At 40.5% G+C, this 238,742-nt stretch overlaps 4 protein-coding genes, 1 non-coding gene and 1 pseudogene across 23 annotated transcripts; 3 read left to right on the forward strand and 3 right to left on the reverse strand.

The window, feature by feature from the left end:
* Positions 1–71,145: 71,145 nt before the first annotated feature.
* On the reverse strand, positions 71,146–138,520 carry GPAT3 (glycerol-3-phosphate acyltransferase 3). 2 transcript variants are annotated; one of them, XM_059666399.1, is made up of 13 exons: positions 138,293–138,520; positions 137,738–138,027; positions 124,956–125,022; positions 88,851–89,121; positions 85,007–85,081; positions 84,410–84,499; positions 82,595–82,688; positions 79,003–79,118; positions 77,747–77,802; positions 77,203–77,288; positions 76,498–76,626; positions 75,650–75,729; positions 71,146–72,401 (listed from the first exon to the last, which is right to left on the reverse strand). In XM_059666399.1, the coding sequence occupies exons 2-13, from the start codon at positions 137,876–137,878 to the stop codon at positions 72,290–72,292; spliced, it is 1,317 nt and encodes a 438-aa protein (XP_059522382.1). In that variant the 5' UTR covers positions 137,879–138,027; positions 138,293–138,520; the 3' UTR covers positions 71,146–72,289. The 2 variants fall into 2 exon arrangements, with proteins under 2 accessions (XP_059522382.1, XP_059522391.1); XM_059666408.1 differs by lacking the exons at positions 124,956–125,022; positions 138,293–138,520 and having other exon boundaries at positions 137,738–137,857.
* On the forward strand, positions 98,283–99,524 carry LOC132242397 (protein-tyrosine sulfotransferase 2-like; annotated as a pseudogene).
* A 16,936-nt stretch (positions 138,521–155,456) lies between the features above and the next one.
* ABRAXAS1 (abraxas 1, BRCA1 A complex subunit) lies at positions 155,457–173,639 on the forward strand. 11 transcript variants are annotated; one of them, XM_059666474.1, is made up of 9 exons: positions 155,459–155,627; positions 157,890–157,980; positions 161,994–162,030; positions 164,374–164,440; positions 168,205–168,398; positions 170,212–170,331; positions 171,070–171,154; positions 172,627–172,741; positions 173,124–173,639. In XM_059666474.1, the coding sequence occupies exons 1-9, from the start codon at positions 155,541–155,543 to the stop codon at positions 173,555–173,557; spliced, it is 1,230 nt and encodes a 409-aa protein (XP_059522457.1). In that variant the 5' UTR covers positions 155,459–155,540; the 3' UTR covers positions 173,558–173,639. The 11 variants fall into 11 exon arrangements, with proteins under 11 accessions (XP_059522475.1, XP_059522457.1, XP_059522494.1 ...); XM_059666511.1 differs by having other exon boundaries at positions 155,499–155,627; positions 157,894–157,980; XM_059666482.1 differs by lacking the exon at positions 155,459–155,627 and adding an exon at positions 155,896–156,004.
* A 1,808-nt stretch (positions 173,640–175,447) lies between these two features.
* On the reverse strand, positions 175,448–180,676 carry MRPS18C (mitochondrial ribosomal protein S18C). Of its 2 annotated transcripts, XM_059666579.1 has the most exons (6): positions 180,439–180,655; positions 179,592–179,644; positions 177,502–177,585; positions 176,207–176,264; positions 175,647–175,706; positions 175,448–175,565 (listed from the first exon to the last, which is right to left on the reverse strand). In XM_059666579.1, the coding sequence occupies exons 1-6, from the start codon at positions 180,536–180,538 to the stop codon at positions 175,489–175,491; spliced, it is 432 nt and encodes a 143-aa protein (XP_059522562.1). In that variant the 5' UTR covers positions 180,539–180,655; the 3' UTR covers positions 175,448–175,488. The 2 variants fall into 2 exon arrangements, with proteins under 2 accessions (XP_059522562.1, XP_059522572.1); XM_059666589.1 differs by lacking the exon at positions 177,502–177,585 and having other exon boundaries at positions 180,439–180,676.
* A 101-nt stretch (positions 180,677–180,777) lies between these two features.
* Positions 180,778–226,477, forward strand: HELQ (helicase, POLQ like). Of its 7 annotated transcripts, none has more exons than XR_009448806.1 (18): positions 180,779–181,137; positions 182,456–183,173; positions 187,499–187,677; positions 188,285–188,485; positions 188,918–188,990; positions 192,314–192,411; positions 194,129–194,227; positions 197,210–197,355; positions 199,300–199,539; positions 204,281–204,422; positions 204,794–204,898; positions 208,931–209,189; positions 210,604–210,761; positions 213,183–213,281; positions 218,116–218,289; positions 220,846–220,959; positions 221,085–221,269; positions 222,502–222,628. XR_009448806.1 is itself a non-coding variant. In XM_059666421.1 (18 exons), exons 1-18 carry the CDS (start codon positions 180,943–180,945, stop codon positions 225,428–225,430), a joined length of 3,228 nt encoding a protein of 1,075 aa, XP_059522404.1. In that variant the 5' UTR covers positions 180,781–180,942; the 3' UTR covers positions 225,431–226,477. The 7 variants fall into 7 exon arrangements, 6 of the variants coding, with proteins under 6 accessions (XP_059522413.1, XP_059522404.1, XP_059522427.1 ...); XM_059666421.1 differs by lacking the exon at positions 221,085–221,269 and adding an exon at positions 225,338–226,477 and having other exon boundaries at positions 180,781–181,137; positions 222,502–222,636; XM_059666430.1 differs by lacking the exons at positions 220,846–220,959; positions 221,085–221,269 and adding an exon at positions 225,338–226,477 and having other exon boundaries at positions 180,778–181,137; positions 222,502–222,636.
* On the reverse strand, positions 188,023–188,129 carry LOC132224019 (U6 spliceosomal RNA). The gene has a single exon (XR_009450578.1). It is a non-coding gene; the product is annotated as a U6 spliceosomal RNA (small nuclear RNA).
* Positions 226,478–238,742: the final 12,265 nt, after the last annotated feature.

Genomic DNA, 238,742 nt, shown 5'->3' on the forward strand with positions numbered 1-238,742 from the left:
TTTTTCTGCCCCAGAGGAAAAAGAGGGGAAAGGTTAAGCAATAATAATTTCATCAATGGTTATAGAAAATTCTAGCTCATTTGATTCTCACAAAAGCCTGTGTAATGGGTAGGGTAGGGGATTACTAAATACAAATAAAGCTATTAAGGTTTAGAGAGCTTATCTTTTCCCCAAGGTCACATAATTACTAAGGCTCATTCACTCAACATATATTTAAGTTTGGGCACTTAGAATTAAAATAATGTCACAGCCCTAGCTGGTTTGGCTCAGTGGATAGAGCATCAGCCTGTGGACTGAAAGGTCCTAGGTTTGATTCCAGTCAAGGGCATAGGCCCGGGTTGCTGGCTCGATTCCCAGTAGAGGGAGTGCAGGAGGCAGCCAATCAATGAATCTCTCTCATCACTGATGTTTCTATCTCTCTCTCCTCTCCCTTCCTTTCTGAAATCAATAAAAATATATTTTTTAAGTACTGATAATGTGAGGTAATGGATTTTATTTTGACGATCATTTCAAAATGTATATCAAAACATCAAGTAATACACTTTAATATATATAATTTTGTCAATTATACTTCAATAAATCTGAAAAGAAAAAGGAAATAACAAGGCCATAAAAATGAGAGATGACCTCTCAATGGAAACTAGAAGGCAAGGGACTATTGTCAAACTTCTGAAACGAAATAACTCAAAATCTAGAATTCTACACACAGCAAAAATGGCCTTCAAAAATAAAAGTAAAGATATGTTCATGCAAATTAATTCATATATTAACAAAAAGATCAGTGGTTAGGGGCAGTATAGGGAGAGAGAGGGATTAACAAGGTGTAGGAGGAATTTGGGGGGGGGGGATCAATATATGTGTCCACTATATTTACTGTGATAGTTTCACAGCTGTATACATATGGCAAAACTTACTAAATTGTATACTTTAAATATTTACTGTTTATTATATGTTAGCTATACCTCAGTAAAACTGTTTTTAAAATAAATAAATAAATAAATAAATAAATAAATAAATTTTCAAACAAAACCAGATTTGTCACCAGCAGACTTGCCCTAAATAAAATTCTAACAGTTTGTTACCACCTGTTTTTTAAGATTTTTTTTATTTTATTTATCTTTTATTATTTTTTAAGATTTTATTAAATCTGCTGAAGAGAGCAATTTTTGTTTAAATTAAAATATAATATGTAAAATTGATCATATCACTCTTTTTAGTAACTTAATAATTGTATAAATATTCTGACATACTAGAACTTTAATCTCCTACAAATCAACTTTTTAGTGATTATGGTGCACATTGTCCTATACCTTCTAAATTATTGCTTACTTAGTGCAAAATAATTCTTAATACTAATAATTCTTAATAATATTACTTAGTGAAAAATGCATCAATTCCAACATGTTCTTGTTCCTACAAATAAGGAACCAGAAAATCATTTAGGGTGGCAAGGGGTTGAGTTCACCTTTATTTGGAAGTTGAAAGGCAAGCTTAGGAGGCTTGTACTGTCATCCTCTGATTCCCAATCCTGGGAGCTTTTATTCAGCGTTACAATAACACACATACATTCAAATAACCATCCTTTTTTACTAAGCTTTTGGGCAAAATTGTAATTTTACTAGTCAATCATCTACATGGTAACCTATACCAAAAAGCATACAGAGCATTGTTGTTTTCCCAATAAGTACTAAAAATATTTATATGCTCTGCTTGTTCTTTTTCCTTGTTTTCAGCATGCTCTATTAGCTTATCCTTAGCGTTCTATATTCTAGAGGTTGCAACCCTAGAAATACCAGAAAAGTACATGGAAGTACAAGAAGAAGTAAAAGATAAGAAAGAGAGGGGGATATTACAATTTATTAATTTTTTTCATAAAGCAAGGAAAAATGACTTGTTATTTTAACAGTTGTCACCTGAGTGCTTCTTAGGGAGAAAGTTTGTATTTATATAGGAAATACTATGAAACAATCCCCTCCGCTGGAGGAAATAGGCAGGTGTAGGATGGCTATAGAAAAGAGAGGAGAAGTGAGGAAAGGAGAAAGGGAGAGACCTAGGGAAGGCTGGGAAAACTGGCAGGAGGCTGGAGCCTACGTAGGAAGCTGAAGGACTTCAAAGAACAGGATATTTAATTTTATGCTGTTGATGCCTCTGAGCTATAAACCCCCGCCCTCATTCTGAAACCTTTAGTAAATTCTGCTATAAACACAAATTCCCTGTGAGAGTTATTTGAAAAGAAATTCAAGAAAAGGGGATAAGTTTCATATTTATAATTGATAGAAAAAACTGTAGAAAATAGAATATTGATGAAATTGAAAGTTTAAAGTTAAAAGTGACTATAGAAATGTAAACTTATAGAACTTTGCTGAAATTGTGACTGAGTGCGCAGCTTCACATAAAAGATTGGGGAGAAAAAAAAGGAAAAAAAAGAAAAGATTGGGAAGTCTATATTTTATTTAAATCTCATAAATAAGGTGACTACAATTGACATCTAGATCACATCTCATTTCTTTTCTTTTTTCTTTATATCCCTCCTACCACCAAAAGCACTGGAAAGAACATTCAGAAACACAACCTTAATTAAAGATAACAAAAACTATTCTAATGTTAGAAATGATCAAAACAGAGTACACTCATGAAGCCCATCAATATCCAGAAACCTTTTGTGATAGGCAGTTAGACAGACACGAGGAGAGCAAAGACAATGGGCCGGGCACCAAAGGTCACCAAGGTGGAAAACCCCAGGTGCCTAGCAAGGAAAAAACTAGGAAAACAAAGACCTCACCACCAAGGTAACCTTTCCTCCCCTACCATATCCCTGGTCATGCAATTCAGACCCTCCTCTGACCTTTCCTCCACTGACATATTGCTAGTCATGAGGGTTAGACCTCCTTAGAGGGGGAATGAACAAGGGGCCCAGAGAATAACCCTTTAGCATTAAGCCCCCAGGACAATGAGGTTCTGACCTATATCAAATACATCTAGGCCTCAGTTGTGTTTCAGCTCCAGACCTAGAAAAGCAGCAAAACCAGACAAGTGATGCCATGGCTGACATCAGGACCAGCTGTGTTGACTAATGATCCTCTGCCCAGGTGCCAACCAATCAGTTGAGACGATGACTCTGAAAGGACACACCTGGAAAACTCATGAATATTCTATTGGGATCCTCCCCCGAGACCTCCAGGTAAGTACCCTCTAGAACAGTGGTTCTCAACCTTCCTAATGCCGCAACCCTTTAATACAGTTCCTCATGTTGTGGTGACCCCCAACCATAAAATTATTTTCATTGCTACTTCATAACTGTAATTTTGCTACTGTTATGAATCTAATGTAAATATCTGACATGCAGGATGTATTTTCATTGTTACAAATTGAACATAATTAAAGCATAGTGATTAATCACAAAAACAATATGTGATTATATATGTGTTTTCCGATGGTCTTAGGCGACCCCTATGAAAGGGTCGTTCGACCCCCAAAGGGGTCGCGACCGACAGGTTGAGAACCACTGCTCTAGAAGGAGAACCCAGTGCAGCTCTCTCTGTGGAGCACACCCACACCTTCCCCATCCCCTTCCCCAGCCATGTTTTCCTTGCCTCTCTCTTTCCTAAGCTCCCAGGGCCCTTCTTTTGCCTCTGTGACTTGTTTCCTGACCCTATTTCTGCTACAACTCACTTCTACCTCTGTGACTTTTAAATAAACTTTCTCTTATAGTTTGAGTCTTGTCTCTGAATTCTTTCTTAGCCAGAACTCAAGTACTGAGGTTGGTGAACCAAGGTCTTGTCTGACTCCCTTAGTCTAACACCCTGTGCCATTTCACTGCCAACACTTTTTTTTCTTTTTTCTTTTTTAATTGTTTTATTGCTTAAAGTATTACAAAGGGTTTTACATATGTGTCCTTTTTTTTCCCCCCGCCCTTGACAATCCCCTGGCCTCCCCTACCCCCCAGTGTCTTATGTCCATTGGTTATGCTTATATGCATGCATACAAGTCCTTTGGTTGATCTCTTGCCCCCCTCCCTGACCTTCCCACTGCAGTTTGACAATCAGTTTGAGGCAGCTCTGCCTCTGTATCTGTTATTGTTCATAAGTTTATAATGGTCTTTATTATCCATGAATGAGTGAGATCATGTGGTATTTTTCCTTCATTGACTGGCTTATTTCACTTAGCATAATGCTTTCCAGTTCCATCCATGCTGTTGCAAATGGTAAGAGTTCCTTCTTTTCTATAGCAGCATAGTATTCCATCATATAGATGTACCACAGTTTTCTAATCCATTCATCTACAGATGGGCACTTAGGCTGTTTCCAGATCTTAGCTATGGTGAATTGTGCTGCTATGAACATAGGGGTGCATATATCCTTTCTGATTGGTGTTTCTGGTTTTGGGGATATATTCCTAGAAGTGGGATCACAGGGTCAAATGGGAGTTCCATTTTTAGTTTTTTGAGGAAGCTCCATACTGTCTTCCATAGTGGCTGCACCAGTCTGCATTCCCACCAGCAGTGCACGAGTGTTCCTTTTTCTCCACATCCTCTCCAGCACTTGTCGTTTGTTGATTTGTTGATGATAGCCATTCTGACAGGTGTAAGATGGTACCTCATTGTTGTTTTGATTTGCATCTCTCGGATGATTAGTGACTTTGAGCATGTTTTCATATGTCTCTTGGCTTTCTGAATGTCCTCTTTTAAAAGGTGTCTATTTAGGTCCTTTGCCCATTTTTTTATTGGATTGTTTATCTTCCTTTTGTTGAGTTGTATGAGTTCCCTATAAATGTTGGAGGTTAAACCCTTATCAGTGATAGCATTGGCAAATATGTTCTCCCATGTAGTGGGCTTTCTTGTTGTTTTGTTGATGGTTTCTTTTGCTGTGCAGAAAATTTTTATTTTGATGTAGTCCCATTTGTTTATTTTCTCTTTAGTTTCCAATGCCCTAGGATCTGTATCGGTTAAGAAATTGCTGCGGCATATGTCTGAGATTTTGTTGCCTTTGGATTCTTCTAGTATTTTTATGGTTTCCTGTCGTATATTTAAGTCCTTTATCCATTTTGAGTTTATTTTTGTGTATGGTGTAAGTTGGTGGTCTAGTTTCATTTTCTTGCATGTATCTGTCCAATTTTCCCAACACCATTTATTGAAGAGACTATCTTGACTCCATTGTATGTTCTTGCCTCCTTTGTCAAATATTAATTGAGCGTATTGGTTGGGGCTGATTTCTGGGCTCTCTATTCTATTCCATTGATCTATATGTCTATTCTTGTGCCAGTACCAGGCAGTTTTGAGAACAGTGGCTTTGTAATACAGCTTGATATCTGGTATTGAGATCCCACCTACTTTGTTCTTTCTCAGGATCGCTGCAGCTATTCGGGGTCATTTTTTATTCCAGATGAATTTTTGGAGAGTTCATTCTAGGTCTGTGAAATATGCCATTGGTATTTTAATGGGAAGTGCGTTGAATTTATAGATTGCTTTGGGCAGTATGGACATTTTAATGATGTTGATTCTACCAATCCAAGAACATGGTATGTTCTTCCATCTCTTTATGTCTTCCTCTATCTCTTTTTTCAACGTCCTGTAGTTTTCTGAGTAGAGGTCTTTTACCTCTTTAGTTAAGTTTATTCCTAGGTAGCTTAATTTTTTTGGTGCAATGGTAAATGGGATTGCTTTTTTAGTCTCTCTTTCTGCAAATTCACTATTGGTGTATAGAAATGCCATAGATTTCTTGGCGTTAATTTTGCATCCTGCTACATTGACGAATTCTTTTATTAAGTCTAATGGTTTTTTGATGGAGTCTTTAGGGTTTTTTAAGTATAATATCATGTCGTCTGCAAATAAGGACAGTTTTACTTCTTCTTTTCCAATTTGGATGCCTTTTATTTCTTCTTCTTGTCTAATTGCAATGGCTAATACTTCCAGTACTATGTCGAACAGGAGTGGTGAGAGTGGGCATCCCTGTCTTGTTCCTGTTCTTAGGGCAAATGGTGTTAGTTTTTGTCCATTGAGTATGACGTTGGCTGTGGGTTTGTCATATATGGCTTTTATTATGTTGAGGTATGATCCTTCAATTCCCACCTTGCTGAGAGTTTTTATCAAAAATGGGTGTTGAATTTTGTCAAACGCTGTTTCCGCATCAATTGATATGACTATGTGATTTTTTTCTTTCAATTTGTTTATGTGATGTATCACGTTTATTGATTTGCGGATATTGTACCATCCTTGCATCCCTGGGATAAATCCTACTTGGTCATGGTGTATGATCTTTCTGATGTACTGCTGGATCCAATTTCCTAAGATTTTGTTGAGGATTTTGGCATCTATGTTCATGAGGGATATTGGCCTGTAATTCTCTTTCATTGTGTTGTCTTTACCTGGTTTTGGTATTAGGGTGATGCTGACTTCATAGAATGAGCTTGGAAGTGTTCCTTCCTCTTGGATTTTTTGTAGTAGTCTGAGGAGGATAGGTTTTAGTTCTTCCTTGAATGTTTGGTAAAACTCCCCTGTGAAGCCATCTGGTCCTGGGCTTTTGTTTGCCGGAAGGTTTTTGATGACTGCTTCAATTTCTTCCATAGTTATTGTCACTGCCAACACTTTAATAAATATCTTCTAGCGATCAGTATTACATCCTTGATTCAGCTTTGACTCCAATACATAATACTATATAGTAGGTGCCCAAGAAACTATTGCTGAACTAAATAAGTTTATAGACCAAGAGCTTGTCCTTTTTACGGTATTTTCCTTAACACAGAATATCACTACATTTTAGTTTTTATTAGACAGTGGGCATTCCTACAAGCAGGAACAACTAAGGATTCTAACACTTCTTAGGGCATAAAAATACCATTTTAGAAATTGCTTGTTCCTGGAATAACCTTTTTTTAAGAATTGTCATTGAAAGCTTTAGAAAAAGGTCTGGTTTTGTATCTTAAGAAATGCACTCACTAAAGTAGACTTTGAATGCTTCTAAACACCCAAGCATGTCCGCAGTATGGAATTCCAGAGATAGTGAATACTCTTTTTTCTCACTAAATTAACACATTGAATGTAAATGAGATAAATGAAAATGAAAAGAGGTTGAGTAGGTCATTGTATCACTAATATATTAACAACAAAAATACTGAAGAAAATTTTAAAAAAGAAAATAATAACTTTGAAAGAAAACTGCTTCAACCACTGCTAGAATAATTACATTTGCAGATAAAGCTGTGTTCTGCTCCCAAAAACCACCTCTATTATGAAAGGGACAAATGAAAAATATACAAACTAATCAAGAGTTTATTTTAAAAAGAAATTGTCTCATGTAGCAGGAGAAAAAATATATAATCTCACAGCTCTATAAAAATGAAAGATCATGATAGTTTAAAAGCCTTCACTGAACTAGGCTACTCTGTAGAAAATAGAATTTACATGAGTGGAGAGAAAAGGTCAGTATTCCAGCAAGGAGAAAATGAGAACGAGAGAAGGAAGGAAGAAGAGGGGAGGGAGAAATGAGGAGATGGTAAAAGGCTATGTGCTCTGCAGCGATTTTCCATCTTGTAACATCTCCTCAAATATTTAATCAATGCTGACAAAACTTATTAGATCTCTGTTGAATGTCACAGGGAAGAGGGAAAAACCACTGAAATAGAGTGAACTTTGGGTTTGGGGTGTGAAAGTATTATTTCCAAAAGTTTTTTTTTTTAATTCTCATAAAGCAGATGCCAATGGCTCATTCAACTTATCAATGAGGGGTCCAGGAGGATGGACAGCTAGCTCCAGGGGGATGGGAATTGGGTATCTATAGCCATGTGAAAGAGAATCTAATAAGACTGTTAGATTAGATACAAAACTAGTATCTTACAGGGTGATTCAAGCATAACCTTAGGATATAAATCACTTGCGTCTCTACTAGAAAAAAAAATCAGAAGTTAACATTAATTTCACAGTCCGGGCTCTGAATCACAGCAAATAGTAAGTCAAAAAAAAGGTATAGTCCTCTTTGAGGAAATGAAAAAAACATGGCCTGCAGGCTAGCCACCTGGTTTTATAAATAAAGATTTTGCGGAATACAGTCATGCCCATTTAGTTAAATACTTCCTATGGCTGCTTTCAAGCTACAGTAATATAGTTAGGTAGCTATGACAGAGAGTATATGGCCTGTAAGTCTAAAATAGTTACATGTGATCCTTTAATGAAAAGTTTGCCAACCCCTGCCCTAAATGATTAAACAAAGTACCGAGATGGCCTATAAAAAATACTCTGATAGGACAATGAAAGGCATATCACCCACTCTTTGCCTTGTTTCCAAATTTTTAACAATTTTTTCCTATCAAGAAAATGTAGATGGAATAAAGCATAACTTTATGAACCAAGATCCCGACTTTGAATGTGTAAACCCAGAAATCAGCTGAAATCAGGGAAGAACTTTAACTTTCACAGACAATGGAATTGACTGGGACCATAATCCAATTATAACTTCACGGGGCAAGATTGCTGCAGATAGCATCCAAGTAATATAGTAACCATATGCTAGAGTCAGAATAGACTCTGTCAAATCTTCTATGCTTTCTCCTTTTCTTTATAAAACACAATGATAATTATTCAAGTAGTAATCCTGGGATACAACACAATCTTGAAGTCTGGCACTGTTTCATGAAAAGTAATCTAATCTTGCCCTGGCCTGTTGGTTGGGGCGTCATCCCATACACTGAAAGGTGGCAGGTTCGATTCCTGGTCAGGGCACATACCTGGGTTGGGGGTTCAAAACCTGGTTGGAGTGTGTATAGGAGGCAACTGATCAATGTTTCTTTCTCTTGCTATCTCTCTCTTCCTCTTCCTTCCTCTCTCCAAAAATCAATAAAAAGCATAAAACAGCCCTAACTGGTTTGGCTCAGTGGATAGAGCGTCGGACTTCGAACTGAAGGGTCCCAGGTTCAATTCCAGTCAAGGGCAAATGCCTGAGGTTGTGGGTTCGATCACTAGTAGGGGGTGTGAAGGAGGGAGCCAATCAATGATTCTCTCTCACCATTGATGTTTCTATCTCTCTTTCCTTCTCCCTTTCTCTCTGAAATCAATAAAATATATATTTTTTAAAGCATAAAACATGAAATAAAAATATTTTAAAGTAATCTAATCTTGCTCAGCATAGTTTCAGTGATAATGAGTGTTTCCTTGGTCTGAATCTCACACTACAAACAATACATCCTATGGCAGTGGTTGCCAAACTGCACACTGTAAGGGCAGGTAGAAACAGGATAGAGGAGTCAGCAATTAAGGAGTCTCTCTTATTTAAACTCCAGCAGCTGCCTTTTACCAACTTAAAAAACCAAGTATCCCCTTTGAATTAAGGCCTACATGAGGAGAAAAAAATAAAAAAAATTTTAAGTGCCCAAAGATGCTGCTCAGTTGTCAAGGATATTTAATGAGGAAAGGAAACATAGACATGAAATGGGACATCACAGCAGATCCTGCAGCCATTAAAAGTACTTTAAAAGCCATTGGAAGTACTATGAACAACTTAATTCTCAAAAATTTGACAATTTGAAAGATAAACCAATTCCTTAAAAAACAAAAACCAGCCAATAAGAAATAGGCAACCAAAATAGTCCTGTAATCACTAAAGAACTTGAACTGAACATTTTAAGACTCCTGAAAAAGAAATCTTCAGATCACGATGATTTTTCTTAGAATTTTACCAAACATTTAAAGAATTAACACCAACTTAACACAATCTCTTCCAGAAAATTAAAAATGACAGAATACTTTCCAACTAATTTTCAGGCCCAGTATTACCCTGATGCCTAAATCAGATAAAGATAATTTTAAAAAAGCACTAACAACCCATATCTCTCATGAACTAGAACACCAAATCTTAACAAAATATTAGTAAATAAAAGCCAACAATAACACAAAAAGAAAAATATACTATGACCAAGTGGAACTTATTTCAGGTATGCAAGCTCATTCAATATTCAAAAATCAGTTCATATAATCCACCATATCAACAAGCTAAAGAAGAAAAATCCACTGACAGAGAAAAAGCATTTAACAAAATTCAATACTTATTTATGACTTTTAAAAAAATAGGCACACTAGGAATAGAGAGAAACATTTTCTATTCCACGCAGATTGAATCATGTGGCTTGAGTCCAGCATTAAGCCAGAACTGATACTAGGCTCAGGGAACCAACTCTTTCCCTGTGGCCATTGATCATAAAGAACACTCCAAAAGGCTCAGAGCCAACATCATGCTTAACGGAGAAAGACAAGGCTTTCCCTCTAAAATTGGGAACAGGGCAAGGATCTCCATTCTCACCAAAATATTCAAGTCAAAATATTCATGTTTGAAATATACTGGGTGTTTTAATCATTGCAAGAAGGCAAGAAAAAGAAAGAAAATACAAGGAAAAAATATTGAGAAAGGATAAATAAAACTATCTCTCTTTGCAGATGACTTAGGTGTCTATTAGAATATCCCAAACAATCTAGAAAAATAACTCCTAAAACTAATAAGTGAGTTCAGAAGGGTCACAGGACACAAGATCAACACTTAGAGATCAACTGCATTTCTATATACTTCAACAAATAACTGGAAAATTAAATCCAAAACTCAATACAATCTACAATACAATTGTCCCAAATAAAATAAAATACGTAGGTATAAAATCTAACAACATTTATACAAGCTCTATATGATGAAAAATCATAAAATGCTGTGAAAGAAATCAAAGAAGACCTAAAAACTTAGAAAGATAAGCTGTGTTCATGGACTGGAATACTCCACATACTAAAGATGTCAATTCTACTTGAATAGATATATAGATGCAATGCAATTTGTACAAAATTCTCAGCATGGTTTTTGTCGACACCAACAAGCTTATGCTAAAATTTATAGGGAAAGGGAAAAGTCTGAGAATAGCCAAAACAATTAGAAAAAGAAGGATAAGGCATTAAGCAAAAGCAATATGATCAGAAATTTCACACGTTAGCATACTCTCTCATGTGCACGGTTATCTTATGTGAGATGCAGTCTTGCACAGTAGTTCTGCATACAGTTTTGGAGCTAGACAGGCCCGGATCCAAGTTCTGGCCCTATTGCTTGCTAGCTTTGTGACCATGGGCAAGTGATTCCATTTCCCCATCAGTAAAAGAGAGATGTGAAGGTATTTGCTTCATATGGGGTGTTATAAGAATTAAACGAGATTGATATGTGTAAATGCTTAGAAGGGAACCTGGCACATGAAGAGTGCTCATTAAGTGGTAACTAATGTTACTTCTGATTCTTACTACATACCTGTGGTGCAAATAGGGTTTTAAATTACCATTTTATATACAGTCATGTGACTTGCCCAAGGTCACAAAGGAAACCTTGTATCCTATTCCACCAAAACCCTCTGACCATACCCCTGTAATCTTCCTCTAGTGTTTAAATATAACAATGATGACAATAACGATAATAATAGCTAATGCCATGCAATATGAAGAAACTGAGCACAGAGAGGTAAGTGGTTTGACCAAAGTCACCCAGCTAATAAGCAGCCTAGTCATGAACCAAACACAGTTAATTTGGGACCAGAGCCCAGGTTCTTAATTACCACACTATAAAAGAGGTGCTATTTCATTCATTCATTCCATATACACAATTCTTAGAACTACTATTCTTGAGACGGTGCTAGGTTTCAAAACAACAGGATGTATAAAATAGTCCTGGACACCCAGGAGCCTACAATCTAGTCAAGATAAATTATCATGCAATCTGATGAATGTTGTTTTAATGGCATGAATAAGATGCTTCAGAATCACAGAGAGCAGCTGACAGTGTCTGGCCCAATCAAGGAAGGCCTCATGCGGGAGGTGCCCTTTGAGGGAAGTCTTGCCTCAAGATGAAGGAGCAAGTGGCATATTTCAGGCAAAGGAAATACCATCAGTAAAGGCTTGGGATTCAAATATGCAGACGTACTGGAGCCAGTGAGAAGTCCAGTCACATCATCAGGTACATGAAGGACAGTAACAGGGGAAAAGGGTTGGAAAGATGGGAAGGAATGGCATTGGAAAGTCTCCAGCATAGTAAACCAAGAAGTCCGAATTTTATCTTTGAAACAGGAGACAGGGCAAACAGGTTTTTAAACAGCTGTGTAATTAAATTACTGTGATTCAATCATTTTTAGACCACTAACCCTGGAAGATGATAGACTTGGCTGGGACACATATTGGCAGGACGTCCAATTAACAAATGGTTAAAATGATCTTAGAGAGACATTTCCAAATGTGGTTGATCATTAGCATGACCTAGAGCAGTGGTTCTCAACTTCCCTAATGCTGCGACCCTTTAATACAGTTCCTCATACTGTGGTGACCCCTAACTATAAAATTATTTTCGTTGCTACTTCATAACTGTAATGTTGCTACTGTTATGAATCGTAATGTAAATATCTGATATGCAGGATGTATTTTCATTGTTACAAATTGAACATAATTAAAGCATAGTGATTAATCACAAAAACAATATGTAATTATATATGTGTTTTCCGATGGTCTTAGGCGACCCCTGTGAAAGGGTCGTTCGACCCCCAAAGGGTCGCGACCCACAGGTTGAGAACCGCTGACCTAGAGAATGTTTTTTACATATGGATTCTTAAGCCTCACTCAAGATCAAATGAGTCAAAATCACAAGAGTGGAGTTGGGGTATCTGTAAATGTGTCTGTGTATGTGTGTGTGATATGGTGGTATGTGTGTGTGTGTTACTCTCCAGCTGATTCTGAAGATAAGCCTGGTTTGGGATCTTAAAAGAAATCCAGTGGAGCCCTGGCCAGGTGGCTCAGTTGGTTGGAGTGTCCTCCTGTACATCGAAAGGTCTCAGGTTCAATTCCCAGTCAGGGCACATATCTAGTTTTCAGGTTTGAATCCTGGTCGGGAGCTTATGGAAGGTGGCTAATCAATGTTTCTCGCTCGCTCTCTATCTCTATCTCTATCTCCATCTCTCTCTCATCAATAAACATGTCCTCAGGTGAGGAGAGAGAGAGAGAGAGAGAGAGAGAGAGAGAGAGAGAGAGAGAGACCCAGAGGAGTCCAATTAAAATAATATCAGTGAAAATAAAAAGAGTCTGGGTTAAAGACACAATACTAAATTAGAATCCTTGGGATTTTGTGGAGTGCGGTTGGTGCAGAAGCCTCTGATTCAAGTCCCAGGAATTACAGAGGAACTGCCTCGTGGGACTCAACATAAGACAAGAGGGGCCAGGCAATCAGCATGCTATCCCTAAATTATCACCTCAACGCCAATGGCATGCACTAAAGAGTTACATTTTTATATTAAAAGAAACCTTGTCTTGCCCTAGCTAACACTACTTCATTCACGTTTCCATCCTTTCTCCTGCTTCTCCGCTCCAATTCCAAATCAGTGTCCCTACTAAGGCCCAAATCTTGTCACTGAAATATCTCCTTGGCCATTAAAACTTGTTTCTTCCAAAGTCTGCTGTTTAAACAATCTGAATTGGAATGATTGTATCATCCCCAGTAAATTAGCTACTTACTATTCCCTGACCTATTCTTCCTATCACAGTCTCATTTGATTATTCCAAGCAGACAAGTCTATTTTCCTCCGTTGGCAAGCAGAAGAGGAAGGTGGGGTGGAAGTTATATTAAGAAAAAAGTAAGTGCACTGTAGTGCATACTTGAAAGCATTTCTACAATAAAAGGACGGAACTTAGCCCGGGAAAGTCACAGTGTCAAGCTTAAATGCTTTCTCTACCGGTGTGCTGGGGAGGTGGGGCACGTAACCTGGAAAGCTGGCTGAGCAATTATATTACTGACAGAGTTTTATGAGACAATATCAAAGGGGAAGTGCAATGAGGCTGTGTCAAACCACAGGCTGCACAAAAATATGGGATCGTAGAAACCGGGACAAATAAAGTTGGCAATGAAGAGGGCATTAGTTTAATTGCTTAACCTTTCCTTTCGACTGCATCTGTAAGTGGAGCAAAATGTCCCCTCAGGTCTCCTGAAGGCACCTGGTGCTTAACGGGAGAATAAGGACCCTGGAGGCAATGTCAGGCAGGAGAGGGAGCTGATCGCCCAGGGAGAAGTCAGGACTAGTCAGGGTGAGATGAAGTGTATAACCCCTCAAATGATGTATTTCAGCTTTCCGCCGAGTCCGAAATGGCAGGTGGCAAAGCTCTGACCCCAAAAGAAAACAATTTGCACTGTTTGAGCTGGTGGAAGCATTCATGGAAGAATGGCTGCTTCTGCTTCATGCTTTGTAGGTACCATTAGAGATCACTGGGAATAGACGCAAGGGAGAAGGAAGTTGTGTTTGGTGGGCAGCTCAGCACGGCGGAGCCTTAGGGACCTGCAGGCTGTGAATTCTAATTCTGGCTCAGCTGCTAATTTCCCCTGGGGCCTTGAAAGGATGCACTTAATATTGTAAAGCTTCAATTTCCTTGTCGAGAGAGGTAGGCCTGAACCTTATCAATAAATGATTCCTAAGCATGCATTACATTCACGTCCCCAGAGCAGCCTATTACACGGGGTTATTCGCAGGAGGAGCAAATTAAAATGTTTCTAAGTACAATCAAGCTAATATATATATCCTATATAATAAAAGGCTAATATGCAAATTGTTCCCTCAGGTGTTCGACCGACCGGGAGTTTGACCGACTGGGAGTTCAACAGCTCACGGTGACATGCACTGACTACCAGGGGGTGGCGCAGAATGAAAGAAGGCCCCAGCTGGCAGCCGGGGGGAGGAAGGCCATGGCCAGCAGTCAGAAGACCCCAATCAGCCCTAATCGCCAGCCAGGCCTAGGGACCCTACCCGTGCACAAACTTCATGCACTGGGCCTCTAGTATCTATAATAATAAAAGCGTAAATGCTAATTAGACCAGACATCCTTCCAGACATCCTTCCGGATGAAGCCAGAGCTGCAAGGGAACCCCGGGTCCCGGGTGCCTGCCGGCGGCCAGAGGTAAGCCTGGGTCCCAGATGCCAGAGGGAAGCTGGTGCCAGCAGCCGAGGGAAGGAAGGCCTGCTCTTGCACGAATTTTGTGCATCAGGCCTCCAGTATCTATATATATATGACGGTAGATGTTTTACTTAAATCTAAACTTTAGAGTGGCATTTTTTCCCCTAAAGAATCAAGCCTCAAATGAGAAGAAATGTCAAAGCTCTTTGAAGAAACATTAAGCTCTATTCAAATATGAGGCTTTGTCACTATTATTAAGCAAAAATAAATTAATGTGTTAAATCCTGAAGGTGCATACTATTTCCACCCTCCAACTAAGACTTTTCATTTATTCCGTGTTTATTTATCAAGTACCTTTCCTGTGCTGGCATTATCTAGGCACTAAGAATGCAAAAGGGAACTGTAGCCAGATACAAAAGGACAAACATTGTATGATTACACTTATAGAAATATCTAGAATAGGCAAATTCACAGTGACAGTAAGTAGAATGGAGGTTGCCAGGGGAAGGGAGGTGGACGGGAATGGGGAGTACTGCTTAATGGGTACAGAGTTTCCGTTTCCAGTGACAAAAAGTTTTGGAAATGAATGGTGGTAATGGATACACATGTTGTGAATATACAAAATTCCACTAAATTGCACATTTAAAATGGTTAAAAAGGTAAACTCTTATGTTATGTATGTTTTACCACAATAATAACACAATAAATTGAACCAAAAGAAGAGAACTGAACATGTTCTTTCTTCCTAACAAATCCAAGACCCTTACCTCCCAGTTTTCTCAAGTTCTTTACCATTTTGCATTCTGACACTAAGAACCTACTTGACTCGGGGTTATTTCCAGAATATTGAGTATTATCAAACTTTCATTATCTTGGATGTTCACTGAAGCTCTCTTCTCACAGCTGAGTAAATATTCTTCCAACAGGAAGCCTGGCAGATGAATTGTCTTGGCCCCGAGATGTATTTTCCCATCAGAACTCAGACAAGTGTGGCAGTTTCTTCCTAAGCTCCTCTTTTGAATAGTTTAGCATGAGTCAAGCCTTCACCACCTTCCCTCACCTTCAGGGTATTCTTTCCAAGACAATTTGCTGTTAATAAAGGCCATCTTCTCACAGGAAAGGAGAGAGGGATTAACTTGGAGAATCAAGCAACACACTCGGGAAAACTGAATTCTGGTTCCAGTTCTATTCCTAATTTAACCATAAGACCAAAGCCTACCCCTCCGAGTCCTCTCTATGGAAAATGAGAGATTATAACACCTCCTAAAAACCTCTCTGTAATTTAACAAATCAACTCCCATAGGAACATGTTATTAAAAAGATTTAAATGGAGCAAAATTATTTTGGTACTTCAGGAATTAAATCACTTTGGTTGGGATCCAAGACTAATCCAATGTATACTATATTCTACTTAAAGTTATGAGTGTTAAGTCAAGTTATTGAATTTAGGGTTTATTTGGCATAGTACTGCCTGATGTGTTTGTTGTGTCGCTTTAAGAATATAATTTAGACGTATTTTTGTCAGCCACGTAACTCACCCTAAATTTCATCTTCACTTGCTCATCAAATTCACTAATTTGCTGTTCTTTAAATTCATGCCTCACCCTAAGCCACAGTCATTCAACCTCATCTCTAGTGACGTTTTGAACAAGGTATCTGGAATAATTCTTTGTTGTGAGGAGCTATTCTGTGTATAGTAGGATATTTAGCAGCATCCCTGGTCTTGACCCACTAGATGCTAGTAGCACCCTTCCCCAAAAGTTGTGACAACTAAAACATCTGCAGACATTACTAAATGTCCCCTGCGTGGCAAAATTGCCAACACCACCCTGCCACCAACTCCCATCTCTCACCCCCAGCCCACCAAGAACCACAGCCCTCGACTTGTTTCTAGTCATGTAATGAACTGCTTCTGACACCACCACCATTCATTCCTTCATAACACCTTAATGGGCACAGTTTGTCTCACCTTGTGTCTTTCAGAACACCTCCCCTCCTATGAGGAATAGAGCAATTCTTGTTCTTGTCCAAAAGGCACATCTATGTGGACAGCACAGGCATGTGATATTCTAAACAGTATCTAAAAAGGATTCACTCCCTTAAAGGCCTCATTGTTCCTGAAAATACTTAGCTAGCAATGCCTAAGAAGATTTTAAGGTAGGACTTAGAGATGAGGTATAGATCAAATCAAAATTGACTAGAAACCTTGCCAAAATCCTTTTAGGGGGAAAAAAAGTTGTGTAACCTTTTCAGAAACCATCACTCACTTCAAATTGTTTTAATCCAATTTCGGTGAGAATTAAAGAGCACACAAACACAGCTTGTGTGTCAAGATCCTCTTGAACTTTTCTAGCAAAAATGGATTCTTTCTATAAACCATTCTTGACTGTGTGGCAAACTTGTCTAATTTCGGTCTGACTGGAAATGTTTTCCACATACTTTCTCCCTGACCCCAACACCAGCTTCGTAAATCTCAGATGGTCCTTGAGAGACTACAATGTGATTTAAAATATTGGAAAACTTGAGATTTCAGGAAACTGATGTAACCTGTTTAATATTTACCCCTCTCTTTCAAATCTCCCAGACTGTCTAATGAGCTTTTCAGGGTGTTTCTTCCAATCGATTGCCAAGATAAATACGGCTACATTTGAGGGACGGGGAAAAGGAGAAAGATATTTCTATAATTCTGGGTGGTTTCTACCTCTGCCACCTGATTAGGCCTGCAAATGGGAGAAACCATCCATTTGGGGGGGAAATAAGATAAATCTCCTAGTTTTAAATACCATAATGATATGATCTGAGGAAGTACAGTTTCTATTAGACAAAAAAACAAATTCTATAAATTCTTTTGATTAAGTATCCATTGTACTTTCCAAGGAAAGATGTAAGCAGACAAGAGTCCAGAAGCTAAAATTTCAATTCTTTGGTCTCAACTACCTATCACAAGGCATTAGTGAACAGGAGCTGAAACTGTGTGCTTAAGCCCAGACATGTATTGTTAAATGTGACATGCTCAATTTATCATTAGTTATGAAGTGAAAACGGATGAATACACATTCAATTTAGTTCAGCTGCTTTCTTCATTTATCACACTCTTTCATCATCCATCATCTTCCCCCACCCTTTTGATTTGAACAAATAACACACTTTCATAAGTTTAATCTAATTAATCATAATTGTAAGGTAATGTTCCCTTAATGAACCATACATCTGATTTTATAAAGTTTGTTGCAATTTTAATAAAATGTGTTCCAGATAGAATCTAAAAATTTTCTCTTTGAAGCCCAACCACCTAATCATTCCTCGGCCTCATTCATGTTTCTCAACTCCGCGTGGATGCGTGAGCACGCACACAACACTCACACACAAGCACACTCTTCTTTCCGGGGTCGATGAAGATATAACAACACTGAGAGTCATTGGAGCATATTGGTCTTCTATGGAACAACTGTTTCAGTAAATTGGAAAGTGTTCATTGCTTTATGAGATGAGATAGGAAGTTAAGAAAATTAATTACAGAGTAGAGAAAAAAGTAATGAAGAATATAAAGGATTCCTCTCCCATTGTTATTATTATAAATATGAAGTCAGACCCTGATGGTAACCACAAAGACCAGGACAGGAAACATATAAAGCAGAAATTGCCATTTGTGCATAGTAAATTATGCTATCAATCCCAGAATCACCTCTTTCCAATATAACTCCTTAGCGAGTCTCATAGGAGAGATGATAGTCTAAAAACTGTTGTAATCACATATCATTCCCCATATTTGAGCAGGGGGAATAAGATGAGTCCCCTAGTCTCAATCTGCAGAAGCTTTGGTTTAGGTGGCAAAATGTCACAGAACACTTAAAGCCAGAAGAAACATCAAAACTATTTTGTTCAAATCCCTTGCTTCAACAAATGAGGCAACGGAGGCCTTAAGAGGTTAAGGGACTTGCCACAGGGTCACAGAAGTAGGTGGCAGTAGAATGAAGACTACAATGCAAGCCCATTGACTGGCATTCCAGCACACACTCCCACCTGGACTTGCATTCCCTTCCATGGCAAGGAAATTCACAGGCCTCTTCCCTGTTTAATACCAGTTGCTTTCTCTTTTGTATAAAAAAAAAATGAGCACATTTTAGGAAGAAATTAGGAGCTTTTTAGAGTCTATACCATACATAGTATTAATATAAAGTAGCAGTCTCAGGACACTTTAGAAGCCAAGTGTCACACTGATGATGCTGTTAGAGGGAACAAAACCCTTCCACTGCGTCTCTCATTGTCCTCTTACAAAAGCTGAGGCACCCCTGCAGGTGTGGCTCAGTGGTTGAGCATCAACCTATGAACCAGAAGGTCATAGGTTCGGTTCCCAGTCAGGACACATGGTTGTGAGCTCGATCACCAGTGTGGGACTTGCAGGAGGCAGCTGATCAATGATTCTCTCTCATCTATCCCTCTATCCCTCTCCCTTCCTTTCTGAAATCAATAAAAATATATTCTCCAGGGAAAAAAAAAAAAAAAAGCTGAGGCACCTTGTTTCATGTGGGAGTGTTGCCTCCAGCCACAGCGTTTGATTTCCTGCTGGGAAAAGCTTCTTGACTGACTAGCTGCTCTTTACAGTCCTTCTCATGGGCATGGGGTCTGCTTCTCCGCTGCAATCTCATTAGCAACACTGGCACCATTTGCCCCAGCTTCCCTCCTTATGTCCTGACATTCTGGCCACAGTGGGTCGGGTGGTTTTTTCCTGAGCAAGATGCAAGGGTCATTTCTTTCCTGGGTTCTTGTCCAGATGGAGTCAAAGAATGAAGCCAGGACAGAAGGTGGTAGATGAAAAGGGTAGAAATTTATTGGAAACAAGTACAGACTCCCACATAGGGAGAGTGTCCCAAAGGGGTAACCCACTAAGCCCTTTTTATAAGGTTTATAAAGGCTGCAGTGCTTTGTCTCCTGATATTCCCTTCCGATTGGTCACTATATCAGCTTCAAAGCTCAAACCCCACGTGGTACACCTTGTTTTTTTCTCCCCCTCCTGTGGTAGAATTCTCTATCCCCTGTGAAAATCTGTTCTCCTCTTTCTCCCATTTGCCAGCATTTCTCTGTCCCCTGTGAAAGTTTGTTTCCTCTTTCTCCCCATACCCTGTGGCTTTTCCTTATCTTTTGTGAATGGATGGCCTCCTCTCCCCTTATCCTGTGGCATCTTTTTTTCTCTCTCTGTGAATGTATGCCTTTTGGCAACCCCTAGCCTTCACATTTGTAATCCTCCCCCATGGACCCTCTAATGCATCGACCTATGAACCAGGAAATCATGGTTCGATTCCTGGTGGGAGCACATGCCCAGGTTGCAGGTGATGTTTCTATCTCTCTCTTCCTCTCTGAAATCAATAACAAAAATGAACTGTGGAAATTATAGTTCACTGATTAACTGTGTGAGTTGTAATCATCTAATTTCCCCTTCTGTGAAAGCAAGACTTGGCCTATCTTATTTACTGTTATATTTCCAGTGCTTTTCATGCACCTAAAGAGGCATAACAGTTCAATAGCTATCTTTTAAGAGAATGCACATGGATTTTTTTATTTCCTTGTTTATGCTCATTGATATTTTCTCAATTTTCTGTAGTGAGAATATATGCCTTTACAATGAGAAAACAAACAATACGTGTATTTTTATTGTTGTTGCTGCTCCCAATGCCTGTTGCTATTCCCTTCAAAAGCAACTGTGGAGTGGTTTCCTAGGAAGCAGTCACAATGAAGGTCCCAAGGAAACTAGTGAAAACTAGTCAATAGAAATTTGATATAAAACTGACATATTTGCAAATCAGATATCAGCACTGGTAAGCATGCTTTACGGTGTCTTTCTTTCAATCAATAGTTAATTGAACAGCTACTGTGTACCAATCATTCTAATGGTCCTTGGGATGGAGAGAGGAGATGAACACAGTGAAGAACTGAGTAAAAAACTACCTCCCCACCTCCAAATAAATTACGTATTTTATTGAAAAAACCGAGCCTATAAGCATGTAATTAATTCCATGTAAGGCAGAATGAAATGTGATACAACAGAGCTATAAATTAAATGCCATGAAAGAAGAGAAAGGGGGGATTAAATGCAATTGTGTGGTGCAGAGGTCAGAGAAGGCTTCAAAGAGGGGCTGACACCCTTAAAAGATCCATAGTTAAATTTTGATAAATGGAGAAGAAGGAGGTCTTTTCTACATTTAACCTTGAATTAGAATAAAACTAATTCCCAATAGCCTGGCATTTAATCACTGCAGAATCAAAAGGCCAAGCAGACTCACTAAACATTCAGGGACAGATTTTTTTCTAACCCAGAGGGCATGCAGCAGCAACAACAAATTACAAACTTTGCCCCAGAGTTGGATGCTTGTCCAGCCCATACCTGCCCAACCTGCAGTAGATCAGCGACAGGTTCTGGGCATTCAATTTATTTTTTCCAAAGCATTTATCACCACCTGATTAGCATATCTTTATGTGCTTGCTGTCTGTCTCTCCCCACTAGAAAGAAAGCTCCAAAAAGGCAGGGATTTTTGTCTGCTTTGCCCACTACTGTATCCCCAGCACCTAGAAGAGTGCCTAGGAGATGGCAGGCATTCGTTAAATATTTGTTAAATGAGTGAATACACTGTGGTGTGGAATGTAACATGCAATGTATGCTCCATTCAGCATCGTCACTAACACACCCAGTTGAAGGGCCAACTGAGATCCTGAATCCAAGACCCCTGTAAGCATATGGATTTGGACTGGTAGATTCAGGACACTTCAGGGATGGCGTAGTTTCAGAAGCTTCCAAGTTCATTACCCTAGAAAAGACCCTGGAGAGGCTGGCTCATATCCCTCAGAAAACCCATCACATTAATTCATTTCCTCCTTCATTCCTCCATGCTTTCATTTAAGAAGCATTTACTGATTGTTGTTCTGTATGAAGCATTGTTATAATACAGAATTGGTCTTTGTCCTTGGTACCAGGGAGAGAGTTCTTAAACTCAGAATTTCCCATGTGTCTTTGTTAGGTAGTACCACACTCGGCTTTATACTAAAGACATGACTCAGGATGAGGGCTGGTCAGACCAGAAAGACTAATCATGTGACTACAGGGTTAGGGCTTTGAGCTAGGTGCTATAACCCCAACCTCCACAGAGAAAAGAAGGGTTAGAGATTGAGTTCTACCACATGGGGGATAAGTCAATCAATGCAACTCCAATAAAAACTCTGGACCCTAAAGCTTGTGTGAGCTTCCTGGTTGATGAGCATATCAATATGCGAGGAGAATGGTGTGTCCTGATTCCATGTGCCACAGATATGAAAGCTCTGTGTTTAAAAACCCTCCAAGACCTCACTCTATGTGAATCCTTTATAATAAACTGTAACCATGAGTATATCACTTTTCTGAATTCTGTAAGTTCATCTAGAAAATTATCAAAACTGAAGGGGTCATGGGAACACCCAAATTTTTAATCAGTTTGCCAGAATGCAGGTGGCCTGGGAACCCCCAAACTTGTAGCTGTCATCTTAAGTAAGTGTAGTTTTGCTGGGTACTGGGTACTGGGTGGGCAAACTTTTTGACTCGAGGGCCACAATGGGTTCTTAAACTGGACCGGAGGGCCGGAACAAAAGCATGGATGGAGTGTTTGTGTGAACTAATAATATAAGTTCAAAGTAAACATCATTACATAAAAGGGTATGGTCTTTTTTTTTTTTTTTTTTTAGTTTTATTCATTTCAAACGGGCCAGATCCGGCCCGCGGGCCATAGTTTGCCCACAGCTACCTTAACCTCTAACCTCTGACCTAACTCAGATTTAAAGAGCTTAAGGTACTCACTCTTTATCACCAGTAAAAACCCAGGATAAAAGTAGAACTTGGTAATCAATTAGCTATATTACAAAGTATGAAGGCACCCCTGTAGAAGCATGCTTTCCCCTCCTGGCACCACCAAGGCAGTAAGAGGACAGGAGCACCAGGAAGCCACTCCAAGTTCACCCAAAGGCCAACAACCCATGATGTGGCTGGGAGGGCTGCAGTTCCAACATTCCCATGTATGCATGTGTGTGCCTGTGTGCATGCATGCGTGTGTGCGTGTGTGTGTATTGCTTCAAGACATATAATTATATATATATAATTTCCTACAGAAGAATTGCTTGTTGGAAGACTAGGGGAAAGTCCAGAAACAGGTTTTCTCATTTCTAACTGAAATGTTTCTTCCCAACAAAATTTTCAAGTATACGCTTCTAAGTAGAAAATACAAAAATACTCTCAGAAAAATTATATCTGACAATGAAGTCAGTGCAATATATCAGGCCCAGAAATTGGCATTCTTATTTTAAACAATGATACATATGGTGTTATAGATTATGAGATAAAAGAATAATTCCGATATTAATATCCTAGATCCGTGGTCGGCAAACTGCGGCTCGCGAGCCACATGCGGCTTTTTGGCCCCTTGAGTGTGGCTCTTCCTAAGCCTTAGGAGTACCCTAATTAAGTTAATAACAATGTGCCTACCTATATAGTTTAAGTTTAAAAAATTTGGCTCTCAAAAGAAATTTCAATTGTTGTACTGTTGATATTTGGCTCTGTTGACTAATGAGTTTGCCGACCACTGTCCTAGATGAAACCAGTTTCTTAAACCTTAGGAACCCCCATTTTTTCATCTGTACAATGAGGATGACAAACCATGCCCCAGATGCCTTACAAGATTGTTGTAAAGGAAGGGGAAGCTATTTGAAAATTATTCTCACTGTCAGATATGGGTTGTTACTATAATATAGCCCAAGAAACTACTGAACTTGAGTTTGTTTTTTTAAAGTTATTGCATTTCCTTTTTTAAATTTTTTTAATATAATTTTATTGATTTCAGAGCAGAAGGGAGAGGGAGAGAGAGATAGAAACATCAATGATGAGAGAGAATCACTGATGGGCTGCCTCCTGCATACCCTACACTGGGGATTGAGCCCGCAACCCAGACTTGTACACTGATCAGGAATCAACCATGACCTCCTGGTTCATAGGCTGATGCTCAACCACTGAATCACACTGGCCAGGCTAAAGTTATTGCATATTTTATCCACTCATAAAACCTTTTCTACTCCATGAAGAATATTTATTTTTTAATGTATTTTCATTGATTTCAGAGAGAAAGGGAGAAGAAGAGAGAGATAGAAACATCAATGATGAGAGACAATCACTGATAGGCTGCCTCTTGCATGCTCCACACTGGGGATCAAGCCCGCAACGCAACCCGGGGATATGCCCTGACTGGGAATCGAACCGCGACCTCCTGGTTCATAGGTCGATGCTCAACCACTGCGCCACACCAGCCGGGCCCATGATCAATATTTATAATATGTATCAAAGATCAACAGATAAGACTGGAATTGCATGTTTTGGAAACCTTAGCAAAAAGAAATTTGCAAGATTTAAGATAGAAACAATTGAGTGAGTCCTTGAGCATTTGTCTCCTTTGCTAGAATATTTAGGTAAAATTTTCAAGAAAAACTGGAAATGGGATTAATAACAAGGATATATTATATAATGAATAATTTAATATTAATCCTGTACACTTACATAATGCATCACTGTCGAATTTCACACCAATTAATTTCTCTTCAGCCTTCTAACAAATGCTATGAGGCTTTCTAAATATGATGCCGTAGACACAGAAATGCTAACAATTTTCCCAAGGTCACAAAGAGAGCAAATATCACCTGAAAACAGCTGACATTGAACAAGAATAGCTCATATTTATTGAGTGCTTATTATGGGTCAGATACCACTCTATGCATTTCACACACTTAATTTGTCTAATGTTCCACCAAACCCTATAAGGTAATGCTGTTGTTTAACTATGGAGCTTGAGAAAGAGGGAGGTTGGAAACTTCTTCACAGTCACAGTTAATAAATGATAGAACTAGAATTCAAAGTCAGAAATCCCTATGTCAACTATCCCCAAAAATGGGAACATCCATGAAGGAGTCCCTTGTTTCATTTCCAGGTCTTCAATAAGAGGAGAAGGGTTTCTGGACACACTTTTCCTCATATAATCATTATAATTCATGGTCAGTAGTAACTCTATGTTTTATACTTTAGTATAAAATATATTGTTTTACGCTTATATTAGGCTGAACCATATGAAGTTGCTGTTTTTATAGGGCAAAAAATGGTAAAACATTAGCAATTTCATACGGTTCAGCCTAACACCATATAGATTTTTGTGGTCTAGGCTAGTGGGCATATATTATATTCTCTACATAGATCCAAATACGAACATACAAAACAATTTCTGACAAATACTTCTATAATAACTTGTAAGGTGCTTCAGAGCAGCTACAGTGTTTTATTCATCTTTGTACCCCTTACAGCACTAACCATAACACCTTACACATTGAGCTTCTCAATTAAATATCTGTTAAATGAAAGGAGAATGTGTTTATTTATTTATATCTTTACCTTGTTCCTCAAAGGTCATAAAGTCTCAATTTAGAGATTAGGCCTCATTCTAATAAGGACTCATCATATCCAAAAATTGTACACAATAATTTAAAAAGAAAATTCTAAAAGGGAGAGACTGACATGGAACTAATCCATTTAGAAAGATTTTAATCATAATCGGTTCAAAATTCCAAGCTACCTAGCCACACAGAATGACCTGTCATTCTGTTTCTTAAGTAACCTCTATTGGCTTAAGTGTCCCAAGCTTCGGGAAAACCAAATCAGCCTGATATCCCTCTTCCTATTCCTCTAGGGTTGTGGCCAATCTGGACCTGCCCCTGAGTCTGAGAAGTGGAAGACAAAGGTGAAAGGTATCATTGACCCAGACTGAATTAACTCACAGAGAAGTTACAAAACATTGAAAGATGGGTGGTGGATTCAAGGATGCAGATAGATAAAAGGATGGATGGATGGATGGATGGATGGATGAATGGATGGATGGATGGATGAATGGATAGAGACAAATCGGTGAATTGTGTGCTCCATAAGGAGGAGGAGGAAGAACAGGAAGATATGATGCCTGTCTCTTGTTCTCTACATCTCATATTATATACTCTATTGTCTCTGATCTGCACAGAGATTTCTTTCTTAAAAAATAATAATATTAACTTATGTGTGGTATCCACTTGCTCACCTAAAGTACCTATATTAAAGCATCTCTGCCTTAGCAAATTCTAATTCTGCTGAGCACATTCTCCTGCTAAGAAACAGGCTGGACTCTGATGATTACTAAATAAGAACATAATTAATTATTTCTTCAACTGAATAGTCCTGAATTCTACCACAAATCAATCAGTTCTTCTAGCCTAAGAAGCTCTGACTCTATTTTAGCTCAATGAAAACAAAATCAATGAAGGCCAATTATAGCCCATCTCGTTAGGGTATGCAAATAGTCTGCCATACAAATGCACAGCCATTGCCCCTGGAGTCTCAGAGGAAGCTGGGGAGCCAACTATGGGCTGCTGCTGTCCCCTAGCTGTTCAGCCTGCACAGTACTGCCACAGCTGGAGTCTGCAGTATGAGATCAAGGGTAAGCTCCCTTCCTTCATTCCTTTAACAAATATGTATTCAGAAGTTCCTATACAGAAGGCATCATTGTTCAGGGAGCAAGTCTAGACAGACACCGATGTTCAAGAGTATTGATCTACATTCTAGTGTAACAATATTCTGAATCTGAAAGCTGGTTTCCTTATCATTCACAAGCTTGCAGCCTGATTGTGTAGTGTTCATAAATTTCCGAGCAAGGATAACATGTCACAAACTGCCAGGCAAACCCTGTGTTGGGGACAGACACAGGGTTGATAAGCACACAATACTGAGCAGATGTAAAACCAAGCTCCCCTGCTCCCAGGATTCCCTGACACCCACCACAACCCAGCCCTGGGGCTGAAATTTCTACTACTGTTATGACTCTTTGGGGCTAAAGGTGTGCATCTTTAAGGAATTCCTAGTAAAACACAGAGGCATCAGATGGAAAGAGTAGATAACCGGGCTACTGTTTCCCAAACTCCAGGTATTTGGACACCAAATTTCCACTTTTTCCACATCATATTGACCATATTTCATTGAATCTAAAATGTTGTGACTGTTGATCCTTCTTGATTTGACTACACGTGTCAACAGCAGGTGTACACTCCTGTGAATGTATTGCCTGACCTAGCCCATTGGCATCTTAAGATGAGACCAGTTGCATGATGCATGATTTCAGAGATGTTAAAATAGTGAGGAGGGGATTAAATCTTTACAATCTTTGAAAGAGTAATATTTTTCTCTTTACATCAACTCATTTCTTTTTACTTAATAAATTTCTTTTTAAAATAAAACTTCTTTTTCACTGCCTTAGGAAACCAGTATCACTGACATAAATAAAAGGGCACTCTGTACATAAATGCAATGAGAATGGAAAAAATAATTTAAAATTCTAGCTAACATAATTAATCAAGGTATGCATTTTTGTTTAGGCCTTTTTCTAGTGTTATATATTATATTTCAATACAAGAAAAGGTCTAAGAAATAATTCTACCTCCCAAGGTTTTGAGCCTGAAGCCTATACTTGCTTTGTTAAAAAGTGAGACTAGTGTTCTGGCCAATTCTGCTCAATGATTAGAGCATTAGGCCTCAAACTGAAGGATCTGGGGTTCGATTCCAGTCAAGGGCATGTACCTTGGTTGCACGCTCCATTCCTGGTCGGGGCTCATGTGGGAGGCAAGCAATCGATGTGTCTCTTTCATATCAATGTTTCTCTTTCTCTGGCTCTCCCCCTCCCTTCTACTCTCTCTCTCTGTGAAAATCAATAGCAAAAATAGCCTCGGGTAAGGATTAACAACAAAAAAAAGTAAGATTAGCAATTGTTGAAGGATTAAAACCACGTGAAAGCACCAAAATGAAACTTTCTCCTTATCTTAATAAGAAAGGTTTGGGAGCCGAAACCGGTTTGGCTCAGTGGATAGAGCGTCAGCCTGCGGACTGAAAGGTCCCAGGTTCGATTCCGGTCAAGGGCATGTACCTGGGTTGCGGGCACTTCCCCAGTAGGAGATGTGCAGGAGTCAGCTGATCGATGTTTCTCTCTCATCGATGTTTCCAACTCTCTATCTCTATCCCTTCCTCTCTGTAAAAAATCAATAAAATATATTTAAAAAAAAAAAAGAAAGGTTTGGGAATAAATTGAAAAGGGGATCATTTTCACTTTACACAATTTATTCTCCCTCATACCACTAGTCATTCCCACAGTGCCACTGGTTAAGAGACACTGAAAAACCACCACTAACCCCATTAGAAAGAGTTATCAGAATTAGCAGACTGTCAACTTGGGAAGCCACGGAAAGAATACTAGATGATGGGACAGAGGAAAGGGGCATTGTGACAGGTACACAGGAAGAAGCCCAAGACTATCTGTCACAGTCCAAGGGGACATATCAAAGTTAGGGAGGAGGAGGACGCTGAACTGCCAGGGAGGGGCAGCATGAATGCCCTGGGCTTCCGGGAAAGCGGTGTTCTGGGTTGTGTCCATGGAAAAAGGAGACAATTTGAATAATTGGGAATAATAAGAAAAAACCTTGACCACTTAGCAATTGCTCCTTCACTGAATAAAGGAACAGAGGACTCTATGACAATAAAAGACAGCAAGTGCAGTCAGCCCTTTGCATCCTTGGATTCATCCAACCTTGGATTAAAAGTTGGGAATCTGAGGTTGGGAAACTACAGTTGGGAATGCAAAAATACTGTTTCATTCCTCAGTTAGTTGAATCTGCAGATGTGAAACCCAAGAATGGGAACAGCCCACTGTGCAGTTGACCCTTGACCAGAACAGGTTTGAACTACACAGAAGTACTAATACCCAGAAATTTTCATCCTGTAAACAGAGGACATGAACTTACAGTATTGATAAATACAGCAGGGTATTGTAAATGGATTTTCTCTTCCTTATGCTTTTCTTAATAACATTTTCTTTTCTCTAGCTTGCTTTATCGTAAGAATATAGTATATAACATACAAAATATGTGTTAACTGACTGTTTATATTATCATAAAGGCTTCCAGTCAATGGTAGGCTATTAGTAATTAAGTTTGGGGGGAGTCAAAAGTTATATGTGGATTTTTGACTGTATGGGGGTCAGTATCCTAATACCTGAGTTGTTCAAGTGTCAACTGTATATACTTAAGGACCCTGAATTATTATACTAAGATTTTGTGGGAAAATAAGCTCTTCATTCTGGTACTAAATCACTGCTATTTGCCCTATCCGGTTTGGCTCAGTGGATAGAGCGTCGGCCTGTGGACTGAAAGGTCCCAGGTTCGATTCCGGCCAAGGGCATGTACCTGGGTTGCGGGCACATCCCCAGTGGGAGGTGTGCAGGAGGCAGCTGAACGATGTTTCTCTCTTATTGATGTTTCTAACTCTCTATCCCTCTCCCTTCCTCTCTGTAAAAAATCAATAAAATATATATTTTTTTAAATCACTGTTATTTTAGTTCTTTTTGGTATAACTCCCTTAATACCAATATATACCAACCCCCCAATCCCTTCATGTTCTCCTCTGGAAAGCATGAAGAACAGTTAGCCAGAATGGTTTTCACCATAATCCTTATACATTGGCTATTTTCTAAACAATGCAACCCACATCCTTTAACCTAAGATATGACTTACTGAGATACCAATCACTTAAAATGCAAGGCCTGTGTGTTCCAAGTCAGTGTAACCTGAAGTTGGTATTCTTAATCAAAATGGCGTAACCTTTTAACCCCACCTTTAGTCTTTTTCAGTTATTTTTTATTCCATTCATCGTTTTGTGCTTCTTGCCTTAAATCTATTTACCTTTTTTACTAGTAAATACAGTCATCAAAATTGGTAATTATATTCTAAATAATGGTTGATCAGTGTCAAGGGTATTCTTGCCCTTCTCATGTCATACTCTTGTTAATACAACTCTCAATCATGTTCCCTTTTTTAAAATAATAGCGTTATAAATTGCTGACTCATATTTAATTTATGGTCCACAATACCTCAGCCAATTCTTTTAGTACCCTTGGATGCAAATCACCAGGGCCTACACATTTAGATCCAGATCTCATTTACTTAAATTATCTTCCTCTAAGCCTTCTTTTCTCTTTTCATTCTCCTAAAGAATGCACTACCTGTTTCCAGAGCTCCATTCATTTGATCATGCAGAAAGGTTTTTAAAAAGAGATTAAATGCCCTGTGGCCTTTTGATGTCATCACCGAGTCTCTATCTTTCCTATCTAATTAAAGGACAACACTCTGCTTTAGTCTTTTCTTGCTCCTGATAGAATAAAAAAAAAAAAGAGGAAAAAAAGAATATTCTATTTCAACTGTGAACGTTGCATCTCATTTCCTGCTTTAGTAATTCTGACCTTACCTCTCTGAACCATCCTACAGGTATTTGTCCTTGAAGCATCAACTTTCTCTAGAATTTTTTCTATTTCAGAAGCCTACATGATTCTTTGATAAACCAGTTATGTTTCTTTCTGTCTTACCAACTCTTTTAGACATGAATATGAACCCTCTTGCCCTTGACAGTGTTCTAATAATGCGCTTTAAGAAATATAATCTCATGTTTCAGTAATTAGTTGAAAAAGAGATGAAAGAAAGGAGCCCAGGTGAGCAGAAAGTTTCTTAAGAAAATACATCATGTGTTGCTGGGATTTTTTTTTCAACACCAAGGAATATATGGTCACTTGTATTTGGAATATTTTCCTCCTTTAAATCTGTGATATTTCCCTTTTCTAAAATATCCCAGAGAAAGATATTCCACATTATGTCCATCTACCCAATCCAAAATTTGTCCTTGCCACTCTTTATTCTGGACTTAAACTAAATTTCTCTGCTTGCCACCTGAGCTTATTTCCTCCTATCATGGCCTCAGTAGAGTAGAAATGAAAACTAGAGTGTTACTATATAATCTAATAAAAGACAAACATGCAAATTGACCATGCCTTCACTATGCCTTAAGCCATGCCCACCAGCCAATCAGAGCAACTATATGCAAATTAACCCAACCAACATGGCGGCCGGCAGCCACAGAGCTGGAGCAAGCAGGAGGCTTGGTTGCTCCAATGATGGAGAAAGCCAAGCTTCCCGGCCGGCTCTGAGCTCCACTCAAAGAAACAAAGTTTCAATTATAGAAGATAAATAAACCCAAGATAACTGCTTTCAGCCGGCCGTGGCCACAGAGCTGGAGCAAGCAGGAGCCAGCTCTGAGCTCCACTGAAGGCAACAAAGTTTCAATTATAGAAGGTAAATAAATCCCAGAATGAAAAAAGAAAAAAAGGAGAGGCTGGGAGCTTCCATTGCCGGGGGGCTTGGCCAGCCTGAAAACAGCCCTCAGCCCCTCACCCAGACTGGCCAGGCACCCCAGTGGGGACCCCCAACCCTAAAGGGGGTGTTGCCAGCCTGAAAACTGCCATCAGCCCCTCACCCAGGCTGGCCACACCTCCATGGGGTGAGGGTCCCCACTGGTGGGGGCTTGACCAGCCTGCAAACACCCATCAGCCCCTCACCCAGGCTGGCCAGGCACCCCAGTGGGACCCCCACCCTGATCCGGGACACCCTTCAGGGCAAACCAGCTGGCCCCCACCCGTGCACCAGGCCTCTATCCTATATAATAAAAGGGTAATATGCAAACTGACCCTAACAGCAGAACGACTGGGAATGACTGGTCACTATGACACACACTGACCACCAGGGGGCAGATGCTCAATGCAGGAGCTGCTCCCTGGTGGTCAGTGCACCCCCTACAGGGGGAGCTCTGCTCAGCCACGAGCCAGGCTGACAGCTGCCAGTACAGCAGCGCCTCCTCAGCAGCACTAAGGATGTCCAACTGCAGCTTAGGCCTGTTCCCCACTGGCAAGTGGACATCCCCCAAGGGCTCCCAGGCTGCCAGAGTAATGTCTGACTGCCAGCTTAGGCCTGCTCCCCCGGGGAGCAGGTGGACATCCCCTGAGGGGTCCCAGACTGCGAGAGGGCACAGGCCGGGCTGAGGGAACCCCCCCCCCCCAAGTGCACAAATTTTTGTGCACCAGGCCTCCAGTTTTTAATATAACCCAACATTTTATTCAGTACAGTTCTGTAACCACTTCTCAGTACTCTCACTGCCAATAAATGTATTGGACTAATGAATCCAAGCCAACTAGGTAACTATAATAGCCCCCAATTGTTGGCTTGTTGTCCTTCTTACCCCACCTGCAGTCTTTTCTCCAAACAGCAGCAGGCTGATCTTTGGAAAATATAAATTACATCATGTTGAGCCTTTGCTCTTAGTGTTCTGTTGACCTCTCTTTCCATCCAAAATAAAATGCAAACTCTTTGTCATGGTCTACAAGTCCTTCTTTCATCCAACCCCTGCCCACTCACCTTCCTGCTCATTTTGATACTTGGACCTTTGTACTTGTGCCCTGCCTGGATTACTCTTTCCCTTTACATCACTATCTGCTTAAACATCAGTACTCATTACATTCAACTTGACCTGCTTTATTTGTTTTCATTCCAATGTCCACAACCTTGCATCATATTTATTATACTTACATACATTTGTATCATATGTCTTCTTACTAGAAGGTAAGTTCTGTGAAGGCAGGGATTTTGTCTGTTTTGTTCTCTGCTGTATTTCCAGCAACTGAAACAGTGTCTGGCATATAGCAAGTACGCAAAAATAATTTTGGAATGGTTATATGATGAGATAATCCCTGATCTGCTTACCTAGTAATTTATCACATTCTTTCAAGGACATAAATGAAACACCATGATAAGAAAAGACTGCTTGGAACTCATGTCTTTGCTCCTAAAAGAAGTCCCATATGTAGAGAAAGAACTTGACTTTATAATGATACTAGAGGCCCGGTGCACGGATTCGTGCACTGGTGGGGTCCCTTGCCTGGCCTGTGCCCTCTCGCAACCAGGACTGCTCAGGGGATGTCAGATAGTCAGTTTCGGACCAATCCCCGCAGGCCCAATCCAGACAGAAGGGAGCCTGATCCTGTGCATTGAGCATCTGTCCCTTGGTGGTCAGTGCCTGTCATAGCAACCGGTTGACTGGTCGTTCAGTTGTTCGCTCACTTAGGCTTTTATATATATAGATTACAGCTTGGAAATATCTGTTGTGGAACACTATTCTGAATCTTTCATTGCAAAATCACTGGGGGAAATAATTTGTAGATTATCTACAAAAGAAAATCTTGCTTTGCCCACTGTTCTTTGCAAAGGTCAAAAAGGACAGCACTGATCAAGGTTCAGGAGGGGTAAGAAATTCTGAATAAATAGTCATTCTGGGTTGAATTATGAAATCTAGGAAAGCATGAGAGCATGCTAAATACTGAAAAGAAAGCTACAGCAAGGATGCTACTGGGAGAATGTGTTTCTTCTCTGTGTCCACACCTACATCTTCCAGGGAATAAAAAACCCAAATTATAATCATACTGTGAATTTTGTTTGACATAGGGTCTGAGCTGGAATAAAAGCTTAAGGGAGAAAAAACTGTCTATGATATGCATGCACTGTTTTCATAAGGAGACATATATAATACTCTTTGTAATACTTTAAGCAATAAAACAATTTTAAAAGGGGTAAAATAAATGTGGCAAACTCTAAAAAAAAAATTATTGTTTAAAAAAAAACTCAACTGTTAAGTCAAAAGTGCATTTTTTCCAAATGTTTCACCACCATTAAAAATCAAGATGGGATCTATTTAGCAATCAATCATACATACATTCCATTATTCATTTAAAAAATGATCAACAAATAGATGTTGCACACTTACTATGTCCTGGTACTGAAGAAATAGCATTCATGGCAGTAGGTTTAGGGATAAGGAGAGGGTTAAAAGATGTAGTCCCTCTCTTCATGGAGATCACAGGCTGTCACATTGGTCTTTAGGCTTCAAGCATCCAAGGGTAGCCAAAGGGTCTAAAATAGAGAAACAAATTGGACACTTATTTGATCACGGCTGCTGGAGAAGTGATGGTTTCTCAGGTGTATTACAAAATAAACAGCTCCATTAAATTCGTGAATAAATATGCTTCTCTATGCTTGTCTGTGTCTAATTATTTGGTCTCCAAATAATTCAGGTTCTGTGTTAAGGTTCACTAAAATTAGTCAGAGGATCACGATAAGGTGAATGTGTGGTTATGTTTACAAACACACATTCTATTCTTTCCATCAACATACAAAAACAAGTTTAACAGAGAAGAGAAAACTGCAGCCTTCCCAACTTTCCACCGTGTAAACCACTGCATGGGAAATAGATGGGTTAGCTCAACATTCACTCCAACCTCTGTCCATCATGCCTTCCTGCACTGCAGAAGCTGGAGAGATAAAAATATCTCCTGACTCCTTTGAAGATGTCCTTGGGCAAGATCCAGATTCAGCCCTGAGTGAAATGGGGAGGGAGAGATTTGTTTTGCTGGTGCCGAGGTAGCAGGCAGATCATGCTCCAGAGCCTATGTTGGAGCCGGCTTTCTGATTTCTAGATTTTTGGCCCAGGTGGTGTGTTTCTGAACCAACAGTGGAGGCAGTGTTGTCCTGCTCCCAGACTCACAGGTAAGGGAATGTGACCCTGGAACCAACAGCAAGCCCAGTGGCCTCCTGATTCCCTAATTTCCTGATTGTATGGAAGTCAGTTTCTTTACCAGGTGGGTTTGGTTTGTCCTTTTGGTGGCAGTCCCTGGAGGGCCAGCTGGAGCCTGTTCCTCCAATCCTCTCAACAATTTTGTAAGCACACTGTGTTAAATCACCTGCTTAAAACAGCTTAAGTAGCTTCTCTGACATCCAGCAGAGCCCTAACTGATAGAACCCTGAACCATAACTCTACCCAAGGGGTAAATTATTATAACCAGTAGGCTCTGCTTTTTCTGTCTACAGAAAACATGCTCTACGTCTTATCTAAACACTACTTTGTGTGGTATTTTAAGGGTGATTTTTTTTACACTACTTTAATGACTCCTAAAAAAGAACATAAAATTCCTTTTATGTCTCCTTGTCCTCTCTCCTCCTCCATTTTTAGTCAGCCTCCATTTCCTGGTTCATGGTAAGTTCCTTGAAGTAGATCTGTTAATGCAAGGGTCATAAAAACAAGACGTGCCCTGAAAACATCATACGGGGGCTGCGTGGGGCAGGTTGGATTCAAGAAACTCCATTTTGCTTCAGTAAAAATTATTTTGTTAGAAAACTTTGCACCTGAGAAATATCAAAATCTGGGATTCCATGCTTAGGGTTAAGACAGAACACTAAAGACAATGTAGTCAGGCCTTCCCAAGCTGACTGAATGAGGCATTTACCATTAGTTCTTTTCAAGTTTTAAATCAACCACCACCTTCCAGCAGGTGGAGCAAAAGCTTCATCACCACCACCACCACCACCATCATCATCATCATCATCATCACAGCTCCTACCTGTTGAGAGCTTATGCTATGGCAGACTATATGCTAGATCGACAATTATTCCCAAACCTCATATCACCCCGGAGATATCATGTCCTTTCTATAGATGGAAAAAAACTGAGGCACAGAGAATTTAAACTGCCCAGGGTTTTAACTCTAACTCAATACAATCACCCTTCCGGTATGTTCATTCAATCCATCATTTAGTAAAACTTTCCAGAGCACCTCCGTGGGGCGCTGCTTCCCTGGCCCACGCTGCCCACAGGTAACACGGGCGACCACCTGCCACAGGTGGGGCAGCTCCACAGCCCGCTCTCCTCTGGACACCGGAGGCCAGTCCTGCCCACTGCCCCGCCCGGAAACCTGACGCCACTTCTTTTCAAGAACGCCTTGCTCTGCTTCTGACCTTTTCAGTTTTGCTTGTCATGCCTGAGTTTGCAACTCAGCACTGCCTCTCCTATGTAACTCGGAGCAAGCTTTTTAAACCCTCGGAGCCTCAGTTTCCTCTTCCTTAAAATGCACAAAACAACACTACCTACCTCGTGGGGGTTTCATAAGGATTAACATAGGATTGCATATGCGACACTTAGGAAAGTGCTGGCAAGCGCCGGAAGCAGCTGGTCACGCGAAGAGGCCCAAGGGTGGGCTCGAGGGTAGAGGGAATCGAAGCATCTGGCCAAGTGTCCACCCCTGGGTGAGCGCACCCAGAAGCGGAAGCGGAAGCGGAAGCGCTGGAGAGCTTAGGGGAAGGGGCGGGGCAATGCCAGACCCTAAGCTGGCCGTTCAGGTCTCGATCTCATGTGGGCATCCAGCAGAGCCACTCAGCCCGCCAGCGCGCACAGCCACCAAGATTGTCCTCTGGCTGCTCGGCTCCAGCTGGGAGCCCAGAATGCCCGGGAAAAGCTTTTGCAGAACGATGCCCGGTTCCAGATCAAAGGGGACGTGCAGGATTCCAGGGAACTCGCATGACACTCAGAAGCCCCCCCTCCCCCGCAGGTGTCTGATGCCAGGGAGAAGCTATTTGAAGGGGTTTCCCTGCTGCCTTCCTGAGTCCCCCCAATGAGGACGGGGACCCCAGATCTGCAGCTCACTAACACCAGGTGCCACAGCAAAAGGCATGGCCCCACTTCATGCCCCTCGTGCAGGAACGAAGATCAATGTCAATAACCACCAGGCTAAACAATTTATACCACCTGGATGAAGACAATGGTGGTGAGCTCACGTGGCTTGCCCTATCCACAGGATTTACACTTAACCTTATGTTGTCTTCTGGGAGGAATAAACATAAATATTTGCCTTCTGAGTACAGGATAGTCAAATTCAGCCCAGTTTGTAGCTGTAATTTTTAAAAGACTGAACAGTTCCTAGTTCCCCTTGAAGGCAAAAGAATCATCTTCGCAGCAGAATTCACCCGCGTGAGGATGAATTCAGGCCTGTGTAGTTTCCAATAAGGAGGGCATGACATAAATTTGCTTCACCCAGGGCAGGTGCGATAAACGTGTCTTTCTCCTTGAGCACAAACCGGACCTTAGTTGTGTCTGCTTCCTGCTCTCCTCTCAGCCAGAGCACCTGAGGAAGATGAATCCTTGACACCAGGATGGCTTTCCTCCATGCAGAAAGTCAGCGGAACTGCCACATGGAGAGGAGAAAAGCAAAACAAATTGGGTGCAGGGGTTTGTGTGGACAGAGTTGGTTTACTGTTTCCACTGCTCCCGTTGCCAGTCACTTTCATGCTGTGTGGACAGCTATCCACCCTGTCCCTGCCGGACTGAGCAGACCCTTTTCCCTTCCATCCTGGTTCTCAGCCCAGGAGAGCAGGCATCACATGGGGAGGATGAACCAAATGCAAGGAAACCCCAGGCTTTCTCCCAAGAAGAAACTTGCTGCTTACTACTTCTGAAGAAATCTTCCATCAGACCTTTTTTTAACATTGGTCAAATTTTAACTTAAAGGAATTTATCAAATGGATATTTTATGTTTTTAATAAGTGTATCAGCTAGAACATGGTCCTCATAGTACCTATCTATAAAAGGATGGTTTTAGTTCAGGAGGAAAAGAAGATTGCATAAACTGATAAGGAAGAACTACCATGTGCTAATGTATTATAGCAAATGAATTAAATGGCTCTCCTTTTATTAATAACTAGAGGCCAGGTGCACAAAATTCATGCACTCGGGGAGGGGGGGTCCCTCAGCCTGGCCTGCACCCTCTCACAGTCTGGGAGCCCTTGGGGGATGTCTGACTGATGGCTTAGGCCTGCTCCCCATGGGGTGTGGCCATAAGCTGGCAGTCAGACATCCTTAGCGCTGCTGCAGAGGCGGAAGAGGCTCCCACCACCACCGCTGCACTCGCCAGCTGTGAGCCCAGCTTCTGGCTGATCGGCGCTCCCCCTGTGGGAGTGCACTGACCACCAGGGGGGCAGCTCCTGCATTGAGCATCTGCCCCCTGGTGGTCAGTGTGTATCATAGTGACCAGTTACACTGTTCGGTCGAGACTCCACTAGTGCACTACGTGGCTCCCTTCCCGAGGCCTCCTGAAGTCCCTCCCTGACCAGCCTGGCTGCTCCACAGATAGGACACCTACCTGGCCAAGTGCACAGTTCCTTTCCCCTGCGTCCAAGGTCACTGCAACCTGGATGCACTTCTCAGGCATAACAATCATTTTCAGTAAAGCCCCATGCAGCTTTCAATAGAGCAGAGACTCATCTTAAATTGAAGACAAACTCTAAAGGGCTTACTTTAGATACACAGTAAAGGCTGAGTTATTTGCATGGCATTTCTGAACAACTACAGGTATTTTGCTTTTGATTGGAAAAGGACTACCTGAGCACAGATCTCCTCTGCTCAGAAGTGACCATTCCTTCCTCGTACCTCGTGGCCTGTGGGAGGGCTCCTCAGCCTGCAGCATGGGAGAGCCTCTCCAGGCAGAGAGCCCATTGAGAACATATTTGTTTTGCTCATCTTCTGTCCTGAGAGGCCCTTTTTACACAGGAAGTTCTAAAAAAAAAAAAAAAATCTTGAATTTTACCTTTCTCTCTTACAGAAACAAAGTCCAGAGAAAACCTGCCTTCTAGAGTAACCACATCATCCTAGTTTACCAGAGACATCCCTGGTTTGGGCAATGGAAGTCACATGTCCTGGGAACTTCCTCAACTTGGGATCACCCTATTGTCCTCTCTGGCATTTGTACACGTACTTAAAGGGCAGTACTCCCTGCCCATCTCAGGGAATACTCCAAGGAAAAAACAAGGTTATCATACACACACATTTGAACTATTCCAAAACATGAAATGGAATCTAACATGACAGTTGTAGAAACATAATTACCTACAAGATAAACTTAAAAAGAAAAGAATTTTTAGCCCTAAAGATATTTCTCTTCTTTCTTTTTTAAAGAACCTAATAGTTACATCATAACTATTGAAAGATACAATGGGGGTAGGGAGGTGAAATGATGGTAGAAAGAATCGAGACCCTCAATGTGTACTGTCATCTCTTAGAACACCAGTGTAATGTGAACTCAACTGCACCTGTGTAATTTTAGCAGCATACTGTGCACATGTTTTTTAAAAAATCAATTTTTCTTAAGAGCCAAAGGGTTAAGGAGAGGTCGCAGGCACAATTGGAGAGCCTAAAAGCCAGATATTATTTTTGAGAGACTATAATAGCCTGGTGATCAGTTCAGGAAAATCACAGTCATTCAAGATGATGTCTTACATGTACTAGCTTCTCTGTAAAATGAATTTACCTTTTCATTATTATTTACTGAGTGAGCCAGTATTTCATTTGTATGGATTTTATCCAGCAACTAGGGAGAAAAAAACACAGAGAATCTAATAAAAAGATGAAGCTGCTCTACAATATTTTGAGTCTGTATCCTGCCTTTTGAGGTCACGTTTCTGTCTTTTTTATGATGTTCATTTTAGAAAATGAAAAAAAAATTTGTACATATGGAGTTATGCATGTTATGTGTTCCAACTGACAGCAAATTCAACCTGACAAGTATGGAGACATACCTACCAGGAATGACAGCCACAAAATAAAAAATAAAGTCACAACCTCACAGCAGGTTGGTCACACTGGTTTATCATTTGAGTGATAATATAGAATCTTGTCTGTCTGGTCCAGGCATTTCAGTTCTGTCGTTTCAGGATGGTGGTGGGAACATGATACAGTTAGATTTGACACATACTATTTTTGATGTGGAAAGTTGAACCTTTAGAAAGTGTGTTCACTAGCAAGTCCCCTCGTCTGTAAAGTGACTTCACTAAACCCCCAATCTTTCCATTTCTCATCATTCACTGTTAAGTCCTGGTGTGTAGGGAGCTTCATAATTAAACATCTTCTTTATAATATCATTGCACTGTGCTGCCGTCCAGGTTAAAGTTCATTAAAAAGTCTTTAAAAATTAAAATCTCATATGTGATGATTTTTCCAAGTGGCTACAGAGTCACAACTAAGAGTCTGTGGCTCTATTTTGGATTTTCCTAATTAATAGATACAAAAAAATCTGGTTACTGAAAGCAACCCAAGTGTCTATCAGCAGATGAATAGATAAGCAAATTGTGGTGTATACATACAATGGAATATTATTCTGTCTTAAAAAGGAAGGAAATTCCAATACATGCTACAACATGGATAAACCTTGAAGATATTATGCTAAGTGAAAGTGAAATAAACCAATCACAAAATATAAATACTATGATTCCACTTATTGGAGGCAATTAGAGTACAGTAGTCAAATTCATAGAGACAAAAAGTAGAGTGGTGGTTGTCAAGGCTAGGAGGAGGGGGAATAAGGAGCTATTAGAGTTTCAGTTTTACAAGATGAAAAGAGTTATGGAAATAAATGATAGTGATGTTTGCATTTATCATGACTGTATTTAATACCATGGGACTGTACACTTAAAATGGTTAAGATTACATATTTTATGTTATGTGTATTTTACCATACCAATTTAAAAATTCAAAAAAATATGTGTATAGCTACTATCATATAAGGGTTCTTAAACTTTTTAACACAAAAACAGAGTCCTCATACTCAAAAGTTTAGGAACCTCCAGCCTAGTGTGGAAAGTATGGGTGGGAAACATAGAAGTTTGGTTTGTATCCTATCTCAGACACTACCTTTTGGAGCTTAACTGAATCATTGGTCTTTTCTGTGCCTCAGTCTCTACAGTAAATAAATGAGAACAGGTGAAGGGAAGCTCATTGAGAAGCTTAAAAATAGCCTTCAAAGGAAATAGTTATGACTTATCCAATTTCCTGCCCCATTGCTACTCACCATGACCAAAAGTATCCCATTAACAATACTCATTTCTCAAGTAAATACCAAATCCACTTGAAACCATAATTATGAATCCCAGATTTATTAATTAGGGGTATTTATTTTAATCCTATCCGTGGTTGTCAATACTTGACCACATTGTGGTTACCTAACTCTTCTGCTTTGTGAGTGGTAGAAAGCTTATCTGTCAAATGACATTGCTTACGGCATCCAAATACAGGAAGCAGTATTCCCTTCTAATCCACAAACCATCTGGGTGTCTGTATTAACCAGGTCCAGGGCCGTGGAGGCAGTCCCAAACCTCCTGGGTCCATCAGGAGAGAGTCGACAATCACTGGGTCCTGGCAGCCTGCCGCAGTAGAGGCAAAGGCTGGGCCATGTGTCGCTGGGGTGGGGATGTGAGAGAGGTGTTGGCTTCTTTTCCATGCCAGCCACTACAAAATACCCGAGCTCTTATAACTCATTGCTGATTTCCCTTAATTTTTAGAAGTCAGACTAAATCCTAAATCTTAGCTTGAGCTGAACATCAAAATTCAAGCTAAGAGCAACAGTAGAACTTGCAGTAATTCTGAACAATAGCCATCTTTGAAGCAACATAGCACCTGTCCACTTTAATTTAAAGATGCGCTTCAGAAATTCAATACTAAAAAACCTATTTGAAACCACAGCTCTGTGGCCCATCTTGATGGATATAAAATAACATTATTGTTCATATGAAATAACATTAAAGAGGAAAAATTGAATGTAAAATGATATTTTTAAGACAAAGTGATTGATTATAACTATGCAGAATGCTTATATGTACATTAGTAAAGATTGATTATTTTGAATAATAAAAATGGTTTAATACTTATTATTTCATTAAATATGTTTAAGTTTGGAAGGACATTAGCATGGAAGAAAAAGAGGCTCAGAAAGATCCAATGCAACTTAAATGGGACCAGTTTTAAAGAAGTGACCTGGAACACTAGCCCGTAAAAAAGCCCCCTTAGAAACCTCGGGCATTCTCAGGGTCAAAGGCTCATAGTTCAGTGGCCATTTCATTATCTGAATCCAGTGGGTGCCATCCTAGCCTCATGCTCCACCATCACCTTCATTTCTGTTATTCCTCACTCTGTCCAGATGAGAAGCTGCAATTTGTTGAAGAAGCAAAAGTGCAACCCCCCTGGAAATGGGTAAAGCCCCCAAATGTCTGGACAGGCAGTATCATCTCTCAGAGCCGGAGGGACACAAGCCCGCCAGGAGGGAAGGGTCTCTGCTGTATGCTAATGCTGACCTTCTTGGAGCAGCACGCTCTCTTTAGCTCCTACACATGTCTAATCACTAGGGAGTCGTCTAGCTACACGAATTTTTCACATTTGTCAGCTAAATCAGCGCTCCAAATGCACAATGCAGCACTTAGAAACATTATGTGAATTTATTAAATTCTCTGGAGGACTTTGGGTCCATAAAGCAGTAAATTGATTACAGGGAACTGAGACCATAATATTTTCATCAGCAACAAAAGCCGTCATGCTCCCATATTGTCCATGGCATGTGAAGAGAAACTGTTCCTCACTTCGCTTAAGCCAGCAGGCTAAGGATCACACAGCAAACGAGGAGAAAGCTCTGAGATGCGCTAACATAATCCATCATGTAATCAGTTTCTTTTAGAATGCCAGCTTTCCCATGCACCAGTTATGAGGAAACATGTGAGAAATAAAAATGGCCTCTTTCTACTCTGGATTTGCCTATGAATGCTTCCAGAATTAGCCCTTGAGATTGACTTTCCCAGGAAATTCAGGGATGATGAGTGATAATATATTTTAAACCTATCTCTTCATTTTAATAAACATCTAAAATGACCATAGCTCTTCCCTCTGTGTTAAAAGGTCATAGTACAAGGGGCATAATCAGAGGGTCAGCAATTCTTACTCCCCTGTAGCCTCCAGACTAGACAAGATCTATGTATGAGGGAAGCAGGGACCATGCTGCAGAGAGAACCACAGATTTAGGGAGTATGACTCCTCTCCTCTCACCACAGCCCTTGAACCAAGACCCTTAGTTGTGATGGAGAAGTAGCAAGGTCTTCCTAAGGCCTTAAAACAGCTGGGCTAAAAGGAAGGGCTCCGTTTTATTCATTTGTGGATTCCCAGTGCTTGGCAGGCTGCCTGGTACACAGTAGACCCCCAACAAATGTTTATTAAATTCAAATGAAATATTAAGACAGCTCAGCAGTTTGTCAAGTTGTATGAATTCAGAGTATTAAGAGTTACTTTGTGAGTTGTTTTTAAATGTAGTAATTTGCAAGCATAATTATATTTCATATGTGGTAATTCACAAAACTACATCCAGCACTTGCCAGTTCATTTTAAAGCTATACTAGTATATTCAAGCGACTCTTTTCTTTTCTTCTTTGTTTTATATTTTATTGATTTTTTTTTTTATAGAGAGGAAGGGAGAGGGCTAGAGAGCTGGAAACATAGATGAGAGAGAAACATCGATCAGCTGCCTCCTGCATACCTCCTACTGGGGATGTGCCCATAATCAAGGTACATGCCCTTGACCAGAATCGAACTTGGGACCTTTCAGTCTGCAGACCGACGCTCTATCCACTGAGCCAAACCGGTTAGGGCTTCAAGCGATTCTTGATCCTGTAGCAACAACTATCCATTATATCCTCTTTTTTTTCCACTAACATATGTGCCCATCCAGAATAGTCTTCCAAAACTGGAATTTTCTAGGCCACACCAGGGCATAGAATCAAAACTGATCATCCATGGTTTTTTGTGTATTTCCTCTTCCCCACACTATTACCCGCAGTTGTCTGAATTGCAAAGACTGTATCTCCCTCTGACTTTTTTGCTTATGGAAGGGGTGGAGGTGGCTTATTTTTCCCCCTATTGTTTCTCTGATGCTTAAAAAAAAAAGCCTATCAATCCTTCAGAAACTAATCTAATTCATTTTGAGATTTATGTTGTGAACTCCATTTACACAGCCAAACCCAAAAAGCCTCAATTGCTACATGAAACAGCACCACCTACTGGCACAATTCCCACATTACACCCTCATATTCTCAGCCTTGGAATCCGTTTAAAATTACTGCTCCCTCCCTTTGGAAAACTTTGACGAGTAACCTCATAACAGAAAAGTTTAGAAAGACTTGAAACAATAAATTTCTTACTCTACCCTATACTCAAGGAAACTACTCCCTGATCATAATATTTGTTTGTGGGTTTTTTTAAAGGGAAAATACCTGATCTCTACCTTTTTCTTGGACCATAAAATTGTAAAAGACAGACATTTCCTTCAAGTGTTTCACCAACATCAGATGGATTCAAAGCAAGTATCTCATGTGTTTGTGTTAAATGAGTTCGCCAGTACTGTTTCATATGTAGTACATTTATTTCTTACAAAACACCAAAACTAGCTTTAGTGATAATCATGTAGTTGTTTTTTTCACTGTAAACATTTATTTACTAGAGGCCTGGTGCACAAAATTCATGCACAGGTAGGGTCCCTCGGCCTGGCCAGCAATCAGGGCCTTCCTTCCCCTGGCTGCCTGCTGCCAGCCGGGGCCTTCCTTCGTTCTGCACCACGCCCTGGTGGTCACCACACATCATAGCAAGCAGTGGAACTCCAGGTAGGTCAAACGCCCAAGGGGATAATTTGCATATTAGTCTTTTATTACATAGGATTTTTGATCAGAACATTCATTCAACAAAAATTTACTGATCACCTCGGCTTGGGATACCACAGTGAACAACATGGATCTTGCCCCTGCACACATAAAGATAATAACCTAGGGCAGTGGTCAGCAAACTCATTAGTCAGCAGAGCCAAATATCAACAGCACAACAATTGAAATTTCTTTTGAGAGGCAAATTTTTTAAACTTAAACTATATAGGTAGGTACATTGTTATGAACTTATTTAGGGTACTCTTAAGGCTTAGGAAGAGCCACACTCAAGGGGCCAAAAAGCCACATGTGGCTCGCGAGCCGCAGTTTGCTGGCCACGGACCTAGGGGAAAGAGTACACAACCCACACTGTATCCTAAGTTTTATAATGGAGAAAATTATAGGACCACAGAGCAAGGGCACCTGACATAGTCAAGGAGGATTCAAGAACAATGTTGTAGCAGGAACTGTTGTTGTACCACCCATATCCCTTCAACCCACACTGAAAGTCATTTGTATCTTCAGTAGTTTTAGTCACACTGTTGGTTTTCTACATCAAGCACCCATGTCTCCACAAAATGGACCAGCTAAAAGTGCCAGGGAATTAATACCCCAAAACAACCCTCAACCAGTGAAGGGTGGGAGCTGGTTGATAAATGCCCCAGCTTCCTTGCCCCTCAATAGATAATTCTGAAGTGTATTCTACTCGGGCTCTTAAGAGTTACCCAGTGGAACGTATGTAATTATTATGTTGCTAGCACTGTTGGGATTTCAATAGGTTCAATAAATAAATCCATCTTTCCCACAAATGTTGTGAGATGATTAAGAAATAAGACCAAAGAATAAGACTGAATATCACATTGTTAATATTGAAGAATGTGGCTCATATCTTTAGGTAAGTGGATTCCATTATACTCAATCTAAGAATTAAAATATAGTTGTCCTCTCCTGCCCCTACCCAGTTTTGCTTTGTGTGGTTTCAGTTACCAGGGGCAACTTCACTTTGAAAATATTAAGTGGAAAATTTCAGAAATAAATAATCCTTAACTTTTAAGTTGCACACCCTTCTGAGTAGTGTGATGAAATCTCACAGGCCCGATCCTTCCCATCCGAGACATGAGTTACCCCTTTGTCCAGTGTATCCGCACTGCACACCCACCCATGAGTCACGTAGTAGCCTTCTCAGGTATCCGGTCAGTTATTAAAGAGAGACCACATTCACATAACTGTGATTACACTATATATTATTGTAACTATTTTATTTTATAATTAGTTATTATTGTTAATTTATTATTATAATGTATAAATTAAACTTTATCATAGGTATGGTGTATAGGAATAAACATAGTGTACATAGGGTTTGGTACTATCTGTGGTTTTGGGCATTCACAGGGGGTCTTGGAACATATCCCCCATGTATAAGGGGGAACTAGTATACTTATCTTCTGAATCACAAGCACCATTGTAGGGGGCAAGCCTCTGAGAGGCAGGGCCTGTCCCTGGCATATTTATGGCAAGGAGCTGAATAGAATGCAAGCTTCCAGCAGACGGCCTCATTCCCAAGAAAGAAAGGGAGAGGCTGAGCCATGCACTACCAGTTCCTCCTCCCACATTCGCCAGGCAGATAAGTGACTCTTGCTTCAGAAAGGAACAAAAACGGCTGAAAGTGTTACACTAGCAGAGCTCCCTTCACATAGAACAAAACATCAACAAAGGGAAGGAATGTCCCAACACCACTACCAATGCTGCATCACCTATCAGCCACACTTTAACATAGTCGTCAGTGATTCCTCCACAAACCCACTCAATATAACAAGTAAAAACAAAATCTTTTAATTTTCAAACTCTCAGTACTTTCTCCAAATAATATTGGCTCCCAATTAAGGCCCCAATGATCAATTATATGAACAGGCAATGATCAGTGAATCAATGATTTCCAATAATTAATAAATGGGTTTTAGCCCTAGCCGGTTTGGTTCAGTGGATAGAGCATCGGCCTGGGGACTGAAGGGTCCCAGGTTCGATTCTGATCAAGGGCACATGCCCGGGTTGCAGGCTCAATCCCCAGTAGGGGGCGTGCAGGAGGCAGCCAATCAATTTCTCTCTCATCATTGATGTTTCTATCTCTCTATCCTTCTCTCTTTCTCTTTGAAATCAATAAAAATAAATAAAGTAAAATAAATGGATTTTAGTGAGGTGAATACTGATATTATCCCCACTGCTCAGATCAGAAAACTGAGACTTAGAAAGTTGCTGAAGGGCACACAGCTAGTAAAAGTGGAGCTAGGATTCAAACCTTGGCCAATCTTATGCCAAGACCCATGCTCTTAAGCACTACCCTATTTTTCCCCTGTAATCATTAAGCTAGCTGTGTCTTAAAATAAGTCAGTCACGGAAAAGGACTAGTCACAGCGGTTCTCAACCTGTGGGTCACGACTCCTGAAAATACATCCTGCATATCAGATATTTACATTACGATTCATAACAGTAGCAAAATTACAATTCTGAAGTAGCAACGAAAATAATTTTATGGTTGGGGGTCACCACAACATGAAGAACTGTATTAAAGGGTCGCGGCATTAGGAAGGTTGAGAACCACTGGCTAGAACCATATGATTTCACTCATATGTGGAATATTAAAGAGAAAGCGACAAACAATCAAACAAACTCAGAAACAGACAGCAGTGTGGTGGTTACCAGAGGAAAAGGGAAGTAGGAGGAGGTCGCAGAAGGTAAAGAAGATCAAATATATGGTGGCAGAAAAAGACTTGACCTTGAGTGGTAAGCACACAATACATTATACAGATGATGTATTATAGAATTGTACACTTGAAATTTATATAATCTTATTAACCAATGTCACTCCAATAAATTTAATAAAACAAAAAAGAGAGGAAGAAAAAATAAGTCATTCAATTTGCTTAAGATTAGAAATGCCAACTGAATAGTGTAAATTGATTCCATCTTTTTAGACAAACCATTGCCAACTATCTTCCAATCTGAAATTAATCAAAAGTCAGTAATATCTCTAGTTTTTTTTGAGGTTCTATTTATCCTTATTCTCTATATCAATGAAGTTCCCTAATTTCAGCACCACTTTTGAAACATATGCGATTGTGGAGAATGCTACAAATGAAACATGTACACAATTCATACTGCAATTACAGCTCCTTAGTACTTAGTGGTGTAATTGTTTTTTTATGTCTTTAAATTCACAGAATACAGTGACATATTCCTAGCACCTAAACTGATACCTGAAAAATTATTAGAGGCCCAAATAAGTGTTGATTTGAATAAATGAATGAATGTCTCTGAAGTGTATGACTCACTAAAATAAGTTTCTCACAGAAGTTTTCTCTTTTGGAAATTTTCAAAGGTATGTGAAGTGAACCCAACGTTGATCAACACAAGTGAACTAACTGACTGTATTGTCAAGCTTTTTTTCTAATGGAAATAGACTGTTGGACCAAGAGTAGCCACAGTATCTGGACCTCTGAGGAATGCACATTATCCAGAAATCCTAAGCTTGTATCTTTGAGTCGTCTCCTCTTGAGGAGGGGTTGAGTCTGAGCTGTTGTACTCAGAAACAAGTCGGAATCGCATACATGGGGAAAAGGTATGGATGTGTGCTGGTGTCCAAGTAGTGGAATATAGTGGGTTGTGGTTGCTCTTCTAGTTTGCTTATTTGCCCAGCAAGCATCCTACATATCCTGTCACTAAGGAAACATATTCATGTCACTAAGGTCCCTTCTCCTCTGCCCCCCAAATACAGTGGATGATCACCAGACTCATGCTGGCTGTTCATGGTGCCTCATTCCCCTTATCACCTGATTGGTGCAAGGCTTGGCATGTCATCTAAGTCAGGCCAGTCCTTCCTGGAGATCCCTCTATTATACCTGAATTGGAATGCAGAAATGTGGACTTCTAGCAACAATCATCCTTGAAACAAGAAGGAATAAAACCAAACAGAACTGAGAAAGAGAGGAAGCAGGTCTTGGTGACACTGAGTCTGGATCTAGCTTCCGTGGCCTTGACTCCCACAGCAACTCCTTCAGTTCTGTGAGATAGGTTCCTATCCCCTGAGGCTGGAAGAGACCTGATGAGCATACCAAGGCTTTGCCCTAGCCAGATAATGTAACCTCCCTTTATGACGTTGATTCTATTGGGAAACGTTTTCAAATCCAAACAGCCCAAAAGCCCTCATCAAGGTTTTAAACACAATCTTTCTGGCAAGTTGAGGAAGTCGAATTCAATACATTCATAATGCTGGCCACAAGATGGCACCTAAAGCATTCTTTCAAAGATTTAACCAGACACTCAGGATGATTGCCAATTTCTAATGTCTTATTCATGCCTCACATAGGTCCTACCAGGTTGAAAATCATTCCATTTTGGTCATTCTGCTTGTGTTCTGATAGTTACAGTGCGCCTCGAAGAGCATCTTATACTTAATGGTCTCAGGGAAATCAAGTCACTAAAACGTTGGACAACTGTTAAAAGGTGAGGTTTGATCATTTCAGGATAACAGCTCTATCTGCAAAGTGTTCAAAGCATTTAGTCTTATCAACAGGTTGGATGACTGCTGAGATCACCAAACCTTATTATACAGCCATGATATTAGCATGATTATTGGCTCTTTCTTCATGGCCAAACACACTTTATATTATTTTTAAATTGTTTTCTTTGTTTTCCACTTAGAGTCACAAGTTTATATCCCTGTCTTTAAACCAGATTTAGTGTCTAGCAATTGGCCCAAGAAGCCTTTTCAAGGCTTGCCTTTGGTTTTCAGTTACAACCTATAACACATAGGTCAACACAAAGATATACTGCATCTTACAGACTCTATCTTTGAATTATGTTTTAATACGAGTTTATGAAAAATGGAAGGACAAAGTCTCTTGAATAAAATACAATTCTATAACCAAAATAAAACTTCATGAGTCTTCTTTACGGGGAAAAGTCCTTCCTCACTGACCCTCCTTTGATAGTAAAACAACACCATGATCACAGCTTGTAATTTTCCTTCTTAACACTTGGCACTATTTGTAATTATACATTTCTATTTAGCTATTTGCTTAATATTTTCCTCCCTCTATCTATAGTTACTATCTTCATGAGGAAGAAACCATATCTTTCCACCACTATGTACTTAGCACCTATAAGATTGACTAACACTCAATAAATACCTATTGAATGAATTAAAAAATGAGTGTCACAGTTCTAATTTCCTGAATACAGAGAGTTGCTATAAAACAGGTGCAGTTGTTTACCAGAATATGGTTTATGTCCTGATAAACAATGGCAGGTACACAGAACAGTCCCAGAGTCCAATCTAATCCAGGTAGGGAGAAAAGCCTTTCTCAGAGAACTTGGGATCTGTACTAATTACTGGTATCCAATCCATTTCCAGCATGCACTCTCTTCTATCTATAGAAGAGGCTAAGAAGTTTCAGGATATATTCCTATTCTAGCTAGAGTTCTCCTTAAACTCCCTTAGCCACAGATAGGACACACTTAACCTGGTCCCCAAACTTACATAGGACTCTTGACCACGTAACATCTTTCTAATCAACCTTTCTTTTCTGCCTTTTCTCTCCTTGTACCCACTGTTTTCAGGTGATGTCAGTAGGATTTCCTACACTTTTATTAACTGTTTAACCTGGCTACATCTTGTCTCCTGACTACAAGGACTTTTTCTTTACAAATTCACATATGAACAGAAGTATTTAGATAGAATATGAAGACTGCCCACAACAAAAGGAACACTGAGGGGCCAGTACTGTCGCTGTACCTATTAGAGATATTTATTTTTATTTTTTTCTGAGATATTTAGTTTTAGGCAACAAAATTAAATCTGGCTGACTTACACTAGAAAGCAATGTATTAGAAGTGCACTATAACTTGTAGAATCAAAAGAAAAAGTGTAGAATTAGTACTCAAGGAGGAAACAGAGCAGCTTTGAAGAGCTGGGTAACAGGAAATAGAAGATTGTCTTCAAAATGCCTCAAAGTGAACCAGCCTAGTCCATGTTCAGTCCTGTGGACACTTCACTCCAGATTCCAATTCCAAAGAGAATATCTGGTTGGCCTAGAGGGGGTCATGTGACTAACCTTGATCCAGAGATGAGCACCTTGGTTGACAGGCCCACTGAGAACCCATCCATGGGGGATGCTTCAGTTACTGGCAAGTTGAGGAGGAAGAAAATGAAATAGATTATGTCCAAATGTCCATTAAAGCCTCTCAACCTAATACAGATTTCGTTGGGTACTAAAATGTGCCGTGTACCTGTTAGGTCCACACCGACAGGAGCCAGGCCAAAAGACATTGTGAGAGTTTAAGAAATTTTATTACATTCTCTCACAGAGGCTGAGACTAGTATAGAGGTGTCAGGGAGCAAGAGTAGGGAGAGTGGGATATTTATATCTCCTGTGCAGGTCAGAGTAACCAGTCAGACTAGGTGCAAGCAGGAGGCCAGGTGTAGACAGTCCACCAGAAACTGGAAACTAGTCTGTGTGTTATATGAAGACTTAGAAATAGACAATAAAGGCATTTGGACTTGGTTTTCTAAAGTCGAATGAGTTAAACTGGGCCAGCAGAAATCTTGGAAACTAAATCTAGCAGCACTGAAGGTCAGTGCCAGAAAGACCTGAAGAATTCATCTTTGTCTAATCCCCTCACTACAAAGATGAAGCACTGAAGCTTTGGGAAGGAGAAATAGGGGAATTAACAGCTCACCTAAAAATCACATCAGCTGACAATCTCTCTCTTTTTTTTAATAGATTTTTATTGATTTTTTTAGAGAGAGGAAGGGAGAGGGAGAGAGAGAGAGATAGAAGCATCAATGATGAGAGAGAATTATTGATTGGCTGCCTCCTGCACGCCCCCTATTGGGGGTCAAGCCCACAATCCAGGCATGTCTCCTGACTGGGATTCGAACCATGACCTCCTGGTTCATAGGCCAACACTCAACCACTAAGCCACACCAGCCAGGGCTGACACTCTCTTTTTACTTGTAACTCTTATCTATTCAATACTTGCTCTATGCCAAGCACTCTGTCATTTCTACAATGAGACATATTTATTGTCTCATTTACTTCTCCAACACCCCTGAGAATGACTGGAATTAGGCTAATTTTACAAAGGAGTAATTCGGGCTTACAGAGGGGAATTTACTTGCCCAATGTCAAAGAGCTAGTAAATGGAGGGCCAGTTTTCAATTCCACGATATTTGATGCCAGGGCCCAAGCTGTTAACCAGGACCTACTGTATGTCAGACACCATGCTGAGAGTTTAAAATACATGACAAACAGGATACAATACCAGGCCTTGAGTTGCTGGATCTGATACTGTGAGTTACTGCTGTGGTCTGCAGTGATGTTTCTGTCAGGTTAGGAACAAGGATTTCTCCTTTGAAATCTACTCAGTAGCAGCAACTCACTATTAGGCAATTAGCTTAGTGCAAAGATTACAGGATTTAAGGTCTGAAGACTGGTTTTAACCTCAACTCTGCTATCTACTAGTACTTGTCAATTAGGAGTCCTGGGTTGGCCTCTGTTCCCCACACACAAAAGAAAAAAATGCCCCTCCTGATTAGCTCAAAGGACTATTGGGAATTTAGAAAATTATAGACTTGAAAGCCCCCAGCAAAAGGTCGAGAATTATTGCAAATACCCATCTAAAGTCACATAGACTATTATCCCACATAGGTTTTCAAACCTTTGTAGAAGTTGTTATAATCAGTTCATGAAAATTCAAGAAAGTAAGACACAGTAGTGGTTCCCAGCAGGATGAGAAGGATGAGAAAAGCAAGGAACCACACATGAATAAAATAGTACTGGTCATGTCCTGGTTCTTAAGTTGATCAGTGGTATTATGGGTGCTCAGTTTATTAGTATGCTTTTTAACTTATAAATGTGGTGTGGACATTCTCTCTTATGTCTTAAACTAGAGGCCTGGTGCATGAATTCATGCACCAGTGGGGTCCCTTGGCCTGGCCTGCAGGATTGGGCCAAAACCAGCTCTCTGTCATCCCCTGAGGGGTCCCAAATTTCAAGAGGGTGCAGGCCAAGCTGAGGGACCCCACTGGTGCACAATCGGGGCTGGGTAGAAATGTGGGAGGTTGGTCAAACAGGGAGGGACCACGGGAGGGCTCCAGGGCATGTCCAGCTGTCATGCTCAGTCCCCATCTGCCAGACCCAGCAGCAAGCTAACCTACCAGTCAGAGCATCTACCCTCTGGTGGTCAGTACATGTCATAGCAACTGGTCGACTAGTTGACTGTCTGCCCCCTGGTGGTCAGTGCACATCATAACAAGTGGTAGAGCAGCCTCACACATCTCAGCAGCCTGCTTCTTGGCCTGCAGCAGCTGCTGAATGCCCTGCGAGTGACTGGCCATGGCGGTGGCGACTCCCAAGCCCAGGAGAGAGGCCTAAATCTGCTCCATTGCCCCACAGGTCAGCTCTGGGATTCTTTTATGGAGGGAACTTAAGGCCACACAAATTTTAGTGGGGGATGGAGAGGAGAAAAAGCAACATATCTAACCTACTAATTTCCTTAAACTCAGATCCTACCAAGTTTCAGTCTTAGAACAGTTTAGTGTCCATTTCCCCTTTTGAATAGAAGACAATTCCTCTTCCAAGAAAGAACTCTCATCTGCTCTAGAGAGATAACGCATTTGTTATAACTATAAATTTATTTGGAAGAACAACTGGGCTTTACACAGGCCATCTGGAGAAGACAAATGTTTCATGTAAGCATGTGGGAAATTTCACTGACAACATATGTAGCTAAATGAACTGTCTGCAGCATGCCAAAGGGAGAAAACTCCATTACACACGAGGGAGGTATTTCAACAATCACCTGAAAATAAATATGCATCAACCTCTTAATTTAACTAAAACACATGTAAGGTGTAGCTGTGTTTCTTCTCAATGTATTGACGACCAAACATACAGCTTCTGCAGAGAAATACGTTGGGTTCAACTCCACAGGGACAGCCATGAAATTACTGCCTTCATCCATCTACTCATGTTTAAAGAAATACATTTGCCACCCTAGCCAGTTTGGTTCAGTGGATAGAGCATCAGCCTGCCAACTCAAGGGTCCTGGGTTCAATTCCAGTCAAGGCACATATCTCAGTCACAGGCTTCTCCCTGGCCCTGGTCAGGGTGCATACAGGAGGCAACCAATTGATGTGTTTCTCTCTGTATTTCCCTCTCTCTTCCACTCTCTCTAAAATCAATGGAAAAATATCCTTGGGTGAGGATACACACACACACACACACACACACACACACACACACACACACACACACCCCTTTTGATTCTATAATTACTTTAAAATAAAAAGTGTCGCCCTAGCTGGTTTGGCTCAGTGGATAGAACGTCAGCTTGCAGACTGAAGGGTCCCAGGTTCGATTCCAGTCAAAGGCACGTACCCGGGTTGTGGGCTCATTCCCCAGTGGGGGACATGCAGGAGGCAGCTGATCAATGATTCTCTCTCATCACTGATGTTTCTCTCTCTCTTTCCCCTCCCTTTCTGAAATCAATACAAATATATTTAAAATAAAATTTTAAAAAAGCAAAAAAGGATAAAGAAGAAGTACATTTACCTACAACCTCCCCTGTTTTGAACCCCTTCCATTCCTCTTGACATGATGTCATAGAAGAGTATGAGACAGGAAATCAAAAGTTCCAGTCCTACCCCTGTCACTGATTCACAGAGTGGCCTCAAACAAGCCACCACTCTTTTAGTTTTATCTCCTCTAAAATGAGGAAATAATTTCTTTCCTATTTATATCTTAGGGTTTTTGTGGGGGGAAAATATTTACACCTCATGTTAGTAATTTTACAATATAATAAGTGTTTCAAATGGATTATTTCATTCAATTACAACTTTATCCTCATATTATCTATGTATTAGAGGCCTGGTGCACAAATTCATGCATGGGTGAGGTAGGGCCGGCCTGTCCCGATGGGGGCCAATCAGGGGAGGGGCTGTCTAGGGGAGCAAATCAGGGGTGTGGCCACTGGGGGGAGGGGCTGCAGGCAGTCGGCTGGCTGGCCCTGTCACAGATTGGGGTAGGGGGAGCTGATCAGGAACCAGGTCGACCGGGGAGAGGAGCCACAGGAGGTTGGAGGGACCGATTGGGGCCCCGATTGGGCCGGTTGGCCACTGCAGTTCGTGTCATAGCCACTGGTCATTCCAGTCATTCTGTCATTCCCATCGCTTGGCTTTCATATATCCTATCTAATAAAGAGTGAATATGCAAATTGACCATCACTTTGTCACAAAGATGGCGGCACCCATAGCCACAAGATGGCAGTGCCAAGTCCCCTCAGCCCTGCCAGAGTCCCCCAGTCCTTTCAGCCCCACTCGGGGGATGGCAGGCACATGGTGCAGCTGGACCCACCCTCAGCCCCCCAGCTTCCCAGGGCCGGCCTGAGGCGCAGGCAAGCCTCGGATTTTGGCTGTCCAGTCAACGCCCGAGATACAGGCAAGCCTCGATTGGCAGCTGCCCAGCCACCCAGGGCCGCCCGAAGCTCAGGCAACCAGTGCCAGCCAAAGCTTGCGCTGCCGGCAGTGACAGCAACAGAGGTGTGATGGGGTTGTCACCTTCCCCTGATTGCCAGGTTGCCTCCTGAACCTAAGGGCTCCCATACTGTGAGAGGGGGCAGGCCGGGCTGAGGGACCCACCTCCAGTGCAGGAATTTTCATGCACCGGGCCTCTAATCCTATATAATAAAAGGTTAAGCTGAAACCGGTTTGGCTCAGTGGATGGAGCATCAGCCTGCGGACTGAAGGGTCCCAGGTTTGATTCCGGTCAAGGGCATGTACCTGGGTTGCGGGCACATCCCCAATAGGGGGTGTGCAGGAGGCAGCTAATCAATGTTTCTCTCTCATCGATATTTCTAACTCTCTATCTCTCTCCCTTCCTCTCTGTAAAAAATCAATAAAATATATATTAAAAAAAAGAAAAGGTTAATATGCAAATCGACCAAATGGTGGAATGACTGGTCACTATGACGTGCACTCACCACCAGAGGGCAGACACTGAACACAGGAGCTGCCCCCTGGTGGTCAGTGTGCTCCCACGGGGGGAAGACCACTCAGTCAGAAGCCAGGCTCATGGCTGGCGAGCGCAGCGGCAGTGATGGTAGCCTCTCCCACCTTCGCAGCAGTTAGACATACCCTGAAGGCTCCCAAACTGCGAGAGGGCACAGGCGGGGCTGAGGGTAGCCCCCCCACACAGTGCACAAATTTTGTGCACCGGGCCTCTAGTATAGATATAAAAGCCTAAGCGACCGGCTGACTGGCCAACCGGCCAGCAGCTATGATGCACACTGACCACCAAGGGGCAGATGCTCAGTGCAAGAGCTGCCAAACTGCCGAGCTTCCGAGCTGCAGCCAGTTGGCAGCAGTGGTTCTTGGGTGACACACCTGAAACCAGAGAGGAGGGAGCCCAATTCCAGGGTGCATCACCTGAGAACCACCCTCTCGCAATCCAGAACCCCTCAGGGGATGTCAGAGAGCCAGTTTCAGCCCAATTCCCACAGGCCAGGCCAGGGGACCCCACCAGTGCACGAATCCATGCACTGAGCCTCTAGTAGATAAGAATATGAATACTGTATTAAGGAAAAAGTAGAGCTACAATAAGTAAACCCCAAAACTCAGGGGCTTAAAACAATAATAATCGCCAATAATAATGCAGGTATTCCTGCATTAGGAGCTTTCCTGCCTGAGGTGATTGAAGAACCCAGGCTCCTTCTGCCCGTGGTTCCACCAGGCCCTAGGACCTTGGTGCCCTCTGCCTTCACCTGGCAGACAGGCAAAAAGAGAATGGAGAAACACACCCACTTCTTAGCAACCTCATCCTGTCAATGACCTAGGTTACTTCCATTTACATCTCATTGGTGAGAACCAGTTAATGGCTTCACCTAGATGCAAGGGGGCACTAGGAAATGCAGCCCATAGTTGGCCAGCCACTTCTCAGTGATAATGTTATTATGTGGAAGATGGAGCATAACTCTGCGGTGAACAGTTAATCATCTCTGCCACAACGGAGTGGTACTGTAGTTCACTCAATAGTACACAACTAGCAGTTAAGTGTATTAGTTATCTATTTCCCTATAACATACTACCACAAACTCTTAAAGCAACACACATTTGTTTTCTCACAGTTAATCTGGATCAGGGGCCTGAACATGGGTTAGCTGGTCCCTGCTTCAGAGTCACACAAGGCTGCAGGTGAGGTGTTAACTGAGATGAGGTCTCATCTGAAGGGTCAATGAAGGAAGGATTCACGTTCCCACTCAGATGGCTCACGGCAGCAGTTGGTTCCTTGCAGCTGTAGGGTTCATGGAAGCTTCCTTCTTCAAAGCCAGCAATGGAGGGTAAGCTAGCAAGAGAGCGTGAATATACAATGTAATATAACCTTTGCTATATTCTACTGGTTAGAAGCAAGTCACAGGTCCACATATATTCAAGAGGTCCACATACACAAAAATATAAATGTCAGGAAAAGGATCATGGGGCCACCTCTAAAGTTTGTCTATCACAATAAGAAACTCAAACCCAGATCTCCTGACTATAAATCAGTGTTTCCTCTATTTAATCATTTGCTCAGCTATGGATTCCATAGTTCTTACCTATAAAATAGGGATAATATTTCCATATAACATACTCAGTTGTTATATGAGGAACAAAGGAAATAGTGGCTATTAAAGCACTCTACAAGCTGTAAAGTACAATGTAAATTTAATGGGAAATTGCTATTATTGTTGTATCTCCTTGCTTCTGATGTTTCTTTACTCTTCTTGTCCACCTAAATCCTATTCTTCCATCAAGAATCATCTTATTGTTGCCTTTTCCATGAGGTAACAAAAGTTTCTATTTCAGTGACAGTTGGATGAGCGAATGAATGAATGTCCCTATAGTCTTTGTTCAGAAAGTTGGGCTATAGAACAGGTGATTAATCCGCAAAGTATTTTGAACTGATGCCAGAAGATCCACTTGCTTAATTTCATCCATAAGTATGATTATAGCAGAGCAAATCTCCTGAATTGGAAACTATTAAGAAGAGTAGACAATGGGGGGAAAGGAGACATATGAAATACTTTAAACAATAAAGAATTTTTTAAAAGAATTTATTAGCTTAAACAGTGGTGGGGGCGGGGGAGGAAGAGTAGAGAGAAGGAATAAATGTAAACCCTGTGTCCACATAGCAATTTTCCATTATTAAAAAAAAAACTGCAAATATTACATTATTTACTTTATTAATAGAAGATGAAGTTGAACTCTTGGTCTCAGACTTTGGCTTATGTCTGTGAATTTTCTTCTAATGATGTAAGCAATTATTTGATGAGACCACTTTAGAAGGAAATGAGATCAGTTCTAGGAAATAAATGGTTCTTGCTACAAAGCAAATCACATAAGAATTCACATATCCACTTAAAAATGCTTTTTAAAAAACTGAACACTTAGAAGAAAATTCTGATTTGGTCATCACTTCAGTGATTGCTATGCCTTTGTTAGCTGAATGGCTTATGCTGCCACGACACATGATCCTGATCCAAAACCACCTCAAGAACGTGTTAAAAATAGCAAACCAAAACTGAACTGAGCACAGGCAACCAAAGCCAGCCCAGGGCTAAAGGAGCGGCACTATTAATAGAAGAGAAGATCGAGAGAAAACAAGGTCAAAAAAAAAACCCAAAAAAACAACCAAAATGTTTTCTTTAACACAGACTAATGTTTTCTTCAATACAGTTAGGAAGTGGGTTACTGCTTACCTTGTTTTATGCAAGGCTGCCGTGGTTTACACATTCTGAAATTCTGAGAGATGTTTTTCTAGAAAGCAGCATTCTCTCCCAAACGTGAGTGTGTTTACAGAAGAAATACACTGCTACCTGCCTGCTCCTGCTCCTCCTAAAAATGGGGCTACAGCATTGTGAAACCTCTACTTCCCCTTTGAGAGTCTGTTAAATAATCTCTTATATTCAGCTGTGAGAATGAATGGTGTGTTCTATGCTGAAATTTACCACTTTATTTTGTGTGTTTAGCCTTGAATATGGGTACTTCTCTCAGACTGCCGAGGGTAGAATCAAGTGTAGATTAACAGTGAAAGATATTCAGGGCTTCAAATGCTTTTTTTCTCCATCTCACTCCAAAATGGGGAATGGAGACTTCTGAAAGGTCTCCCTCCACTTCCCATGAGCTTGCCATAACTTCCCCTGCCCCAGACTGCTTAACTGTCTGTCCTGGCACTGACCAGAGATTTTGAGCTCTACAGCTGCTGAAAGGTTCATGTATCCGCAGGCCCCATTGTCTCTGCCTCAGACAGGAGTTCTGCACCAGGCAGGAAGCTACCAGAAGCTCCTGGGCACAATTACCTGTCTCAGCTAGATTCAGGTATAATTACATTAATATTAATTAAATTTAATGGTTGATACTGTCCAGAAACCTACTCTGTGGAAAATATTTAGATTCTATCAACATTCAATAAGGTCTTCTGTAGATATATTGTGCTTAAACCATTAAAATTAGGTGTTACAATTGAGGGAGGGGAAATCTCTATTGGGATGATTGGCATCATCCGCTAAGGTTTCCAGTTCAATCCCCTGGTCAGAGCATAGTCAAGAAGCAACCAATGAATGCATAAATAAGTGCAACAAGAAATCTATGTTTCTCTCTCCCCCTCCCCCCATCTCTTTCTCTCTTTCTCAAATTAATAATTTTTTAAAAACACACTAAATCTAAACTATATTATAACATGGATCTCTATTTTTCTCTCTGCTTTCCTCTGTTCTTACTTCATTCTCAGAAAGGACTTTGATTATGGCAGCAAAGACGACCTCCGGGAGCTCTAGAGTTTTTTCTATGTGCAATCTCAGAAAAAAATTAGAAATTATCTCTCTGTGACCCTGTTGTTCAAAATAATTGCTTGACACTCTTAGGTCATGTGTCCACCCTTAGACCAGAAGTCCTCTGACTGGCCAGCATGTGGCAGAAGTCGCTTGTCCAATACTAGAACATGGCAATAAAAGGAAAGACTATGGGAGTAAGAAAAGATAACATTTACCCATTGCATCATAGCAATATCAGACCTTAGTTTGTTTCATAGTAATATCAAGCCTCAGTTTTCAAAATGAAATTTAAAACGTTGACCTAAAACATGTAAATTTTTTTTTATTAAAACTCATCCAGGAAAGTGACCTGGTTATTAAAAGACTATATTTTAGCCCTGACCGGTTTGGCTCAGTGGATAGAGTGTTGGCCTGCGGACTGAAGGGTCCCAGGTTCGATTCTGGTCAAGGGCATGTACTTTGGTTGCGAGCACATCCCCAGTAGGAGGTGTGCAGGAGGCAGCTGAATCGATGTTTCTAACTCTCTATCCCTCTCCCTTCCTCTCTGTAAAAAATCAATAAAATATATATTTTTTAAAAAAAAAGACTATATTTTAAATATGTATACAGTCATCTTTCAGTATCTGCAGGAGATTCACTCCAGGAACCCTATGGATACCAACATTCAAGCATGCTCAAGTCCTTTAGTTGACCGTTCATATCCATGGGTTCTGCATCTGTGGATTCAACTAACACCCAACCCATGGTTAGTTATTTTTGACCAACGGTTGGTTGAATCTGCAGATGGGGCACCCATGAGTACTAAGAAGGGCCAGCTGTACTTTTCTATGTGTAATGTAAGTGTAAAATTAGAAGTAAAGATGTGGTCTCCACTTGGATTCCAAAAGTTGAAATCTAATCTGTTCCATCACACTTTGCCCATCAGTTATTGGTAATTTTCAAAGAAGAATTATTTGTCTGCTATCATTATTCTATATCCTGGTGGAAAGTTTATAACAAAAAGTAATGTCTTTCTTAAGTCATGAAATGAGCTTAGTGTGATTATTTAATTAAAATCTATTTAAGGACAAAAAAAAAAAAAGAAACTAAAGGTTGATCCCTGGCCAGCATCACTCAGTGGTTAGAGCAGCAGCCCATGCACCAAAGGGCCCAGGGTTCAATTCCCAGTCAAGAGCATGTACCTGGGTTGCAGGTTCTATCCCAGGTCCCAGTTGGGCCTGTGTGGGAGGCAACCAATCGACGTGTCTCTCTCACATTGATGTTTTTCTCCTCTCTCCCTCCCCCTCCACTGTCTGTAAAAGTCAAGGGGAAAAATTTCCTTTGTTGAGGATAAACAAAAACAAAAAAGTAAAGGTTAAAAAAAAAGAAATGCTCTACAAAGAAGAAGAAGAAGAAGAAAGGAATAGCTCTTCTCCTTCTATCTTCCTGAACAATTCAGTCCTAAAGCCACAGGTGAGGGGTGGGGTGTAGTAAGGCAAGCCGCCACACTGGTAGTGGGAAGTCCGCAGTGGACCAGAACAGGTGTCAGAGCCTGTGCAGGATGAGGAGGACATCCATATTGAGAAGGAATAGCCTGGCGTGGGGGGGGGGGGTCAAGGCTCACAGGATGAAGGGGCATCCACATGAGGGAGTGGCCCCACCTGAGCAGGTTAAGGAAAACATTGGTAGAAGGGGATGGCCTGGCATGAGCTGACGGAGACTGACTGGGAAGAAAAAGCATTCCTGTGAAGCAGTGGTGACAAAGGCGGTGAGGGATTGGTTACAAATAAGTAAATATATCAAAGACAGGGATCCAGATTTCTCACTGTCTGAGAAGGGACTTACAAAGATAGAAAGGGAGAAAACTAAAATGAACCCTATGGCATTGGTTTGGAAATGGAGATGTTGGAGAGAATTCATGGTTTTTTAGACAAACAGATATAGGTGATGATGGTGGTGGTGATGATGATGCTATATAGATAGACAAAAATAAATACAGATGTGTGTTTGTGTGCATACATATATCTCTAGCTCTGTCCACTGAGAAGGTCTGCGAGCAGCAACACCCCAAGAATAATATGCACACCTAGCACTTTGATCTTGGCTTCAAAATGCCATTCTCCCCAGAAAGAAACCAGGGCTCCCTTGAGAAATGATTGATTTTAGGGTTGGGGCAGGGAATGTAAAAATTGAGTCTGAAACAACTTGAGCTTATAAGCAAGGACCTAAAATGATAGGGATGTGTCAAAAGGACATTGTAGCCAGCCAGAAAGTGTTCCCACAGACCAAATCTGGGACAAATTCATAATTTTTTTAAAAAAAATAATAATCATGGTAATAGATTTTAATTCATTAAATGAAATAGAAAACCCTGAGTCTATACTATTACAAATAAATAAATGAATAAAAGTTTGATAAGCAATGGGATCCTTACCTAGTTTCAAATTATCTCCCTCCAAATGACTCATTAATCGACAAAGGAAAAGAGTAAGTTTACAATGGAAAAGCCTGGCAGACACCATGTATTATGGACGAATTGTGTCTTCTCAAGATTAGTACATTGAAGTCCTAACACCCGGTAGCTCAGAATGTGACTGTACCTAGAGAGAGGGCCTTTAAAGAGGTGATTAAGGTAAAATGACATCATATGGATGGGCTCTAACCCAATATGGCTGGTGTCCTCATGAAAGGAGTTTGGAACACAGAAAGCAGCAGAGAGACCAGGCTATGAGGATGCAGAAGATGGCCATCTGTGAGCTGAAGAGAGAGGCCTCAGAAGAAACCAACTCTGCCAACACCTTTAGTTTGGTCTCTAGCTTCCAGTGCTGTGAGAGAATAAAGTTCTGTAGTTTAAGCAACCCAGTCTGTGGGAGATTGTCATAGCAGCCCTAACATAGCAACTAATCTATCACCTTAAGTACCCAAACTGAAGATCCTCGGTAATGAGAGAAATCAAAAGAATGTGCCACCTGATAGGATGCAATGAAAGGACCACAGTGTATCACTTCTTATTCCTGACCAAACTGCATAACCCAGATCTAATCATGAAAAAAAACATCAGGGCCATCCAAGTTAAAGGACATGCTCCTAAATAACTGGCCTGTTATTTTCAAAATTGTCACGGTCATGAACATCAAGAAAGGACTGGGGAATGATCAAAAATTCACCCACTCATTTGACAAATATTCTTCAAACTTACAGTGTAGTGGAGAGTGCATAAAACAAATAAGTATATAATGTCTATTAGGTAGGATGGCCAGGGAAAGCTTCAAAAGAGGGGATATTTGAGCCAACAAATAAAACAGAAAGGAGCCTCACAAATACCTAGATCTTTCTAAGCTTAAGTAACAAGTGTCAAGACCCCGCAGCAGGAATATTCTTGTTGGTTTCAAAAAAGAACCAAACAGCCAGCGTGTTTGGGGTGGTTGTGGGAGGGAAGAATGACAGAAATTAGCCTGAAGGGGTGACCAGTGGCCAGATCTCATCAAGGCCTTGGACATTGAGGTAAGGGCTTTGGATTTCATTCTCAGCGTGATGGGATGCCACTGGAGAGTTTTGAAGGTGGAAGTGACATGATTCAGTTATAAAATAATCACATGAGCAGAAGCGGCAGAACAGTTGGAAGATTCCTATGGTAGCCCAGGTGAGAGAGGATGGCTTGGGCTCAGGTAGTAATGGTGGAGGAAGAGTAAATGGCTCTGAAAAGAAGAACAGGCAAATTCAGAAGCAAACAGTTGTGATGATAAAGAACCCTCTCCTGTTTGGGGTTTTTGTTGTTTTCTTTGGGGATGGTGGGTGCCCGTGCAGGTACAAGGAATTCATTCACCTGCATTTTCCCTAATTCACCGGAGAGTGCTTACTTGTCCTCCACAGCTCACTCAGATGTCCTCCTTTCCACACACTCTTCCATGCACAGCTTTGGTCACTTGTCCAGACTCCCACAGCACTTTGATCCTGGGCCAAAAAAAGGCCTTGCCACTTCCTCTTGTGGTTAGTGGTGTTTATCTCCACTTCCAGATTCTAAGCTTCTACAGTGCAGATTCCTGTCTTGGGCAGCATAGGGCTTCAGAACTGAGAGAGCCTGAATCATCACACACATTTCATAAAATATGTGTTAAATGTCTAAAGAAAAGCGGTCGAATAGATTCACCATTGGTTAATCAAATGACTGCAGAACCCGCTGGAGAGGACAAGGTGTTCCTCTGCCCCATCCTGAACACAATTCCGGCTTTTCAGAACCTGCCTTACTACCAACCAGCACTGAACACTTTTTCCAGTTAGGAAGTTTGGAACTCTTTCGCTGGGGCCTGATTTAGCAACACCCAGATGTCAGGGCTGCTTCTATCAAAAGGTGTTTGCTGTAATAAACAGGCCTAACCGAGGTCAAGCGCTCCTTCAGCTCAGCAATAAGCATTGTCAGGTGTGCATTCCATGGAGCTTAGACTCCACCTTCTCCCAGTCACAGGCTTGATTCCATCGATGTAAGGGGGGTATGCTTTTTTGTAAACTCTTCCTAAAGAAGGCTTAGGTATTTCTATCCCAAGCTTTATAAAAATAAAAATAAAAATAAAAATAACGGCCATTCTGAATCCCTTGTGATGATTCTGTCCAAAGATGTTTCCTGATTTTCCCCCCATTTGCTTCAAAGGGCTTCCACAAGCCCAGCTACTTTGTCATTGCTGTGTCCTCGGACTCAGAGTAGTAATGGGCACGTAGCAGGCACCAAATGTATATATTTGCTTTATAAAGCTAGAAAAACAGTAACCTGAAAACGTATCCAACTCTAACCTGTGATTCCCAATTGGTTTTTATAATTGGCAAGGATGTGTATTAATTATATTAAAGGATACAATTTTCAAAGCTTCTAAAAAATTTTAAATTCCCTTTTAAAAAAAATATGTATTGTATTTCACCTTGAGAAAAGACTAACTCATTGGTCCCACTCTTCCAGGCACCACACTCCCTAATTATAGCTTAAAACTCAAAGGGATCTGAAATAGTTTAGTTCACCAAGATAGAGCATACATATTCTATTTTCAAAGCTATCCTGGGCATCTTATCCACAAATAGACCAAGAGGCTATCAAGTAGTCAGAATTACTATATTCTTCCTACAGCTGCAAGAGGTACCCAATCATCACAGGGATTTTTGACCCCAGGGAGCACCATCAAAAGCCTTAAAGGGACCTCAGCTGATACATGGGCAGTCGGAAGACTTGCCACTCGCCTATAATGCGAATACCATTGAACTTGTAGCTGCTTTCAGCTGCCCTCATTCTGTTAGGTTATTGCATTCTTCACCAATACTAAGAATTTCATAGCTTTCCCTGCGTCAGTTGTTATCTTCCTGTATCACTCTTTTTATAAAAAATCTTCAGCAGGGTATTTAGTTTGCATATTAAGTTACTAGTGGCCTGTTGCATGGATTCGTGCACATGGAAAGGAAATTAATTAGAATATTTTAATGTCGCTATTCACCCTTTCTCGATAATAGAAGTGTCAACCAAATTCACAATCAACAATGACAGATGGAAATACACACGTGTGATTGGTGCCAGCAAGAGCTTTATATATATCACGCATGTGCGAGTCAACTTAGCCTTTTATTGATATAGAATAAACTTGCTTAATGAGATCTGCTTTCTGATTTAGCTAAACTTTTTCCTGGCCAGTGAAGCACCCCAACATCTCTTTCAGGTAATTGTCAGCAACACAGCAGTAAATATCAACACGAAGCAGATTATTATTATAGATCATACAAGGAAAACAAAGGGTAAAATATTTCATTGCAGCAGTGTTTGACTATATTCTGCTCAGAGAAAACCTAAAGTCATTTTTAAGGTCCACCATTCCTTACTTCTTTTTAGTTGGGTCAAGTTTCTAAGCTTTCTAAATCTCCATTTTCTGGCTAATGAAAAGAAAATAGGATTCCACCAACTCTCCTATCTACCTACTCCAGGGCTTCTGTGAGGATCAAATGAGATGAGGCATGGGGAAATGCTTCACATTTGGTTAAAGTGTGAAATGTTTGCACCTGGCTATAAAGCAAATCATGTTTCTGGGCTGAAGAAACTGCAAGGAGGCTAGTTGTTGCTAGGGAGAGGAAGTCAGGCATTGCTGGTGATGTCATTACCTGGCGCCCACAGCAACTGGTTCTGGGCGGGGCTGGGCTGTGGGCTGCATTTTGCACCATAGGATCTTAGCAGCATTGGCTACAGTTTGGTGGGCTGTTGCTCAGGGGTGGTGGAAGGGCCTGTGTCCCACTTGAGGGAAGCCGAGTGTTGCTTTATGGGTGCCAGATCCATGGTGCCGTTTCTCTGTGCGTGTCACAGCAGCTCCTGCATTGAGTGTCTGCCCCCGGTGGTCAGTGCACATCATAGTGACCAGTTGGACACTTAGCATATTAGCCTTTTATATATATAGACTAGGGGCCCGGTGCACGAAATTCGTGCACTGGGTGGGGAGGGGGGGAAGTGTCCCTCAGCCCAGCCTGCCCCCTCTCACATACTGGGAGCCCTCAGGCGTTGACCCCCATCACCCTCCAATCGCAGGATCGGCCCCTTGCCCAGGCCTGACGCCTCTGACAGAGGCGTCAGGCCTGGGCAGGGGACCCTCATTTCCCCCCATCACTGGTTCTGCCCCCAGCCCAGGCCTGATGCCTCTGGTCCAGGCGTCAGGCCTGGGCAGGGGACCCCCAGACCCCTCCGATTGCTGGCTCTGCCCCTTGCCCAGGCCTGATGCCTCGGCCAGGGGCGTAGACCCCCATCACCCTCCGATCGCCTGATCGGCCCCTTGCCCAGGCCTGATGCCTCCGCCAGAGGTGTCAGGCTTGGACAGGGGACCCCCATCTCCCCCCGATCACTGGCTCTGACCCCCGCCCAGGCCTGAGGCCTCTGGCCCAGGAATCATGCCTGGGCAGGGGACCCCCATCTCCCTCTGATCGCTTGCTCCACCCCCCGCCCAAGCCTGACGCCTCTGACCCAGGCTTCAGGCCTGGGCAAGGGGACCATCATATCCCCCCAATCCCCGGCTCTGCCCCCCCAGCTCCCTCTGGCCTGGGCGTCCAGCCCGGGCAGCGGGGACCCGCAGCTGCAGCAGCCCCGCGATCGTGGGCTCCGCTTTAGGCCCAGGCAAGGGACCCCTAGCTCCTGGGACTGCCAGCTTCAACCGTGCCCAGCCCCCATCGCTGGCTCCACCCCTACTTCCTGCTGTCACTGGCCAGGGCGGCAAAGGCGCCTGATTCTCCGATCATGGCTGGGGGGCAGGGCAAAAGGTGGCCCCAGGGCCGCCTTTGCCCTGCCCCCCAGCTCTTAGCTCCCCCCTGGGTTTCCGATCACTGTCAGTGGCAGGGGGCTTCTTCCTGCTTTCCCTTTCGCCTCCCTGCATTGTGCCTACATACGCAAATTAACCGCCATCTTGTTGGCAGTTAACTGCCAATCTTAGTTGGCAGTTAACTGCCAATCTTAGTTGGCAGTTAATTTGCATATAGCCCTGATTAGCCAATGAAAACGGTAGCGCTGTACGCCAATTACCATTTTTTTCTTTTATTAGTGTAGACTAGAGGCCCGGTGCACAAAAATTTGTGCACTGGGGGGGGGAGGGGGGTGTCCCTCAGCCTGTGCCCTCTCGCAGTCTGGGACTCAGGGGATGACCACCTGCTGGCTTAGGCCCACTCCCTGGGGGATTGGGCCTAAGCTGGCAGTCAGACATCCCTCTGGCAGCCCAGGAGCCCTCAGGGGATGTCCACTTGCCAGCAGGGAATAGGCCTAAGGTGCAGTCGGACATTCTTAGCACTGCTGAGGAGGCGGGAGAGGCTCCCACCACCACCGCTGTACTGGCAGCCGTCAGCCTGGCTTGTGGTTGAGAAGAGCTCCTGATGTGGGAGCGCACTGACCACCAGGGGGCAGCTCCTGCATTGAACATCTGTCCCCTGGTGGTCAGTGTGTGTCATAGTGACCAGTCATTCCCAGTTGGTCTGCTGTTAGGGTCAATTTGCATATTACCCTTTTATTATATAGGAGTGCCTGGCCAGCCTGGGTGAGGGGCTGATGGCTGTTTGCAGGCTGGCCACAATCCCCAGCCACCCAAACTCCCAGTGGAGGCTGGCTAGAAGCAGATATCTAGGATTTATTTTTCTTCTATAATTGAAACTTTGTTGCCATGAGCAGAGGCCAGAGCTGGCTCAGGGCAGGCAGGAAGCTTGGCTTCCTTCATCGCCCGGGCAAACAAGCTCCTGCTTGCTCCACCTCTGTGGCTGCTGGCCGCCATCTTGTTTGGGTTAATTTGCATATAGTCGCTCTGACTGTTTGGTGGGCGTGGCTTAGGGCATAGGGAAGGTATGGTCAATTAGCATCTTTGTCTTTATTAGTGTAAATAGATGATTCTAAAGGAGTTTTTGCTCTTTACATTAAAATGGCTCAGAGAACAGGTGTGTGTGTTTTTTTTAAGTTAGAGTTGTTGCTTTCTAGAATTTTTATTTCTACCAACATGTACTCACCCTCTTTCTATATAATAATAATAATAATAATAATAATAATAAAAAGATTGGAATGAGCCGAAACCGGTTTGGCTCAGTGGATAGAGCGTCGGCCTGTGGACTGAAAGGTCCCAGGTTCGATTCCGGTCAAGGGCATGTACCTGGGTTGCGGGCATATCCCCAGTAGGAGATGTACAGGAGGCAGCTGATCGATGTTTCTCTCTCATCGATGTTTCTAACTATCTCTCTCCCTTCCTCTCTGTAAAAAATCAATAAAATATATTTTTAAAAAATAAAATAAAATAAAAAATAAAAATAAAAAGATTGGAATGCTTCCATTTACTAGCAAGACTGTTATGACTATTCAGACCAAAGACCAAGGAGGCTAGGTTATCCTGGATAGATAAGCAGGGCAGCAGGCCAGCTGTGGGGCCTTCACCTTGAGGGCACTGGCTGAACCACACTTGAGCAGCAGTTTCCAGAACCTCAAAGGACAATAAAGTTGAAGGCTGGACCAAGGTGGGAAGTCTAACTAGAGACTTCCATTGAAGATAGGACCTCAAAGGGCAACATCCTTTTAGAAGAAAGTAAAAATCATTCCTCTCCAACTGCCAGATACCAGCCAGGTAAATTGTCTGTGTCAAACCTTAAAACCCTAGTGCTAAGTGAAAAGGGGGGGGGAAAAAACAAACAAAAAAAAACCCATTTTCCCCTAAGGATTTAAACCCACTAGGCAATAAGAAGGAACAAACTACTTATAAACACAATGTAGATGAATTTCAAAAACATTATGCAGAGAATTCAAAACCACAAGATGGCCTTCACAGGGCTTTACACGCGAAAGTCTCGCTATTTGCATGCCTCAGTAAACCCCAAGCCAATAATGTGGTTTAAAGTTGTCCCAGGTTGATAGTGCCCGTGACCAGAGGTAAGCAAACTATTTCAGGTGAAAGGTCAGAGTAAATAATTTAGACTTTGAGGGCATCCAGTCACTGTTACATCTACTCAGCTCCACTGTGGTGGTGTAAAACCAAACAGACCATGTGCTAACAAAGGCATGTGGCTGTCTTCCAACATAGTTTTGTTTACAAAAACAGGCAGAGGGCAGGAATCAGCAATCTGTGATTGGCCCAAATGAAGATAAAATTCTTTGGATGACAGATCATTATGAAAATTCTCTAAACACACAAAGAAATAAAACTCCATCAATGAGAAGCCACAGGTGGGAAAAAAGACCCTGAAGAGGTGTAAGATTTTGGAATAGGTGGGGAAAATACCAAATCAATAAGCATAAGATGCTTCAAAACTTATTTAAGAGTAAGCACATTTGCCAGACCGGTTTGGCTCAGTGGATAGAGCGTCGGCCTGCGGACTGAGGGGTCCCAGGTTCGATTCCGGTCGGGGGCATGTGCCTTGGTTGCGGGCACATCCCCAGTGGGAGGTGTCCAGGAGGCGGCTGGTCGATGTTTCTCTCTCATGGATGTTTCTAACTCTCTGTCCCTCTCCCTTCCTCTCTGTGAAAAATCAATAAAATATATTTTTTTTAAAAAAGAGTAAGCACATTTGAAAAAGAATCAGATATAACTCATATAAATGAGCAATATAAAAATTGAAATTAAAAACTCAATAAAGAGATGTAGCAGCAGATTAGATAGAACTAAAGAGAGAATTAGTGAAATGGTAAGACTGAAATTTATCTAGAAAGAAGCCTAGAGGATCAAAGAAATGAAGACGGGAGGCTGGGCAGGGGGCAGTGAAGGGATTGAGCAACAAAGAAAAAACTCATGGACACAGACCACAGTGTGGTGATTGCCAGGGTGAGGGAGGTTTGGGGGAAATGGAGAGGGGTATAGGGGGGATAAATGGTGATGAACGGAGACTTCACTTGAGGTGGTGAACACACAATACAGTGTACAGATTATGTGTTGTAGAATTGTGCACCTGAAACCTGTAAAATTGTTAACCAGTGTCACCCCAATCAATTCAATAAAAAGGAAAGAAAAGATATCAACAGAAGGACCAAAGTACAACATGTGCACTGAAGGTATAATGGCGAATCACCAAGTTGGATATGCTTTAGCAAGTCTGCTTATACAGGAAAACTTTCCTCAGACTGTTTTTTGCACCAGACTGTGATCCAGGACTATTTCCCTGTGCTCTGAGTATATTTACTTTTTCATACATGGCTGCTCATCTGATCTCAGAATGTGCCAGGACATTTCATAAGCCCTGGGAATTCCTAAAACCAGTGTCTGTAAACAGCACCAGGACAAAGAATCGAGATTTTAAAAAGGCCACCTCATGGTTCAATAAACGAATCTGTGCAAAGGGTTAGATGAAAGGTCTTACCTAATGGGATTTTTCTACCCAATCCTGCCTACCCTTGATATCCCATTACAGTTACAGAAGACTCAGGAATACTAAACTCTGGAACAATATTTCTAAAGTGGGTATAAATAATATAAGGAAAGGCAAATGCAAAAAAAAAAAAAAAAAAAAAAAGGAGTTCCGAGCATAAGCTAAATCTAAACAGTATGTATTTACTAAAAACATGTTTTCAGTAACATAGCAATTCCTCAAACAACTTGAAAACTAGCTATGTAAGCAAAAACCTACAAAAGTTCTGATTGAGCCCAGCTGGCTGACTCAGTGGTTGAGCATCAACCTATGAACCAGGAGGTCACGGTTCGATTCCTGGTCAGGGCACATGCCCGGGTTGCGGGCTCGATTTCCAATGTGGGGTGTGCAGGAGGCAGCTGCTCAATGATTCTCTCTCATCATTGATGTTTCTGTCTCTCTCTCCCTTTCCCTTCTTCTCTGAAATTAATACAAATATATATGAAAAGAAAAAAAGTTCTGACTGAGATAGCATGAGATTTTCCAGTGAATACACAATAGCATTATTGCTTTCACAGTGCTCTTGGAACGATATGTTTTATCAGTGTCCAAACAAGACAGACTTGCCACAGCATATTCAACTTGGCGCTTTGCCATTATCCACTGAAGCTCTCTTGGAGAAAATAACAAAAAAGGCACTCTTCTTTCTGAGAAAAAATAAATAAAACAATGAGTTACCATGGATTTGCTGATGTTCAGTCAAGATCACCCCGGGTACAGTTTAGGGGGCAAAACTTAAAGCAAGAAGGAAAAGATGAGGGTTGGGGAGGATGAGAATAGCAGAGTAACTAACCAGGAAGGTAGCCTGTTTGCAAATTTTCCTTTGGGATCAAATCCATGTATATAGATAAGACTCTATACCGATAACAGTGTGCCAGGCCAACCTATAGTCAATTAAGAGATAGTTGCCTGAGTTCACCAGCGAAATAACTGAAGTCTGTGACTCTGCTCAAGACAGAGTCCACAGGGTCAGAGTCCAGATAACCAGGCCAGACAAAAAGAAGAAAACAACCTAAAACCAGCAGCTCATGCTCTGCATTTCCCAGATGTTCCAGTCTGATGAAATCTAACTATGTCATTGAAATGAAAAACAATCATTGGTTGTAAGAAAAAAAATCTAACTTACTCAAAACCAAAAGATGATAGAGGTGAGGGGAAAATAATACAAAACACACTTAGAAATATAGAATTTATTTATATTCACCATAAGGTAGTTTCACATTCTGTACATGGTGACCAGGAGAGATATAATACTCTCCGAGTTTAAGATGGCATTATATTGCTATCAAACATTGCTTATGCTGTGCGTCAAAAAACACTTATTTTCCCCTTTACAAAATTTAAGGCTCAGTTTCCAAAAGATCATTTTACCACTTATTTTTCTGTTTAAGAAACTGGAAAAATTCTGAAACAAACTATAAAGTGGTGGAGGGTGAGGGGCAGTGCCACACACATCACTCATTCATACTCCTGCTGAAGACACTAAATGTGATTTTTGTTGTTATTATAAAAGGTTCCTCCTATTTGAAATGTGTTTGGTTATAGTAGATGGGAGAGGTGCTAGGTGCATATCTTTAGCATACAAACCAGGAAAACTAAAAACGTTATCACCAGTTTCTGGCTAAATGTATTTATTGGCAATGTGCCTACATATAAACCCACTCACACAGTAACTTGGACTCACTTCTCTTTGGTAAAGCTCACCAAATGGTATTTCTCTCCAAACACACTAGTAAAAAATATTAACATTGTCATTCGGCTTTCAGGTCAGATGGCCACAGAGTTGTCCTTTCTCCTAAATACTTCCCTCCATTTTTCTTTTCAGGCTTGCAGGAGACATAGCCATGATGCTAACCTGACCCCACTGTTTAAGAGACTGAAGGAAGAGGTTAAAAAGTGGCATGAGAAAGCTAATCAGGAAAAAAAGAGTTTGGGATACTTTTTGAGAATGACCATATCAATGACTCCAAACACAAAGAGTTCCAAAAGTGTTTTTCAAGTACTTTTTCCTGTAGAAGTATTCATTCAATGACATAATCATCGTACAGAAGGCAGAATCTGTTTAAACTCAGTCAACTACCTTACAATCCAGGAGGCTAATGCTCCAACAACAACAAAAGGACACCAAAGGGTTCTGCCTCTGGCATAAAAAGGTAGAGACAATCATCCAGTAGAAAATATTTACAATAAAAAAACAAACAATAAGACAAAACAATGCCCCCCAAAATACACACACACACACACACACACACACACACACACACACACTCCGTTCTAAGAGCTAGTCTGGGAAGCCAAGCTTCATCTCCAGGGTGGCCGTCAGTCCGATTCAGAGTTGAGAGATCCATTGCCAACAATCATCTTGCTGTAGTTCTTCTGTTGCTCTTCCTTAAAAGTGTTCTTCACCTTATCTCTCTTCAACCCACCATCCCTGGGAATAGAAAGGCAAACAAATAAAAGATACTCCTACCAATGATGTAAAAGGGTTACCTATTAATACTTGCTGCATGGTTTGCCATGACGCTTATGCAGCAGCTGGTCAGCAATGGGACAAAGAACACAATTTTGGAAGCAGAATGACCCAGATTCTAGTCTCTGCTTTACCACTGACCAGAGATGTGTTCCTATGAGGAAGGAACAATCGCTCTGAGGCATGGTTAAAACAAAGAACAATATGTCCACTAACTTCTTCTTTAGGGCTGGTGAATTCAACATGTAGACTCTATATTAAAACTAGAATTGTTTACCTATCTTTTTCCCCAAGGAAATCAAAATATTGTTGTTGTTCTTATCTAATTGATCCCTGTCTTACTAGAAAACCATATAGATAATCTATAATAATAAAAGTGTAATATGCTAATTAGACCGGGCGTCCTTACAGACTACCTTTCAGACGAAGCCAGGCCTGTGAGGGAAGCCCTGGTCCCAGGTACCTGCCAGTGACCAGAGTGAAGCCCAGGTCCCGGGTATGGGAGGGAAGCCAGTGCCGGCAGTCAGGGGAAGGAAGGCCTACTCTTGCACGAATTTCGTGCATTGGGCCTCTAGTTTAAAATATACACATAAGAAATGGTGAGGGTACTGAAGATGTACAAGTAAATTCCTTAAAGATAAATCATTACTCAAATCTAAGCCTATGTCTACCAAGTTGTATTTTCATTCACAGCACTATGTTTCAAGCATGTAAAATATAATCTTCTGTATTCCAAAACAGACTCAGAATAAAACAAAATAATAATAAGTTGCATTCAACTGGTAGGTAGTGCCTACATAAGCAGCATTCCTTAGCTCAGAGCCTGTGAATCTTTGAACTCTCTCCAGAGTGGTGAAAACACAGACCTGCCTGGGTTATGAGGACTCCGTGCGTGCCTTTCCTTCTTTGGAGAACACAAAGGAACAACAAACTGTAAGAGTTGGGAGGAGACTGGAGTATCAGGGGCCACTCTCCCTCCTAATCAAATGTTTTTCATTTCAACTCTTGGGAGGGCATCAACTGAGAACTTGCTTACTTTATACTGTGCCTGTTTAACTTTAACCCAGTTAAGCACAAATGCTTACCAAGTGCTCCCTGACAATGATGAATAAATCACAGGTTAGCCTGTGAACTTAATGCCATGAAGACAGAACCTGACCTACAAGCCTGTCTGAGCCCAGGGCAATGCTCTCTAGAACAGCAGTTCTCAACCTGTGGGTCGCGACCCCTTTGGCGGTCGAACGACCCTTTCACAGGGGTCGCCTAAGACCATCCTGCATATCAGATATTTACATTACGATTCATAACAGTAGCAACATTACAGTTATGAAGTAGCAATGAAAATAATTTTATGGTTGGGTCACAACATGAGAAACTGTATTTAAAGAGCCAGAAGGTTGAGAACCACTGCAGAGTCAAACCTAAGCCAGTACACAAGTCCTCAACTTAAAAATACACAATGGGCCACAAACCCTCCAGGGATCAGTTGTAAAAATATTTCCATGGGAAAAAAGTTATAAAGCGTCTTTAGGTCCCCAAAATTGCCCACAAAAGCTTCTTTTATCCAATGAACTGCCTCTAACAACCACATTTATGTGAACGCTGAATGGTAAGAACTGAGGAAGGGAGAGGGAGACCAAAAGAAAGGCCATTCCTTCTTTCCTGAGGTCCAGGCCAGAAATGGCAAAATATGAAGTGAGCAATGTTTGCCCTTAAGCATCCTGACATTATTTTTATGTAATTCTCCTTCCCAAGCATCCAGTAAACCTCATACTGCCCTAAGCGCCCCAGCTTTTACTTGCCACCCCTATAGACTTCGAAGTTGTGCCCAGTTCCCCTTTGCAATGACAGCAGATCTTGGTTCTTAAGGCAGGCAGCAGCCATATTTAAAAGCCAGTTTAAGATGATATAACTAAGTTTTCATTTAATCTAGGAGATAACTGATCCAGATATGCTAATTGAGGCCTAATAAGTAGATGACAAATACATCTGGAAATGTAGTGAGTCTATTTTCTTTTCAAAGAAGAGGCTATGTAATTAAAATAACCTTTTAGTATAAAATTGCATATAGCCTGATAAAAGGAAATTGAAAAATTCTGAGAATCATTTCCAACAGATTTCATTTAAGCCGATGTGATGGGAGTCTGCCCTGTGGCTGACAACCCTTGGCTGTTTTTTTCTCTCACAGCTTGCTTGCTTTCTTTCCTTTCTGAGGCTATTGAGTTAAAGCTCTAAGCTTTTCATAATGGCTTCAGGACAGGAGTAGGGCTGGGATGTCAGGTAAGAGGAAAGGAGAAAAGTTCAGAAAACAATGAACAAGGAAGCCAGTTAGTTATACAATGAACATGAACCCCTAGGGCATTTGTAAATTAAGTCATTGTAAACTAGGGCATTGGGAAGCCTGTCCCTTCATGATGTTTCACTTATTCTAGCTTAGATAGCATAATACAAATGTTAGTCTTAACCCATCTTAGCCCTAGGGCCAGTCAGTTGCCTTGAATCAAGAAATCAAACTCTGGCCCAGCTGGTGAGGCTCAGTGGTTGAGCGTCCACCCATGAACCAGGAGGTCACGGTTTGATTCCCAGCTGGGACACATGCCTGGATTTCAGGCTCCAACCCCAGTGGGGGCATGCGGATGCAGCTGATTGATGTGTGTCTCTTATCATTGATGCTTCCATCTCTCTTTCCCTCTCCCTAAAATCAATAAAAACATTAAAAAACAAACAAACAAAAAACCTCATACTCTGGGGTGGTCAGCCAGGCATTTAATCAGAAACCACCATAAGGCTTCAGCTATCTTGATCTCCCATCAACCTCCCAAGCTTTGTCAATCAGCATAATGAATTTTCACCGTAAAAATTAGTGGCTTGTTAATTAGCATAATTAGTGGCATGTCCAACTTCTAGCCTGTGCTCTAAGGACATGGATGTGTCACGTCCTTCTTGCTTTACTTCCTCCCTGCTAGCCATCTGCTGAACACACTGAGCAGAGCTGGGCAGCCATAAAGTACAAGTGCATTGAGGATGGTAGAGTAACACAGCATGAGCTGGAAGGAAAGGGAGAAACTTCTATCTTATTTAAGCCACTGTTATGTTGTATGAACCCCTGTCACTGTCAGCTAACCCTCCAGCTGACTAGCATAATAAATAACATTAATAAAGTGTTTTTAATTTTTAAAAAGTGGTAGTACTTCTGAAAAATTTCTTACCAGGGAAGCTCAGTCAATCCTCCTTGTCTAGCAATAGCAGACTTAACCCTGTTAGCAAACTGGACTGCATCTTCTCCTTCCTGGGGGGAAAAAAATTACAAGTATATCCTGGGTACACAATTTTCAAATCATGCCTTAAAATGTCTCAAAATAATTTAGATTTATTTTAAAATATAAGACTCACATTTTAGCTCAAATATGTTTGAGTCTCAATCATAGCAAGCATCATTCATTTTATTGAGAAAATGCAGTGCTGTGTTGTTTCATTTTTTTTAACCAGGGGTACATATTTATTATGCTCTGTATTAGTCTTATCCAAGATACAACTTTCCACAATACCTGTAGGCCCAATAAACTAACAGCAATTATAAAAATTATTATGGAAAAAAGAGTCTCTGAATATAAAATGGCCTGATTTGAAGAGAACTACATTTTTTTTAAAGAAAGACTTTTGCAATTTATTTATATGCATATATTTCATCAATTTTTAGAGAAAGATGAAGGGAGGAGAGGGAGAGGGGTGGAGAGAAAGAGAGAGAAAAACATTGATCTGCTGCCTCCTGCACACCCACTACTGGGGATTAAGCCAGCAACATGGGCATGTGCCCTGACTGGAATCTAGCCGGCAACCTCTTGGTGCACAGATGATGCCCAACCAATTGAGCCACACCCGCCAGGGCCAAAAGAACTACATTTTTTAAAAAATGACTCATTTTCCTGAGAAAGCAGAAAGGCAGTCCAGGTCTAGCTGATGTGAGGAAGGGAGACGTCCACGTTTTCAGGTAAAGGTTTTCTCATTTTTATCTGATTAAATCCCCAAAGTCCAGCTATTGTTTTCTGTGGCCTACCTCTCTCGTCATGGGAGGCAAGTACCACACATCACAGACGATGGCCCAGCTGGTCATCATTCGAAGCAGGTAGCTCACCATGTTGTATTTACTACTGTTCCAAAAGGCATCACCAAACTGAGGGTTATACTGAGAAAAGAAAAGAAAACACGTCACAGTTATGAATTAAGTGCTGGCTTCTCCTATCCAAGTCAATGCTTTCAAGGTGGCAGGCCCAACCTCTCTATGAGATTCAAAAAAAGAGAGAAGTTTCTTTGCTTGAAAGAAATGATCAAGGAAGCAAACCAGTCCAGCAAACTCCTCTGACCACAGCCCAGAGCACTGCAACGAGAGGCTGATTGACTCTTTTTCTATTTTATTTTTAAGAGTTTATTTGAGCCAGACTGGTGACATACTAATAATGCTGGGTACATGACCCTTAAATGTCTGTCGCCCCACTTAACTGGAAGGTGGGTGAAAATAGGGACAATATCTGTTCTGCTCATCACTGACTCTGTGCTCAGTGTTCAGGCTTTGGCCTGGCTTGAAGTCCCTGGTATATATCCTATCCATATCCATAGGGAGAGAATGATCAAGCAAATGGGCAAAATGTAAACAGCTGGTAAATCTGAGTAATGTATATACAACTGCTCCTTATTCTCACAAATTTTTAATTATCAAGTAACTAAGTGCCCTTTTCTGAAGGGAGGAGGGAATCTGTTTTACCTTAATTGCAACTGGATATATGGTTCCTCCAATTTCAAAGCTTCCCTTTTTAAACATCATGACTGAAGTATTATTGATGCAAGTTCCTGCAAGAACATGGGGGGGGGGGGGTGGCGGTGGGGTGTGAAGAGGTGTTAAGAGGAATTACTATGATATAAAATAATTTAAATTACTCAAATCATATCAAAATTACAGACATTTTACTACCGTTTCACAAACTGATTCCTGCTTAAGTAGTAATTTGATAGTTCCAAGCAGGTCTAATGAGAAACTTTTACTTTATTATTGAATGCTTTAGAGATACAACTTCTTCACAACACGTAATAATTTCAACACATTTAAAATAAGGACCTTGGAAAAGTTACGGACAATACCTTTCTAAGTTCATTACCCAGAAATAACTTTTAAGATTAAAAAGGTAAGACTTCCATGCCCATAGGACAGCAGATGTAGGCTAAAAATGACAATTCCAGAACAATCCAAATCCTCATACACTTTTGGTGCTTGTTATCAACTATAACTTGGTAGACAGTCTTTCTCTTACCTTCAGGAAAGATTAATATGGGTAATTTTTTCCTATCAGCAATGTGTTCTCGTAGTCTGTGAAGAAAAATAAAGGATCAAAATTCCATCTTTAAACAGAGAGAGATGGAAATCATCTTTGGTATTCTCTACACTCTACTGTCACAAATATATGGAAAAGCAATAAGGAGAAAAGAAACAAGATATAAGTCAAGAAAATAAACTCAGGTGGGTCCCTTTATAAAGAAGTGTAAGGATAGCTGCACTAGTTCAATTTCTCTCATCTCAAAGTGAGTGATTGGCAGTGTCTTCTGCCCACTCTTTAAAAACAAATGTTAGGCAGTCAGATGACAGGAGCTCTGGAGTCCCTGTCATGAGCTTTGTGCCCTTTCTTCTGTATCTTTATTACTCCATCTGAAAAATGGGGATATTGATTGCTTGACCTGTCCGCCTATGGCCATTAAGTGTAAAACATTCCTTAAATGGGTCAGGCTGAACTTTCCTAGGAAATACGCACCATAATAAAGCCTGTATTCTTCCAGGCTTAGGTTCTGTCCTCCCTGCAGCCAGCCCTGAATTCCAACTGCTCATCAGCAGCTAGTAAGGCTGAGACAGGGAGATTACAGCCCCCAGAGTGGCCCACTGCTAAATAATCTCCCACTGCTATCCCCATCTAGAGGGTAGTTATTCTAACAGATTTCAATAAATATACTTTTCATTTTATCCTTAAGAGCATGGCTCACCTTCATGCTTATAGAAACAATGGCCAGAGTGCCTTCAGTTAAAGGCCTCAGGCAAAAAAGGGTTTCCCAAAAAAGGTTTCTGGTAGCTCATCTCTATCCCAAGTCCCAGAGGGATTTATCCTGTTTCATAGAGATTAGCTCTGTCTGTCTCCAGGTAGATTTAAGTGGTAATAGTCTTTCAGCAAACATTAACCTATTAATTGATAGATATAATCTATTAATTCACCAAACAGTTACAAATTATTTAACTTTCTAGGTAGTAATTTTAACTTTGAAAATTCAGTAACTGGACTATACCTAAATCACCACAACATAAACTGATGGGCTTTCTAATCTCATCATATGCTCCACTATTCCTGCAGAATTAAAACTTTTTAAAATCTAGCTAAGACAGGTGATGTAACCAGAAAAAGCCTACCACAAATAGAGCTCCATGTTTTAGCTTTAATCTTAGCACTGTTCTGCCCTCTTGGGCAGGAAGGCCAAGATTTATCATATTTTATGCTACGCAAATGGGTAGTGAGTCACTGCTTACCTCTTGGTAACCAGGTGTCGATCTTTCATTTCTGAGCGTTCAAACCAGACATGTGGGCAAGCCTTAACCATAGCTCTCTGAATAATTCCCATCAATCCACCATGAACCTGGCCAACCTAGAAATACCATCAGAAAGAGAAAAAATGTAAATGTAAAGGCACAGCAGTTCAAAAAAAGCGTGTGTGTGTGTGTGTGTGTGTGTGTGTGTGTGTGTGTGTGTTTAAGTAGGAGTAAGTTCTTATTCCCCAGTAGAAAAGATCAATCTACTTCTACTGACTAAAGTTATTAGCCTATACAAAGGACATGAATGGCCAAATATAAGCAAAAGGTGTTCTTTAGTAGCACCTTTGAATTTTAAGCTATGTTGATATAATAGCTATACTATAGGTTTAAAAAGTAGAGTAGTCAAGAGAAATTCAAATTAAAACTACACTGAAATACCATCCCTCACCTATCAGATTGAAAAAGAACCAAAGCTTAACAATGTACTCTAAACCAAGGCTATGGGACACGGGCACTGTCGTACATTTCTTGGAATGGGGGAGATTATAATCCCCATGGGAGGAAATTTTGCAATACCTTTTCAAAACTGCATATATATTTATCCTTCAACTCAATAATTCTACTTCTAGAAACTTATCCTGAAGATAGACCATTTCACTCCAACAAAATGAAAATACATGTGCACAAGGTTGAAGTGGCTTCCTTCAAATGACTCCCTAGAAAAGTACACCCAATGGAGTACTACTATGCATTCTGTGAAAAGAGCAAGGTTGAACTCTATGACTGATTAATGATTTCCAAGAGACATTATTAAATGCGGAAAAAGCAACCTGCAGAGAGCAAATATAGTATAATGCTTTTTGTATGAGACAGGAGGGGAAATATACATATATATTTGTTTACCTCTACAAAAATAAAGAATAACCAAAAACAATGAAATTGGAATCTTACACGGGTAGAAAAGAATGCGGTAGAATGGAAGGAAAGGGATAATATGCCTTTAAACAAAAAATGTTTTGACATTTGGAAACATATTAATGTCCTACATATTCAAAAATTAAATCAACAAGGATGGGACTGGCAAACTGAAAGCAAATGAACCCAGCTGTATTTCAAATGAGTAAAAGAACAACACTGAAGCAAGGTGGAGGGGAAGGGGGCATGGGAATCCAAGAAATTTATAAAGACAGTATTTGAGCACACCCCCTCATCTTGGATGGGTTACTGAGAACTGCAAAATACCCTGAATTATTCTTATATTTGTTTCTCGTAGTAAAACAGGTGAAGCAATCCTGAAACAATTTTGGATGTATTATAGAATTGAGAAAATGAGTTGATATTGTTGGGAAACAGGACACTCACTGCGAAAAAAAGGAAGATAAAATATGGATTGGGGGAAGCAAGAAAGAACCCTATAAATTTGTGTAGACTCATATATCTAATATTATATCAGTATTAAGAATAACATTAGGGCCCTAACTGGTTTGGCTCAGTGGATAGAGTGTCGGCCTGCGGAATGAAGGGTCCCAGGTTCGATTCCGGTCAAGGGCATGTACCTTGGTTGTGGGCACATACCCAGTAGGGAGTGTGCAGGAGGCAGCTGATCGATGTTTCTAACTCTCTATCTCTCTCCCTTCCTCTCTGTAAAAAAGTCAATAAAATATATTTTTTTAAAAAAAGAATAACATTAGGAATTTTAAATATAAATATATTAAAATATAAGTAGTTTACATGCATTTTTATAAAGAAAGCCAATATATGAGGATGCAAATAATAAAGCAAATGGGCCAAATATTACCAATAGGTAAGTGTGAATAAGGGGCACATGGATATGGTAACATTTTTATTATTTCAACTTCCATGTGAGTTGTAAAATACTGCGAAATTTAAAAAAAAAAAAAAAAGTAGAGATCTTTGCTTAGGAAGGAAAAAACTTTGAAAAGCCACTGAGATGGGATCTTGAACATTCTTCAAATATATAGTCTATGTTTAGCCAAAAGAAAACAAATATGACCTCTGGAGGGTAGCAATAGTTTCCTCCCTCCATTTCTGCCCCCTGCCTCTGATTGAAATTCAAATGGCTTTAGGTTTCTATCACTCAACACATTAGAAAGTTCATAAGTAGTATGCTTTCATAACCTTGACTAATATTGTAATTGCAACTACACATGATCAAAAAGCACAGAAAATGCCAACAAAATTCTGAGACCTTCAGTCACAAATGAGTTATGCTCAACTCTTGTTGACAAGGACACTAAATGAATATGGTCTCAGACACATAAAATGATGATTAGGTAAGTTGGTTAAAATGCCTGAACCTCTGTTTTCTTATCTATAACAAAATCTCAACTCTAACTTCACTGAATTACAGGGAAGGTCAAATATAATGGATGTGAAAGTGCCTATCCACATAAATGCAAGGAATTATTATAGACTCCCAGGACTACACTGGGGTAAGGGGTCTATCAAGGGTTGTGAACTTGAGGCTCCTTGGAAGGGCTTTCTGGAGATCCATAGACACATTGAAATTAGACACAGAATTATGTTTGTATGATGCACAAATATGTTGTTGTGCTTTGTTTATTTTCCTTATTACGTAACTATTTACTGATTCCTAACCTTAAAAAGGTTAAGAAGTACCAATTCCCAAAGTCCTTGCAGAAAGTTGGTTAATGCTCCCTTAGATTCAGAGAGAACCCAATGACTTATTAGTACAGTAAGTTAGCAATGTGTTAAAATGTGTTACATATCTGAATTCCTATTTTAGGCAGATTAAATACCTAGCAATAAGTTAGGAGTTTTCACAAAGGCCTTCAAAACCCCCTCAGTGATTGCATAACCTGTGTACAGTCAAATACCACAGCGTGCCAGAATTCCCACTCTCCTATCTACAGCAGACAATGAATAGTGGCTTCCTTCAAATGCCTCCCCAGAAAAGTACATCAACCACGACTGTCAGTCACTGGAGCTGAGAAGTGAGAAAAAAAAATCCATCTGCTCTTCCTGAAGCCCAAGCCACCACCACTAAGGGATATGAAAAGAGGATCCCCCAAGACGGTGGGTTATGGGGTTTGGGTAGGGTTTTCTTTTTTATTTTAGGGCTTTAGACAAGAATTGAAAAAGACAATGTGGTATAAATATTTGCCTTTCTTTTTTAATCTCTATTAAAGGAATTGTTTGTTTGTTTGTTTGTTTTAAATTGCTTGTGACTCCCTGAAGGAAGGCAGAACTAACTTGGCTGGTAAGGGATTTTCACAGATCTAAGGAGGAAGACATTAATCTCTGAAAGTGTTATTAAACATCACAGGGATTTTAGAAGCAAGATGGAATCAACTTGATAAAGTCCTATTAAACTCAAGTGTGTCTGCATTTTAGTAAGTCAAATTTTTATTACCTTAAATATAATGTTTTTTTCTTTCTTTTTCTTACACTATATGTTCATGTAAATATATTACATAACATATAGCTACAGTAGTATAACCCAATCACTTTGTAATATAAAACTTTACGATTTGTGCCCAAATAAATTTAAAATTGGAGCAAGCCACAAAACATGGAACTACTTGAAATATCAATAAGCTGCTCTTACCATAGCATAGCATCCATCCGTTGTTAAGATCAAAACATCTATTGGGGAGGTATGGTTAGCAACACAAATGCCTCCCTTCTGGGGTTTGTACTGCCTGCAATCACAAACAATGGTAAATACTAAACATTGAAAAATGGCAACTATTTAGCAGAACAGCATGTAGAGATTCATCCTATTATGTTTTAAAAAGTTCAGTAAAAAAATAAAGTTCATAGTAGATGGGCCCACCTTAAAAAGGTTGTCTCTGGGGGTCTATCTGATTTAAACAGTGGTGAATCAGATTGGGGTAAGAGTATAGGAAAAGGAACCCCTGACTTTCCCTTTATATATTTTTATGTCATTTTTTGTAATGACCAGATTTTCCTTTTATGATGCAAATATAATTTTAAAATATTAGACTAAGTTATAAAGATTCTATAATTTTAATAAATTTTGTGATAAGTTTCATTCATTTTACCATAAGCATTTTCCTGTTATTTTCATCTTCATAGCATCACTTTTAGAGCCTTCACGGTGATCCACAGAGTAAAATTCCTATTGGTTCCTTTCTCCCTTCTATCCCCCTAAAACAGAAGTTGGCAAACTTTTCCTGTCACAGGCCAGAGAGTAAATGCTTTAAGCTTTGCAAGCCAGCCAATCTGTCAAAACTATAGGACTCTGCTGTTTTGGCACAAGGCAACCACAGAAAATATGTAAATGAGTGAGCATGGCTGTGTTCACTAAAACTTTATTTACAGAAAACAGATGGTGGGACACATGTGGCCGACGGGCCCATAGTTTAGTTTGCTGACCTCTGTCTTAGAGTTCAACCAGTACTGGACACTAATAAAGCAAAGCAATTTTCTTTGGTTCTCTGCTGAGAAGAAAGGAAACCAAACGCACAGCTTTAGCATGTTTTCCTTAAAATGAGAGGCAATTCTATAAAAAGTTATGAATTCCTCTCTATGTAATTAAAGCACCTTTCCTGTGGAAGGTATCTCCTCTGCTCACATTTCTTCCGAAGCATTTTCTTCTACTCCTCACCCCAAAACTCACAGCCCAATTACAAAATCATATAATTTTAGAAATTGAAGGGGCCTTTTATGTTGGTGTCACACGGGAAAGCCAAATAATAAACTGTTTCCCTTCCACAAATGAAATAGAAGGACCCAGACACTGAAAAATTAGAGGCTTGTCCCAGAACTTTTAAAACAATGATGTTAAATGTAAGAAAAAATAAAGTTGAGTTAATAGAAAAGTTAGAAATCAAAACTCCTCTCATTTAGCTTATAACTTCACTTAGCTACCATTACCCTCTACAACTAAGGTAAGGGAAGCAGAATGTCGGGGTCCGTATTAAGGCTCAGTTATGGAATTTTAGGAGGAGCAGGAATGAGACCAGAGACTAGGCCTCCAGATTCCAAGTCTGGTCCTCCTTCAACCACACTGAAGGCCTGTCACCTTCACCACTGTTTAAGTCAGACGGATCTCATTCAAAATCTGACTGCCACTTACTATGCAATCCCAGACAACCAATCCCAGAGCCCCCGTTTCTTCCCCTGTCAAACAGGAAAACAGCACCTCTTAGAGGGAAGACCTCGAGAAGCACAGGCCTGCCCTGCACACCACAAATGCCCAATGACCAAGTGTCATTACATGTTTATTGGTATGTTCCTTCTGCAAACGGACTGCTTTTTTAAAGAGGTTTTGTGAGTGATTATGTCTCTGACACTCTAAGAGGTAGGGATGAACACACAGGAAGTCCTCTCATTTCACCTGTCCACACGCACTGACCTGACCTAGAGAAAGCCAGGCCCGAAGCCAGCAGACACTCACCTGTTGTGATAATGAATGGTCCCGGAGAGGGCGCGCACACAGATCCGGCAGCAGGTCAGGTGGACCAGCTCACTTAGCCAGGTTTTTAAACTGAAGGAAAGAAAAAACATTTTATTGTGCCGTTCTGGGCACTCCTAGGAAATAATACAATAAAAGCTTTAACGTGCTCCTTCACAGTAGCAGCCTGTGCTCTGAAACACGAGCACAGTTCAATTCTCATAGTCTCACTGAGGCACTTAGGACAACATGCTGAAGGAAAGTAGCTCCCTCCCGACTCGACTCTCCCGATAAGTTCCTCATCAAGAGAAGCTGAAGCTTCTTTGGTCTCAGCCCTATGAGGCTGACAATATTATAAGACTCTCGCTTTCCTTAAGTTCTTCAGTCATTTTCTTTCTTCTCTTTCTTTTCCCTTTGAAAATACAACTTCTTGGGACTTACATGAAAGTATGTTTGAGAATATGAAGTAAGCAGGATGTTAACAAATGTGTTGAGGCCATAGATTTGATACTGTACATTGGAATTCATCAAATATTCTCTTTGTGGATATAGCTAAGAAAAGGACAATCCTATTTGCGGCTGTGAAAGGAAACATGTCACCTGCTGTCTGGAAGCTGCCCAACCAGTGTCGTTCCAATAACCAACAAGCTGATCCCAATGAAAGCCAAGGTAACCCTGTAAAAGGAAAGGGGATGCAAATGTTTAGTTGAATAGTAGGGGTAAAGGAAAATAACCTGAAACTTCACAAATAACAAAATTGTGGATAAGTTGTGGGGCATCCATGCTATGGGATATGGTGCAGCCATAAGAACTGGATAAATCTATAGGTTCTGACATGGAAGAACGATCCTTGGTACATTTTGAGAGCAAAAAAAGCAGTCTCAAGACAATGTATGGAAAATGATGACATTTTCAAAATAACAGCAGGCACATGAATCGTCTATAATACACAGAGAAGGCCTGGAAATCAATTCACAAACCATCAAGTTCAATCTACATAATCATCAGAGTGTTAAGTGGGCTAGTGAAGGGAACAAATGAAAAGTCTTGACCATCTGCTTTATTATTTTAATTTTTAAATTATCCTGAATTGCTTAAATTAATACATAGTAACTTCTATACAAAATAGATTTATGTTGTATAAAGGAGTCATTTCAGGTTGAAAGTAGTCATTGTGTTTTGTTCAGGGTACTTTGGTGTGGTGTGATAAGGCTGTAAAAGAAAATATCTTGCAAAGGTCTGAAAATCACTTGGTTTTCCTGGGTTTTTTTAATGACAGGTAACCAAAAGGGTACAATTCAAAATTTTCTTGAGTATATTTAAAATTTATAGCAGATGGCAAAATAAGCTGTACTTACAGGCTCATTCATACTAAGAACTCCAAATTATATATTCCTCAATGCAAACCTAATGGTTGTTCCTTTGGACAGTTCGAGATAACTTGAAAGTTAGCAAACAAGATGACTGACAATATTTTAAATCTCCACACAGACATTTTTTCATTTTTGAAAAGTGCTTTTAATATATATTTCAATAACTTCAAAAATAATATCACTTTAGAAATTAAATAGAATTACTCAAAAAGAAAAAGTTGAGTTTTATAATCTTTCAGAATAAATGGATTTCCTCATAAACACCTCATACGGGTATTAAAGTCTTGGTTTAACACCTTTTTGTTGTTGTTGTTGTTGTTGTTGTTGTTAATCTTCACCTGATATTTTCCCATTAAAGAGAGTGGAGCCCAGCCATGTGGCTCAGTGGTTGAGCATTGACCTAGGAAACAGAACGTCACGGTTCGATTCTCAGTCAAGGCAAATGCCTGGGTTGCTGGCTTGATCCCTAGTGTGAGGAGTGCAGGAGGCAGCCAATCAATGATTCTCTCTCATCATTGATGTTTCTATCTCTCTCTCCCTTTCCCTTCTTCTCTGAAATCAATAAAAATATATTTAAAAAAATAAAAAATAAAGAGAATGGAAGGGAGGGGGAGAGACAGATAGAGAAACATCAAGATACATTGATTGGTTGCCTCACGCACAAGCCCCCGGGATGAGCCTGCAATCTATGTAACGTGCCCTTGATCAGGAATCGAACCTGGGACCCTCTGGTCCGTAGGCCGAGCTCTATCCACTCAAACTTGCTAGGGCAGTTTAACACGTTTTGACACAGCAATAGAAGGTCAAATTAAGCTTCCTTTAGTTGCCATACTTTCATGTCAGTCACTGATGATAACTAAATAGCTGTTTTAATCTTAACCATCAATTATGCAAAAGTTTTAAAATGTTTTGCCATCTTGATCTAAGGAGAATCACTTGTTCCTACACATTAAATCAGAAGGGTTGACATTTCAACATGTCTAACAATTATGTTCCAAACCATTGAAGGTTTTTGTCTGCTAGACCAACAAGCCAGAAAATTCTCTTTTCCAGTTGAAGTGAGCAAACAGGAGAATTCTCTTAGATGACACAAAGTTTTCAGCCACAATCTGTTTATGAGGTTTTTTAAGAGCTTTATGGAGCTACAATTCACATATCATAAAATTCACCCATTTAAAATGTATAATCCAATTGTTTTTGGCATATTCACAGAGTTGTACGACCACCAACACAATCATTTTTAGCACAATCTGGGGGTTTTTTTATGCTTACTTTATAGCAATTCCTTCTTTTAAACACCAGTTTTAAAGCAATTCTTTCATAATGAAGAGTTTGTAGTAAGAGTAGGAATCTTAATTTTGCCATTTCTTCTTGTTCTTGGATGCTTACATTACAGGATTATCTTAAACCTGGTTTCTTTGCAAGAATCTTTTATGTCACATCTATTGTATGTGCATTAATTTAATTTAAACTAGATAATAAAATCATAACACTATTTGCTGGACACCCACAGCAGGTGAAAGCTAACCAAGAAATGAGGGAATCTCAAGACTCTGTTGTGAAATCCTCACTGTTCTCAATGGCTGCTTGGGATATGGTGCCTGATCAATGGACCAAGTGAAGATAGAAGAGCTTATCTATATATTCAGCTTCACTGAGGTTTCATTTCTTTTTAAGAATAAAAACAATAAATGGAAGCTCTAATTATAATAAACTAGAAACTTCCAATAAATAAAAGCTTGAATATTGCCTTCCATAGCATGCAATTAGATAGTTTTGGGCATCCCCGAGTACATGAACCCCACACTGGCTTAAGGTTCAAGCAAAAGTGTATATAAAGCCCTGCTGGAGTGTGGAGTGTCTCAGCTGGTTGAGTGTCATCCTGTACACCAAAACACTGCTGGATCAATTCCTGGTCAGGGAACATACCTGAGTTTGATTCCTGATTGGGGCACATAAAAAAGATCTCTCTCTCTCTCTCTCTCTCTCTCTCTCTCTCTCTCTCTCTTCCCCCCCCCCCCCGCCCCTTTCCTTAGTATGTCTTCAGATGAGGATTTAAAACAAAAACAGAAGTGTATATGAAACCCTGAATTTCACTTTGTTATTAGAGCTGAAATGATTCCCAAAAGACGTAACATGCCCCCAATATCTAGTCACTGGCAACATGAGCACAGGAAAGCAGAAAGAGTTTCTTAGAAATGTGCCTTTGCTTATACTTAAGCAATCTTCTCCCCTGTAATAAATCTGAATGAGGCAAGTATAGGCCACCCTAGGGATGGTAAAGAGGTTTCAAGTTATGTACCAATTTTTGTTGGCTGATAGCGACTGCCTGGAACGCTCTATTGAGAGGATACCAAGGCCATGTCCAAGGGAAATGAAGCAAGACAATAAACAGGAATGTTATGACTGATACACATACATACTACCTGCCACCACCATACTAAACAAGCCTTAGTCACCTGCACTACATCCCAATGTCCAGTGTTCCCTCTTCTACTCTAGTTCCATACCATGGTTCCAGTCAGTAGAGCTTGAGGATACCTCCTCATCAGGTGGCACTCAAACTCAGAACCAGAAAGAGACCCAGACGTGGAACTTTTAATAAGAAAAGTGAGTGATCATAAATGGATGTGGATGGAACACATTCACTCTACTGAATGGCTCTCTCCCATGTGGTAACCACTCTCGGGAATGTTTCCTCTCCTAGGCAGCTATGAAACACTACAGACCAGCAGAGAGACAGTTATAGTTTGTTTATCACACAGTGAGTGTGAAACTGTAAAACCTCTTCTTTTTTCTCATTTCCCTTTTCTATCCATCAAATTATCTATGATGGAAAGTGTAACGTGGATCCAGACTAATATATAATAGATTCTGAATACACACCTTAATTTGGGGAGGAAGAGGAGGAGACGTGAAAGGAGAATAGATACTTAATACATTCCTGATGGTGTTTTCTTAAGTGGGAAGGAGTGAGGCTAGTACCATAATACTCACATGTGGCCATTACATACATGATTTAAAAGAAAGTTGAACCAATTATACCATCAAACCCCCGGGCAGGAACCTACCTCAAAGGCAATAGGACACAGTAGCGTATTATGACGCCCAGCACCCACACCATGGTGAGCCGCAGACTGATGTACTGGAAATTTATATTGGTCCTTGTGAGGAGATTCCATGACACTAGCTCCTCTGAGGAGAATCTCTGGGTCACTTCATCTTCCACAATGGCTTCCAATCCCTTCTTGGAGAAATAAAACGCATCAGACAGCTCAAAGTCCCTTCCTCGCAGACCAGAGAGCCCTTTTTCCATTGGTGACTTATCTCTTTGGATAATACCTTAAAAGAAAGCATCAGGACATGAGGAAATGCTATAGGACATATTTAAGAAATGGCCAAAGGGCCAACTGTGCACAAAACAAATAAATTTAACAGATCATATGGCAGATTTCATATTTACAAGACAAGCAACTGCAGTGAGAGAAGAGGTAAAATCACCAAGTCTGCATGAAATGGCCCCTACCCAAGGATTTCGCTTTACAAAGAGGAATCTTGGTCCTCAATGGCCTTCTTGCTTGCATTTCCTCCTTCCACACCATTAGTGAAAGAACTCACAGAAGCAAACTCTCCCCATGTGTAGATCTAGACTATAAAAATAAAGACTTCTGTTCTCCCCTGATAAAAACCATAAAGCAAAAAACAAAGCAAAATGGTAAAAGGTATTTATCACAAAAGGCAAAGGTTGATGTTTTTAATATGTGAAAATTATTTTACAAGAAAAGCACAGGTTGCTACAGAAAAGTAAGCAAAATTCATGAACTGAATTTACAGAAACAACATAAATAGTTAGTATGTAAAAACTTACAGTAATCAAAGAAAGGTGACTTAGACTGGCCTATTTATATTGTTAAATCAGCAACATTTTTAGTGATAAATTTCAAAGATAGAAATAATACAGTTACTCTCATACTCAATTTGTATTGAGTATGGAACTGGTAACAACTTTGCCAAAGTCTGTTCGGCATGAAGAGACTAAAAAAAAAATAGTTTTGCTGATAATTCAATAATTCCAATTCTAAGAATCTGCCATAAAAAAATAATCACAGGGGAGGTTGGGGGTTAATGGGGGGGATGAGGACATATTTGTAATACCTTAACTAATAATAATAATAAAAATAATAATAATAATAATAATCAGAATTGTAGGCCAGAGTATTCACTGTAGCATTTTCCATTATAATCTTTCCAGACGATGAAATAGAATGCATCCATTAATAAATATTCTAACATTAAGTGAAAAAAAAAGGCAAGATCTCTATGAAACATATATACATTGAAAAAATGTTAAGAAGGACATTAAGTAGTTATCTCTGGACAATAAGATTAGAGTTTTCCTCTTTATACTGTTACTAGAGGTCCGGTGCACAAAATTCGTGTACGGGAGGGTCCCTAGGCCTGGCCAGAGATCAGGGCTGATCGGGGCCTTCCAGATGCCAGCTTGGGTCTCTCTTCCCCAGCTGCCAGGTGCCAGCCGAAGCCTTCCTTCATTCTGCGCCACCCCCAGGTGGTCAGTACATGTCATAGCGCGTAATTGAACTCCCGGTCTCCCGGTCGAATCCCCAAGGGGACACTTTTCATATTAGCCTTTTATATGTATAGATTGTATTTTCCATAAAGAAAATAATTCAAAGGTTTTTCAAGTAGCAGAAGTTTGTAAATTAAAAAATGACTACTACTACTCAGTTCTAACTACCAAAAAAGAAAAATTGATGAGAAGGTCTTTGAAGAATAAAGAGTAGCCATAACCAGTTTGGCTCAGTGGATAGAGCATTGGCCTTTGGACTGAAGGGTCCCAGGTTCGATTCCGGTCAAGGGCATGTACCTTGGTTGTGGGCATATACCCAGTAGGGGGTGTGCAGGAGGCAGCTGATTGATGTTTCTCTCTCATCGATGTTTCTGACTCTCTATCCCTCTCCTTTCCTCTCTGTGGAAAAATCAATAAAATATATTTTACAAAAAAAGAATAAAGAGTAACTATGTACACAATGATATAACTATCCATTTGTCTCTCTGAGGTGTGTCACAAAGAAAAAAAATGTATTTCCTACATCAGAAAAGTCTCTCTTTTTTTTTTTAGGTGAAGATTAAAGTGTTGAATTCCCTGAAAAAGACCTCCTTTGATTTTCTCACTTTCCAGTTCCCTAGGAAATCAGTGAGGAAAGTGAAAAGTACTATATTACCTATCCTCTGGAGAACTTGTGTATCGAGGGAACTGTAATGTATCAGGTTTTTTGAAGGAACAGCAGCATAAGGCACTGGAGTAGAAAGTAATGAAGACCTGGATTCCAAAGTCAAGTGCTGTTTAGGACAACAACCAGCTCTATGACTGTGATTGATAGATAAATCCCCTAACTTGGTGTCCTTTATAAAATGGGGGGATGGTTCTCTAGTTTCCTTACAGGGTTAAAGTTTTGTAACTTTACTTTCGAGTTTTTGGAGTGGTTTTGGTTTGTTTGTTTTTGCCTACTTGTAAAGCTAATGCCTTCATCTTAAGAATTAGCATAATAGCCCTAGCTGGTTTGGCTCAGTGGATAGAGCGTTGGCCTGCGGACTGAAGGGTCCCAGGTTCTATTCCAGTCAAGGGCACATGCCTGGGTTGTGGGCTCGGTCTCCACTGTGGGGGTGGGGGTGGGGGGGCAGGAGGCAGCTGATCAATGGTTCTCATCATTGATGTTTCTATCTCTCTCTCCCTCTCCCTTCCTCTCTGAAATCAATAAAAATACATATATAAAAAGATATATTATTTTAAAAAAGAATTAGCATAAAAAACCAAGTTCTTGAATGATTATTAGACTATCTTTTTCAGCAGTCAACTCTTAAGTGATTTAACCTTTCTCCACCATCTCTGAAAATTAGTATCAGAGAATGACCCAAGACAGTGTCACTACTGAACTACCCTCTTACTCTTGGGCACTGCAATACAAAAAGCAGGTTACTCAATCCAACTATTAGCCTAAATTTAGCAGTGCAAGAGTTTCATTATTTAGCAATATATAGAATTTTTTTAAGTCTAGAGGAGGAAGGAAGAACAAGTTATTCAGCAAATCTCTAAATGAAACACACTAGAGACAGTGGACAGCCCTTCTAAAAATAACCTTTTCCAGAGGGGCCAGAGATAAGAAAGCAAGTTCAAGGTGGCTCATATTATTCAGCTGAGCCAGGAAAGATCTGAAGCCAGGTCCCTAGTCCCTAGCCTTGATGTACAATATTTTCTCTGCCCCCTGACCTACTTTATTCTGTGAAACTCAAATAAAATATAACTCAATTTTATATTTTCATTAAGCCTCTTTCAAAAGTATGTGGGTAACTGTAATGCATCTAATTGCAATGGATTGAATTCCAAAATATATTAAGACATACAATAAATTTAAAAGAAAAAGTCAAAGAACACAGTAAAAATTTTAGCTAAGAATACAGCAAGTAAATCACAAAAACAGTAAGCTTCAATGACTAAACATTTCAAAGATGTTCAACTTCACTATGATTAGAGAAATGCAAACTAAAACCACAATTTCATGCCCATAAGGATTGATAAAAAAAATTAAATTGAATAATATTAAGTGTTTGTGAAGACTTGGGACAATGGGAATGTAATTAGTACAACCACGCTGAAAAATGATTTGGCACCATCTGGTAAATTTAAAGATATTCATAGCCCAAGAGCCAGCAATTACACTCCCAGGAAGATTTTTGTTTAATAATTTCAAATATACAGAAAAGTTGCAACAATAGTGCACTTCATCCAGCATTATTAATTGCCAACATTTTGACACATTTGCCTTATTGTTCTGTCTCTATAAGTATAAAAAGATACTTTTTCCTGAACCATGTGAGAATGAATTGCAGGCATTATCCCCTTTACCCTCAAATAGTTCAGCACAGATTTCCTTTGCACATGGAGTTTCACTTATTTAACCACAGTATACTTATCAAAATCAGAAAAATGTCAGTAATTAACATTATTGCAATACTAGTAGTATCTGTGCTATAGCCCTTATTCAAATTTTGACAATTATCCCAGTAATATCACTCATTAGATTGTTTTAATTTCTGGTCCAGGATTCAACCCAGGACCATACATTATATTTACAGGTCAAGTCTCCTTTAATATGAAAAGGTTCATCAGCCTTTCTTTGTTTTTCAAAGGTATTGGTATTTTTAAGAGTACAAGCCACATTTTGTAGAATGTTTCTTAACTTGGGTTGATCCGATGTCTCTTCATAATTAGACACAGGCCGTGTACACTTTTGGCAGAAATACTATGTAAGTCATGTTACATCCTTCTCAGTGCATCACAGGGGAGGCATGTTATAGTTAGTCCCATAATGGAGACGTTTAACTTTGATCACTTGGTTTAAGATAGTTAGTGCTTACCAGATTTTTCCACGGTAAAGTTAACTGTTTTTCTCTTTTTGATTAATAAGTACATACTTATATCAATAACTATCTATAAAGGGAAGATACTTTGAAACTATAGAAATATTCTACTCCTCAAACTTCCTCCCAGTGGTAATTAACATCTATTGATGATTCCACCTTAAGGAAGATTTTTTCCCCCCTTATACTCTGGAGAGATTCTTGCAAAACTGTGCACAAGTAGACATCTGTAAGAACATTTTGCTACATTACTTGCAACAGCAAAATAGTGAATCAAGCCAAAGGTCCATTAGATAGATGGACATACAGCAATATATACAAATATCGATTTTTTTTTATTATGTTGTACACCTGAAACTAACATGTTATATGTCAATTATACCTCATTCAAATCTATTCTATATATTAGTGGTTCTCAACCTTCCTAATGCAGCGACCCTTTAATACAGTTCCTCATGTTGTGGTGACCCCCAATTTCATTGTTACAAATTGAACATAATTAAAGCATAGTGATTAATCACAAAAACAATATGTAATTATGTATGTGTTTTCCAATGGTCGTAGGCGACCCCTGTGAAAGGGTCATTCAACCCCCAAAGGGGTCGCGACTCACAGGTTGAGAACCGCTGCTATATATATAAAAACCTAAGCAACCCTTACGACGAGTCAACCGGTCGCTATGACCCGCACTGACCACCAGGGGCCGGCGCTCAATGCAGGAGCTGCCCACTGGTGGTCAGTGCACTCCACAGCAGGAGCACTGCTCAGCCAGAAGCTTGACTCATGGCTGGTGAGCACAGCTGCAGGGGCAGGAGCCTCTCCCACCTTCATGGCAGTGCTACCTAGCGGCAGCAGCAGGTGCAGCGGCGCCAGGATGAGCAGGAGCAGCTGCGGTGCTCAGACCCAGCTTGGTCTCCTACCTGGCTGCCTGCTGCTTCACACATTGCACATCTCTCAGGGGATGTCAGACTGCCAGTTTAAGTCCGATCCCGCAGGAATCAGGCCGAACCCAGCAGTCCGACATCCCCCGAGGGGTCCTGGATTGCGAGAGGGTGCAGGCCAGGCTGAGGGACCCCACCGGTGCATGGAGCACTGGGCCTCTAGTGAATAAATAAATGGCAGCTCATATTAAAGATGGATACATACATTGCATACTACATAGGAATTAAAAGAAATTAACTAGAACAGTTACCAATTTAGATAATTTGTAAACATCAGGATAAACAAACAACTCAGAATGATATATGCAAGGTGGCACTTTTATAGAGTTTGAATAATGCAAAACAAAAATATACTATGTCTTGTTTAAGAAACACACATAAATAAGGGAAATATGACAATATGCATAAAAATAATAAATATCCAAAGTAGAGTAGTAGTTTCAGGGGTTGGTGGAGTAATTAAATCAGGGAGGGATACACAGGAGAATTTGACTATTTCTATAAAGTTTTATTTATTAAATTAAGTGTTAGGTACATATGTGTTATTGCCAAAAAAAAAAAAAAAAGTTACATGGAACTGACAGTTGTTCCTAAATGAAGATCTCTATAATAAGAGAGCATGTACCAACAATTGTTGTTGTTGTTGTTGTTTAATATTTTATTTATTTTTACAGAGAGGAAGGGAGAGGGATAGAGAGTTAGAACCATCGATGAGAGAGAAACATTGACCAGCTGCCTCCTGCACAACCCCCACTGGGGATCAAGCCTGCAACCAAGGTACATGTCCTTGACCCTTCAGTCCTCGGGCCAACGCTCTATCCACTGAGCCCAACCAGTTAGGATAGGAGTTCTTTAATAAGGCACACAAATATCTGAAAATTATAAAAACAGATTTCAAAAGAAGCACTACTGAATATGTAATTTTACTTCCTTCCTGACATGTATTGACTACTGAGAATCAGAATGACTGATTCAATTCATGCTAAATGTAAACTCTGACAGAAAAAAATATTCAATTCAATCAACATGTAGTGGACACTCACCATGTATCAGGCATCAAAGAATGGTTAGAAAGAGAGGAATTATTTCTTTTGGCACCAAGAAATATTCAGAAGTGGACTGACAGTCTTCAAAATATAGACATAGCCCCAGCCGGTATGGCTCAGTGGTTGAGAGTTAATGTATGAACCAGGAGATCACAGCTCAATTCCCAGTTGGGGTGCATGCCCAGGTTTTGGGCTCGATACCTGGTGGGGAGCATGCAGGAGGCAGCCAATCAATGATTCTCTCTCATCATTGATGTTTCTATCTCTCTTTCCTTCTCCCTTCCTCTCTGAAATCAATAAAAATATTTTTTAAAAAATAATAATTGAGTTTCCTAAATGATAGTACAAACCAATATCAAAATTGTGTCTGCTAGTTAAATCTGATATGTATTTATGTGTATATATATACATATACATATATATACATATATATATATGTATATATATGTATATATATATATATATATTGATTTCAGAGAGGAAGGGAGAGAGAGAGAAACATCAATGATGGGAGAGAATATTGATAAGCTGCCTCCCGCATACCCCCTACTGGGGATTGAGCCCATAACCTAGGCATGTGCCCTTGACCAGAATCACACCCGGGACCCTTTAGTCCACAGGCCCATGCTCTATCCACTGAGCCAAATCAGCTAGGGCAGGGAAATCAATTATTATTAAGAAATTAATCCTGATTCTTCAGAACAATCCATAGTTCTTAAATTGGTAAAACACTGATTCTAAGAAATATTTCTTTTTGTTACACCATCAGCTTTAAAAAAGTAAAGCTATAAACATTTGAACTTTGTCCTTATACCAAATGCTTTGGCAGAGGTCCATGCTTCAATGGACATAAAATTAGAACAACTACTTCTATGTAATGCAAGAGATTAATTGCACAAGCTGCCCTATGTCCCTGTGCCTTTAGCAAGTCACTGGTACATAAATAATACCAGCTATGAAAGGCCTTTTAGAAGAAATGGAGGCTGAAGTTAAAATCATCAAATATAATTAACTCTAAATTAGCTGAGTGTACTCTTAAAATAACTGCCCATTTATAAATCATACTAGTTTTCCATCCTCCAGTTATTCAGCATGCTTTCTAGGTTAGCAGTTAGGGGGGGAAATCAGACCAGAAGGGGATATGATAGGTTTATATAAAGAAGCTGATTCGTAACTTATTAATGGGCTATATTCCAAAAGTCAGAGGCTCAGAGTTCAAAACCCTCTCTCTCATGGAAACTATTTGACTTCATCTATTTGAGCTAGAATCCTGTCCACTCATATGCCTAACTAACCCCCAAAACATATGAGATTACATAGTAGCAGTACCATGAACCAGAAATCTCCTTTATCACTGTTTCAATAAAGAATATTTAAATTAAATCTAATTTGGAACTAACAAAAATATACTTCCTCATCCTGCAGTGACTTAGAGAGGGCACTGGGGAAACTTTCTGGGGTATTGATCTATTCTATTTCTTGATCTAGATGAGAGGTACATGAGTACTTTGGGAAATTCATCCAGCTGTACATTTATAATTTTACATTCTTGCCTATCTATATTATGCTTCAATTTTTCAAGAAGATTTACCTGACATCTGCTATACAACATTGCACACAGTTAACAATACTGTACTGCACACTTAAAAATTTGTTAAGAGGGTAGATCTCATGTTAAGTGGTCTTGCCACAATTTTTTTAAAAAGAATTGAAGGAAAGGAGACATATGTAATACTCTTTGCAATACTTTAAGCAATAAAACAAAATTAAAAAAAAAAAAGAATTGACGGAGACACTATTTGTGAATCCTATCTCAATGATTTACTATTTCCCTTTTTTAAAAAAGTTTACTTTACATGCCTCCACCCAATTATTAAGCAATTGGTCAGGGAAGAGTTCACCTGTCCCAGAACCTACTATTTGGTAGTGAGGTCCTTTTCCTGGAAGGAGGAGCTCTACGGAGGGGTCTGGTCCTGGGCAAGGAAGCCAGGCCTATAGACTTCCCTCCCAGGCCCCAATTTCCTTTCTGATTCATAAATGTGATTGGCCTGATGAAAGAAGAGAAAGGTAAAGTAGTTGTAAAGATGAACTTTATGTGGTTACGGTTGGGCAGGGGGTGAACCAGTGCTGCTGGGATTAAAGAACAGAAACATTCAATGCCAAACTCCAGAGAGACAAGACCCATATTTAAGCAATCACTTAGATGTAATTAAAGATCAAAAGGTCTTTATGCAGTTTCTGGCCAGTGTGCATGGTCCCCTGGCCAATGTGCGTGGTCCAAAGGTCACAGGTTGGGTTCCCCACATGTGCACATGCCCAAGTTGCAAGCTCCATCCCAGTGGGGAACATGCGGGAAGCAGCCGATGATGTTTCTCTTTCCCAGTGATGTTCCTCTCTCTCTCTCCCTCCCTCTCTCTCTAAAAATCAATTTTAAAATCTCTTAAATAAATAAATAAAATAAAAAGGCCCAAAACACCCAAGTGTTGAAGAGGCTATAGAGCAAATGGATGGAACTCACATGCATTGCTCTGAGAGTATGAACCAATTTGGAATATCATTTAGCAGTGTCGAATAAAGTTAAGCATACACTTGCTTAGCCTATGAAGTTATGTACTCCAGGAAAACAAGTAAATAGGTTCACAAGAACCTGTTCAACAATGGTCACAGCAGCTTTTCTCCTAATATCTAATCACTGAAAATAACTCAAATGTCAATCAACATAATAATGGATAAACAAATTATGATGTATCTGTAAAAGGAATACTCCAGAGCAAGTTTGTTAAGTCTATTGATCTATTCAACAACAGAGAGATCTCAAACATACTGAGTGGGGAAAATACAAAAGAGCACATATTGTATGATTCCATTTATGTGAATTTCAAAGATTGAAAAAGCTAACTGACCATGACAGAAATCAGACAAGAAATTATAACAGGGCTCCCCCCGCCCCCTACCTCCTACCCCCCAGTCCGGGGCAGCTGGCCCAGGCCGGGTGGCTTCGCTGTGCCTCCACACAATGTGGAGCAGGCCTCTGGCTGACCTGTCGCTAAAGCAGGCCCCGCAGCCCAGGCCCAGCATGCGGCCATTGGTGCGGAGGGCACTGCTGGCAGCCGGCTCGCGCCCTGGCCCTGGTCCTGGCGTTCCAGCTGGGGCAGCAGGTGCTGGCATGCCGGGTGGTGCTGAAGGGCCTGCAGAGCCGCTGGCCGGAGCAGGAGGAACTGGCGATGGTGAGCATGGACCATGTGGAGTATCGCTACGGCAAGGCCATGCCTCTCATCTTCGTGGGAGGCACGCCCCGCAGTGGCACCACTCTGATGCGCCATGCTGGACGCCCACCCCGAGGTGCGCCCACCTGGAGGTGCGCTTCTGCGGGGAGGATAAGACCCGCATCATTCCGGTGTGCTGGCCATGCGCCAGGCCTGGTCCAAGTCTTGCTGGGAGAAGCTGTGGCTGGAGGAGGGAGGCGTGACAGAAGAGGTACTGGACACCGCCATGCAGGCCTTCAACCTGGAGGTGGTAGCCAAGCACGGCCAGCAGGCCCGCCTGCTCTGCAACAAGGACCCCTTCACACTCAAGTCCTCCCTCTACATGACGTGCCTCCTCCCCAACTCCAAGTTTCTGCTGATGGTGCGGGCAGCAGCGCCTCCTTGCATTCCATTATCACTCGCAAGATTGCCATTGCGGGCTTCGACCTCAGCAGCTACCTCGACTGCCTCACCAAGTGGCACAAGGCCATCAAGGTGATGTAGGCGCAGTGTATGGAGGTGGGCAGGGACAAGTGCCTGCCAGTGTACAAGGAGCAGCTGGCGCTGCACACACACACACACACATACACACACACACACACACACATACATACACACCCGCTCCCTCAAGCTCATACTGGACTTCCTCGGCATCGCCTGGAGTGACTCCCTGGAGGACCTCATTGGCAAACCTGGTGGCGTCTCCCTGTCCAAAATCACGATCCACAGACCAGGTCATCAAGCACTCTCTAAGTGGACGGGCACATCCCTGGGGACGTGGTGAGGGACATGGCCCAGATCGTCCCCAGGCTGGCTGGCTATGACCCTTATGCAAACCCTCCCAAGTATGGCAACCCTGACCTGGTCTTAAAGGAGACTATAAAACACCAGACAATCTGAAAAGATATTTTCAGGGGAACCAGAACAGCACTGCCTCCCACTTAGGAAGCTCCAATTTCCTGATCTCCCCAAGTGGCTCTGTTGCCAAGAAGGGGAGAAACTACCTTCGAGTGGAAATCGGACCTCTAATGCAAGCATATTGCTTGCTATTTACCGCCAAATGGGACTGCTAATGGGGAATGTATTTGCATGTGTTTGCAAAGCCCTGATCATTGAAAACTGTCCTTGAAACAGGCTACCTTCGGACCCTCTGGGATAGAGGACAGAGAGTACGGACACAGTCCAGCTTTTGAAACTTGGGTTTTTATATTTTTCCCCTTGAGAACTTTTTTTAAGAAGTGGACTTGCCGTCTCCCTCCAGTGCAGGATGCCTTGGCGGCTTTGTTGGCTGGGATAAGGCCCAAACCTGTGCCTCTCCTATGACCTATTTTTTTAAAATATATTTTTATTTATTTTTTTAATTAAATCTTTATTGTTCAGATTATTACATTTGTTCCTTTTTTTTCCCCCCCATAACTCCCCTCCTCCCAGTTCCCGCCCCACCCTCCGCCCTCACTCCCCACCCACTGTCCTCATCCATAGGTGCACGATTTTTGTCCAGTCTCTTCCCACATCTCCCACACCCCTTTCCCCCCCAAGAATAGTCAGTCCATTCCCTTTCTATGTCCCTGATTCTATTATAATCAACAGTTCATTCTGTTCATCAGATTATTTATTCACTTGATTCTTAGATTCACTTGTTGATAGATGCATATTTGTTGTTCATAATTTGTATCTTTACCTTTTTCTTCCTCTTCCTCTTCTTAAAGGATACCTTTCAGCATTTCATATAATCCTGGTTTGGTGGTGATGAACTCCTTTAGCTTTTCCTTATCTGTGAAGCTCTTTATCTGACCTTCAATTCTGAATGATAGCTTTGCTGGATAAAGTAATCTTGGTTGTAGGTTCTTGGTATTCATCACTTTGAATATTTCTTGCCACTCCCTTCTGGCCTGCAAAGTTTCTGTTGAGAAATCAGCTGACAGTCGTATGGGTATTCCCTTGTAGGTAACTGAGTTTCTTTCTCTTGCTGTTTTTAAGATTCTCTCTTTATCTTTTGCTCTTGGCATTTTAATTATGATGTGTCTTGGTGTGGTCCTCTTTGGATTCCTTTTGTTTGGGGTTCTCCGCGCTTCTTGGACCGGTAAGTCCATTTCTTTCACCAGGTGGGGGAAGTTTTCTGTCATTATTTCTTCAAATAGGTTTTCAATATCTTGCTCTCTCTCATCTTCTGGCACCCCTATAATTCTGATGTTGGTACGCTTGAAGCTGTCCCAGAGGCTCCTTACACTATCCTCGCATTTTTGGATTCTTTTTTCATTTTGCTTTTCCGGTTGGATGTTTTTTGCTTCCTCGCATTTCAAATCATTGACTTGATTCTTGCGCTCCTCTGGTCTGCTGTCGGGCGTCTGTATAATATTCGTTATTTCAGTCCGTGTATGCTTAAATTCTAGTTGGTTCCCCAATATAAGATCGAGGGTCTTATTAGTTTTCGTGTAGATCTCATTAAGTTTATCGGCAGCTTCTAAACAGTTCTTGAGAGACCTTAAAAGTGTGGTTCTGAACTCTATTTCTTCCATTGACAATTTTGTCCTGTTTCTTTGTCTCCGCATTTTGTTATGCTTCCTTGGTGCACCCCCTAGTGGTCTTTGTTCGCAGTCCTATAGTTAAATCTTGATTGTTGTAGCTAATTCCAGGGAGGGTTTGACCTCCAGGCCAAGTGGCTATGAGAATCAGCTGTGTCAGCAGTGAGAGAACTTCTGTCCTCTAGGGAGGTGCTAATCTAGCCTTTGCCTGAGGCTATCCGGCAAATGCTTCTGTGCAGGGCTTGGGCGGGGCGGGTCGCACAGGATCAACAGGGTGGGCCGGAGAGAGCAGTTATGGCGGCTCTCAGTCCTGTCCCAAGGGGCTCTGCCTCTCTGAGTCCCAGCACCCGCTGCAAAGCTCGGAGAGAAAGCTGCACTCGCTCTGACCGAAGCCAGACAGTCCCGCTTCTCCCGTTTGAGTCTGGGTCCCTAAAGACTCGCCCGGATCTGGTGCTCAGAGTCTGCGACTCCCTCCCGATTGAAAACAACAACCGCGCCCTCCGCCGCCAGCCCGCTCCACGCACTCCGCACCTCAGAATTTGACTTCAGCACTGCGCCTCCTCTGAGTGTCCGTATGCGTTTCTCTTTCCTCCTAGTTGTAGGACTTCCACTCAGCCAGCGTTCCTGTGGTTCTGGGTGATGTCCCTTCCGTTTTTTGGTTTCACTTTTGAAGTAGTTGTTCAAAGCAGCAAACTCCGGCGTTAACCTATGCCGCCATCTTGGTTCTCCAGGAGGTGATTCTTGAACTCAAAATATATTTTTATTGATTTCAGAGGGGAGAGGAGAGGGAGATAGAGATAGAATCATCAATGATGAGAGATCAATCATTGACTGGCTGCCTCCTGCATGCCCCCACTGGGGATCAAGCCCGCAACCCAGGCATGTGCCCCTGATCAGAATCGAACCAGGGACCCTTCAGTTCACAGGCTGATGCTTTATCCATTGAGCCAAACCAGCTAGAGCTGACCACTATTTTTGAATTCAAAGAATCTATTTAAAAAATGTAATATATGAGGCTTTCTTTGATTCCTCCTCAGTTCTTAAATTGATGAAGAAAATAGATATATTATTTGAATAAAATGACCAGGGACTTGTTTAAAAAAAAAAGTTATAACAGGGACTGAGGGATACATGATATACACTGGGCAAGGGCTTGAAAACTTTGAAGTCATACATATCTTCTTTAGATGGATCTGGGTGGTAGTTACATAGGTCTACAAATATGCAAAAAACCACCTAGCTGAACACTTGATATTTGTGCATTTTAATTTATGTAAATTATGCCTCAATTGTTTTAATCAGAAAAAATGTTACTTTTTATTATTATTGTTGTTTAAACATGTCTCCTTTTTCCCCAATTGACACACACCCCCCACTCCCGCCCTCCAGGACAAGCCCCCACTGCCCCAATGTCTGTGTCCATTGGTTATGCTAATATGCATGCATACAAGTCCTTTGGTTGATCTCTTACCCTCTCCTCCCCTGCCTTCTCTGTGAGGATAGACAGTCTGTTAAGTGTTTCTTAGTCTCTGGATCTAGTTTTGTTCATCAGTTTATGTCATTCATTATAACCCACATATGAGTGAGATCATGTGATATTTATCTTTTTCCGCCTGGCTTATTTCACTTAGCATAATGTTCTCAAGCTCCATTCATGCTGTTGCAAATGGTAAAAGTTCCTTCTTTTTTATATCGGCATCGTATTCCATTCTGTAGATGTACAGCAGTTTTTTAATCCACTCATCTGCTGGTGGGCACTTAGACTTTTTTAGTCTCCCCACTTTCTAGCTGAAATTGTACCTATCCTATGAGTATTTTTTAATCTTCCTTCCTAAACTAGAAGGTAGATGGCATTTACTGAATGTTTCTTGACACCAGACTGTGCTAAGCCTTTGACACGTATACCTAAATCCTCATTATCCATGAGCTTTATCTATTATTCCATTATAACGATAAGGAAACGGGCTCTGAGGGTTTGAGTAATTTGCCTGGGGCCACAAAGGGAATAAACAACAAAACCAAGATTTGAAACTAAGTTTGTCTGTGACTCCAAAACTAAATTCTTCCTCATATCCGAAGCCTCAAATTCCATGTCACTATGTCCAACAACCTCAAATATGTAAGATCTTCTCCATCAATTACACATCAGCCCCCATTCTTCCTTGCTAAATAGAAAGCCCTGTGTAGCAGTTCTTTCTAGCATTTCTCCTATCTTTGAGGGAAGAAATAGAGTTCTAACTGATACAGGAAAACTTATATGTGGCCTCCATCTATCATTAATCTATCATTAATGTACTTGTAAAACTGTAACTCAAGTCACTTTCTACATATATTTAAACTAGGGCAGGAATCTCTTTTTTTCCTGTTTTATTGAGATATAATGGCCATATAACACTATATTAGTTTTAGATGTACAACATGATTTGCTATACATATAAATTACCCAGTTATTACCACAGTAAGTTTAGTTAACATCCATCACCTCACATAGTTACAATATTTTCTTGTGTTAAGAACTTTTAAGATCTACTCACTCAGCAACTTCTAAATATACAAAACAAGTGTTAACTGTAACCACCATGCTGTACATTACATCCCCGGATTTATTAAACCTTATGACTGGAAGTTTATGCCTTTTGATCACTTTCACCTATTTCCCCACCCCTGCCTCTGGCAACCACCAATCTGTTCTCTGTTTCTATGAGTTCCGCATTTTTGAGATCATATAATACTTGCCTGTCTCTGTCTGACTAACGTCACTTCACATAATGTAGGGCAGGAATCTTTTACAGCCTGGAGCACATCTGATTTCTGGGCCTTTTCATGCTAAGCCCAACAAAAAAACAGCCCCTGGGCAGTGTTCACTTAATGCTCCCCCAGTTCTGTATTTCAGCCTAATTCGAGTTGTCCAAGGAGGCTGTTCTGTCCAATTTATGACTCTATAACAGCCGTGGGCAAACTACGGCCCGCGGGCCGGATCCGGCCTGTTTGAAATGAATAAAACTAAAAAAAAAAAAGACCGTACCCTTTTATGTAATGATGTTTACTTTGAATTTATATTAGTTCACACAAACACTCCATCCATGCTTTTGTTCCGGCCCTCCGGTCCAGTTTAAGAACCCACTGTGGCCCTCGAGTCAAAAAGTTTGCCCACCCCTGCTCTATAACCTCAGCACACAGATGTCCTGTCAGGACCTTACTTTTCAAATCCTCTCCAAGGCATAAGCAGCTTCTCCATGCATCTTACAGGTTAGTCAAGGTTTAGAAAGGATAATCACCTTGATGCTTTTCGTTATTGCTGTTCAGATATATTCTAACACCATTAATTCATCTTCATTAAGCTGGCCTATCAATCGGCCAAGGTTTGTAGAAAACTGCCTCTATCTCTTTTGGACCCAACAGCTGAGGAACCCTACTACATCCTGGCCATGGCTCTAGGTTTGAGTTCAAGGAGCCTGAGCCAAAGATATACTGACCATGAAGCTAATATGTTTTCTAGTAAATTAGAATTTTTTTTTGTCCTTTTTGTCCTCCTCAACCGCACAGCTTCTCCCAAAATCTCGCACCAATTTTGTTTATGCTTTTACTTAAAGAGGGCCTCCAAACTGTATAAGCTTCAGGCTCCCACAAAACCTGGATTTGCCCCACTGAGATCGACAGGCTGCTCCCTGGGCTCAGCTGGCAGGAAGTCAAGACTTGTTTACCCCTAGTGCCTTCTCCACGCCTTAGGACAAACAGCCAATCTGCAACTAGACTGAAGGACGCTGCTGTGAAAGGATTTACTTCAAGGGGCTTAAGGTCTTTCCCTTCACTCATGCATGGGTGGTAGCAAGAAAGACTGCCCTTTTGGTGACTTTCCCTCACTTAAATGCTAAAAAACACACCCCCGAGTGGCAAGTGAACACACTAATGAGACATGCGGCCCATGAAGGAGTATGTAGTCACACGCACAAGAGCCAAGAAAACCCCACCTCTACATACTTAGAGAACCGAGTTATCACCAATAAGTATTAGAACACTGGTAGTTCACAGACACCATTAACATCTTCCTGCTTAATTTCACCTATTATTAATAATACTCTATCTATTTGATGGCCAAATTAGCAGTGGACTAGTAAGAGGGGTTGCTGATGGTTAGGTCAATTATTTGTTGTTGTTTTAAAGTTTAAGTTTTTCTATTCTTGGAAGTGGAGGAATTGGAGAGAATGAAAACAAACAAACAAAATGTGAATACAAGGTAAAATTTTAAAACTCACTACATAAATGTTTCATGAGTGTCCCTGCAGTGGCAAAACTGCTTTAGAAAACTAGATTTTTATATACTGTATAACAGACCCATGAAAAGAAAAGGGGACGAAAGCAGAACAATGATCATGACCTGTCATACAAAATGTGCTCAAAGTAAACGCTGACTTAGCACCTCCCCTGGTTTCCCTAAGAGCTACTCAATCATCTGCCTAGTTTTTAAAGAAGCACTAGAGTTATGAAACTACTCCTGCTCCCTACCCCACCAGCAATGTTTCCCCAGTTGGCACATTTTAAGAGTTACAATCAACTTTTTTTTTTACAAGAAAAGGGGTAAAGTTTACTTCAGACACCTATCTATCCCACAACAGTCAACCCTCCATATCAGTGGGTCCCTCATCTACAGATTTCACCAAACTCAGATCAAAAATATTGGGGGGGGTGGGAGGGCTGGGAATGTTACATTGCTGCTGACGTGTACTATGCAGATAGGCCTACAATGGTTCTTGTACAGAACATGTACAGGCTTTTTCGTTGCCATTATTCCCTAAGCAATACAGCAACTACTTACATTGTATTCGGTATTATAAGTAATTTAGAGATGATTTAAAGTATACAGGAGGATGTGCAAATACTACATCATTTTAACATTTTAAACATCTGAGGATTTTGATATCTTAGGGGGTTCCTAGAACCCATTCCCTGGGGATACTGAGGTATTATTTAACCCAATTAAGAAAAAATAAGGATGGGGAGAAAACCCACATATAGTAAAAGTTTACAAAAAAGAATTAACATAAATAGAAAATTATAAAATTTATAAGAAATAAGTGTGCACAAAGTCCTATACAAATAAACTTAATAAAAATCTGGGAAAACCATTTTCTAATAAAATAACTTTACCAAGACTGACACCAAGAGATGAATGCTCTAAAAAGATATATTTGCACAAATGAAATAATGCTATAGGGAGTAAAAAAGAACTTTACTCACTCCCAATAAGCACCAAATTGAGACTATTATATAAGGAATTCCACCAAACCTTTAAATCTGAGAAGAAAGAAAGAAAGGGAAGGAGGGAAGAAAGTAGGTAGATAGGTAATAGACTAATTGCAAGTAAAAGGACCAACTGGAAAAATCCTAACTCCAATTTTGGCAGATGGTTTCCAGCACCATATCATGACCGGGCAATGTTTAGTCCATAAATGCAAAGATAACTCAAATATTAAGCTATTCATGTAATTTATCATAATATTCCTAAAAGGAAAATATATATGTTCACCACCCAAGATACTGAAAATGCATGAAAAATTCAATATTCATTCTTGGTTTAAAATAACAGAACAAGAATCAACAATTATTTAACGTAAGATGCAGAGCTAGAGCAAAGCAAACACGATGCTTACTGGGAAGATCCTGAAGGCACTGCAGTCTGTACCCAACAGGAACAACTAGCACCACAGTCACTCAACAATGTAGCAGCCAACACAATTAGACAAGCGAGAGGAATGCAGTACTAACTAGGAAAGAAATAAAATACAGGCGAAAGTTGAAGAAGTAGTCACTATCACTATGTGAAATAAAATAATTGCATACCTGGAAAAAAAAAGAGCTAAGCCTATCTGAAAACCTTCATACAGTATGAGAATTCTTACTTATATGTCCTGCTACCTTGCCAAGTCAAATACTTTCCAACATATGAACAACCAGCAGTTAGATAAGATGATGGAAGAAGATATTCCATTTATAAGAGCAACCAGAAATATAAGCTTAAGAGGAAATGTACAAAACCTGAGAAAAACTTTGAGACATCTCTGGAGAATAAGAAAGAATGCCTAAACAAAAAGATAGAATGTCCTTGGACAGTAAGACTCAACATAGATGATGTCAAGCCTTCCTTTATAAATTTAATACAACTCTAATAAAAATAAATAGTTCTATTTCCTCTAGCTCATAAACAAATTGAATCTAAAGGTCACATAGAAAAATAATCAAGCAAGAACAAACAGGAATATTCTCTAAAGGAAAAGCAGCAAGAACAACTATCCCTACCAGATATGAAACCAGTGTATTAAAACATCAATAATGAAAATAAGAAACCAGTGCATGAGAAGACAAGTAAAAACACAGAACAGAATAGAAAGTTCAGAAATAGATTCAAACATATACTGGGATTCAGAAGGTTATTAAAGATGCACCACAAATAAGTGTGGTGGAGATGGACATTTTAATAGAGTGTTATGACAACTGGATAGCTGGATATAAATCAAAACCAAAATAAATCAATCAAAGACTTAAATTTAAAAAATAAAACTATAAAGTAATCAAAGAAAACATTGGCGAATTCTCTTAAAACTTGTCTAAAAGAGAAATCTTGATACTAAAAAACTCAAAACCAGAAGCTATAAAAAGAAAATACTGTATTGATTGATTTAACAACATAAAAATGAAAGTTATCTGCATAATAACAAATATGATAAACAAAGGGAAAAATACAATCACAAAATGAAAAATATTTGTATCTCAATAAGCTAATTTGTATCTCAAATAAAAGCTAATTAATTTAATATAGAAAAAAATGGTCTAAAGACATAAGTAGATAATTCCATTCCTGGGGGAAAAAATACAAACGGCCCTTAAACATGAAATGTGTACAAAGTCCCAGTCTTTTTAAGAGAAACACAAATTAAGACTAAACTGAGTTTTGACTTCTCACCTCAGACTGACACAAATCCAAAAGTTTGATATATATTTATACCTTTGGTGAAGCTGTGGGAACTTACATACACTCCTAATGGAAGTGCAAATAGTACAACCATTCATGAAGGGCAATATGGCAATATCAATCAAAATTACAAATGGTCTTTTGACAGAGCAACCCCAGGTTCATGTTACATGTAACTCATGTTACAGGTATATATATTACAGCTTTTTTTAACAGCAAAAGGTCAAGGTCTACAGGTAAAAATAACCATTCACATTCATATAATGGAATTCCTTATTAGCTGTTAAAAATGAAGAAACTTTCTAAGTAATAATTTGGAAAGGACAACAGGATGTAAGTGAAAAACACAAGGCTCAGAATAGTATTTAGTATACATCACCTCTGATGTTAGCAAGTCTAGAAAATAATAAACATTTGCATCACGATAGCACATTTGTAATATCGAACCTGGGACCCTTCAGTCTGCAGGCTGATGCTCTCTGTTCACCAAACCAAACCAGCTAGGGCAAAGCCTGTTTTTAAATTGCTATAACTGTTGAATCACTTAAATGCACTACTTACCCTGGCTGGTATGGTTCAGTGGTTGAGTAGCAACCCATGAACCAAGAGGTCACTGGTTTGATTCCTGGTCAGGGCATATTCCTAGGTTTAGGGTCAATCCCCAGCGAGGGGACATGCAGGAGGCAGCCAATCAATGATGCTTCTCTCTCATCAATGATTCTATGTCTCTATCCCTGTCCCTATCTCTCTCTCTAAAAATCAATAAAAACATATTTTAAAAATAAAACAAACAAATAAATAAATGCATTACTTATGCAAAAAATGAATATATTTTTTAGCCCTGGCCAGTGCGGCTCAATTGGTTGGGCAGCATCCTGTGCACCAGAAGGTTGCCAGTCCAATTCCCAGTCAAGGGCAGCGTCCTGTACACCAGGAGGTTGCGGGATCGAACCTCAGTAGGGGCGTGCAGGAAGCAGCCGATAGATGTTTCTCTCTCTCCATCTCCCTTCCTCTCTCTTTAAAAAATCAATAAACTATTCTTTAAAAAGTTAATATGTTTACATAAAAACTTGCACACACATTTCCTTTGTGTATTCATCTGCTAGTTCTCCCAGAATCACAATCTGATGGCTCAGTATGTCCTCAAAATTATAAAGATGACACAAGGTAAAGCTGCATTACGATCACATTCCACATAACCAGTGACTCCCTTACATTTCAAATCTTAACCAAAAATACTTTATTTCTGGGTTGGCTTTAGAAGACCCTAATAATCTCTAATCATATGTGTATTGGAAAAGCAGTTTACAGATAAGGCAGTCTATGTTTTAATTCTGAAAAGGAGTTGATAGTCAACATCTATTATTCTTGGGGGTAAAATATAGCACAAAGGAATATCAGTGGGCAGAGGAATAAGAAGAAAGAAAATATAAAGTTAGAACTGTTTCTTCTTGGTTTCCATTCCCTCCGCTCTTATTCTCTTTCCTGGTTGATCTTTGTCTGGCTTGTTTATCTCTTCCTGACCCTTTTCTATGATGTCTTTTCGCTAGCCTTGGTAAATGTCCTTCACTCTCTGGGAGTTCACTAAACCCACCATTTCAACTTTCACACTCTGAATAACTCCCAAATGTGCATCTATTGTCCTGACTTCTCCAAGGCTCACATTTTTATGTGGCTGCCTAAACACTCCACTTCTCCACCAACCCCACTGCTCTGGTTCAAGGTCCATTGCCTTCCAGAATGGCTTCCTGTCTACTGTCTCTCCTATCTCCACTTCCCCCAGCCCCTGGCTGTCTAATCCCACTTCCACAAAGCTACCAGATGTGTCTTCCCAAAACTTTGAGATCCCTTCATCTTAAGAAGTAATGTCTTAGCATGGCATTCAAGGCCTTTTAGGATCTGACTTCAGACTAAATATCCAATCTCAACTCCTTCCACCTCCACTTGGCTTCTCTCATCCTGGCTCCAGCCACACTAAATCAGTTCTAATATCTTCTAGGCACTTCTGCCCTCCTGCTTTTGCTTTGTTTTCTTCCACATGATACCCCTTTTCTTAAAAAGTATTCAAAATTTTTCACATCAGCAGAACTCCATGGTTTCCTGGGGTTTTGCCTTGAGCTTATGAACCACCAATTCCATGTATTATATGATGAAAGGGTTGTCTTAACAGAGTACAAGCACAGACAAAAAAAAAAAAAAAAAGACCAAGTTACATCAAACTTACGAAATTCTAAGTTGCTAAAATTAAATCAGGTTTGTACTAAAGGGCATAATAGGTGGCTCTCCTATGGGGCAATACCCTCCCCCTCCTTCTTTTTTTTTTTAAGCCCAAAAGGAAAACAAGGGGGTAGAAGGATGTTAGTTCTTTTTGTTGATTACAAAATGCCTGTTCTCTCTTTCTTGCGTACATACCCTTACACAAATGCTTCATTGACTGGCAGTCCTGGGCACACGCTTATCATACAGAATGCAGGAGCAGCAGAGGCTGGACCCGGTCACACTCTGGTGTTTCACAATGCCTGAGGCATCACACACTTGCTATCTGTTGTGGAGGCGTCATGTGGGTAACCCACTGACTGGCGAGGAAACTTCATTTGAACACATGAGTCATTGAAAATGAGGATGTTCATTTACTTGAGAACAGCTGTGGCATCATGCAGAAGCAGGAAGAGGAAGGGATATGTATGCATGATACACTAACAGAATCCAGCTTAAACAAAGAGCTTATCGTGCTTGGGGAAATGGAAGACGCACTTATCCTTTGCCATGACATTAAGTACGTTACATAACCTACCAGGCAGTTAAAGGGTGTCAATCACACATAGCCAGAGGGATGGTCTATGGAATTTGTTATCAGTTTCCCCTCTGCTTAAACCAAGAGAATGCCACTAGTTCAGCCGTGGACAAACTACGGCCCGTTTGAAATGAATAAAACTAAAAAAAAAAGACCGTACCCTTTTATGTAATGATGTTTACTTTGAATTTATATTAGTTCACACAAACACCCCATCCATGCTTTTGTTCCGGCCCTCCGGTCCAGTTTAAGAACCCATTGTGGCCCTCGAGTCAAAAAGTTTGCCCACCCCTGCACTAGTTGCAAAGGGGATACCACTGCCCGGAACCACTGTTTTCTAACTTGAAGAAAGGTACTATTCACTAAGCATATGCACTGTCTCCTAAGTACTTCAACTTTTTTTAAAGACGTGGAGCAAATCTTCCTCCAAGTTTCTATTCTCTACATAGGGTGCGTTTTCCCAGACATTCAAAGGAAAGTGTCAAATTATCCCGCCCACCAAGTGTGTCTGTGGTGTTCCCTGCCTCCTCCGGCTCCAGGGTCCCATCTTGTTTCCCAGGTGAAGTGAGCAGGTGCAGCTGCCCAGCACTCAGCACCAGAGAAGCACAGAGGCAGGGCCGATCAACTCCAGAGAAAAACATTGAAGCCAGACAGGGCAAAGGCTGTGACAGAAAAGCAGGCCACATTCCCTTCTTTCCCTTTGTTCACCAGGTATCTTCCAGAAGTTACAGGAGACATGCGGGATCTACTGGTTCTGTTCCTGAGGAACCTTCAGAAAGTTGAACAGGACTTCAGGGAATTAAATATCTTCTCTAGACAGCCTAAGCTTCGGGGAAAACAGAGCTTTGGGGAAGAGAAGCAGGGAAACCAAGCCCTGACATAGAAGAGTTAGTGCAGGGGGTACAGAGCAGAGCTTCCACCACACTGTCTGAGGTTGGCACACAAGCCTGGCCATTCTATCCCCTTTCTGAGCATCCTCCTTGGGTATAGGATCTTGACTGTCATCTCTCTCTCTCTCTCTAATGGCTCATTTATCAAAACCATCATGATTACTTTAAATTCTAATCCTATTTCCTAGGTTGTTTAAAACCCTGACTAATTTCAAAGCATTTAATTAACTATACTGTACTTTCAATTACATCAACGTCATCAATACAATCTCAAACAATAAAATCAAATCTATGCCAAAACCCAATTACTCAGCAGGTTGCCTTCCTTTCAGTAAGTGATCCTCATGTACACAGCACGAGAACCCTCCCTATTCTCCAAGTCAGAGGCGGTGACAAGGTTTCATCAGTTTGTAGTGAACAGCTCTCTGCAGGATTGTGTTCAGCAGAACTTTGAAAGCCACATATCAGTTCAGTAACAAAGACTTCATCAACTAGTGATGTCTGCCAGGGCCATGGGAGAGGTAACATGTAGAATGGATTTATTGACTCTGCTATTTGGGATTAGAATATAATCAAAAGCTTTACTGAAATAAAGATACCTTCTAGTTTCCAGTTTTCTACATGGTTTATACATTTGTAATAGAATTATGTGCCCCTTTTTTTTATCCTGAGTAATTTTCTATTAATGTCTCTTTCAGCTATCAAGACTAAGGAGAACCAAGATGGCGGCATAGGTTAACGCCGGAGTTTGCTGCTTTGAACAACTACTTCAAAAGTGAAACCAAAAAACGGAAGGGACATCACCCAGAACCACAGGAACGCTGGCTGAGTGGAAGTCCTACAACTAGGAGGAAAGAGAAACGCATACGGACACTCAGAGGAGGCGCAGTGCTGAAATCAAATTCTGAGGTGCGGAGTGCGCGGAGCGGGCTGGCGGCAGAGGGCGCGGTTGGCGTTTTCAATCGGGAGGGAGTCGCAGACTCTGAGCTCCAGATCCCGGCGAGTCTTTAGGGACCCAGACTCAGACCGGAGAGGCGGGACTGTCTGGCTTCGGTCAGAGCGAGTGCAGCTTTCTCTCCGAGCTTTGCAGCGGGTGCTGGGACTCAGAGAGGCAGAGCCCCTGGGGACAGGACTGAGAGCCGCCATAACTGCTCTCTCCGGCCCACCCTGTTGATCCTGTGCGACCCGCCCCGCCCAAGCCCTGCACAGAGGCCTTTGCCGGATAGCCTCAGGCAAAGGCTAGATTAGCACCTCCCTAGAGGACAGAAGTTCTCTCACTGCTGACACAGCTGATTCTCATAGCCACTTGGCCTGGAGGTCAAACCCTCCCTGGAATTAGCTACAACAATCAAGATTTATCTATAAGACTGCAAACAAAGACCACTAGGGGGTGCACCAAAGAAGCATAACAAAATGCGGAGACAAAGAAACAGGACAAAATTGTCAATGGAAGAAATAGAGTTCAGAACCACACTTTTAAGGTCTCTCAAGAACTGTTTAGAAGCTGCCGATAAACTTAATGAGATCTACACGAAAACTAATAAGACCCTCGATCTTATATTGGGGAACCAACTAGAAATTAAGCACACACGGACTGAAATAACGAATATTATACAGACGCCCGACAGCAGACCAGAGGAGCGCAAGAATCAAGTCAATGATTTGAAATGCGAGGAAGCAAAAAACATCCAACCGGAAAAGCAAAATGAAAAAAGAATCCAAAAATGCGAGGATAGTGTAAGGAGCCTTTGGGACAGCTTCAAGCGTACCAACATCAGAATTATAGGGGTGCCAGAAGATGAGAGAGAGCAAGATATTGAAAACCTATTTGAAGAAATAATGACAGAAAACTTCCCCCACCTGGTGAAAGAAATGGACTTACAGGTCCAAGAAGCTCGGAGAACCCCAAACAAAAGGAATCCAAAGAGGACCACACCAAGACACATCATAATTAAAATGCCAAGAGCAAAAGATAAAGAGAGAATCTTAAAAACAGCAAGAGAAAGAAACTCAGTTACCTACAAGGGAATACCCATACGACTGTCAGCTGATTTCTCAACAGAAACTTTGCAGGCCAGAAGGGAGTGGCAAGAAATATTCAAAGTGATGAATACCAAGAACCTACAACCAAGATTACTTTATCCAGCAAAGCTATCATTCAGAATTGAAGGTCAGATAAAGAGCTTCACAGATAAGGAAAAGCTAAAGGAGTTCATCACCACCAAACCAGGATTATATGAAATGCTGAAAGGTATCCTTTAAGAAGAGGAAGAGGAAGAAAAAGGTAAAGATACAAATTATGAACAACAAATATGCATCTATCAACAAGTGAATCTAAGAATCAAGTGAATAAATAATCTGATGAACAGAATGAACTGTTGATTATAATAGAATCAGGGACATAGAAAGGGAATGGACTGACTATTCTTGGGGGGGAAAGGGATGTGGGAGATGTGGGAAGAGACTGGACAAAAATCGTGCACCTATGGATGAGGACAGTGGGTGGGGAGTGAGGGCGGAGGGTGGGGCGGGAACTGGGAGGAGGGGAGTTATGGGGGGAAAAAAAAAAGGAACAAATGTAATAATCTGAACAATAAAGATTTAATTAAAAAAAAAAAGACTAAAAATACTAAGCTAGAAGTACTGGAGATATACTTTTATTCTCTTGTGAAAGCAGATAAGAAAATCTACCCCCTTTTTTCAAATCTCCTCCCTTATTGGATCTATTCCAAGTATATCCCCAGAAACTTATAAAATAATCAATGCTGATTATAAAATGGGAAGATTTTAATACAAGGTATATAAATACTAATAATGGAATTGACCACCTATGGTTTAAAATTTACTTATTTTGAATCATAAGTGGGGTAAAAGTGTGGACACTGTAATCAGTTGTCAGTCAACATTTCAGAGAAACCAATAGGCATTTAGAATAACAGGCAAAGTTTCATTTTTAATAAGTAACATTTTAACACTACATTCAATATACTGTTGACCCATGTCTTGACTGACAGCCTGCATTAGTCTTGTTGATTTGTACATAACCAACTTAATTAAACAAGAAATCCCACAGCATTGCCCTAACCAGTTTGGCTCAGTGGATAGAGCATCGGCCTGTGGACTCAAGGGTCCCAGGTTCGATTCCGGTCAAGGGCACGTACCTTGGTTGTGGGCACATCCCCAGTGGGGAGTGTGCAGGAGGCAGCTGGTTGATGTTTCCCTCTCATCAATGTTTCTCTCTCATCGATGTTTCTAACTCTCTATCCCTCTCCCTTCCTCTCTGTAAAAAATCAATAAAATATATTAGAAAAAAAAAAGAAATCCCACAGCATAGAAACCTCCATTTAACTCCATCATCAAATGAGCCATCAGTTTAACTAAGATGTTAACCTTATGGTTTGACATTTATGTATTGTATCTTTTATTGTAATGCTAAATGCTCTTACAAGATTCATTTCTTCAAATATTTTGTTGGTGATTTGAGATTTAAATGTTATGTGTTTCCTAGTATGCAACACAGCCAACACTCACCGGAAACAGTTCCATTTGTGGAAGAGTCGCCTTGACCTTCAAAGGGAGTATTAGAAAGCATTGACCAGAGAGGCTGGTAAGGAAGGCATGTCTTGCGGGGGGCACGGGCGGGGGGGGGGGGCATGGGATTTTGAGTAAAAAAGGTAAGTTGGGATTCCTTTTCAGGCTGCCTTGTCTAGCAAGATGACCTGAAACAAGTTACTTCACCTTTTTCACCTGCATGTAATTAATTTTCCATAGTGGCACCAGTGTTTAACAAATGGGTGATGATGATTGTTACTATTGATAGGTTTTTATTTATAAGGTAGAAGCAAAATTAAGAAGCTTTGGAATTTTGATTGGGGTTTTCTCTGGGGGGCAGAATGGCCAGAAGGAGTGTGTTGGTGGGACGGTTGGTTTGGGGAACACTTCTAAAATGACAAGCAGGTGGAGCCCGTGTGGCTCAGCAGTTGAGTGTCAACCCATGAACCTGGAGGTCATGGTTCAATTCCCCGATCAGGGCTTGATTCCCAGTAGGGGTGTGCAGGAGGCAGCCAATCAATGATTCTCTCATCATTGATGTTTCTATCTCTTTCCCTCTTCCATCCTCTCTCTGAAATAAATAAAAACATATTTCTTTTAAATAACAAGCTAGATTTTGAATTTGATGGGTACCTGATGAGATATCATCATCCTCCCAACAGTACTAGTAAATAGAATTTTAAACCACTAGGGGATGTATTGGTGAGTTGACTATCCTGTCACCTAATCCTATTATCTTCTCAAAATCAAAGAATCCTTGAGTCTTAGTTCTCACCCAGTTTTTTCAAACCTCGACAATTCTGAGATTCAGGTACTCTTCTAAACTGCTCAGGGCTTTGGGACTAAGACCTAAACCACAAGATCTCCATCAGCTAATTAGTGCTAGGCATAAAAAGGGTAAAGAGCTGCTTATATTAAAATGTTTAAAAAAAACTAATTTCACAGAAAATAGGGATAGGGCACTGGGCATATCATCCACTTTGTTACTACCCCACAAGAAAGAAAAACAATCTGAGAAATAATAGAAACTAAACTTCCTAACGGGTTTCTTAGAATAGGAACCTTCTTTTCTGTGATTTGGGGCTTAAATCATTCACTTCCCACCCATCACTTCACAACAGTTAAGACCATCAGTCTGATCTGACCTACCTTCTCCTTTCCTGCCAGAACCACTCCATCCTGCTTACTCATTGTTGGCCAGAATTAAATGCTAAATCATCTGCTTTCAAAAGTCAGAGCACATAGTTATATGCAGGTCTCTAAACCACTTCAAAGTAAATGTCCCTCCAAAACAGTTTCATTGGATTGTGAGGTGAAATTTGAAGGAAGATGCCCTTGTCTCCCCTCTACCTTGCCTTACGCAATGCGCCTCCTCTCCCACCATCCAGGCTTCACTAACCCTGCTATTCACATGCCTTATCTTGCATTCCACCTTTCTCCAAACCAGAAATCGCTCTTTCAAGGGCCTATTTGTTAGGAAACTAAAATAAGTTATGCTAATGAAATGGATGCCAACCAATGAATGCATTATTCTCCAAGAGGAGTGGTTCACAAAAGACTGAAGGACAAAAGGGAAAGGAAGAGTGAAGGATTTTGCTCCCCCGCTCACCCCCAAACCAGGGAACATTTGGCATTGTCTGACTAGTGGTTCTCAACCTTCCTAATGCCGCGACCCTTTAACACAGTTCCTCGTGTTGTGGTGACCCCCAACCATAAAATTATTTTCGTTGCTACTTCATAACTGTAATTTTGCTACTGTTATGAATCGTAATGTAACTATCTGCTATGCAGGATGTATTTTCAGGGGTCACGACCCACAGGTTGAGAACCGCTGGAGACCAATGGGGAGGCATTTGGCATTGTCTAGAGACAATGGTTGTCACATTAGTGGTATGCTACTGTCATCTAATAGGTAGGAGCCTGGAATACTGTTAAACATCTTACAGTGCATAGTACTACTCCCCATGACAAAGAATTATTCAGTGCAAAATGTCAGTAATGCTGAGGTTGAGAAACCAGCTCTAAGAGGTAATAGTATTTCGATTAATAACTCCCTTGTTCCATAGGTTTAAATTTAAATTCTAGGCATTGATCAGGCTGAATGGAGATGTGTTTTGGAGCAAGTAACCATCAATCACATCTCTAAGACAGGAACCTATTTTCTGTTCATATAAAACTAGTCTCATCCATCAGACTAAAGACTCTAGCTGAATGATTATTCAGTTCCTTTTTTATAATTTTTATGTTTAAAATATAAGGTTAACAAAAATGAGTTCAACAAAGAAAAGATACCCATTATTATATTTGCTTCAGATATTTTTTAAAGAAAAAAATATTATACACAGTTAAAGTCTACCTGTTCCCGCCCCTCCCCCGCCCCCCCCTCCCCCCCCTCCCCCGCTTTTCCTCTCTCTCCTAAAAGATAACTACAATGGTCAGCCAACGTGGCTCAATAGTTGAGCATTAGCCTATGAACCAGGAGGTCATGGTTCCATTCCTGGGTTGTGGGCTCGATCACCAGTGTGGGGCATGCAGGAGGCAGCCGACCAATGGTTCTCTCATCATTGATGTTTCTATCTCTCTCTCCCTCTCCCTTCCTCTCTGAAATCAATAAAAATATATTTTTAAAAAAGATAACCACTATATAGCAGTATATGTCATTTTCACATATCTTATACTTATCTACATATATCCACGTAAATATATAGTGTCTATTTTGGGTACTAAATGTTAAATAACTGTGATTATACTATATATCTTCTTTGCTCTCAACATTGTTTGAGATTTGTCTACTCTATTCTCATGTAAATCCAGTTAATTCGTTTTAACAGCTGTCGAATATAAATAAACCAGCTTACATATTAACATTCCTATGGTTGAGTGACTGGGTTGTCCTACACTTACACTGTATACACTTGTAACATGTCTCCTATAAGCTAAGACTTTAGGTAGTTTCGATATCTTAGAATAGCAATTCTCAACCTTTTTCATCTCATCGTATACATAAACACTAATTACTAAAATTTTGCAGCACACCAAAAAATAAATATTTTTGCCGATCTGATTTTTAAAAACAGGTATAATTTTGATTCAGTCACACCAGACAGCTATTGTTGTGTTGGCTGTTGTAAGTTTTTTATTTAACAATCTAAGGGAAAAATAAGTCAGTGCATGTTTTAAAATTGCTATCTTAGAAGAAGTGGAATTGTGGGATTATGATGTAACTAGAGGCCCGATGCACAAAAATTTGTGCACTCGGAGGGGTCCCTCAGCCCAGCCTGTGCCCTCTCGCAGTCTGGGACCCCTCAGGGGATGGCCACATGTTCTTTTAGGCCCGCTCCCTGGGGGATTGGGCCTAAGCTGGCAGTCAGACATCCCTCTGGCAGCCCGGGAGCCCTCAGGGGAGGTGCACTTGCCAGCAGGGAGCGGGCCTAAGCTGCAGTCGGACATCCTTAGTGCTGCTGAGGAGGTGGTTGAGGCTGCCACCACCACCACCACTGGCAGCCATCAGCCTGGTTTGTGGCTGAGCAGAGCTCCCCTGTGGGAGCGCACTGACCACCAGGGGGCAGCTCCTGCATTAAGCATCTGCCCCCTGGTGTTCAGTGTGTGTCATAGTGACCGGTCATTCCCAGTAGTTCTGCTGTTAGGGTCAATTTGCATATTATGCTTTTATTATATAGGAGTGCCTGGCCAGCCTGGGTGAGGGGCTGATGGCTGTTTGCAGGCTGGCCACAGCACCTTCAGTGTGGGGGTCCCCACTCGGGTGCCTGGCCAGCCTGGGTGAGGGGCTGAGGGCGGTTTTCAGGCTGGCTAAGCCCTCCAGCGGGGACCCTCACCCCATGAGGGTGTGGCCATCCTGGGTGAGGGGCTGATGACTGTTTGCAGGCTGGCCACAACCCCCAGCCAACCAAACTCCCAGTGGAGGCTGACTGGAAGCAGGTATCTGGGATTTATTTATCTTCTATAATTGAAACTTTGTTGCCATGAGCAGAGGCCACAGCCAGCTCAGCACAGGCGGGAAGCTTGGCTTCCTCTATCGCCTGAGCAACCAAGCCTTCTGCTTGCTCCAGCTCCGTGGTTGCCAGCTGCCATCTTAGTTGGTTAATTTGCATATAGTTGCTCTGATTGGCTGGTGGGCGTGGCTTTGGCATAGCGAAGGTATGGTCTATTAGCATCTTTGTCTCTTTTTTTTTAAATATATTTCTTTATTGATTTCAGAGAGGAAGGGAGAAGGAGAGAGATATAGAAACATCAATGATGACAGAGAATCATTGATTGGCTGCCTCCTGCACGCCCCTTACTGGGGATCGAGCCTGCAACACAGGCATGTGCCCTTGGCCAGAATCGAACTTGAGACCCTTCAGTCTGCAGGCTGACGCTCTATCCACTGAGCCAAGCCAGCTAGGACGCATCTTTGTCTTTTATTAGTGTAGATAGGTCTTCAACTTTGCTACAAGTTGCCAAATTATTCTTCAAAGTGGCTGAACTAAGTTTTCATGATATTGTACTTAGAAATATAGATGACTAATCTTGTGGCTTTCAAACAAACAAGCAAAATAATCAAATCTTTGTCTTCTACAGAGTTATATTAAGATGTAAGGATAAAAAGGTATGGTATGTTTGTAAATTTTTCCAGAATCATCTACTTTTTATTAAGTAATTTTTATTCTGAAAACAAAAACCATACTCCATATGTCTAATAAAACAGTGTCAATAAATAAACAAACAAACATATTTGTGGACCATGACTGAATCTTGATTCAAACAAAACCATTATAAACACTTTGAAACTTTCAGGAAAATTTATATATAGGCTGTGTATTAGATGATATTATGAAACCATTCAGTTTGTTGAAGGGATAATAGCATTGTTATTTTTAAAGTCCTTTTTTAAAAAAATCCATGGAAAGACGTGTCTGCATTGAATCCTTCAGCAGAAAATAAGAAGTGATAGATGAATCAAGTGTGGCAAAATCTTGACAACCTTTGGAGTTCATTATACTATTCTCTGTTTTGGTGTATGTTTGAAAATTGTTATCATCATCATGACCGTCATCAGGAGTAAGAATTGCTAAGAGGCAGACTGGTAAAAGCAGGGTTAGACAATTGGCCATGATAAAGAAAATCACAACCACTAACCTTTCCATCTCATAACCGGATTATTTATCTCTCTCAGGTAGTTAGACAAGTTCCAATATTTTAAAAGTGAAATAACCCTGTTTTTTCAGGGCTTGATCCCCAGTAGGGGGCATGCAAGAGACAGCTGATCAATGATTCTCTCTCATCATTGATGTTTCTAATCTCTCTTCCTCTTCCTTCTTCTCTAAAATTAATAAAAATACAGTCTTTAAGTGGCCTCCCCAAGACTACACTGAGTATAAAAATTATATTCCTCAAATGTCTGTCACAAACTATTATTCCACATTTTGTGTGAATTCAAAAGATTTGATTAATGTCCGTGTAACCAATGTTATACAGGTATCAATATTGTGAGTCAAGTCTCACAGAAAGAATTCCAAAAATAAAATTACTGCAGAGGGAAACGTTAGGCACCCTGTTTTCTCTCTAAATAGGTATAACTTCAGAAGTTTCACCATAGCATTTTCTCCTTTGTGTGTGCTTGGGTGGGGGGAAAAGCAGGGACTCAGGGACAATAGATACAGAGCAGAATAGAAATTTAGCATTGGGGCTTAATTAACAGTAGGTCACATGACCCAAAATCTTTAGGGTGCGGTGCCTGCTGGAGTAGGGTACAGTAGAGGACCTGGGGAGGTGGCATGCATTTCTCACTGCCCACGGCGCTGAGTCAGACCAGCAACACATTCCAGAGAACACTGCCAAAATGACTAAGCCACAGCCCCATTTATTTGTATTGTTTGTGACTCATACAACCCCAGGCAAGGGCAAAGAGAGGCCTTGATTCCTGACTGTTGACTTTTGGTTGGTGATCATTCAAAATGTCCTAGTGTCATAGTGTAATTATAGTGGAATTAATCTTGAGCATGAAAAGGACATAATTAATTACATTCATTACAAGTGTGGTAGGCAGCTAGACAGGCATGAGCAGAGCAAGGACGATGGACCAGGTATAGAAGGTCACCAGGGTGAAAAGCCCCAGGTGCCTAGCAACGAACAATTATGGGGTTGTAGGGTGGGACAACCCAGGATGACTTTTCCTCCCCGCTAGCATATAGCTGGTCTTGAGGTTTGGACCCCAGGCCTGACCTTTCCTTAGAAATAACATCTAGGTCTCAGTAGTATTTCAGCACCAGGCCCAAAAGAGCAACAAAACCAGCCACAGCTGACCTCAGGACCAGCTGCATTGAATAATGACCCCCTGCCCTGGCGCCAAGCAATCAATCAGTGGAGACCCCGACCCTGAAAGGACACACCTGGAAAGCTGCTGAATATTAAGATCTCCTCCAGGGACCTCCACGCAAATCTCCACCCTTAAAACCCTTAGGACAGAGGACCCAGTGCCCTCTCCCTCCTGCGAGCCCACCCACGCCCTTTCTTTTCCTACCTCCTGCCCCCTCCCCACAAGCACTTTACCTTCAGCTTCCTCACTCCCAAGCTCCAAGGACCCTTCCTTTACCTCTATAACATGTTTCCTAAGCCCACTTCTAGGAATTACTTTTTCTACACCTGTGATTTATAAATAAATGTTCTCTTATAGTTTGGATCTTGGCTCTGAATTCTTTCCTGGCCAGAAACCAAGTCCCGAGGTTGCTGAACTCAGGGCTGGTCTGACCCCATGGATCTAACACCCAGTGCCATTCCACTGCCTTCAACACAAGTACAATCAAAACTACTAACTGTTTCAAGTTTGATAGCGTAAGTCCTGGAAATCAGGCAGGCACCCAAAGAGTGAGGCTGTGGCTATTCAGAGTCAAATGGTCCCTGACACTGTTCACAACAGAGTAAAATAAAAGTTGCTAAAATCTCTGTCAGACCATGTCTCAGGGTCTGAAGAGATGCATCTGCCTTTTGGCTGAAGTGGTGAAAGCTCAGCTGATGCAAGGAAGCAAAGGAACTTTCTCTCATGTTAGCCTTCTAGCACATCAGCTCTCTGAGAACAAAAATTAGGATAGAGGATAAATCTATATTCCCTACCAGAGCTGAATGTTACTTGAAGGGAGTAAAAACATTGAACCTCATCCTTGTATCGACAATGAAGAAAAATCCTAAACCTAGAAGATGAAGGTGTAATAATATTCTTAAAGAGATCTTACCATCATATCTGAAGCTTAATAACTTAGAAAGTTGTAATAGAAGACACAATAGACTATGGCTAAAGACAGAGAGGATTATTTAATCAGATAACATTTCCATAGGTTCACTTTTCAGTTGACTTATTCAATAAAAGCGCAGATGAAATATAATGCAAGGGGAGGGAGACCTTAAGTCAGTGGTTCTCAACCTCCCTAATGCTGTGACCCTTTAATACAATTCCTCATGTTGTGGTGACCCCCAATTTCATTGTTACAAATTGAAGATAATTAAAGCATAGTGATTAATCACAAAAACAATATGTAATTATATATGTGTTTTCCGATGGTCTTAGGCAACCCCTATGAAAGGGTCGTTCGACCCCCAAAGGGGTCGCGACCCACAGGTTGAGAACCACTGCCTTAAGTGTTTCCAAAAATGTGCTTCACCAAGTAAAAGAGCAGCAGAAGGAATTTGTTGGTGCAGAAAATAAATATAACTATTTCCCTGTTTAGTTCATCTCTTCTCAGTTGCACAAAGCTATCATCGGCGCAGTATCATTTAGATAGACACCTCAAAATTGCTTCCGTGAAATCACGGAAATCTCTCCTGGGAGAGAGCCTTGGTCTGCCTATGACCCTGGACTAAACTTTAACCGGCTCATCTCAGCCTTGTGCGGTTGTTGGCTGCAGTACAGAGACATGATGCTCTAAAGGCAGAAGATTGCACCAGCCAGGCCAGTGCTGTGTGTTTCATCACCCTCTGCCAGTCATCTAGGATTGAAATAATCAGGCTGACTCCAAACACCAGGATGTACACACCCCGGAACAGAGCTACCTAAGCAGAATGGGAGCAGAGCTGCATACCATGAACAGTTGTGGGATTAACAGAGATGAAGTTGCAGGTGTCAGAGCCTAAGTCAGATCTCACATTGTCCTTTGCTGATACACCTATTTTAGCATTTATCACAGTGGCCTCTTGGATGCCTGTCTCCCCACAGGAACCATGCCTTAATCACCTTTGGATCCCCAAGTAATTCTAGAAGGATCCCCTGAACAACTGCCACTCTATCACTTCCACTTCCACTCTTTCCTGGAGGTACCTTGGGAAAAATAAAGACCCAAAATAGAAAAGCCAAATGCATAACAACAACAAAAATCCAACATGTGAAAGTATTCACTTTCATACAGGCTAAAGAAGCTAAACCAAGGCTACTGGCCACCCTCACCTAGTGATTTTTTTGAGCCTCTTAACCTACCAAATTGAAACACCTTGTGCCCTTTTAAATTCATAAACCAAGAGATGAACCACCACTGCCACCACCTCAATACATAGGGCCCATAAACAGTCACTCAAGATCAATGAAAGCCCAAATTCTCACCAACCAAAGACAACAGAAAACCAGCAATAAAGTTTGTCCTGTCCTTAAAACATAAGGACACACATGAAAAAATGTACCCAACCCAGAAAAACAAAAAATTAGTAGATCTGCTCTGACAAAAAGGTATCTGGCACTACAAAGAGGATATCCAATCTTAGTATAAATATTTTCAGTAATAATACTTTGGTATTTAAGTAGATATCACAAAACTACTAGTCGCTTCACTCATTTGAACATAACAATAAATTATACAGAAATAGACAGATGTTTTCATTCAAATAAGTTATTTTTTTAATAAAATTTCTACAACTCCTCTTAGACAAGCCTCCAGAAGATAAACTCCTTCTGGTAAAGTGTTTAACATTTTGACCTTCTTTAATCCCAAATTAGATGGGCACAAAATGGTTTCAACAATTATTTTTGAAAAATGCATAAAGAATCTTTTAATTAACTCTAGTGACTCATTTCTTACTAATTTGTAGCCACTACTCCCATAGAATTTTACTCCCCTAAGAACCTGCTGTCTTTAATAATTCTTAAAATTCTTTTAAACAGTTTTCTTGGGGAGAGAAGCAGGGACTGGTTAAATCAGTTGATTTGTTAATTCACTTCTAACAAAAATTAAACAAGTTTCATTACTTGCAGGACTTTTCTGAGCCTTTGTTACTGTGCAACACTACTCTCCAACAGGAAGGTGTAGTATGTGGTGATTCCCACGCTGATTTCACAGAAGAGATTTTTGTTTTGGGTTTGTTTTTTTCCATGTATCATCAATTAGCTTTTAGCAGGAAAGAGTATTCTGAGGAACAGAATACTTTGAAAGCCACATAATTAGAATAGTGTTAATAAAACCTCAAAAATAGGTTTAATTCCCAGTTTAGTCCAATTACTTTTATTTTTAAGCCATTGACTACATCTTTAAAACCATGAACAACCACCTTTAAATGCATGCCTTTACAAATACCCTGTAAGAACACACAGGTAAACTAGCAAACGTTACCTCCTTTACAGTAACAACTCATTCAACACTTAAGCAGCTACTATTTTGAAAAGAATCATGAACAATCTACAGAATGCACTACTCTATGCATATTACAAGTTCAAATTGAGTAGATGTAAATGGGACATTTTATATCATCATATATTTGATATTTTAACCATCAAAATGAAAAGAAAGACTCACCAACAGAAGCTGAGTTTTTAAGAACGGACTCCTTTGGGACTCCTTTTTCAATTCGTAACGTGGCCCACTGTTCAAAAACAAGAAGCATTCATTTAAACTGTTCCATAGACACAGAATAGCATACTTAATCATGCTTATTCAGAAGTGTAATTAAACAGTAAGACTTGGTGTTACTTGAATTAAAGAGATCCCTCAGTGAATCTCTGATGTAGCACTATTCCACGTCCCAGGTATACTCTTGTATTAGTTCTGATAATGCCTTAATGATAGGAGGAACAGATCATGTTTACCCCATTTAAATCACTCACACACAATCTGGTACCACAATAAATTACTCCTTGAAAAGGTGGTGAAGCATGTTGGGCAAGGACGCAGGTTATAGCCTTTAGACTACCAGGGTTTGCCCTGGCCAATATAGCTCAGTTGTTTGAGCATCGTCCAGTCACCAAAAAGTCACCAAATTCCTGATTAGGGCACATGCCCAGGTTGCAGGTTTGGTCCCCAGGTGGGTACAGTAGACAACTGATCAATGTTTCTCTCTCACATCAAAGTTCCTCTCAGTCTCTCTCTCTCTCTCTAAAAAGTCAATAAAAACATAATTAATTTAAAAAAAAAAAAAGACTACCTGGGTTTCAAGCTACTTAATCCTTCTAGGCCTCAGTCTCTTCATATGGAAAGTGAAGATAATAGTTCATATCCCATAGGATTTGCTATGAGGATTAGATGAAATTAACACATGTAAAAACTCAGGGCCCAAAGAATAGCTATTATTTTCATGGTAAATTAGGCATTCCAGGGTGAGATGCACTCAAGCCTAATTGCCTGCATCAACGATAAGCTTGAAAAGGAAGACAGAGTGAGACTTGGAAAGCTGGCAAGCAATCAGTGAAGTCGATAACTAAAGAAATCATATGCCCAGATGGTCACTTATGTTTTAAGATACATAGGGAAAATGTTATAATTAGGAGTAACCAGGGGTTTGAGAGAAGTTAAGAATAGGGAAAATCAACTCCCATTTTGCTTTGAATGTACATAGGAGTGTAAAGAAATATACCAAGATGTGACTTGCTATTTTTTTTTACACTTTTTTTAATGCATTTTCAACATCGTCTACCATTAACATCATAGTTCAAAAACTACAAAATGGCCCTGGCCAGCGTGGTTCAGCTGATTGGAGCATCATCCTGTGCACCAAAAGGTGGCGAGTTCTATTTCTAGTCAGGATCAGGACACATAGCCAGGTTGCAGGTTCAATCCCCAGTCAATTGATGTTTCTATCTGTTTCTATCTTTCCCTTCCTCTCTCTAAAATCAATAAAAATTGTGGGGCTTTTTAATGTGCTTTAAAAACAACAACAACAACTACAAGTTAACCTTGTTGACAGCATTCCAGAAAATCACAATGGTTATTTTTTCTAGTTTAGAAAAGGAGCCATTAAAATATTATTTAGCCGAAACCGGTTTGGCTCGGTGGATAGAGCCTTGGCCTGCGGACTGAAAGGTCCCAGGTTCGATTCCGGTCAAGGGCATGTGCCTGGGTTGCGGGCACATCCCCAGTGGGAGATGTGCAGGAGGCAGCTGATCAATGTTTCTAACTCTCTATCTCTCTTCCTTCCTCTCTGTAAAAAATCAATAAAAAATATATTAAAAAAAAACACAAACAAACAAACAAAATAAAATATTATTTAGATTATTACAATTCCAGAAGTTAACCCTGGCTAAATTGACTGATTTGGGGGCGGGGAGGGTGGGTTGGGGAGATGGGAGCCGAGGAGGGAGAGGTGAAATGCAGTGTAATAATTATAATTAGAACTTAAGCACCTTGGAGGAACAAAAAGAATTTATTAAATACAGCAAGACATATCAATTATTGATAAGCTCAGAGGGATAATTCAGAGAGATGAAGATAAAATTTCAAATAAATAAGAAAATAAACTGATAGAAAATAAATAACCTAAAATATGTACATGAAGGTCAAAGAGTAAGGCATGATATGACTACGTCAGGACCCCTGCACAACATTCCAAAGAGCCAAGTAGGAACATGCCATTTGTGCTTAGAGTACAGCCTATAAATAGAAGCTAATCTTCCAGGTTTCAAATGTCAAATCACAAATTATAATAAGACTCAGTCTTAATCTGGTTATATCTTTTTCTCTTCCTTGAAAACTTAAACTCTAGACCTCCCATGTTTTCTCAATAGAGGTAAAGGTTTATTCCTATGTTTTTACTTTTTAATTTTTTACTTATTGATTTTTAGAGAGGGGGGAAGAACAATTTGTTGTTTCACTTATTTATGCATTCACTGGTTGATTCTTGTATGTGCCCTGACGTGGGATCAAACCCACAGCCTTAGCACATAAGGATGACGCTCTAATCAACTGACCTATCTGGCCAGGACTCTATGGTTTTTCACTTTAAAGCTTTATACCTATTATCATTGTAAGTAGACCACAAATATGATAAAAACAAAATATTGTAAACAATCAATCATTATCAGTCTTCGAGCTCAGTTTTCTTTTATGGTAGGCATCTGATTTTATACTTTATATCAATAGTAATTACCTTCAACGAGGACAATTATTTCATGCTCATCTGATGGAAAATATTGATATTTTGTGGTTGTTATAGACTAACTTGTGTGTTCCTCCCCCAAATTCATATGTTAAAGCCCTAACCTCCAGTACATCAGAATGTAACTGTATTTGGACATATCACCTTTAAAAAGATGATTATGTTAAAGTGAGGTCTTTAGGGTGAACCCTAATACAATCTGCTGGTGTCCTTATAAAATGAGAAAATGTGGTCAAACAAGGAGATACCAGGGATGCCCACACACAGAAGAAGGGCTATGTGAGGACACAGCAAGAGGCAGCTATCTGCAAGACAAGGAGACAGGCCTCAGAAGAAAGCAACCTGCCAACACCTTGATCTTGGACTTCCAGCCTTCATAACTGGGAAGAAATAAATTTCTGTTGTTTAAGTCACCCAGTCTGTGGTACTTTGCTATGGCAACCCTAGCAAACTAACACAGAGGCATTGCTTAAAAAGTATGATTTTCTACAAAGAGTTCCATGTTCTGTCACCAGACAAGGTTCAGAACACATAACATCTCCTGAAATGGTAACACCAAAGGCCTGTCCTACCAAATGAAATTATGGTGTTCAAGACTAGCAAACTTTACGGTAGGAGAAGATATTTAATATAACATGGAATTTATACTGGAAAACCGTTTTCTTCTTTGGGCTTCTTCTCCAGTGAATGTGAAAATGTGCCTGCTCTGCAGTCAGACATACAAGCATATGAATTGCAGTTCGGCCACTTCCAGGCTGTCACCATCTCAGACAAAATACTTTAACCTCTTGGGGCCTCATTATCATCATCACTAAACCTGGGACAATTACCAAGCATTGTTATAAAGATTGAAAAAAATAATCTATCTGTCCAGGGATGCAAAGCTGGTATAATATTCACAAATCAATAAACATGATACATCACATAAGCAAAATGAAGGATAAAAATCACATGATCATATCAATAGGTGCAGAAAAAGCATTTGACAAAATCCAGCACTCTTTTTTGATAAAAACTCTCAGTAAAGTGGGAATAGAGGGATCATGCCTCAACATAATAAAGGCCAAATATGACAAACCTAGAGCCAACATTATACTCAATGGGCAAAAACTAAAAGTGTTCCCCTTAAGATCAGGAACAAGACACTCTTATTCAGCATAGCACTGGAAGTCCTAGTCATAGCAATTAGACAAGAAGAAGAAATAAAAGGCATTCAATTTGGAAAGGAGGAGGTTAAACTCATTATTTGCAGATGACATTGTACATAGAAAACTCTAAACACTGTACCAAAACCCTAGCCATGTGGTTCAGTTGGTTGAAGCATCGCCCCATACACCAAAGGGTGACAGGTTCTATTCCCAATCAGGTATTAAAAAGAAGAAAAAGACTCCACCCAAATATGCTAAATTTAACAAAGTAGCAGGATAAAATATTAACATCCAGAAATTGATGGCATTTCTAAACACTAATAATGAACTCTCAGAAAGAGAAATTTTAAAAAAGAATCCCATTTACCATTGCAACGAAAAAAATAAAATATCTAGGAATAAACTGAACCAAGGAGGGAAAAGACCTGTATTTGGAAAACTATAGGACATTAAAAAAAAGAAATAGAGGAAGACATAAACAAGAATATTCCATGTTCATAGATTGAAAAAATTAATATAATTAAAATGTTCAAATATAGCCAAAGTAATCTACAGATTCAATGCAATCACTATTAAAACACCAAATGCATATTTCACAGATCTAAAACAAATGTTTCAAAACTTTATATGGAACTAAATAAGACTGTGAATAGCCTCAACAATCTTGAAAAAGAAGAACAAAGTTGGAGAATCACAATCCCAGATATCAAACTATACATATATCAAACTATACTACATGGACATTGTAATAAAAACAGCCTGGTACTGGCCAAAGAACAGACATATGGATCAATGGAACAGAACAGAGACCCCAGAAATTGACCCAAGCCATTACTCTCAATTAATATTTGACAAAGGAGGCAAGACCATACAATGGAGTCAAGACAGTCTCTTCAATAAATGGTGTTGGGAAAATTGGACAGGTACATGCAAAAAAAAAAAAATGAAACTAGACCACCAACTTACACCATACACAAGAATAAACTCAAAATGAATAAAAGACTTAAATGTAAGTTGTGAAACCATAAAAAATCCTAGAAGAAAACTAGGCAGTAAAATCTCAGATATCTCATATAGCAGAATTTTCAGATACGTCTCCTACGGCAAGAGAAACATAGGAAAAAACAAACAAGTGGGACCACATCAAACTAAAAAGCTTCTGCACAGCAAAAGAAACCAAAAAAAAAAAAAAAAAAAAAAAAGGGGAACCTACTGAATGGGAAAACATATTAGCCAATGATACATCTGCTAAGCAGTTAATTTCCAAAATATATAAAGAAAGTATACAACTCAACACCAGGAAGACAAACAATCAAATTAAAAAATGGGCAAAGGGCCTAAATAGACACTTCTCCAAAGTGACTCTTGGACATACAGAAGGCCAAGAGACATATGAAAAAATGCTCAAAGTCACTGATCACCAGAGAGATGCAAATGAAAACAACAATGAGGTACCACTTCATACCTGTCATAATAGCTACATCAACAAATCAACAAATGACAAATGCTGGCAAGGATGTGGAGAAAAGGGAACACTAGTACACTGCTGGTGGGAATACTGATTGGTGCAGCCACTGTGGAAAACATTGAGTTTTCTTAAAAAATTAAAAACAGGGCTGCCATTTGACCCAGTAATCCCACTTCTGGAAATATAGCCTAAGAATCCCTATCTGAAACACCAATCAGAAAGAATATATGCATCCCTATGTTCATAGCAGTATTATTTACAATAGCTAAGATCTGGAAACAGCCCAAGTGCCCATTAGCAGATGAGTGCATAAAAAAGCTGTGGTACATTTATACAATGGAATACTACATGACCATAAAAAAGAAGAATTTCTTACCCTTTTGACAGCAAGGACCTGGATGTTATTATGCGAAGTGAAATAAGTCTGACAGAGAAAGACAAATGCCACATGATCTCACTTACATGTAAAATCTAATGAACAATATAAACATGAACAAAATAGGTCCAGAGGCATTAATGCATGGGACAGACTGTCAGATCTCAGAGGGGAGGGGTGATGGGAAGAGATTAACCAAAGAACATATACACATATATGCATAGCCAATGGACAGAGACAATAGTATGGTGAAGGCCTGGTGGGGCAGGGACTGGGTAGAAGGGGGTAAAAGTGGGGGGAGGGGAGGGCGCAAGATGGGGAACATCTGTAATACTAACAATAAAGAAATATGCAAATAAATAAATAAATAGATAGATAATCTATCCAATGACCACCACATCACATGCCTTTTTAAAATGATGGAAACTAATTGGTGGACAGAAAAGAGGGTAAAGGGAAAGAATGAGAATTAAAATAAAAGGCAGGAGTTATCTGCTCTGAGCACATATGCTAACCTATCAAAGATCTGAAGGTAGGTTAAAATTTAGCCACATAGAAGAAAACAAAACAAAAAAGACCAAAGAGTTTTTTAATTCAGACTCCAAGAATTGAGCGCCTACTATGCATCAAGTGCTTTTATTCACCTCTCCTCATAGAATCTGCACAATAACTCTTAGAGGCATACTCCTATATACACAAGTAGAAACTAAGGTCGAGATGGTTAGGTAACCTGTCTAAGGTTACAGGGCCAGAAATTTCAAAGAACTTGTTCAAAAATTGAGGGGGAATTAAAAAAGAAACAAATAACATTTAAAAAATCTATAATAATAAAAGTGTAATATGCTAATTAGACCAGATATCCTTCCAGACCATCTTCTGGATGGAGCCAGGGCTGCGAGGGAAGCCCAGGTCCCAGGTGCCTGCTGGCGGTCGAAGGGAAGCCCAGATCCCAGGTGCCAGAGGGAAGTTGGTGCTGGCAACCAGGGGAAAGAAGGCCTACTCTTGCAAGAATTGTGTGCATCAGGCCTCTAGTAAATAAATTAAAAACTTGAGGGGAAAATTTAATAACATTCCCCTACCTTCTTCCTCTCCATTAATCCTTTATTCTCATCCCATTCTTTATTCCCCTCTAATCCTAGGCCAATGAATTGCAACTTTTTAACCTTTTCACCTCCATCATTAACCTTACAATTAAATTTTCCTGGTTGACAACAGCATTTTTCAACCTTTAATCCATGTTCCTCTCTGATAAACATGAAAACTTCACACACCCTCTAGAGATTCAGATACATACACCCCACCATCCAGATGGGTCACTCTCTACACACCATTTTCTCAGCCAAAATTTTACTTTTCATAGTTTACATTCCTAAAACAATTTTCCCAATATAATTGTGACATTCCTTAGAAATTATTATGTAGCCCTTGAAAATCAGTAGTTTAGAGAATCACTAAGAAATCAAGATTGAGGAGAACCAAGATGGCGGCATAGGTTAACGCCGGAGTTTGCTGCTTTGAACAACTACTTCAAAAGTGAAACTAAAACACGGAACGGACATCACCCAGAACCACAGGAACGCTGGCTGAGTGGAAGTCCTACAACTAGGAGGAAAGAGAAACGCATACGGACACTCAGAGGAGGCGCAGGGCTGAAGTCAAATTCTGAGGTGCGGAGTGCGCGGAGCAGGCTGGCGGCGGAGGGCGCGGTTGTTGTTTTCAATCGGGAGGGAGTCGCAGACTCTGAGCACCAGATCCGGGCGAGTCTTTAGGGACCCAGACTCAAACGGGAGAAGCGGGACTGTCTGGCTTCGGTCAGAGCGAGTGCAGCTTTCTCTCCCAGCTTTGCAGCGGGTGCTGGGACTCAGAGAGGCAGAGCCCCTGGGGACAGGACTGAGAGCCGCCATAACTGCTCTCTCCGGCCCACCCTGTTGATCCTGTGCGACCCGCCCCGCCCAAGCCCTGCACAGAGGCATTTGCCGGATAGCCTCAGGCAAAGGCTAGATTAGCACCTCCCTAGAGGACAGAAGTTCTCTCACCTCTGACACAGCTGATTCTCATAGCCACTTGGCCTGGAGGTCAAACCCTCCCTGGAATTAGCTACAACAATCAAGGCTTAACTATAAGACTGTGAACAAAGACCACTAGGGGGTGCACCAAGGAAGCATAACAAAATGCGGAGACAAAGAAACAGGACAAAATTGTCAATGGAAGAAATAGAGTTCAGAACCACACTTTTAAGGTCTCTCAAGAACTGTTTAGAAGCTGCCGATAAACTTAATGAGATCTACACGAAAACTAATAAGACCCTCGATCTTATATTGGGGAACCAACTAGAAATTAAGCACACACGGACTGAAATAACGAATATTATACAGACGCCCGACAGCAGACCAGAGGAGCGCAAGAATCAAGTCAATGATTTGAAATGCGAGGAAGCAAAAAACATCCAACCGGAAAAGCAAAATGAAAAAAGAATCCAAAAATGCGAGGATAGTGTAAGGAGCCTCTGGGACAGCTTCAAGCGTACCAACATCAGAATTATAGGGGTGCCAGAAGATGAGAGAGAGCAAGATATTGAAAACCTATTTGAAGAAATAATGACAGAAAACTTCCCCCACCTGGTGAAAGAAATGGACTTACAGGTCCAAGAAGCGCGGAGAACCCCAAACAAAAGGAATCCAAAGAGGACCACACCAAGACACATCATAATTAAAATGCCAAGAGCAAAAGATAAAGAGAGAATCTTAAAAACAGCAAGAGAAAGAAACTCAGTTACCTACAAGGGAATACCCATACGACTGTCAGCTGATTTCTCAACAGAAACTTTGCAGGCCAGAAGGGAGTGGCAAGAAATATTCAAAGTGATGAATACCAAGAACCTACAACCAAGATTACTTTATCCAGCAAAGCTATCATTCAGAATTGAAGGTCAGATAAAGAGCTTCACAGATAAGGAAAAGCTAAAGGAGTTCATCACCACCAAACTAGGATTATATGAAATGCTGAAAGGTATCCTTTAAGAAGAGGAAGAGGAAGAAAAAGGTAAAGATACAAATTATGAACAACAAATATGCATCTATCAACAAGTGAATCTAAGAATCAAGTGAATAAATAATCTGATGAACAGAATGAACTGTTGATTATAATAGAATCAGGGACATAGAAAGGGAATGGACTGACTATTCTTGGGGGGGAAAGGGGTGTGGGAGATGTGGGAAGAGATTGGACAAAAATCGTGCACCTATGGATGAGGACAGTGGGTGGGGAGTGAGGGCGGAGGGTGGGGCGGGAACTGGGAGGAGGGGAGTTATCGGGGGAAAAAAAAAGGGAACAAATGTAATAATCTGAACAATAAAGATTTAATTAAAAAAAAAAGAAAAAAAAAAAGAAATCAAGCCTTGTCAAGTGGCTTGCCATATCAGGAGCTTATGCACACATCTATATATATAAAAGGCTAAGTGACCGTCTGACCATCTGACCATCCAACCAGCCAGTACATATGACATGCACTGACCATTAGGGGCCAGACGCTCAACGCAGAAGCTGCTGAACTGTGGTGACTTGGCAGCTGCAGTTCTCAGGTGATGCGCCCCAGAACCAGAGAGGAGGGAACCCAATTCCTCCTGGGGCTGCTCAATTCAACCTTCAGCAGTGGGTTATGTGGTTGCTGGGGCACTGTTGGCCCCAAATCTGGTTTACTGCAGAGCTGCCGTTCTTCTAATTAATTTCCTTTCAATGTGCACAAATCCGTGCCCCAGGCCACTAGTATAGAGATATTCAGCAATGCACAAGGCAACATGCAGTAAGTTCTCAATAAAAAATTATTACCTGAAATGATAAGCAGCTAAGAAGGAGTTAGAGAAGAGCTGAGTCAGTTCCTTGACAAACAGCAGTTACTACAATCAGCTATTCAGAAGGCACCCCACACACATTTAAAATTCCAAAATTTGAGTTTATGGTCATGAAAAAGCCATCCATTGTCAATAAAACTTAGAAAAGTAAATATATAGTGTACAAAACTAAATGACCTTTTAAACAGTATGTAGGTTGTAACCAGGGAAACTTGAGATTTTTCAATTTTCAATCAAAGAGCCCATAGAATGTTCTTGGGACTGGAACGCAAAAGAAACACCCAAATCAGCTGCAAACATACTAAGGAATAATGAGTAACAGGAAAGGCTGGACCTTGAATGGAATCTACAAAAAGGCAGGGTATTTGTCCAGAACTCAAGATGTTCTAATACTGAACACTAACAAAGATGTTCTAATACTAAACAACCAGTACAATTTTTAAGGGAACTATTCCTATAGTCAGAAAAAGTAATCCCCTATACTAATCCCCGCCTAATAGAAATGTCTTTGAAACAACTATTGCTGTTCTAGTGGGAGGATGGGGAGCACTGGGTTGCCACTTTCATCCCCTTTGCCTAAAGCGGATATCACTGTGGGATCGCAACTCTTTCCTGATAAGCCCAGCTTCTTCCTAACACAGATGCTCCAGGCAACTACAACCAAGTCAGAGTTGGCTCACACAATGAATCCCCATATATGCCAAGCATCTCACTGACCTATTAACTTAGTCTTGGCAAAGAGGATGGTTCCTTATGCCACCTCTACCTGGTTTCCAAGCCAAGTGATGGGTCTCCCACAACAATTCGAAATTGTTCTTGATAGTTTGATTAACAAAGAGTCCATTTCTGAAAGTCTCTTCAACTCTAGATGGACAAAAATGAAAACTTAAGGTGCTGCCAAACTGAAGGCCAGATCCTAGACCGGTGATATCTCTTCAAAGTATAGTAGTTATTTGCCAGGCTGACAGCAATTACTGTTCTCTCTCCAGGACATAGCTTTAGCTGTACCTTGAATTATGGTATTAAAGCAAGAAACACAGGAGTCGGCACCTGAAAGCCAGTCTGTGTGATTTACCCTCACTCCATCCTTACTTCGGTATAAATTCCAACAGACATTGCTGTATGGAAGAACAGCTCAATTATTTCAGCGTTCTGAGAAAGAGTGAACACCAGCTGAAGAGGATCCTGTGCTATAAGAATATCCTGAAGAAGTCAAACAGTAGGAGGCAGCTTGATGTGACCATGTTCAGAGTGTGAAGTCAGTAAGAAAACCCTGGCTGGTGTGGTTCGGTTGGTTGGAGTGTTGTCCCCTACACCAAAGGTGGCGGGTTTGATTCCTGGTCAGGGCACATATCCAGATTGCTGGTTTGATCAGGGTCAGGGCCCGTGTGGGAGGCAACTGATAGCCAGAGGAAACTGATAGATGTTTCCTTCTCATAGTGTTCTCAGTTCTCGTTTTCTCTCTCTCTCTCTCTCTCTCTCTCTCTCTCTCTCTCTCTCTCTCTCTCATAAAAGCATATTCTCTGGTGAGGATTTAAAAAAAAAAACACTGAGAAATATCTCCCATGTACAAATAACAGAATCTCCTGTTATCAGCAGGTAAAAAAGATTTGCAGGAGATTAATAGGTGAAACATTAGCAAACCATCTCCAGGTATGAAACCAGCAGATTGGAGATGATAGATAGATAGATAGATAGATAGATAGATAGATAGATAGATAGATAGATAGATTAGATAGATAAATAGATAGATAGATGATAGATAGATGCCGGGGTCCAGCCCCAGTGGTCCAGGAGTTCCCAAAGGTGTGGACGGAGTCGGCGAAGAATGAAGGACACGGAGACAGCGTTCAGTTGATCAGCATAGCCAGGTTCTCTAGCCAGGTTCTCCCTTTATTCTCCTGTTACATCTGTATTTATACCATTTGATTTTAATCCTATCCATTCTATTCCAAAGGTTAGGGTGTTTGTTACCTCCATTCCAAGGTCACTACTCTACTGTTCTGTTAAGCTACAAGGAAGTAACTGAAGGAGATTATCCTAAATAAAGATTATGTAGCTTAAGCATGATTGTTCGTAGTTAAGGTGATTAACTACCCACCTGGCACTTAGTTAAGGGGTTTAGATAGATAAATGTAGGCAGATAGATGATAGATGAAAGAAAGAAAGAAAGAAAGAAAGAAAGAAAGAAAGAAAGAAAGAAAGAAAGAAAGAAAGAAAGAAAGAAAGAAAGAAAGATGGATGTAGGAGCCACCGTGCAGGCTGGGTTTCATCCTGAGATAGGAAATTAGGACAGAAAAATGAGAACCCACATTAAAAGTTAGAGAAATGAGGACGCTAGACCCTAAATAATATTATTATTCTTTGAATAGCAGCAAACACTTACATAACATGTCTCAGCACCCGTCTGAGATGTTTGGCATATTTTAACATACTTAAACAAGCCTATGGAAATCAGCGTTATTGTTCCTCCTGTTGGATAGATGAGGAAAAATGAGGCTTCCTTAAAGCCTGGTATTAAGAAGCAGAGCTGGGAGTTTGGTATCACATCTAAGAAAATCTGTACCCAAAGGCTGTACTCCTGACCACTAGGCAAACACACCCTCTCCTTAGTTATGACCACTTCATTCAAACTACTGAACTGAGTCTCAGTTTCCTTATCTGTATAAAAGGGGGATAACTGCCCCCCTGTCTTCCAAGGCTTGGGGGAGTAGATGTTCAGACAGTGAGCAGGAGAGCCCTGGTGATTGAATGAAGCCACAGAAACCATGAAGCTGCAGCTTCCCCACTGGGCCCGCCTGCACCACACACCTTTCTTTGCAGGATTTGGAAAGAGGAATGTAAGGAGAACAGAGGTCAAAGACACATGTTCAATGACAGTTCAAGTGCCACCAATTAGATAAAATTTCCATGACTTCATTAAAATATTATCAGATTTTTTTCTACCATTCAGCAATTGGTTTCTTATCTTGAGCATAAACATGATGCCTTAGTACAGGAAAGGACCTCTGAAACCAGGGGCCGTAAAAACTTGGAGAGGGAAGCGACAGCGCACTGCGTGACGGATAGAAAGAAAGAGAATGCTATAAAAGGCGGCCGCACTGTTAATCTGTCAGTAAAAATAATAATAACGGAGCAGCGGGTGGGGTAGCTCTGCCTCCAAGAAGAGGAACAATAGAGTGGTCCAGGGGTCCCAGCCCCGATCTCTCCAGCTCTGCAGAAGCTGGGCGCTACTGCGGAGGATAAACCGAAACGCACACCCTGCGGACCACTGACCTTCAGAACTGGTCCCCCCTAAACTGGGCTCTACCCTCGGTCCGCACCCCCAGACTCTCCCTGAAGCCCTCCGAGGTGCGGGGACACTCACCTCTAAAGTTTTCACCAGGATCTTCATGTACATCTCGGAGATGCCCAGAGACACCCCGAAGGCCGAAGGCAGGAGGATGAGGCCGAGCACCAGCGTCAGCCAGGTGAAAAGGATCTTCCCCACCAGCTCTGCGCCCTCCATGGCTGTGCGCACCCTTTCGGAAGGGGTCCCGGCGGAGGTCCGAGCGCGACGGCTGTCCCTGTCCCCGGGCACTCGGGCGGCAGCTCCTGGAGCAGAGGCGCGGAGCCGGGCCCGGGAGAATCAGCGCCGCCGCCTCCCGGCACTCACCTCTGCAGGGGGAAAAAGAGAGGAAGGAAAAACTTTCAGAACGACGGCAATTTCCTTCCTTCCTTTTGGGGCTCCTCCTGCGGTGGCCGGTTAACTCTTTCTCGGCTGGAGACCCAGACCAGCGCGGAAGCCACCGCGGCGCACGCAGAGCCGGTGGCACCAGCCAGGAGAGGCGAGCTGGGGTGACCCCGCGGCGCCCGGAACGCGCCCCACCCGGTGCCTGATTTCCTCTGGGTTGCGATCGCGACAACTCAGCGGGTGACTCACCGAGGCCCTTGGGGAGTAAGGATCCCTGCGAGCGTCCCGCACTGCACCACCCCAGCCTCCGTGGGAACTGGCTCCGGGCAGGAGACTGTACTGGTGGCTGGCGGCGCTCCGCCGCCCGAAGCCCTATTTCTGCGCGGCGCCCTGGCCCCACCTCCTCCGCCACCCAACCCGGAGCACCCAAGCTGGACCGGCTCCCAGAGCGTTGCAGCCTCCTGGGCGTCCTCGTTTCGTCCCCTTGCCCCGCCTCCCCCAGCACTCTCAGCAGGAATCCCTTCAGGAGCAGAATTTTCACCCACAAAATGTTGGCATTCTCTCCACCACCCCCAAACGAACTACTACGTGCCCGGGATGCTTGAGAAGGTCTTGTTTGTGTGGGCGCACAACAACTTCTTGCAAGGATTTTCGGGGAGAGCGAAATGCTCAGAGCGCTGCGAGCTGCCGTTTACCCCGCTCCCAGGTCCCCCACACCTTCCCCTCCGTCCCCCACCGAGCTGAGCTTTCTAGGGCGGGGTGAAAACTCTCTCCGGGAGTCGCCTACACACTCGGCTGCTGTCTCCCTGGCACAGAAATTTTTCAGCTGAGGCTCGCTCTCTTCCTGGGGTAAGAATCCAACCACAGATTCCCTACTGTTCACGCAACACTCAGCGCACTGAGAACTGCGGAAAAACGCCAAGCTGACAGCGCCTCCTGGATAGTATCCCCGCACTGCTGCCTTGCTAGCGCTGATGAGAACGAAGACTGCAAATGCCTGTGGGTATTTACTTCCCTACATGCTTCCTAGAGAGGTGATCTGATTTTAAGACTGAGCATGAGAATCCGGATTCTGGGAGTGCAGTAGATAAGAAAATCCGGCTGCCCAGGTTTTCTGGACCATCACTGTGGTCTCTTTCCGGTGTTAACTGAAACTGGAAAAAACTAGGAGAGCCAGCAAACTGAATGGAAACTGTTGATAGCAAATACTGTAGAGAAAATGGCCCTTCCTCAGGGCGTGGAGGAAGTGGGAAGCAGAAGGGAGGAGGCCAAGGAGGGGAGAAGTCCAATTGCCAAGGATGTTCATGTTTGTCCTCTGCACCTCCTGCCAGTTAGTTATCATAAACCCCCTTTCCCACTGAGAAGGGGAAAAATGACAACTTGGTCATAAAAAAACAAGTTATGAATGAAGACGTCCAAGTGTTGTGCCCAGATTTCATGATTCCCAAGAACCCACAGGGAGCCAGCGAGTCCGATGCAAAAGCAAAGAGTCATTCATTTCAAACCTAGGTTTGGCTCCCCTGCCACACTCACCGATGTAACGGTAAGCTCCAGTGGCCGAGAGAGAGAACTCTGTGTGGAGAGAGGCTTTATAGGGGGCTGGGGCAAGGGGAGGAGAAAGGACTGTGGGCCCTGCCGATTGGCCAGGCGCCAGTCGGTGTCTCATTACACAGGACATGGTCATAGTGATGGCGTGCACTTCCCTTAACTATCATTGGCCAGTCCAGAGAAATCCTGGGCGTGGCCAGCAGTGGCTTGGCTTCGGGGAAGAAGCCTTGCTGAGCACATGGCCAAGGTAAGATGGAGGGCATAGCCCTTACCCTGGGGCAAGGTGGAGGGCATAGCCCTTACCCTGGGGCAAGGTGGAGGGCGTAGTCCTCGCCCTTTCACAAGCACTTGGTTTCTCAAAATTAAACGTGGTCTGCCAGTTTACAAAAACAAGGACAACACAACTGCTGGAATCTTTAAAAACCAAAGTGCCTCACACACACACACACACACACACACACACACACACACACACACACATACAGTATAGAACCAAAGGACCAGGTCATAACTTAAGCATCCGAATCTTTTCAGAAGCCAAGGGTCTATTGTCTAGAAAGATCTGGAGTTGGTGCCCCTTACCATAAATGGCCAAGTTCCAAGACCCACCAATTAAATCTTGCCCCACTAGCACTTCTGTATATCTGTTCCCTCTAACTTTTTAAAGTCCCTTAACCTAGTCCAGTGAGCAAGATGGATTTGAGGCACCATTAGATCTCCCACCCTCTGTGTTGGCACCTTCTCAATCAATAAATCTCTCCTTACTCCAAACTCTTGACGTTTTGAGTTTTGGCCTTCTGAAGCATTGGGCTTATAAACTTTGGTCAGGTAACATAGTGAAAATAAAAAATCTCATTATCCTGGATTAGGGAGGGCCCTAAATCTAAGATGGTGTCTTTAAAGAGACGGGAAGAAAAGACATAGGCAGAAGGTCATGTGAAGACTGAAGCAGTGAGTAGAGTAATGCAGGCCCAAGCCCAGGAACCCTGGGGCCCTTGGAGTGAGCATGACTCAGCAGACACCTTGATTTTGATAGGGGGTTATGGGGGGGGGGAGGACATATAACCTAAAAGATAGAGCACCTGAATTAATCTGAAATGTAATAATAAAAGTTTTCTTAAAGTTTCCTTTTCAAGGCCTGTGCAAAGCGACTGAGGAGGTGACTCAGCTGTGAATCCAGCAAGCAGAACTGAAAAGCATGGCCAGACCTACCCACCAGGAGTCAAAACATTATCTCATGGTCTGATGACTCATTACAATACCCCAGGCCTGCATGTAGCTGTATTCCTTCCCAGCCTCACTCACTCTAGCCCCTTCCCCTATATAATCCTGTCCCCTGCACCTTGCTGGAAGACAGGATTTGATGCTTGTAAGCATCCTGTCTTCTTGGTTGGCTAGCCTTCTCAATAAACGCCTAATATGTTTCAACCCTGCCTTCATTACTGGACACAGCGACAGGCAGCCCAAGCCCAACTGAGGGTTTCCCTGTAACAATTTCAGACTGGGCTTCAGAAGTGAGAGAATAAATTCCTGTGGTTTTAATTCACCACGTTTGTGGTCATTTGTTAAGACACCCCTAGGAGCCCCATACAGTACGTGAAGGGAGTTCTAACTGCAGGGAGAATCCCACCTAGGTTTACTGGGAAGAGCCTAAAGGAGAGCAGGAGAGGAGAGAGGTGAAATGAGTGAAGGAGAGCAGAGGGGCTTCCACCATTTCTTCTCTTCCCCCTCCCTCTTCACTGCAAAAGTGAGCTTATCTTGGCGGTCCTGTGTTTCAGGCGAGAAGAAAATGGTGAGCTTTGCACTTGTACCAGGCTGCCATCTGCTCTCTGCATAGAGCTTTGTCATTCACAAAGCAGTTTAAAACAATCACATTTGACCCTAAAAAGAATCCATTTTACTGATGAGAAAGCTGAAACACAGAAGGACTAAATCAATTGCTCACATTTGTGTGTCTGTACTGGAGTCAATCTAAGACTCCAAATTCCACATTATTACCATTCCACCATTTTATGGATGGTCTGAAATTACAACTTCTTGACTAAAACCAAGTCATGATCCCCAGCTGGTGTGGCTCAGTGGATTGAGTGTCGTCCCATGGACCAGGAGGTCACGGTTCAATTTCAGGTCAGGGCACATGCCCTGGGTGTGGGCTCCATCTCCAGTAGGGGGCATGCAGGCGGCAGCCAAAGGATGTGTCTCTCCCATTGATGTTTCTATCATCCTCTCCCTCTTCCTTCCTCTCTGTCTAAAAATCAATGAAAACATTGAAAAATAAAAAAATTTAAAAAAATAAAAGGAGTCTGCCTTGACAAAAGTCACTCTTTACTTGAACTGAGCCTGTCTATTGTCTATTTGCAGGCACTATAACAAACCTTTGAAATGTCAGAGTCATTTCCTTTTGCCAGACCCCTCTGGGCAGTCACTACACCAGAGCAAGAGACCACTGAACCCCTCATTGTTCTTATCAGGTCAATTGTTAGCTGTCAACTTTTCTATTCTCACCTTGTAAAAGAAGTGTATCTCTATCCCTTTTACTTTTTATCCAATCCCAGAGACAATCCCCACCACCACCCTGCCCGACTTTGCCTTCCTGTGACAACAGTCCCTTTGAGGAAGACTGGGACACAGATCAACAGAATAAATTTTCTGCAGTCCTAAAGAGGACCCAGTATCCGCTTCTTTCAAGTGGTTCCTGGTCTGTAAACTGGCTCTCAAGTTTGGAAATTAACTGAGGGACTGTGACTATTTTTTGTAATTCAAGTTAGACTTCTGTTGACCAAACCTAGATGTCTTCCACTTCTATAGAACGCAAGTGAGAATTTAGTAGACTGCCCACCTAGTTCATCTGATCACCTCCTAGACCAGTGGTTCTCAACCTTGGCTGCACATTAGAATCACCTGGGAATCTTTTTAAAATCCTGATTTCTGGGCCTCATCCTCCGGAAATTCCGTTTCTTTGTTACTAATGTTGTGGCCCCACCCCATAACAAAGAAACAGAATTTCCGGAGGATGAGGCCCAGAAATCAGGATTTTAAAAAGATTCCCAGGTGATTCTAATATGCAGCCATGGTTGAGAACTACTGACCTAGACAAAGCCCCAGGTTTTCCTCGAGTCAGCCTATTGAATAGGCCCTATTCTGATTACTACTTTGACTCCACTGCCCATTACAGTCATCTTGCTCCCCTTGGCTTTGGCAATTATGTGCAGCCACTTTTCCCCTGCCTTCCTTGAGGCCCATTATCCTCATTACAAGTAGGGATCTCAATTCATTGGTAGCAGTTGCCACCGTAAATTGACCTACAAAGAAGAACAGACATAGAGCTCTTCAAGGATACTGGGGCTCAACTCACAAATTTATTTCTCACAGTTGAGGTAAAAGATATGTCTTTGGACCTTCCCAGGATGAATGACCAGGTCTTCATGATATGTATTCCACTGTAACATTTCAATCTCCCTACTCCTTTGTCTACTTTCCTCCACAAAACATCAAGGTAGTTCTGGCATTTCAACTTAATTTAGTGTAGACCACTGTTGGATCCATGTTTCAGACACTAAATCCAGAATTTCTTTTTAGTGGGTCTGTGATAGGCAGTTAGACAGACATGAGCAGAGCAAGGATGATTGGCCAAGTACAGAAGGTGCCTAGCAACGGACAATCAACTGTAGGGTGGGACCTCACCCCCAGGGTTACTTTTCCTCCCCTAGCATTTCTCTGGTCATGCGGTTCGGACTCCTGACTTTTCCTCCCTAGAGATAACATCTATACCTCAGCTGTATTTCAGCTCCAGGCCCAGATCAACAACAAAACCAGCTGACCTTAGGACCACTGCATTGAATAATGACCCCCTGCCCTGCTACTAGCCAATCAATCAGTGAAGATCACAACCCTGAAAGGACACATCTGGAAAACTGCTGGGATATCTTATTCTTCAGAGAAACCTCAGCTCTGCTTTTAAGGTTTTTGGACTGATTGACTCAGGCCCACCCAGATTATCCAGGATAACTCCCCTTAAGGTCAACTGACTATGGACTTTAATCACATCTACAAAGTAACTTCAAAGCAACACCTAGATTAGTGTTTGATTGAGTAACTGAGGACTGTAACCTGGCCAGGTACAGGCATCAGAAAAATCATCAGTCACATGTGTGAGAAAATAGGGTGAAGAAAAGAAAGTAACATCTTAGTATTACTACAAAATTAGTTGCAACTTCATGCATCAGCTGAAAGGGTCTTGGGACCTCCAGGAGTCTCTGAGCTATACTTTGAGAACTACTGACCTATATAAAAGGTCTGCATAAAAGTATTTATCCAACAAAAAAATAATTGGGTATGGACACACATTATTTATAAGTAGATTGCCTCATACTCATGCCTCATTTGACTTATGTGAATAAAATTATATGCCTAGAAAATTAAAAGAGCAGAAATGAAATGGTGGCCATTCTATTCATCTAGCATTTTGAGATGGGAAACATAAATCAGCGTTTCCTTGAGATATCTCAGTTCTTGGGAGGGGGGGGGGGTCTCTCAAAGTGTGACTATTTCCCCTGCTGAGGGTGATATATTTAAAGCTAGAGTGCATATTTCAAACTGCTTACCCCTTCAAGTCAAGCAACTACATCATCTATGCTCAGTCCAAAAGCAATAAATCTATTCCAATACTGGCGGGAAAACTGACACAGTGAGAGGTTGCCTATTGGTCTCCATGATAGAAAGTTCCTAGAGAACTTTTTAACACTAGATTGCCCAAGGAAGTCACTTTGACTGATTTTAAATTTCAATTAGAAAAACAATTATGTATATAAGGACACAATGTCTTAGAATTTTGTGACTTTTTGTACAACATATAAATGCGTTTATTAATAATTGTAGTTACCTCCCCCCTCCTTCATTTCCGGTATATATATGTGTGTGTTATACCTATATTGCCCAAAAGCAGTCATTTTGACTGCTTGGGGAAATTTTAAATAATCAAATGACTCTTATTATTGAATTGAGTTATAACAGTTCGGCTCTGTATTGAAATAACAGTTTTCATTTTTTTCGATTACCGTCACATGATAACATACAAGTACATGATAAATTGTCGATACTTGATAAGTTGCAGTTGCTCAATAAGCTAAACTAGTACTTGTTATTCGAATCTTTATGCAGTGATACTTGTTCTAATAAGTTGTTTATTTTATTTCTTTTGCGCCCTAAATTCATGAAAGAAATGTCAAATAGAAGTGAGTTATTGGAAAAGCTAAGGAACATAAGTGAAGAGTGCTCCGATAGTATTCTTTCACAATGCAGTCATTTTGACTGCTTTTGGGCAATATAGGTATATACTAAGTTTCAGTCTTTCTAGTGTTAAACATGACTTTGACACATGGGCTTAGATCCTATCTCTTGGATCCAAGATGTGACAGAATCTGCAATCTGGCATAGGACCTGATATGTGAACCTACTCTATCAAGTCTCCAAAAATAGTAGTGAGAACTAATGGTGAAACTTTTTAATCCCAGAGAAAACTGTTATGATATAGTGATATAGTCTTTTTTTTCAAAAATTGAATTTATTGGGATAGCATCTACACTAACAAAAGACAAAGATGCTAATTGACCATACCTTCGCCACACCCGCCAGCCAATCAGAGCAACTATATGCAAATTAACCCAACCAAGATGGCGGTTAATTTGCATATACCAGCTGGGAGCGAAGACTGAAGACAACGTGGATCAAAGCACTGCAGAAGGGAGCAAAGTAGAGGCGGTGGAGAGAGGAATGAAGCCAAGGCGGCGGAGGTGGGAGGCGGGAGGGAAACCAGCCAGGCGGCGGGGCGGGAGCAAAGCCTGCCTCAGCAGGTTTCGCTCCCTTCTCTGCGTCGCTCCAGCCACAGGAAGCCCTATTCTTGCAGGAATCTTCCCGCAACGGGCCTCTAGTCCTATATAATAAAAGCATAATATGTTGTGTCGACCACTCGACCAGTCGCTAGGACATGCAATGACCACCAGGGGGCAGATGCTCCTACTGGTAGATTAGCTTGCTGGGGTCCGGCCAATAAGGACTGGGCGAGAGGGCCGGACATGCCCTGGAGCCCTCCCGCAGTCCCTCCCCGGCCAGCTGGCCCCCATTGGCCCCAATCGCAGGCCAGACTGAGGGACTCCACCCATGCATGAATTTGTGCATCAGGCCTCTAGTTGGTTAATAAGTTTATATAGGTTTCAGGTATACAATTCTATAACACATCATCTGTATATTATATTGTGTGTTCACCCTCTCAAGTTAAATCTCCTTTCATCACCATTTATCCCCCTTTACCTTCTTCTACCTCACCTAATATAGTGATATATTCAATGCACACTTGCTGAATTGAACAGACTGTCCCAAAAGGGCAAGAATGCATCTTCAAGGAGGGTATACACAGGGAAAGGAAGTCTCTGACCAGAAAGTCCAGGCTGTTCTCTTCCCAACCTATTTATTCATTGATTATATGTAAATCAGTAGTCATAAATGAGAGGACCTTTATAAGGACCCATACAATGTTTTTTAGAAAATTTGAACAGATTGCCCACATATTAAATAGCCAAACTAAAATTAGGATTTCTGGGTTCTCCTATAATCAGGCAAAACTGAGCTTAAATTCCTATAAGACAGTGATGGTGAACCTATGACAAGCGTGTCAGAGGTGACACACGAACTCATTTTTTTGGTTGATTTTTCTTTGTTAAATGGCATTTAAATATATAAAATAAATAACAAAAATAGAAGTCTTTGTTTTACTATGGTTGTAAATATCAAAAACTTTCTATATGTGAAACGGCACCAGAGTTAAGTTAGGGTTTTTCAAAATGCTGACACACCGAGCTCAAAAGGTTCACCATCACTGCTATAAGACATAACCTTTCCAGTATTATATTCTCTCCATTCCTCTCAAGGTATTTTGTCATCATTGATGTATTCCTTATAGTAGAATAGAGTTGAGAGGAAAATGACCTGTACTTTGTACTTAAGTACTTATCAAAAATTTTTTTCCCTGGACAGTGTTCTCAGTGGTTAGAGCAGCAGCTTTCCCACTGAAGGGTCTCAGGTTAGATTCCCAGTCAAGGCCAATCAATGTGTCTCTCTCACATCGATGTTTCTCTCTCTCTCTCTCTCTCTCTCTCTCTCTCTCTCCTTTTACCCCTCCCTCCCTTCCGCTCTATCTTATTTTTTTTTAAATATATTTCATTGATTTTTTTACAGAGAGGAAGGGAGAGGGATAGAGAGTTAGAAACATCAATGAGAGAGAAACATCCATCAGCTGCCTCCTGCACACTCCCCACTGGGGATGTGCCCGCAACCAAGGTACATGCCCTTGACCGGAATCGAACCTGGGACCCTTGAGTCCACAGGCTGATGCTCTATCCACTGAGCCAAACCGGTTAGGGCTCTACTCTATCTAAAAGCAATAGAAACAGATCCTCAAGTGAGAATTAACAACAAACAAAAAAATAAAGAGAGAACAGTCAAATTTATCCTAGGATTAGTCTTGGAGTCTTTCTTCCTGCAAGTTCAGAAGTTAAAAATTTTTTCAAATCGTGAGTGTTGCCTTTTATTAATGGGTTGCTGTCACCACCCTGTAATATATGGTGCTAAAGTTCACTTCTGCGTTTTGAGCAGAGAGCAACTAGCTGACAACAACAATTAAAGAGAAAACAACTTGGTGACTAATCAGTAGCTTCAGTGCACTCTGGCCTCTGTTAAAAATACAATCTCTTCAATACATTTCTATTATTTATGTTGCTTCGCCCATTACTCTTATTTGTCCCCTCCTGGTATCTCCTCCCTGGAGTCCTGGGAAAAAACACTCCCTTAATCAAACCAGAGTTTAGTTGAACAAAGCTTAAGATAGATCATGGTGTCAAGCACTTCCCAGCGTCATTTCTATGCTTCAGTTATTTCCACTATTATTATTATTCTTTTTTTTAACAAACGATAACTTTTTTGTTTTACTGACATTTAAATCCACCAGGTATTGTTCTCAGTAGAAGACTAACAACATTTGAGGCAGGACCTCAACATAAATGCGAAGAAAACTGGTAACCAACCATGTCCATGAGTAAACAATTAAGTGAGGGGAGTCTTCTCCCCAGTGCTTCTCAAAATGGAGTCCCTGGAACCATGGGGGACACAGACATATTTCAAGAGTCCCTAAGTCCTCTGTGAGTAAGTAGTGACCATCCACTCTTTAAATTCAATATTTCTTTTTTAAAAAATATATTTTATTGATTTTTTACAGAGAGGAAGGAGAGGGATAGATAGTTAGAAACATCGATGAGAAAGAAAAATCAATCAGCTGCCTCCTGCACGCCCCCCATTGGGGATGTGCCCGCAACCCAGGTACATGCCCTTGACCAGAATCGAACCTGGGACCCGTCAGTCCGCAGGCTGACCCTCTATCCACTGAGCCAAACCGGTTATGGCTAAATTCAATATTTCTTAAGTTAAGGTATATAATCATCTTCTTCAAGGTCTGAGAATTCTCTGGGTTGAGCATCCCAGGAAAGTGGTGATATGGTTTTGAATATGATGAATTTAATACTGGTGGAAATGTTCTTTGGAACCAGGAAAATCCCAGCCTGAGTCTATCACTAAAGACCTTACAAACCAAATGGTCCCCCTACACATGTGCATTGAATGAATTAAGGAGAACTTCAGCTTGCTTACTGTTGACTGAAGTCTCAGCCTCTTAGATTTTCCTATTGACCTGCCTTTACAAATGTGTGTCTAGGGAGCATTTTACATGGGACTCCTACCTGGAATATACCATGACCCCATTCCCACAGCACCCCCAAAGCCAAAGTCATGCAGAGATTCTGCAAGATTGCCTAGGAATGAGCTACCCCGACGAGGCAAATCCCTCCTGTAAAATTCCTATGGGGTTAGAGAGGGTGCCATAATATAAAAAACGGAGATGGACCCACCATTTCCTTAGTGTGATCATCTCCATTTCAGATCGCTAAAATGGCCCTTGGTTTTAAGATTAAAAAACCTGACTTGGTCAAGCTTTTGTTGCCAGTTCATACTAATCAAATTTACAGGAGACAGAGCTATAAATCAGAATGCTAAGTGCCATGTGTAATATTGTATATATTTTGCTGTTGGCCCGAACATCTTCAAAATATAGTGCTTCCTCCTTCACTGTGTCAAAGGGATGGAAGGCCAAAGTCACAGTCAAAAGAAATGAGAGCAAGAGAACGGTATTCGCACCCAGGATTCTCACATCCAGAGCCAGCAGAAACCGGGAGCAAATGACGGCTGTGTGGCTAAAGGATTACTGATCACCACCTGGCCCCTCCTGGTGTTACGTGGTATCCACCCACACCAGCCTCTCTGCTTTCTCTCTCTTTCCTGATTACATCTGGAGTCCCTGCCTTCCTGCTTTAAACAGGTTTCTCCACAGTCAGCGAGGTCACAGGTTTCTTTCATATTAGTCATATTCTGATCATTCTTCTGAGAAATTTACTCTAGTCACCTTCCTGGGTGTTCCGCATATCTCTTTGGTACATTTACCAGTCTTTTTAAGGTTTTCTTTTTTTTTTTTTTTTCAGAAAAACGACTCATTATGCAGTTTAATTCATCCCTTAAATCAGCTTGGGGGTGTGGGGTAGGGAGTGAGAATAAATTATCAAGAAAAAAAAATAATGAGTAAAGAAATAAATATATAGCCCTAACCGGTTTGGCTCAGTGGATAGAGCATCGGCCGGCAGACTGAAAGGTCCCAGGTTCGATTCCAGTCAAGGGCATGTACCTTGGTTGCGGGCACATACCCAGTAGGGAGTGTGCAGGAGGCAGCTGATTGATGTTTCTCTCTCATCGATGTTTCTAACTCTCTATCCCTCTCCCTTCCTCTCTGTAAAAAATCAATAAAATACATTTTTAAAAAATAAATAAATAAAAAGTAAAAATAAAAGAAATAAATATATACATTATTTTCATTCTCAAAGGATGTTCTTATTTCCAAATCCTGGTCTTACTCTATACTCTGTATAATGACCTTTTAAAAATAATCTTTAAAAGCCCATTTATTCAAAAAGCAAATGAGGGAATACTATGTATATACTATGCATGTAGATATTATGATAAATCTTGGAGATTTAAAGAATAATTAAATGATCTTCTGCTAGAACAGCGGTCGCCAAACTGTCAGACCTCACAGACCACCAGTGGTCCAGGGACCACCGGTTGGAGACCGCTGGTAAGCAACACAAATTCATCTCACAGTTCTGGAGGCTGGAAGTCGGAACGCAGCAGGGCCGGGCTGGTTCCTTCTGAGGGCTGTGAGGAAATCTGTTCTGGCCTCTTTCCCAGCTTACGGTGGTTTGCCTGCAGTCTGGCGTTCCATGGCTGTAGACGGATCACCCATCTCTGCCTTCACCTTCACATAGCGCTCTCCCTGTGTGCATATGTCTCTTTACATGGCATTCTTTTTTAAGAACAATCATACTGGGGTAGGAGCCCACCCTATGAGGTAACTTCCGTTTCCTCATCTCTAAAATTTGGATAATAAAAGCACTTATTTTATGATCTCCTATAAAGCAGTGGTTTACAAACCTGTAGACTATCAGGAACCACTTTTACCAAAAAAGGCAATGCCTACCCTGGCCAGTGTGGCTCCGTTGGTTGGAGCATCGTTACATATACCAAAAGGTTGGGGTTTTGATTCCTGATCAGGAACATACCTAGACTGAGGGTTCTGTCCCCAGTAGGGAAGCATAGGGGAGGCAACCAATCAATGTTTCTTTCTCACATCCATGTATCTCTCTCTTCTCTCTCTCTTCTCCTTCCTCTCTCTAAACATATCCTCAGGTGAGGATTAAAAAAAAAAAAAGGCAATGCCTGGGCTTCATCATTGGTGATGCCCATTCATTAGCTCTGTCCTGAAGCCAAGGACACAACTTTTTAAAGGTGCTCAAAGGGTATCAGGTGTCAACCGATGAGCATTTGTGCCAATTCAATGCCAACAGGAATCCCCAGTTGGGGTGTGGTGAAGAAGAAAACCTTATCCGTGCAAACAGCTCAATTGTGATACAGCACAGCTATGGACCAGCTGGTTTAATTTATTGCTTTGGGCTTCAGATTCTGCATCAGGAAAATGAAGGAGATGCTTGGAGACTTTTCACTGCTTTAATTAATGTCTGGCTTTGTTTATCTCTGATACGTTCTAACTTCTAATTAAGTTATAAGTTAAAGGCTAGAAGAAAATGATGAATTAAAATAAATAATGTTACTAATGTTAAATAGCGTAGGTTCTTACAAAGCCTGATTCCGCCACACTTAAGCTCCCCAGGGATTGCACTTGAAGTCTTAACTCCTTTAGTGGACCGAAGTTCTGACCAGCCTTCCTAGTATTTCAGAAAATTTCCCAATGCTTCATATATTTCTCATGTATAAGGCTGCTTCTCTCTCAATCACCTCTTGATTCTTTTTGGTTTACTGGAAAGGGTATAGTGCTGGGAGTCAGGACAGGGTTAACAATTCATTGCTGTATTATTCACATTAGTCAAGTTATGGAAATAACCTAAGTGTCCCATCAAAGGATGAAAGGATTTAAAAAATGTGAGACTCTATGATTTTCTAAACACATTGTTGTATATCTGAAACTAGTACAGAATAATATTGAATGTAAACTATAATTGAAAAATAAATTTTAAAAATGTGACCTACACAAACACACACAATGGAATATTATTTAGCCTTTATTTTTTTTTTTTATTTTTTTTTAAATATATTTTATTGATTTTTTACAGAGAGGAAGGGAGAGAGATAGAGAGTCAGAAACATCAATGAGAGAGAAACATCGATCAGCTGCCTCCTGCACATCTCCCACCGGGGATGCGCCCGCAACCCAGGAACATGCCCCTGACCGGAATCGAACCCGGGACCCTTCAGTCCGCAGGCCGACGCTCTATCCACTGAGCCAAACCGGTTTCGGCATTATTTAGCCTTTAAAAAGAAGGAAATCCTGCCATTTGTGACTACATGGATGAAACTGAAGGACATTATGGTAAATAAAATAAGTCAGACACAAAAAGACAAATACTGCATAGTCTAAGTAGTTGAACTCAAGGAAGCAGAGTAGAATGGTGATTGACAGTGGTAGGGGAGTAGAAAAAAATGGGGAGATGTTGGTCAAAAGGTATAAACTTATATTTATACAAGGTGAATAGGTTCTGGAGATCTAATGTACAACATGGATCCTACAGTTAATAATACTATAGCATATACTTGAAATTTGCTAAGAAGGTAGACCTTTTTTTAAAAAAAGTATTTTTTTTTTTTTATTGATTTCAGAGAGGAAGAGAGAAAGAGAGAAAGAAACATCAATGATGAGAGAGAATCATTGATTGGCTGCCTCCTGTGTGCTCCCTGCTGGGGATCAAGCCCACAACCCAGGCATGTGTCCTTGACTGGAATCAAACCTGGGACCCTTCAGTCCACAGGCTGATGCTCTATACACTGAGCCAAACCAGCTAGGGCAAGAAGGTAGATCTTAAGTATTCTCACCACACATACACCTATGTGGGTTGATGGATATTTTGACTAGCTTGATTGGGATGATCATTTCCCAATGCATTCATATATCAAAACATCAAGTTATATACCATAAATATATATAATTGCTATTTGTCAGTCATGCCCCAATAAAGCTGAAAAAGAAGACAAAAATGGGTAGATGTAAATAAATATTAACTATATAAAATATATTTTAAAAATTACTATTTACAAACTTGGGTGGTTTAATTTATTGCTCTGGGCTTCAGTTTCTGCATCAGCAAAATGAGGGAGATACTTGGAGACTATATAGATTGCCTGTTTCTCAAACTTTACCCACTAGTTTTAGTATCCTTTAATAATAATTGCCAAAAGAGATTTTCTAATTTCAAATTTCATGATTTCTTCTATATTTATTAGTTGATATTCTACTGTAAGCAAGAGCTTTAAAAAAAAATTTTCCCATTTATTTATTCATTCATTTATCCATTCATTTATATCAGTGTGGACTCAAAGATTCCTGTTTTATTCAATGGGACATAACCCATTACTATATTATTTTTTTTATACTTAGACTAGAGGCCCAGTGCACAGATTCATGCACCAGTAGGGTCCCTTGGCCTGGCCTGTGGGGATCAGGCCAAAATCGGCAGTCTGACACCCCCTGAGGGGTCCCTGAGTGCGAGAGGGCACTCTGCAAAGTTGCTGTCGCTCAGCAGCTCCTGCATTGAGCGTCTGCCCCCTGGTGGTCATTGCTCATCATAGTTACTGTTTGATTGACCAGCCAGTTGCCAGTCGGCCAGTTGCTTAGACTTTTATATATATAGATTGCCTCAGAGTAGATTAGTATCAGCCCTTTCCATCTGAGTCCTATGTCAGGTTATGTTTACATCATTCTTTGAACCCACCTAGTTTCTTTAGTGAATAAAGGAACAAATCATCATTTTAAAAAAGTCTTCTTAAAACAACTCTATTGTTTGTATGGGTCCAGTGTTCAGGCTTTTAATAATCAATCTCTGTCGGTTATGATTCCATTCAGCCAATGGCATGATTCCGTTCAGCCAATGGCATTAGTCCACTGGTCTTTTTTTTTTTAACTTTTTGTTCTTGTTTATTTATTAATTTTTATTGAATTTATTGAGATGACATTGGTTAATAAAATTATACAGGTTTCAGATATACAATTCTACAATGCATCATCTGTATACTAGATTGTGTGTTTACCACCCCAAGTCAAGTCTCCTTCCATCACCATTTATCCCCTCTTTAACTTCTTCTACCTCCCCCCAGTCCACTGGTCTTAATTAATAATTGCTTCCTATTGAAGAATAATGTGATAAGACAGGAATGTCTTCCTAAATATGATACATTAGACAGAAAGATTAAGGGCATGAATAAAAGTTAAAGGTTTTAAAAGCTTCTGTATTAAAAATAATTACCTTAAACACAATTAAAGTTAAAAACAATCTAAGAAAAAACCACTTTCAGTATTTGACAGACAAAAAGATAATACTTTTTTTAAAAAAAGATACTTTTAATATATATTGATTTAACCCTGTTAAATCAATAAGATATAAAGAGCAATAGAAAATGGGCAAATATATATATTTAGATAATTCATAAGAGAACAAACATGTCTCAGCTCATGAGCAAAGCAGTACCAGTTACATCAATTGAAATTATCTAAGAGAAAATTTGTGACTCATAACATTGGCAGAAATTCTATATAATGCCATTTCATTTTTTCAAGGCACTCATTTCTATGGAATTGTAAATTAGAACAGCTTTACTATAGGACAACTGGATGATATAAATTAAAAGTTTTGATTGGTTTTGGTTTTATGGTATTAGGTAGGGGAAGTGTTTCCAAGTCAGATATAATATCTATTCCCATAAAGCATTCAGATAAGGGAGACACAACCTCTTCACATAAGGCCTGTCATTCAAACTTTTACCTTAATCTTATTACCAGTAACAGGATTATTATTATTATTATTATTATTATTGATAATCTTACACATTTCTATATTCACTCAGTTTTTTAATTGCAGCCCATTTTAGGGCTTTACCAACAGATGTTGGTACCACAATGCATGAGGCTCCTGTGTCAAGGAGCCTCGGAAAGTTCTCTTCGTTCCCTGACCATTTTACCCGCTCCTGAGCATTCGGCTTTAGGTTCCCAGCCATAGAACCCTGGCACTTTTGTCAGTCTTTATCTTGGTTAATTTGACTGACTATTGTCTTAGAAGATTCCAGGTCAGGGTTTTCACTATATTCTTTATTTTTCCAGTTTTTAAAATTCCTGTAAACCAGGGAAATAGAGCAGGACTTGTTTGGGCATTTTAATGTTGGGGGACCAGCAGGAGGTCCATTTGTTCTACCTAAACTTTGGTAGTACTGTATTTGGTAATACTGGTAGGACCTTCTTTAATCCCATCAATATTCGTTTTATTCATCATAAGTGGAGGAACATGTATAGTCTGATATTTTGCTGTCTTTCAATCATTTAAAAACTATATCTTTGCCTACCGTGTGTGGATAATTGTCAAACCCTGGTCTTCCCACACTCCTTATCACTTATATCAAGTATGGTTATACCTGTCATTAAGCTATCGGAACAATGTTTAAAAATCTATCTATTCTTTAAATTAAGCCGAGTGCTTAATTTTCTAAAAGCAAGCACTCAAAGAAACCCAACTCCTCTCCCGCTCCCCACCCCCCATCCTACCTCACGGATGAATAATCGCTGGAGAGTTCTAGAAGAGACAACCCCTGATACTTGTATTGGTATTCAGTAGTTTCATTGGTAAAGGGCAGCATCCTGCAGTTTGAAAGCCATAAACGCGGCATATCCATTGTGATATTACAATGCCACTAAGCTATGCTTCCGTTCTGTCAGCAGTGTTCATTTTTGATAGTTTTGCACTTTTATGCCACGGGTTCCTCAGGATCAGCTGGCCACCAAAACACATTCTGTACCCTCCCCAGAGATGCCCAACACCTAGCGGCCTCAGGGAAGCCAGGGAAGGACCCGAGCGCAAAGCCGGGGGAAGAGAGAGGGGCGGGTCCCACCAGCCATAGTCGCCTTGCTGCGCCCTCGCCAACAGAGGGCGCCCGCGCCTCCCCAGCCCGCTTTCCAGCCGAGAGCGCCGCGTCCTGTGCACCGCGCGGGCCCCGCCTCCCAGGCAGGCCCCGCCCCTCTCCCAGCCGGGCTCCTCCCTGGGCCACGCCCCTGGCCCGGCGTGGCCCCGCCCCACCCCTTCGCCCTGTCCTGGTCCTCGCTAGGCCCCGCCCCTAGCCCGACATGGCCCCGCCCAGCACCCAGCCTCGCCCCCTCGCCCAGCCCTGCCTTACGGCTGTGCGGCCTCAGACAGGGATCGGACCTGGCGCGCTCCTAGGGGTTCCCCGCTGTGGCGGCCCAAGCATGGAGGGCGAGAGTACGTCGGCGGTGCTTTCGGGCTTCGTGCTCGGCGCGCTGTCCTTCCAGCACCTCAACACGGACTCGGACTCGGTGAGCTGAGGGGCGGGCCGGGATCCGGCGTCGCCTCGGAAGAGGCCGAACGCCCTCCCCGCCGTTGCCCGCGAGCTCCCGGGGCCGCAGCGCCGGCCTCAGCCCGCGGGCGCTGCTTCCTCCCGCCCCTGGGCCGCCCGAGGCCTCCCGCCCGCGAGGTCTTTGCGGGATGAGCCCTCCCTTTGCGAAGCAGCGTTGGTTCCGAGCCCGGACCGAGTGACCCGCACACCCCCTTTCTCTCTCCCCCGCCCCCCTTCCCGGCCCGGCCGGCTGTGAGTAGAAAGCACACGGCGTTCGGCCGCCCGGGCAGGGGCTGGCCGGCTCCCTGTCCTCCGTTACCGACAGCCGTTCTCACCACCGCCGAGTTCGCTGAAATGGTAGCCGCTTACGGGATACAGAGGCGCTGCACCCAGGGGCCATTTTGGGGGGAATCTAAGCGGGTGAAAAAGCCTCATTGGGTATCGGATCTCTGACGTTGGCATCAGTATTAAATTATTAAGTTGTAAGGCCTCGGCTAGTTCCTTTTCTGATGTTTTCAGTTATGATTTAAATAGTTATGCTCAAATAGTAGATTTTAAATGCTTATTTCATATAATTGCCTTAGGCCCTCGGTTAAAACCCTCTGAAGTAATGAAGTAGTTTTAAAAATACAGTGTCTATTTTTTAAAACGTATTTTTCATGAAATTAAACACTAAAACTTTGAGCCCAGGAAGTAGTGCCCTAGAGTAAGTGCTTAATAACTTGATAGTAGTTTAGAAAATACTGAACAAACTCTAGTTATTTCTTAAATAACCTTGATTAACACCTAGAAAAGGCAAATAGGACTCTTTTAAATGTATGTAGCTGCGGAAATTACTTTGGGATATCTTAGTGTAAATGTAAACAGAATGGGTCCGTCAGTCCTCTGTAGCATATTTGCCCTTGGGAAGTATAATGCTAGGCCCTTGTTTCTTAGATCTTTTTCCTTTAGTCTTTAAAGGGTGATTTTCTTTTTCCTTTTTAAAATATGTATTGATATTTAGAGAGAGGGGCAGGGAGAGGGAGAGAGAGAAACATGGATTGCCTGCCCCCTGCACGCTCCCTTGAACCCGGGCCTGTGCCCTGACCGGGACTCAAACCTGTGGCCCCCTGGTGCATGGGTGTGCACGCAGCCACCAGGCCCCTGGGCTGAAGGCTGACTTTCTAATCATACTTGTGTTGTCCCGCTTCCTTTCCCAGGATTTGTCTAGAGTACTAGAGCGTAAAGTTCTGGATTTGGTTCCCTTTTTGTCCAGTAAACCCTCACATCGTGGAAACATTCCTTTTGTGCTCTTCTTTAATGAAATGGGGAGGAAAAAGTGTTTTTAATTATAATGACGACAAAACCTTCATTGTTGGTCAAGCACGTAGGTCTTAGTGCCAAAAGAAATAACTGAATTCTCCAGCACTCGAATCACCACTGTTTTAGCAGGAATGCATATAGTTCTTAAAGAATCAGGGCTCTCAGCTCACCTTATATATTTTTTTAAATATATGTTTTTATTGATTTCAGAGAGGAAGGGAGAGAAAGAGATAGAAACATCAATGATGAGAGAGAATCACTGATCTGCTGCCTCCTGCATGCCCACACTGGGGATCGAGCCCACAACCCCAGGCATGTACCCTGACCGGGACTCGAACCCTGACCTCCTGGTTCATAGGTCGACACTCAACCACTGAGCCACACTGGCTGGGCTATTTCTTTTTTTTCAGCTCCCCTTTTAGAAAGACTCTGATATTGAATTTCAAATCTTTAATGTTTTGTACGATTTTTAATCTAAAAGCATTGATCATTGTGTCATTTTATAGGCTCAGAAGCCTCCACTGGCTCCCAGAAGTACGTGCCATCAATTCAGAGTCCTTGGCTAGTCATTTGGGATGTTCCATTATTGGCGTTATTCCTATCGATGACTTCCTTACAAATGGGAGCCTTCAGTTCCCAGGCAAACTGCTCTGCTCCTCATTCCTCAGGCATTGTGTGTTCATTTCTGGCTTTAAACCTTTTATTCTCCCAAATATGCTAAAATTACAGTGGCACTTACAGTCTCTACTCATTTTTATTTAACTGTTCATGTTTCCCAACTAAACTTAGAATGCATCTAGTCTTTGTTTTCTGTGCCCCCAAGCTGGAAGCACATACCGTATACATTGTTAAATACTTGAGAGATTGGTTAGTTAAGTGACTGAATGGTCATACTATCAGTATATTCCATATATTTACCCTTTCTTATTTTTATCCATAGGAAGGTTTTCTCCTTGGGGAAGTGAAAGGTGAAGCCAAGAATAGCATTACTGATTCCCAAATGGATGATGTTGAAGTTATTTATACAATAGGTGAGTAACATATTTCTTTGTCTCCTATTGTTGATGGTTTATGCTAAAAAGGGGTCAACATAAATTACTTTTTAAATTGATTTAAAAAACAAAAATTTTTTAAAAGCAGATTTTAAAAGACCACATTGCCTTTATTTCTCTTTAAAAAAACAACTTAAAAATATATATATATATTTTAATATGTTCTTATTGATTTGAGAGAGAGAGGAATGGAGAGTGATGGAGAGATAGAAACATTGATGAGAAAGAAACATCATCTATGAGCTACCTTCTGCACACCACTTACTGGGAAGCAAGCCCACAACCTGGCATGTGCCCTGACAGGAATCAAACCCATGATCCCTTGGTTCATTGGTCAACACTCAACCACTGAGCAACACCATTCAGGCTTGTCCTCATTTCTCAATTAAAATTATGGCCATGGCCTAGTCTAAAGCAGAAAAAGTTTGGGACGTAAGCATATAACATTACTGTGGGAAAACAATGATGGCAGCTGTTCTTTCAGGGGGGAAAAGAGGAAAAAGAGAGCTTTAAAATATATAGGGGAGTTTTCTGATTAACATATACAGCTTTTTTTGAACATTTTTTCTTTAAATATGTTTCTATTGATCTAGCCCACAACCTGGTCATGTGCACTGAGCAAGAATCAAACCAGCGAACTTTTGGTACATGGGACAACGCTCACTTAATCAACTAAGCCACACTGGCCAGGGCCTGAGCATATTTCTTTAAACAAAAATTGGTGGTGTACCTTATAAAAAATTTGCATCATGACAACATTGGATCATGACCATTTTCCCATGTTAAATTATCCTCTATCATTTTTTATAACTGCATTGTATTCTCTATGGCCTTACTTCTGTGGACTTTCAGCAGTCCTTAAAATAAGTAAATTATAATCAGAGTTATTTCCAATTTTTATTATCATAAGTTATACTACAGTGAACATCCTTGTATAGATATTTTCCTTGTTATAGATGTTTTCCTGGCAATATGATTATAATGTCAAAGGGTATGAATCTTTTTTTTTTCTTAAAGATATATTTTCATTGATCTGAGAGGGAGAGGAAGAGAGAGAGAGGAACATCAATGATGAGAGAGAATCATTGATCAGCTGCCTCCTGCACGCCCCCCACAAAGGTTTGAGCCTGCAACACAGGCATGTGCCCTAACTGGGAATCAAACTGTGACCTCTTGGTTCATAGGTCTGAGCTCAACCATTGAGCCACACCCGCCAGGCAGGGTTATGAACATTTTTAAAGTTCTTGATCTGTACTCTCAGATTGCTTTTCAGAAAGATATAAGTTTACTAGAGGCCCAGTGCACAAAAATTTGTGCACTCGGTGGGGGGGGGGGGGGGCGCGGGGGGGTCCCTCAGCAAGGCCTGTGCCCTCTCGCAGTCTGGGACCCCTCGGGCGATGACCACCTGTTGGCTTAGGCCTGCTTCCTGGGGGATTGGGCCTAAGCTGGCAATCAGACATCCCTCTGGCAGCCCGGCAGCCCTCGGGGGATGTCCACTTGCCAGTGGGGAGCAGACCTAAGCTGCAGTCGGACATCCTTAGCGCTGCTGAAGAGGCAGGAGAGGCTCCCACCACCACCGCTGTACTGGCAGCCATCAGCCTGGCTTGTGGCTGAGCAGAGCTCCCCCATGTGGGAGTGCACTGACCACCAGGGGGCAGCTCCTGCATTGAGCGTCTGCCCCCTGGTGGTCAGTGTGTGTCATAGTGACCAGTCATTCCCAGTCTTTCTGCTGTTAGGGTCAGTTTGCATATTACCCTTTTACTATATAGGATAGAGGCCTGGTGCACGGGTGGGGGACGGCTGGTTTGCCCTGAAGGGTGTCCCGGATCAGGGTGGGGGTCCCGCTTGGGTGCCTGGCCAGCCTGGGTGACGGGCTGATGGCTGTTTGCAGCTGGTCAAACCCCCTTCAGGGTGGGGGTCCCCACTGGGGTGCCTGGCCAGTCTGGGTGAGGGGCCGAGGGCCGTTTTCAGGCTGGCCGGCGACTGAAGCTCCCAGCCTCTCCGTTTTTTCTTTTTTTTTAAATTCTGGGATTTATTTACCTTCTATAATTGAAACTTTGTTGCCATCACTGGAGCTGAGAGCCGGGCTCCTGCTAGCTCCAGCTCTGAGGCCACGGCCTGCTGAAAGCAGGTATCTGGGGTTTGTTTAGCTTCTATAATTGAAACTTTGTTGCTTTCGGAGCTCAGAGCCGGGCCGCAGCAGGCGGGGAACCTTGGCTTCCTCCATCACTGGAGCAAGCAAGCCTCCTGCTCGCTTCAGCTGCATGGCTGCCGGCCGCTATCTTTGTTGGCGGTTAATTTGCATATTGTGCTGATTAGCCAATGGGAGGTGTAGCAAAGGTACGGTCAATTACCATGTTTGTCTATTATTAGATAGGATATTCGCATTATTCATGTCATTTTTTGTTTGCCACTTTAAAAAGTTAAAAATGGAAGTACATATATGTAAATTTACATGTGTGTATAAATATAGTGTATATGTGTAAAGTAAATATATAAAGTCAATTTAAACTCTCATTAGTTTCCTCTGTGGCCACCACTATTGGTTTCATATGTACTACTATATGTTTCATTTACACAAATGGGATCATCTATACATGAATAAATATTTCCAAGATGTTATTAGTACAGAAGAATGCCATTGTATATAGTTTGTCATTCTTACTAATGGCATCAGAGTCCCACTATATGGACATACCATAACTTATTTAAACAGCTATGAATGACTTTCTATTTGTAATAAAATAGTAGACATTTTATTGTGCATGTATTTTTTTTGCCTTTGAATATATATGAAAGTCAGATTCCTAGAGGTAGACATATTGCCTTTTGGAAAAGACATGCCATCCTAGACTCCTCAATATGTAAAAGTACCTGGGTCCCCATAATCTTGCCACCACTGGTTATTATCAGGTCTTTTAATCTTTGCCAACTTGATAAGTAAAAAAAAAAAATCATTTTAATTTGCATTTCTTAATTACAAATGAGATTGAGAGTTTATGTATTTGACCTTTTTTGGGGGGCGGGGGGGGGGGGGCTTTTTCTTTTAATCGGTATGCTGCCCAAAGTATCAAACACACTTTGTGGAGTTTAAATAAGCGACCATTTACTGAGTCCTTGTGCCAGGGATAGTGCTCAGCTTTAAGGTGTCAGCCAAGTGCTATAGAAATGCTTATTTGCTCAAATTATTTTAAAATATTAGATTACTTTAAGACACATAACAGATAAAATCCAAGATATATAAATTCCTATATTGCTTTGGTTAATGAAATTTTCATTTTATACTCTCTGTAATCTGCACCAGAGAATGTTTAGCTGTTATCAGTTACAAAGACTTATCTGTTCAGTGTTTTTTCAGACAGAGATTTATCTGAGGGTAGCATACATTTGCTAGAAGAAAAATGTCTAAGGAGGATGATCACTTTCCCTATTTAGATTTATTTCTATTGACAAGAAATAAAACTAACCTCTTAAAAGAGGTTTTTCCCTGGCCCGGTATGGCTCAGTTGGTTAGAGCATCGTCCCATGCCCTGTAAAGAAAAAGATGTTTGGGTTTTTTTTTCTCGATAGTTTGTAGTTAACATTAACAAATCCTTTGTGAGACAACTACTTGTAATAACAAAAGATTATCCCATTAACAGCGTTTTTATCAATTGAGTAAAATTAGAGCATAACCCTTTTTAGAACTCAAAGGAAAAATTGCAACTTTGAATTTATCTTTTGTGTTGTTGTTAGTAACATACATAGAAGGAATGTACCACTCTAGTTAGGAGTGAAGCTCTTTGAATGTTGGCCCTACCACTGGCTTGGGAGAGTCACTTAATCTCTCTGCCTGTTCCTTCATCTTTAAAATGGAAGGGATAACATCTGTCTCCTAGGTTTGTTCTGAGGTTTAAATGAGATAATGGTAAAGTACTTCCTGGGACGAAGTATTCGACATATGTTATCAAATAACAGTTAATGTAATTGTAACTAAAAATTCTTTTTTCCAGACATTCAGAAATATATTCCATGTTATCAGCTTTTCAGGTGAGTAAGCAAGAGCAAGTAAATGATCCACTGTGAAAATTACTCTGCAAGTGAAGTAATTTTTAAAACTAACGGAGTATCTTTGTTATAGATGGTGCTGCTGTTTAAAATGAAAAGACTTTTTTTTAATACATGAAAATTTACTTGTTCATTTCAACCCTAATATTTCATTCTTTGTATTTATATGCTTGTGTTAGCTGGTCTCTACTGCCTCTCCCAGGTACCAGTTTACTTTGAGGATTGCTTTTCCTTCTCACACCCACTCATCTCATTGCATTATTATAAACTCAGTAACACAGTTTCATACATCAACTGCAGCCTTTTTTCCTACCCTTTAATTCTAGTTTATCATAGGTTTCTTCACTTATCGTATTTTTTTAATGTTACATTTTGTCAATTAACCAGTTAGGTTCTTTACCCTGCTTCCTTTTGCTATTCTAGGGTGAAAACTTGTGCTCTTAGTCCTACAGATAGAAGTAGTATTGTTAGCTCTTAATATAGGCTGTGGTATTTTTAAATACTTTTTTTTTAAATTTTTTTTTAAATATATTTTATTGATTTTTTACAGAGAGGAAGGGAGAGAGAGGAAGGGAGAGAGATAGAGCGTTAGAAACATCGATGAGAGAGAAACATCGATCAGCCGCCTCCTGCACATCGCCTACTGGGGATGTGCCCGCAACCCAGGTACATGCCCTTGACCGAAATCGAACCTGGGACCTTTCAGTCCGCAGGCCGACGCTCTATCCACTGAGACAAACCGGTTTTGGCTTAAATACTTTTTATTGAAGTATTGTTACATACATTTGGAAAAGTACACAAATGAATGTTCATAAAGCAGACAGTTATAACTATAACATGGTATAGTTTTAATGAAATAGCTGTATGATTTACATAAACTGTATATGAATAATCAACATTATTATCTTACAGTCACACTTAGTGATTGTGTAATAGTTGTAATGGAGCACATGGTTAAGGTGATAAAAATTTATGGTAGGGGATGATAGAAATAAAGGCTTAGTATAGTCTTAAACTGCTGCACCAAAAAGAGGTATAGCTCATATAGTGCCTTACATACAATGGACATACAAACATATTTGTTGAATCACTAAGGGATTCTTGGTGGAGACTCATGAAAAGTATTTCTCTGGACCTGCCTTTGGTAGATGGAACACTTTATTTTGTCTATTTTTCCATTAGAAACATTTTTTTTTAATAATCCTCACCCAAGGATATTTTCCCACTGATTTTTAGAGAGCATGAAGAGAGAGGGAAAGACAGAGAGAAACATCAATGTGAGAGAAACACAATGATCGGTTGCCTCCTGCACAGGCACCAGGGCCCAAGGTGGAGAGGAGCCTGCAACCGAGGTACCTGCTCCTGACTGGAATTGAACCTGGGACCCTTCAGTCTGCAGGCCAATGCTCAATCCACTGAGCAAAACCAGCTAGGGCTCCATTAAAAACTTTTAATGTAAGCATTTATAATTTAAAAAGAAAAAACATTGTCCATTAGGATATACCTTCAGTTCTATGTAACTTAATTTTTAGTGTAGATTAGAATTACCATTAAACTTATTACAGTGACTTATTTATAAAGGATTTTGCATTACAGATAGTGCACCATCATACAAAAGAATATGTTTTATCTCAATGAATGTTAACAGAAGGAAAATATTACATGCATTCCTTGTTGGAAGGGAAAGAAAGCTGGAAGTAAACGCTTTAGAGTTTAAAATCTTTTAGAATTATCTTTTAATTCTCCCTACATCTTTGACTTTCCAGCTACAGAACAACGAACACTAAACTAAAGCAGTACCTATTTTGTGCTCTCCTGCACTCCCCATTAAAAAAAAAAACAACCAACTCCTGAAACACTTCTCTTAATTTAATGCAAATACTGCCTCTGGAATTAACAATGAATAAATTGTCTTTTCATTATTGTGCTCCAATACTCATTTTACATCTCTTTTGTATGTGTCAATATTTTCCTTTAAGTTTTAATAAGTAAATTATGAATTAATTTTGAACTGGCTGCGTGAATTCACAAATACCTGTATTTAATGAATAGTGTTTTATTTCAAGAAAATGTGATGCCCAAAGTTATCTCTTGAGGTTTCTCCACCCCTTTTCCTTTTTCATTGCTTATGGACCTCATATTTCTACCACTTTAAGTCTGATACTTTGAGAACGTTCTCTATTTATTTTAGAACTTCATCTGACAAGCAGGTAGATATATATGGATTTGGGTTGGGTAATTAGGTTAGGAGTAACTAAAATTAAAGGTGCTAATAAAATCATATTTTTAGCTTATTTGAAATGCCTTTAATTTTGGCTTTTACAGTTTCTACAATTCTTCTGGTGAGTTAAATGAGCAAGCACTGAAGAAAATACTATCAAGTATCAAAAAGGTATTCCCTGACTTACCTTGTCTTTTATATTGTAAGTATTATTTTCAGTTCCTAAAAGCATGTAACACTTTGACAGAACTTTTCAGCACCATGTGTCATCACGATGTCCTATAAAGCAGGTGAGGTAAGGCTTGTTCTTTCCAGAAATTTAAAGGGGCTGCTCTGAAAGCAAAACTAGTCATTAAAAGAATTAATCTTGTTTTCATTCTTCCCTTGACTATTCTAATGAACATTGATCTCTTCCTCTTCTACTTTCCCACCGTACCCCTTCCCAGTACCATTTATTCTAGGACTTAATCCATTACTGTTTTTACATAGCTGCAGTTACTTGTTTTTATAGTGCAGGGATGAGTTCCTATACAGCACCTAATTTGATTCCTCCACTGCATACCTGGTGTTCAGTTAAAATTTGTTGAATGATCAAAATAGATATTTTTTCCCAAATACAAAATTTTTCTGGGTACTGTTTTCCTCTTAAAATTTTTTGATCTCTGAGTTCAAAATAAAAGTAAATTCAGTGAAAGAAGTTTCTTTCAAAAAGTCCTTTGTTGGAAATGCTTGGGTTTCCAATTATATTTTTTAAATGTACCTGTAAAAATGTGTTAGTTGTAAAGAGATGTAACTTTACCCGGCCAGTATGGCTCAATTGTTGAGCGTCCAGTGTGGCTCAGTTGTTGAGCGTCAACCTATGAACCAGGAGGTCATGGTTCAATTCCTGATAGGGGAACAAGCCCAGGTTTCAGGCTCAGTCCCCAGTAGGGTGTGTACAGGAGGCAGCCATTTAATGACTCTCTCCCATCATTGATGTTTCTATCTCTCCCTCTCCCTTCTTCTCTGAAATAAATAAAAATATATTTTTTTAAAAAGTAATTTTAATTTCCTCAATTTAAATGAGCCAATATAAAACTTAGTTGCTGAAATGGTCACAGACAGATCTCTAAGTGAAGTGATTGTTTTCTCTCTTTTTTACAATTACTAAGTTTCAGCAAATGAGATTAATTTTGTAGTTTAAAAAGGTTTAGAAACACTTAACAACACATTTCTTTAGCATGTTCACAACCCTTTCACATGATCTTATTCAGTCTTGAAACCAATTCTCTGGGGTAGGTGATAAATCATTACCATATAAATTTCAGTTTTAAAAGCTACTGGGTTCAACTTACTTATTTAACAAACTAAGTATCCATATAGGAATTCAATTTGTTTTCATTGACATTTTCTTAGTTTAAATTTTGACTAAAGATTAAGATTTTTTTTAATTTTATTTTTCCCTCTTGAACAGGCATTTAATAGTCTTATTTCATTTGGAAGCAGTAATTGGAGAATAAGTTACAGGGACAGACATAAAACAAAAACAAAACTCACACAACTTAAAGTGCTTCAGGCTGCAAACACAAACATGAGGGGCAGGAAGAGGCCACCTAGCTATCTCCCCTCCCCTCGGAGACAGGAGGGTCATTGTCTGGGTCCCTTTAGCATCACCACCCTCTAATCTCAGCCCTAGGGTGAGTAGATGTGGGGGAATGTCAGAGGTAGGAAAGACAACTTAATAGGAATGAGAAACCACTTTATAAACTTAGAACCAGGGAACAAGGCAGGGAAACAAGGGAGCTCTTAGAACCCTTGCCCTGACCAAGGGGTGGAACCAGCACCCCCTCTCCCCGACCCCCCACCAGGAAGTCCGGGGAAATACTGTTGGTTTAGTGCTGCAGCCATACCTGCCCATTTCACCTCACCAGCAGACACAGACAGGCTATGGCCTCCTCACCTACAATGGGAGGCATCCCTAGGGGGAGACAGCCTGGAACAAGGACCCCCTCCAGAGACATTTGATTTCTGGGAGTGTAAGAGGGCCTGCAAGTTGCTACCTTATGGGCTCCACCACCAGGACTTTGCACTTGCACTTGCAATCTTGTGCAGAGAGCACAGCCTTTTCAGGGGGCAGGTAGAGGGAGCAGCCAACTAGGGAGGCCACAGGGGGTGTGATGGCCCTGCGCTCCATCACACGCTGGACCTGGAGGAAGGCAGAGGATGTGGGCTCTAGTTAGACCTCAGGACCGCTTCCTGCTCCCGCTCCAATTCCGGCCTCTACTGAGTCCAGTGGCTCCCCTCCCTTGGTTCCATACCTCATGAGGTGGCTGCGGGAAGGCTGTTGGTGGCAGAAGGACTGAGAGCAGCCCAGGCTAGCCTGGTGCCTCCCCACCAAGTCCCGGACAGCTGGGCTGTTGGGACTGCTCTTTCCAGAGAGGGGCTGGGCCTCAGGTGGAGCGTGGGACACACTAGCAGTGAATTGTAGCTTCAATTTCATGTGCTGGCTCAGCTGGGGTGGAAAGACAGATCAGCATTCCCATTTGGCTTCCAGGCCCCAGACCTCCTTTCAAATCACCTTTCCCCTTGGCAGACCAGTATTGGACCTAAATTCCACCTTCCCTCGGCCTGCCTTTAGTGCCATCCATTGTATTTCATCTCCAGCAGTTAGCAGCCCTGATGCCTCCTATCCCAACATTCTGCATCACCCACCACAACGTCCACCCCCTCTCCAGCACCTCCCCAGCCCACCTCAAAGAGCCCTGTCCTTAGAGCCTAGAAGGCTACACTGAAGGTGAGTGCACTGCCCTTCCAGGAAAAGCCAGGGTTGAGAGGCGTGTGGCAGACAATGGAATCTAGGCAGCCTGCATGGCCCGAAGGTCCTCACACAGCTGGTTTCCTGGGGGGCAGAAATAGCGACCAGTAAACACATCTGTACAGTGTTCCTCAGCAAGGGGCTTCCAGGAGCACAGTCTTGATTGATCCTCAAAGTCACCCAGCCCGTGCATGCTCTGGGGTCCACACAAGCCTCACAGCAAGAAAGTCTTGGAGATTGTTGAGCAGCATGTAGATGACTGAGAAATGCTCATAGGTCTGAAGTGGGGACTCACAAGAAGCAGTCATCACAAAGCATGGGCGTCCAGACGAACGCTGGGCAGGTGGTAGTGGGTGTAGATGCTCTGGGTGAAGGGCAGCTTGGGGGTGGACCACTGAACCACAGCAATCAAGGGGACGTCTAGGTCCTTGGCCTTTAGGTGTCCCTGGGGCCAGTCTATCCAGTCTAACAGTGAGTGGGAAGATGACCTCATCTGTGGACACAACTGGTTCCTCCACAGGCAGCGTGGTCACTCCCCCTGAGGTGGCAGGGCCCAGGTGGTGGGTGAGAAGCGGGCTGCAGCCTCAAACAACCCCCCGCTGCCTGGATCCCCGCTCCCTGCGGGTTCAGGAGGCTGGTTGCCTGGGCTGCCAAGGCGGTGGCCAGTTCTGCCAGGGCCACCCCCAGCGCTAGAACGCCCTCCTGTCTACCCTTCCCCCACCCCCCGCAGCAAAGCACTAGCAGGAAGCAGACAGTCTCCCCTAAGTAGAGATGGTTGAGCCCGGAGCAGTGCCTGGTACCGGTCTGGGTCCCCCACCAGTGGCATGGCCGAGCTAAAGATTAAGATTTTAAAAGAGCAAAATGCCATAAAAGAAGTTAATCTTTTCCCCCCCTAATCTATATTGAATAAAATTTAGTCCTGAAACTGAATAAAAAGTAATTTAACTGCAAGACAGTTTGCATACTTTACAAAGTGTAAAAGTGTATATTTAAGTGTATGTTTTGTTTACATATGCCCCAAATCTTGCTAAATATTAAGAAAGCCATTTTTTAGGCTGTCAATTTTATTGCTTAATTATGATAAGACACATAATAATTGTAATTATTAAGGTGTTTTGTTTTTTTCTGTATTTCCTTTCAGGATGTGGTGGGTTGGTACAAATTCCGACGCCATTCAGACCAGATCATGACATTTAGAGAAAGACTGCTTCACAAAAATTTACAGCAGCATCTTTCAAGCCGGGAACTTGTTTTTTTGCTATTAACACCAAGTATAATAACAGAAAGCTGTTCTACTCATCGGCTGGAGCATGCCTTATATAAACCACAGAAAGGGTAAATGTTGGCCAGTCATTGGCTATCCTCAGCTAATAGAAAAATACACTCAATATTTTTATAGCACTTTTAGTAGCTTACCAAGTATTTTCATACATTGTTACATTAGATTGTCATAATATTGCTCTGAAGTGTGTCTTACCATCTGTTCTTAATAGATGGGAAGATGAATGTCAGATAAAGAAATTAGAAGCCCAGTATGGAATGTTGACTTACGTTTCTGGCACTGAGGGTTTGCTATTATTTAACATAAGGTGGAAAAAATGTGTGCTTTAGATATTTTTTTTAAATGTATTTTATTGATTTTTTACAGAGAGAAAGGGAGAGAGAGAGTTAGAAACATCGATAAGAGAGAAACATCAATCAGCTACCTCCTGCACACTCCCTATTGGGTATGTGCCCACAACCAAGATACATGCCCTTGACCGGAATTGAACCTCGGACCCTTGAGTCCGCAGGCCGACGCTCTATCCACTGAGCCAAACTGGTTAGGACTGTGTGCTTTAGATATTGGTTGCTAAAGGATATAACGTAGAATTTAAACCTAGGTACTTGAGCAGCTTTTCTATAACCTCTACAAGGAAACAAGGTAGTTCTTGATGATCTACCAAAATGGTTTAACAGACTCCCCAAAGGTTATATAAACATTTTCATGTAATACGAGAATTTTGAAAGAGTACCAACTAAGGTTAATTTTATTATTCATGGAAGATAGGCTAAATATCAACAATACAGCCTTATATTTATACTAGAGGCCTGGTGCACAAAATTTGTGCACTCAGGGGGAGTCCCTCAACCTGGCCTGTGCCCTCTCACAGTCCAGGAGCCCTTGGGGGATGTCCAACTGATGGCTTAAGCTGGCAGTCAGACATCCTTAGTGCTACTGCAGAGGCAGGAGAGGCTCCCGCCACCGCCGCTGTGCTCGCCAGCTGTGAGCCTGGCTTCTGACTGAGCGGCACTCACCCTGTGGGAGCACACTGACCACCGGGGGCAGTTCCTGCATTGAGCGTCTGCCTCCTGGTGTTAAGTGCATGTCATAGCGACTGGTCATTCCTCCATTCAGTATTTGCATATTAGCCTTTTATTATATTGGATGTGCTAATCAGTTACAATAGCCATAAAAGTATTTTTATGTAATTATTTTATACTATGTACATCTATGTACATGCCACTTCTTTTTTAATACTCACCTAAGGATATTTTTGCATTGATTTTTATTATTTAAAAAAATTTTTTAAAATATATTTTTGATTTCACAGAGGGAGAGGGAAAGAGAAATAGAAACATCAATGATGAGAGAGAATCATTGATCGGCTGCCTCCTGCAAGTCCCATACTGGGGATCAAGCCCGCAACCTGGGCATATGCCCTTGACCGGAATCGAACCCGGGACCCTTCAGTCCACAGGCCGACACTCTAGTCACTGAAACAAACCAGTTAGGGCTTTCCATTGATTTTTAGAGAATTTGAAAGGGAGGGGGAGAGACAGAGAGAAACATCAATTGGTTACCTCCAGCACACACTCCAACTAGAACCAGGGATCAAGTCTGCAACAGAGGTATGTGCCCTTGACTGGAATCAAACCTGAGATATTTCAGTCCATGGGCCAATGCTCTAACCACTGAGCTAAACTGACTAGGGCACTTCACAACTTTTAAAAGCCATTTTCCTCAAGTCGGTAAATTCTATCTTGGATAAGTAATAATGGAATTTTTTTGTTTTTTAATCTTGTAGGGGAAAGGTAGTGTATACTAATAAGTAGATGCTAATCTTTGCCTTTATTCTAGGTTTATTTTAAAATTTTATTTCCTCAGACTTTTTCATAGGATACCTTTAGTGGTGGCCAACCTGGGCATGTCTGAACAACTAGGTTATAAAACTGTATCAGGTTCCTGTACATCCACTGGTTTTAGCCGAGCAGTAAAAACACACAGGTGAGATTCCTCAATTGCTTCCCCACTAAACTTATTCCTATTCATTTACTGAAATTAATTTTTAAATTATACAACTGAATAAAAATAAAAGGAAAATCGACTAATACCCATATCACTCAAATAAATTAGATCTATTACTTTTTCCATATTTCCTTCTAGCACTTGTCCATTTATAAAATACATAGAGGGAAGTTGTTGCATATTTTAACGTATTTTCTAAGAATAAGTAGCTAGCCTTAAAATAATAAATTTTCTAAGGCATCAGTTCAGATTAAAGGCATGAAATTAGACTGCATAATAAACACAAAAAATGAGGCTTTAGCCAAGATTCACACATACTACCAGCTGCTAAGTTACAACTTTTTTGTGACCATTAAAGAAATGACTGTCAGAAATAGCAACACTGGTATTACAGGATACTTCCTAGTGAATAAACTCTCAGAAAAGGCACTAGATTTTATTTATTTTTGTGTTCCCACAGTGCTTACCAGTGTCTTATATTTCATTGATTCTAAGATGTACAGTTTTAAATTTACCTCAAATTGGGATGTTTTACAAACCATGCCTTAGCATTTTTTTCTTCTTGGTATGTAAAATAATGTTGCCTCTTTCAATCAATGAAGCTTTAAGATCAGTAAAATATGACTGTGATTCTTCCATAGCTCAACTACCAATAAGTTTTTTATCATATCATTAAATGAGTTCTGTACACTTGCCTGATGAAATGATGTTTTACAGCCCTGAGTTTTTTAAAGAAGATGGATCTTTAAAGGAAGTACACAAGATAAATGAAATGTATGCTTCTTTACAAGAGGAGTTAAAGGTAACATAACTTGTCCAACACTTAGAGACCACTTTAGAGTTGATATCAAATTGATCATTGAGAATTTTTAGGGATAAATTGACAGATTAGATTTAACTTTAGTTTCATTTAGCTTCAGTAACAAAGACCTTAATCTCAGTAGCCTATACATACAAAAGTTTAGTCTCGCATTATGTCTTGGCTGCAACTCTGCTCCTGTTCTAAGTACTAGTATCTTCATTCTAGGATCCAGACTGAAGGTGCAGCCCTTACATGGGACATGCTCTTCTCAGGACAAAGGAAGAGCAAGAAAGATAGTGGAAATTCACAGTTCTTAAAACTGCTCAGAGATGGCTTGTCTCTTCCACTTATATTTCATTGGTCAGAGGACATCGCATGACAATAGGTAGGGACATATAATCCTTTTATAGGATAAAAACAACAGCAAATATTTGGGAACAAGACAGTCTAGCACTGTATTTAGTTCTATCTTTGTCAGTTCAGTGCTTTGAGAAGTAAACATCAAGGTAGGATTAGACAGATTTATTAGGCTGAGAAGGGGAGGGTGCTCCTGAAAAAGACAGAGAAAGCAAATTGGGTAGGAAGAGCTTTATTTAGACTGCAGGACGAGAAAGTTTCAGCCAGGCAATGTTGTCCTATAGGAATGGGCTTGTAATAATACCCACAACATGCTCAGTCACTAAGAGCAGCCTAGAGAAAGCCTGGCGTAAGCACAGACACAGTAGTGGGTCCAAAAGCATGGCAGCTGGGCTGCTAGTCAACTATGCCTCCTCCAGATGGAGCTTACAGTAGTATACTTCCATGGTCACCATACTCATCAATATAGCACACTAAGAGAAATGACGTTAATACATTTTACACACTACTAATATGAATGATAGTACAGGAATTTTAGAAAAGAGAAACATTCAGAATTCTACCACTGCAATATAACTATTTTCACTTTGCCATATTCTGCAGTTTTTCCCTAATGTATACACACTTTTATATAGTTGATAGTGATAAAGGCACATCAATGTGTATCATGATATTTATTTATTTGATGTAGTAAACATTTTTCATCTGTAATAGTGTCAACAGTTAAAAATAAAAAAATAGTTTCTTTTACAGGAATTATGAAGGTCCTGTATGAAAATTCTTCCATAACAGTAAAATTCAGTCACTTTTCTTTAATATTAAATGTTTACCTCTCAAAACAGTACAGTATTTTTTGTTTCAAAGCGAGTTATTTTTATTTCAGTGCATTATCAAAGAAATAACTGGTATGATAAAGCCAGGGAAATTAATACATCTGTAAAACATTTGCTACCTATAAAGTACCATACAAGTGCTTATTGTTGAGTTCCTCCAAAAAAATAGCAAAATTAAAGTTTTTATAAAAGCAAATAATACTTAATATTATGTACCATGAAGGATTTTATGAACCCAGACTGGGAACTTTATCCATATCCTTGCATCATTTTATTTTGCAGAGTATATGCAAACAAGTAGAAGAGAGTGAAGAAGCAGTAGAGAAACTACTAAAGGATGTAAACAGATTAAAACAAGAAATTAAAAAAAGAAAACAAGCACAGATTCAAGCAGCACGTAAGTAAAAAGTTCGCACACCACCTCTTTCTATGCCTAAAAAAAGTTCTGATTTGAATTATGGATGAGCCAGCTGCATGGATGAATTTGCCCATCTTAAGATTAAAAATAACTGTTTTATTAATACTCTTAAATCCCACTGAGCAAAGAACATGGTACTATTATAGATATATTCTATTGTTGACATTAAAGAATTTAATTATAATATTCCCTTAGAATATTATGGCATGAGTAGGAATTTGGGATTATGCAAGTCATTTTTCTCAGTTTAGACAATTTGATAAAATTATTAGTATTTCTGACTCAACTTTACTAACAGGTAACTATAAATGCTTTGTAGAACAACTATTGTATGTTGAACTGTTACTTTATTTTGTTTTAGGAGAGAAGAATGTCCAAAAAGACCCTCAGGAGAACATTATTCTTTGTCAAGCTTTACGGACCTTTTTTCCAGATTGTGAATTTCTTCACTCATGTGTTATCTCCTTGAAAAATCGGCATATCTCTAAAAGTAGCTGTAATACCAGTCACCAACTCAATGTGGTGGACAACCTGACCTTAATGGTAGAATACACTGACATTCCTGAAGCTAGTCCAGCTAGTATTGCACGGCAAGAGAGGAAGCGTAAAGCTTTAGATACAGATGATAGATGGCAATTCAAGAAGTCACGGCTGTTGGAGATACAAAGTCAACCATCTAAAACAGATACTGATAGTAGCAACCAAGAAAAATCATCCACAAGCAGCCCAGAAACAGATGAGGAGATTGAGAAAATGAAGGATTCTGGTGACTATCCAAGGTCTCCTACATTTTGATCTTTTCAGGCCAAAAGATTTTTGATCAGCTGTGTTTGGCTATTTGCAGTAATGCATTAAAAAAAAAAAAAAAAAAAAAAAACCTAACCACACCTAATTTGACAACTATTTTTTAAAGCTATTTCTATTGGACTTTCAAAGCATTTACTTGGTTTTTATTGCAAGAGTAACTTTCTTTTTAATGCTTATTTTTCTACAATACAATAACAAATCAACTTACAGGTATGAAAACAAAATAGCTGACTCTTGGCAATGCAGAACTGAACAGGTAGGAGAGTCATGGGCTTCAGGAAGATTTTTAGGAAGAATGTTTAGTTTAACCCAATTTAATGAATTGGTTAAGTGGAGGTTGGCTAAGAGAGCTTTTGCTGTATTTTTTTGTATTTGTCTGTTTCATAATTGTGAGAATTTTCCATGAAGTATACACATCACATGAAGCCTTCATGTTTCACTCACTGTATGAAGTGCTGAGCATGCACTTTGGCTATTGCTTTTCCATGTTATTTCCTAATAGAGCAAATTCATAGCCAGTATAAAAAATTATCATCTTTTATCTATGTGTTAACATGCACTAGTTACCATGGGGTGCTTAGGAAGCCCACATAATACCAGGAATGATTTTGCAAATAATGAGTTACTTCTGGGCTGTTTTACTGGTTACGTAAGAAGCCTGTGGTGTTGTGGAGGGCAGAAGGAGGGAAACAGGTTGTCAGTCTGAACCCTATTTAAAAATAATCACAAACATCAGAGCATATAGAACATAGATAATGTCTAAATGTAACCAATAAATGAACAAAACTGGGTGCACAGGCCAGACTAGGAACAGCAGAGGCAACAAGCAGCCAACATGTATGCAAATATCTTCTCTAGATAACAGCTTGAGATTTTTCAAAGATCCCACATATTTACTCAGATTAAAGTTTAAACGTGCCTCAATGGAAAGTTCAATTTGCTAAAATGCTATAGAGGTACAAAAGTATTTAGCTTATACTGTTGTATAACTGCTAATCAGAGAAGCTTGCTCAGGTCATTAATTAGTACACAGCTGAACTTCCACAATTAAGTTTGATGACCCAACTTTAAGCGTAGTAAAAGGAGGAAAAGAATATAGGAAAATTTCCCTCCAACTTTTGGCAATAAGATGACACAATATGTCACCTATGGATCAGTTTATTTAAAGGACACTACCAGTTTCAGGATAGACTAGCCCAGGAATAAATGTGAGATCCTGTAACATCACCACTATCCATCCAATGTAACATATCTACAAAGAGAATATCCACTCTCCTAGTCCAGTATACCTGTATTTGCTAGTTAGAAAACCTTCCTGAGCAATTTCAGGTCCACACCGTCGTGAGGGATTTGTACATTATACAAGCATTCCGCTTTCCTGTACTATATCCATAAAATGCCACCTACAATGCCACCTACCAATATTCACTAAAGCTGTTTTCTTGTTTATACAGATTCTTTTCTAAAATACTCCTGCTTACAATGAAATACTAAATACTAAAGTATTGCCATCTATTTCTTGTATTGGACCTAAAGAAAAATCCCAATACAAGTCATCTCTTCCATATTTAATATCCCATTTTTAGCAGTCTTATTGTATAAGCTATTTGTGGACCAGATATAAATGACAGTGCTACAGTACCAATTTTTTTATTCATGTTTATGGAAATGTAATGAGTGTTAACACTTGAAATAATCTGGTTTTATTTAGTGAACACTCACTGGTATGGATAGGTAACGCCTCACTTCACTCCTGAAACACTTTTTCCTCAGAAAATTTCAAATTAAGAGTTACAACGATTTATAGTTTGATAAGATTTACTTTAGCCTACTAATTTTCTAAAAGTTATTAAATCTTATAGTTTGAGTCAACAACCATTTATTTTAAAATAAGTTTATTGCTGATAACTTTACATAATTTACTCCCGATATTTGATGTTACAAATTTTAGGGTCTTTGAGATATGCAGGATCCTTGTATGTAACTGGCATAAATCCTGTAAAGAGACAATTAAGTTCTTCACAAAAGATAACAACCAAAATTGATAAGCCCAAATCATTTTTTCAGATTCTCTTACCCATTATTTGTGCTCTCTTAATAGCTTTTGTGATTTCTCTTTGTTTCTTCCCACAAAGACCTATAAAAACAATGCTTTCTTAGTCATAAAAACTACCAATATTCAAAATGCATAACAATTGTCTAAGTCAAGGAAGGATCAGAAAACCTGTAAAGAGCCAGATAGTAAATATCTTAAACTTTGTGGGCTGTACAGTCTCTGCCGTAACTTCTCTTAGTACACAAAGCAGCCAGCCACAGACACTAAGTAAACTAAGCTATTTACAAAAATAAGTGGCAGATCCAATTTGGCCTATGAGAAATAGGTCTCTGTTTAAATAATAGTCTAGGAGCGATTATAGTATACTCCAAAATACCAACACAATTTTTTAAACCCAAGTTTTCTACACGTCAGATTATAGCTATCTCTGAGTATGAGAAGTACCCTTTTTGGAATAAGAAGCTTTCTTAAATACTAAGCTTGCTAACAGTAATTTATATACTATTTGAAAATAAAAATTTGCCAGTTTTCTTAAATAACAAAAGTAGATTTATAAGTTGCTATAAGAGAAAACAAAATACCTGTTATGTGCCTTCCATGAATGCATCCAGTAAATGGAGAAATAAACTGGGACAAAAGCTGTTTGAGTTTTATTTGGAGAGGAAGAAAAAATTTATATTAATACATGTATTATTCATTCTTGACTGTAAATTTCAAAAAGCATACCTCACGTCACCTTCCAGTTATATAAAGGTTTACTAATAAATTTCAGACAAACTTCATAAAATATGAAAAATACTACTATGCTCATCCTATTGACAGATTATCTTTTTAAGTAACTAAAGCAATTATTAAAGTTAACATCTCTTACCCAGTCTGTTCAAAAAGTTTGTACAACAGATTAATGAGCATATTGTTTCAGTGCTAAAGCTGTTTTCTTTTTTTAAATGTTTTTAATTTTAGAGAAAGGAAGAGAGAAACATCAGTGTGAGAAACATCAATGGGCTGGCTGCTGCATGCCTCCTACGGGGGATCAAGCCTACAACCTGGGCATGTGCCCTAGCTGGGAATTGAACCAGTGGCCTTTTGGTGCATGGAACAACACTGAACCAAATGAACCACACCGGCCAGGGCTAAAGCTGTTTTCTTGTTTATACAGATTCTTTTCTAAAATACTCCTGCTTACAATGAAATACTAAACATTTCACCTATCATGATAGGCTGTCACATAATACCAGACTATAGTGAGGTCTTTAAGAGATATAGGTACATCGGCCATTTGCTATAATTATGTTTCATAAATTTAAATTCTTTAGCACCTTCCAGGTGCCAGGCAGTGTTCTTGGCATAATGCTCCCAATATGTTGCATTTATTTTTATATTGTTATGACTTATTTTTTTTATAATTCTTTATTGTTGAAAGTATTACATATGTCCCCTTTCCTAATATGTGCATTTAAAAATTTCTTGGTTTTTCTCCCTATAAGGCAGCTATCACTTTATACTATTGTCAGTATACTTCAGCATCATTCTCTACCCCAGATTTGCCACTTAACTTGCTGAGAGCTGTAAAACAGATAAAGTTGTATTTGAAGCAGTGATATTGTTAGTGAGATAGAGATCAACTTCACCAGAGGAGCTTTTTCCAAACTACTCACCTCCATCAACTGAGAATTACTGCCATTGTGAGCTATTATTCGAATAAAATAGAGATGCTTTATACATAGAAATATAACCAGATTTGGAATTATGATGTTGCTAAAACAGTTGCCCCTCCATAAAGCCTGTTATAAAACTGACTTGATTCTCTTTAGTTAGGACTAATTTAAAAAGCAAAATCCTAGAATCAATTATCATAGTGAAGTAAACATCTCACCTGTACATTCTTATAATCTACACGTTTTCCACACAAGACGCACTTTTTAAGAGGCTCCTTATAAGGATTTTCTATTGGAACAGGCTAGGATAAAGGGAAAAGAATATGATTAAAAAGTTTAATGGGTTAATTTCGAATCTAAAACACTAAACCTTAAAGCTACCACACTTAAATCTATCCAAAGAATTAGTTCTACCTTTCTTACTGTGAAAAGGAATACAACATCTTGGCTTGTAAAAGAAAAAACAAGTACTTCTGAAAAGGACTCACCATTATAAAGATTTCAGTATGCTTTTCCATATTTTGTACAAGTGTTTTATTTTGGCTTAGTTTGGTTAAGGAGGAGTTAAGTCATGGATTCTAGGATAAAATACAGTCTTTGGAGAAAAAAGAGCTTATGGGAGAAACAAAATTAAATCTGCACTAAGTGATTCCCTCCTCAACTGTTTTGCCCAAGTGACTAAAAATTCTTAAGATTTAAATTAAGAAAATCTTATAGCACAACAGGTGTCATATGTAATGTCTAAATCCATCCCCATATTTATCAGATGTTTTATCACTATTTTTGCTTTTAAAAGACAATGCCCCATAGCTTAGCTTACTATAATATAAGGTCCTTTGACTACCATTTTATGGCTCCCAGACTGCTTTATAAGTTTGTGTCAGCCTTTGGACTTCCTTTCTTCACTAACTATATGCTTTTGTCACAATGCCTCCCTCCTACGAGTATAAGCATCTCCAGTCTAGAGATTCTTAATCTAGAAATGGCTTTAAAGTCCTCTAACTCCTGTAGTTGTATGTAAAATTTCAAATGAGTGGGACTGTGTGCCTTTTTCGTTTGTCTTTTGAATAGCTTTTTAAAAAAATTCTTCATTTCAGAGAGAGAGGGAGGGAGAGAGGGATAGAAACATCAATGATGGTAGAAAATCATTGATCAGCTGCTCCTGCACGACCCCTACTAGGGTTGCAGCCTGCAACCCGGGCATGTGCCCTGAACCGTGATCTCCTGGTTCATAGGTCCACACTCAACCACTGACCCACACTGGCCGGGCATGTGTGCTTTTTTCTGAGAAAGCCCATAGCTTCATTAGCGTCTAAGTGGGGTTAATAACCTAAAAAGGAGCTCTAGTAATTTCCTTCACTCTCTTGAGGTAGGTCGTGAATTGAATGACTAAGATAGATGCTCAGGAGGACTAGAGTTCTTTGTTTTTTCCAAGTCCTCAAATGTTCTTAAACCAATTTACATTCAGCTCACATGTAATGACTGACTATATTCCTTCCCTACACTGTACTGTGTGCTTTGTATGGTCTGATTAGTGTCAGATTATCTTTGCAAGTAGGAAGAAAACCTATACTGCCAAGTCCAACCCTAGCACTTAAAACCTATAAAAATACATCTATAGGACAGAAGAAATTATATTTAATGTCCTCATATGAAACTTTCATTTTGATCTCTCATTTATTAAGACAACCCTCCCCCCCCCCAAAAATTGAATGGGGCAATAAAATCAAATTTGAAATGGGGAAGAGCCAACCTGTAAGTAAGCTTTGTATATAATGCCTTTGTTGGATTATCTGCAATTATTCTATCCACCCAAACAACCTTTTTAAATTCTCAAAGCACATATCCTTAAATTTAAGATCTAGGAAGAAAAAAATGTATTATAGAAGCCATGCTTTTAAAAAATATATTTTTTTATTGATTTTGAGAGAGAGAGAAGAAGGGAGAAAGAGAAACAGTGATGATCAATCGGTTTCCTCCCACATGCGCCCGGCCTGGGGCGAGAACCCACAACCTGGGTATGTGCCCTGCCGGGAATCGAACCCGCCACCTTTTGGTGTACAGGACGATGCTCCAACCAACTAAGCCATACCAACCAGGGCAGAAGCCATGCTTCTTTCTAGAAATCTAGGAATTCTCTTGAAAACTCAAGTGACTACTCATCAATGAATTATAACTTTCAAACTCAGACTAATGATTATTAATTGTATTGTCCTCCTGTTGAACTCTATTTGAATAGCTAAAATAACCGTATAAGAATTTGGTCATTTTGCAAATGCCTTATAAAAAGGAAGGAAACAATTCTTACCATGTCCTCATTGCTGGTTACCTGTTTATATTGTGAACAACTTCTCCACTGCACTGCAAGTAAACAGAAACAGCAACAAACCAATTCTTTGTTAGCTGAGTAGCTAAAGACATTGCATTATGGAGGCAAGATGAATCAAGGGACAAAAAATCAAGGGACACCTGAATATAAAAGGCAGGCTTTCTATTCATTATACTCACACTGACTGGACAAAAACCTTTAGATTTGAGGCAGAGTAAGACAATATGGATGTGCCTTCCAGGGCTTTGGGAAAAGGGTATATATGTCCTTTCCCCATCCACACAATCTCTCATCTGCTCTTTTGCGATATTTATTTTCCCTTCACTCCACGGTTAGAAAGAGATTTTTAATGCAAATACTCGGGGAAGAAGCAACAGAGGGAAAATGTGTAACAGACCCCTTACAGAGAACAGTTACTGATAGAGAAGCACAGAAAAGATGAAAAGTACAAAAATTACAGATTCGAGGGCCTCGCTCACAATTTCGCCCTGATCTGGGCCCTCAGACATCTGGAATTTGCTGCTGGATGGCTCTGGAGATGTCCCTTCCTTACAAGTCGACCCGGAGGTCTCAGGCAAGTCCCTGTCTCTTTAATAATCACCCCATTACTCTCCTCGTATGTTAAGAAAATGAAGTGTACTGGAAGACGCCTCACGTCCCTTTCAGCTTTAAAATACTAGCCATGGGCCATTACAGATTCCCACCCAGGAGAAACTTCCACTGCCCGGAAAACGGCGACGTTGACCTAACAGCGGCGACTGCCCCGACCTAATCCGGGCTGGGGCGGCGGCAGCGCCACCGCGGAGCAGAGGGTGGGAGACTTTACCCGCTCGGGTTCCTGGGTTTGGGCAGCGGACGGCGGCCGTCAGGAAGCAGGTAAACTTTCTCCTTCCCGGACCACTGCAAAGAGCACCCACAGAAGCCATGGTTCCTAGATCCTCCCTTCCCTTCCTCCTCCTAAGTCCTCCGCACAAGTCCTTTCCGGTGCTCCCGGGTGAGCCCGAGGACTCGCGTCCAAGGTTCCGCGAGCCAACGCCGGGGCCGGAGACCGTGTTCACTGCGTTTGCGCAACCCCTTTACGTGCCCGCCCTCGCCGCGCCGCAAGCCCGAGGCACCTACGATTGGACGGGAGGAAGGCGGGCTGCTACGCAGGTGCCTCCACTTCCGGCCCGGGAGCAATTAATTTCTGGTCTTTCCCAAAGGTGGATGGAGAGGCGAGCAACCTCGGCCCCTGCCGCTACTGCTGCTCTGCCCTCCACTCAGCGCTGCTCTGGGGTTTGGCAGCTGGGTCACCGGGGACGTCCCTCGGGCAGGGCCCTTGGCCCCTGCCATGGATGAAGGCAGTTCCCGCATCCGCCGGCGGGTGTCTGTCCGCAAAAGGAACCGTCCCAGCCTAGAGATCCTTCTTGCCGCCCCCACCGCGGACGAGCTCAAGCCGGGCGAGGACGAGAAGGCGGAGGAGGAGGAGGAGGAGATGGGGGCTGGAAGCCCGCGACGGAAAACTGTGGGCGTACAACCGGTCGAGGTACAGCCCCGTCAAATTGCCCCGAGTTCCTCGTCCCATGTCCCACCTTAGGGGCCGCGATACACACCCGGGTCTCCTACTGCGCATGCCCACTGAGGAGTGGGGGGGGGGGGGCAGCTGTAGAAGGCAAGGCATTTGAAACTAACATTTTGACAGCGTCCTTCTCGGGTGCAAACAATGGACCAGCTATCTACTAGGCTTCGTGTGCTCACCTCAGTTTTGTTACTATTGTTAATTCTCACTTGTGAGGTCTTGCCTTATTATCCCTGTTTTGATGTAGATGTGAAATGCAGACCCTCGACACGTAAAAGTTGTTCACGCAGCAAGTAAGTGGCTTGACTGAGACGCAAAGGCAGACTTCGAAGTTACTGCTGCTTCTGCTGTACCAATAAAACCTACCAGTTATGAAGAGCAGACGAATTATATGCTGCGTGCTTTCTTAAGCTAGTTACATTCACAACACAAATCAGGCCCCAGAGGTTAAGAAATGACACTTCTGGCTCAAAGTCCTGTGTTTTTAATCATGACACTATTGCTGCCTCCAAGTTTACATCTCTTCTGTTAAGTAGACCACTGTAGGTGGTGCATACTCTCCCTCTCAATTCCAAATTCCTAGGGACAATCTTGGAGTGTCCAGGAGTACAAGCATGATTTTGTTAAAGGCCAGTCTCTAGATTAGAGACTGGGAGGGGAGGGATAGTGCAGTATCAGAACTTCCAGTCAGATGACATCCCAGTAGATGTCTACCAGTCTTGCTACCGACCACTTGAAGGATTTAGCGTTGGCTTAAGAATTAGGATCCCAGCATCATCATGCACCAAGAGTGCAGTTTAGGCAAGTCACTTACCCTCTCTAGGCCTCCATTGCTCTATCTGTAATATGGGATGATAATATCTATTTCACAGGGTGATTTACATTTAGTTCTGTGATCCATATGTGACCATCCTCTATAACAAAAGCCCAGCGACCGAAACAGTGGAATGACCAGAGTCCAGAACGACCACGGCCCCTCACCCCAGCTGGCCACCCCCCAGCGACCGGTTAGGGCCAATCAGGCAGTCAGGCAGGCAGAGTGGTTGGAGGCAACCAGGCAGGCAGAGGTGGTTAGGGGTGATCAGGCAGGCAGGCAAGTGGTTAGGGGCCAGCGGTCCCAGATTGCGCGAGAGTGTAGGCCAGGCTGAGGGGACCCCTCACTTCCATGCACGAATTTCGTGCACCAAGCCTCTAGTTTAATTATATACTTGGTATAGCCCTAGGCCGGAACTTTTATTCTTACTAAAGCTAGAATTGACCATAAATATTTTTGTTTTCTTTCCAGAATAATGATAGTGAAGAGGACATGTTTGGTGACTATGATAGCTTTGCTGAAAATTCTCTTATAGCTCAAGTTGATGACCTGGAACAAAAATATATGCAACTTCCTGAAAATAAGAAGCATGATACAGACCTTGCCACTGAAGATCTTTGTTCAGAAAACATCAGACATAACCAACTCAGCATTACTACTATAGGCAGCTTTACTGAATTAAAAACAGATGAGCACACAAAAAATCAGAGCGGGCACGAAGATATCTCTATTGAACCTGGAGCTGATCTTTTGTATGAATTGCCTTCTTCACAGGTTTTATACTTTGAAAATTTGCAGAACTCTTCAAATGAATTGGGCAATCAGTCTACTAAAGAGAGGGATTGGAACTCATCCTCTCACAAGACTGTGAGTGAGGAATTGCCCCAAAATAGCATAGAGCAACCCCAACAAAATGATGAATTCTCTTCTAAAGTCAGAACGAGTTCAGATGTGAATAGGAGAAAAAGTCTTAAAGATCATCTGAAAAGTGCCATGACTGTCAATGCAAAGGCCCAAATGCCAATATTTTCTAGGACTAAACAGCTCAAGGAGACTCACCTGTCCGAAGAAATTAATGTTGCTAAGAAAGCAATTGAGTCATCATCAGATGATGTTGGTCCCTTTTATTCATTACCCAGCAAAGTGAGAGATCTTTATGTTCAGTTCAAAGGAATTGAAAAATTATATGGTAATGCATTTTGCTGGAATGAAAAAAATTTTGCCACCATTACCATAGTATATTAGTGCACGTGAATAGAAAGGAGATCCTTTCTATTAGTGCATCTTAAAAACAAATCGAAGTATCAATCCTCTCTCAACCTATCCCAATTGTGCTACTGCTGAACCTCTTTCCTTGTGGTCACACTTCTCAAACTTATTCTTGCTGTCTCCCTTTCCTCACCTCAAATAATTCCCAACCCACTCCAACTCTGGGTTCTGTGTGCTCACTTAAGATATAATGACTAGGTTGTCTAAACCCAATAATACCTTTAGATCTTTGCTTTCCTGACTTGTAAGTAGCTTGCCTGACACAATTGACCAGATCCTTTTTGAAACACTTGTTGATTTCTTGACATTCCACTCCTGTTTTGTTTTGTTTTTCTAACTGTCTGCTCCTCATTTTTCTTAGCTGGTTCTTCCTTGGCTGGCTCTGTTTTCTCTACCAAAACTTGTTGAATTCCTTTGACTAGTGAGATGTCTTGAGTGAAAGTTAGGACTGATTAAAACTAAACATTTTTAAAGATGGCTGAAAAGACTTAAGTGCAAAGAATATTAATAATGTCTCGTAATGTTTTTTAAAAATCCTGGATTCTTGCCTATATTTCAAATATGTGTTATTTTAGACAAAGAAGGTACAATTGCTGCCATTCTGGAAGATTAGCCTATCAATCAATCACTGCATAAGTATTTCTGAATCTCCTATGTTAGTGTCTTAAAAACCATATGAAAACATGGTTTCTCTTCTCAGGGAGAAGACAATTAGGTTCAAGAAGTAGGACTACAGGAAAAAAAGTCTAATATAAGACTAATAAATCCTAAATTGTGAGATTTGTAGTTAAGAGCTAATGGTGTGTATTGCTCATAAAGGATATATTAACTTCCCTTTGCTTTTCTCCTAGCACCTTGTCCTTTGTTTAATCTGCATTTCCTACCAGCATGAGTACCCTGAGGACAGGGCTCTATCTAATTCTTTTTCTTATATAACTAACACTATACCTGGTACATCCTGGTAGGTTCTCTACTGCTGGGGGTTGTCAGCCTATTTATTCTGGCCCTGTCACTATAAATCTCAACTTTATACTGAGCCTTAGTTTCTGATCTATTAAAAAGGGATGATGATGATAATAAAAGTAATTGTTTTGCAGGTTACATTCTGTGTGAAGGACATGCCAAATTAGACTTTGATAATGATTATCAGTAATTATATTAGTAGCTTTAAAGTATGAACTTTAGTAAATAGCTTTCAAATCTTTTTATTTGTAAATTTAGCTTAATGAAATGACCAATTTAAAAAATAATTATGTGTGCTAAAGCAGTGATTCTCAAAGTGGAGTTCTTAGACCCCAGCATCAGCATTACCTATAAACTTGAAATGTGCATTCAGGACCCAGCCCGACCTCCTGAATCAGAACCTCTGGGGGCAAGTCTGACAGTCTGCTTGAATAAGCCCTCCTGGTTATTCTGATGTGCCTAAAGTTTGAGAACCACTGAGCTAGAGAACCTCAACTTTATACAGGGGCTGGCAAAAATAGGTTTACAGTTGCAATAGAAATCCTATATAATAAAAGGCAAATCGAACTGCAGGTTGCTATGATGTGCACTGACCACCAGGGGGCAGACAATCAATGCAGGAGCTGACCCACAGGGGGAGCGCCACTTAGCCAGAAATTGGGCTCACAGCTGGCGAGCACAGAGGCAGTGATGTGAGCCTCTCCTGCCTCTGTGGCAGCACTAAGGATGTTGGACATCCTCTGAGGGCTCCCGGACTATGAGAGGGTGCAGGCCAGGCTGAGGGATCGCCCCCCCCTCCCACCCAGTGCACTATTTTTGTGCACTAGGCCTCTAGTAATACAATCTATACCAGTGATGGCAAACCTATGACATGCGTGTCAGAGGTGACACGCAAACTCATTTTTTTGGTTGATTTTTCTTTGTTAAATGGCATTTAAATATATATAAAATAAATATCAAAAATATAAGTCTTTGTTTTACTGTGATTGCAAATATCAAAAAATTTCTATATGTGACACGGCACCAGAGTTAAGTTAGGGTTTTTCAAAATGCTGACATGCCGAGCTCAAAAGGTTCGCTATCACAGATCTATACTAATAAAAGGGTAGTACGGTAATTAGACCAGACATCTTCTGGATGTCCTTCCGGCCAAAGCCATGGTGGCAGGGGCCGAGGCAGAGGCATTTAGGGGCAATCAGTCTGGCGTGAGAGCGGTTAGGGGCAATCAGGCCAGCAGGCAGGTGAGTGGTTAGAAGCCAGCGGTCCCAGATTGCGAGAGGGATGTACCGGCAGTCAGACATCCCCTGAGGGGTCCCAGATTGGAAAGGGTGCAGGCCGGGCTGAGGGACCCCCTCTCCCCCGTGCATGAATTTCGTGCACAGGGCCTCTAGTAATTTATAAATGATAATGCAAGAATAATCTGTTTTGTGCACTCAAAACAACCTACTTTTGCACATCCCATAGTGTAGAGGTTGCTTTTTTATCATGGAATTATATGCTTGATGTATTTTGTATAAATATTGAGAACTAAGTTAATATAATTTAAAGGTATTTTTTATTTTAAATTCTCACCTGAGGATATGTTTTTTAATTGACTTGAGAGAGAGAGGGAGAGAGAAACAATGATCAATTGCCTCCTGAAGACACCTGACCAAGGATGGAACCTGCAACCTAGGTATGTGTCCTGACTAGGAATCAGACCACAACCTTTTGGTGTAGGGCACAATGCTCCAACCAACTGAGCCACCGTGCCAGGGTATAATTTACTTTTATAATGTTTTAAGATAAAGAATATTCCTAAATATTTATGATTTTGTTCATTTTATACTTTAAAAATCTGAGTTGGATAAAGTGTAGCTATGGTCAAGTTGTATTTTTGCACACAAACATCTGCAGTTTGGTAACGAATGGGTAATACCAGTCTGATTTTTAAAAAAATATTTTAATATTGAATTTAAGTAGTTAAGGACTTTTGAAAAATTGTAAATCTTTTTTCCTGAAATATTTCCAAGCAAAAAAGGTACATAGTTATTTGCAAATTTTTGAGAATCACCAAAAATGCACAATAAGTCATCTGTAATTGCCATTCATGTATAACTATTTTTAATACCTACATATATCCTGTTAATCATTTTTAAATTTAACCGTCTATTCCCTCATTTTCAAGATGCAAAGAATTACATTATATAATTGTGCAAAATTCATTCAATCTTTGTCCCCCCCAATGTCTTTTTTTGTTATATGTAAACAATGCCATGATGAGCATCCTGCACATAATCTTTATATGCCCCTTTATTTCTATGGGTGTAGAGTTCTAGAAGTATTACTAGTAATACTACTAGATCAAAAACAACGTGCAATTTTATTTTTGATACTGCTAAATTGCTTTCCAAAAATATTGTAGTAGTTTATGCTCTCATAAACCATACTTTGCTCAGCTGGATTTTATATTAGTGGCCCTTTTACTTATTTTTGCCAACCCAGTAGGTAACAATTAAACATCTTTTTAGGTATTTATTAGTCATTTGCATTTCTCCCTACAGTGAAATGTCTTGAATATCTTTTCCCATTTTTCTAGTGATAAAACACTGGTGCACAGTCTGAAAACTTCTGATGATCAACATTGTTAAATTATCCTACAAAGTAGTTATACTAGTTTCCACACCATGTTTTGGATCTGACATGATACTTTTCATGAATGCTACCTTGCTAAGTTGTGGAAACGTTAGGTGTGCCAATTAATAATCCATCTTTCATGGTTTAAACTACCAGTTTAAACTGGTATTCAGGCCATTCAAAGTTCAGCTCCGCATGAGAGCTAAATAGTCCTTGGTTTGTACAAAACCACATACATTTTTTTTCCTTCTCCTATTTCTCTAAGATGGTGTTTGGATGAATGAAAAAGGGAAACTTAGTCTCCTTGCAGAACGTAAGAGGAAAGCTTTAGGATTCACACAGATTGTGTACTGTCCTCTGATGTCCCAGATGATGCCTTTTGTCCACCAGGCACTGCCTGCCATGCTGGGATCTTAGACCTAATTTTGCAGCTGGCAAGTAGGAGAGCTAGATGCCCATCCCACTGACCAGGACTGAATTAGAATTAGACTCACTGGCTGTGCACATCACACTTTGGGGATTTTTGACAGTTAACATTGGTATAGTTACACTTACCATTATAAGAAAATTGCTACACAAGGTCAGATTTGATATTTTCTTCTTAGAAAACGTTCTAAGATTGAGACTGTATTAAGGGAAAATAATGCTTTTGTTTCAATTCCACAGAATGGCAACATACTTGCTTAACCTTGACTTCTGTGCAAGAAAGAAAAAATTTAATATATTCCTTGCCAACTAGTGGTGGAAAAACCCTCGTGGCTGAGATTTTAATGCTACAAGAACTGCTTTGCAGGCGCAAAGACGTTTTAATGATCCTACCATATGTGGCAATTGTCCAAGAAAAGGTGCGATTTTTTTTTAACAAGTGGTATTTGCTAATACTATTTTAACATTCAGTAACTTTTTATTGACTGAAAAGAAATTTCTATTAATGATGAGAAATTAATATTTTTAGAATGTTAAAAGCAGTATGGAGTACTGGACTGAATATCTTTTCTGATCTAAACTGGTGGATTCAACTTCATTATAAATGTTCTATTGATATTTAGCTTGCTTTCAATTATTTTATCAAAATAAATGAGTTACTCTGATTTTTTAACTTCAGGAGACAATTGAAATTTATTTTCTCATTTATTATGTAGTTTAAAATTTGTCTTCATTTTGAAAATACCAAAATTAATTGGGATTTTTTTTATATGCAGCACTGCACAAATTTGCATGTCATCCTTGCACAGGGGCCATGCTAATTTTTTCTGTATTGTTCCAGTTTTAATATAACTGCTGCCAAAGTGAGCACTAATTGTGACATTTCTTAGATGTTTATGTCTTATCTGTGACCTTGTTCCCATTGATTGGTATCTAACACAATTTTAGATTTTTTTAAATCCCCATGAGTACTTAATAATTAAAGTCCTTATTTATCTGTTTCATTTGTTTATTTTAATATTCTAGATTTCAGGTTTGTCAAGCTTTGGTATAGAACTGGGTTTCTTTGTTGAAGAATATGCCGGAAGCAAAGGAAAATTTCCTCCAATTAAAAGAAGGGAAAAGAAATCACTATACATTGCCACTATTGAGAAAGGACATGGTCTGGTCAACTCCTTGATTGAAACTGGAAGGATAAGCAGTCTGGGTCTGGTTGTTGTAGATGAGGTGAGTTGCTACTTTTGTAATTTATCAACATTTTTATTATACTAACAGTTATTAATATGTGGATCCACTTAGCACCTGTATGAGAATAAATAATTTGTTTTAATAGATAGACAGTACAGATGAAAACATTTCATGCTTGATAATCTTAAATTCAGTTTTGTGTCAAGTGTTTCTTAAAGAGTGAATATATGCGTGTCTGTGTATATTCAATTTTATAATAGTTCTTATGAATTCCAGATGTGTCAAGATGTTGCCCCAAACCTCATTAACTTAAAAATCAGTGAAATAATGCATATGTACTCTAGTTGCTATATCTAAAATGCTTAAGAGTTATAAAGCAAAGATTACTTTATTTCATATAATATGTGCATATTTTATATAGGCATTATATCCAGATTTACTTTTCTCCCTTTTTTAAAAAAAAATCTCAAGTTGCACATGATTGCTGAAGGAAGCCGTGGGGCTGTACTGGAAATGACCCTAGCAAAAATCCTCTACACTAGTAGTAAGTATTTTTTCAAATGTGGTTACTAATTGATTTATGATCAAGAGATCTATAAAAGACTTATTTCTATTACTAGCGAAATTACATAGCCTACAGTAAGATACGTAGCTTTCTGCCTTAGATTATGATTTCTAAGGTAAGCGTATAGATTTTTGTTGGAAGAATTGATGAATGAGGATAATTGTTAAGATAAATGAAAGTAACATGTGAGGACATCCTTGTCATTATCTTTCATTTGCTAGCTATGTGTGCATACGCAGATGACTCAACCTCTCTGTTTCTTCACCTGTAAAATGGGGATAGTAATGATACTGACCTGATGGGATTGTTGTGAGGATTGAGTTAGCACATGTGAAGCATTCAGCAGTGCTTAGCACACAGCACTCAACAAGAGTTGCTGCTGTCTCCACCTTCAGTATCATCATCATACCAATAATATTCCAGTAGTCACTTTAAGGAGCTCTTTTGCAACATCAGATAGTCTTCAAATGTACATGAAATATTTATTCTAAAGGTCTTCTCTACTATGTAATGATATGCTATTGCAATAGCGTAGCTTCTATATGCAAAAATTATTCATTGTAAAGGTCAAACTTTAGAATTATTTTTAAAAATTTTAATAGCAATGGTATTTACTAGTAGACATATTGTAGCACTTTATAATCATTCATTAAAAAAATATTTATTGAGTACATACCAGGCACTATTTTAAGTGCTTAGGATACAACAGTGAATAAAACAAAGTCTCTGCCTTCATCAAACATACTTTAATGAAAGGGAAATAACAATAAGCAGATAAACAAGAAAACATGTGTGAAAGCATAAGAAGTTCTATAGGAAAATATAAAGCAGAGAAAGAGAAGAGAATGATCACCTACTTGTCAAATCTAGTGTACACTGACTGTCCTTGTCTCAATTTTACTTCAGCAGTTGACTGTTTATCATTCTTTTTTCCTTTGAGTGCTGCTACATCATTCACTTTTGGTTTTCCTACCATTTCTGTGTAAGTGGGAGCCTGTGTTAGCATGGAAAGATAGCATAGCATAATGGCTGAGGACAAACTCTGGAACTAGATTCAAATTCTGGCTCTTTTTTTTTTTTAATCTTTATTGTTGAAAGTATTAGAGATGCTCTCTTTTTCTCCCCATTAACCCCTTCTAGCCTACCCCCGCCCCAGACCTTCACCACACTATTGTCTGTGACCATGGGTTATGCTTATATGCATACAAGTGCTTTGGTTAATCTCTTCCCGCCCATCCACCCATCTCCGCCTGAATTCTGGCTCACTTTTAACTACATACATGACCTTGGGCAAGCTATAGTAACTGTGCCTCTGTTTCCTTATGCCTCAAAAATGGATGATAGTAATAGAACCTTCTCACTGAATTGCTGTAAAGATGAATGAGTTATCTTTGTAAAGCATCTAGCATAGTACCTGTACATAATGGACATGTGTTTGCTATCTATCTATCTATAATAAAAGCATAATATGCTAGTTAGACCAGACAGTCAAATGACCTTCCAGACGTCCTTCTGGACGACCTTCTGGACGAAGCCAGGGCTGTGAGGGCCAAGTTACCATGCGTGAATATCATGCATCAGGCCTCTAGTATATATAAAAGCCTAAGCAACCGAACAACCGGAATGACCAACCAGTTGCTATGATGCACACTGACCACCAGGGGGCAGACACTCAATGCAGGAGCTGCCCCCTGATGGTCAGTGCGCTCCCACAGCCAACCTCCCGCGGCCGGCCAACCTTCTGCGGCCCCTCCCCCTGGCCATCCAACTCCCACAGCCCCTTCCCCCCGCGGGCCAACCTCCTGTGGCCCGGATCGGCCGGATCACAGATCAAGCCGAGGGACCCCACCTGTGCACGAATTCATGCACTGGGCCTCTAGTTGATATATATTTGTCTTTCTATCACCAGTGCCTTATACTTAATAGATAATTAAATGTGATGAACCTCTTTAGTTTTTCCTTCTTGGGACACCTCATTCTGAGCATGTTTATTATTACATTGATGTTACCATAGATTCATCTTAGGCTCTTCTCTTATTCCCTTCTTCATACAGTTTCTGCTAATTCTCATCCACACTCATGACTTCAAGTGCTTCCTGTGTGGTGATGGCTCCCCCTCTGTATTTCCAGCTTATGACTCTCTTCTGCATAATATCATCTGCCAGCTGGACACTTCTACTTGAAAATCCCGTGAACAGCTCAGATTCACCATGTCCAAGTCTAACTCGTTTCCTTCACACCCATTCTTCAGTCTGAATTTCCTGCCACTATTTGTCAGCCAGCCAGCCAAGCCAGAATCTTACAGTCTTCACTCTTGTACATTCTGTCAGCAACCAAATCTTATCTGGTCCATCTCATCAATATATTTTTAAGTTCTCTCCTTCCTGTCCTTTACTACTAAATCTTTAGCTCAATGCCTCATTCTTTCTTACTTAGATTACCACAGAAAGCTCTCTCATCTGCCTTCAGCCTTGATCACTGCCATACCCCGCACCAAATCCATCTTCTCTAGTGCAGTTAGAATGATATTTCCTAAAGGCAAATCCTATTAGTTTATTTTACTGTTTACAGTTCTTCATAGCTTCCCTTTGTTTCTACATAAATCCCAAATTTCTTAGCACAACCTTTCATTGATTTGGCCACATGTTCACCTCTTCAGTTTCATAGTCTACCCTGAGGGAGTAGGAAGGGGCAACATTCCTCTTTCAGATACTACTTTGTGTGGTAAAATTCAAGACAGAACACAACGGCAATGAAGAAGCATTTGCTAAGAAGACGTCTTGGGGTTTTGTGGGTTTTTTTGGATTCAGTAGCTGGTCTGTGGAAAGCAGCAATTTTGAGCTGCCCAGGAAGTCATGCAGCTTTATGAGTTGCACTCCACCTTTATTTTAAAGTAAAGTTAATCCGATAGCAAGATCGCATAAAGAACTTTTCATGTGGTATGAGGTCATCCCCCATTCAGTCCTGCATCCTGCACTGCACATCTGTGGACAGCCGAACCTGTGGAACCTGTCATAACTCTTCATGATGACGGCCCAGACAGTCATCAGCACACATTTTTATACTCATTTTTGTTGTTTAGAAGTCTTAATAAAGATCCTACTTCTTGATATGGGAAGAGTTTCATTTTTTGATTGCCAAATTAATAATCTGAAAATATATTTGTGTTTTTCTTACCTCCCCCCACCCCTTTCCCAAATCACTTAGGAAAAATTTAGAACCAAAAAAGGTTGCTAAAATTACTGTTATGATATAATAAATAATAAAAAATTTTCAATACTTTGGTATTTTTGTTTTTTTAGAAACAACTCAAATTATTGGTATGAGTGCAACTTTGAACAATGTTGAAGACCTGCAAGAATTCCTTCAAGCAGAATATTACACCAGTCAGTTCAGGCCAGTATGTACCTGAAGTTTGCACTGTAGTTATGTATCATCTTACTTAGAAACAAAAGTAGCTATTGTACCAAATAAAAAAATTCTATAGAGTAGTGAAGGGCCATAATTCCACTCACCATGGCTATCAACACTAATAAAAGAGAAAAATGGTAATTGGCGTACGAGCTACCCTTTTCATTGGCTAATCAGGGCTATATGCAAATTAACTGCCAACTAAGATTGGCGGTTAATTTGCATATGTAGGCACAATGCAGGGAGGCGAAAGGGAAAGCAGGAAGAAGCCCCCTGCCACTGACAGTGATCGGAAACCCAGGGGGGAGCTAAGAGCCCCCTGGGGCCGCCTTTGCCCTGCCCCCCAGCCATGATCGGAGAATCAGGTGCCTTTTCCGCCCTGGCCAGTGATAGCAGGAAGTAGGGGTGGAGCCAGCGATGGGAGCTGGGCACGGTCGAAGCTGGCAGTCCCAGGAGCTAGGGGTCCCTTGCCTGGGCCTAAAGCGAAGCCCACGATCGCGGGGCCGCTGCAGCTGAGGGTCCCCGCTGCCCAGGCCGAACGCCTCAGCCAGAGGCGTCAGGCCTGGGCAAGGGGCCGATCCTGCGATTGGAGGGTGATGGGGGTCAATGCCTGAGGGCTCCCAGTATGTAAGAGGGGGCAGGCTGGGCTGAGGGACACTCCCCCCCACACACACCCAGTGCACGAATTTCGTGCACCGGGCCCCTAGTATGCTAATAAGAATTTATAGAGAATGTAAACTCTGGGGTCAGGGATCTTGGCTTGGGTCACAACTGTATCTGCAGCACCTGGAATAGTGACTGGCCTAAATATTCAATGAATGAATATTTATTGAATGAAAATTTCCAGACGCATCCTATTTGTCTACTTATTCTATAAAGTAAAAATTTTCACTCAGTCAAAATTTAGTAATTTATGTTTTGAACTATTAACACAGTAAAAAAGTTATCTTAAAAGTTAAAATATTTACACTTGATGGTTATAATGCTTTTAAAATAAATCTAGGTTTCACATAGATTTAAATTTAAACTCCCCAGTAATAGTATTCCCAAAATCCTTGAAGAAAGTAAATAAATGTATCTGTCTGCAGTTCTAGTGTGCATGTTCTGTCTATAAATGGGTTTTCAGAAAATGATTTTTGAGAATCACCAAATTTTAATTTGAAAGTTGATGTTTTTATATTTGCATCACAAAAGAAAAATTTTAAGTATATTTCATTACCTTAATTGTCAAATTAGGTGCTATTCTTTTGAACATGCAATGAAATATGTTTACAAACTTTTTGTCTACAAACTTAAATTAAAAATAATGTGGCAGTTAGATTGAAAACTGATGACTAATTGAACAAAGTTTTAAATCTTGAGAAATAACTCCTTAATAAAAGATAAAGTGTGAACATTTAACTCATTTGTACTTCTTGTGAAAAATAAGGAAGTGTTTGATTTCTTTTTAGACATGTAGCTATTCAATTGAAAAGTATATTTTAAGGATATTACTCCCTAATTTTACTTACGAGCAAAAAGATACTTAAAAAAAAAAAAGAAATGGTAAAGAAAGTACTTTTAAGTTAAAGCATGTTTTCGTATACAGACCATAGAAAAGCTAAAATATTTGCATAGGTATTTTTACAACATATTTTACAAAATTTGTAACTCTGAAAAAAGGAATTTGTATGTGTTATTAATTGCAAATGTCCCTTTAATTTAAGGTTGAATTAAAAGAATATCTGAAAATAAATGATGCAATATATGAGGTTGACAGCAAAGCTGAAAATGGCATGACTTTTTCACGTCTGCTTAATTATAAGGTAATGTTAATGACCCCTGAACCCGAGATCCCCAGGTTTTGTGTCCAGGAGCCCTGGGGCACCACAGAACGTTCACATGAGTCCCATGGAATATTTTAGGTTTTTAAGAGAAACCTCTGATGCTTGAAATCTGTTGGACACCATACAAACTACTGGTTCAAGGTAGTTATTTTCTATTTTCAACATTAGATAACACTATATCCCTTTCTATAATATCATATCTTTGTGAATATGGGGGGTTTCTTGCAGTTACTATAAGCAAAAACCACGTGAAAATCAATATGGGTCAGGAAATAAGGGTAATAACTACATTTGTCCAATTCTAAGCTTCAAAATACTGCAGTGTCCAGCTGTTCACACATCTCATTAGTGGGCCATTGTGGTTATTTAAGGTTTATATAAACATTTTTTAAAAACCTCAGAGGGAAGGCAGGGGAGGGTGGGGTTGGGGGGGAAGAAATCAACCAATGAACTCATATGCGTATATGCATAATCCATAGACACAGACAATAGGGTGGTGAAGGCCTGGGGGGATGAAGGGGGATGGGAAAGGTCAATGGGATAAAAAAGGGGACATATGTAATACTCTCAACAATAAAGATTAAACAAATATATATTTATATTTATTGACTTCAGGGAGGAAGGGAAAGGGAGAGAGGGTCAGAAACATCAATGATGAAAGAGAATCATTGCTCAGCTGCCTCATGCTTGCCCCCAGAGTGGATTGAGCCTGCAACCCAGGCATGTACCCTAACTGGGAATTGAACTGTGACCTCCTGGTTCATAGGTGGATGTTCAAACTCTGAGCCACACCCACAGGCTAAATCTACATCTACACTAATAAAAGAGAAAAATGGTAATTGGTGTACGGCGCTACCCTTTTCATTGGCTAATCAGGGCTATATGCAAATTAACTGCCAACTAAGATTGGCAGTTAACTGCCAACAAAATGGCGGTTAATTTGCATATATAGGCACAATGCAGGGAGGCGAAAGGGAAAGCAGGAAGAAGCCCCCTGCCACTGACAGTGATCGGAAACCCAGGGGGGAGCTAAGAGCCTTTGCCCTGCCCCCCAGCCATGATCGGAGAATCAGGCGCCTTTGCCGCCCTGGCCAGTGATAGCAGGAAGTAGGGGTGGAGCCAGCGATGAGCTGGGCACAGTCAAAGCTGGCAGTCCCGGGAGCTAGGGGTCCCTTGCCTGGGCCTAAAGCGGAGCCCACGATCGCGGGGCTGCTGCAGCTGCGGGTCCCCGCTGCCTGGGCCGGACGCCTAGGCCAGAGGCGTTAGGCCTGGGCAGGGGCAGAGCCTGCAACCGCGGGGAACTGGGGGTCCCCTGCCCAGGCCTGACACCTCTGCCGGAGGCCTCAGGCCTGGTCAAGGGGCCGATCCGGTGATTGGTGATTGGAGGGTGATGAGGGTCAACTCCTCTGGCCGAGGCATCAGGCCTGGGCGGGGGGCTGAGCCGGGGATTGGGGGGATATGATGGTCCCCTTGCCCAGGCCTGAAGCCTGGGTCAGAGGCGTCAGGCTTGGGCACGGGGTGGAGCAAGCGATCAGAGGGAGATGGGGGTCCCCTGCCCAGGCATGATTCCTGGGCCAGAGGCCTCAGGCCTGGGCGGGGGTCAGAGCCAGTGATTGGGGGGAGATGGGGGTCCCCTGTCCAAGCCTGACACCTCTGGCGGAGGCATCAGGCCTGGGCAAGGGGCCAATCAGGCGATCGGAGGGTGATGGGGGTCTACGCCTCGGCCGAGGCATCAGGCCTGGGCAAGGGGCAGAGCCAGCAATCGGAGGGGTCTGGGGGTCCCCTGTCCAGGCCTGACGCCTGGGCCAGAGGCATCAGGCCTGGGCTGGGGGCAGAACCAGTGATGGGGGGAAATGAGGGTCCCCTGCCCAGGCCTGACGCCTCTGACAGAGGCATCAGGCCTGGGCAAGGGGCTGATCCTGCGATTGGAGGGTGATGGGGGTCAACGCCTGAGGGCTCCCAGTATGTGAGAGGGGGCAGGCTGGGCTGAGGGACACTCCCCCCCCCTCCACACACACACCCAGTGCACGAATTTCGTGCACCGGGCCCCTAGTATATATATGTGTGTGTGTGTGTGTGTGTGTGTGTGTGTGTGTGTGTGTGTGTGTGTGTGTGTATATTTTATTCACCTGATGTATATTATTTATGCAGACAGCTACTAAGTTGCAAGGAAATATATACTTATTAGGTTGTTTAGACCTAACTCCCCAATTAATAAAAATGGTTATTTTCTTAGCCTTGGGACTCCATGAACCAAGAAAATTTGCAGACCTCTCCCTTAAGTGTTCATTCATTTATCAACAACAGCAAAAAGAAACATTTGTGGGCTATTTAATTCAGACATTGGTATATGAAAATTTTAATGTCTACTATGTTAATGTTCAATAATATATGAAGGATATTAAAAAGGGGAGAAAAGGATTTTACTATAGTTTTAGAACTCTATGAATTCTAATTCATAGTTTTCAGAAAGTCAAAGGAAGTAAGGAGATTTAAAATAACTTTACATTCTTCATGTTCTTTGAATTCCTTATGTCTGCTTGATAAATAATTTTTTTATTTCTAAAAATGTACTGTAATATATGATTGAATCTATATTTTTAAAAACTAGTAGTAATAGTTAAAGATAAATCTTATTTGCACAGTCCTTTGACCATTATTAGGATCAATCTGTGTTTCTCTAGACATATTTTGTACTGCTTTGGTGAAGATGGGCATGCAGTGGAGTTATTAATAGCATCAGTGTTTTCACTTCTTTAATTTAAAACCAAATATACCTCACAAAATCCTAATACCATAAGAGAAAAGTGATAATTAACATTTTAATACGTAATATAGGTTTCATTTTTTTCTTTTAAATGATCAGATTTACTAAATCAGAACTTCAGATTATGGTTGATTTACTTACCTTCAAAACTTTTATCATTGCTAACTACCTTGTTGCTGTGTCTTGTTATGCAGTATTCTGATGCTCTGAAAAAGATGGATCCTGATCACTTGGTAGCATTGGTGACAGAAGTTATTCCCAATAATTCCTGCTTAGTTTTTTGTCCCACTAAGAAGAACTGTGAAAATGTAGCAGAAATGATATGCAAATTTTTAAGCAAGTATGTTAATCTTCTAAAAATATTTTGTTCTATTTTATTTTTGTCATAATTTGCATGTTCTGTATTCTGTTTATTCAATGAGCACTAATTACTTCATGCAGAACATTGTTTTAAGTTGTTCTACTTGATTCTGAAGGCCTAAACCTTGAAGGAAGTTTAACTATGAAATTCACATATGTGAAATAGCCAGAGAAAAATTTCAAGACTACATGTAAGAGAATGCTAATACAGTGGTTTAGATCAGTGATTCTCAACCTTGGCTACACAGTGAATAGGGAACTTTTCTTTTTCTTAATATGTTTTATATTAATTTTAGAGAAAGAGGAAGGAAGAGGGAGAGAGAGATACATCAATCAGCTACCTTCTGCACATCCCCTACTGGGGATTGAGCCTGCAGCCCGGGCATGTCCCCCGACCAGGAATCGAACCAGTGACCTCTTGGTTCATGGGTCGACACTCAAGCACCAAGCCACACTAGCTGGGCAGAGTTATTAGAATATTATTAACTGTTTTCCCTATGCTGTGCTTTTCATCCCCATGACTATTTTGTAACTACCAATTTGTACTTCTTAATCCCTTGACCTTTTTCACTATTTCCTGACAATAGCTAAAGCTCTGATCATAAATCTCCTTAAGAAATGATACCTCAGTGCTTCTCAGCTTACAATTCAGGCTAAAATCTGACTTAACTTACTTTTCCATTCTTATTTCTCCTACTCTTCATTCACCCTGTGATTCATCCAAACTGGACTGCTACCTTCTTTGTTTATGCCTTGAACTTACCATTTTCAAGCCTTTGATAATGCTTTACCCTCTGCCAAGAATGCACTCTCCTGCCCCTTCATTGCCACCTTTCTAACACCTGTTCTTCAAGACCCAGCTCAGATCTCAAGTTCTCCCACAACCATTCTTCATACAATCATATCTTCTGTGGTCAGTTATAAATAACATCTTCCTTCTCTAAAATTATATGCTGATTATCTATATTCTCACTGCTTTTAAGACGTAATGCCTTGAGAAGTGTTTGTCCTGTACATCCTTCTCAGGACCTTGAACACTGGCTGGCAAAGAGCAGCAGAAAGTCCTCTGCTCTACTAAGCTGTCACTTCTAATTTTTGCACTGATGACTCTTGACCATTTTCTTCCCAATTCTTCATTGTTCTACTTTTGTCTCTTTGCCTCCATTTCTCAACTTCTTATGCAGTTACTGGTGTTCTTCAGTGAGCACCAGCCAGAGCTTTCTATTCTTTCCATGAAACAGACCAAAATAACACAGGGCTGTGTGTATTTTATTTATATTTTGGATGATATGTGTTTGCTACTGGTATTTAGAAGTTGTTGCTTTACAGCCATTTGGTAGTTATTTCTACACAGTTTTTCTTTCTTTTCTTAAAATAACAGGTGCTTCTAGATATAGAGACATTGTAAGATAATATTGAAGTTTCTAAAATGCTAGTGTCCAGACTGTCATATAGTGTGGATGGTTTAATAATATATGTTTCCATCTTAAGAGAAGAGAATTTATTACTTAAAATAAAACAAATCATTTTCAATAAAGCTATATGATCTAGTAAAAAAAATTAACATTTAGAGCAGGGCTCAAACCTGGTATCCAAGGATTCATAGAAAGTACAGGAATGAGCTTCAGGAAGTCCATGAACCCTCTGATATTAAATGCAAAATATTGTGTTTATGTGAATATTTGTGTGATTTTTCTTAGCTTTATTCAAATTTTCACAGTGCTCTGTGATCCACACAAAAAAGTTGAAAGAGACTGCCTAATTGTGAAATCAGAATCAAAATTCTAAGAACATTTTTTGTACTTATATAACTAAAATTAATATTTTTAAAGGAATATTTACATGCATCTACTGAAATCAAAAGTATAGGCACTTTGTCACTATAAGATCAGGGTTCATATTTCTAACAGATCTTTTTTCCTAGGGACTATCTGAAACACAGGGAAAAAGAAAAACAGGAGGTAATTAAGAACTTGAAGAGTATCAGCAGTGGCAACTTGTGTCCTGTTTTAAAGCGCACTATCCCATTAGGAGTTGCTTATCACCATAGTGGTTTAATGAGCGATGAAAGGAAGCTCTTGGAGGAAGCTTATTCCACAGGAGTTCTCTGCCTTTTGACCTGCACATCCACCCTTGCAGCAGGTGTTAACCTACCAGCTCGAAGGTGAGATATATGTCACTGTTGACCAGGCTCAAAACTTTTCAATTCCTAGCTTACCAGTTTCATTGTTGTTTTATCCTTTCGTGGTAGTGGGTGAGAATCTATTGTTCTGTTGTTGTTGTTTTTAAGTATTTGCTGAGTAGATCCTTTGGTTTATTTCCTTTAATATTTAATGAAAAACAATATTAGTAGCTTTTCTGGTATTAAAATTCCTTCTTCCTTTTGTGCCCTCCAAATCTGGTTTTGTTTTGTAATATGTTTCTATTGATTCTAGAGAGAGGGGAAGGAGAAGGGAGAGAGGAGAGATAGAAACATCAATGATGGGAGAGAAACATTGATCAGCTGCGCCCTGCACACCCTCTACTGGGGATTGAGCCCACAACCTGGGCAACCTTTTGTACATGGGACCAATCTGGTTTGATGTCAAGGTTTATTATCCTGCTTGGGTAGAAACAGTTGGAAAGCTTTCCACCATTTTTTATCATATGAAAGAGTTTATTTTACATAGGTATTTCCTTGTAGAGAACTCATCCATAAAGACTCTTGAGTCTAGCACAGTGATGGCGAACCTATGACACACGAACTCATTTTTTGGTTGATTTTTCTTTGTTAAATGGCATTTAAATATATAAAATACATATCAAAAATAGAAGTCTTTGTTTTACTATGGTTGCAAATATCAAAAAATTTCTATATGTGACAAGGCACCAGAGTTAAGTTAGGGTTTTTCAAAATGCTGACATGCCGAGCTCAAAAGGTTCACCATCACTGGTCTAATATCTTTTTTAAAGTAGATATCATTGATTACCTTTTCAGTTATTACTAAAGCTGTGGACTACATAGTTGATTTCTGTTCTTTAGAATTTGTGACTTTAAAAAGTTTTTCAAACAAATCGTCAATTTTTATAAAGCATCCGTGAGTTAAAAAAAATATGTGTTTCCTTTTGAGTGTGCAGTTGCTGTATCTCAATGAGATCACAGGTATTAATCATGTTACCAGCTCCTTTATTTTCTTACTCTTTGTGATTCCTTAATCTGTCCATTTCAGAGAGGTGTGTGAGTCTCCCATTTTAATTGTGAAGTTGTCAATTTCTCCTTCTTGCATTCTAGAAGTGCATATATTTCAAAACTATTTAGGTATAAAAGGTGTATTCCAGCCCTGGCCAGCCCTGGTCAGCATGGTTCAGTGGTTGGAGCAGCAGCATGCCCACTGATGGATTGCAGATTCAATTCCCAATCAAGAGCTGTGCCTTGGTTGCCGGTCCCATCCAACCTCTGGTCAGGGTGGGTGTGTGAGGCAGCCAGTCAATGTGTCTCTGTCACATCTATATTTCTCTGTCTCTCTCTCTCTCTCTCTCTCTCCACTCCTTCCTTCCACTTTCTCTAAAAATCAATGGAAAAAATATCCTGACTCTTTGGATGAGGATTAAAAACAAAAAAAGTTTACTCTAAATACCTTTTTTTTAAATATATATTTTTATTGATTTCAGAGAGGAAGGGAGAGGTAGAGATAGAAACATCAATGATGAGAATCATTGATCAGCTGCCTCCTGCACACCCCCCACTGGGGATTGAGCCCACAACCCAGGCATATGCCCTGACCAGGAATCGAACCATGACCTCCTGGTTCAGAGGTCAACACTCAACCACTGAGCCATGCCAGCAGGGCTACTCCAACTATCTTATTGTTAAATTATACCTTCTATCAATATAAGTTTTTCTAACTTAGTGATTTTACTTTGAATATGAGGACTACATTATTTTTGCCAAGTATATCTTTTTCCATTCTTTTATTTTCAACCTCTGTTATTTGGTTTTTGAAAAAAAACAGGAAGTTATCCTATATAATAAAAGCCTAATATGCTAAGTGTCTGGTTGTCCATTCAACCAATCAAAGCATAATATGCTAATGATATGCTAAGGCCGTTCAATCGCTCGCTATGACATGCACTGATCACCAGGGGGCAGACGCTCCAACAGGTAGGTTAGCTTGCTGCTGGGGTCCGGCCAATTGGGACTGAGCGAGACTGGCTGCACACACCCTGGAGCCCTCCCGCGGTCCCTCCCCGGCTGGCCAACCTCCCACGTCCCTCCCTGGCCCTGATCGTGCACCGGTGGGGTCCCTTGGCCTGGCCTGAGCCCTCTTGCAATCTGGGACCCCTCGGGGGATGTTGGAGAGCTGGTTTCGGCCCCATCCCACAGGCCAAGCCGAGGGACCCCACTGGTGCACAAATTCGTGCACTGGGCCTCTAGTGTATGTGTGTGTGTGTATATTTACATATATATATGTATATATACACACATACATATATATTCTATTTTTTCTTTTTCTTTAAACATTTTTTTATTGATTTCAGAGAGGAAGGGAGTGGGAGAGAGAGAGAGAGACACCAATGATGAGAGAGAATCATTGATTGGCCGCCTCCTGCACACCTTCCACTGGGGTACGAGCCCGCAACCCGAGCATGTACCCTTGACCAGAATTGAACCCGAGACCTTTCAGTCCGCAGGCCGAAGCTCTATTCGCTGAGCCAAACTGGCCAGGGCTATATTCTATTTTTCTTTCTTCTTTTTTAAAAAAATATATTTTATTGATTTTTTTTACAGAGAGGAAGGGAGAGGGATAGAGAGTTAGAAACATCAATGAGAGAGAAACTCGATCAGCTGCCTCCTGCACAGCCCCTATTGGGGATATGTCCGCAACCAAGGTACATGCCCTTGGCTGGAATTGAACCTTGGACCCTTCAGTCCGCAGGCCGACGCTCTATCCACTGAGCCAAACTGGTCAGGGCTATTCTATTTTTCTTATTCCAACTGTTAAAATTTTAGCAGTGTAATGAAAATGTTTTTTTTGTCATTGTAGAATTAATAATTATATTCTCTTGTACATGAGTTTTGCCATTTATATATCCTCTTATACTGCCTTATGTATGTTGCAATTAACTAAAATTGTAGTTCCAGATTTTTATATTTTTCATTTTATAATCAGTAACTATTTAAACTTACTTGTATATTATCCTTGGTTTATGTTTTGATTACCATTGCCTCTGGTATCCCACATCTTCCTTTTGTGATTCATTTTTTTTTTCTTGCCACCCTTGAGTAATTATTAAGTACTACTAGTATATTGGGGTAAAAAAGTTTGTCTTTCCATAGCTGAAGATGTCTTTATTTTAGCCTCACACTTTAACACCTTACTAGAATTTTAGGTTCAATTTTTTTCCATGGCAACTTCAGTATTGTTTCTTGTTTTTTAGGAGCCAATGTTGCTCATTTTTGTTTTTGTGTAGGTTCACTTTTTTTCTCTTTCCAGATCCGTTAAACTTGTCTCTTTAACTGTAAAATTCTGTCATAGCGTATAATAATAATTGCAAGCTATTGCACCCCCTCCTTCATGCCATAGTACCTCTACATGCATTGACTTAATAGATCTCCACGCCAACTCTTCGAGAAAGGTTATATTTCATTATCCACATTTTATAGAAGGGAAAACTTAGGTGCTGAACAATGAAATAATTTGCCCAACTTCAGGCCCAGCAAATGAGTTCCACAGCCAAAGTTTGAACCCTGGAAACTAATTCTACAATCCCAACCATCCCAGTTTAGCTACTTTTTATTCTTAGGACTTAGCACTTGGATATATGTTTTCAATTTAAAGTTTTATGCCTTTCATAATCTTAGAGTAATTTTTTTGTTATTGTATTATTTTTTCCTTTCATTATCTCACTCTCAGCTTTTGTAATTTCAGAGTTGGAACTTTCTAGATTGAGTTTTCTTATCTCTTTTCTCATACATTTTTGCAATCTTTACCTTCTATATAACTATATCCCATTAACTATGTTTATTAATTATTCAGTTCTTTTATTGAATTTTTAAAATGAACTTAAATATTTTTCTTAATTTCCAGACACTCTCTTCTTTTATTGCTCTTTTTTAAAATAAGGTCTGCTGTCGATTTTGAATACAATACCCTCGAGGATTTTCTATAGATACTTAGTAGAATTTAAGTTCTTTAAGTTTTGTATTATCTGCTTCTATCAGACTTTTTTTTCTTTATGTTCTTGTTGTTTTTCTGTTACATCATTAGTTTTTTTTCCCAAATGTTAATCTTGGCTGTTCATTGAGATTTATAAATAAAGGAGATGGTTAATCAGTATAGGCAAATACCATAGATTTTTCTCTCATCTTTTAACAGAAAAGCTGGCTACAGACTGTTATATTTGTGAGCAGGATGAAATCAACTTGTTTATAGGTCAAAAACAGTTGAAATCTGCAATTGTATATAGTTGACAACAATTTAAATTCATCAATAAATTTGCATATATTGGTGGTACATGGTGAGAGTTTTTATTTATGGAGTATAAAATAAAAAAAAACTGTTGCTGAAGTGGATTGGTCATAAGCTTTGCAGCTAGGCGGACTTAAGTTCAAATTATGTTTCTGGTAATTACTAATTTTGTGGGTTGAGATAAACCAATTAGCCCCTCATATATATATATATATATATATATATATATATATATATATATATATAATTACAAGGAGTTTTGTAAGAATTACAGATAATGTACATAAAGAACCTAGGACATCATAGATTTTTGGTAAATACTAGTTTTCTATTATTTTAAGTTAATATGTTATTAAATTTAATATTACATAGATATAATGAAATTAAGAATTTAAAAAATAAGTGCTATCGCTATAGATGGAATATAACTTTTAATTAATTTTATCAATTTCATAGAGTTATTTTGAGAGCCCCCTATGTTGCTAAGGAATTTTTAAAGAGAAGTCAATATAAACAGATGATTGGCAGAGCTGGCCGTGCTGGAATAGATTCTGTTGGGGAGAGTATCCTTATATTGCAAGAAAAAGACAAGCAACAGGTAACACTCAGTCTAGTTGTTAGTTGGTTGTTTTGTCTTTTTTTGGACTTTGGTCTACCACTTTTATGAGATCATCTTTTAAAAATTAATTATTAACATTTCTTTAAATAATGTTTCCTTCTCTATGATTGAAAATTAGAGTAGTTTAAATACTTTTGTATTTAGGCAAACAATAAAAAGCATTTTTCCTAATTGTCTTCTATTTTCATGAGCACTTTTTGAATGTCCAACTCTACATTCTTTTTTTTGTCTTTGTTTTTTTTTTATCTTACCCTGCCTCCATAAGATATGCAAAAAATTTAAAATTTTATATGGAACACCATTTATTTTTTATAAAAACACAAAACTTAATACTGCTTTAACTTTTGTAGGCATTGGAGTTAATAAGCAGACCATTGGAAAACTGTTACAGCCATCTTGTTCAAGAATTCACCAAGGGAATCCAAACATTGTTTCTCTCATTGATTGGTTTGAAGGTATATTTTAATATTTTAAAATCTTTTTACTGTTACCTAAGATAATAGAGGTTAAATAGTTATGAAAATTGTAAAGTATGAAAAAAATGTTAACTTTAATTTGATGTGGAAAAGAACAGTCTGTGACCTGATAGATCTTTTTTTTTTTTAATTAAATCTTTATTGTTCAGATTATTACATTTGTTCCTTTTTTTTTCCCCCCCATAACTCCCCTCCTCCCAGTTCCCGCCCCACCCTCCGCCCTCACTCCCCACCCACTGTCCTCATCCATAGGTGCACGATTTTTGTCCAGTCTCTTCCCACATCTCCCACACCCCTTTCCCCCCCAAGAATAGTCAGTCCATTCCCTTTCTGTGTCCCTGATTCTATTATAATCAACAGTTCATTCTGTTCATCAGATTATTTATTCACTTGATTCTTAGATTCACTTGTTGATAGATGCATATTTGTTGTTCATAATTTGTATCTTTACCTTTTTCTTCCTCTTCCTCTTCTTAAAGGGTACCTTTCAGCATTTCATATAATCCTGGTTTGGTGGTGATGAACTCCTTTAGCTTTTCCTTATCTGTGAAGCTCTTTATCTGACCTTCAATTCTGAATGATAGCTTTGCTGGATAAAGTAATCTTGGTTGTAGGTTCTTGGTATTCATCACTTTGAATATTTCTTGCCACTCCCTTCTGGCCTGCAAAGTTTCTGTTGAGAAATCAGCTGACAGTCGTATGGGTGTTCCCTTGTAGGTAACTGAGTTTCTTTCTCTTGCTGTTTTTAAGATTCTCTCTTTATCTTTTGCTCTTGGCATTTTAATTATGATGTGTCTTGGTGTGGTCCTCTTTGGATTCCTTTTGTTTGGGGTTCTCCGCGCTTCTTGGACCTGTAAGTCCATTTCTTTCACCAGGTGGGGGAAGTTTTCTGTCATTATTTCTTCAAATAGGTTTTCAATATCTTGCTCTCTCTCATCTTCTGGCACCCCTATAATTCTGATGTTGGTACGCTTGAAGCTGTCCCAGAGGCTCCTTACACTATCCTCGCATTTTTGGATTCTTTTTTCATTTTGCTTTTCCGGTTGGATGTTTTTTGCTTCCTCGCATTTCAAATCATTGACTTGATTCTTGCGCTCCTCTGGTCTGCTGTCGGGCGTCTGTATAATATTCGTTATTTCAGTCCGTGTGTGCTTAATTTCTAGTTGGTTCCCCAATATAAGATCGAGGGTCTTATTAGTTTTCGTGTAGATCTCATTAAGTTTATCAGCAGCTTCTAAACAGTTCTTGAGAGACCTTAAAAGTGTGGTTCTGAACTCTATATCTTCCATTGACAATCTTGTCCTGTTTCTTTGTCTCCGCATTTTGTTATGCTTCCTTGGTGCACCCCCTAGTGGTCTTTGTTCGAAGTCTTATAGTTAAATCTTGATTGTTGTGGCTAATTCCAGGGAGGGTTTGACCTCCAGGCCAAGTGGCTATGAGAATCAGCTGTGTCAGAAGTGAGAGAACTTCTGTCCTCTAGGGAGGTGCTAATCTAGCCTTTGCCTGAGGCTATCCGGCAAATGCCTCTGTGCAGGGCATGGGCAGGGCGGGTCGCACAGGATCAACAGGGTGGGCCGGAGAGAGCAGTTATGGCGGCTCTCAGTCCTGTCCCCAGGGGCTCTGCCTCTCTGAGTCCCAGCACCCGCTGCAAAGCTCGGAGAGAAAGCTGCACTCGCTCTGACCGAAGCCAGACAGTCCCGCTTCTCCCGTTTGAGTCTGGGTCCCTAAAGACTCGCCTGGATCTGGTGCTCAGAGTCTGCGACTCCCTCCCGATTGAAAACAACAATCACGCCCTCCGCCGCCAGCCCGCTCCGCGCACTCCGCACCTCAGAATTTGACTTCAGCACTGCGCCTCCTCTGAGTGTCCGTGTGCGTTTCTCTTTCCTCCTAGTTGTAGGACTTCCACTCAGCCAGCGTTCCTGTGATTCTGGGTGATGTCCCTTCCGTCTTTTAGTTTCACTTTTGAAGTAGTTGTTCAAAGCAGCAAACTCCGATGTTAACCTATGCCGCCATCTTGGTTCTCCGACCTGATAGATCTGAATCTGGATTTATATGTGCATTTTTAATCTTTGAGTTATAACAAATATGAGAAATCAACATAATAACTGGGCATCACTTACAAATATTAGAGTTTGGTGGATACTATGGATGCACAAATTGCTGTGAAGAAACGGGTCCTGATATGGGATAATCCAGCATTTCTGCCCTTTTTAAGAGTAGGTTCATCTATAGTCCTGTAACCATTCTAGGTATTTTAAACATTTATGAGATAACTATAGCCTTTATTAGGTAGAAAATTAAAAAACATTAAAAAAAAGGCATGACAGGAAAATACTCTTTTACTAAGAATAGAAATTAGCTCTCTTTTTTAAGCTTACTCCTGAGTTAAACTTCCTTTTTAGAATTATTCTTAAGGAAATTTTAACTTTGTGCCCAATGTTACTCTGCCACAAAGTGGCAAAGTCAAGTTTTGAATTCAGCTTTATCTAAATACAAAACCAGTGCTCTTAACCTTTCATGCGGTCTATAGTCACCCACAACTTTGTCTAGTTAACTCCCACCCAGCCTCCAGATTTTCACTTAACCGGTCCTTCCTCAGGAAAGCCTCCATGTGCCACTGAATCCAGTCAGTCTGCTGTATACTTCATGGAACTACACACTGTACCCCCCTGGAATGTAAGCCCTGTGAAAGCAGGGTCCACATTTATTTTCATGTCACTAAATGTCAGTGCCTAACACAGTGCCTGGCATGTGGTTGTGTGTCAGTAAATGCTTGAATTCATTAATGGATTGACTTTGGAAATGGGTATGGTTGAACTTCCAGGTTGCGGCAACAGTGGAGAATCCAGCTTTGAGAGGCTGTGGAGGCCAGAGGCAGAGGCTAGCCCAGTGGGTTTAAATCACTATGTCTAAAAGTTTTTCACAGAGGGGTAGAAAGTGAACATGGTGGTAGCTAGAAGGATCAAGTAAATGTTATTTTTTTTTAATCCCCAGGGTTAACTGTAATTAACCAAGTAGAAAACAATATAGAAACTACATTGATAATCTACAAACTGCGTATCAGTTCTAGAATAGAATCTTAAAAGTGCAATTTTAGCCTAATTGAATACTATATTAAGAGAAGAAGGAATAAGAAATATCGGTGCTCCATAATATTTTTTGTTATCCCTTATATTGGTTTAATATGAAATGACTAAAGTTTTCCATTTGAAATATTTTCAGAATTGTGAGAGAGAAATATGCTTATTGACTGACTATATTTTAGTATAACATACTGATATCATTGAAATTGCATAATATAAAATTATTCTAATTCAGAGTCAACTCTACAACTAATTAACAAATGAAGGGTTGAGTAAGTATTACTGATGATTGCCATTAAACGTTTTAAATAGTGAATAAAAGGAGGAGAGAGAAAAAGGCAGGAAAAGAAGATAGAAATGAGACAAAAAGAGATGGGAAACTATTTATTTTTAGGTAATATACAGGGAAAATATTGCCTGATCTTGTTTCACTGGAGACTTTCAGTTGTATTTTCCATGTGTTTCTTTATTTCTTTTTAAATACAATTTTTAGATTGTTTTCACTGGTGGCTGAAAAGGAGTGATGAGAGGATTTCTGAAGAAGGCAGAGTGGGAATTAGTGATTATTGGTTGAGGAATAAACAGATCACAGCTTTGGAGATACTGTGAAAAATTACTCAAAAAGACCTAAGATGGTTTGTGTGTGTGTGTGTGTGTGTGTGTGTGTGTGTGTGTGTGTGTGTGTATAGATGTTTTCATAACAAGTTTGAATATGATAACTGTCTTCTTCCTTAAAATGTTTTCTCTTGTTAATTTTAAAATGCCATTATAAAATTACCTTTATATATGCAACTATGTAGATTTTATATTGCTTTTTTATTTAAATATCTTTGAGGTATAGAAATGAATTATCATCTTAATTAGAGTACATTCAAACTGATGTCTTGAATTAAGGAAAATGCTCCAATGATGTCCTGAATTGTTTCAGATTGCAACACATCTTGGTGACATATATCACTTTATGAGTGGTACACTTTTTGGCGTTCAGCAAAAGATTTTGTTGAAAGAAAAAAGTCTCTGGGAAATAACTGTTGAATCACTTAGATACCTGACAGAAAAAGGACTCCTACAAAAAGACACCATTTTGACAGAAAACGGACTTACACAAAAAGATGCTAGTTATAAGTCCGAAGAATGGTTCCAGTATAGTTTTCATATCACAAAGTTGGGACGAGCTTCTTTTAAAGGTAGTAGTTTACCTAAATTTTATTTTACCTAAAATAAATTTTTTTTAAAATCTTACTTTACCAAAATCTGAGGAAATGCATTGGAAAAAGTAGACATTCTGTTACTTTAAATTAGATTTGTAATTTCATATTAATAACATTAATCTTATAAACTTTAAAAAGTTGAAAAATGTTTTAAATTACAAGTAATTTAGAATACTGCAGAAGTATATAGAGAAAAAGGTGTTCATCACTTCTCACACTTCCCTCCCCCAGCAATCACACAAATATTAATATCCTACCAAGAATAACAATTTGGTGTATATCTTTTCAAACAGTTTCTGTATATTTCATTTCAACTCATAATACATAGATATATATATAGGTTAAAGATTTGTTTAAACTTTTGTTTTTAAATAATATATTATCTTAAAGATTGTTGTATGGCAGTGGATAGTTTCTTAATGTCCACTTCATAATTTACTTAATGAAAAATAATTCATGTCTGTTGTTAAAAAAAAATCTTTAGGAATCAGAAATTATGTAAAGGAAAATCCCAGATTCCTGTCCCATTTCCACTCGTCTAGGGGCTTCCTCAGTTAACAATTGCAAGTATTTTTATGTGTATGTATGCATATATGAATGTGCGTTTATATATGTCTGTATGTATATATATATATATATATATATGTATATATGTATATATGTATATATACACACACATGCATACCTGCATATGCACACAGTTTATTTTTTTAATGGAATCATAGTGTATGTTTTAGCAGCTTGCTTTTCTTATAAAATGTCATGCACATCTTTTTGTTTGTTGTTCTCACCCAAGGACATGCTTTCACCCAAGGACACGTAGAGAGAGAATAATGGGGTGGAGAGAGAGAGGGAAAAACATCAATCGGTTGCCTCCCATATGCCTCCCGATGGACCAGGGATTGAACCTGCAACCTAGGTGTGTGCCCTGACCAGGAATCTAACCTGCCACCTTCTGAGCCAAACTGGTTTCGGCACAAGTTAATCCCTTTAAATTTACCTTTTTTTCTTTTACTACTTTAGACATCTATAGTATGAAGGCCTTAAATTGTTTATCCATTCCCCTATTAATGAACATTTGCACAGTTTCTGAGTTTTTTCAATTATAAACAAGATTGCATAGACATCTATATTCATGTATTTTGGGGTATATGTAGAAATGTTCTGGGTTAGATTCCCAAAAATAGAGTAGTTGGGTCAGAAAGTATATACTTACTAAATGTTGATGGATACTATCAAAATGACCTCCCAAATAGCCATGCTAAAGTACATAATAAGAGATTTTGAATACTGTTTGCTATATTTAGGTAACTTCTAAACAAGACTTTTTTTAAAATCGCCTCTTTCTTCCTTTGGTAATTATGAAAAATGAAATACTTGTATCTTTTAGGAACTATAGATTTGGCTTATTGTGACATTCTCTACAGAGATTTGCAGAAAGGTCTTGAAGGCCTTGTGCTTGAAAGCCTTCTTCATCTAATTTACCTAACCACTCCCTACGATATGGCTTCTCAGTGTGACCCTGATTGGATGATATACTTCAAACAGGTGAGCATAAAAGGTTCTTCAGTATAGGCTACTTAGTCTATTAATGATGATATGATTTTTATCAAGTAGTTATTCACTTTTTCTATTAAAATATGTTTGAGCCGAAGCCGGTTTGGCTCAGTGGATAGAGCATCGGCCTGCGGACTGAAGGGTCCCAGGTTTGATTCCGGTCAAGGGCATGTACCTTGGTTTCGGGCACATCCCTAGTGGGAGATGTGCAGGAGGCAGCTGATTGATGTTTCTCTCTCATCGATGTTTCTAACTCTCTATCCCTCTCCCTTCCTCTCTGTAAAAAATCAATAAAATATATATATTAAAAAAAAATATGTTTGAAATTGGGCCTTTAGTTCTTTCATTTTTTAAAATAGTAATATGACAATAGCATTTTTGGTTTGTTTAACTTAAATATTACTTTTCTGTTAAATATAAAGATGTCATTATCAAAAAAAAATAAAGGTGTGGAAAAAGAAAAGTATCATCCCTGCTTCCATTCTCCCAAAGATAGTTACTGTTCTGACTTGTTGACTACAGCATTTTATTTTATAACTAGTGGCCCAGTGCACGAATTTGTGCACATTGAAAGGAGATTAATTAGAAGAAATATTTTAATATTGCTATTTGCCCTTTCTCTATAATAGAAGTGTCAACCAAATTCATGATCGACAATGACAGATCAAAACACATGTGTGCGATTGGCATCAGTGAGAGCTTTATATGTATTGCGCATGCCCAAGTCAACTTAGCCTTTTATAGATATAGAATAAACTTGCTTAATTAGACCTGCTTTCTGATTTAGCTAAACTTTTTCCTGGCAAGTGAAGCACCCCAACTTCTCTTTCAGGTAATTGTCAGCAACACAGCAGTAAATATCAACATGAAGCAGATTATTATTGTAGATCACTCAGGGAAAACAAAGGGTAAAATATTTAACTGCAGCAGTGTTTGACTATATTCTGCATAGTGAGAAAACCTAAAGTCATTTTCAAGGTCCACCATTTTTTCTTTTCAGTTGGGTCAAGTTTTTAAGCTTTCTAAATCTCCTTTTTCCGGCTAATTAAAAGAAAATAGGATTCCACCGAGTCTCCTATCTACCTACTCCAGGACTTCCATGAGGATCAAATGAGATGAGGCACAGGAAAACACTTCATAAACATTTGGTTAAAGTGTAAAATGTTTGCACCTGGCTATAAAGCAAGTCATGTGGCTGAAGAAACTGCAAGGAGGCTAGTTGCTAGGGAGAGGAAGCTGGGCGTTGCTATGAGACATCATTACCTGGCACCCACAGCCACCGTTTCCAGACTAGGCTAGGCTGTGGGTCACATTTTGCGCCATGGGGTCTCGGCAGCGTTGGCTGCGATTTGGTGGGCTGTCGCTCCCGGGTGCTGGCGGGGCCTGTGTTCACTTTGGGGAAGCCAAGTGTTGCTTTCTGGGTGCCAGGTCTGTGGTGCCATTTCTCTGTAAATGGCCAGTGTGCATCATGACAGCTCCTGCGTTGAGTGACTGCCCCCTGTTGGTCAGTGCACGTCATAGCTACCAGTCAGATGGACACTTAGCATATTACCCTTTTATTAGTATAGATATAGATGATAGATGTCTGGAATCTAAAGGAAACCATGAAGACCATCTCTGATGATTGAGAGTTTAGTTACCTGAGAGCTCTGTCAGAGCCAAGCATGATAGATATATCAGACCCAGTACTATTGATAACTGAGAAAGAATATCAGTTTTATGGAAAGGTGGACCTGGCCCTATTTATTATAAAAGCAAGTGGTAAGAGTACAATCTATTATGATTTTATTGTAAACAGGATAGATGCATGAACACATATTAGGCAGAAGTGGTATGTAGCTTTTAATTGCAAGAAATTAACTTTCTTTTTAATATATTTTAAAATTATTCCTGTAAGTTTTCTTAGCCAGTAGTATATAATGCAGTTACTTTCAAAAGCTTTCCCTCTTCTCCTAACCACCCTTCCAATATTATACAGTACTTGTGACCATGACTTTAAGTAATTCTACTAAAATATGCTATAGCCCTGGACAGTTTGGCTCAGTAGATAGAGCGTCGGCCTGTGGACTGAAGGGTCCCAGGTTTGATTTCAGTCAAGGGCACATACCTGGGTTCTGGGCTCGAACCCCAGTGGGCGGTGTGTAGGAGGCAACCGATCCATGATTCTTTCTCATCGTTGTTGTTTCTGTCTCTCTCTCTCCCTCTCTGAAATCAATAAAAATATATTTAAAATATGCCATATTTTAATATTTTTAAGTTTGTAATATTTGTACATAAAATGTGTTGCTTTTTCATATCCTTTAAAAACAAGAAAATGTGATATCATAGAAAATACTGGATTTGGTTCAAATGGCATTTTTTAAAGGTACAATTAGATTTTCCTATATAATGACTCTAATTTTTTTTATGTAGTTTAATCAGCTCAGTCCAGCAGAACAAAATGTGGCTGCTCTTGTTGGAGTCTCTGAAAACTATATTGGAAAGAAGGTATCAGGTCAAGCTATCAAGAAGGTACCATAATCTTTTTTTTCCTTCCTAAATAACTAAGTTCATTTAACAAAATTAATGCTGCTGTATCATCTCCCTTGTTGACTTGATCTTTTTGTTTCACTTCTTTTCTCTAAATTAAATTCCCACTTTATTATTTAAAACATCTGAGGAGCAGAAACTTAGGCATTTAAAAAAAACTATTTATTTGTTGGTGGTGTAATAGACTATTTTTGTATCTTTGTATTCTAAAATATTCTGTCATACATGTAAGGCTATTATCATATGGAAAGGTAAACCTTATTAATTTATTTTTTATAGGCTACTTACTGCTTACATTACAAAATATTTATAATGTTTTCATGATATTATGTAATCCTGAAGTAAATTCAATTCAAGGGAGAAAATTATATTTTCTAAAACTTTGATTAGGCATTCTACTTGCTATCAGAGATTCTGAGATAGGACAGGTTTAGGGTTTTTGTTGATTGTGTTGTTTGTTGTCCTCAAAGAACTTCTAATCTAATATATGACATACATAAAACATTCTAAAAGGTTGAATATTATTTGTTTGATATTTTATATTTTGGGGTTTTAAAGTTCAGTCAACAAGCATAAAGCAAGTGTATAATGCATACACTAACTTTAAGAGAAGTGGAACTAATTCTTTGGCTAACATGCTTTAAAATTCCTTAAGTTAATATCATTTTCCACCTCATAATATACACTTTATTCATTTTTAATTTTCTTTGATAATCCAAACTCCATTGAAACCTAATTATCTACCTACTTTTCCCTCCTATATCTTTTAAATTTCCATGGATATTACTGATTTCATTTTGAAAAACAGAAGATGATGTTTACTCTCATTTGAATTGAATGGTGCAACTGTCCCATGTACTGCTGTATCATGAAATTATCAGTAGATATTATAGTACTTCAATATTCATGTTGTCACAACATTTAGGTTAAGTCTTTTACCTTAAAAATGGTTCTGCTGTTTAGACCTTCAAAATGTTGAATAAAAATATTTCTTAAAACAAATTTTTTATAACCAACTGTATAATAAAAATAAAAACAAAATTATATTTTAAAACTCATGTTAATTTGGAACATATTACCAAATAATAAACATATACAAAATCTTATTAGAATAATACACCTTTTTAAACTTGCACCAAAATTTATTTTTGTTACATTTTATGAAATATTGTCAATAGCATGACCGGTATGGTTCACTGGTTGAGTGTTTACCTATGAACCAGGAGGACATGGTTTGATTCCCGGCCAAGGCACATGACCGGGTTACGGGCTCGATCTCTAGTGTGGGGCATGCAGGAGGCAGTCGATCAATGATTCTAGCTCATTATTGATGTTTCTATCTTTCTCTCCCTCTCCCTTCCTCTCTGAAATCAATAAAAATGCAGTAAAAGAAAAGAAATACAGTCAATAAATGTTTATTCAATTGAAAATTGCATATTTAAACTAGTATGGACGTGAATTTATTTTAATTACAAATGGATTATTTACTAGTTTAATGTTTTGAAAGTATCATCGTATCTAATAAAAGAGAAACATGGTAATTGGCGTACGACCGCTACCCTTTTCATTGGCTAATCAGCGAGATATGCAAATTTACTGCCAGCCAAGATGGCGGCCGGCAGCCAGGCAGCTTGAAACTAACATGAGGCTTGCTTGCTTCAGTGACGGCGGACTCAACGTTCCCCGCCTGCCTTGCCAGCCTCTGAGCCTGCACTTTGAAACATTGTAATAAATATAGAAGCTAAACAAAACCCCAGAAACCTGCTTTCAGCGAGCCGGGATCTCAGAGCTGGAGTTATACATTGTTTCGATTATAGAACCCAGCAGAGGCCTCAGAGCTGGAGCCAGAGCTAAAGCTGGCCCAGAATAAAAAAGAAAAAGAAAAAAAGGAGCAGTTGGGAGCTTCAGTCACCCGCGAGCCTGAAAACAGCCCTCAGCCCCTCATCCAGACTGTCCAGGCACCCCAGTGGGGACCCCCACCCTGAAGGGTGTGTGACCAGCTGCCAACAGCCATCATCCCCTCACCCAGGCTGGCCAGGCACCCCAGTGGGGACCCCCATCCTGGTCCAGGACACCCTTCAGGGCAAACCAGCCAGCCCCACCCATGCACCAGGCCTCTATCCTATATAGTAAAAGGGTAATATGCCTCCCAGCACCAGGATCAGCGGAGCCGCGAGGCCTCCCAGCACTGGGATCAGCGTGACAGGGGGCAGTGCCCAAACCCCTGATCACCCTGCGGCTCTGTGTGTGATAGGGGGCCGGGCCACAACCTCGCTATCTGCCCTGCTCTGTTCATGACAGGGGAAGGCACCCCAACCCCCTGATCAGCCCTGCTCTGTGCCTGATAGGGGGAGCTCCCCAACCCCCTGATCACCCTATGGCTCTGTGTGTGACAGGGTGCAGCGCCCCAACCCCCTGATTGGCCCTGCTCTGTGGGTGATAGAGGGCAGCGCCCCAACCCTCCTTCCCCCCTCGGGCCCTGCTCTGTGTGTGATGGGGTAGAGCCATAACCTCCCCATAAGCCCTGCCCTGAGTGTGACAGTGGCGGCGCCCCAACCCCCTGATCGACCCTGCTCTGTGGGTGATAGAGGGCAGCACCCCAACCCCCTGATCCGCCCTGCTCTGTGTGTGACAGCGGGCGGTGCCCCAACTCCCCTATCGGCCCTACTCCGTGAGTGACGGGAGGAGCTCCTCAACTCCCTGATCGGCCCTGCTCTGTGCGTGACATGGGGGAGCTCCCCAACCCCCTGATGGGCCCTGCTCTGTGGGTGACAGAGGGGAGCTTCCCAACCCCCTGATCAACCCTGCTCTGTGCATGACAGGTGGTGGCACCGCAACCTCCCCATCGACCCTGCCTTGAGTGTGACAGGGGGCGGTGACCCAACCCCCCAATTGGCCCTACCCTGAGTGTGACTGAGGGTGGCATTGCAACCTCCCAATCCGCCCTGCTCTGTGAATGACAGGGAGCGGCACCCCAACTCCCCAATTGGCCCTGCTCTGAGCCCGACCAGGGCTGCACCTAGGGATTGGGCCTGCCCTCTGCCACCCAGGAGCAGGCCTAAGTCAGCAGGGCGTTATCTCCCGAGGGGTCCCAGACTGCGAGAGGGCACAGGCTGGGCTGAGGGACCCCCCCCCCCCCGAGTGCATAAATATTTGTGCACCGGGCCTCTAGTTATTTATAATTCTAGAGAACATGATTTTACTTAAAATCTAAATTGATTTCTCCACATTGAAAAAGTCACCCTCCTTTTCTTTAAACATTTCTTGTAAAATAGCTTAGAATTGGAGCTAAGCATTTTATCTTACCTTGTAATATAATTTTATCATTTCTCTTGACTTAAAACATGCCTTTTGAACAAAATCTACATTGACTCTATTTTAATAATGAAGGTGCACCAAATTTGGAAAATTAAAAAGTGATCTTTTCCTACTTTTATTCAACTATCATGTTTTTTAGCTTAATGCTTTTTAAGTGATTGATCCTGTATCAACATGCAGAATCTTAATTCATATATTCTTTAATATGTCAGTCTAAGTTTTCATCTCAAACATTCTATTACTATAGTAGAGGATATAATTTTAGATTTTATACCTTTTTTTTTCTCTTTCAAGTTCAACCTTTTTCCCCCCTCTGATTTTACTACACACAAAAAATAGTCACTAGACGCCACAGGCAAAAGCAGGTACACAGAATAGAAATTGTCAACTTCAGAGAGCATTTTTATCTTCCAGTGTTTTAGCTTTAGAAACATTACTTACTTATCATGTCCATGTGGAAACCATAGAAGCTAATATTTACTCTTAGTTTACAATGTAGATAAGCTTATTAACATTTATCTAAATAAATGCATTTATCTAATTTGTAATCCCATTCACACATATATACAACCTATACATACCACAGGAAATGGAAAGGTCTCCCCAGTTCCTTCTCTTTCTATATTTTCCTAGGGCTGCTGCCACAAATCAGCACACAGCAGGTGTCTTTTTTAATTGAATTTATTGGGGCGACATTGGTTAATAAAATTATATAGACTTCACGTGTACAATTCTATTATACATCATCTGTATATTGTATTGTGTGCTCACCACCCAAAGTCAAACTGGATGTCTTAAAACAACAGACGTTTATTCTCTCATAGTTCAGGGGACCAGACGTTTGTAATTAAGATGCTGGCAGGGTTGATTCCTTCTGGAGGCTCTGAGGAAGAAACCATCTTGCCTGTCTCCTAGCTTTCAGTGATTGCTGGCAATCCTTGGTTTTTCCTTGGCTTGTAGACTCATTCCTCCAATGGTTGCCTCCATTTTCACATGGCCTGCTTGTCTGTGTCACTCTGTGTCCTCTCTTCTATAAGGACAGTAGTTTTCTATGTTGAACTTAAAAAAAAAACTACTATAATTTGCTTTAACTAAAGGGCCCACTGTACATCCAGGATGATTTCCTCTCAAGATCCTTAACTAATTACATCTGAAAAGATCCTGTTCCCAAGCAAAGTCACCTTCACAGGTCCGAGGGTTAAGATCTGAGCATATCTTTTCTTGGTAGGACACAACTCAACCTTCAACACTCCCTATAGAAAGAAGCTTAACTAAATTGGAAACAATTTGGCATATTTTTTTATACTTGGAAAAATGATAATTTGAATTCATCTAAGTTACATATGTTAGAACTTAGTTTTATTTCTATGAATGATTCTATCCTTACCCTTGCTCTCCTGTAGCACAATTTCATTCAATTTACCTTTTGTCCAGTTTGAATATAATGTACATTTTTAGCAGGTTCAGTATATTAATTTATTTGATTGTGTCTTTCTAGACGGTGGACAAGGACATAGTGAATAGACTATACCTGTCTTTTGTCCTTTATGCCTTGCTCAAAGAGACCAGCATTTGGAGTGTGTCTGAAAAATTCAATATGCCTCGAGGATATATACAGAGTCTTCTCACTGCAGCTGCCACCTTCTCATGTTGTGTGTTACATTTCTGTGAGGTAATTCCATTAAATAGATGATAGATGCTTTGTGCATCTTCTTATTTTAACTGTGACCAAACTCATAAACCAGTTAGTATTTTCTTATTGTTGACTTATTCTGTTACAAAGCAGTCAGAATTTACTTAAAATATATTTTTGTTTTTATTCGCTTATTACAGAAATACTATATACATACTTACGGTAAAGATACAAAAAATAACAAAATCAACTGAAGTATGTAATGAACAAGTAGAATAGTTATCCTTACTTTTAGAACCAGCATTAATAGTTTCAAGTGTTTGGAATCAACTCTTAAAATGGCTCTCTCCACTCATGTTGATCCTGTCTGAGTGTCCTTCTCATGAGTGATACTCATGTGAAATGTTTGATTAGCATGTTGTCAATATCTGACAGCTACTGTTAACTACTTAGTACCATGTTCCTTAGATTGCCTCAGTAATCTACCATTCTCGCTTCCAGTGTCAGCCAGCTACTTTAGGTTTCTACAACAAATGCCCATTTTATAAAGTAGTTCAAGGAGAAAATTTTATTTTGGCCGTGTGCATTTAGGATGGATTTGTTTGTTTAAGATTTTACTAAAAGAAGTTTTCAGGATTTCCTTAAATAACACAACAAAGCTTGCCAGACTTTTCTACTCAGACAATTTTTCTGACAAATTTATAATATGTCATTTTTGCTGCATTTAAATTTTTTATTATTGAATAGCAGAATATCCTTTTCATATTTGTTTCTGTACTCAATTTTTTAAAAATTTTCCCCCCTCACCGAAACCGGTTTGGCTCAGTGGATAGAGCGTCAGCCTGCGTACTGAAAGGTCCCAGGTTCAATTCCGGTCAAGGGCATGTACCTGGGTTGCGGGCACAACCCCAGTGGGGGATGTGCAGGAGGCAGCTGATCGATGTTTCTCTCTCATCAATGTTTCTAACTCTCTATCTCTCTCCCTTTCTCTTTTAAAATAAAATATATTTTTTAAAAAATTTCCCCCCATAAGTTCTATTTTTAAACTTAAAATCAACTTCATTTTCCCTGTCTTAAATCTCCATATTCTGTATGTGTGTATGGCAGTTAATTCTGTCATATGTACTAAGGAGTAAATAATCTAAAATACTTGACTTTGGATTAAATGATAACTATTTTAGTAAATTTATCTTTCTAAATATCTTCAACGTATACTGATCTTTTTAATACTAGCTTACATTCCCTAATCACATGCTAGCTAAGCAGTAGACAAAAATTATGAGTAATAAGAAGCTAGTTGTTATTTAAGTTTTCTGTATTTGTTGTTCTTTGTGTTTAAGGATGCTTTTCCTAATATTCAATCCCTTTGTTTTAATTGGGACTATACAGGCTTCAGCCTCGTTGATTTGTTCAAGTAAAAGACTATGTTGAACTTGAAAAATAGCTACTATAATTTCATGGTTGAGCCTAGAAAAAAGTCTACCTGACAACTTGTGCTTTCATGAATGTATTTTTAATATTTTAAAATGTTTTTTCCTCTTTAACTAGTTATGTAAGTCGTATAAAATAGGACACTAATTGTTTTAATTAAGATGGCTTTTATTTTTTAAAAAATATTTTTATTGATTGCAGAGAGGAAGGGAGGGAGAGAGAAATAGAAACATCAATGATGAGAATCATTGATTGCCTGCCTCCTGAACACCCCAACTGTGGTTTGAGCAAGCAACCCGGGCATGTGCCCTGACTGGGAATTGAGCTGTGTCCTCCTGGTTCATAGGTCGATGCTCAACCACTGAGCCATGCTAGCTGGGCATGATGGCTTTTAATTACAAGTAACAGAAAACCCCATAAAAGATTAAACAATAGGAAAAAGACTGTCTTCAGTAACATGAAAGCTAGAGCTAAGGCAATTCCAGGGTGATTGATTGAGTAGTTTTATTCAAGGTTATCTTCTCTTCTTTTTACTCTTCCATCTTTAGTGCATTGACTACTTTCCTAGTGGTCACAAAGTGGCTAACTAAAGCTGTTCCGTGCATCACACATTCTCACAAAAGGTTAGAGACTTAAAAAAAAGAAACTATTGTAGAACATCTCAAGCATATATACTAGTGCAAGAAGACAAAATAATATAATGAATACCCTTTTACCCATCCTGTTTTAACAGTTTTTGACTTATGGTTTCCAATATTTTTATTGTTTTAAATATTGTTGCACTGAGCATTGTCTTGCATTTGAATCCTTCCACAGTTAATATTTTGTCTTTAGGATAAATTCCCACAAATAGGAGTTGTTTTCAGTCATCTGGGAAAGAAAAACTATACATTCACTTTCTGGTATTTTGATAAAAATGAATAGAATTCTTTTTGTTGACTAATTTTTCAATTGTTTCCTCATCCCAAAACCACTTCGTCAAATTTGTCAGTCTCTGCCATTCATCCTCATAATAATTTTGCTTGGAATTATTGTTCACTTCTGGCTTAACCCAAGTTCCACAGCTTCCATAGGGAACATCCTCTCTGAGCCCCCTCCCATGCAAACTAAATTTTGAAATGACTGACTAGATTTAAATTCTGTATATTTCTTTGTGTTCTGCAGGAACTTGAGGAGTTTTGGGTTTATAAAGCCCTTTTGGTAGAACTTACCAAGAAACTGACCTACTGTGTAAAGGCAGAACTAATCCCTCTCATGGAAGTGACTGGAGTTTTAGAGGTTAGTAGCTTCCCAGTTTCCCAGTTGAGATGATTTCAACTAACTGCAAAGTCTTGTCACAGGGTAAGTGACAACAACATCCTTATGGCAGTCTTTTTTTTTTTTTCTGTTTTCTTTTTTCAAAGTAAATTGCTGCTGTGGCTTCCTAGAAATCCCATTAATTCAGAAGCACAACTGTGAGGAAAAAAAAAATAACATAAGGGATAAGATGACACTCTCCAAGTATACGTGTGCTCATCCTTAGCATCTTCCTTCCTCCACTCCAGTGGAGAATTACCTTCTGTCGGTTTAGACTCCGTGCTTATTTAAGGTAGTGGTGACTCGGTGCTACAAGGCTTATTCACAGTTTTGAAGAGAGTGAGAAGAAAGTATTCTCAGCTGGTTTTTCAGCTTTCTGTTTTGACCAACCCTTAATTTAAGTTTATTCTCTGTTATTCAGTTCTCGAATTAGAGAATTGGGAACACACACACACACACACACCACACCACTCCACACCCCATCCCACACCACACCACACCACTCCCCTGTAGTTCTCCGAGTTGGTGGCAAGAACATTTTAAGTATATTAGACTAGAATATTTTGATTGGTGTCTGAAATAATGCCCCTAGCCTAAGTACCATAATGTATTTCTCATTGCTCATTGCAACACATATCAGATGACTTACACTGCACAGAAGGCTATCTTGCAATCACATTGGAACCATTCAAATACATCTTTGAATACAATACAAAATTCAGTACAAAATTCCTCTGGATTCTGATATGTTATCTCTTCATTCTTACTTTATTTATGTTAGTATATTTAATACACACACACATGCACACACACACACACATACATATTAGAGGCCTGGTGCCCAAAATTCGTGCATGGGGGTGTGCGTCCCTCAGCCAAGCCTGCACCCTCCCCAATCTGGGACCCCTCGAGGGATGTCTGACTGCCTGTTTAGGCCCAATCCCGGTCTGCTGGCTCCCAACTGCTCGCCTGCCTGCCTGCCTGATTGCCCTTAACCACTTCTGCCTACCAGCCTGATCACCCCCTAATCACTCCCCTGCTAGCCTGATCAATGCCTAACTGCTCCCCTGCCAGCTTGATTGCCCCTAACTGCCCTCCCCTGTCAGCCTGGTCACCCCTAACTGTCCTCCCCTGCTGACCTGGTCACTCCCAACTGCCCTCCCCTGCAGGCCTGGTCACTCCCAACTGCCTTCCCCTGCAGGCATGGGTCCCTCCAAACTGCCCTTGCCTGAGGGCCTGGTCCCCCCACCCCCCAACTGCCATCCACTGCAGCCCTGGGCCCTCCCAACTGCCCTCCCCTGCTGGCCTGATTGCCCACAACTGCCCTCCCCTGCCAGCCATCTTGTGTCCACATGGGGGCAGCCATCTTGTGTGTTGGAGTGATGGTCAATTTGCATATTACCCTTTTATTAGATCAGATATATATATATATATATCATGTGAAATTTTTTTTTCAACAAGACATTTAATTATTTTTTCTAAATCCCAAATTCTGAGCCTACTGATTTTTGTAATATTTTTCAGGGTCGGGCAAAACAGTTATACAATGCAGGTTATAAAAGTCTAGCACACTTAGCTAATGCAAATCCTGAAGTGCTAATAAAGACAATTGATCATTTATCAAGACGCCAGGCCAAGCAAATTGTTTCATCAGCAAAGGTAAGCAAACCATTTTTTAACCTTTATAATGTTTTGTGGTGTTATCTCCTTATATCTGAGACATGAAAAAAAAACACATTTAACAATAGACACAAAAGTATAAATTCATAATATGTGGGTAAAAATAGTGCATTTGTTATGATACAAGACTTGCTATAAAGAGAAAAATGACCTTCTAAAAACAGTTTCAAGAGTTCACTGAAGTATAAGGAAGCCTAGAACTCATTGAATTTGGCCTCCTTACAACCTTTTCGCAGAAGTCCTTTCCTCAGCACTCTCAACATCTGGTCTTCCCACCTTTGAATACCTTCATTGACAAGCGCTTACAACCTCAAAATTCACGTAGTTCTATTTTTGGTCACTCTTAGTATAACAAAAAGTATCCCATTATAATGAGGCTCAATTTTGTCTTCTTAAAATGTTGACCATTGCATTGTAATACTACCATCTGGAACTATTCTATTCCTTTATTCATATGTTAGTGTTTCACATATTGAAAAACAGCTCTCACTGCTAACAAGGGTTTCTCTTTTCTGTTTCTTTCATTTGCATTAAATAATCTATTGTCCTAGTTGCCCTTTGCCTGATGCAATCATATGTATCATTACCCTCCAGTTCAATGTGGGTAAAGCCATTCCACAGCAATTTGGGGTTTTCCCCTCCTGATTTTAACTGTAGTTCCATTCTTGTAGCCTGAAATTGCTTGGCTTTTTTAGAAAACGTCATTGTTACAATATGGTCATATACAGATCAGAATGAGCTAAAAGTTCATTTCCATCTTACTTTTTTTAATGGTGCTCACATTGTTTATATTACCTTCTTTGATCTTTACAATAGTCCTGTGAGGTGTACAGAGATGGTGTTACCTTCAATTTGACGACACTAAAACTGACCTTGTTCCATTAGATTAGAAGTTCTTGGGATTGGCAGGGATGGAGTTATAGTCATTTCCATTGCAATGGCAGCTAGCACAGTACTCAACCTAGAGTAGGCGTTTAATATGTATTTGAATAAATAAATGAGATTTAAAGAAATTAAGTTATTTACCCAAGGAAGTATAGCTAGGTAAGTAGTAGAGCCAGGACTGTGGCGTTAGACTGTATATCATTGGGGATACAAATGGAGCTGTAGTCACAATGGCCAGAAGAAGTTACTTTAAACTTTAAAAGTTTATTAGACAAATTCAAGCACAAGCAATTTATAGCTCTTATGGGAATAAGTGTTGTGTCCAGGGATCCTACTTCTGTCTCATTCTCAATACATGGCTTCCACCTTATGGACTAAGATACATGCTCTGGTTCCCGCCACTTCTTTCACTTTCCAGACAGTTTGAAAGAGAAAAATAGATATTCCTTGCAGGATTTTGAGCAGAGGAGTAGGTCAGAGGTTGCAAATAGGAGAGCAAGGATGGAAATGAGGAAACTAGTTAGGATTATATGGAGATTATGCCATTTTTTTGATAACTGGTGGATTTTTTTAACCATGGGTAATTTGAAGCTGACGGTGTTCTCTGTATTCTAGTAATGCTGACACAAGAGTTTTGTGTGGTTTACTTGTTGATCTGTATAGTTTTTAGAGGATGTGTTGGGAGATTCATTTCACATGGTCACCCTTACCTCAGCTGCTGGAAAGCTTACCTAATTACGTTTTAGTCTTTTTTTTATATATATAATGCTATGTAATGCTATGGGTATGTCAAATTGGTAGGGAGTGGGTTTTTCACTTTCACTTTGCATCATATGACTTTTTTTCCCCTCTGTGATTTTGCTAAACTTTTTATTATAATACTTTGTAACAGAAGTAGTACAAATACTTCACTGCAATAAACACAAAAGCCAGCTAAAACAAATACCAACATTTTACTTCTGGTTTCTAAAAGAAAGAGAGTCATTACTTGTTAAATATTCATTTATGTCTACTATGCTCCATGTTTAGAAATACTTTCTTTTCTCATTATGTTGCTTTCAAAATTAACCCTTTGAGTGCCAACCAATATCCTAGGAACTATGCTAAAATTGCCAAGGCATTTTTGCTGATTTTACAGCAGTTTAGGAAAAAAATTATGAATCGCAAGTAAATGAAGTTACATATTCAAAAACTTAAGGAAACCTTTACTACACTGACATATTTAACAATATCATCATCACTAATAAAAGCAGACTTAGAACTGGACGCCATTTCGAAGCTTTGATAGCGCTCCCAGCACTTCTGGCGAAAGACAGGAGGAGCGCGATTGCGCTCCCCGGCACTCAAGGGGTTAACTATTAATTTTAGGAACTTGAATAAAATTTTTCTTTTAAAAAGTTATAGGTTTTTAAAAGATAGCATACTAAATTTTGAGGAGTAATAAAATGCATATATGAAGGATAACATTTTCAAGAGCAAATTAAATTTTTGTAAAATTGTCTTAGATTTTATAGATTAAAAGTTAATTTTTAAGTGGCTGAGTCTCCAATAAAACAAATCATGTTTTAGAGCTCCTTTATTTTTGGTATACCAAATGGAGCAGTCAGCTAAAATGGCTTTAACTAAATGCTTCAGCTTCACTTACTATAATCACTTTTTCTTAAGTGGCCATTTTTCCATCTCATATTAGTTTTAATGTCTAGATTGCTGATGTGTAAGGATTCAGGTGGTAAAAATGGTAGCATTTCTCTAGCATTGAATATTTTGGTCTCATGTCCGGATGTTTTTATTGTAGATGCTGTTGCATGAAAAAGCAGAGGCTTTGCAAGGAGAAGTAGAAGAGCTATTGAGATTACCTGCTGATTTCCCTCCTGTTGAAAAGGCATGAAGTGTGTCTGATGAGCATTGTCAGATATGAATGACTTCTCTTTTTTTGAATTATTTCTTGTATATATGTTTTATTAAAGATTCCTTATTATTTATACATGAAAAGATACATTTTAAGTATACATTCAGAACTATGGATGATGTTTGGATATATCTCTCACCCATAATTACAATAACCTTTCTAGTAATAACCCATCTTATTCAATACTTACATATTATTTCTGTGCTCAGAAATGAAATCAACTTCCTCAATATTGCTGCAGCCTACCTTTGTAGCCAAATCTTTCATCATTCTCTTATCCATTTCTTTCATCAAACTGGACTATTTGAAATACCAGAATTTTCTCTGCGATTTCCAAACCCTTCATTTCCTGTTTTATTCCATTTCCAATGCATAGAAAATTATCTTTTTTAAAAATATGTATATATTTCTTTATTGATTTCAGAGAGGAAGGGAGAAGGAGAGAGAGAGAAATATCAATGATGAGAGAGAATCATTGATCGGCTGCCTCCTGCACACCCCCTATTGGGGATCGAGCCCGCAACCCAGGCATGTGCCCTTGGCCAGAATCGAACCTGGGACCCTTCAGTCCTCAGGCTGACGCTTTATCCACTGAGCCAAGCCGGCTAGGGCAGAAAATTATCTTTAAAATGCACTGTATACTTCAAGTATAAACTAAAAATGCTCAAATACTGTCTTCTCTATAAAATTGTTCAAGTTTATTCTCATCCCCACCCCATACATGGGCTCTTCCCTTCCTATAAGTATTGTGAATCTCTCATTAATGCCCATGTATTTTTTTTAACACTTTTTCAACAAGTATTTATTATTAGTTAACCTATGATTCAGGATCCCAGGGTGGGATGTACCCAGGTTCCCCTTCACTATCCTGGGAGAAGGGTGAGGACAGAGGAGCATCAGGGTGGGGGCCAGTTCAGATCTTCCCAGGAAATGTGCCTTCTGCTCATTTTTTTGTTTGTTTTTCTAAGAGTTTCTTTGATTTTAATAGTTGGGAAGAAAGTTATAAAATAAAATAGACAACACAGAGCCTTGTGACTTACTCAGATTGGCAACAAACACAAGGATACAGAAATGTAAACAAACGGAGCTTCCACCCAGGATGTGGACCATTCGCAAACGGAGACCTCACCCCCTTTAACGGTCATTGCCTTCTCACAGAGGCGGAAGTCCAAGTCGTTCTGCCGATAGTTCCCGGCCTGCTTCTGGTTAGGGAAGCAGCTGTCACAAAGAGCAGTCAGAATTCTTTTTTTCTTTTTTTTTTTTTATTGCTTACAGTATTACAAAGGGTATTACATATGTGTCCCTTCCCCCCCCCCCCCCGCCCTTGACAATCCCCTGGCCTCCCCTACCCCCCAGTGTCTGTGTCCATTGGTTATGCTTATATGCATGCATACAAGTCCTTTGGTTGATCTCTTAGAATTCTTGATCTTTGTCTTGATGTCTTCTGCCATGTTGCTGACTCCTAAAAAACACCCTGAGGCAGCTCACAGCTCAGTGTGACCCTCAGCAAAAACTCACCCATGTCTTGTTTTAATGCCATTAGTTTCAAATATGCTAGAAAGCTGAGACTTTTTTTATTATCTTTGTATGGCACACAGCACCTACCGAAATTCACTGGAGAAAGTAGGAACTTCTGTGAAAAATTAGTACCACCCAAGTGAGCAATTTAAAGATTCTCTTCAAACACACCTTCAGTATTGCCTCTCCCTTTTCCCTTTTCAGATTTATAGCTCAAATGTAGATGGCTGGTTATCTACAGGGAGAAAAAAGGGTAATAACTAGCAACATGTATTTATACTGAACTGGCTTAGTTAAACTCTTACCTGTCTGAGAGATCCACTGGAAACTTTGCAAATAGATTCCCAGCCTAAGTTCTTTTTGCTTAACATTTTAGACCATTATAATGTAGCAGTTATTTACCTAGTAATTTCTGTGTGCCTGGCACTGTTATAGTGCTTTATGTAACTAATTTAATCCTTAAACAACACTATAAGACAGATACTATTATTATCCCCATTTAAAGTAAACTGAGACATAGAGTAAAGTAACTGCCTCGGGGACATGTACTAGTTAGTTATAGGGCAGGGATTCAGACCCAGGCAGTCCCAACCTAAAGTCTGTGCATTTAACCATTATACAATACTAGAGGCCCAGAGCACAAAATTCATGCATGGGGGAGGGTCCCTCAGCCTGGCCTGCACCCTCTCCAATCCGGGACCCCTCGGGGGATGTCCAAAACTGGCAGTCGGACATCCCTCTTGCAATCTGGGACCGCTGGCTCCTAACCGCTCACCTGCCTGACTGCCCCTAACCACTCTGTCTGCCTGCCTGATGCCCCTAACTGCTCCCCTGATGGCCTGATCGCCCCTAACTGCCTCTGCCTTGGCCCCGCCACTGTGGCTTTGTCCAGAAGGACATCCGAAAGGTTGTCCGGAAGATGCCCGGTCTAATTAGCATATTACCCTTTTATTTGTATAGATTGTCTTAGTAGAATTTGCCTACTTCATCCCTTCTAAGTGTTCTTTTCACCTGCCCTGGATTTTACCCCCAATATTACATCTCATTTATACCCTGCTCCTTCATATGAATCAAAATATGGTATCCTAATGTCTTATGGGCTTCACTGCACAGAATCCATTTGTTCCAGCTAAAAAGACCTTAGCATCATTCATACTTCTGTTTTAAATCTAGAAACTCCAAATTACCAGGTTGCCCAAGTAAGTAAGGCTGTGAGCCCTGATTCTTGCTAACCAATTTATAAGAGACTTACTAATAATCCCAATTCAATTTATTAATTTAAGATTAGAGATGGCAAGGTTGGTGAGGAGGTACCTTTACAGAAACTAGAATGCCTGTATCTGTAGTCCAGGACAATCTCCATGGCCCCTGATCAGTGTTTCTGTAGGTCAATTTAACTAAAAGGCTGCCATGTATAATGGATGGGGAATTAGCCCTAAAAGATTTAAAATGTAAAGCAATTAAAACAGTTCAGCTCTAGAGAAGAAGAAACAGTAGGTCAGTGGGAACAGAGGGGAGAATAAAAAATATACTTAAATACATTTGAGAATTTACTATATAATAATCATGGCTTTTCAGTTTGAAGTGATACAAACCCAAGGACACCTGGTTTAAACAAAAAGGACTGTTTCATGGCCACATTCCAAACCATAGCAGCAATAGGACCGATATGAAGGAACTGAAGATACTGATGCTTCAGTGCAGTCAGCTGACACCGTCAAAAGTTCCACATTCAATCTTTTCATTTATCTAACATTTAATTTGGTTTAAGGAGATAGGTAGACGTTCAGCTAAATATATTTCTAAAACATGAGGTAGCCATTTGTTTCAACTCCATTCCTTGAGTTATCCCTCATTTCCACTGTGAGACTCAACCAGCCATGGCTGACTTCGAAGATGAAAGGGGGCTCAAGCCAAGGAATGCAGGCTTCCTCTAGGAACTGGAAAGGGCAAGAGAACAGATTCTCTTCTGAGCCTCCACAAAGGAATTCAGCTCCGACACCTGTTGTTAGTTCATTGCGACCCCTTGCGAGACTTCTGACCTCCAGAACTATAAAGTAATAAATGTGTATTGTTTTCAGCCACGAAGTTTGTGGCAATTTGTTACAGCAGCAAGAGGAAACTATTACATCCGACAATAGCATGGGACACAATGGGAAAATTAACATTCTGGAGGATCCTTTCTGAATCTTAGCATATGAGTAATCTAAGTTAAATGTATTATGCCCGAGGAGAACCAAGATGGCGGCATAGGTTAACGCCGGAGTTTGCTGCTTTGAACAACTACTTCAAAAGTGTAACCAAAAAACGGAAGGGACATCACCCAGAACCACAGGAACGCTGGCTGAGTGGAAGTCCTACAACTAGGAGGAAAGAGAAACGCACACGGACACTCAGAGGAGGCGCAGTGCTGAAGTCAAATTCTGAGGTGCGGAGTGCGCGGAGCGGGCTGGCGGCGGAGGGCGTGGTTGTTGTTTTCAATCGGGAGGGAGTCGCAGACTCTGAGCACCAGATCCGGGCGAGTCTTTAGGGACCCAGACTCAAACGGGAGAAGCGGGACTGTCTGGCTTCGGTCAGAGCGAGTGCAGCTTTCTCTCCGAGCTTTGCAGCGGGTGCTGGGACTCAGAGAGGCAGAGCCCCTGGGGACAGGACTGAGAGCCGCCATAACTGCTCTCTCCGGCCCACCCTGTTGATCCTGTTCGACCCGCCCCGCCCAAGCCCTGCACAGAGGCATTTGCCGGATAGCCTCAGGCAAAGGCTAGATTAGCACCTCCCTAGAGGACAGAAGTTCTCTCACTGCTGACACAGCTGATTCTCATAGCCACTTGGCCTGGAGGTCAAACCCTCCCTGGAATTAGTCACAACAATCAAGATTTAACTATAAGACTGCGAACAAAGACCACTAGGGGGTGCACCAAGGAAGCATAACAAAATGCGGAGACAAAGAAACAGGACAAAATTGTCAATGGAAGAAATAGAGTTCAGAACCACACTTTTAAGGTCTCTCAAGAACTGTTTAGAAGCTGCCGATAAACTTAATGAGCTCTACACGAAAACTAATAAGACCCTCGATCTTATATTGGGGAACCAACTAGAAATTAAGCATACACGGACTGAAATAACGAATATTATACAGACACCAGACAGCAGACCAGAGGAGCGCAAGAATCAAGTCAATGATTTGAAATGCGAGGAAGCAAAAAACATCCAACCGGAAAAGCAAAATGAAAAAAGAATCCAAAAATGCGAGGATAGTGTAAGGAGCCTCTGGGACAGCTTCAAGCGTACCAACATCAGAATTATAGGGGTGCCAGAAGATGAGAGAGAGCAAGATATTGAAAACCTATTTGAAGAAATAATGACAGAAAACTTCCCCCACCTGGTGAAAGAAATGGACTTACAGGTCCAAGAAGCACGGAGAACCCCAAACAAAAGGAATCCAAAGAGGACCACACCAAGACACATCATAATTAAAATGCCAAGAGCAAAAGATAAAGAGAGAATCTTAAAAACAGCAAGAGAAAGAAACTCAGTTACCTACAAGGGAATACCCATACGACTGTCAGCTGATTTCTCAACAGAAACTTTGCAGGCCAGAAGGGAGTGGCAAGAAATATTCAAAGTGATGAATACCAAGAACCTACAACCAAGATTACTTTATCCAGCAAAGCTATCATTCAGAATTGAAGGTCAGATAAAGAGCTTCACAGATAAGGAAAAGCTAAAGGAGTTCATCACCACCAAACTAGGATTATATGAAATGCTGAAAGGTATCCTTTAAGAAGAGGAAGAGGAAGAAAAAGGTAAAGATACAAATTATGAACAACAAATATGCATCTATCAACAAGTGAATCTAAGAATCAAGTGAATAAATAATCTGATGAACAGAATGAACTGTTGATTATAATAGAATCAGGGACACAGAAAGGGAATGGACTGACTATTCTTGGGGGGGAAAGGGGTGTGGGAGATGTGGGAAGAGACTGGACAAAAATCGTGCACCTATGGATGAGGACAGTGGGTGGGGAGTGAGGGCGGAGGGTGGGGCGGGAACTGGGAGGAGGGGAGTTATGGGGGGGGGGAAAGGAACAAATGTAATAATCTGAACAATAAAGATTTAATTAAAAAAATAATAAATAAATAAATGTATTATGCCCATTGAAAGGATTATTTCATATTCCTGAAAATACAAAATATTTTAAATGGGCACAAAGTATGTATTTTCATGCCATAAAGCTATGAAAATGTAGGCTAACAGCAATGTGATTGTAAAGAACTAGCTATTGTAATGCTATAAACTACATGATTTTCCTTTGTGGTAAAATATATTACTGTATTATCACGTAACATTGGAAAATATCCACAGGAAACAGATTACTCTGTACAAAGTTCAGTAACACTGGTTTGATTCTGTATAAATTTGTAAGCTTTTTGAGAGTTATAACACAGTCTACTGCCCATCCTAGAAATGATGAAGGAACTCAACGTTTTGCTGAAATTTGTGAAAGCCATTGGAAAGCTCAATGGGAATATTCAAATGCATTCCACTGAATAGTTTCAGTGTAGTTAGTCTAATGAAACAAAAGAGGTGGAATATTTAGGAGTGATAAAGCATAACTATATGAACCATCATGAGCCATTGGTGGTAACAAAATGAAACAGGGTACAGAAGATAAATGCTCATCGGCACTGAGAGGAAGTGGGAGGTGGAGGCTTTGAGAAAGAACTGGGAGAAAAGGAAGACCATGAACTAGGCTAAAAGGACAGGAGACAAAGAGGGAGAAGGGTGTTTGGGGGAGGGGAGAACATGAGGGATGCCATTAAGATTCTCTTCTGGCTGAGGTATACAAAGTGATGGCCATAAGCCTCACCATCTGTGTATTTGAGCTCTTCAAGCCATAATAAGAAACAAAAACAAGCAGCAGCAAATGGTTTGTGCTGAGCCATCTCTACTCTCACCTGGTATCCCTCGTGATCAATGAAAGGCACTTGTGAAACACCTGACAGGAGGTGTACACATGTGACATATGGACAGAGCCACATGGAGATCAAGTTCATAACCTTAGCCTTGTCAGCACTGTGATCTTCTGTCTAACCCTCCCTCGGGCAGATAGAAAATGTAGGTCTGACCTTTGTCAAAGAGAAGCTGGGCACTAAAGTGGTAAAGGTAGAATTTACTCAGAACAACCATTGTGATTGGAAGAGGGTCCAGCATGAACTGACCTGAACTGATTAGTGCAGAGGTGATGGGCATTTTGAAGATGAAGGAACAAGCGAGGCTCCCGCAGACACAGGGTTGTTGATTGGTGCTTATCTGGAGGAGAAACAAACTGCTAGTCTCTTATGATGGAAGGTAACGGTGGAAGTTACAGCAAGTTGCCCAGGGCCTGCAGGGAGAGCAGGAGGTGTTTTCCTGGATTTCTGTATTTCAGAGAGAGCCTCTCAGTTACCCGAAGGCGGTTCTGGGTGGTGGGAGATCTACATCTTGAATCGGGAGAAAGGAATAACAAACCAAGCTTTCTAAAGTAACAGCTCAGAGGGGTGGGCGTTCAGGGGTTTATCAGTCTATTACCAGGTTTTGGTTGGAACACATAGTCATTATTCCGGCCCTTTTCTCAGGCAGACATTTTAAGGGGACAGGGGTCACACCAGGGCTGCAGCTTTGAGCTGTTAGAAACTGTTAGTGGCCGTAACCGGTTTGGCTCAGTGGATAGAGCGGCAATCTGCAGACTGAGGGGTCCCGGGTTCGATTCCGGTCAAGGGCATGTACCGTGGTTTGCAGGCACATCCCCAGTAGGGGGTGTGCAGGAGGCAGCTGATCAATGTTTCTCTCTCATCGATGTTTCTAACTCTCTGTCCCTCTCCCTTCCTCTCTGTAAAAAAATCAATAAAATATATATTTTTTTAAAAACCACAAAAACTTTAAAAATAAATTAATTAATTAAATAAAATGCACCACTTATCTTACTTTTTTAAAAAAATGTTTTTATTGATTTTAGAGGAAAAGAGAGAGGAAACACCAATGTGAGAGAGAAACATTGATTGGCTGCTTCCCATATGCACCCTGACCAGGGATTAGACCTGCAACCCAGGCATGTGCCCTGACTGAGATTCAAATGGACAATCTATCAGTCCAAGGGATGATGTCCAACCAACAGCTATACCAGGCAGGGCTTATCTCACTTTAGAAAATGCCATCACGCTGGAGACCAATTCCAGCATGTCATAATTTCAAGAGTTTCAACAAAAGGTTGATGAGACTTGGGGACTCAACAGGATTGAATCACACATGTAGCCACTTGTTGGAATGGCTTAAAGGCATTTCCCCAAGCCTGAATAGGATACATTAAATTGATTGTGGCTGCCAAACAGTTAAAGGGCATCTTAATCTACATGTTATTGCCTCCTACTGGCCAAACACCTGAATAGCCTAGGCTAATTCCCCCATTCTGACAATGGACTCTGTGCTAAACCTGACCCTTTGAAGTGTATATCTCTGCCTTGCTTCAGGACAAGTTGTGTTAATAAAAGCATGGGGTCCTGGAGACAGAGAACCTAAGGCCTTAGACTTAAGATCTTAGAACTTAGCTCCTTTAGCTAAGCTCCTCTGACCCCCAGTGCCTTTCAAAATTATATCTCGTCTCCAGATTCTTTATTAGTCTCTGGATTCCTATGTCATCTATGCACAACCCCTTCTCCAGATTCCTGAACCCTTCTTGATGCTGGAATAAGAACCCCGGCACCATCACATATCCCAAGAAATCAGAAACACCAATCAGAAAGGATATATGCACCCCTATATTCATAGCAGCACAATTTACAATAGCTAAGATTTGGAAACAGCCTAAGTGCCCATCAGCAGATGAGTGGATTAGAAAACTGTGGTACATCTACACAATGGAATACTACGCTGCTGTAAAAAAAAAAAAAGAAGGAACTCTTACCATTTGCAACAGCATGGAAGGACCCGGAAAGCATTATGCTAAGCAAAATAAGCCAGTCAGAGAAAGATAAATATCACAGGATCTCACTCATTTGTGGAATATAATAAACAATATAAATTGATGAACAAAAATAGATCCGGAGACAGAGAAGCATCAAACAGACCGTCAAACCTCAGAGGGAAGGCAGAAGAGCAGGGGAGACGGGGATAAGAGATCAACCAAAGGACTTGTATGCATGCATATTAACATAACCAATGGACACAGACACTAGGGAAGTGAGGGCATGTGCTGGGGGGTGGGTGGGCCGGGGAGAGGTCAATGGGGGGAAAAAGAGACACATGTAATACTTTAAACAATAAAGAATTAAAGAAAAAAATGCCATCACTAAGATTGCTATTTGGTTTCCTTCTTTATATTATAAAACCTATGTCTTGGTCTTTAATTTCAGTTCTTGGTTCTTTTTCCAGCACAATCACAGGAGAGTAGGAAGAGGATTTTGCATAAGTTATTGCAGCCCTTCACATAGGTCTTAAGTTCATCTTGCAAAACCCCTGCAGCAGAGGGAAGCCCTTAGAAACCAGAATGACTTTGAAAAGCTGCCTCTATCCATTGCTTGGGTCTGAGCAGGTACGGTTCAAAATGACCTCAAGGGGGGCTTGAACTTTTATAGGCAACAGGCTGCGCTTTAGTTGGCCCAGCCTGTGCAGACAAACTAAATCTAAATTAAATGCTAATGATGGCGGGGTCTGTGCCGCTCTGCTGGGGAAACTAAGAGAAACGAGGCTCTAGCAGCTGTCCGTGATTGGGTCACTGCTCTCCCCTGTGCCCTGGCTTCCTAGGTTTACACCAGCACTGCTCTCATTAATGGCCCTGCTGCCAAAAAGACACACCTTTGTCAAGATGTTGGACTGGAAGAACGTGCGTTCTTGCAGGAGAAGCTGAAAGTCCCCGAAAGAAGCCAAAGAAGAAAGACAGGAGTCCACACAGAAAAAGGTTACGGATGGTGTGATGCCTCCCTGAAGATACCACATGCAGGAGAACAAGCTTGGGAATTGCTGCTTCAAGTGGAGGCTGACTTATGATATGGCCTTTTTTGCTATCTTTTCCTGCAGAATGAGCAGATTCTGGCAGACGCTCCTGAAACTTCTTGTCCATTCAGCAGAGAAGGAGTCTTTCCCATTATTTATTCCAAATGAGTAATTAGCTTGTCACTGATTTAGAATGTCTAGTGGTTTCATTCATAAATCATGGTTGATTGGGTTCCTATATCTGACACAGGCCACGAAGCTAAGACCAAAGACTCCATTTCAGATTTCCGCGCTTCACGGGGAATTGCAGTGAGGAGCTGGGGGCCCTCTCTCTGCCACAGGAGCCCTGACTGCTCTCTGCGGACTGTGGGGAAATGGTCCCAGAGGTAATGCAAATCGCTCAGGAGAGAATGCACTCCATCCCACTTCTCTTGGGACACTTACCACATCTATATTGTGAATTAAAAGGCTTCCAGGTGTTATTCAGGTGTTTTATTGAAGCTCTCCAGTTTGGTGTTGCTCAGCATAAATGAGTAGTTTTCAGGTCCGTGACTGTTGGGGGTCATGGTGGAGTTCTCTCAGATACAAAGCTCTTCTTGCCTTCAGGGCAGTACCGTAAGGTTAACAATTTAAGGGGACTCAGAAGTGCACTCTTGGGCCTGCTGTTTGGGGGGGAGGGGGAGGGGCGCATTGTTTCCTTCCTAATAGAGTGCTCCAGCAGAGGCAAATGGCAAATCCATATTGCAGGGGAGCACAGAAAAAGAGATGGGCAGGAGAAAGCGGAGCGGGGACATCTGTGGGATTGGATAAAAAGTAAAACAGAGGCACATACTTCTTTTACCTTGCTGGGTACAGGATAGTTAATCATTAACATTTAGCCCTAGCTGGTTTGGCTCAGTGGATAGAGCGTTGGCCTGAGGACTGAAGGGCCGGTCCTAGGTTCAATTCCGGTCAAGGGCACACGCCTGGGTTGCAGGCTCGATCCCCAGTAGAGGGCGTGCAGGAGGCAGCCGAACAATGATTCTCTCTCATCATTGATGTTTCTATCTCTCTCTCCCTCTCATTTTCTCTCTAAAATCAAAAAAAATATTTTTAAAAAATCATTAACATTTACAGCACACAGACATGGCGTTGGGGGAACATAAAAATTCCTAACTAAAATCGAGTCATTCCCTCCATCAGTCAGTCAGAGGACAGTTCAGGGAGGGTGAGAGGGTGGCAGAGCCTCCAGGCCGCGAGGCAGCACCACTGTGGCTGAGGGCAATTCTCTAGCAAAGGCAGCAACTATAGGATGTTAGTGGGCTCCACTCACAACAGCTGGGGGGCAAACACGCTCACTGGCAAAGGGATTTTCCCCTGAACCCCCAGCCCCTTTCCCCTATCCCCTCACACCAGTCACCTCCACCACAGGGAGCCTGCTGTGTCTGCTGCTACTTCTGCCCATGTGGGCACAGGTGTCCCGTCCTGGAGAAATCCAATGGAAGAACCAGAACCAGAAAAAGAAGCCCCTTCCCCTTCTGAAACCTCCCATTAACCAAGTCTAATAAAGTGCTCATTACAAATGAGAAGTGTTTGAAGGGTCTGTCCCATCGCCACGAAACATAATAAAAGGCAAGTTTTGAGTTGAGCAGCAATGATTAATGACTGGCACACCTATAAGCTCATGTTTGACATTAAACCTTCCTTGCTTTTCTTCTTTTCCTCCATTCTTTTTGGGTGTTTATAATATCCATCAAAAATTAGCAAAAGAGTAAGTGTTGCCTCTCTTGCTCAGGCCAGCAGAACTGGCAGGTGGACCAGTGTCACCGGCTTCGTCCTGCAAGGAAGCTGTGAGCCACTGGCAGGACCATAAGAAACCCATTCGGCAGAGCCTTGAGGGCCAAGCCCTTTGGAGGTGCTGGAAAAAGTAGGGTCGAATTCTGCCATGCATCTGCCCAGGCAGTGATAGCTGTTCACACTTCATTGAGGAAACAATGACGTTCTGGTGGCTGGATTTGGTCTTAAAGTCCATGCTGTTGGTAACATTCGTGGAGTTGTTTTAAGGTTGTCAAAATAGCCAATGTCTCTCTCTTGGCCTGGTATAAAGGCCAAAGAATATAAGTTTTGATGATGCTAACAATAGTAATATACTTTCATAAAAATATATTTATAAGTATATTTTATATTAAAATATATTTTAAAGGAAATTTTCCCAAAAAATTAGAAAATGAAAATAGAATTATATTATATGTTCCAATAGTGTCTTTTTCATTGTCATAGAGAGCACATGGTCATTATTATCTCTAAAAGATACAGAGAAGATTGCAAAGCACCATGGAAGGTTTTTACACATTCTCTTGTGTGTTAATTGATTTCCAAAGTCAATTTCAAATAATGTGCTCTGAGCTTTTATGTGTGACTGAGAGCTGCGTGAAGCATCAGACACAGAGCTCATTTATACTCCTCGACTGCTTACGAGTACTACATACTTCCTATTCCTGTATGTTAGGAAAAAGCTCTACATTAATAGTATTGCTGGGGTTTTTATAACGTTTTAATTGTGCACTTACATGCATCAGAACAGCCATTCATTTCTTCCAGTGATCAATAGAAAAATGGCTAAAAATCAGCAAATGCCTTCATCTTTATGGGGTGATTCTAGAAATTATTATAATGTTCTTCTATTTCTGGGAACATTATCATTTAGAGGATTCATGGTAATTAGTGAAAACCATAATGCAGTATATTTAATGAGAGATGTCATTGATGTTATTCTATTTACTTATGTCTACTTTTGTGAATGAAACAAATGCTTTAAAATATTTGTCAATTTGATGATATAGACAAGTCTGGTGAGTAGATTGGGGGAACATTGTGGAGTCTTTGAAGACACTGGTTCTCTTGTTTGCTGTGCGCAACTCCATACCCTCTGTTTGTGCCCCTTGCCCCTCGGGGCTGGCATATACCAGACAGTTTTCACTCTCTTCCTCTTCACTATAATCCTAAAATTAAAATGCATCTAGCTGATCATAAGTTTCAAATTTTTGCCTCTATGTTACCTTTCCCCAAAGGTTTCTATGAACACCCAATGAAACACTCATGTCCATCCACAAGATCACAGACAGGGATCTGGGAGAGGTGGGCCATGAACCAGAAAACCCGGACTTAAATCCCAGATTCACTCATCCCGTGTGTAAGCTCACGGGAGTCACCTTGCCTCCATAAACCTCAGCTTCCAAACCTGTAAAATGGGGATCTCTCGCCCAGCCCCGTGGCTCAGTGGTTGAGCATTGACTTAGGAACCAGGAGGCCATGATTCAATTCCTGGACGGGGCACATGCCCGGGTTGTGGGCTATGCCAGAAGCAGCCAATCAATGCTTCTCTCTCATCGATGTTTCTATCTTTCTCTCCCTCTCCCTCTCCCTCTCCCTTCCTCTCTGAAATCAATAAAAATATATACTTAAAAATAAAATAAATTAAAATGGGGATCTCTATCCTGCTCTGTGTGAAGGTCACATGAGATTCTACAAGGAAAGCACGTTGTAAAAGAATAACCTCTTTACTATGCTGAAAGCACAATGGTTTAGTTGGCAAAGGACATTGTCGTGGGCTGAATTGTGTCCCCCTAAATTCATATGTTGAAGCCCTAACCCTCAGTACCTCAGAATGTGACTGTATTTGGAGATAGGGAATTTAAGTGGTAATTACATTTAAATGGGGTCATTGGGATGGGCCCTAATCCAATATGACTTGTGTTTTTATGAGAAGATTAGGACACAGGCACACAGAGGGAAGACCCACAGAGAAGATGGCCATCTACA

This window comes from Myotis daubentonii, chromosome 1 (assembly GCF_963259705.1).
Source record: "Myotis daubentonii chromosome 1, mMyoDau2.1, whole genome shotgun sequence".
NCBI lineage: Eukaryota > Metazoa > Chordata > Mammalia > Chiroptera > Vespertilionidae > Myotis > Myotis daubentonii.

Bases quoted from the DNA above. Each gene is read 5' to 3' on its own strand.
- GPAT3 (XM_059666399.1), bottom strand. From the start codon at position 137,878: ATGGAGGGCGCAGAGCTGGTGGGGAAGATCCTTTTCACCTGGCTGACG. The intron at 85,082-88,850 runs GTAGGTTCCTGC...TTCCTTTTACAG, and splicing joins TGTGTCCTATTGCCTTTGAG to GGTTACCTTGGCTTTCATTG. The intron at 72,402-75,649 runs GTAAGAAATTTT...TTCTATTCCCAG, and splicing joins GGATTGACTGAGCTTCCCTG to GGATGGTGGGTTGAAGAGAG.
- ABRAXAS1 (XM_059666474.1), top strand. From the start codon at position 155,541: ATGGAGGGCGAGAGTACGTCGGCGGTGCTTTCGGGCTTCGTGCTCGGC. The intron at 168,399-170,211 runs GTAAATGTTGGC...TTATTTCCTCAG, and splicing joins TTATATAAACCACAGAAAGG to ACTTTTTCATAGGATACCTT. The intron at 172,742-173,123 runs GTAAGTAAAAAG...ATTTTGTTTTAG, and splicing joins AGCACAGATTCAAGCAGCAC to GAGAGAAGAATGTCCAAAAA.
- MRPS18C (XM_059666579.1), bottom strand. From the start codon at position 180,538: ATGGCTTCTGTGGGTGCTCTTTGCAGTGGTCCGGGAAGGAGAAAGTTT. The intron at 175,707-176,206 runs GTATTTTGTTTT...TTGTTTTTATAG, and splicing joins TCATGGAAGGCACATAACAG to GTCTTTGTGGGAAGAAACAA. The intron at 175,566-175,646 runs GTAAGAGAATCT...GTCTCTTTACAG, and splicing joins TAAGAGAGCACAAATAATGG to GATTTATGCCAGTTACATAC.
- HELQ (XM_059666421.1), top strand. From the start codon at position 180,943: ATGGATGAAGGCAGTTCCCGCATCCGCCGGCGGGTGTCTGTCCGCAAA. The intron at 188,486-188,917 runs GTGAGTTGCTAC...AAAAATCTCAAG, and splicing joins GTCTGGTTGTTGTAGATGAG to TTGCACATGATTGCTGAAGG. The intron at 222,637-225,337 runs GTAAGCAAACCA...TTTTTATTGTAG, and splicing joins AAATTGTTTCATCAGCAAAG to ATGCTGTTGCATGAAAAAGC.